A 288,358-nucleotide genomic window follows, 5' to 3' on the forward strand; every position below is an offset into this window, starting at 1 on the left:
TTATTTTTATTTTTATTTTTTTTTCTAGCCATCTCATCCTTTCTTATTCGTTCCTTCAAACCTCTCACATTTTCACTTAGCATTTCTTCTGATTGCATGACTTCTTTCATCTACATTTCTGATGATCAGCGGGTAAAAAAAATTGTGTTTTACCCATGGTTACTGACTGATTATTATTGTTATTATTTTTTAATTTATCATTAGATCCATCCCTCTACTCCAGAAGATTACCTCCTAATTTATACTGATGTAAATCATAAGTGAATTACAAAGGTAGAGTGCAGATAAATCTGTACAAAACTAAATCGGAATCCAATCCTGATCTATATCAAACACCGGCAGCTCTGTATCACGTCTGATTGTTTTTTTCTTTTAAGTCAGGATCGGGGATGAGTTTTAAACTTTTTTAAATACAAGGAAGTTCTTTCTTGATGGCATGTCAAGGAAAAGAAGGCAAAAAAAAAAAAAAAAAAAAAAAAAACAACTGGGGGGAGGGTAAGGAAAGGGATATGAGGAAAGAAAAGGCCCCGCTGAAAAAAGGAACCTATATCTAAATTTCCTTACTATTACAATGCTGTGATATTAACCTGAACTTTGATTACAAATTTAATTGATAATTTGTTCTTCATTTTATGTTCAAATCAGACATATGCTGACTCTAACATATGAACCTAGATTGAACAAAAAAGATAAATGGAACAGAAAGAACAAGGTGTTTGTGTTTTTTGTTTGTTTTGTTTTGTTTTGTTTTGTGTTATCACAATCACAGTACAGCAGTTTTAAGACTGTGATAAATTAAAGGTGTGACTATACTGATTCAGAGAGAGAGAGAGAGAGAGAGAAAAAAAAAGTATCTACTGATATCTGTGGTACTTTAAAATTTATTAAAAAGCACTACAATATGAGCTTTACATAAAAGAAATACTTTGCTTTTGATCAAACATCTGTCACAATGTATTTGCTGTCATGTAAAAAAGTTGTATTTATGGACCACATCACTTGAGGGAATTACATTGCTCTTAACATTGTAGTAGGCTAGTATAGAGACTACTCGAGGCATTGCTTCTGGGAAGATGTTTGAAATATTAATAATGCCACACATATCAGTACTGGTACAGTTCTGCATATCCATGCTAAAACTCTAAAAATATTTATTTATTTATTTAAACTTGAGATATGGGACTGAAAAGACACAAGAGGAAAACACATTATTTTTTTCAGCACCTGAGACTCTAAAGTTAAATAAATAAATTTTAAAATTAAAGTAAATGAATTATGCATTGAGAAGAAGTCACAGAAATCATTCCCGAGTGAAGTAATACTTCAGTCATTCTTCAATTATTTAATCTTACTTTTCCAAAGATATCTAAATTGTCCACAAAATAGTGGAGACAGATAGTAATTTTGAGGGATCTAGAGTGACCATGCCAAAACCGGCAGAATCATTTTGCTAATCCCTTAATCCTTATAAACACTGGCAGAACAATTCCTTAGAGTGGTTGAGCTTCATTCTGAAAGCATGAATTTTGTGAAGCCAACTCTAACATCAAGATAAGGGCCCGGGTATTTCAGTTTTGAATTGGTTTACTTCTGTAATGAAAGAGTACTCTTCCAAGGAGAAAAGATTCAAACTCTGAGGAAAATAAATAAATAAACAAATTCATGTACGATTTTGATATTGAAATTCTACTTTTAAAATTTCTCAGTATCACAGGTGGTATTGAGGAGCTAGAAAGGTTGTTGAAACAAGTGTACAGTGATGAAAAAATATTTTGTCATCTTATGTGGCAGTACAAGATAGTGGCTTGAATATTTTTTATTTTGTTTGAAATTAGCAATTCAGAACTTCAAGAGGAAAGATATTCAGACACAAACAAAATAGGTTAATTGTCACTGATCTCTATAACAAACAATATAATTTTAAGTTTCTGTCAGACTGCTACTAGCAGAACATTGTGAATCCATATCCTCCCCTTTATACAATGGATAAATATTTTGCATGCACCATGTTTCATTGTGAATACAAATGGATATTGCTATAAAGAGATTTATTGAAATAGCTGTCATATTTCAACAGCAAAAAGGCATCAACTTGAGACTCAGTGTTAACAGTTCTAAGAGTTTTAGAAATGACTACAATATAATAATGAAATAATTAATGTAGAATTAATAGAAAAATATGTATTTCTATTACTGTGTGACATAAGAGGCTATTTATCTGCCAAAACACCTGTACTTTTTTCTTAGTAAATCCTAAATGAGGTTCCTTAAAATAAAAAGAAAAAAACTCGGATATCCTGAGTTCCTACTACATGTTGAGCATGACTGTGCTCAGTCCTTTCCTCCCCCAGCTAGTAGTGAGGGTTGCCTCTACTCAGCTGTAAGGATGTACATTTGGATTTGTTGAACCTCATGAGGTTTACCTGGGCCCATTTCTCAAGCCTGTCTAGGTCCCTCTGGATGGCATTCTATCCCTTTGGTGTGATGGTTGCAGCCCACATATTGGTGTCATCAGCAAACTTGCTGAGTGTGTAAACCCCACTGTCAATGTCACTGATGAAGATCTTAAAGATTATCAGCCCCAGAAACGACCCCTAGGGAACACCACACTCATCACAAATCTCTATTTACTGAGCCATTGACCACCACTCTCTGGACTTGCTTCTGCAACCAGTTCTTTGTCCATCAAACAGTCCACCCATCAAATCCATATCTCTCCAGTCTGGAGAGAAGGATGGGGTATAGTACCATATTAAAGGCCTTACTGAAGTGAAGATAGATTACATCAGTGGCTCTTCCATTGTCCACTGATGCAGTGACAACAACATAGAAGGCCGCTAGGTTGGTCAAGCAGGATCTGCATGTGGTGAATCCATGCTCATTCTCCCATATGACCTTCCTGTCTTCCATGTGCCTTAGCATGGCTTCCAGGAGGATCTGCTCCTTGATCTTTCCTGGAATGGAGGTGAGACTGACAGGTAAGTAGTTTCTGGGGTTTTCCTTTTTACTCTTAATGGGTATGATGTCACCTTTTCTTCAGTCACCAGGGACTTCACCTGATTACCAATGACTTACCAATTATCAGTGAGAGTGTCTTGGTAACTACATCAGCTAATTCCCTAAGGACACTGGGATGCATCTCATCAAGTCTCCATTTTCATAAGGAAAGGAGGTAGTCCAACTTTTTATTTTATTATTATTATTTTTTAAGATGATGATTGCGTGCTTACTTGTGGAACCAGAGATCGCATTTGGGAACAGCTTTTTACAGATGCTCTATTATAAAATACTTAATGTGATAGTCCATGTTTTAAATGTTCAGTGTCAGACCTCTGTACCCATAACTCAGAGGCAGAGGAAAGCCCTGGGGTAAATGGGTTGTGAGGAAACAGTTTTTCTGCATGCCTCAATTTGAGTGAGGAAGTGAGACAAAAATTAATGGATTGAGTATGCATTATGCTTCAGAGACAAGTGTGTAATGTTGAAATCAGGTTGCCATTCAATTCATGCTCTCAGACTGAAGGGTCTTTGCAACTCCTTCTTACCTCTCCTGATTAGGCAAACAAGCCTAATGAAGAATCAGATCAGAAGAATTTGTATACTTGAAATGAATTACACATATTTTCAAACTACCGAGGCATTCCATGTTAGCTGTAAAATAAGAAGGAAATCTTTAATCTTTTATTAGTAAATACAGAAGCATACAATCTTTATTATATATTTTTGGAAATGGAGACTAGTCTTAGAAAGGATTCCAGTATTAATGATGATTTATTTTACCAATCAGGCATCATGTTGAAGACAGCACTTTTCTCATGAGACTTCTTTCAAACCAATTAATTAACATGAAAGATTGTCACACTGTATTTTCAAAACATATCAGAAACCTCTTAAGATTTTATGACGGCAACTGTAGTGTGTGTTCTCAATTCATTAATAAGATATGAGGTTTAATAAGTTTCACTGTAATTCCCTTCTGTAGAAGAAAATAAATAATCACATACCTCCTAGTATGAAAGGAGTCTCTGTAAGGCATATATGTATATCATGAATATGATGTCTCAGTTATTTAATGCATAAATTCAAAATAACAGATAGTTTACATAATAAATCATTCTGTGGTATTGTGCTGTTATTTCTAAAGAAATTCTCTCTAGTAATTCCTGAAATAGGAAGAGAGAAAAGCAATTTAATTTACTCTTAATGTATGTGATTTCCAAACATCATGTCATCACTGCATCCCTGAATTAGTCAACAGTATTTTGTAACAGAAAAAGAATTTGTATTTTTAATTTACATTTGCCCAATTTAATTCTTAATATTCTTATAATTCCTATTTGGTTAAGGAATCTGTCTCTTTGGGAAATTATAGTGGAAAATAAAAGGCATTGGATAACTGAATATACCAGTATCAAATGTATGGGAGACTTTGTGTTCAAGTAATTAAAAAGCTTCATTACATAGTCTCAAAGATGGAGTCAATTTGATGTGCTTATTTTAACATTCAGTTAGTTTTTTGGTTTTTTTTTCCTTTTTTTCTTTTTAATCCAATGATTATTAAATTATGACTTAGTGGGATTTTATTAATAATGAAGAAGATAATCTTTCACCTGTAGAATTTGAGTCTTATCCAGCTCAGCAGGAATTAAAAGCTGTTCATATCTAATTTAATACTAGTTCATACATGAGAGATTTTCAGTTTGAGCTCCAGTGTCACAAACTTACCACCATTCTTTTATTATTTTTCAGTCTCATCAGACAGCAAGAGATTTAAAAACTCAACCAATTTAAAACATAAATTAAGCTGTTTGTAATATTTTCTTCCTTTACAAGGGTCAGTCTAGACTGGAAAAGTGTACATGGATAACAGGATTTACTGGGAGCATGCAAAGAGATGAATTTACTGTGGCTGTTGATGGAATCTTACAGCCTTGCTATTTCTACTCTGTGGCTTTGAAATTAATGTGATATGTAGGTTGTAAGCAACCCACATGAGGAGCCATATTTAAAAATAATAATTAAATAATTAAAATATTTAAAATTTAAATATTAAAAATCAAGAATTTATATGACCAATTCAGTTACAGCCAGTCTTTCTGTTCCAGGTGCCTTTATCATACAAATATAGAATTTGCAAACAGAATTTAGTCAAATTAATAATTATTTATTATCACAGTAGTTTATTTATTGGCAAATACATGCAATTGGAGTGCCATACTAGGAACAGCATGGTACTAAACTAAAGCCTAAGAGGCTCAGCACTCTGATTGAGATATCCAGTGAGGTTCAATTGACAAGACATGTGCCAATTAGATAATCAGTGGGGTTTTTTTTGTTTGTTTGTTTTTGTTTTTGTTTGTTTGTTTTTGTTTCATTTCATTTTGGTTTTTTATGTGGAACAAGCTAATTTTGATGTTGCTATACTTCCTTCCTCCCTCCCTCCCTCCCTCCCTCCCTCCCTCCCTCCCTCCCTCCCTCCCTCCTTTCCTCCCATCCCATCCCTCCCTTTCTACCTTTCTTTCTAATGTATAATGGAAAACTTAGCAGGCTCATTCAAGAATCAGCATTAGTTTAGATTTATGTAAAGACAACAGATAACAACTTCTCAAGGCCAAATTTTACTAGGAGCTCCCATAGTTTTGCAATGTGACAAGTCAAGGCCAGGGTCTTGGTTTAGGGAAAGTCTCATTTGAAGCATCCAAAGACAGTGCTGGACAGGGCAGGATCTAAGAGGTCCATCAAGGAGGAGCTCCTCACAGAAGCAGGGCCAGAGATGGGGCTGGGTAAAGAAACACTTGCAGTGTTTCTGGTGCCAAACTGAGTGCCCAGCTGAGCTGCAATGGTGTCCTAGGCCTAGGCTTGGATGGGGGTTTCCAGGTGAAAACAAGGATGGTGAGACTACACAGTGTTACTTGGGCCCTAAGTACAATAGCTGGGACAAGCTGGGCAACCAAATACCCAATTTTAACACCACAGTAGGTCTCAATAACTTGACTCCTCAAATAGGAAAAGAAGAAGAAAAAAAAGATTTTAGGCAGGTATTTTTTTAATCTGAATTTAAACTAGTATCTTTCTGTTCATTACTGGCAGTCATCATGAACTGCATGTTTCAAGACCAAATTCTGATTGTTGATGCACAAAATGAAATAAGTACTGACCTAAAAGCATTAACCCCAGTTTTATGTCAGTGAACAAAATCTAGAACTATTCTTAAGGAAAAGTCATCTGTCATAGCAAACAACCAGTGCCACTGTCATGGTTTTATGATTTTTGGTTACTGGTATTCCACATCATAACATCTTGTAGTGCATTGTGAGTTAAAGTGTTAATACTCCAGATCCAGGTACCTGTCTGGAAGAGAAGGATTACATTCCCCAGGGACCTTTGTGGTCAGAGAGAAGGTAGAACTCCTGGCAAGGTCACCTGATAGGGCTTTTCTCTTTGTGGCTCTTCTCCTCCACCTCTCCTCTCTGCTGCCCATCCCAACTGCAAGCATCACTTCAGTATTTCTGTAAGGCCTACAGCTTTCAGATACTCTCTCATTACATTTTTATTTATTAGCTTCAATTCTAATTATATTGTACTGTAGTGTGTTATCTTGCATTCCAGTACCGTATTTAGTAAATAATCTTATTTCTCTTCAGAGCATTGCCACTGCTTTTAATTATTTTGGGGTTCCCTGTTTCCCTTTTCTGGAGGCGCGGATTTTGTGAAATTCTTCTGCCCCACTAGTCACGGAACCAGGCCGAACCAGCCTGTGAACTGTTGACAGCCATTATCTGAGTTTGTGCAGTATACATTTGGTAAGTATCAGTAAGTATCTTCTTGAATCTAACCTATTATCTGTACTACAAATAACAGCTACAGAAAATGACAACCAAGGTGTAAAGGTGCTAACAGTCATTATCTGTTGAATGGTATCACACATTAATGTCATAACACATATTACTGTTGAGTCTAAACAAAGGCACAAAGCATGAAGAAATAAAATGTTTTCAACTGCAAAGCCAATGTTATCAGTCACCTCTTTATCAGAAATAAATAAATAAGTAAATATGGAATTTAAAATTAAAAAGAAATAGGAGAGAAAGGAAAAGAAAGCCTGAAACAGCAGGTTTTTTTATTGTCAAGCAATTAAAATTTATTTTAGCCCTGTGTTACTTCTAACTGAGGGGGATGTTTGATTGTCTTCTCCTAAAATCAATAATTTTCACTACAAGCTATGTCATCTTGCACAGAGTAATGGTAACTTGTTTAGGCTCTCCTAACCTTCTGAATCTGTTCTATGTTAATATACTATTGTAATTTCATTATCATTTTGCCACTAAGTGATTAAAATGCACTATTTTATCCAAAAGAATTGTTCTGCTTTAAACACATTGACAGTCTATTCATATTCATATTCATATGCTTAGCTTTATAACTGTCCATAAAACTGTCTTTTAAAATTTAAAATTTCAAGACTGTTCTCCTGCTTCAGAAAAATAAATAAATAAATAAATAAATAAATAAATAAATAAATGAAATCCCTAAGGAACCAACCAACCAAAAGCAAAACAAAACATCAGAGAACCCACAGTTGTGCAATAATTAATTTCACAGAGTACCTTAACAACACATAAATAAATTAATTAATAAATAAAATCACAAATCTGGAAATGCACAAATGCAGACTCTGAGCTATGGGAATGGTAGACATTTAAATTTTTTCTTCAAGAGAGCTGAACAATAATGTCTCTTGATTTTCTCAAAAATCAGATTTCACCTGCACTTTTTCTAGTTATACACAAAGCAAGAATTGAATAATGGACCAAGCGTATCAACTGCTGTAGTACAAGACAGTTTTTATTACTTGTTAGACTAGCTGATCAAACATAAAAACTTTTATGACTCTCCAAATGAAAACTCATTATTTTTTTTATTGTCAAAGTTTTACTTCCTATTTACTGATCTTTGAAAAAATGTCTATGAATTTTCTATCTAGAATAAGTCACTTCTTAGAGGTAGGTGAGACATCCTTCAGATTCTCTGGTGCCATAATCTTAGGGAATTCTGGACTGATATACAATTTCACATGTTCCTTGTCATCTAACTATCGTGATGTGGTGGCATTACTTATTCACAGATTAGCAAACTCAAGCAATCTGCATTAGATGGATAAAGATTATCATAGAATCATAAGGCTGGAAAGGACCTACGAGATCATCTAGTCCAACAGTCCTCCCATTACTGTAGCTACAGCAAACCACTAAACCTTATCTCCTATCTCCTCATCCAGATGCTCCTTGAACACTGACAGGGACAGCAACTCCACCATCTCCCTGGAAGCCATTCCAGTGCCTGACCACTGTAAGTTCCTACTTACATCTAGTCCAAACCTCATCTGATACAACTTGTGGCCATTTCCTTGGGTTCTGTTTGTTGCTTAGGAGAAGAGGCCAAACCCCTCCTCATTTCAGCCTCCCTTCAGGAAGTTGTAGAGTGCAATGAGGTCTCCCCTGAGCCTCCTCTTCTCCAGGCTAAACAATCTCAGTTGCCTGAGCTGCTCCTCATAAGACTTGTGCTCCAGACCCCTCACCAGTTTTGTTTTCCTTATCTGGACATGTTCCAGGGCCTCAATGTCTTTCTTGTAGTGAGAGGCTCAAAACTGAACACAATACTCAAGATGCAGACTCACCAGAGCTGAGTACAGAGGGATCACTGTGCCATGTGATCTCACCTGAGGTGATTTGTTCCATAACTTTCCCCTATAGCGAGGTCAGGCTGATGGGTCTGTAGTTCCCTGGATTCTCTTTATGGCCCTTATATCTTATGTGAGAATTGAAGGGCTCTTTTTTCTAGAACTCAAAGTTGTTAACTATTCCAAGACAGTCTATATTTGAAATGGTGTAGCTATCAGAATTGTTACCTTCCATTGTTTTTGCAAATGTTATCTCCATTAGAGATACTGAGAAAAACAGTCCTTACAGTGGTGGATTGTATTCATATATTCACACATTAATGAAGTAATACAAAGAAGTGGGAGAATTGTTGTGATTTTTGATTATTTAATGAGGATATAATTGCAGATAATTAATTCTTTTCCTGGTTTCTATTTATTTTAAAGATATGCATTCATTTTTTATCCAAAACTGTTATTCAGAATTGTGTAGGTTTCTTTTGTTTGTTTTAATGGCATAATATGAATATTAAAATAAGTTCAAATTTTATGTCGTAATACTCATCTATAAAATGAGATTATCAAAATTTTCCGCAGCCTGTTGCCTGAAAAATGCTGAACACTCACAGGTACCTCTTTTTTTTTTTTTTTTTTATTCTGCATTTCCACAAGTAATCTAACTTCATGATTAGAATGATTTTCATTTTTACATGTTTCAGCTGATTGTCATCTGCCTTATGTCTAATTCTCATAATTCTGTTACTCTAATATACTATATTAATATTCACACTATTTCTATCAATTCCTTCATTGGTTCTTACTCCTTTACAAATAAGAAAGTGCAAATCCTGTAATACAATTGACACTTGCCCTGTTTACATTTTAACCATCTTGGGTGATATATTCACACAACAAACTTTCTGAAAGAAATGATCTTCAAATTATTCCCTAAATCCTCACTTATTTCCCAAAGAATTTAGGGAAGTAACACTAACTCACTGCACCTTGTTGGGAAAAAAAATCAGTAGCTCCCAGACTTTTATAATCCTTTTACTTTAGCATGTAACTAGGGAATGATATTTGGAAAGAAAGATATAAATCTGCTTTAATAAGTCTTAGTCAAACTTCACCAAATTCATGTTATGGGAAAAACATTACCTGATTTCAGTTTTTTAAACATGTCTACAGAAATGAGTGCTTCCATATTATAACTCACGACTGTGAGAGTTAAAATTGTGTAGGTTTTTCCTCAAATACCAGCTAGGGTATGCTTAGATAAACAGATAATCAGATAGTGAGAGGCTCAGCTGTCATGATTAGGAAAATGAATGGAGCAAACGCGATAAAGAAGAGGTAGCAAAGAGAATGAGAGAGAGATTAAAGGTTGATGGGATTAGGATGTAGATACAATAGTAAGCACTGGGTAGATTGTGAACCTGGAGTACTCAATTAATGAAGAAATGGGAGGTATTATTGGCATTGGTGGATAGAGGATACAGGGCTGTGATGTGTTTTTGGTTGCACAGTCCTGCTTGAGGGACACCTACCATTGCAACTGTGAATTAAAGCTTTTTCACTAGAGATCCGGTCTCGGAAATATCATTTGAGTTATTTCTCACATGAGAAACATTTATTAAGGATATCTAATTCAGATATTCTGCAATTAGTGAGGATTTAGTCCAACGAAGTCCTCACAAGTGTGCTTTGTTTTTGGTAGAGTCTTTTGAGGGTTACTGGTAAGCAAAGTTATTAAGATTAATTTACTTAACTAAGGAAAAATCAAGTTAAACTGTAAGGCAACCCACTTAATTTGCAGTAAAATGACTCAATTACTGAAAGAGGAAGCTGGAAGCTCCAGCTGGTGCTCCAGCAACATTTTGTGTACTTAATGTTTAAATATTCTGATAAAACAGAAGTAGAGAATGCACAGCTGACAAACTCAGGGTTCTCCCATCCTAGCCTCCCTGGCCTAATAATTAAATGTAAAAATCAAATTAATTATAAAAAAAAAAAAAAAAAAAAAGAAGAAGAAGAAGAAGAAAGAAAGAAAGAAGAAGAAAAAGAAAAAGAAGAATATATATACTTAAAAGTTATTCAGTCACTATCTTTATGACCTAGATCATGTGATAATGTGGTTAGGTAATTCTCTGAAGTGTTTACTACTGTCATTTCATTCTTTTGAGATGAATTAGAATATCTCATGTTACTTTTTCATGCCACATTTATGAGGTGATTTTTAAACAAAAAATAGGGCTGTATTATTGTTTCATCTTTCTTTTATGTTCTCAATAGAAAACAAGAAAGTTTTCCTCTTTAAAATAAAATTCTGGCATTTAAAGCTTCAGCATAGAGATACTTATAGTACTGGCTAAATGTCAAATTTTTCATCATCTCTAGTTGTGTTAGTTTTCCATTCAGTAAGTTGTCATCCTTCTTGCCTAGGAAGTAAGTTATATGGCAACATGTAGTTAATAAATTCTGGATTAAAAGATAAGCAGTCCAGTTAAGCCAACTCGAATTTTGGGAGCAGAAAAGTTATAACTTTTTATGTTTATTAACAAAAGATGACGTCAAAACTCCATCAGAACTTTAGCCTGAAAGGGAGCAGAAGTTCAGTTGTTTGTACAGTTTCAGGTACAAGTATCTTAAATTATTGTAAATTCATCTTGAGTCAGAAAGAGCTTTGTAGTAGATTTACCTATTTTGTTTTAAAGAAGCTCTCTTATTAGAAAAAGATTTAAACCAATTTAGATAAAGAGTTAAGTAAGGAGGAAAAGTATAAATACAAACTGGGGAAAAAATGTCTTTACAGACAGCTTTCTATTTCTTTAGTGTGAATTTTTACAGTGCTGCTTTAATTATTTCAGTCTTTTAACAACCTTAGATGTCTCTTTATTTTATTTTTTTTTTAATTATTTTATTTGTTTATTTATTTATTTCAGTCTCTCCTTAAGCTGTGGTTTCCTAGTTTCCCAAAGTGATTGTCATCAGTTTTGTTGAAGCCATACACCTCTCTGGAGTAATTCTTCTTCTAAGTTTACTTAGTTGGTTTTCAAGGATCAACTAATTTTCCTTTCTTCCAGAGCATCTGTCCAGGAAGGGACTGTTATATTTTAAAAGAAACTAAATTAGGCACAAGAGAAAAATAAAATATATTTTATTCTAAACACTCATCCACTGAAATAAAGAACTTTCTGGAATGACATTATAGAGGCCTTCCAGTTCCTGAAGGGGGCCTACCGGAAAGATGGTGAGGGATTTTTTTCTAAGGGCACATAGTGAAAGAACAAAGAGAAATAGTTTTAAACAGGAAGAGGGTAGATTTAGACTAGATAAAAAGAAGAAATTCTTTACTGTGAAACACTGGAACAGGTTACCCAGCAAAGTCATGGATGCCTCTTTCCTGGAAGCATTTGAGGTCAGGCTGGATGGGGCTTTGACCAACCTGGTCTAGTAGGTTTCAACCTTTAGCAGAGGGTTGGATTGGATCTAGATGATCTTAAAGGTCCTTACCAACCCAAACAATTCTACGATTCTATAATTCATTCTATGCTCTGGTATAATTATATAAAAATTGCAGTAGCAGAAAGAGTAGGAGCAGTAATAGCAGTAGTAGTAGTAGTAGCAGTAGCACTAGCAGCATCATTACAGAGCACTCTTATTTCCTCTTCGTCCACTTAGCTGCTGATCTTTTATTGACACGTGTATGTGATATTGTTATTGTGATTCCTCGAAGCAAATTCCTAATCATGCATACCCATGACATAGGCATTTATCTTCATTTGATAGATTGGTCTGAATGCAGGTGAAATTTTCCAATAGTGTAGATAATTATTGAGAGTATTCAACTTTGGAAATGGGTTTAGACGAAAGCCAGTATAAATGAAACTTCAACTGTTCTTTCATGCATCTCCTTGCTGCCGTAAAATGTTACAGAATAACTTGATAACGTCTGTATCCAGATGCAATTGATCTTTCCTGTTATTCTCACTGCATATATTTCAGGTCTCTACTCTGTCATTTCTTATCTCTATATGTTCTTGAAGCCCACAAGGTGTCCAAGAATCTCTAGTAGTGACACGTTTCTTATAGCTAAGGAAAGCAGTGGAAAGCCAATTAGAACTGCTTCCTTACTAGACCCCGTTGTGTTAGAATCCTTGTATTTCTCACTGCTTCGTTTTCTCTGAGCTGCACTGTTAAACTTCAAAAGAGACTGCCCTTTGAGGCAGTTGCCATTTTCTGAATCAGAACTGACGGGGAGCACTGTGGAGGAGACACACTGTGATCTTTCAGGGGAATTTTATTTTAGTTGCTTCTACATTGTTAAAACTAAACTTTTAAAATAAAGTTGAGGTGGAGGTACTCATACCACGCTATTACTTCTCATTGCCACTAAGTTTACAAAAGGGAAAATTATTGTTAAAAGAATGCATATAATATCAATCTGTCCATTCCTTTCCTAGGCTAGAAACAGAAATTGTGAAAATACTCTGTTCAGAAGTCTAAATGTTTAAGATTGTAAGCTGTACGGGACAGCATAATATCCTATAAATAATTAATTATGAATCTTACTGAAGTTTGATGACAGGATAAAAGCCAATTAAATCAAATTTCTACTTACTGGCAGGAAAATTATTATTTCACACATAGTTTGCTTCTACATCAAATGGGAAGCAGCTTAAAATGTAAACACTAGCTTATTTTAATGAATGACCTTGAAAGAACAAAACTAGGGTCTAAAAGAAAAGCTATTCAGTAGCCTTGGAGAGAAAAACTGTAACTGGAAAGTGTTATAATATGCCATTGTCTTCATTTATTTTACTATAAAGATGGGTAATAAGCTCTTTTAAGTATAAAGTAATTTTACAACAGGCTCAAATTTTTAGAAACCATGATTGATATTGACTATGACAAATAGTTTCATCATATCTCTCCATTCTACTCTTCCAAAACTATAGGGAAAATATGAAAGTGTCTGAAGAATTTACTTCAACACTTTAAGCATAAAGTGCTTCAATGCTTCATAAATTCCTGCAAAGTAGTTTCTTTCTTTCTTTTTTTTTTCTTTGTAGCCTGCTTATTGAACTGAAAAATTCATCCTCAACCAGAATTTGAGAAGACATATAGTAGATTATAGCCATTTTTTTAATCTGCAATAACATTTTAGAGCATTTCTGAATTTGTCTCTTTCTGACAGTATCACACAGACTTATGCTTTGCATCATCAAAGTTCTTCCATGTAATAGCTTCTTCTCCTTTATTCTCCTGAGTCAAATTGAATCTTATGAGGTATACTTCTCTTTTTTACCTCAGGATACATTTTGCAAAAAAGAAATTTTGGTCTTCTCATAATACTAGCTTTCAAAGTATATGAAATGTAGTTCTCTTATAGTTCAGTATAATTCAAGCTTAACAGAAATCAAATTGTGTTTTTCCTTTTCTTGCAACAAACCAATCCTATAGACTGAGCAAAAGGATAGGAAAGTTAGAAAAGTAGAAATTTAAACAACGTGATATCATCTAACATACTGTTCTTCCCTTATGGAGTTTTTAATCATTACAACTTGGAATGTAATTGTGTTTAAATTTCTTATTCACCTTACAGTTGCAAAGCAACACACAAATCCAGGTAACCTCTTGGAATAAAACAGGTCAGAAAGAACTCAAAAACTAAGTTTGTTAGAACATTAGAATAGTATCAGCAAAATACTCATAACTCTGTTGTTTAAACATGGCTAATATATTTAACAAAAATAAGTTTTACATTTAACAGCATACAAAATGTTGGTTTCAAAATGTAAGCATTACATAGAATCATAGAAACCATAAACTCATAAAATAATTTATGTTGAAATTATTGGAGATCAGCTAGTCCAGTTCTCTACTGTACAAAGAAGAAATCCATAGTCTCCTAGGGAATTACTCCCACTGCAGTACTTAGTTGCTTTCAGGATAATGTACGTTTCACTTGTTTACGTTATTTCAAGTAATACAGATATAGATCCGTTCCTGGTCTCCAGAGACATACATAACATATCATGTTATCGTTGCTTATTTATTTATTTATTTATTTAAATTATTATTATTTTAACAAACTCTCCATGTATCTTATTAATTCTAAGGTTTTTATTTATTTTTTTATTTTCAAATAATTATGGCATATTTTCAATTTTGGCAGTAAAGGCAAGATACATTTCTAACCAGCTGTAATCAGTAAACTTCCTACATTTGTCAAACTTTGACAACTACAAATAATGCAGCTGGGATTAATAGGATGTTGTTAATTATGCTTAACTGATTAGAAAACGAGTTCTTTTAATTTGCAGTTTTCTAACAAACTGTTTTATTAACAATTTTTTTTACTAAATTCATGATTTATGAATTATTGTCAGAATCATAGCTTTTTGGTCATTTTAAATGATGTGAGTAATAAAGGAAGAAATACTGAAGTGGCAAGATTTCTGCATACATGTCAAGCATACATTTACATGAGTAATTAGCCTTCCACAAGTATTTCTGATAAAATGACAGCATTCCTCTGGAGGAACAAAATACTCTATTTTTGTTATTTACTTGTGTAAGCGATTTTAACTTTGTGTATCTTCTGTCTCTCTCGAAATATTATTTTTTGTCAATTTAATTTCAGAAATAGATTTTTAACATTAAGTATCTTATTTTCACTTAATATTCCAGAGAAGAACCTGTTTAGAGAAATCACTCTCATATTGAGATTAAATCCACTTAAAGATTCTAAGTTGTTTATTTTTTTTTTTATAAGAAACAATACCTGTTAGCTTTCTTCTTTCAAAAATTTGTGACTCTTCACTATTTAAATACTTTTAAATAGCACCTATAATTTGTCTTTTTCTCAGAATACTGCTCTGGTGTACTGGCATGCTTGTAAAACTACACTATTTTATTTTGTTTTACTTTAGTTAGTTTCTCTTATATAATTCCTATTTTCACTATTTTAACATATTGTAATATATATATATGTATATATTTGGAGAACTAATTATTAATATTTTAATCATATTTATTATTGGTACAGGGGAAATAACTAATCATCATCCTGTTGTATACAATATCCTCATTTCAAAACATAAAATAGATTTATCATTTCCTATAACTGAGAAATTTGCTCTGTCATTTAAATTTTCCTTCGCAATGCAAATATTTATTCATCCCTAATCTATTTAAGCTCTTTGCTATCTTTTTCTTCTACCATAATTCTACCTTATCTTCCAAGAAAGATTTCCATAATAATATTTATATTTATATTATGTAATTATTATTATATTAAATACATATTACTGCCACTTAGTTTTGCTTAATTTCTTAAATTATTATAGCTCAGTTATAGTTCAGTTCATGCTTAATAGCTTCAAACCAGAAGCTGTGGGAAATGGACTGACAAGTGGAAACCTGGAGAGACTTGCTAAGGCAAAACATTCACGGGACATTTGATCATGATTGAATTCCAACTAAATTTAGACATCTCAGTCTCAGACTGAATTTCATTTTTAAAATCAGATAATTGAAGACTGCTTCAAAACTGCTTTTTGTTTGTTTATTTGTTTTTGTTTTTGTTTTTTTCATGCATAAAGATAATTATTTTGGACAAAGAAAAAATGATTTTGCAATTTAAATAATTATATTTGTGTGAACATGTCAGTCTCTTCATTCCTGCCTTCATATAACAATTCCTAAAAAAATTATACTGGTTTGACTCGATTAAAAGTTCTGCCAGGATCTGAATTTTGTTTAAAAAGATATTAAAATATCTAAAACTAAATAGTTGCTATTATTAGATATTCTGAAAATACGTACTATTAAGCCTTGAAATATGGCTTAAATTTATTGTTATTGTTGTTATGATGATGATGATGATGATGATGATGATGTTGATGATGATGATGATTATTATTATTATTATTCTCAATTTTACTACTCACCACTCTTCATCAGAGGAATATTGCAGTGAATTTCCTAGTAAAGCCAGGATCTTTAGAAGATAAATTAAGTCTTTGTTAGTTTTCTCCTTCGTTTCTTCCAAAGGACATTAGAATAATGTGTATTCTAACCTTCCTAAGTACCTATTCACCTGCCAGTAAAAGGAAAATTAAACAGAAAAAATGTATCTTTAAATATTGAAAGTTTGTACTAATACACTGTTCACTGCAAAACTTGCTGTTATTTTATTTTATTCTTAAGAATGCCAGTCAGGAGGAAAAATAAAAGAAAAAAGAAAGAAAAATGAACCAATCTCAGAAATCTTTTTAGAAGTTCTCAAACCCAAGTACTTGTGACCTCAAAAGCATAAAGTAGGCTGCAGATTACCATAGAAGAATATTAAAAATACAGGCTTACTACAATGAAGTATCATTTAAAGATTTATGATTATTTTGGATTCAGTTTTATACTGCTATAGACTTTCTGGTACAAATATAAGATATCCAGATATATAATCTGATAAGTTTTATACCATTTAAATAGAAAGTATAATACTTATTTATTCTCTCCTTCAAAATGCCATGACAAGAATTTTGTCTAGAATGTGGAAAACTAACAAACAAAAAAACAAAAAACAAACAGACAAAAATAATTGAAAAAAAACCAAACCCAAAATTTTAGGTACTTCCCTTAGGCTGCATAAAACTTTGTGACTTTCACTGTTTTTAATTCTTAAGATATATTATACATTCTGTCAAATGTGTTAATCTTCATATTTTCTTCATTTCTTTCTTATTTGCTGAAATATGATATTTGGCCCATTCTGTAGCCTATTTAACCAGACTATGCTTCTCTACCTGTTTCAATTTTATAAATCTTTTCTTTTTAATCTTTTTCTTAAAAATTAAAAATAAATAAATAGAAGAGAGAGAGAGAGAGAAAAAAAAAAAAGATAAAAAGAAATACAAAGAATAACCTAGCCACGAAATTATTACCTTATGCAGAAAACAGAAACTCAGATAGTATTTGCTTCCCCAACAGTCAGAATATATACAACAAAACAACATAAGCTTTGCCAAAAAAATAAGTTGAAATATTGTCAATATGATGTGTAATCTTTCATACTTTCCATTTTTTTGGGCACCTCCGGTGGTGCAGTGGTAGGAATGTTGCTTGCAACACCGGAGACCAGGGTTCGAATCCCCCCTGTGGCGCAAGAGGTAGAAGTTCCGCTCTGCTACACAGAAGGCTCACATCCCGGGGGTTGGACTTGATGATCTCTAAGGTCCCTTCCAACCCGCATCAGATTGTGATACTGTGATACTAATGCTGTGACAATGTGATGTCATTCTGTGCAACATGCTTGAATCAAGTCCAAATTGGAAGTTATTATACTGTAGTACAATGCAATTTAACTTTTTTTTTTTTCTTTATTTCACTACTTACAAAAAGACATATACACTTGACCTTATTGCTGATTCGACAAGTGACAAAAAGCAAATAAATGGAAGAGTCAAAAGTCAAGACTATTTTACTTTTTCTGATTAGAATGGGGGGGGTGGGGGAGGGAGGCATTTATTTTACAGGCATACTATTCCTTTTGCAAAATATGTGTTTTAATATGTGTTTTAACCAAAACCAAGACAGCAATATTGTCTATTTTTATTTATTTATTTATTTTCCATGACTGCTTATCCTCACTGGAATCCAAAAATATTGTTACTTCCTTTTAAGCTTGAGGTCTGTGGGTTTTTAATTGCACAAGGATTCTCAGGAGAATTTACCCAGGGAGATTAATACTGATCCATGTTCAGGGAAATAGCTGAAGTCCCCTCAAACAACTTAGCAGTTTCCATACAGAACAACTAATTTCAGATTTTGTGTTGAAAGTGTCTAGATCTAACATTCAATAAAAAAATGGGAAGATATTGGCCTCAAAGGAAATGAAATATATGTATTTGTCAGGAATATGACAAGTGCTAAAGAAAGGACTATTTCTATCAAGCATAGTCTTCACTATCTAGAAAGAAGGGGGAAAACCTGTTCTGAGAGCAAGGATTAGTGATGCTTACTTTCAAGCTAAGTGCTTTAAACTCCAGAGTCTATGTTGTTTTCTTTATTTCTCATTAATGACTTAGTTGCCTAATTGCAAGGAAAAACTGAGCTTCTTAAACCAAAGATTGAATGTCCTTATTGTTATAGCACTCTCTTGGGATGCAAGACATTTTACTTCCCACACAGATTGAATGAAACAAGGATTTTCTGCATGTTGTATTTAATTTAGTTCTCTACAGACTCATTAAAAGAGTTAGGTATTTAATTTACTAGATAGTATTTACCACTTAGTATAAAATAAATTGAGGCATCTGTCTTGAGTAGAGGTCTCTTTGCAAAATTTTCAGAAACATTAATATTTATTCATTGATGTCATAAGGAAATGATATAAATTGCAATGACATATATGTCTAACAAGATCCATAATATTTTGGTGAGGTAACACCTCAGCTAGTCACCTAAACTAATTCTACTGGATATTGTCTGTTCTTCAAAATCTTACAAACTGTAAATATTCATACTTATGTCGTGCATCAAAAATGGAAAGCTAGCAGGCCAAAGGAAGGATACTCTTTCCCTGTTCCGCACTTGCATCTGGAATATTCTGTTTAGCTCTAGACACCACAGCATAAGAAAGACTTTTTAGAGTGAGTACAGGGGAAAGACACAAAAATAATCAGAGGGTATCACTAACGTAAAGACAAGCTGAGAAAGTCAGAATTATTTAGCCTACAATTGAGAAGGCTCCAGAGATATGCTTTAGTAACCTTCCAGTTCTTAAAGGGAACTTACAGAAAAGATAGAGAGGGACTCTGTTAGGGAAAAGAAAGGAGAAGAGAAAAGAAGAGGAGAGGAGAGGAGAGGAGAGGAGAGGAGAGGAGAGGAGAGGAGAGGAGAGGAGAGGAGAGGAGAGGAGAGGAGAGGAGAGGAGAGGAGAGGAGAGGAGAGGAGAGGAGAGGAGAGGAGAGGAGAGGAGAGGAGAGGAGAGGAGAGGAGAGGAGAGGAGAGGAGAAAAAAAAGAAAAGGTAATAGTAATAGTCTCGTACGGGTTGGAAGGGACCTTAGAGATCATCGAGTCCAACTCCCGGGATTCGAGCCTCTGTGCTGCAGAGTGGCACTTCTACCACTTGCACCACAGGGGGGATTTGAACCCCAGGCCCTGGTGTTGCAAGGCGGCATTCCTACCACTTGTGCCACCGGGGCACACAGGTCTGTCTGAATGTATCATTATGTATAATTGTTCTTGACATCTTGTTCATATGTTCATTTTTTGAGCCCATCACTACAAGAAAGATATTGAGACCCTGGAATACATCAAAAGAATTGCAGAGAACCTGGTGAACAATCTGGAGCACAAATATTATGAGGGGCAGATGAGGGAACTGGGATTGTTTATTCTGGAGATAAGGAGGCTCAGGGAAGACCTTACTGCTCTCTATAACTACCTGAAGGGAGGTTGCATTTAAGTTAGTCTCAGCCTCTTTGCTCAGATAAGCAGTAATAGGACGATTGGTAATGGCCTTAAGTTATGCTAGGGGAGGTTTAGATTGAATATTAGGAAAAATTTTTCTCAGTCACATTGGAACAGGCTGCCAAGGGAATTGTTGGAGTCACTGTCCCTGGAGGTTTCTAAAGAAAAACAAAACATGTAGATGTGGTACTCAGGGACATGGTATAGTAATGGCATGGTAATGATGAATTGACAGTTGGACTGGATGATCTTATTGATCTTTTTCAGTCTTAATAATTCTAAGATTTGAAAACTTACTTATTAACAAACTTTTTAGTATAAGGTATTATAGACAGAAATTATTTTTTCGTAACACTTGTTTGTTGTTACTCATGAAGTTAGAAAGGGTCATATTGTACTATCATACTGATGAAATGTTTCTTGACCCAAATTGCAAATACAAATTAAAAAAAAAAAAAAAAAAAAAAAAATCGTGAGAAAATGTAACAGCATGCCCTCTTAGGTATTGAGATTGCACATTCTAATGGCCTTTGTACTAGGCTCAGCAGAAAAAGCAGTGTTACTAAAATGAATGGACACATGTACACTAGTTGCTTGAAATGTGTAAACTTCATTTAACATTCATTTAACATATGAAACAACAGTTCTTCTCTTTTATCTCTTTCCATCACTAGCAGTAACCAACAGGGGGTATAGCAGTTTGCTACTTAATGAGTGATAAATGATCTAATTAAATGTCTCCTTGCAGTTGTCTTCACACTTCATTAGTGAGTTGGGTTTTTATTAAGCTAGGAAATGTACTGTCATTTTAATAATTCATTCAATTTTAGTTACATTTATAAAGGCCTTAATGATATTATTTGAATGGAGGTTTAACAAACTATGTAAACAAAAATTTTAAAAAAATTGCAAAGTAAATATTCTTCAATAACATATGTTTTATTTTTTTCATGTAGTACTGGATACATACATGTTATTTTTTAGATATACGCATGTTATTTGTTTTACAGATGATTTTCTTCCTTTAACTTTGAAATATGAAGAAACTTGCTCTTCCAATAAAATTCTTCAATTCTTTTAACACATCATCTAACCAGTATGTTCATCATAGGCTATGTTCATTGGAATTCAATTATAGTGTGAGTGTCAGCTGCTCCCAGCCAATTACCTTTCTTTCTTTCTTTCTTTTTCTTTTTTTTTTTTTTTGTTTGTTTTGGTTTTTTTTGTGTGTGTGTGTGTGTTTTGTTTTTGTTTTTGTTTTTTTGGTTTGGTTTGGTTTGGTTTGGTTTGGTCTTTTTTGCATGATATCATATGGTGTGGAACATGCCTTTGTCCAGTTTAAGTCAGCTGTCCTGATTCTGTCACCTCGTGTCACCCCTCAGCACCCTTCCTGATAGGACAATAGAAGAAGTTGAAAAGCTCAAATGTACCTGACTGTATAGCATTGGTAAGCAACAGCTAAAACAATGGTGTGCTATCAACACTGTTTTTTCTCGCACAGAGGAAACAGTTATCAAACTCCACATTAGGAAAAAAACGTCATCTCTGTCCCAGCTGAAACCAGGACAGAGACCCACACTGGTGTAGTCTATTCCTAAAAAATGGATCTCATAGAGACCCACCATGTTGGAGCAGTTCTTAAAGAGCTATACCCTGTAGAAAGCCTATGTAGGATCAGTTTGGGAAAGACTTCATGTTATGGACAGGACCCTGTGCTGGATCAGAGAGAGAATGAGGAAAGAATGGAGAAAAACAAACAAAAAGTTACATGCTGACTATAACTACCATTCATTCTTCATTCCCCCATGATGCTTTGGGGAAAAGGTAGAAAAACATGGATAGCAGGGGCAAGAAGTTTTAATTTGTTTTTTGCTTTCGTTGCTTTAGTTTCTTACTAGTAGGTAACAAATTACACTATTCTTCATATGCTGAGTCTGTTTTGCCCTTGACAGCAATGAGTAAGTGATCTCCTTGTCCTAATCTCAATCCATGAGTCTTTTCTCATTACATTTTCTCCTCCTGTTCTTTTGAGAAAGGGGAATGAATGAGCCATGATGGAGCTTAACTGTCCGTCAGTGTGAAATCATCCCCTGCCAATATAAAAGAAATCTCTCTCCAGGAAATATGTTCATTTTTGTGTTGTGCTAACTGTCTGTGTGCTTGGTACCAGACTATTTTTGTTTTTCTTTTAATGGTGTGCATTTTAAGCATGAATTAAGAAAGTCTTGAAAATAATGATAAAGCTTGAAAGCAATAACAATAAAACAAAACAAAACATAACATAACAATAAAAAAAAACAAAACAAAATACTGATGGCCAGCTATTAAATAATGTTTGCCTCAGCAACTCAGTCCTAATCTGTCTCAGTAAGGAGTTCTCCAGTATGCCCACAAAGTCTTGGTGATTAAGGAGATCAGTAACCATAGTCTTACTATTTTATCCTGACAGGTAAATGAGAACATGATTGTTAGGATCTGACAACTGCTGTTATAATGACTTATAACAAACAGAATATAAATTAACAGTGTGCTTTTAATATAGGCCAAGCATTATAAAACTGACCTTTGCTGTTCTTCTAAACAAGATGATCGCCACAGATAAGTCTGATCCTTAGTATTTTGATGTACAGATACTCATTTGCAAAAAGATTTCTTCAGAAAAGATTCCTTCTGCAGAAAAGCCTGGGGCTGTTTTTGTTTGTTTGTTTGTTTGTTTTTGGTTTGGTTTTTTTGTTTCTTTGTTGTTATTATTATTTTCCCTTTCCTTCCCGCCCCCCCCCCCCCCCCCCCCCCCAACACACACACACAGTGTTTGGCTTGGTTTGAAGAATCATTCTTAATTACTTCTCTCTGGAGTCCTCAAGCACAAAAGGGGAACTCACCTGCCATCTGTCCCAGATCTGTATTTACTGAACAACACTCAGCAGGAACATTTACTCATTAGGTAAACATTTCTAGCTCCTCTTCTGGTGGGTGGCTAACATCTTTTTTAGTCATGAAGGTGGCACCTGACATCCTCCCTTGTAGGGTCATAGGAAGCAGAAAGCATGGGGATGGTGGGAAGAAACACATCTGTGTGGTATCTTGGTACAAGAAGCCTGTACCTGTCATGGATACCATGTTCAACCTGGTCAAGGTCCTAGGGCACTGCTGTGTTTTGATTGTATCCTTAAGCCCAGCAACCTTGACAGTGATTGATACAGTAAATTTTTGAGCCCAGAGAGAGAACATAAGGGTGATTTTAGCAATAGATAAGAGGAGTAGATTCCCAGAAGATGGATGTGAAAAGTGAGCTGTGGTGGGCTATCCTCAGATATGGGCCAAGCTCTCATGTAATCAAACGTTTAGAAGGACAGAGAAGAAAATAAGTTGAGTTAAAGAAACGGGGATTGATTATCAATTATTGCCATGGGCAAAGCTGAACTGATTTGGGAAAAACTATTTTACTGCTAATAAATTGTAATAATGACAAACGCAAGGATTAAAACAACCCCTCTGCTCCTTTCTTTCCCAATTACTAGTGGAAGGACAATCTCAGCACCAGACTAAAAGGATAAATACTTTGAACTGTACATGTAAGAAATGGAAATAACATTTTGATCTGCATTATTACTAATACATGTGCATTCATTAGGCAATTTGAACTGTTAAAACCTTAATTGAACTATTACTCCACATTTAGTTCTCTACAGTCAGTTCATTTCCTTTTGCCCCAAAGAAGACTGAATGTAACACTTTGCAACTCCTCCTGGAGTGGTTGAAATATTACCACAGAGCTTAACAGAGGCTTGTTGGTAGCCACCCTTTATTTAAATTCTATCTTTTTAACAACATACTGTACAAGGAAAATCAGTTGTCTATAAAACTCAGTGCCGCACATATACCAACATGCAGTCATCATGAACTAACATGGAAGCACATATGGAACCTCTCTCCCTTTCTGTCACATCCATTTATTTATCCAGTGACTGAGAAAAGAGTAGCACCCTGATAGCTTTCACTGAAGTTTCATTTAAGAGACTGGAATTTCTTGTAGAAAGTAATACTTGCATTTACTTCATGCTCACATTCACTACACTGAGTAATTGTGTTATTGGTGATTGAATAGAATGGTCTTCTCACGCATCAGCATGCAAATTAATACATACAGTATGTGACCAAGTAATTGGAAAGAAGAACAGTTGTGGGTAAGGCTTTGTGTGAACTGTATTATGTATGTGATAATAGGAATAATTCCTAGTCAGCAGCCGGCTAATGCTTTCTAACAGCAATGGCATAAAAAGGGCAATCTTAATTAACATTTAACCTACTAATCTATGCCATATCCTCAAAATGGAATTTTATTTTCCAGACACAATTTTCATATTTTTCCAGAGTTTCTTCAATAGTATGAATTAATTAATATCTATAAATTTATAATATCTTATATAAACAGATTATGAGTAATAGTAGTACGTGCTCAATTTTGCATAAGCTTTTAGAATAACTGTTGCATAATAATGTTTGCTAGCAACATGAATTTAAAGAATTTAATGGTTATATCTATACTTTAAAGGAGGAATTTAAGGGGAAAGCATATAATAGATTTTACTCCAGTGCTATACTTAATCAAATACTTGTCTAGTACTTGAAATATATCTATTTTTTTCATTTTTTTCAGAAAGCTATTTTTAGTCCCCAGTATTAATAACTTTAATGTCCCAGAATGCATATTCTCCTAATATGATTATGCGTGATCATCATGAATAATGTTCACCTTAATGTAGTCTGCAAATATTACCTACCTTCTCTATTTCATTCATTTTTGATACTTCTATTGCTTAGTAGAAAAAATTGCAATTTAAGTGATTTTAATAGAAAATTTTAGAGTACTCAATTTTATCTCTTTCTTACTAGCCCTGAAAATGCCTTTTGAATTGTAATCATTAGTTCTTTCAATTAACTTTCACAGTACTGAAAAATGCTTATCCGTGTACACTGGGCAATCCCCATGTTACAATATAATTCGATTAATGTAAGCTCTATTGTATCTGAGGAATTTCAAACTAAAACAAGTTAGGTGTGCTATAGGGAATACTGCCTGTAGCTATATTCACCTATTAAGATAGCTTCAGATCCGTCATCCAGGAAATGGAATCTATGAATTTATTATTTTGTCTAATCTTACCCAGTTTTCCTGGTTGCATATTATTTCATTTTATTTATTAGAAAAGCTATTAAAAATAATGATTGACAACTTAACACACAAACAGTAATGAATTAGAATAACATATTTTCTAGAATCTATCTATAAACACTTACGGATTCACAAAAAGCATCATGTCAGATCTGTATAGTGGCATATTTTGAACTTATTGATGACCACCTTATGATTTCTCTAGAGGTGTTCAATCAAAACAAATATGGTTGGATAGGAAAGGATTTTTTTCCACACCCAAGCAGAACTGGTACACCATCACAAATCCTCATCCTGTTGTTGTTCTTACAGTCAGTACATCAAATTATCCTGATGTTGCTGACATCTAACATTGCCTAGGGAACTACTTTGGATGCCAATTAATGGCATGCAGACTGCTCTTATTCTTGTATACCATTAACAACTTGTACCTTACATTCCAGTGAAAAATGTTATAATTTAAGCAGTTATCGTAGTGACATAGTTAAAAATCTCATAGACATTAATTGCATTAATAGAAATAGATAACTCAATTATTAACATTTAAGCCATGAAACTAATAGCATCAAACATTCTGCCTTAGTAATTTGATTTCTTTCTATAATAAGGTAACTTAGATAGGATGAAGGAAAGGCAGTCATACAATTTTTTGGGATTTTAGTTAAAGTCTTTGATACTGTTCCTCACAGTAACCTCCTAGAAAAGTTGTCCACCTATGAGTTGAACAGGTTCATATTACACTGAACAATTAACTGTCTAAACAGCATAGTTCTAAGGGTCATGGTAAACGGGGCTACATCCATCTTGTGGCAAATCACTACCAGTGCTCCTAAAGGATCATTTCTAGGGCCAGTCCATTTTTAGCATTTTTAACAATGACACATGCAAGTGTACAATGCATCTTCAGTGAGTTCTTTGATAATACTAAGTATGGAGGTGCTGTTGACTCTTTGTAAGAAGAGCAAGCCTGGCAAATTCAAATAGACTGAAGCATTGGAAAACCAGTACAAAAAACAACAAAGGCAAAAATGTCAGATATTGCAGCTGAGAGACAAGGGGCTATGGAGTCACTTAGCAGAAAGGGATCAAGGGGTGCTGGTCAACAGTAGGATTAACATGAGTTAGCAGTGTACCATGGCAGCAGTATCAGACAGCTCCTTCAGGATACTGGGATGTATACATATTCAGTCTCATGAGATGCTTTGAACATGCTCTTCTCTTCCAGTGGGGGAGATTTTGCTCCAGGGATGGGAGGTTTGGAGATGTGAGACGCACGAGACATCAGACATCTAATGAAGACTTCAGCTTTCTATGTGTCTGTTGAAATCAGTCCTCCTCATTTATCAGAGAGAGTACACATTCCTTGCACTTTCTCTTTTGCTCAGTGCACCCCTAGAATCTCTTCTTGATATTTTTCATATCCCTCACCAAGTTCAGCTCCATCTGTCTTACCTTTCCTGATCTCATCCCTGCATGTGCAAACAGCATCCCTGTATTCATCCAGGGTGACACATCCTTGTTTCCATTGCCTATGTGTTCTTCTTATCACTCAGTTTAACATACAGGTCCTTGCCCAGCTATGGCAGTTTTCTGTCCCCTCTGTTTGTTTTGTGTTATGGGAGGACAGAGAGCTCCTGTGTTCTCAGAGCAGCCTACTTAAAGAATTGCCAGCTCTGCTCTAGTCCTTTGTCCTAATGGACAACTTCCTAGGGATCTCATCCAGTAATTTCTTAAATAGTGTTATTCTTACTCTAAATCCTAACACAGTACTATACTAGGTACTTTGAAGATTAACTCTATCCTAGACAAAACCAACATAGAAATAGGTTGTATTATAGCAGTTGCCTTCAGTGCCCCAGTATGCTAATTTTAATGTGAACTTACACTGTTAGTGCACACAACCAGAAAATCTTGCAAAAATATTTCTTATTCCTGAAGTTCACTAACCTGAGAATTGTACTTTAAAAACCAAACATACACAAGAGCACAAAATATAAAATAAAATAAAAAATAAAATAAAATAAAATAAAGTAAAATAAAATAAAATAATCAAAAAAATAAAATAATAAAGAATTCTGATAGTCTGTCAGCTAACATTTACCTTTCTTGTGAATCAAAATGAACATATGTGCTTGCAAGCACTGCATTTTCTGATGTTTTATATTGAAAAGAAAACTGCTAGCAAATTTGAATGATCAGAAGTCAGTCATCAACGTTTATCAGTGTTCACTGATTTTTCTTTTCAAGCATATGAACAATATTTTTCATGTCCAATTATTACTTCATTGTCATCCTCATTCTCCAGCTATTTTTTCCATTTTCATACAGCCAAAGGTTTTGAACTTACTTTTTTTTTAGAGAATATGACTGAGAGAACATTAAAAACATGTATTATCTCTGAACAAAAATGTAAAAAAAAAAACAAACTGTAAATGATTTATCTGCTTTGTGCCAGATTATTATTATTATTATTATTATTATTATTATTATTATTATTATTATTATTATTATTATTATTATTATTATTATTATTATTTTCCCTATACAAGTTTTAATTCTATGTGTTCTTTATAAGTGGAAGCAGAGAAGGGAGGGGAAAGGTCAGTAAGGAAGGGAGGGGGAGAGAAGTTGGACTGATTTACTTGAAAGTAATCAGTAATCAGCAGGAAGACTGAGTTTTCTCATGTAACTGCTAAAGTGTATTCTCTCTGTAATGAGCAAAACAGAATACTAGGTCTCTTTACAGGTAAACAAAAAGCAGAAATTGTACTGCAAAATCTTTCTTTCTGGAATATCGTTCTTCATTTCATACACCACTGATCTCACTGAAATTTCTTGTTCAGCTGAGTATAGCTTTCATCGCTAGTCCCCATTTCTCTGACTTTCAGACAACCCCTTTCACAAAGAGCTGGCAAAATGTATACATATTTCATGATCTCTGATAATGAAATTTTATTCCTCTTTAAGGTTCGTGGATCTAGCATTATGTAATGCCGATGCCTGCAGTGCATCATGGACAGGCATCTAGAACTTGTGTTTATGATATTACACAGTATTTTAAGAAGGTTGACGGGTTTCAGTCATAGTCATCTCTCAGAAACACCCTTTCTAGTTAGCATTTTGAAAGAGAGAAGTTTGAAATTCTGTTTGTTGTTCCATAAACAGTAATAGAGTTGAAGATGCTTTGTGTTATGTATTGGTCTAGTAATATTATTTGTTGTTGTTGTTGTTTGACATGCTTTGTATATGTTTTTCTATATGCTTTTTCTACATGCTTTTGTACCAGTTGCACGTGTATTTGTATAGGCTTTGGGCTTTTGCATAGCCTAGTAACAATATTTTAAATATTTAAAGGTTGTCAACTACAGACTTTCTCAAGGGCGCTTAATCCAATAGGAAACAAAGAATCCCATAAATGAGTTAGGTGGATAGCAATTATAGGACAAAGCAGATAGTGCATTGTGCAGTATGTGTTAAGTTTCAATAAAAGCTTAGGTTCAGTGCCATATAATTTATCACTGACAAAGTTAGAATGGCAAATAATCAAGGTGCAAGTCACAGCTGTACAAATCAGTGCAACTAGCTCTTAAAAACACCCTTGCCTGAGCTGTGACTTACTCAAAAGCAATTGCCAACTATTCTTCTGCAATTGCCTTTTAAAAATCAAGAGGTTAACCCTTTATTGTATTCATAGCAGTTGTTGCTCATGAAGGATTTCCAATTCAGACATAGAAACACAAATTTAGGTGTTTGTTTGTTAGTTAGTTTGTTTTGTTGTTTGTTTGTTTGTTTGTTTGTTTTTCTTCGGGATCATATTTTTCAAAATTGTTTTGATCCTATTGGAACTCTAATTCATAAATATAACATTTAAAGCTTTGTACACAATGTACAAATGAGTTCTGACTATATTATTTCATTTGTTCTTTCATTCCTTTGCAAATGTTCCTGGTACAGTTAGAGCCAATAATATAACACTGTGATCAGATAGGAATGTAAATAAATAGGAAGCTATAAGTGCAACAAGTCAAAAGAGAATAATATTTTTTTTACACTCAAATATACATACTTCCAAAGTATGGGTAGAAATAAGATGTCAATTATTAACACAAAAATGCATATGTTGAATGAAGTTTTCTGTATATGAGCTATGTTGTCTAATTGGTGGAGCTTAGATGTGGAATTAAGTTACCTAGACAAAATTACCTAATGCTATTTGAGATATTGTATAGAAACTAAGATGCTTACACCTAGCTGTAAAACATAGTACAGGATATAAGACTTCAGTTGATTTCGCTTATATGGGCAGCTGTTGTCATTTGATGTTCCACCGGGGGTGTTTCCTACTCTTCAGTTACTGCTCCAAAAATGCAAGGTCTCCTCTTGGTATTCAAGGTATGTACAAGGTTAGTAGATATAACAGAGGACACATAGAAGATGTGTGTTCTGGTTGACAACTGGATGTCAAGAAAAATGTCTTAAGGCATCTCAGATGGTACAAAACATTTACTTAGTGGCAACTTCATTGACATCATTTCCTTAAATGTCTAAGTGTCTTGAATCTGGAGCTGCATCACAGACCAGAAATGAAATTTGATGTAACCACTAAGAACTAGCCTGTCTGGCCTGAAATAGTTGACATTAGATGCTCTAGATCAATTGGTCAGGGAGTCAAGAACCAACTCCTGTTTTAGATTTTCAGAAGCGTGGATATCATCTTAATGAACGTTATTCATGCTGCAGAAAGTCTATAGAATTAACTCAGTTGTATAAATCTAAATCACAGTTCTCTACATTTGACCAGGTAAATCCAACTCAGAACAGCTTATATGATACTCTTAGTTACATAATAACATGTAAAATTACCCTTTTTCTTCAAATGACTTCCCTGAAGTTTCTATTTATTTCTTCCTGCATGTCATTCACTTTGCAGTCTTTCAGTTTGAACAATCTTCTTTAAAGATAAGTACTATTATTTTTTTACAACGAGTATTTGCTGAATCAGCATCTAACAGCCATGCAAGTAACAAAACAAAGCCAATTACTAACAGGTATATGTATGTTTCCCTAAAATATATGTAGCTGAAAGAGTATACTTTCTATAAAGAAGTCATTATTAAGGAAACAAATTTCAGGTAACTAGGTACACTACTCAAAACAAATATATTGTACAGTTTCTGTTCTATAATAAAAATTGATAACAAATAAAAGGAAATAAATAGAAGTTTTAAAGACATTTAAACTGGGTAGTGGAGTAATTTGATAGTCTACTCTGAAGGACTGAAGAGAAAATAGTTGCAAACATAAAATAAAATGTTTTTAAAATACTGCATCCTGTTTCATCTTGTTGGTTTTTATTCTTCAAATATAACACGAAAGTTATGAAATCTTAAGTAACAAAATTTACATCATAAGACTGTCAAACATTTATAGTTGTATTTTAAAGTTGGATTTTTCATCCCAAATAACTGCTGCAAATGATGCTAAATAAATGCAATAGAGAAGTTTATTTTTTCTTTTTTTTTTCTTTTTTTTTTTCCCCTCACATGTTAAATGACCACATTTCGTATCACTTCACACACACACACACACACACATATATATATATATATATATATATATATATATATATATACACACATACATTGCCCTTTAGGTTTACTTTTATGTATTTCTGATTTCATGTTGAAGACACGAAAGAATAAATTACTGAATGAAAAGCCTTTTTCTGCCTCCTTACTGACACTGTTCCTCTTTTGGCAGATTCTCAACCTTAACAGGTTTGTTAATAGAAGTGATCATACTTATGCTTGTACTAGATGTACAAAGCAAATATCCAGCAGCAGGGAGAGAGCTGCAGAATGGCCTCTGTGGGAAAAGACTAAGGCTTCCCTGCACCAGAGGCAGCTGGTGTCAGCTGGTCAATCTTCAGTTACTTTTTTGCACTGCTTCCAATTGCCTTACTTAGTAGAGATGGTGTTTGTAGTAATTTTAAAATTTCAGACTTTTGAGTTAGTAGTGTAGAAGGTTTAAGTGATTTCAGGTAGTGGTATTTTTATTATTTGGTAGGCATGTTTTAAGAAATTCTGAGGGAAACATAATATTATTGTTAATTGTGTAAAAGAAACATCAGAAACTGAGACAACCTATAAAAATCAACTGTGAACTATACAAGCAGCCTATTTAAAAGTGATACAAGACATCAGCCTCTTTTCAGAGTGGGAAAGTTAATAGTATATAGTAAATTAATTCAACAACTAAGAAAGATATGGATGGGAACTGGGTGTCAACAATAAATCTTAAAATCTACATAATTTCTATAATTTTTCTATGGAAAATCTATAGATTTTTAATGTGATGCTGAACAAATTACTTGAATATAGCTACTCACTGGTGATTATTAACTGTAATTTTATTCAGAGGTATTTATATTGAAAATTACGGTAGCCACCAGCAAAAATACTAAGCATTTGCTGATTATTAGCATAGGAAAACAAACAAACAAACAAACAAACAGAAAATCAACAGGAAAAGAAACACAGAAGAATTACACAATTAAAGATCGAAATCCTAGACTTTCACCTTCACTCCACTTTTGTTTGTTTGTTTGTTTGTTTGTTTGTTTTTGTTCTTTCTTCTTAATGCTAGGAGAATTCCCTTTCACTGTGTATAATGTTTTCCGTATATTTGATGCAAAATTAATATAGTACATGTAGTAACCATCTAGGAAAGTTCATCCTTTTGTCTGATGAAATTTTACTGCACAATTCTGAATCAGCATGAAGACATCATAGCTTAGCATTGTGGTACAAATTTACAGCATTATTACTAATATTGAATGCCAAATCATGCACTTTGTCTACTCCTTTTTTTTTTTTTTTTTTTTTTTTTTTTCAGTCTAATTAAAGACTCTGTTGAGGAAGGCCATCAATTAGTTTGACATTAGCTGCAGTTCATTAGCTAGTATTTAACGTTCCAGTTCTTCCTCTCTTGGTGTTTTTATCAGTAAGTGCTGATGGTCTCTTTGGAAAAACAGGTTTCTTTGTGAATTAAAATGGAATACAACATAAACAAGAATAGGAAACAAAGTCAGCTTTAAAACACTAAGCATCAACATTTGTTATATTATACAACAGAAAGCTGTTACATTTCTAAAGAAGCAGAACTGAAATGGTTAGGGAAATGGGAAACTTAAACCAAAATTGCAGCAATTCTCCAATTCTTTCTGTTTTAGGTAGTGAAATAGTGTTAGCAGTAGCATTTGAAAGCCCGCTCCCAGAGTTGTTTCTTTACACTCAGAAGTCTGATATATATGGTAGGGCGATACATGACCTCACTTCTGTAGCTAGACTTCCACAAAACAAAAAGAGTGTGCACACCCTGATTTGCTTGTGATTGACTTTAAGGTACCTTATCTGAGTAATTAGAGATGAAGAACTTGGAAATATTTGAGTAAATCTGACAAATGGCTAAAGATTTAATAATCATTGTCCTTATTACCAGAAAGTTTCTAAGAAATACCAGTCTGATATGATGATGGGAAAGACGTTGCTCAATTGTAGATATATAACATATATTTTATCATGTTTGTGAACTGTTTTAGACCTAACCAATACACTTCTGTGATTTACTTTTAGAATTACAAGATCTTTTGCAGCTCTTAATGTTTACATGCATAATAATTCTGCAGCACAGATCAAAATCAAGAAATGCACACACAAAAAAATCCCTACTCTTGCTGAGATATTTATTTTTTTATTTATTTATTCATCTATTTATTTATTTATTTATTCCCTTCCGAAGAATGATACTGAGTGTATTTTGGGACATTAACAAAGAGCCCAGAAATAATATCTTGTCATAGGATAAAATCATTTTGAACTGCAAGTTCCGACTAAACTCTATATTTGTATTAAAGCAAAGATGTTCAATTAAAGCAATTCAGTTTTTGTTACAATTACCTTATTAATCTTGCTTATCAATATTACAGAATAATTTTAAAATATAGGAATTAATAGTGATTGCTAAAATGTCAGTATGCTAAGAAAATTTATTGATTCATATATATATATTGGTTAATCTGTGCCCTCAGCAAGCTTTGAGATAGTGATGCAAAAGAATAGTCTCTTACATTCATATGGAACTTCATATATTACAGTTTGTGCCCACTGCTCCTTGTTCTGTCACTGGTTACCACTGAAATGTGGCTGGCTCCAACCACTTGATTCCTGTACACTGGATATTTATAATCACTGATAAGATCTCCCATCAATCTTCTCTCCAGGCTGAAGAGTCACAAGTCTCTCAGACTTTCTTCATAAGGAAGATGATCTAGGCCTCTTATCATCTTTGTAGACCTCCACTGGACTAGAAGTTCCCTGTCTTCTCTGAACTGGGGAGCCCAGAAATGGATACGATACTCCACTAATCATAATTTTGTTTGCAGTGCTTTGTTATCTATTAGGGTTAAAAACAGGTTTTAATAAGTAAATTACTGTTTCTCCATAAGTAAAACCAGGATATGTATGAGTGATAGTCTAGATGTTTTCACTGTTTGAATAGAAATATTGTTTCAACAAGATCAGTAATTAGTACTTGTTATGTAACTTTCTGTAAAATTGCTTCTGTTCTGAAATGAGAGTTGATTTTCACTTTGATGTAGTAAGACAAAGTCAACAGTATTATTCTATGTCCTCCTTACTTGCAAGGTCACTGTGATTAATTACATAACAGGAAATGCTGATGCTGTATGGTCTTTCTGATAAAATTCCATAGTACCTGTTAACAGTTTAGCTCTACAAATTGCATGTTGAACAGTCCAATTGTTCACTAAGATTCCTACCACTAGATGCTGGTTGTGGAAGTAATTGTTGTACCTAACATGATTGCAAAAACATAATCGTAATACAATGACAGTAATTGAAAAGATCTTTGAAAAGTAATAAGTACACAGATAAATAAATTATTAAAAAAAAAAAAAAAAAGAGAGAGAGAGCTTTCTTCTGTTGGATATAAAAGAGTGACATTACTGTAGTAACTAGCATTGCAGCTATGTAATTAAGTTCATATTCAGGTCTTTGAAATGCTAGCCACAATTTGTCTACAGCAGCAATGATTCGTCTAATAACCTTAGTAGAGTGTGCAATAAATCAACCACATTCAGACATCTTGTATATTTACAAAGAGGAAATAGTCAAATTCTCTCTCATTATTTTTCTGATATGTTTAACTTTTCTGATAGAGGACATTTTTCTTCCTCAAATAGTAATTCTGTATAACTAAAAGAAATAATAAACATCAAGTTAATTAAAAAGTGTTATTTCCTTCTGCTTATGCTCCAGTAATTCCAACAATTTAATAAGAAAATGAACAGGAAGACAGTATTTGTCACTGATCTTTTTTTTTGGCTATTAACTTTATTATGAGAAGATTTCCTGAACGGCTAGCAAATGCTGTCTGCTTCACTGAGTATATTAGATGAAGCAGGGGCCTCACAGAACCCCATACTCTGAGAATAACCTTAGAATATATCGCAGGTGGAAGAAAGCTGCACAAGAAAGATCTGTAGCTCAATTAGATGATTTGCAGCTGCCCTACTTCTCATTTCCTGCTGGTTAACATGGGCATCTCAAGAAGATTTTGTTGTCATTTTAGAATTATTAAAAAGCGTACCCATCTGAGCTTTCTAGGACATAAGTGGATGATTACTGTGCTTGAAACTGACATAGCAGAGTGGCCTTTGTATCTTCAGGTCTTTGTGTTTATAATTGAGGTTAGTTTATGCATAGCTTGTGCAGTGTTGTAGTTCTAGTGCCTTATATAATATATAAACAAAACAAACAAACAAACAAACAAAAGAAAAAGAAAGAAACATATGAATACAGAAAGCACTGGAGATAAGTCTGAAAAAAATATATTTTTATTTTAAAGTTGAACTCTGAATCAGGGAGAATTTGAAAATTACATAGGTCTATTCATAGTATTTCCTTGAATGAAGAGATTTCTGGCTGTGCTGGGTTTTCATTGTTTAAGAGTGTGGTCTCCTGTCACCTGAAATAATCCTAGAGTCAAGTATATTAAAGTTCTGTATTTTAAAGTGTGCTTTGTCATCCAGTAAGACTTGTACATCTCTAGCAATCACAGCTTAAAAGTAGTTGCTTTAGTTATTTTCCTCACTACTCCACAATGTGTTTTTATTATATTGTGTTGTAGTTTTTTCCCTCTTATGCACAGAGCTTGTATTTTTGAAACTCCTTTTCTTATAGGAAGCTGTTCATTGTAATGACAGATTCTGTGAATTATACTTGTGGAGAGATAATATATCATTTCAAAAAAGCTCTAAACTGCAGTAAACCCAGGATCTGTAATTTCTTACACTGAGTCTTTTAATAACAGTTTAGCTGCAGATATACTTTTTTTTCCTTTTTTTTTCTTTTACTTTCCTTTTTTTTTTTTTTTTTTTTTCCTTTTAATACATCTTAAATTTCCTGTTCTGTTTGATCTCCTTGAAACTTCTTTGAGCCTCTTTTCATCTTTTTTGAGGAAAATAATAATAATAATAATAATTAATTTTTCTTCTATGAAGAAGTGTTTATAATTTCCTAACTATTCTATGTCTTTGATGGTAAGTTTATTATATATTGTGATATAAATTAAGGGTTATAAAGTTTAAGACATTTTTTTCTAGTGTATCTATTTCTTTACATGCAAGAGTTTAGTAAACATGTAGCCAGAAGTTTACTAAAATACTTTAAAAAATTTCTTCTGTATTTTTATTGAGTGAAGGTAAACTCAATATGACAAACTAGGCAGTGAATTGATCTACAGAAGTTCTTCTTTGCAGTTCATAAAATTATTCTTTGCTGTTAAAGCCACAGTCTTAAACTGATCCAATATGAGCAATTAATTGCATGATATATTCTCTCCTTTTAATTTTTATTTATTTATTTATTTATATTTATCTTTCAGCAGGGAAAAAATAACACACTTTCCACTGGGACAGACCATGAATGAAGTGGAGTAGACATACATGCAAAGGTTCTGATATCTTATATGTCAAGGAGCAAGAGGTGCAAGGCTTTTCTCTTCAGTTTTGTGTGCTTAGGAATATCACACAACCAGCAGGGGCCTCTCAGTCCAAGGCTTATTCACATAGGTACTTAAGCAAGACAAGCAAGACAGGCCTTGATATGGTATTGAGATTCATGCAATAGCTCATATCATAATGAAATATATCAAGGTGATGAGATAAGCTCACGTTCAAGCTGGAAAGTCAGTCTGTGGATTAAGGTTAGATTCAGGTACAGTGATCACTGCATAAATACATAGCAATGAGGAGAGTCTGGGATCAAGCCTACATAAAGCCAGTGATTACATTGGTAAGAAATAAACATGCATGTTGTCAAGTTCAAGTCTGTGTGAAAGCTGAGGTCTATATTTAGTGGCTCTGTGGCTGAAGCTTTAGATGGAAAGTAGTACTTTTCTGACATAGCTAAAAATTGAACATCAGTGTAAACAGAGCTCCTGGGCCCATGAGTGCTGAGGCACAGGTTCTAGCTGTATGTGATCAAATCAAAACTGCATGAAGATGGTAAACTAACAACTAATGACATGGGAAAGGAAGAGGCTTTTTTTTATCCCTTATTTTATTAATTATAGGTCTTAGGCTACTCGGTCCTCTGAGATGTAGGACCATGATTATGGGAACAGTGACATTCTTCAATATTTTTATCAACAATCTAGATAGTGGGATCAATTGCACTTTCAGCAAGTTTGCTGATGAAAATAAGCTGAATCAAGGAATTCATACAATAGAATAAAGATGGCATCTCATGGACATGCTATCCAAAGAGACCAGGACAAGCTAGAGAAGTAGGCTTATGTGAACCTATAGATGTTTTAAAAGGTCAAGTGCAAGGTCTTGCACTTAGGTCATGGCAATCCCAGATGTGTGTACAGACTAGGAGAAAAACTCATTGAGAGCAGCCCTGTGGAAGAGTCTGGTGGTCTTGGTGGGCAAAAAGCTTGACACGAGCCAGTATTATATGCCTGCAGCAGCCAGGAAGGCAAGCAGTATCTTGAACTGCATCAAAAGTAGGGGGGCCAGAAGGGCAAAGGAGGTGATTTTTCTCTTCTGCTTTGCCCCTATGAGGACCCCTGTGAGGTTGTACAGAAAAGTATCCAGGCAGATTTTGAATATCTCCAGAGAATAAAACTTCACTGCCTCTCTGGACATCTTGTTCCTGCTCTACTGCCCTCAAAACAAACCCTCAAAAACCCTTCCTCATTTTTGTATGGAACTTCATCCACTGCAGTTTTTGCCCATTGTCTTTATCTATTATTTATATCAAATTAAAAACAGTTTAGTAAGCAAAAGGAAGAGGGATACACTACCAAGTCAAAATCCAATCAGCAGCTAGCTTGAATAGGCTAATTTTTATTTATTCTTGAGAATGATGCCATGTGGAACAGAATATTCTTTTGGTCAGTTTTGGCCAACTGTCATGACTGCATCCTCTCCCAGACTACTTGTGTGGGGAAGACTGCTATATTCTGCTATATTCTGCATGCTATATTCTCAATAAGATGTTATCATGAAGAAAGTATCTGATGGAAAAGGAAGGTATGCTTGAACAACATGTCATTTTGTTAGATTCCCTTGTCCCTGCATTCCAACTTCTTAAAACTCAGTCTCTTTTTGAACACCTTTTCTGTTTTTACAACTGGCAGACAGTTGATTATTTGTTTGTTTATTTTATATTCATCTGGAATCTGTCTAGATTTTTTTTTTTAAATTTTTTTTTTCCCCCTTTTTAACATTACATTAAAAGTATTTTCTTCATTTCTATTAATTTCTTCTTTCATGTTGTTTGAAATAGATAAAGATACAATAGTTCACCACTGGAATTTAGTGTTTTGTGTCCCAGATGAATGTCTCAAACACTACTTCCAGTACATTTTATATCCACACTTCTTAGTCCTCCTCAGTGTCAAGGCTGCATGAGAAGCTGAGAAGTCCCTATTGCACTATGCAGCAACAACTGAAATAACAGTTTTATCAACTTTTTTTTCTTAAATACAAAACAAAAACATGTTATCAGACTAGCCACTATGGAAAATAATAATAATAATAATAATAATAATAATAATAATAATAAATAAATAATCTGTATCTCAGCTAAAACCAGGACAAAAATGTAGGCTGGCATGAGGTTTGAGATGTATGGATTCTGCATGTACGAATGTACAAGAAGTTGAGAGGGAACAGAACCAGGAGAGCTGACCCAAGCTGACAGACGAAAGGGATATTCCATGCTATATAGCATCATACTCAGTAATAAAACTGGGGAGGTTGGTCAGGATAAGTGGCTGCTTCTCAGAGAGTGTTGGGGAATTTGTTGGTGAGTGGTGAGTGGTGTGTAATAACAGTTTCCAGCACTTATTTTCTCTTTTATTATTATTAATAATACTATTTATTATTAGTAATAGTAGTCTTTCTTTTCTTCTTTTCTTTTCTTTCCTTTTCTTTTCTTTTCTTTTCTTTTCTTTTCTTTTCTTTTCTTTTCTTTTCTTTTCTTTTCTTTTCTTTTCTTTTCTTTTCTTTTCTTTTCTTTTCTTTTCTTTTCTTTCCTTTCCTTTCCTTTCCTTTCCTTTCCTTTCCTTTCCTTTCCTTTCCTTTCCTTTCCTTTCCTTTCCTTTCCTTTCCTTTCCTTTCCTTTCCTTTCCTTTCCTTTCCTTTCCTTTCCTTTCCTTTCCTTTCCTTTCCTTTCCTTTCCTTTCCTTTCCTTTCCTTTCCTTTCCTCTTCTCTTCAAATGTTTCATTCTTTTTCTTTTTTTTTAGAGATTCTTCTTGAGCTGTAGGCTAACCTTTGAGAATGATGTGTGATTTAACATCCTGTCTCACAAAAGGTATTAGCAAACATGGACTATACCATATTTTTTACCTGGCCACATAATTAAGGTAAGTATCCCTCCAATGAAGGGAAAAAGGGTTACATAACCACTGTAGCATTAATTTGACAGCTTCCTCTTGAGCAAGAGCTTATGATGCAGCTTTTTAAGATCATAAAGCAGTGAGCTCAATTTAGAATTACAGAGACATACCCTCCACTCACACTCACTGAAAATACAAACAAAACCTAAAACTATATTGTGCATGACTGGTTAAGAGTTGTTTGTTTGTTTTCCTGTGGGATTTTCTTTATTAATTATAATTAACCATATTTCACTGTACTAAATATCCTGAGAGGTACATAGTGAGATATGTACCTCTCATTATTGGGTTCACCAGAGTAGTATCTTTGCTGCTACAGTCTGGTCCCATCAGTTCTGCTCACTAGCCAAGTCTGGGACTTAGGCTACTGCATACACACATCTATATCAATGACTCCTTTCTCAGAGAAAGTTCCTGACACAGCCTTAGCTTCCAGACCCTAGCGCCCATCCATCCCCTCTTTACAGATATCTGACTTGTCTAAAATTTTTCCACACTGACATCAATATTTGGTTTTGCAGAATAATGCCAAATTCACAATACAGGGTCTAATGAGACAGCAATTATCCAAGGGATACAAGAAGTGCTGGAGAGAAAAAGAGAAAAGAATTTTGTGGTCATCCAGCAGAAGGGAAATAAATAAATAAATAAATAAATAGATAAATAAATAAAAAGTGTAAGTCATTGAAAATTGGACAACAGTGTAAACTTCACTGCATGGCCAATTCTGAGGAGGAGTTTTTGCACCTGTATAGGCATTTAAAGACTGCATGCAGACAGTATATTTTCTTGGTTCTTATCTCATTCTTTTCAGATTTTCAGTAATGTGTGTACAGTCTCTTTGTAGCAAACCACTGGAGTATCCATTATTAATATTTCATCGTATGCATTCTATCACCGGGCTTTTATGAGTTTTTGGCAGATTCAGAATAGAAAAGAAAAAAAAAAAAAAAGGTCGTGTCTTATCCTTTTTCAGTCAGATGTCTTCTGTGAGGAAGTTGTCATTGACAGATAATGTAGTAATAATTGTAAGACTTGTGATAACATGCTGAAAGAAGTAATACTTTAAATGAGAAATTTAACGTTTGAGTAGTGCTTGACTCTTGAGAGATATTTGCCTTATACAGACTTATTAAATTTATAATTAAATTGAGGAAATTGTTGCACAAAAGGATGTTGTGGCGGTAGGGAATATAATAGGTTTTAAGAGACATTGGACAAACTATGGCTATTAATTATCTTCTTTAATAGAAAGCACATAAATCATTGACCACAACAGAATGAGAAGTAACAGCTAATAAAGGATTGCTTTAAAGTTTTGCTTTTAATTAAAGACAAAAGCAGAAAAGATAACTTTCAGATGAGTCAGTTTCTGCCCATCCTTAAGGTCAGTGTTCATGTACTATGTTTAGTCATAGGCTAAAAAAACTACAAAGACTGAAGGCACTTTCCACATGTAATGGTTCTGCTTCCTTTTTAGTTGGCCTAATAGTTACACGCAGGTTTACTATGAGGATTCTGCAAACAACTTGATCCTTAAGGGAAAATGGAGAATGGTGTTCGTCTCTTTCTTTTGCCTTTACTCTTTTAGTTTATCATAACAGGACAGAAGGCTGCAAGCTTGTTCAAAAATAGATACAGGGATGATGGTGATGATTTTTATTGCTTATGCTTGTAACTCTCCAAAAATAGGAATAGAGCAACTAACTTGTTGGATTATGTTAGATCATGCAAACTTATAACGAGGTTTAAATCAGATTAATTTGCTCAGAAATATCTCTTCTTTTTAGCATCATTATTTATCAGTATAGAACTGAAAATATTCACAGGAAAATTGCAGTCCTCTGGTTTACTTTGTTATAATTAAATAAGAATCAGAATGATTTCTATAGCTAACTTCAGGAAAACAGCTTTTCCTTACATCTAATAATATTATGCCCGTCAAACTTTCCATACATGGTTTTTCATTCAACTTCCAGTGTTATAGGGTGTTTCTTGCTTTCGGTAATTTCAGTGTATATCCTTGTGCAGTTGTATATTGTTAAAAGACCATTTTCTTGACAGTGCCTGTACATTAGAACATTGTAATGAAAAGGAGAAAAGGATTACTTTGTTATATCATCTATTTGAATACTATTCCAAGCACAATTGAATGTGCAGGCTAATTAAATGATTCTCACGTTTATTTTAAATTCTGTTATGTCTACAGCCCAATACTTTGTTAAAGGATATTTGAGCATTTCTGTTTTTGCTTATGCATTCCTAACTTTCTTACCAGTCCCTGTTATTTGAATAATATCTTGTTTATGGGTTGAGATTAAAAAAACCAAAAACAGAAACAAAAACAAAAAAACTAATATAACAGAAGACTGGAAGATTGGACAGCCAGATCAGGTTAATTTGTATAACTCAGCTTAATTTGATGGACCTGTGCTGAAATGATAGCTGAGGATCTGGTTTCAAATCTGCAATTCTATATCTAATATTCATTTTTAGTTTAACAAGAAACCCTAAAGATAAAATGCTAGATTCTGATTTTATTGATGGCAATCTAAAACTAGAATAATGTAAATTTATTTCTATCTTCATACAACAGAGCACAATCTACTCATATGCACTGAGCAGAGTAACAAGGCTCATACATGAAATCATCCTCAGGGAATAAAAATCAGCCTAAGGACATTATAATGATCCTTTTGTTTAAACAAAAACTACTAGCAAAATTGTGTGTTCTTTGGTGTTGTTTTGTTTTTCAGCTCTAAGCAAGCCAGCTGCGTGGAGTCAGGAGCTTTATGAGAAAGCCCAAAGGAAGAAAAGAGTAGCAACCTCTTATTGAACAAGCATGCCTTATGGATAGAGTGTGTAGAAATTTCATTATCACGTATCTTTTGCTTTAAAAATCCAAACTGAACATTGAAATAAAACAAATGTCAAATTAGACATCTAGGATCTGAAAGTTTTCTAAGCTTCTAAATTCTGTTTTTTGCTTGAGATAGAACAAGAATATACTGTCCTTTTTGATGATAATGCCACAGGAAATAATGACAAATGGAAAGTCAATATACATGCACTGTTGGAGTCTTGTTCAATGTGATATGTTATTTTCTTAGCTTTGAGAGCTGAAAGATATGGAAATATAAGATTTCTACAATACAGCCCATATTGTGAATTTGTAACGTGTGATCAGGACAAAACACAAATTACTGTGCCAGGTTGAAGAATGTACATTCTAGTGGCTGTAATTATTGATAAAACTATTTTTAGAAGCTTGGAAGTCTTTTATAGTTTTTCTATTGATATTCCAGAAATTCACCTTCTATTTTTAGAATTATTGGGTGTGAACTGTAAGACTTCAATTCAATCTGCTTTATAAGTTCTTTCATTAACAACACTGTGGCCATTGCACTTTTTATAACTCGCACTTGAAGTGGTGTAACAGATCACTTACAGATACTCTAGTTCACTTTCAATTTTAAGAAATATGCTTAAAATTGAAACATGCATTTAAATATATATACTCTGAGCTTCCAGCCATATTATTTGGATTTGTATTATATTTCTGGCTATCTATTCATATAAATGCTGCAACAACTGATCAGATATGAAGTATTCAAATGCAGATCAGGACTCTGAGATTCTTTGTTTTAGATGAGATGGCACATGTTTGATATTCTTACTCTCAAATATTTTCACTTCTGTATTGGTCTTATAAAGCATCAATTAGCATAAATTAGCATAAAATAGCATAAGAACCTGTTAGATTAAGCAGTAGTATTGCAGGGAAATACATTAAAAAGGAAAAAAAAATCATAGATGAGAACACTTAAGAGCTGCTGACATTTATATCAGTTTAAACACAGAATGATAAGATGGGATTTGTTAGCAGTGGTTTCACCAGAATATCAGAATGAAGTGCATTCTCTTACTATATTTGTGTTAATATAGCTTTACATTGATTATTTAAACATTATGATTTTAAAATATTTTTTACTTGCGATCTCGTCACTTTTTAAATCTTTTTTACTTATTTATTTATTTATTTTCCCAGTGAGTACACATATTAAGTGTCAAATTACTTAATGTAGTTTAAGTTTCAGTTAGTGGTCATGGACAGCATACACATTGTATAAACAGCTTTGTTTCCTTCATATCTCCAATTCACTTAAATTCTACTGGCATGTTGCAGATTTCTGACCATCTTCCCACTATCTAATTAATCAGTTTATTTCCTTTCCTTCTCCCAGCTTCATCTGTTCTAACACTACATTTTCTGCTCTCAGACGTTTTGCTGTTCTTGCTATGTTTAGTTAACTATAAATGTAATGTTCTCCTCGTTGTATCTGTGTTACTTTGTTTTTGTTCTTGTTTTCTTTTCTTTTTAGGTTATGAGATATTATTAACCCGCATTATCTTCAGCCCAGCTGATGACTTGAACTTTTGATTGAATAATGCTATGTTAAGTGCTATTGAGCAGACACAAATAGATAACATGGACTACAAATTCAATAACAGAAGGACTTGTGTGGGAAGACAGAAGTAGAAATATTGTGAGTATTGTGTCTGAGATGAGCTGTAGACAAGATATCTAATAAGGAGTGTAACTGGCTAAACTGGGGGGGGGGGGATGGGGGGGCCTTGAGGGGCCCGAGAGAGAGGGAAGCACTTGCCTGAATTTAGAATTCTTACTACAAAAACTGGCAGTAAACCTATAGCTGCTGAAAACCTTTTACAGCTACAACTGAACTGCAGTACTCATTCTTTACTGGAAAATCTAATATAATTATGTAATTTATTCTTAATTTATTATTCTCCAAATATCCTTTAGATAGGAGATTATAACAGTCAGAATGAGACTTAAGAAGATTTCATTGTCTTTACTATAGGAGTTAAATATTAAAAATCCATATTCATCTTTTTTGTTACTCCCAGTCCTAGAGATCTTTTAAATTTATTGCTACCCTTTTTAATTCTCCATCAGCACTTTAAAAAAGGAGTAATGGAAGTTGATTCTGAATATGAAAAAGATCAACATTTCAAGATAATCCCTGTAAAGGAAAGCTTCCTTTGGCTTGGAAAGATAAAAAGGCAGCAGCTGAGCAAAAAGTGAGAGCTTACTAGATGGATTAGTCTATATTGGGAATGGGAATCTGTAAGAGTACAAAGGTCACTACAGCTTGTATTCCTCTTCCCACTTTCAGGTATATGTGAAGCTTAAGTATAACTAATCAGCTAAACCAGGCCTCACTGTGTTGTGAAATTGCTGCAGAGACAGGATAGTGCACAGACTCTTTTAGAGTTAATGAAAAAAAGGAGAAAAAAAAAAAAAAAAAAAAAAAAAGGTTGAAAGGTTTGTAGGAGTAGATCTGAAAATTATTTGGAGTGATTCTTTTCTTGAGTTTGGTTTTCTTGAGGATGGCTGAATGAGTAACTTTGAAGTGGAAGAAAAGAACTGGTTGCCCTGATTCCTTATGGCAACAATAAAGTAGGGAAAAGCAGAATTAATGTTTTAAAGATGCAATTGAGGTTCTGCCCAGTAAGGAGCATAGATTTTCTCACAACATCTTGTAGAACACTGATAGTTACATGCACAAGACCTGAAGAAATAGTACTTGAAATATGAGTTTCAACATAAATATTTTCACTAAAAGCAAAGGGAAATCCAATAGGTATCATACATACTTGGGTCTGATATAGTAAAAATCTTGTTACTGACAGAAAGGAATTGCATGTATTATCAATTAAAGAAGTTGTCACAATAAAGACATACAAAACAAAATTGCAAGCACTTAAATAAGTATTCCAGCAGAGCAGCCATAAAAACCTTCAGTTTTGAGATTTTGTAGACTCACATCAAAATTTAAGTTTGATGGTTTGTTCCCATGGAGGCTGAGAGAGATGGATGATGAAGACATTCTGAAGGACTTGAAGAAAGTAAATGTCATTCTTGTCTCCAAGAGCAGAAAGTAGGAACACGCAAGTCTGTCAGTCTCACCTTAATTTCTTGATTGATGAAACGAATCCTGATAGAATCCATTTCCAAACATATTAAGGACAAAAGATGACTCCTAGCTGCCAGCATAAATTTACAAATGAAATCATGCTTATCCAATCAGATAGCTTTTTATAATGAGCTGATAGGCTGTGTGCACAAGGGGAGAGAAAATAATTTTATTTATTTCTGTTTTAATAAGTTCTTTTGTCTCAGTTTGAAGAAACATTCTACTAGAACACCCGATCAAGTACAGGTTTGGTAAGTGGACAGTAGGGGGGATTAAAAATTGATTTATTTTTCTCAGTTTGCATTCAGGGGGGTCTAAATAATTTCAAAAAAGGAACAAGTTTCATGTGAGATTTTACTTTAAAGAAATAATTTCCTCTGTTTCACTTTCAGTGAGCAGCACAAACACTTGTCGTACCCTCATATGTAATTTGTACACAGTACAAAGTTGCTACTGAGATAGTAACTTCAATAGAACTGCAATGAATATATTTGGAATTTAATATTTTTAGGCTAAAAAATTACAGCCTTGTCAATGCTGAGACTTTAATATTACTTCTGTTAATATAATAATTTAAACAAGGACTGAAATAAGTTAATTCACACTTCATGTACTGAAGCAGAAATGACAAAATATTGTTAATAAAAACTGAGAATAAAATGAACACAACAACAACAATAACAAAACACCTTTTCTGATCAAATGCTTAACTTAATATTTCCTTACATTCCCTTTGGCTGGCTGACTGTAAATAGAAAAAGGACCTGGGGGTGCTGGTCGATTCTTTGCTGAACATGAGCCAGCAGTGTGCCCAGGTGGCCAAGAGGGCCAATGGCATCCTGGCCTTCATTAGAAGTAGTGTGGCCAGCAGGGGCAGAGAGGGAATCATCCCCCTGTACTCAGCACTGGTGAGGCCACACTTTGAGTATTGTGTTCAGTTTTGAATCCTTCACTACAAGAAAGGCATTGAGCTAATATGATTGGCAAGCAGGCAGAGCTCAGCCTCTTTGGTCTGTTGCCGCCTGGAGCCTTTGTATCCTATATCTTTGTCTCTCATTTTAATCCTGCTCTGGCAATAACTGTCAATGCAAAAGCAATCTCAGCTTTACTGTATGTAACTTCTACATTTGAGAGCAACTAATTTTGGTTAAAGCTTAATGTTTTCTTAATTTTTAGACTATTATTAGTAATTGTAGTAGCATTACGGAAAGTATCTCAAAAACTAAGCTTATTGCAAAAACATGAAGAAAGATGTTATAGCTGATAACAACAGCGATAGTAACTGTCATCTGGTCTGCAAATTATTTTTTTTTTCTTGGTAAGCTTCCATGACCACATGTCCTATGATTTGCTGCAGAGTTTAAACTCCAAACACCATTATCTATAAATTTATCTTTAATTGTATTCAGTAAGGTAGTATCTTTGTGAAGAGAATGAGGCCACAGTTCATTCTTCCCCTGGTGGCAATTCTATATTTTGTATGATCAATTCATTACTTAATTTTGTCATTATGTAGATTCCTTCAGGCCTGTGTTCTTCCTTCATTTTATTTTCTGACTTGTTTGTTTGTTTGTTTTACATAATATTCATCATATTCAATCATACTTAATGATCTCAGATGAGATTCCTAAGTAAGGAGTTTCTTTTCTATTCATTAAAAAAAAAAAAAGAAATAATAATAAAAATTAAAAAAAAATCACGTGCTTTCAACTGTAAAGATAGACTTTACGTGAGCTGAATAATCATCTTGAGATGTTTTCTGTCAGAGCTCTGAGTGCAATTATAGGTCTGAATTACCTCAGTGTCTCGCTCCAATTTAGGAGTGAGGCAAAGGTTCTTTTGATAATGTTATGCCCGGCGTGAGATTAAGAAGAAGAACATTCAAATGTTGATCCGACCAGTTTATTGGAAATAATAGACAATTGAGGGGATGGGGAAGGGAGAGCGACGAATGCCAAAATTAGGGTGATGGGGAAGGGAAAGTAGGCGATAGAAAAAGGTAGAAAAGAGCAAGAATTACGTTAAAGCGGGGAATAGTCACCTCCTGGAAGCAGCAGCGTCCCGTAGCACGTTGTTAACGTTGGTCCGGGGCAAAATAAGCGTAGGGGAGAGCAGCAGCGAAGTAGCAGGCCGCAGATCCTGTCATGGGTTACCTAGATTTACCCCCCCCCCCCCCCCCCCCCGGGCCTGGAAAGGAGGGGAAAAAGGGGAATGGGATAAAAACAGTGGCAATCTAAGGAGGAAAACTTATTTTACTAAATATGATATCAGAATACAAGATAACACAATATAATATAATATAATTGAGGCTAATAAATCAAACAAAACAGAGAGAGAGAGTCCCCGAAAACTGAGAGGCCTAGTGTGAACTCTAGGCAACACGGCTGGAACGTTTCCCACTCTCCGAGAAGTCCGAGAAAGAGAGAACTCCAGCCTGGGAACGAGATTATATAGTGTCCTGGTCCCATGACTTATCCCTGACTGTGATGTTCTCTGGGATATGTATTCTTTTTCTGTGAACTGCACATTTGATTGTTATTTGATGGATTGAAATTATCCATGCTTTACATGATGTTATTATGTAGAATACTGATAGCAAAATTACAAAATTACAAAACCACGACAATACCATAGTTATTAAATTAGTTTGTTTCTCCTCAGATCTTTGCTGCTGTTTTTAATTATTTTGGGATCCCCTATTTCCTCTTACCTAAGGTACAGCTCTGCAGATCCCTCCACTCCACTAGTCACAGAACAGGGCCAAACCAGCCTGTAAACCGCTGACATCACTCAGTTAAATGTTGGGTAACAGTGCTGCATTTATGCTTTCTGATTTGAGAATTTTGGATTTAATGGCTTGAGAGCAGCTCTGAGTAGGAGGATTTGAGGGTGTTGGTTGATGAAAGATTCAACATGAGCTGACAATGTGCACTTCTAGCCAAGGCCAATTGTATCCTTGACTGCATTAAGAGAAGCATTACCAGGAGGTCAAGGGAGCTGATTCTGCTCCTCTTGTGACCCCACTTGGAGTACTGCACACAGTTCCAGTGCTCTCTACACAAGAAGAACATAGAGCTTTTGGAGCAGGTCCAGAGGACCATGAAGAAGATCAGAGTGCTGGAGTAACTCCCCTGTAAGGAAAAGCAGGGTGCTGGGGCTCTTCCATCTGAAGAAGAGAAGACTCTGAGACCTTAGAGCAGCCTTCCAGGACCTGAACTGGACCTACAGGAAAACTGGGGAGGGACTTTTTAGAAAGATATGTAGTGACAGGACAGGGGGAAATGGTTTTAAGCTGGAACAGTGTAGATTTAGACTAGATATTAGGAAGAAATTCTTTAATGTGAGGGTGGTGTGACACTGGAACAGGTTGCCCAGCAATGTTGTGAATATCCCCTCTCTGGAAGTATTCAGGGCCAGGCTGGATGGGACTCTCAGCAACCTCTATAGGTCTAGAGGGAGGTGTCCCTGTCCATAGGAAGAGAATTGAAACTAGATGATCCTAAAAGTCCATCCCAACTCAAACCATTTTGTTTCTATGGTTTTAACCATCATTTCCAGAAAATTGTATTACGATCCTCATTACATATATATTCTTAGATACATGACATTTTAAACCATGGGAAATTAGTTAGCTTTTTATTCTTTATTAATATTTTTCTAAGAATGAAAATAAAATGGTATTAGTATTTCATCAGCTCAGAGGAAGCCTATGAGTAACGTGGATTAAACAAAAAAAAATTGATTTTAACTTTTCTGCATGCTTTTTATCTTCCTCACAAAGGTGATTTCCTAGTAGTTGCTTTAAACTAAAGGAGGGGAGATTTAGGTTAGATTTAGGAGGAAATTCTTTATTCAAGCACTGGATTAGATTGCCCAGAGATGCTATAGATGTCCCCAGTCTTTAAGGGACTAAAGATCAGGCTGGATGGGGCCCTGGGCAGCCTGATATAGTGAGAAGCAATGCTGCCCACATGAGCTGGGTGATTTGTAAGGTCCTTTCCAATTAATGCAATTCTGTGGTTCATTTTATGTTAGGATGGTTTTCCAGTTTAAAATAAAGGCAGACTGTTCCTTTTAAATTGTAGTGTTTTTTTCTTTTTTATGTATTTCATTAAACATAACCACGCAAACCCTAACCATCCAAAAGCAGATTTGAGATAGAAATAAGAGATGCCTTTATTTATTTATTTAATTGGAAGCTGAAATCTAGTTTTTTATGTGCTGGTAGTTTCATTGCTTTGAATACCTAACAAGCAAGAATTTGTGTGCGAAATGCTGGAGATCAAAAAGAAAGTATAAGACATTTCAAAATGAAAGTATAAGACATTTTTATGATCTTTAGGGTGATGTAAAATGTAGGAAAGAAAATCTGCTTTCCTTTTACCTGCCTGACAATTTCAACTGATTATTACAAGAAAATTAAATAAAAACAAACAGACAGGCATATGCTTTATGAAGTTGGTGAAGCTGAAACAATTTAAGGATTTAATTTCAGGAAACTATGTACAAATTAATCACCCCTTATTGGAGAACCTAAAAAGAAAAAAGTCCTTTAATAATAATTTTCAGTTACTGAAGATCTTATATCTAACTAATGAATAAGCAAATCACATCAGCATTTCCAGGAAGGTAATGACTATGAACATTTAAATTCAACAGCAATTGAATCTGACCTTAGTCTGGTAAATTAATGATAGTGTTAATACATCACTTTAATGGAAGCAGTTTTTTTTGCTACTGCAACTGTAAACACTAATGTAATAATGCATTAAAGGTATATTCCCATGGATCAGCTTTTATTTTCTGCTTCAAAAAATATGAAAATATGAAGTTAGATACATCTTCCCAGAAAATGTTCTAGAAGGAAACTAACTTCTACTTACCTACTACAAATAAGAGCTCTTTTCCTAAATCTCATCATCTCAGGTAACAACAGTGAACTGATAAGAATCAGGCCATATTTTAATGCTTAAACTTGTCTTGTCTAACTCATGTTGATGCTTGAAAATACAGAACAATTTTTGTCATGTTCTGCAGACATCCAGGTCAGTGAAGAAAGAGGTTGAGTGGTGCTCCAGGAACCAAAACAGTTTCTCTATAGCCTGTGAAAAAGATCATGGTGGATCAGGTTGTCCATCTGCTGTCCAGAGGACCATACAAGAGCAGATATTCACACTGCAGCCCATGGAGAACTGAAAGAAGCTATACCTTGTTGTGGGTAGAGCATGCTTTCTGCTAGGAAAACTGCATGAGGGAGACTCATGATGGAGTAGTCTCTTCCTGGTGGACTGCAGCACGTAATGCAGGCTAATAACTGAAGTTCTTGAAGGATTGAAACACATGTGAAGGACTAATATTGAAGAAGTTTATGAAATACTTGATCCTGTGGAAGATACTCTATTCTGAAGCAGGAAAGAATGTGAGAAGGAAGGGGCAGCAGAGAAAGAGTGTTATGAAATGTACACAACCCCCTGTTTACCACTATTATTTATTTATTTATTTCTCTCAGGGACAGTATGTAGAAGACTTAGGAATGAAGGAATAAAGTTCAGCCTGAGAAGAAAGATGTGAGCTGGACGGAAGATTTTTTTTTTTAGTTTTTTGTTTTGTTTTGTTTTGTTTTTCTTGTTTATTTCTTGCTGTACTCCTCTGTTTTTAACTGACAATAAATAAAATACATATTTATCAAATCAAATCTGTTTTAGTTGTGACAATATGGCCAATCTCCCTGTCCTTATTTTCACTCATGAACTTTTTCATCTTATATTTAACCCTGTTCTGCTGAGGAAAAGGAACAACAGAGCAGCTTGGTGAGCACTTGATAACTAAGCAAGTTTAACCAAACTGGAAAAGATGCAGAACATAAAGTACAAGATGCTTTTCTTTAATCTCTTCATTAATAAGCAGATTATAGTGAGCCTATTACTGCAATTATGCTCACATTACAGGGTTTATACACATACCTGCTGTATCTGAATTGCAATTTGGATAATAGGAAAAATTTCTGAAAGATTAAGCAAGCATTGAAATAAGCTGCCCAGAAAGGTGGTGGAGTAACTGTTTCAGAAGGTTTTCTAGATAAGCATAGATGTGACATTTAGGGACGCACAGAGTCTGGTAGGCATGGCGAGTATGAGCCAACAGTTGGAGTTAATGATCTCAGATTTCTTTTTCTACCTTAATTATTCTATGCTTCTATTATTCTGAACTGTCACAAAATATCAGGTTTCATTTATTGATCAGCTTTGTTATTCAATATTCTTCAGTGATTCACTGTGTATTTCAGTTTTCTACTCCATCAAAGACTACTCTTTTACTTCTTATGCTATATTTAGTTTAATGTAATGTAGAAGAATTTCAGCATTATGCATGTATCAAATACAGCTTCTGTACATTTTCCTTTAACATAAGTCGTTTTATGATGTTAAGTAACTAAAGAAAAAAAAAAAAAGATAAAGTACAAAATTAAGAATGAAAATGAATATGAGATGTAATTATTGTCATTAAAGACTTTCACCTTTTTTTTTCCCTAAAGAATTTTAGAATTGAATGAACATAAAAGATTTTTCAGAAGTTCCTGTTTTATAAACAATATAAAATCTTTTTTCTTTGCTAAAAAAACAAACATATTTTGCACATAAAGAAGAAAATCGTACACCTGTATGATTGAATCTTGTTCTCATAAAACATCTTTAAATTAAATAATTAAGTTATTAATCATTATTAAGTGGATTATATGAATGTAATTTGTTTTTATTCTGAATTATTTTCATTAGACTTTTACCAACCAAAATGCAAATTACATTCTGAATGATGAGTGCATACCTGCATTTTAACATGAGTCAAATAATGGAAAATTCAAAAGCAATTAGTTTTGCACCCTGAGAAAATGTATTTAATTAATGCACTGAAAGCATTAATTCTGAATTAAGTTAATTCATTTTTCTCTTTCTAAGATAGCTTAATTTCTTCAAAGATGATTACTTTTTTTTTTTTTTTTAATTTTTTTTTTTTTTTTTCATTTTCCGTAGAAACTCCAAACGTTAGTGGATTCTGGGTTGACTGCTTTATCTTTAGAACCAGAAGTTATTAAGAGGATTTTGAAAAAATAATATTTTTTTAAAAAATCACAATGCTATATTTAACTTCTCAAAGTAAGGTAAAATGCAGATTTGGCCGAATACTGTGACATGCTGGTCACTCTTCTCTTGATGCAACTCAATATACAGTTGGCCTTCAGGGCTGTAAGCACACGCTGCTGACTCATGTTGAATTTTTCATCAACCAACACCCACAAAGCTTTATTCCTCAGAGCTGTTCTCAAGCTGAAACCTGATGAACTCCAGTCATCACTGGTCTCCGTTTGGACAATGAGCCATTGATCATAAATCTCTGAGTGCAACCATCCAGCCAATTCTTTACCCAACAAGTGGTTCACCCATTAAATCCATTTTTTGTCCAATGTGGTGACAAACATATTGGGTCAAACAGTGTCAAACACTTTACACAAGTCCAGGTAGATGATGTCAGTCATTCTTCCTTTATCTACTAACGCTGTAACTCCATAACATGCCTTTATATTTCCTGCTTCTACTTAGCCAGATCTTGTATAATCATATTCCTTACTGCAGACTATTTTGAGCTTTTTTGTTTTCTTTTCTTTTGTTTTGTTCCCCCCACCCCTCCTTGTTTTATAATCAAAGCAATCAAGGGGAGGCTAGATCTGCAGTAAAAGATTATGCAAAAACTTGAAATGTACTAGCTTGAATGCAATGGTGAATTAAGAAAGGCATTCCTAATCATACATTAATTTAATATTACATGTATTTACATTACAGACTCAGATCTGGAATTTTAGGAGCAGATTCTTGAAATGACTCTCATTGTATATCTCAGGAAATGGGGTGAAATTAAAAATCTGCTACAAGGACGTTACAAATGTAAAATTTGTAGCATTATGACAGTGCTTCATGACATTCTTTTGGTTTACTATCTGTTGCTGCAAAATGAGGAAAAGTCTTTTGTTTGTTTGTTCTTGTTTTTTTGTTGTTGTTTTTGTTTGTTTGTTTGTTTGTTTTCTTCATGTTCTTTCTATATGTGAGAATCTTTGTTTTTTTTCTGGCTCAAAGCTTGCTCCCTGAGGTATTTCTTGTGATAAAACTAACTGACTTATGGAGATTTATGGAGGAAACAAGTGATGGGTTCTACCATGTGACAATCAACATCACTTTGTGGACATTTGAAAGCACCTCACTTCAGAACTCTTTGCCTTCTGCAGAGAGTACTCAGGATGGTTTACTGGCAGAAGGTCTGTCCTGTGACTAAATAGCTTCATCTTGTTATGGGAAAACTAGGGAATTATACCATCATGTCCTGTGGAAAAAAAGGATGCAAGTGGGCATTCCTGCTCCCTCATTACTGCTGGCAAGTCTTGGAGGATAGGAACAAAGGAGTTTCTGTTGGGACTCCAGAGCCAAAAGTTGCCATTCCAAGGGGAGCTGACTCAACCACTTTGGATTCGACCTGTCACTCCAAAGAACGCTGACTAGACTTCTTTGGACTCACAAATAAGTTTGAACTGCCATTGGAAATTGTTGCCACGGTCACCATTGTTGTCAATGGAACAACACCCAACAACCCACCCCTACTGAAGATCAATAACTGAACTACAAGCTGCACTGGATCCATGGTGGTGACTATCTCCCTCTTGCTTCCTACAAAAACTCCTTGCTTCTATTTCCTATCTTTTCTATCACCCTCCTTCCCTTCCCCATCACCCTACATCATAATAGTGTCCATTCTCCCCTTCTCCATCTTCCTGATTAAGATCTATAATAAACTGGTCAGGCCAACATGTGGACCATTTTTTCTTAATCTCACGCTGAGTATACATATATCAAAGAACCTCCTCTCCTATAAATTGGAGTGAGACACTATATTACTTTAACTTGCTTTTATTTAATACATGTAGCAGTAAACAAAAGCATTTTTCAGCTGATTGAATATGTCAGCTTATGAAAATGGAATAACTATTAAAAAGACATACCTAAAGATCTTTAAAATGCTTGGTACTATTAGAAGATAAAAATGACAATTTATGTCTATATATTCAGAAAGCAACACATTGTATCTGATTAATGTTGTAGTCAAGAGCTTGAATACAAAAAAAAAAAAAAAAAAAAAAAAAGTGATGGTCTTTAATCATATGGGCAGAAGTTACGTGGTTGTAATACTATCACATTAGTGTGCTATTACAATAATGGAAAATAGAATTCCAGAGGAAGGCCTGGGGCTTTGACTTGCCTCTATGTCTTGTTCTATCTGCTGATATACAGAGGAAGATCCAGCTTCCAAGTTATTCACAGTTGTTTGAATGTTATTGCCTTGTGCTTGATGAAAACATCTGCCTTCACACATCTGAAAGGTAGTATAGGAAGTCACATATACTACAGACAGTATAATAAAGCTTCTCCTGTATTTTTGCAGAGTTTATCAAATACAGTACTTACGAAATGCTGAAAGAAAATCAACATATCAAGACATGCTTGCAACAGCTGAAGAAACCTTCAGGGAATGTTACCAGTCACAACACCTTCAAAATGGCAACTTCTAAATTATTTTTTTCCTATAGGAAATAACTTAATCATAGTGTGCTGGCATTCTCACTTTTATTCCTTTACTGTTTGGTTGCTGACATTTCAGTGTTTTGTGTTTTTTTCTTGTTTATTTTTTGTTTGCTTTTTAATTTTCTTTTTTGTTATCTTAAGTTACACATAAAAAGGAAACCTGAGACAGAATAGAATATTATTAGGAAAATTACTTGCATCAGAAACTGTTAAACAAAAGTGAAATATGAGATTGCTCATATACAATTTTTATTTAAATGGTTAAATAAAACCTGCTAGGCAGTACAATTGAAAAAGTAAGAATTTTTTTTTTTTTGTACAGTATACATCTTTGTGTATTTGATCTACCCTAGCAAAATGCATTCCTTCTAGAGATATAACATAACAAGCAAATGACAGTGCTACCAGTTCTGGTTGCTAACTGCCACAGAGAAAAAAGAAATCATAAAGAGGGCAAGCTGAGTAATGGAGACCTGTAAGTTTTGTACAAAATTTACCTATGCCCACATTGTTAAGTCTATTCAATTGAAGAGTATGGCAACAGCTATTATCCCTTTAATTCTTCTACTTAAATCGATCTCTCTTCTCTGAAAACATGGTAAATCTCATTCCTGGATACCGATAGTAATATGTTTTTAATGGCATATGCAAGGCACTGAGTTTGTGTATATGTATGTGTGAACATGTTATTCTTTCAAAAGAACCTGAGCTGTGACATCCAACAGTTACATATATATACTACAAATAACCAAACAACCTAATCCCATAGAAAACAAACAGACAAACAAAATTCCTTGGTTACATCAGTATACCTGCTTAGATACAGAAGTGACATTTATATAATAAGTATTCCTGAGACTTTTATCTGACAAGCATTAAAATAATAATAACACATTATTAAGCACATCTTTATCCACAAAAAGGTACTGCTTGCAAATATTTTGTTGGAACTGGCATCTGACCTGTGCCAAATATCAAATCATAACAAGAAACTGCTTGGGTAAATACCAGCTGGCATGGGCCAGAGTTATTTCCAGAGAGCATTTTAAAGGATTAATATTACAAAAGACTGAGATCCAGTGCATGTACAAGAACATTTTCTGTCAGTATCCAATTTGCTAGATATAGTCTTACCGAAGTAGCAATTTCATGGAGAGTATTCTTCATATAGGCAACAGAACAAGAAGCTCATTCTAAGGAAAAAAATCTCCCTTCAGTTTTAGTATTACCTCTATCTAAATGCTTTACATACAGAAACTAAGATACTATCTTCTAAACTCCAAGTTTAAGAATATGAATGGTAATAACATGCACAGATATAACTACATGTACATTAGTCATACTGATTTAAGTTATTTGTGTAATATTAAACAATTAATTGAGAGTATATTATAAATACAAAAATACATAAAAATAAAAATATAAACAAGGAAAATAATGAATGCATGGATGCTTACATCTAAGAAGTCAGAAATAGAATGCAAACCCACAAAATATAACAGAATCAGGAAATTGCAAAGGTTGAAATCAACCTCAAGTGTTCATTGAGTCCAATGCACCTGCTAAAGTAGGTGCTCTACAATTGATCACATAGCTAGGCATCCAGATGGATCTTGAATATGTCCATAGAAGGAAACTCCACAACCTTTCTGGGTAACTTGTTTCAGTGCTCCATAACCCTTACCATAAAGAAGTTCTTCTACATGTTTGTATGGAACTTCCTACAATCAAGTTTTAGGCCATTGCTCCCTGTCCTAATGCAGTGCACCACTGAGAAGAGCCTGGTCTCATTCACTTGCCTCCCATCTCTCTTTAGATATTTATAAACATTTATCAGCTCCCCCTCTAGTCTTCCTTTCCCCAAGCTAAGAAGACTCAGGTTACTCAGCCTTTCCTCATAGAGGAGATGCTCCAGGACCTTTATAATCTTTGTGGCTCTCTGATGGAGAGGAGATTCCTGTCTTTTTTGAACTGGGGAGTCCATAACTGGACACTGCACTTTAAATATGGCTTTTTCAGGGCAGAGTTGATGGGGAGGATCATCTCCCTTGACTTGCTGGCCACGCTCTTTCTAATGAGCCCCTGAATACCATTGGACTTCTTGGCCACAAGGGCACACAGCTGACTCATGGCCAACCCGTTGTCCACTGGGACACCCAGGTCCTTCTCTGCACAGCACTTCCCTAGCAAATCATCCCTTAACCTCTACTGATGTATGTGGTTATACCTCTTCAGATGCAAGACTCTGTATTTGCTCTTGTTAAAATTCATCGTGTCCCTCCCTGGCAAATCTCCAGTCTGTCATATCTTGTTGATCTGGCTAGATCTGTCTAGATCTTCTTGACCTTTGAGTGTTCTGGCCACTCCTCTCAGTTTTGTATAATTAGTAAACTGGTTGATTAAAATTGTTGATTGAAGCAAAAAGCTTATTAAGTGAGATTGAAGTAAATTCAGACATAAATGAAAAGGCATGAAAAAACAAGTGTTTGGAAAAACTCATTCTACTTTTAGTAGCGTAGAAAGGTTTGAATGTTTCTAGCTTCAGAGTTTATATTATTTGCTAGATGAAGGTAAAAACTTAAATCACATATTTTCCCATGAAAATATTAATCCTGAATTGGTTTATAAAAGCATGTCGTACAGAATAAATGCAGAAAACAAAACAAAACAAAAAAGGAAAAAACAAACAAACAAAAAAACAGGATTCAATTCATCAAAATGCAACATCTCAAATGTAAGTATCAGAGCAAAGTTCATCTAGTAATTCTCTATCACCAGTGAAGCTATATTCAGAATCTTCAATTCATAGTATCAACTTTAAAAACAATTGCCTTGCATTAACTTGAAAAGGAGCTCTTGTGTGACTTTGAATCTGCACCTAGGAGTCCTCGTGTCTCTGAACCTTCACCATTATCAAGTCTGTAAAATGAATCTTAAATCTTCAATTTGTAGTCATATGAAATAAAAATTTTCTTCCGACAGTGTAATTAGCTTTTAATTTGACTATTTTTAATTAATATTTTATTTGTTTGCAAAGCAAGCTGTGAGTGAAATATATATATATTATATATATATATATATATAATATATATATATATATATTATATATATATATATATATTTATATATTTATATATATATATATATAAAGCCTTCTTGTCCATCTCCACTCTTTTATTATAACTTATTTACATTTGGTGAAAAATATAGCTTGTAATTATGTGAATATACTTTTTATAAGCAATTTCCTATGATGGGTATATATTTCCTGACAAACATAGATGCAAAGTCGTGATCTCCCTATCTATAGTTAATACACCTAGTTCATGGCAACACTGTCACATCAGTTATGCACATTTAACCTACAAGGATATTAAAACTACTCTTAACTACAGCCCAGGCAGAATTTTTCTTCCACACAAATGTGTGATTGAATTATGGATACTTTCTTAGTTTAAACTTTGAAAAACAGCGTAGAAAATGCACATCAATAATTAAATGCATACCATGTGTTTAGCTTGAGTAGATTAAAGTAAGACATATTCTGCTATGTCTAATGAGATGAAAATCCTTTAATTCAGAAAAAAAGTCTGCAATCAAGTGTGTAGAAATAATTTTATAAATGTGAACTTAGTGTTGAAATATTCATTTTTATTTTTATTTTTATTTTACTTGTACAGACCTTATAAGCAATAAGCTCTAAAAAATCAAACAAAAGAAAATGAGAAAAAATACAGAAAATAAAAGAAAAAAGAAAAACAGTAAAACACAATTATTACATAAAGTTCATTATTTACTATATTTTACATTAAAATATATATGAAGTTCACATTTGTTCACATTTGACTTTTTTTTTTTTTAATGAATATGGAAATCTATATCTATTACTTCTACTGAGCAAATCAAAATCTGGAAAACTGAGTCATTTAGTGGAATGCGAGCTCACATATAGATAATATAGTCTCAGAAAATTCTGCTTTTACCTACAACCATTTCTGTACCTAGCATTTAAAGTAGTGACATCTCATTGAAGTACCATAATAGTAAGCTTGTTAACTAACCACACTGTCACAAATATTTTCAATCAACATATTACTTCATGAAGTCAAGCTGTGTAAAATTTTCATTACAGAAAGCAAGATCATGCAAAACAAGATTGTGTCATGTTTAATTTGTGAATGCAAAACTCATCTCAGTTCTTTGGCAATATCAAGAGCACAAGAAATATTTTGGTAAAATGTTAACTGTCTCTTCTGGTAAGCGTACTCCTTTTCCTTCAAGTTCTTGAAAATAAGACTATGTTGATTATAAAGCAGGCAGTTAAACCACACACAGTGTTCCACAATTCTGTGATTCTATGATCAGGTGAAAAGATCTAATCATACTCTCAGGCTTTTGTACAGATCTGAAGAGGGAGATGTGACTTATACCTTTGTTCAGAAACAAACAAACATACAAACAAACAAATAATGGAAGGCTTGATGCATCTTCCCTTACATTTTCTGTGGGAAAAAACACTCAATGACAGTGAAACAAAAATACATACAGGAAGGGTAAACATTCTTCTATCTGCATAAAAATAAATAATTTTATCATTCACCAATAAATACTTCTGTCTTTGATCAGTCCGCAAATCTGCGTCTCCCCTGATCACTTCCACTTCATAGGGTATTGTGCACATGCTCTTCTGTGTGCATTTGTGGCTAACTACTCCCATGAAGAGGAGCGGTGGATTAATCTGTGAGAAAATGAAAGACAAGGGAGAGCAGCCAAGACTATAAATAGAAAGAGGGTCACTGAACAGGAATAAACCAGCCAGGAGCCTGCAAGGAGAGCAGGTAGATAAAATGACTTTTCTTTAAGCTACTAATTAGGAGAAGAAGGGTAGCTAGAGAGAGTGACTTGTAGCAATAATACATTTTGTGTAGTCCTTTAATATCCTTATCCCTTTTTATCCAATTTTTTATGAGTTCTGACAAGACAAGTGGGGGGATGGGGGGTGAAGAGGATGAGAGAACAAAGGATTTAATCTTAAAGGGAGGATTACATAAGTAACCTCTGTGACTAACACTCATATCTCTATTTTCCTACAAGCTTTGGCCTCAGGTATGGTAACAGGCTAAAAAGCAGATGCTTGGGAAGCTGTTGTGAAATCTTTCTGTCATGTTCTGTCAAGTCATCCTGTTCTTGTAAAATGTTTCTTCCTCTATTCCAGGTCTTATACAAACAAAATGCACCAGTTATATTGAATTGTACATACTCTGATTTTCAGTGGAAGAAATCAGTATCAGGCTATAAATCTCAGTTCCTCAGAAGGTCCTGAGAGAGCCTATATATATTTTTTGAAAACATGGCTATTTCGTAGACAGCGTAGCAGGAATGATTATACAGTCATAAAAAAAAAAAAGAAAAAAAAAAAGAAAGGATTATCTTCACATGTCAAACAACACTTTCTATGAGTGCCTATTATGAGAACTTCTCAAGACTTTGAGATCGAATTCTTCAGTTAGCAGAGAGACAGCACAACAGACCATAAGGTGACAGTGCCCTGGGATGTGGGGAGGGTGCAAAATGCGTTAATGGCTTTTTCTGCTATGGGAGCAGCAAAACATGCTGTTTCGTGTATTGCTAAAACCATAACTCTGATACAAAAGTTCATTTTCCCAGTCTTGACCAGAGTTTTGGAGTAGAGTAAACCATTCCAAACTATAAAATAATAATAATAATAATAATAATAATAATGATAATAATAATAATAATAATAATAATAATAATAATAATAATAATAATAATAATAATAATAAATAAAAATAATTGTGTCCTATACATCAATTCCACATAGGTATCTTTTCACCAGGTTGTTTAATACATAAAATCTCTCTTTGAGCAAGAAAATCAAGGTTAAGTTATAGAAGGAGTCTAGTCATGCAACTCACATGCAGACATTTAGAGATACACATTAACAAATTTCAGTAACTAACTTCTAATATTTTGCATGATGCTACAAGTTGGCCTTCTTTTGGATTTGCACCAGCTGCAAATAATACATGTGAAAACAATATTAAAGCTCATAGTTTTCATTTAATCATTTTCTTTCTTCTGCCAGATTAATTTTTCATGAATATTTCTAGCTGCACAGAACTTTGAAGATAATGTGTCCCAATGTTTCAGACAGTGGTTTAAAACTGAAGTGAACCCATACTGTAATTAGCTGATTATCATGCAAGAGTCATAGTGCGAGAGTTTTAAATCTGCACTACTTCTTTTGAATTCTGAAGGATCTACAGAAGAAGAAGCTGAGTTTGATGTGATTCAAAGGAGACAAGATTCCACAAAGTCTAGATCTTCAAATGAGTAGACAGTGAAACAGAATATACCAGCTGATGTCACCACTTCTTAAACTATATTTTGAGCAAATTGTCGTTATGGGAAATAAAAAAATATGTAGATCCAGATCTTCACAATGTCTGTCTGCATTAGAAATATAAAGGATACTGCCAATGGAAATATTGCAACCAACACTGAGAAAAACTGAAACTTCCTCGAGAAATACAGAATGCTTCCCACTGAACTGAACACACAGCTCAGTCCTAAAATTTATATATATTCTGACTTGTTTAAATTTTGAAAAGAACGCAAGATTCTTAGGACAAGATGTTACCACTGATTTAGTAATACTATTATCAGTTGATGGCAATCTGGAATACAACAAAAATGTGACAGTATTATCTTCAGCAAACACTGAACCTGTATTAGATTATTGTTTGCTTGTTTCCAGTCTTATATACACTATTTTTCAACAGAGTCACCACCATTAGCTATTTATTTTCACCAGCAAAAGCATGAATGCTGAGCTCACAAAAATCTACACCAGCCAAGGTGAACCATTGTTTTACAGCTGCTATGACGCTGTCATTGTTAGAAAAATGTTTTCCATGCAGTTTACCCTTCATTGGCCTAAACAGATGAATGTCATTAAATACAGACTATATGGTGGGTGTGGTAGGACAGTGCAGAAAGGATTAGCAGTCTGCTCTCCATAGTCTTCAAACTAGTATGAGGCCTGGCATTATCATGCGGCAAGAGAAAGGTTATCTTCTTCTCTGGACTGATTCAGTAAGGTCAGGCCTTCAGCTTAGTCAGCACTAAGATGTAGCAATCGTGGTTCATTTAGGTTTGAGGTCATCCAGAAGAATCACCCTCCTTATGCCCCAAAAGATTGTACACATCACTTTACCCAATGAGGGCTGCATCACTCACTTCTTTAATGGACAATTCACGTGTTATCAATCCATGGACTGCTGTTTTAACACTCACTCAAAGTGGTGACACCACTTTTTGTCACTGATAATAATGTGTTGCAGGAAACTGTCACCTTCAGCCTCTTATTGGTTCAGTAGGTTCTGACAAACTTGCATGCAGCATTCTTTCTGTTTCTCTGTGAGCATTTGTGGGACCCACCTGGTACAAACTTTTCAGTACTTCAATATTATCACTGTAATTTCCAATGCTTTAAAGCCAATATTCAGCTCCACATACAGTTCCCTGATTGTAATCCAATTATTAACATGGATGAGTTGGTCAAGATCCCCTTCTTTTCATGGTGTGACAGCTGTGTGTGACCTACCAGAACATGACTTCTATTTCACCTCACTGAATACTTTTGGAACATCCTTCACACATATAAGGAATAATGATGGAAGGGTTTTTGAACTACCATGAGATTAATTATATTGGATAAAATAAAACATTTGAATGAATGCTCTTAAGTACTAAAAAAAATAGGTTAGTATGATTTCTTTTAAATTTTCCATTGTTTTCAGAACTCTTGAGTGATCAAGACACATTGCCCTACTCGTACATTTCATCTTCTTTATTGCATATGTGTTGTTATTTATTTTGTTTTGTTTAGTGTTTTTCCTCTTTCTCTGTAATTATTCTTCATTTGCTCAAGAACTTCATAGTTTATTTTTGTGTCTCAGTAGCCTTGTCCTCTATGCTGTATAAATGTTAGTTTAATCCCTTGAAGTCAGTCAGTGAGTTCCTGCCTGAAATATTTTCTTGGTTCTGTAAATAGTTTACACTTGGGCAGCTCTCATTGTAAAATACAGATAGTCCGTATTTGGGACTTGGTACTCCAACATACTTTCCAGTCTACTCAATTATACTAAATAGTTATAGAAGACCTTGAAATTTCATATTTTTTTTTTTCCCCCTGAATTTTTCCCACTTTGTAGTGTTGTTCGCACGATAGAGAAACATCATTCTTATTGTCACCAGACTAGTGACATAATTTTATGTCATGGTTTTGCAATTTTTGCTATTGGTATTCCACATCATAATATCATGTGGAGTACAGAGAAGAAGCACATTTCCCAGAGGACCTCATGGAGAGGGAAGTACATCACAGAAGTGAAGCTTGCTCTCTCTTTCAGTCACTGCCTGGCAGCGGGTGGGGGTGTGCTTCCAAGCCGTGGCGCCTTCAGTTTCAAAGTAGGCTTCTTGGTCTTCGGAAACCATTCTCTCTCTCTCCCTCTCTCTCTCTTATTTTACTTGGTTTATTAACCTCAGTTTTAATTAGACTGTATTATATTGTGCTATGTTGCATTCCGATATCATAGTTAGTAAAATAACTTTTCCTCCTTAGATTGTTGCTGCTGCTCTGTTTGTTTCCTTGAGCCCAGCTCTGTCCTCCCTACTCCTTTCCCTTTTCTCTTCCCATTTGTTGTGGGCTGAGGGGCCTATGGGACTACCTCCACACTCCCCAACCCTCCATCATGGACACAGATTGATCTAGATAACTCTGTTTCATGGTTTTGTAATGTTGCTGTCAATATTCCACACCATACCATCATGTGCAGTATGGATCAGTAAAAAGTTCATACTCCAGTTCTGTGGAATAACAACGTACCGAATACTTAGCTCTCAGAAGAAAACTACGTATCCCAGAGGACTTCGCGGTCAGAGATAAGTCACAGGAGGAGGACATATACAATCTCAATCCCAGGCTGGAGTTTTCTCTCTTTTGGACTCTCGGAGAGTGGAAAGCATTCCAGCCGTGTCGCCTAGAGTTCACAGTAGGCCTGTGAGTTTTCAAGAACTCTCTCTGTTCTGTTCGATTTATTAGCCTCAATCATCTTGTATTATATTGTGTTATCTTATATTCTGATATCATATTTAGTAAAATAAGTTTTCCTCCTTAGATTGCAGCCGCTGTTCTCTTTTCCCATTCCCCCTCCTTCCCTTTCAGACCGGGGGCCCTACGGGGTGGCTGCCCCTGTCACGGGCACAGGTAAATCAAGGTAACTCGTTGCACTCTGTGACATCTTATTATTGCAGATGCTATAAAATAGAGCAAGAAACATATTTTTGAAGCCACTGACACTCATATCTACTCAGAACCAAGTGCTTTGGACACATTCAGTCTATTTGAGAAGTACTGTGACCAGTTTGATCATTAATTTAGTAATTCAGTGCAAACTGATCTTCATATCAGTAAATGCCTGGTGAGGGGTCTGGAGCACAGGCCTTATGAGGATTGTTCCATTTGGAGAAGAGGAGGCTCAAGGGAGAGGAAGGAAGGTTATAGTGAGCTGGGGGTTGGCCTCTTGTTTAACTGGTAATAGGACTGGAGGGAATGGCTTCAATCTGTGCCAGGGGAGGTTCAGGCTGGACATTAGGAAATGCTGCTTCTCTGAAAGGAGTGGTCAGGCAGTGGAATGGACTGCCTTGGGAGGTGGTGGAGTCACCAGCCCTGGGTGTGTTCAAGGAACATTTTCACACTGTGTTGAGGGACATAGTTTAATGAGACCTATCAGTGATAGGTGGATGGTTGGACTGAGTGGTATTGTGGGTCTTTTGCAACCTCGGTGATTGTATGATTTTATGATTCTATGAAATGTAAACTGGAATTAACAAAATTAACAAAACATCCTAATGATCTTGACAATGTCCTTGGTTTTTTTTGTTGTTGTTATTTTTGTTGTTGTTTTTTGTTTGTTTGTTTGTTTGTTTGTTGTTTTTGTTTTTCCAGCAATTGTTTTTGAAATTAGACTAGTGAAAAAGGAGAAACATGGTTAAGGACTTCCCAGAACACAATTAGCTACGGTTAATGACTTAGGAGATCCAGAAATAGGGGAACAAGTTTCAAACCAATTTACTTGAAAGGAAAACAATTCAATCCAAGTAAGCTAGAAATCCAATATTTTTCATCATATCAACAAAAGCACTGACAGACACCGAATTTCTAGATTTCCTAATAAAAGATTTCATTTACTAACTAGTGAAATATCTACTCTATATTCCCTCTCCTGATCTTCAGATATCAGAGCAGCAGAGGAGTAGAAACCTCAGTACTCCGAAATCTCTGCATGCACATATGAAAAGAGGAGGGTTGTTTGAAGTGATTAAAAAATGTTTTCCTTTGTATTAAGTTTTTGGAGTGGTGGCTAATTGGACAAAAGCAGATTTGATGGATGAACCATCACTCTATGATTCTATTAAAATCCTTACCTCATTTTAATAATTTTTATTTAGTTCAAACCAGGAAAACATTAGCCTCTCTTTTATTTTTCCTTCTTTGGGTGTCCAGTTTTTATTATTGTGACAATAAAAGCCCTTATCTAGGCCTGTAATTATTTTCATTTTATTCAGAGCTGCCTACTTGAAGTGAAAGGGCACTCTTTGAACACAAATGCTTCAATTTTGTTTTTGGCAGTAGTGCACTAAAGTGTTATTTTTTATCTTTTTTTTTTTTTTTTTTTTCTTTTCTTTTTTTGTTCTCCCTTCTTCCCAAGCTCTAATACTCTAACTTGGAAAGATTTCACCCTGAGAGAGTAAGTTCCATCACAGCAAGTGAGGACCATCATCTGATGATGAAATTCACTGAACTTCACTGTAAACTGTAAACTACTCTGTATGTCTACTAACATTAAATCCAAAGTAAAAAATAGTAATCAGAAGGTGAAGAATTTGAAGCATAGATCAAAGTGGCAATAAATAAATAAATAAACAAACAAGCAAACAAACCAGGGTCTTTATGAGGTTTAAAAAATATGTATATTACTTATGGAAGGATTCACATTTTTTGTTCTTACGCTACATCAACATACAGATGTAAATGCATAACTTACCAGAAAAAGGCATTGCAGTCTTATGTTTAGTTTAATGCAGAACAGAAGCAATATAATTGATTACTTGAATGCAAAGCCATTGGGTGACAAAGCAGTATGTCAAATATTCAGGATTGTTTTTATGGGATCATAATTATCATTTCAGGCAGTATTAAAATATAAAATTGGATTGTGTATTTGATGCATTCTGGTGCATTTGTGATATAGAAACGTGTTTGGAAACTGGGAAAAACTTTTCTGAAATAGTGGTCAGGCACTGGAAGAGCCTGCCCAGGGAGGTGATGGAGTCACTGTCCCAGGTGGTGTTCAAAAAACATATATGTGTGGTACTAAAGGGCATGGTTTAGTGGACAGTATTGGTGATAGATGGATGATTGGACTAGTTTATTGTAGAGGTCTTTTCCAACCTTACTGATTCTATGATTCTGTGAAATGTAAATTGATACACTCAACTATATAAAATCTGGTTTTATTGTGTTTCAGATCAGAGACTGAAAATTTGTGTCCATCAAGATATCACAATAATATTTCATCATAAGACTGATTTCAGGTTCCACTCTAACGAGAAAGAAAAGAGAAAACGCAGTACACTTCAGACTTGAAAATGCCTTGTAAGGTATTGATTGCCATAGGAATGTTCAAAGTTTCATTCCTTGCTAAAATAGTCATATGTGTTTGCCAGCACCAATTCTTTTACTCTTAGAAAATAATAACCTTTTCCATCAGTTTAGATTAATGTGGAGATTAAGAAAAGAAAAAAAAAAAATTAAATATATATATATATATATATATATATATATATATATAAATCTCTATTTTCCTGCTTCCAGTAGTCCTAATTGTTAGTAGGCATCTTCTCAAGTAAAATCATCACTCTACAGAGTAGCAGACTAGTTTCAAGGTTGTTGGTGGCAACTGTTTTATTCAGAACCATCTATATCATAGAATCATAGAATCATAGAATCATAGAATAGTTTGGAAAGGACCTACAAGATCATCTAGTCCAACCGTCCAAGATATGAGAAGTTACTTATGTTTGCTCTCTTAAACTGATAAATAATACATAAGATACAAGTCTCAAGGATATTACAGAGTGTAAAAGGGATATGTAGAGTATTAAGGATTATTAACACATAGTATATCACAGAATGGAAGATATGAGTAGCAACTGGAGAGAGAATAGAGAGAATCATTCAAAAATCAAACGTTCAATCAGAATGTCCTACTGTGAAAATAATGGAAAAGGATCACAGTAGGCCTCTCGGTTTTCGGAGACTCTCTCTCTCTCTGTTTCATTCGATTTTGTTAGCCTTAATTATATTATATTGTGTTATCTTGTATTTCGATATCATATTTAGTAAAATAAGTTTTTCCTCCTTAGATTGTCGCTGTTTTATCCCACTCGAACCCCGCTCGCCCCGCCGGAAGCGGCTCTTATAGCCCCTACTGTGAACTCTAGGCGACAGGGCTGGAACGCTTCCCACTCTCCGAGAAGTTCGAGAGAAGAAGGAGGGCACTCCAGCCTGGGAATGAGATTATATAGAGTCCTGGTCCCGTGACTTATTGTTACTCCTGTTGTTCTCTGGGATATGTAGTCTTCTTCTGTGGACTGCACATTCAACAGAAGTATCCATACTTGACATGATGTTATGATGTGGAATACTGATAGCAAAATTACAAAATTACAAAACCATGACAAGACTCTTCACAATCTTCCTTCTGGGTCCATTTATTGTATTCATGGCTACTTATTCAGCTTGGGAAACCTTATTTTTCTCAAGCACTAACTACCAAGTTTTTCCAATTAAAATAGTCTGCATGCAGAAGTAAATTTGTGATGACCTTCCTAATTTGGTTTTGTTCTATTGCTGGTTTTGTTTGTTTGTTTGTTTTAAAAAAGAACTATATTTAAATGTATGTGTATCTGATTCCAACACAGAGTGAAAGCGCATCAAGCATTTTGGAAATAATAGGAAAAAATTAATGAGTTCCAAGCTGCCATCCTGCTGTCAATATAACTGTAAAGTGCTTAAAAGCATGGTTACAGAAAAAGAAAATTCACTTTACCATCTGCATTTTTTTGTTTGTTTGTTTTAATAAAGCCGTTTATTTCCATATGTGGGAAAGGTGTGATTTATGCCATGTCATTGTAATAAATAACATTACTATGTTTCCGATTGGATAAAATCTTCAATAGAAAGTATTATTGTTGATAAAATCTTTATCTGCCACACTTTTTAACTTACTTACTTTATTTTTAAAATATATAGATATCTGTTCATCCCAGAGATTTTCCTGGAGGTTTTGGACCTGAAAAGCTGAGATCAAGTTACTATCCTGTAATATTCTGGGAAATAGACTGGGGACCAGGAGAGTTCCGAGGAGCAGGCACAGGGGAGGACTACACTTCTGCAAATATTCTTTTAATGAAAAATGTAATTTATATTCTACTCAAATCTCCTTAGAAGAATTTCCTAATTGTTGTGGATGATGCAACTGACTACTTTCTTAACTGTTTACTGTTATGTGCATTGTATGTTACATTCTGTTTGGAACATATGGCAGAACAGAAATGAAAACAAAAAGCAATCTCTTGTTTACTTTACCCTTGGGTACTGTTTTCTGAAACAGGTGAAATACCACAGCAGAAACAAGCAATTGATGGCTTTCTGAAGAAAAATAATCTTGTGTAGTTGTGAAATACTTCTGCAGTGTCAGAAGGGATAAAGGTGGAGTCACACAAATAAAGACTGAGAGACTGCTATTTCAAGTGACAAGGAAAAAAAAAAAAAAAAAAAAAGTGAGGAGATGTTCCTGGGGGATTAAAAGGAAAAAGGAAATAAGTTGTAGTACAACAAGAAAGGAAGATCAAACTAATAAAAACAATCTATTTCTTTTCAAAAAGAGTTTTTAAGAATAATAGCTACTGCTGCTACATACAATACTCACAGAATGCCTTGGGTTGGAAGGAACATTTGAGATCATCTAGTTCCAACCACATTACCATGGGCAGAGTTGCCACCCACTAAATTAGGCTGCACAGTGCCCCTTCCAGATTGATCTGAACACCTCCAGCGGTGGGGCAATCTCATGGCTTTATGATTTTTGGTTGTCTGTATTCCACATCATAACATCATGTAGTACACTGTGAGTTAAGGATTTAATGCTCCAATTCCAGGCACCTATCCCAGTAGAGAAGAAGAACTACATATTCCAGAGGACTCTGCATTCAGAGAGGCGCTTTCTGAAAAAAGTGCATACTACTGAGTAAAAGGGGCATTCATCACCTGACCTTCCCTTTTCCTTTGGCTCTCTTCCCTATTGCACACCGACTGTGTGTCTTACCTCAGTGTTATGGTGGAGGCCTTCAGTTCTCAGACACTTTCTCTCTCATTATTTTTTATTTATTAGCTCAAATTCTAATCATATTGTATTATATTGTGTTGTAGTGTGTTATCTTGTGTTCCAATATCTTATTTAGTAAATTAGTTTGTTTCTTCTCAGGTCATTGCCGCTGTTTTGTTTTGGAGCCCATCTATCTACTCTTCTTTCCCTTATCTCTTTGTCCAGAGGCACAGATCTGCAGATCTCTCTGCACTGCAAGTCAAGTAACTGGGCCAAACCAGCCCATGAACAACTGACATGCATCCACAACAAATCTGGGCAACCTGTTCCAGTGCCTCACCACTCTCTGAGTAAAAGAAACTAATGTTTAACTTAAATCTCCACTCTTTTTGTTAAAAACCATCTCCCCTTCACTATCAGAGTATGTAAAAAGTCAGTTCCCTACTGTTTAAGTCCCCTTAAAGTAGTTGAAGGCTGCAAGGAGGTCTCCCCAGAGTCTTCTCTTCACCATGTTGAACAAGCTTCATTCTACCCACTTTTCTTCACAACAGAGGTGATCCATCCCTCTGATCATCTTTGTGGTCCTTTTCTGGATCTTCTCCAACAGCTCTGAATCTTTCTTGTGTTGGAGGCCCCAGACCTCAACACCATACTCCAGATGGGCCCTCATGAGGGCAGAATAGAAGAGAACAGTCACCTCTCTTGATCTGCCAGCCATGTCCTTCTGATGCAGCTCACAATACTGTTGGGAAAACTTTTTAATTAGTGCTATTTACTTTTTATTTTTGGTTGAAATTTTCTACCAGGTGTTTCATAATCCCACATTAGCAGGTTTCTCTTCCATAGCTAAGAGAAAAAAACAACAAGGTATTGTTCAAATACTTTTTTCTTCACATATCTTCCAGATTTCCTATGTTTATATTTTTTCTTCACTTTACGTAGCTTACATATAAAATTCTAATTAATTGTACTTTGCAGTATTACTCAAATCTACTTTTGTAATGGAAAAATAGTAATTATTTAAAAAAAAAAAAAAAAAAAAAAAAGCGTTCTATTTGGATTCCTGCCGTTATGGTTTCAGGTTTGTTTATTTGTTTGTTTTTGCTGTCATTATAGATTGCTTCACATTTCTTTGTATTGCTTCAACAGTTAGTCTGCAGTTGGACTTGATGATCTTCAACATCTTTTCCAATCTGGGTAATTCTATTGTTCTATTGAGATGATGTCAAATATTTCTACTAACATGGGAAAATTTAAGCTTGCTTAAAGAAAAAATAAGGAAACATTACACATAGACATACTGAATAGTTCCTATCTGACTATGAATATTAGACAAGTATAAACTCGTGGTTGTGCTTGGTATAGGCAGTGCCAAACAAGTAATATTGATAGCAGTATATCTAGTTTTTGAAGTACTAATGCTAGTTTGGTTTTGGTTTTGGTTTTGCTTATTCCTTGCATGACATTTTCAGTGAAGTTATATACAAATCTGTTATTTGGGAATTCTGAAATTCCTTTAATGATTATAACTCTATAATATGTAATTATTTTTCGTAGTTACAATACATGTTAGTAATCTGTGAGTAAATACCACAGATTAGACTATGGCAATGAGCTCTTCAGGTGGTTAAAACCATCTGGAAACTGAAACCAGTACACAACACAGTAGTCTGCAAACCAACTAACAGAGTACTTTGAGATAATATTACCTTCATGTTTCTTATTTAAGTTCTTAGTTGAACAACGTAAAGCGAGTGTTTATTATTCCAAAAAACAGCTCAACGCTCAGTCTTTCACTTAAAACATTTTTAGTCTCCACTGAGAAACCTCACCAAGAAATTCACTCAAACATCTACAGTATAGAATATTTAGTTATATTAGATTTCTCTCAGAGGTGTTACATCAGTGTCAGCACAAAACTGAATGATCAGTTGTAGAAGTATATTTTATGGGACTGTTCATCCCAAGAGGTACTATTTCATAAAGAGTATCTAAATCATCAGGTCAAATGCAAATGAACAATGCAAATAACTAGATTAAAAAATTACATTTCAAGGCCCTTTGAATTCTCTGAGGCCAAGGTATTTCAAGTACTATGGGAATTACAATTTCATGTTTCCGTGCCAGAGACTCTATTCATTTGACAGCATTAGGAATTAGCTGAGTGGTTTCAAGGTGCTGTGTAGTTGCTGAGTGCTGAGGGGTTGCTCAGTACAATTGATATTTTGGCTTTACTGTCAAAGTGAAATTGATAAGAATGTCAACTGAATGCCTCCAGCAGCATCTGTGAAACGTGTGTGTGTGTGTGTGTGTGTGTGTGTGTGTGTGTGTGTGTGTGTGGAGGGGGAAGGGTGTGGAAAGGAGTTTGGAAATTGGCATCTGAGGAGAATTTACTGAGTTTTTTGCAATATTAGTGATAACTGATAACTACAACATACATGGTATTATCAATTATTATTTTCTGAAGAAGCACTGGAGATATGTTTGTTTGTTTGTTTATTAATGTAGCTGATTAGAGGAGCTACTTCGACTATGCACTACTGCAGCAGTTCATAGCAGTCAGTTTTCTTAAACTACAAAATGTGAAAAGAAAAAAAAAATCATTGATATGAGCTAGAAAAGAAAGATTAATATATGAAAAAAACTTACCTACTGTCTTACTGAAGTAAGGAAGGCCGTATCAGCAATTTCATTTCCTTTGTCTTGCTGTGACAGCAAAGTCACATAACCTTAAACTCATGCATAAGAAAGAGAAAAAATGTACTTCAATTTCCACAAAAGTTCTAGAACAAATACACAATGGGCAGTTAGGAACACCAGGCATTACTACTGTTTTTATCTTTATTTCATCAAACTGACAGCACAGTAGCAGCTTTTAATGTAGTGCATACAGTGCATTTGTGAAAGTTCTTTAGTGCTTTGGCAAACTGGGAATACTCAGCATGATTTTCATTCAAGTAACAAGCGACAATGTTACTCAGTAGTATGCACTTTCTTTCAGAAAGGCCATTAATATTTTTTTCCAAAGAAATCCCATGAAATGTATTGCACTGTTTTTATGCTTATTTTTGCTGCTGTCTACACACAGGTAAAGTATAAAGCCAAGGAAATGAAATCCCAAAGAAATCTCTCTAGGTAATCTAATCTTTTCCATATCTGTTTGAACAATTTATGAATACACTGCTAGGGAAACTGATAAAATCAATTCAAATTAGTTTTTTTTTTCTTTTTTTTTTTTTTTCCATAGTGTAATATGATTGCATAACTTACAATCACAGAATTGTTAATATCAGAAAGGGCTTCTGGAGATCATCAAGTCTAATATTCTTACTTAGATCAGGTCACATGCAGCAGGTTATTAAATACTGTGTTCGAAATGGATAACTCCAAAGAAGTTTACACACTATCTCCAAGCAACTTCGTCCAATGTCTAAACATCTTCACATTAGAAAATATTTTTCTTATATTTATGTGGAATTGTTTTTTGTACATCAACTTGTACCCTTTTGTCCATTCATTGAGTACCAGTAAGAATCTAGATCTGTCTTCTTTATTATCCCCACTCCTCTCCTCTCATATATTCATATGCATCAATGTGATTCCTTAAAGCCTGTTCTCCAGGCTGAACAGTCCTTGCTCCTTCATTCCTTCAGCCTCACATGTCAAATACTCCAAGTCATTCATGATTTTCACGGCCCTTTGCAAGACTTAGTTCAGTATATCAATGTGGGTGTGTGGTTTGTTTGTTTATTTATTTATCTATTTATTTTCTTATTGTACAAGAGAACCAAGAATCAGATGCAGAACTTCAGATGTGAACGCATTATTGAACAGTAATCATTTTCAGATTCTTGGCAGTGTTCTTCCTAATGCAGCTCAGGGAGTTGTCCTTTTCTGCAACAGAGAATTGCTGACAAGTTTAATTTAATGTCCAACAGAACCACAGGTTATTCACTGCATGGATGCTCTTCTGCTGATTAGCCCTCAGAATGTATTTATGTATGGACTTTGCTTTTCCCTTTGCTGAACTTTGAGAGATTAGGGTTGCCCAGTTTATCCTGCCTAAATAGATTCTCTTGAACACCTGAACCATCTGATAAATCATCCACAATGCTCATTAATGTTGATCATTAATGAAGGTGCTGAATATGGATCTCACTGCCAACTCTGGAACATACACTGATGACTGATTTACAAATAGATGCTGTGCCACAGATCATAACACTGTAAGTGTAGCAGTTCAGGCAGTTTTGAGTCCAACTTGCTTGCTGTCCACTTACCTGAGCCATCTGTATTTTAGAAGAATTGTCATGGCAACTTAGTGTTGTAACATGATAAACCTATGATTTACAGCTGAATGAGTCATCTTCAAGTACCAAATTTTCATCACCAAAAATAGATCTACACAAAGAGCAAACCTGATAACAATTTGAGTGTTTACACAGAGATTATTCAAATATATAGGTTAATTTGTTAATTTTGTTCTTCTCTTACTGTTTGACTCCAGATCCTCATTTAGTAAATAAAAACAATTAGCTATTGGATCTGGTCCCAGTGTCTGCAGTGGTAGCTTCAATACCACTGATTTAATACTCAGAGTCAGTTTGTTCAGTTTAAAGTGCTCTATACCTGCTTTTTTTTTTTTTCTGGATTCAGAATCTGCTTAATTTGCTAGGGCATAAAATTTCAATCTGACTGAGTTTTAAAAGACTTTTTATAGATTGTTTCCCTATATTTATTATTTAATTTGAATAGTCATGTAGTCAATATATTTGCTTTTTTTTTTTTTTTTTTTTAAATACAACATCAGTACACACAGTGTACAGTTACTTAGGATACTTAGGATATGGGAAAAAACAATCTTTGTTCAGTTAATGAACAAAGAAATCATTTATGCTATAAGGTCAGAGTCAATCTACAAATGACAGACTGAGACCTGAATGATTGATGTTATATAAAGAAACACTAAAAACCAAAACCAAAAAAACACCCTGTCATTATCAAACTATTTAAAAATCAACATGGTTGGAAAACTGTATGCTTTTCAGCAGAAGTATAACGTCCTCATTTCTAAGGTTGACATAGAATAAAGAGGTTTATCTGCAGAATCTGTCAAGTATATTTAGTAGTATATTGTATATATCATTTTTATTTTTATTTTTATTTCAGTTCTACTATGAAAACCAATTGACAAAATAATCAGTTTATCTACTGACTTTTGGATTTCTGCTAATTCAATATTAGAATTAGTTAATTTGAGGTTTGAATATGAAAATATCACTCTTTAAAATATAGAGGAGTTTTGTATAGTTTCTTTTTCTTTTTTCTCCCCTTCCTTCTGCATGTGACATTTGCCTTGAGGTTTTCAATAGAACTTACCTTTTGTTTAGCACTCCAACAAAAGGAAAATGTGGAACATGCCAGATGAAGACACTTCCTATTCTTTACAATACAGTTTGTTTGTTTGTTTGTTTGTTTGTTTGTTTGTTTATAATATCTTCATTATCAAAAAGTTCTTTTTCAGGTTGTCGGTGAAAATATTCTTTCTTTCAGATGCAATGACTTTCAAGACTTTGGTTGTTGTAGACATCATTTTAAGAAAAAATGTATAGTTGGCACACTTTATTTACTTGTGTACTTTCAGACTTATTAATCAAGTAAATAAATCACTCACACACACAAAAGGTTCTCTTATCTGCTTGCATCTCTGCTCTTGTGGAACAGCAAGTTCTCTAACAGAAAGTAGTTATGCTGAAGTACATCTCTTTTTCATTCCAGTGTTTTGAGTTTCTGAAGACTATCCTTTTCTGTCTAGGGTTTCTTGTTCTTTCCAATTATTTCCTATTGAAGTTAGAGTAGGCTCCATTTACTATGCATTCATAGCCTGTGCTAGATTACATTATGTCTCTTCAATGAAACTGGTCAACATTAGAAGACCAAGAACACAATCCAGAAAAATATAAATAATGATTAAAAATATATATATATATATTCCCCCCCTCGCCCCCCCCCCCGCCCTTACCCCACCCGGCAAGAACTTCAAGAACAGTAGCACATTTGCCACTATTATTCTATTGGTTGGCCTCAGATCACTAACCTTGTTGCACTTTCTTTCTTCGTGTGGCCTTGCTCAATGGAACTGTGAAAACTGTAGTATCTAACCTTCAAACATAATTTTGGTATCACCAAATCAACATTTTAAATTCTGTATTTCTAATAACTTATAGTGCTAAAAATTTTTGTTGCAGGGCAAAGTCTAATGACAATCACTGACCTACTACAATGTCACTGTTATATGTGCCTGCAGAGTTGCCAGCTTTATAGGTTTCAGAAAATGTGAATGTTTGTTTTAGCTAATTAAAATATTAGGTATTCTTACAGCTTCATAAAAAAGATGGGTCTTAAGTTGAAATTTGGCCTTCTTATCTAGTTACTTTCAGCCAGACTGGCTTACATTCAGATTTCTGTCATTTTCTAATAGCCTTTTTTTGGAAACAGCAGTTTATTTTATGAAAGATATTGCAACTGTGCCATTTAGGAAAGAACCAAATTATGCAGCTTATCTTGAAAAAAGGACTGTAAATGTAAATGGGTTACTGAGGAAAAGGGAAAAAATAGAATCATACTATTGGGAAAGTGAAAAAAAAAAAATAAAAAGGCGGGGGGGGGGGTAAAGGAAAATAATATAAATATTAGTATATATATAAATAGTATAAAAATCCTAAAAATTCCAATTGACATATATTTATGTATATATATTGTTCTGTGTAGTCATTAACTAGCTGTGCTGTGCTTGGAGATTCTAGGCTACAAAATAAAATTCATGTAAAAAGATCTGACTACCTGACTAATCATGGAGATTAGTCCAATATATCAGCAAGAGAGAAAACACTTTGTTGAAAGGACTTTATTAATGTTCCTCTTAAGCAATCTAGAAAGCAAGAACAGAGGATGAGTGACCCCTGTTGTATCAGAAGCTAAGAAAAAATACTACAGGACCTTGATTTTGAATCTGGAATGGTTATTTACAATGAAAGAAGATCACAATTTGAACCGAGAAAACACTTGTGGGTTTTGGGTAGAAGAACTAACACTCAATATTTTGAGTTATCTGGTTCTTATAATAATACAGAGCCAGTTTAATTGTCAGTAGATTTTCTGTGAATATGAAGAGGATTCATGGATCTTTCTCTAGCCCTACAAAAATGCTTAATTTTAGCAGACCATAAGAATGAAAGGCAGGAGGGAGAGTACTGAACAAGTTAGTTCCATCTGCTTCCCAGCTAGTCTCTGAAGCTGCAAGCCAAATTAGCATGTCATCTCCCAGCAAGTCATAGAAGTATTACTAATTAAAATATTATCAACATGTCAGGTTTGATTTTAATCAAGCAATTACTTGTGCTGTGAACTAAAATAGAACTGTAAAATAAATAAATAAATAAATTTTAATCATTTTTATTCATTTGTTTAAGAGAGAGATCATTTTAGTACTGAAACAATCACATCAACTAAGCAAATTTAGTGTCCACTGTGTAATAACCTCTGAATTCTATGTATGCCAATTTAAGAAGCTTGTTACTGAGCTATAAAGTATATGTAGCAAGGAGATAAGAACTATTCTTAATATTATTAAAAAAAAATAATCACTTAAAAATTGTGTCTCTTTTAAATTGTTTCCTTTCTGAAAGACATTCCTAGATAGTATAAATGTTTGGAAATATATATCAAGTTATTAATTATAATAAATTAATGCACACTATAAAAATGTATAATATATACAATATAAAATATGTAATATACAATATATAACATAATAATTAGTATATAATAAGATAATTGATGGTTAATTGATAATATTGTAATAATAATTATTAATTAGTTTCATATGTCACTTTATTTGCTATGGAATATTCTAGCATTTCTGTTTCACCTGGGTGAAGGTCCGTTATAGGGCCATGGCCATATCAATAACATCAGTGTACGAAGTTATGTCAACTGTAATATTTCAGTGACAATCATATCTCCGATTCTGTTTAACTAATTAAGCCAATTCCAAGGCATATACATTACTAAATTAGAAGAAAATTTATGGTAATTTTTGGTTTCCTAAGATGGAGTGTTTATTCTTATTTGATATGCCTTGGTATATTGCATTGCATTTCCTAATACAACTCTAGGAAAGCATACCATTCGGGCAGTTGAGTCACATCATGCAAGTTACACTTATGTAATCAGATTTAAAAAATTAAACTTAGGTTCAAAGTCTCAACTTGGTTGTCTAATCTTACGTTGTGCCAAAAGTAATGCTTCCTTTTTAGGTCCATGGAAATTACTACAGATACAAAGAGTTCGATAATGCTGTTTGATAAATATTCCCAGCTACAAAACACTGTTTTTCAACATAGTCACTGTTATTAGCTATGTATTTTCACCAGCTGGGAAACAGTGTAAGTGACTCACTATCAATGTAAGCACTGCTGTAATGCACCATCCACTGCCTCACTGTGATAACACCAATTGTTTGGTTTCCACAAACACTCAGCAAGCATCGCCAAATGTCAACAGATGCAGTATTTTCCGCATGGAGGACTTCAATAATGCACCTTTGCATCACATGCTCTTCCATATCAGACACAATTTTCTAAGTCTGTTACTCTGTTCCTATCTGTCACACAGCAATAAAATTTAATGGAACATTGGCAGGAAACTTCAGCTTCTACTGCCATACTACCAACATCCATCTCTATTGTTGTGGGACAACATAACAGGAAGCATTACTTGCAGAGCATTCCATGTATTCTGTAAATTGGTTTGAAGTACATTCAATTCATTTTTAATAAACATCTATTCTAATAGATCAAAGATCCAAAATTGTTATGCTGAAGCATTACTAAATTTGCCAATATATTTCATTAATGAAACACACAGATTCTAATCTTTTTTTTAAAATCTTCTTATTTTTATTTTTTTTAAACAATAACAAAAGCAACAGCAACAACAACAAACATATTAAAGGATGAACTTTACCTGTTTGCACCTTTACACTTGGAAACTAAATCATACAGATATATTTAATTTATTCATCTTGTATGTTTCTCTGGTCTTCGTATTAGTGGACATACACAGTAATATTACTCTCAGCACCAGGATAGTAATTGTTCTGTCTCACCCTCTTTAAGTCATTCCAGAAATAATCTAAGATTTTTATTTTATTTTTTTTTTTTTTTAAAAAAAGCAGTACATTCTGAAAAATAAGTATAATTTTAATTAAATGAAAAACATACATTAATTGTTCTTTCTCTGGGTTAATTCAATGCATATTGGAGTGAAGGTGATCTCATATTGCTCTACTGAACCATAAAAAAATAAAATATTTGTTGTTTTATTTTTATTTTCCTGTGTAACAACAGGAGGTGAAAACTTGGGATTAAGAATTAGGAAGTGCGAGCTGAATGAAGTAACAGTGTGTATATAGAGTAATCATTAAACTATTCTTCATTGTTAAATGTAGGTTAAAGTAACCACAGAATAAAGTAAATATTTGCGAATGAAAGAAACTAGAGATCATAACATATTAGTTTCTGAATGCAAGGAAAAAAGTCTAAGAATATGAAAAGATTGTCATCTCATGTTTTAGGACAGTGAAGAAACTAAAAACATTTTTCTTCCAATCTGAAACTGACTGTTAGCAAGTAGAGAAGCTATTATCCTGTTATAGTCAGCTGATGCTTTTTAAGTGGATTGAATAAATGTTAAAAACCAATCCTTGCTGCTAGTCAGTGAATCACATTAGCATTCTCAGAGAAATAATAGATAGGAAAAAAAAGTAAGTTGGATAGAAGATTACAGTACTTTTCATTACAAGATAACAAGAACTATAAAAATATACATTTCTAAAGCTAGGTTGCTATTAACATTTTTGCCTTTCTTCACCTAATGAAGTTATTTTGAAAAGCAAACTTATTAACATTTGGAGGTGTAATGTATTGATGCCTTTTCTTTTCTTCCCTTTGTTTCCTTTTGTTTCCTTTTGTTTCATATTTGATTTTTAGCATGTCTGTTGACTCTTAATTCCAGACCCTACATATCTAATTCAACTGGTGAAAGTGAACTCAAGTGTGGTCTGTCACTCCAAGTGGGCTCAATACAACTCAGTTTTGTTTCAAAACAGTTCTTTGCTGCCAACATAGTGGTACACTTGAGAAACTAGTCTAATTACCTCTATCATTGTGAAGTTCAACATAGGCAGTTTTTGAACTGGAGCTGGTTTGTACCACACCAGTTTGGAAAACAAACACTGTATGATAAGGACTGTCAGCAAAAGTCATAAATGTGTAACAAAGTAAATATATTAGTTTTCAGTGTACCTTTATTTTTCAAGAGTCACAAGCCGATTATATCACTCTAGGGAAAAAAAAGCCATATCATTTCCCATGTCTTTGAGGAAATGTGTTTTTTTTACAATTCATAGAATGGAATTTCTTTTCTAATCAAATTACTTTTTCAGGTTATTTTCTGAAAGCTTACTCTATAAATCTTTGTGTAATTCATTTGTGAGTAATATTACTTTTTTATTGTTTATTTCCTTAATTTTCTCAAAGTCAACTACCTTATCTAAATGCTATAACTCATGCCTCATTCTCTGCAGGCTTATCTCATTGACTCAACTGTTTGTCTTTAGGAAGAGGGATCTCTACAAGAACATCTTTAAGAACCTCTTGTCTTCAATAGGCCTACGTGTAAATGTCTTGCTTCACAGGGGTATTTTCTTGATAGAATGTAGCTTGTAGTATTTAATTTTAAGAATTTTCTTCTTGTTTCCAACAATTTTTTATTTTAGTTATTGCAATTTATTCAATTAGAATATTTGAATTGTTATCCAGCTAATGAAAGTGCTTAAAATTACCGTTTAAATAGTTTAAAGAATTAAAATCAGTAAATAGCATTGAAAATAAAACAGATTGCTTTGAAACATTCAAGTCTGACATCATGTTACTGGAAAATATGGGGAGGATGTTTTGTTGTTTTTTATTTTCCAATCAATTATGCAATTATACTGCAGAGAAATCACCTCTCCACCATGTATCTTTTAATTTAAGGGTCAAACTCAGTAAGGATTTAGCATTAAAGTTTGGCAATTATCATGATTAACAATTGTGAACAGATTCTTTTATAAACTACACCTCAATTCAGAAAAAAAAAAAAAAAAAAAAAAAAGAAAAAAAAGATTTAGTTCTCAGTGAAATTATATCTCTGCCAGAACTTGGTATTTATTTGGGTCCCCTGTAGTTACAGCAACTGTGACTTTTTTCTTTTAATTGATTCAGTTGAAGTAGAATATTTTTTCCTGTCTTTCTGTCTTTTTGAGGAGAAAAATAACATCAGTATTGCAGAACATTGAACTTATATTCTTTGCAAAACCACTCAAATCATTACAAAATATATTTCTAGTCACTGGTTGAAACAAGATAAAATAAGAATACCTCAGTGAAAGTTTTGTGATATTTCATTTATTTATTTATTTATTTTAGCTCTTCAGAATGGTAAATGTCATCAAAATCTTAATTTTGCTTGTATTGTATTATTATTGTAATATATTATTGTATTATAATCTTAAAAATGCTTGTATTTGTAGGAGAGATACATGCTAGCTGTATTCAGCTGTAATGAATGATCTTAAAATAGTGTTCTATTGTAATTTTTCTAACAGCGTGCAATTGATTGGAAAAATAAAAAATAAAAAAATCCAGTTCTGAAAATGATAATAGGCAGCGAGCCATTAGTATGCCTCTGTGTCTTCCTAGGGTGCATGAAAAAGAGTGTGGCCATAAGGTCGAGGGAGGTGATACTCTTGCTGTACTCTGCCCTGATGAGGTCACAAAGGGAGCACTGTGTCCACTTCTAGGATCCTCAGTTCAAGAAAAAGAAATCTCTTAGAAAGGGTCCAGTGGAGGGCCACAAAAATGATTAGGTGCCTGGAGCATCTCCTATATGAGGAAAGGCTGAGAGACCTCAGACTCTTCAGTCTGGAGGAGAGAAGACTGTCAGGGAATCTTGTCGCTGTTTATAAATATCTAAAGTACAGGAGTCAAGTCAATGGGGGCAGAATTTTTCAGCAGTGTGCAACAATAGTACAGGATATTATGTACTAACATAAGGAAGAATGTTTTACTTTCAGAGTGATGGAGCACTGGAACAGGCTGTCCAGAAAGACTGTGAAATCTCCTTGTCTGAAGATATTCAATAGCCTTCTAGACACCTTTGTGTGCAATAAACACCATTTCTAATAAGTAATTATTTTATATTGTTATTTTACATAGTAGTAAATTTATTACTAATACTAATATTACCAGTATACATCTATTAAAAAGCCTTTGAGTCAAAGGGTCAATAATGGAATTTTGTTCTAACAGAAATGTGCTGGGTTTTTGTTCGCTTGTTTGTTTGTTTTGTGATTCATTTTTGTTCTCTCTCTTTTTTTTTTTTTTTTATTTCCTCCCCCCCAACTCCATCCGCCTACCCCCGTTTTCATAGCTATTAGAAATAATCATGTTACATTTTATATCTCTAATTAAATATTTGCAAAAAGTTCACATCAGATAAATCATTATTTTTTAAATTATAATAGTACTTAACACTGAAAATATATTTTTTACTCATAAAGGACAACAGTTAATTTGAATAATCCGTTTTCCATCAGAAGCTTAAATGTGAACTAAAACTATTCACATGACAGTAGGTTTATTTGTTTTTTTGTTACGCATATTCACTGTTATGCAAATTCTTCTTCCAGCCTATTCCCTTCATGTTTATCTTATGATTTTAGCTGTTATGCTTAATATTTTTAAAAAGAATACATGCACCCAGACAAAACATGATTAGCATCTTAATTTCTCTCAAAGAAATATTAATTTCTGCATGTTTCTCTAACATTCAAATTGCTTGATAAATTAATTGCTTATGCTATATATGAAACTAGACTATTAGCATGTTGAGATCAGATCATGCATTTGGATGAAATCATACAATTCTTTCAGAATAAGAACTCAAGTAAATGTATAGAAAATATAATCAATTAGCTGCTTCCACTAAAAATACCTCATGCTTCTCTGATTTGTTTTAGGTCTTTATTAAATCTTTTTTATAGTTTTAATTATGGCATGCCTTACGTCATAGTTCCCTAGAATGACAGAATGTGAGTCAATATTAATTAGAAGCATCCTCTTTTGGAGAAGCATCCTCCTATATCAATAATCATGTTTTCAACCTACTCTTCATCAAAGTCCTTGTAACAGTCACTATGGAAATGTTATGTGTGTCCTCTCTTCCTGGACTGTTACAGTGTAAGAGAACAGCACTCATTTATTGTGGATTGAGGCAGCATGAACACAGAAGCAAACTTTCCCTCCCACATCAATTCCTGTTTCAGACGCAAATAATTAAATGATTTAAAGATCATTACTTCATAGCTCACTTCATACTCCCCTTTCTTAAGTGAAGACAAATACTTTCTCTCTTCCTTTTTCTTTCTCTCCCTCCTTTTTTATTTACCTGTTTACCTTTTCCTATCACTTCTCCTCCATGCTTTCTCCAAACTCCCTCCTTCCTCTCTCCATTTCTCTCATCCAAAAGACAGAAAACTCACTTGCACTGTGTAATTTTGTTTTTAAGGAAAGCAATTAAGAGCTGGGAATGAGCCACACTTGCCAGTGCATTCTACAGCTATGACAAGAGTTAAAATATGCCAGATGTACAGATTGTCCACAGCTGTTGTCTTTCAAATCTTTCTATAATACCCATTTTCTCTCCAGCATTTACAAAACTTACTACTGAAGTGAGAACTGATCAAAATTACATTAGTGTAGAGCACTAGTGGAGTATTATCTCTTAGTTTTAAGCTACCATAATGGAATGTATGCCAGAAATAATTCTTCACATAATGCTTTAGACTTCACAGATGTCAGTGTTTGCTCTAAGAAGACATAATTAAGGAGAAAATGCTGACAGAAATAAAGTATTTATTTTCTCCTTTCTACACTGCCAAGCTGGAGTGGAGAGTTGGAGGGGAGAAAAAGGGAAAAAAAAATAAAAGCATGAGGAGGAAGGTGAAAATCCAGTGTTTGAGGAGTTCAATGAGCAAAATATGTCAATTCTGCAGTTCCGCTAAGAATAGAAAGGATGTATTTGTCAAGGTTTTTCAAGAGAATATAGCGGGGGAAAAAGAGAAAAACAAGCAAACAAACATACAAACAAACAAAAACACACACAAAAAGATTACTAGCTATTAATTCAATTTTTCAATTAATCAATTCTAATCTATAGACCATTTTAATATTTTGTCTGTGAATACTTGTAGCACCAGTTCATAGCAAGCAGGGAGAGGAAAATCAAGAGTCATATTAAATATAAATATATGCATGCATAAATGTGTCTACATGCATACAAATTTAAACTTTAGTGCTGAAACATTAACACTGTGAAGTTTTGGACAGATGGAGAAAAACAACATATTCTCTCACCTGTTCAAGGAGCATCTGTTTCCTTGCTTACTTAGATTTTGCTCACATCCCGTGAGATCTACTGTAGAGTCACAGCTGATTTGGCAGTTGCTGAATAACTGGCTTTTGTGCCAAAAATGTATGTAGTCTGACATGCTTTTGAAGTCCATGGGGAACTGGACAGTCTAGCTTTGTCTACTATAATAAATAGATAAAACAGGGATCAGCTCCTGACTTTGAACTTTAATACAGTACAGATTGACTTGTATTACTATTATTTTGAGTAATACTTTCAGCGGCACATTTATACTAGAGACTTAATCAGAATGGCTCAAATCTGAGAAGGAAAGTCAAAGAGAAATGTGCAGTATTGAAACAACGCTCAGATTCTGACTAACTTCTCTTCAGAAAAATATATGTGTTCAGACTTTGTCCTGCTGATCAGCTATTAGCTATGTTAACATGCATATATATAAGAGCAGCTAGAATAATATATAGCATATTGGAAATGAGCAATTACATGATGTGTTTTACATGTATACACACACACATATTTACATATATTGCTACACATATGGACACACATTTTTAGACAAAGGAAAAAACAGAGGGACATACAGATAAATGCACAGAATTATGTAAACATATAGACATATTTTTGGTGTTGCTAAAAAGCTGTGACTGGGAAAAAGTGAAGAATTGTGTCTTGAAGAAGTCTTCTCATGCAAGGAATGAGAAATTAGGAGATTCTCTCCTGTGACAGAAACTGACTGGGAATGTGCAGTCAAGGCACCTTTATGGAGCAGTGAGTGCAATAGGAAAAGACACGGAGGTGATGTAGCAGATGGAGTCACTAAAAGGAAAATCATCTTCTGAATTTCCTACAGAATTTCAGTGGCAGCATAGATAGTGACAAGAAGGGTAGTGCAAATGTCTCCGTGAAATTGTCTTCTGCTAAATTCACTAAGACCCCACAAAACATTTATAAAAATGTTTATACCCAGGACATCTGTGGTTGCTGATTATCCTAAAAATATGACAAAACCTCTATGAGCCATTTTTAACTATCTGCAGAAGACTGTTTGCTATATAAATGTCTCCTTCTTTGGAAAGAGCTTATGCATGTGAGATACACATTTTAGCTATACACAGCAATCAGTTCTCTTACAGAAGCTACCTAGACTAGTCTTTGGGGTGAAAAGATGCTCCATACTATTCACACAATTAAGCATATTAACAGGGCTTATCAATTGCTGTAGGCATATCAGGAGATGAGTGAAAAAAATCATCGGGATTGTGTGGAACAGTCACTTGGAGAACACCTGTAATCACATATTAAATATTCCATTATAAAGGCAGATCAGTAGATACTAGGAATTCAGTAGATCCCTTTGTCTTATTTTCTCATCTATATAAACACATGAACTAATGATGAAGTAGATTAAATGTGCACACAGGCAAAGCTTGAAAATGATTCTTACCACAACTGAAAACTACAGGACAATCTATACTTTCTCCATTTCTTCTTTATATTGCACACATTATTTAATTACCACATGTGTATCTATAGCTAGATAAGGATGCTAAGAGTTCAATCAAACCTGACCTTCAGTGTCTCCAAGGATGAGGCATCCAGCACTTTTCTAGGCAACCTGTTCTGGTGCCTAATCACCCTTACTGTAAAAAACCTTTTCCTTATGTTCAGTCTAAATCTCTACTCTTTCAGTCTGAAACCATTTCAGACTTTTGCTGTCACAACAGATCCTGCTAAAGTGTTTGTCCCCTTCATTCTTATAGCCTCTTTTTAAATACTGAAAGTTCACCATTAGGTCTCCCCGGAATACATACATATGGTTGTATCATCTTACAGACATCATGTTTCTCCAAGAAATATGAAGCTGAAGCTAATTTTTTTTTTTTTTTTTTTTCACACTTAATCAGGATAAAATCCATTCTTAACAGGAAAGTATATTACTCATTGAAGATCTTACTGATGTTATTGACTCATATTTAAGACTGAATGAATTCAGATACACTTATTGCTGAAAACAAATCTTGGCAGTTTTGGACAGCTCTAGAATGAATGCAGTTCCGTAGAACAAGTCAGTAAAGAAGGATGTTACAATTTGATACAATAATTACTATTTTTAATTATTTTATATTATAATATAATTATGTGTATATATAATTATATTTATTATTACTTGTCACGTTATACAAGTTATAAATTTACATTATGATTATCTGTAGACACGTAATTGAATATGTTATATCTGGTTTAAAATATATTTTTAAAGAGAAACAATGTTCAGTAAAAAGAAGAGAAAAAAAAAAAAAAAGAAGAAAAATGGAAAAAAAAAAAAAAGTAAAAGCAAACAAAGCAACCAGTACACATGATTAGTTTAAATCTTCTCTATTCACTATAAAACCAAAGATATATACCTTCAATTATAATGATGATTTTGAAAATTACTGTTAATGCTATTTATAAATTTATTAGTGATCTTGAAGAAACAAGAGAGGGAAAGAAAATTTTTTTTTTTTTTATTTTTTCTTTTCCTTTTCAAGAAGGCATGGTCAAAGGTCAATGTGTAGCTCTGGAATTTCTCATTAGAGAAATCAATATCAATCAGACAGTAACAAGATAGATATATGAAAGTAACCCTTATGAGCATTTGTTTGTTTGTTGTGTACCAATCTTATGAAACAAGTTGATGCCGACTTCCCTGCTTTCACTGGCCTGCTGGGACTCCAGTGCTGAATAGGTTTGACAGTTTAAGTGTTTCATATACTTTAGTGGAACTGTATGTCCAAGTAAAAAATAAAAGATTTTGTTGTGACATGAAGTATATTTATACAAATTGAGGTTGTTTCTTTCTTAAAACTTTGTTTTATTTACCTTCATATCCTCACTGCCTTGGCTCTTGGGTTATCATGGCAACAGAGGGAATAAAACCAATTACCTGAGTGAACTATGAAATGCATTTGAGATACATTTTGCAATTGAATTATGAATGTTAATCTATACAACATCTTTTAAGAAACATTAGAGAGCAAGTAAACTGAATATATATCAAAACAAACAGGTAAGTTTATACATAAAAAATATTCCCATTCATTGCAAGTAAATTATTATTTTTTCTTGTTATTTACCTAATGCTTTTTATAATAGAGAACAATATAGAGTTCATCTTACTGAGAAAATACTAGCAATGAATTCAAAGATCTTCTGTTTGAATATTTAGAGTTAGTACTTCAGATGTAGTTTCTGTTAAAGGGAGGCTACTGACTATCCCCAACATATTTAAATGTAGCTAAAGTTGAATCTTTAAAAACTCTGTGCTCCAAAGATGGCATATTTAATTAAAAATTAATATATATTGAATATATACACACACACACACATATAGTATAATAATTAGTATTATATATATATATACTATATATACTATATATACTGCTGACAATAGCAGGACTAGGGGAAATGGTTTTGAGTAAAACGAGAGAAGATTTAGGTTGGATGTTAGGAGGAAGTTCTTCACTAGGAGAGAGGTTAGGCCCTGGAACAGGCTGCCCAGGGAGGTTGTGGATGCCCCGTCCTTCGAGGTGTTCAAGGCCAGGTTGGACAGGGCCCTGGGCCTGTATGTTTGGTGGCCCTGCTAGGCAGGGGGGTTGGAACTACATGATCCTTGAGGTCCCTTCCAACCCGGGTCATTCTGTGATTCTGTGAATCTGTGATATACTAAAGATCACAAAATGTCTACTTCAGTGGAAAAATCACAGAAATATATATATAGCTCAATGCAAGAAAAAGACTTTGACCATTCAAATACAGAAAGACATATTAACATACCACCCCACTTAAAAAAAAGGGCTTTAGGACATGTCTTTCAGCCACATTCTCGTTGCTCCAAGATACTATTTAAAGGGAATTTACATTTAGTAACAAGCTTACAATTAGTGTAGTAACTCATTCTTTACTCACTTATCTGAATAACAAATAACTCTTCCTCTGTCCACCCTCCAGTCCCTGTTTCCACCAACAAAATAAAAACAAGCACTAAAAATAAAATAAAATAAAATAAAAATAAAAAAGAAAAAAGAAAAATTAAAAAGAATTACAAGTTAAATAGATTATAGTGATATATCTCATGTTATTATTTTAGTACTTCATGCAAAAGGCTTATCCTGTTCCTGTTCCATTGGTCTGTCTGAGTGTTACAAAAGAAACTATCTCTAGGAGATGAAATCAAGCTGGGGGAAAAAAAAAAAAAAAAAAAAAAAAAAAAAAAAAAAAAAAAAAGAAAAAAGGTTTTAAGTTCAATGCAGTTTTAAAGGAAAATCTGACATTATGTCATTATTCTAAATAGTTGTATGATTCATTATTATTTAGAGAAGATCTCCAAAGAAAGCAGACAGTTGTAAGTTTATTTAGATGACTGACTCTAAGGTAGTAACAGAAACTTGTTCTGAGAGTAAAGCTATAACACTGTAATTATTTGAAGGGATACCAGTTACTATTTTTTGGCTGGCTGTTTTTTGTTGTTATTTGAGTCATTATTTTAGATTGGTTTGTTTGTTGATAAAATGCTTTTCAACACTGTGCATGTTTCTTTTAGAAATGGGCTAACAAATAAGTTAATGTGTCCAGAATATCTGTATGTGTTTTCTTGAAACCAGTTCAATTACTGATTAATATACTGAAATACTAATTAATATCCTAATTTCATATACTAAGATACTGATATTTAAAACCAGAATTTGATCAAAGCATTTCCACATTCTTTACTCAGCTAAGAACTTTTTCATATTAGAATACAGAGTAGCAAAGCATTCGTGATGTGATGATATAAAAATTTCTTAATTATTTATGTTTTTGTTTTGTTTTTTTCCTAATTAGTACAAGATAGATATGAATATTAAAATAAATAAATAAATAAATGTTTGAAGTATAGTTAGGGTGAGAAGGAGAATGGTTTTTGTTTGTTTGTTTGTTTGCTTGTTTTTTAGAGATTCTGTGCTTTTGCAGGTAAGAAATAAATGATCAGCTTCTGTTTGTATTGAGTATCCCTTGAGTATTTTAATATCTACAGACATAGTAGATGGCATGGTGCAGACTAGCTGATAATCCATTGAAACAGATGAATTCCATGCATTATGCTAATTTTTTTTAAATGTTTCTATGCCAAATAATAACAGGCTATATTATTATTATTATTATTATTATTATTATTATTATTATTATTATTATTATTATTATTTAGTAAGCGATTGTTCTCTACACAGACCATAAGTAATTGGTGACTACTTTTAATTATTATTTAAGTAAGTATGCTTGTTTTGGAACAAGCAAAATTTTTTCACTGTGACATCTTTTTCAAGAATGCTAAATATGCAATACACTTAAATTCTTAGAAAAATAATCTTCCTCAAAGGAAAATCTCCTTTATAAACTACAATGCTCAGAAACATTGATCCTCAAATTTAATCATGGTTAATAGGATATTAGTATGTACATGATGAGAGGTTATATTAATGTGAGAAAAATAAAACTTTAAAAATTAATCGGTAATTATTTCATTTTTCCTTTTCAAATAGTCACTTGTTGTTGCTTCATCAGCATGTACAACTTAAAGGTTAGAGTAAATAGACTACAATCCAAATCCTGCCACAGACATTAATTTTTTCTCTTAAGTACAATGTTCTTTGAATTTAGTCCATTATTGCAATGCACCCTAATCAAATATGTTTGATTAAAAATGAATGGAAGAGACCATAGAGAAGAAATGACTGCCTCTTGACTTTGAAATCATGTTAATGTTTGTTTAATGAAATTACAATTTTACTTCTCAAATAATATTTCTCCCTTTTAAAATGACATAATGACTGGAATGGTTATACTATTAGATCAAATAATTGAATTTAAAGTAATTTAATAATATTTTTAGTTTAATAAGATTTTTACAAATAAGAGTTTCTAAGAAATACATTTCCCCATGCATTTTTAGGAGGTGATCTTAACAAATAGTGGATGATTCTGTGGGTCAGTACTGTCTGAAGATATATGATCTGCTTCTAATTCTGTATACAGAGAATGGACATAAAATAACAATCAACAACCAAAGGAAGAACAGAAAGAAATACATTTACAAATCCAATCAGGACTAATAGATGAATTTCTATTATAGAAGACATATTTACCTGTTAACAAACAGCTGAAATGGCCATATGTTTGAGCCATCAGCCAGCGAACAAAGTAGTTGTTCCATGCATAACAATAATGTGGAGACTGTCTTGAAATATTCAATGTTGTTTTCATATTTAAGATATTCTGGCATGCTATAATTTCTCAGCAGATTTTCCCTAGATTTTAATTTACTAGTAAACATCACTTCCTTATTTTTTCAGTTATTTCTTCAGTCACATGTATTTCTATTAGAAGCTGAGGTACTACAAGAAAACAGTTTATAGCTGCATATAGGCTTTTACTCAGTCCTATTGTTAGTATACATGTTGGCATAATCTTACTGCCTATGTTTCTTTTACTAAGATTTTTAACAGTATGTATCAGACTGAATAGTTAAAAAGGAATTTTCACATTCATCAGCAAAAAATAATAATTTTTACTTAGTGTCTTAAGAGGAGAAAATAATTCTCCCTTCCTCCTCCCGCCAAAATAAATAAATAATTAAAAAAAATAAATAAATCTTTCAAAGAGAAAATGATACCTGATATATAGATATACATACATACATACATACACACACACACACATATACATATATATAAGAGATATTTAAATAAGAGAGATAAACATTGAAGACTTATGTTGATATCTGTGACTAAAGTATATAATACAGTCTTTTAAAATGTTTCCTTCCATCATGGTTAAAAAGGCACAGGCCTGTAAAGAATAATACAGAATATTATAATCTGATTTCCTGCCTGTTGCTATGTAGATTTTATTGCTTACAGAGAAAATGATTTTAATTGTCAGAAAACTTATAATACACATTTTCATTATTTCCTCCTTCCTGCTGCCAGCAACCTCAGAATGAAATGCAGTTCTCAGTAATTTATTTATTTCTGCATTTTTGTATTTAAACATCTTGACAGGTTTCACACCTAACCCTCAGATTTAATTACAAAAATCTTTGATATCAAAAAGAAAAAAAATAGTAATGTGTGAAATGAAAACAAACAAACAACAACCAAAACAACAACAAACTAGGGAACAAGCATATTGTTAAATGCCAAAAAGTTATGTTAGGTTGGAAGTTGCCTGGTCTACTGAATGTGAGGTAAAATATGAAAGCTTCATTTCAAGAGGTTAAAACACAAATAGAATTAAATATACATATAGACTCAAAAATGTCTTTCCATTGGATAATAAAATATTGCAAAAAAACTAAATTCAGTAAGATGTCCATCAGTGGGAAGCAAAGACAATGCAGTTGCATTAGGCTTTTGTGGCACTAGAAAGACATATAGTTTTTGAAATAAATATGCAGTAGTAGGAGGTAATTGGAAAACAGATATTTATATAGATATGAAATTTCAATATCAAACATTATAAATGTTACAACCTTGTTACATTACGACATTACAAGTGTTATAACTTATATTTTGATCGCCATGGTTCGCTGCTTCAGAGCAATCCCCACCAGAACCGCAGCAACTGATCGCGATGTACAGGGGGGTTTTAGATGGCTCATTCATCCAGGTAATCCCGAGACAACAGAGCAGCCTGGCAGCTCTCATGAGAGAGGCTGACCTGAAGAGGGCATTGCCAAGGCAATGGCTCTGCACCCATGCCCTCTTCCTAGAAAAAGCCTTATGGAGGGCAGGGACAGAAAGGAGTTGTCTGGTTGTGTGAATCACATGGTCTGTTCAGACAAGGAGAAATGGTAAACCACCAGTTAAGCGACTACATAGGGAGGAGGGCTGTGATCTTGTTGTGAAGCAAGTGATTTTCAGGGCAAACTCTGAGCAGATCAGCTAGCTGGCAGTGCGGGGCACTTTGCCATATAGGAGGGGGTTTAAAACTCAGCAATTAACAAGTCACTTAATAGGTTGTTGCTCTCTGGACACACTGAAGTGCAACCATGGTCCTCACACTGCAGTGAGCTGCTGTTAAAAGTGATGTGGAGACTCATACTGAAAGCGTGAATATCCATGCAATAGTTCAGGTCTCAAGCTGCAGAGAATTCCTGGCCTTGTCACTGCTACAGGAGGGCAGCCAGGATACCACCCGTACGCAGTGTGAGCAGGTGGATGATCTGCTTAATCTGGTGGTAGAGATAAAGGGGGAAGTAGAAAAGCTGAGAAGCATCTGGGATTGTGGGAAGAGGATTGACTGGTAGAGTTGCACACTGCCATTCCTATAGGAGGGGTGCGTGGAAGTTACTCCACAAGAAGCAGGGGATCATCTGCTGTCTCACAGTCAGGTGAGAAGGGGCAACCTCAAAGACAGTGAGGGATGGAAACAAGTCCCTGTTTGGGGCAACAAGCAGACTGCCCCTCAGCCTGTCATGCCTTCCCAGATGCTCTTACATATTAGGCTCTGGAGCTGGAGGGACTAGGGAATGTGGATGTTGGTAAAAGTCCATCTGTGCAGGAAAGGTTGCCCAAGGCTAGTCAGTCTGCTCCCTGTTCTGCTACAACATCAGTCAGGAAAAAAAGGGCTGTTACCATCAGGGACTCACTTCTGAGGGGAACTGAGGGCCCAATATGACACTTGGACCTGTCCCATAGGGAGATGTGCTGACTGCCTGGAGACCAGGTGAGGTGTTGCTAGGAACATTGCTCACCTGGTTAAGCCCTCCGATTAAATATCTATTACTATTTTTCCACATTGGAAGTGAAGAGGTACGCAAAAGTAGTTCTTGGGTGATCAGAAAGGACTTCAGGGCTCTGGGAAGACTTCACTGAGGGATGTGAAAGAAAACAGGAAGGGTTCTACAGGTACATAGGCAGGAGGAGATGGGCCAAGGAGAGTGTTCTCCCTCTGTGGAAAGGGAGTGGGGAGCAGTCTTCCTCAGACACAGAGAAAGCTGAGGTACTCGATAAGTGTTTTGCCTTAGTCCTCATGGATGTAGAGATTTCCCATGTCTGCCAGGACCACAAGCCTCTAGGTGAGGGTGTGGGGAGTGGTTTCTGTCCCACTATAATAGTGGAACAAGGCCAAGTCCTCATCATGAAATAGAATGTATATAGGTCCATGGGGCTGGATGATATTCATTCTAGGGTTCTGACTGAGATGGCTGATTTGGTTACGAGCTGCTCTCCATTATACTTGAAAAATCATGGCTTGCAGTGTTTGAGGCATGGATTCAGATGTGAACAATCCAAATCATTTATTACCAGTTCTCGCATCCTGTATATACCTTCACAAGTTTGTTTTTTTTTCTTTTTTCTAGCTTTCCCATCTGCCCTTACAACTTTCCCAACCACCCTTACATGTCAACAGAGCATTCTACAAAACACTTATCAACTGTCCATGCAGTTGCGTATCCAATCAGAGCTGTGAGTCCCTTCTTCTTCTCGAGGTGTCTTTGGTTCTCATGCTGTTTGTCTTGCTCCACAGCTGCTGCTCTGAACAGCTTTTCTTGTATTCCCACAATGGCTGTCTGGTGAAGTATCCCATGACTGGAAAAAGGGAAACATTACTCCAATTTTTAAAGAAGGTAGAAAGGAAGTCCTGGGTAACTACAGGCCAGTGAGCCTCACCTCTGTGCCTGGGAAGATTATACAGCAGATCCTCCTAAAAGTTATGTTAAGTCACGTACAAGATGAAGTGATCCAAGACAGCCAGCATGGCTTCACCAAGGGCAGATCTTGCCTGACCAATCTGGTGGCCTTCTCTGATGGAGTGATGGCTTCGGTGGATAGTGGGAGGGTGATGGATGTCAGCTACCTGGACTTCTGCAAAGCTTTTTACATGGTCCCTCACCACATCCTTCTCTCTAAATTGGAGAAGTGTGGATTTGAAGGATGAACTGTTCTATGGATTGGGAACTGGCTGGCTGAATGCAGCAAAGTGGTTGTGATTAATGGTTCTATGTCAGTGTGGAGGCCGGCCACAAGTGGTTTCCCTTAGCGGTCAGTCTTGGGACTGATGCTCTTCAACATCTTCATTGATGATACAGATGATGGCATCAAGTGCACCCTCATCAAGTCTGTGGATTACACCAAGCTGAGTGGTGCAATCTATATATTGGAAAGAAAGGAAGCCATTCAGAGAGACCTGGACAGGCTGGAGAAGTGTGCCCATGAAAACACAATGAGGTTCAATACGGCCAAGTGCAGGGCTCTGCGCTTGGGTTGGAGCAATCCCAGATATTTATACAAACTGGAAGATCTACTTGAGAGCAGCCCTGTGGAGAAGGACAAGGATGTCATGGTGTACAGGAAGCTGGATGTGAGCTAGAAGTGTGCACTTGCAGTCCAGAAAGCAAACTGTGTTCCAGGCTGCATTAAAAAAGGGGTGGCCAGCAGGGAGAGTGAGATGATTGTTCTCCTCAGCTCAGCTCCTGTGAAGCCCCATCTGGAGTACTGCATCCAGGCCTGGGGTCCCCAGTACAGGAAGGACGTGGAGCTCATAGAGAAGCTCCAGACGAGAGCCACTAAGATGATCAGAGGGCTGGAGCACCTCTCCTATGAGGAAAGGTTGAGGAACTTTGACTGTTTAGATTGGAGAAGAGACCTCACTGTGTTCTTCCACAGGGAGCATATAAACAGGAAGGGGAACACCTGTTTACAGGGGTGGATAGTGATAATACAAGGGGGAATGGTTTTAAACTGAGCCAGAGGAGGTTTAGGTTAGATATTAGGAGGAAGTTTTTCACAAAGAGTGTGGTGATGCATTGGAACAGATTGCCCAAGAAGGCTATGGATGCCTCACCCCTGGGGGCATTCAAAGCCAGGCTGAATGTGGCTCTTGACAGCCTGGTCTAGTGGTTGATGACCCTGCACATAGAAGAGGGGTTGAAACTAGATGACCATTCAAGCCAGGCCACTCTATGATTCCATTTCTCTATGATTCCATTTCTCTATTTAAGAAATAGAAACATAATGAGGAATTTGTGGGAAAAATGAAAAGGGGAAAAACAAAAACAAAAACAAACAAACAAACTAAAAAAACCCACAAAGATTAAATGCTCATTAATATGATACACTTAAGATGTGATCTTGTGTAATGTAATTAAGAGGACTCTTAGGAGCATTGGAAGTTATACTAAAGCCAACAGTTCTTTGATGTGAAGGTGAAAAATAAATCAAGGTCACAGTGTGAAAATGCTTTTTTCATAGCAGAAGGGAAAAAAAATAATTACTTGCATCGCTGTTAAATGTATAAAGAAGGCAAACTTTGGAAACAATTTTACTCCATCTTTATTTCCAATGTCTGTACATATATGAGTAAGAGGGCACTCCACAGTCCAATACTATCTTTAAAGAACATACCCACCAAAGTAGATTCTATATATTAAACATATGACCTTAACTCTTCTGTTTGAGGCTAGACTAGTTTTACACTTAGCAGGACATTCTGAATAAAGGTTGCAGCAGACCATATGAAGCTTGAAGACCAAGTCAAACTACAGATGCAAGCAGACCCAAGAAGCAATGAATTCATTTCCCACAGTCTTTACTTTCAGAATCTTCCCATGTGCTCTCTTTTCTGACTTTGTATGAAAGCTTATTTGCTGCCATTTTACTCAGTCAGTGAGCAGTTATTAAAAGTTACTCTCAGTTTGCAAGGCAGAGCACTGTGACCATAACCTCTCCTTTCAAGGAAGCCTTTTAATTCTCATTCAGTTCTCTTCTTTTAACTGAAGTTGGACCTACATCAAGAAAGAATAATATCTTTATGCCCTCAGATGTAACCTCTCAATTTTTCCCTACTGTCTGTAGCACTCTATACTTGTCCCAGGTGTACAAGGTCAAAATGATGTCCCTCCTACACTGTTACTTACAGATGGCCATCTTTGTGGGAATCCTATGGCATTTCTGATCCAGATTAAATAGTCTTTCAATTTATGCGACTGAACTACAGATGAAAGTTTTCCATGAAAACTTGGTGTCAGGACTTCATGTTCCCTCTGGAAGTCTCAGAAGCTTAATGTCCTCTCTTTGCTGTGGGATGTCTGAAATTTTTAAGTCATGTTTTGAATGCCAGTAGGATTTTGTATGAGGATTTACTCCGTCCTTAGTCTGGGAGTTTTTCTTTGCTTCCTATTCTCTGGAAAGATTTGAGTTTTAGTTCACTAATATTTTAAATGACAATTTTTAAATTTAGGTTTCTTTCTTGGAGAGTTTATCTTTAAATCCAAATTAGAATGTCTCTATGTTTACTTTTTTGATATCTCCATTCCTAGTATTCCCTGTATATTTATTAGGTATGGTGCAAATTATTTGCTAAACTGTCTTTTTTTCTGTTTTGAAGAACAGTTCACAAACCTCAAATTTTCAGTTTGCCTTCTTATACTGAGAATTCATATGGGGTAGCAGAAAATTAATTTTTATTGAAGATAATAATCAAATACCAAATTATGCAAATTCAGCATTTTTCATATTTTTTTTTACATTTTTTTTTAATGTGTTTGTTTCTTTAATGCTGAAATCTATCATTCTGAGTTGTTTTAACATATTAATATTTGACAGGGATGAGGAAAGCAAAGTCACACATTATGAAGTAAAACACATCTAACATCTTTTTTACTTATCTCCAGCAGAGAGCCTGAATCAACAGACATAATGGAAAACCATTAGACTTAGGCTATGTCAAATAAATAAGTAGAAATAGTCAGAAGGTGAAGTGTTTCCAAGGTAGGCACTCCTGTGATTTCTTCCATCCTAACGTAAAGAAGTACACGTACCCACATAAATACATACATATTATGTATCTATACATAGATATTCATATTCAAATTTATTCTTAAGCTCCCAGTCTGTAATCACACAGACAGTCAGTATATTCAATGCAAAGAGCTTTGCAGTCCTTCATGTTGATCACAAAGTTTCTCTTTGCCTAGTCCTCAAGTTTATCACTTTCCCTATAGACTCTACACTCCACACTTCAGCATGACAACCACTCAGCTTAATAATAAAACAATTCAAATCTAGTATGAGATGTATTACTGACTTCTGGAATACTAAATTAAGTGTGAAGTCATCTGCTACTATGCTGCTAGCCAACAAAACACAAACATATTTCTTGCTTTGATTATTGCCTTTTACTTTTTAGCAATGGTATTTGTTTTTATCACCCATATTACTTTCATGTTGACTCACTATTAGAAAGTAGCAGCATAGACAGATGGACAGACTTGAGTTGTTCTCTTTTAAAACACTGAGTATCTACAATCTGCTTATTAAGCAGTAACGGTATTATAAGTACACAGTACTATGATGCTAAAAGCCTCAGGGACTCATCATTGCAGACAGCAGAATGCAGGCTTCACCAGTCAGGGCCTGTCTGACTATTTTCAGTAACAGTTCAGGGCAGGCTAAGAAGCCAGCTGGGAGAAGCCATCACCCTAGGGCACATCATGCACCTTACTCACAGTAGAGATGAGTTAAGGCCATGCTGGGATGGTCTGGGTTGAGGTCATTTCCTGACTGCAGATTGAGATGAGGGTCAGGCCCAGTAGAGCAAACTGGAGTCAGGTATAGTCTTGGTGCTGTGTGGCATTAAATTCTGAATGAACATTCCGTGAGTGACAGTGTTGCTTTGAAATAGCATTAAGCAGTATGTTAGTATGATGGTAGTGCAGAATAGCTGATGGTCAGGGAATGATCTCCAGCATTAGAACACTGATCAGCTGCAGTGTTTATTTCTTAGTTTCTTGTCATGATTTGGAGGAAAAGAGGGAAAAAAAAAAAAAAAAAAAAAAAAAAAAGCCTATTTGTCATAATGGAGACATAATTATACAAATTTCCTTTTTCTGCCTTGAATGTCCAGTTTCATTTCTAGTCAGATGACAGACACTCCTTTCTGTCTAAATCATTTACAAAGTTTCAGAGAGAAAAGAAAAACTCATTATAAATCTTCCCTTAGAGACATTTTGAGTATTTTTCACCTATCATGTGATGTTAACCTTTTTATTGGTCATCTGTCTTAAAAATTTGTACAGATAATGAGTTTGTAGTTAAAGCTGCTAAGGCACAGGTAGAAAGCATCTTGACACATAAATATATCAGACAGCTTTCTAAACTAAACTATCAGGCACATTCAAATAGTCTCTTCATTGATTCGTGTCAACAGTAAGTATGCTAGTGACGTTGCATGTTCATGGCTTTTCTTTTAAGCAGTCTGATACCGTGCTGGAGACAGCTCATTTTATACAATGAGATGGTTCTGATTTCCTAACAGGTCACATTCATCAAAACTTATTAAACAAACAAACAAACAAACAAACAACAATTAAAGAAACACACTTTGTAAATGTCAGTATGACACAAGAAAAGTAGGAAACAAACCACAAATTATACAACACATAAATTTCATATCACCTAGAAGTCCTTCATCACTATTATCACTATGAAGATACTTAATTATATCGAACCTTTATTAGTTGTGTGATTTAATTATTTGTACAACACTATGCACTTTCCTATGTACATAAGCTTACACAAAGAACTGCAAATGTTGATAGCATTTTATGAACACTGAGGCGCACACTAAGATTTGTTCAAAAGAAAAATTTCATTAATAGAATATTGTAAGAAATCAAATATAGTATTTCAGTGTCCAAAATATTACAGTCCTCTGGTGCCATGGACAGAAGTTGATTGTCAAATCTACTAAATCTTCATCATAAATGAAAATGGATATATTCAGTGTTCCACTGTACAGAAGAGACATGCCCAAAGATTCATGAAGATAGTGTTTTGTTCATCATATTTTATCTCAATTTGATGGAACCTCTTCACAATTACTCCACTGCAAGTTTTATCCTCTGTCCTAATTATCTTTTCTGCATTGTTTGTGTTTTTCTCACTAAGTGGAACTTTTATTTCCTCTACTAATGACACTTAGAAAACCCTGCCTAGTCCTTGTCTACTCTCTATCCTTTACCACATACAAGCCTTCTGCTTTTAGCTCTTTACATTAAATCAGTATTGATATGGTAGTAGTATTTTCAGTCGGGATACAACTGTTCTCCTGACCAGATTTAACACTAGAGTTTTACAGTTAAGAGGATAAAATAGACCATTACATACTTTCACTTGTAAAGCAAATCCTTTGTAATGATTAAATGAAATTGAAATTGGTCTTCCCTTATTATTTTTGTCTCTGTATATCTGGATGCCTTTAAAGTAATTAACATCTACATGTTAAAGTTCATGACACTAAAAGGTAACAATTGTGATAGATTTAGGAAAAAAAAAAACCAAAAAAAAAAAAACAATAAAAAACCCAAAAAACTGCAAATACTATGAAGGTAAAATATTAACATAGTCAACATGACAATCAAGTATACAGTTCTGGTGCAAGTTTCACAACCTGCAGAAAATTTGTTCATCTTCAGATTAATTAGTTTTGGCAGTTTGCTGTGATTCACTGAATGCACCATGAAATTTTAACATTGAACTGAAGAATATTCTTTCATTGTCAGGGAATTCTCTGATTATTTGCTGTTTCCCTCTAGCCATGCAAAATTGTTTTTTTATGGTATTAACATATTACGACAACTAAGTCTTTCTAAAGTACAAGAAGAAAGACTAAGTTGACATAAGTGATATAAAATTTAAAGAAACAGATAAGAAATGTTCCTACCTTAGATGTGAAAGCACATAGCTTCCTCTTTCATCATTGTATTATTATCATTATTATGCTAAGAAACACTAAAATAGTTCTCATCATCATCAAAAAGGCTTAAACAATCTATTGAGTTAATTCTCCCTTCAGAATTAACGTAGTCCTGGGGCAGGCAGGATTCCTCTTTCTTGACTCTAAATTTTCAGATATTCACTGTCAGTTTCATTTTGGGTCACAGTGACAAAACTGATAGACCTAAGCTGACCTAAGTCATATTTACAATTAGGTTGATAACCTCCAGAAAAAAATACATCAGGTTTTAGGCTAGAGATTAAACTGTGTGTTATATGGAGTCTTTATTTCTCCTTGTTATTCTAAAAGGAGTTTAGGATAACTAACACAAAATTAATCCAGATAACTTACATTAGCTATTCACAGGCCTACTCAACTGGTGTTAAAACTTTTCTGAAGGAATAGCTACTTCTGGTTGAATATATGTGGGCAACAGAATTAAAAAAACAAATTTTCAGATATCTGAATTTGGGCCAGAAAAATGCTATCTAAATGCTCCTCTTTGTTTCTTAAATCAGTACTTTAGCTTTTCACGAAATCTGTTAACTGGACCAATATCTCTGAGGAACATAGGCAGTACTGACAGTACTCTACATCTGAAGGTGATTTGCAAAGTTATTTTGCTATTTTGATGATGTTACTCCATTTAAATGAACAGAATTAAGGCCCATAGAGGATAGCCAGGGCTATCAAAGTCAAGCATCATACACATCAATGCTATATTATGAAAAGACAGATGCTGCAGAATAATTGTTATATCCCTGTGATTTCAAGAGCATGTAGTACAAAGGGATTAAATTCTCAACTAATAGCAAATCGTAGATGGTTTATTGAATTGGAGGCTGTATTCCTTTACAATGTGTTTATACATGGCTCAAATAATTTTATTCAACTTTTAAGGTAGTTACCCACTGTTACAAATGTTCAAAGTGCTTCCCTTGATTGATTTATTTTATTTCATTTGTCAAGGCTGTTATCTCTTCATAGATTATAAACAGTATTTCATCAAGTTGTTTGTCATGTTCTCTTCTTAATGAGCTGTCAGAATACATATCGTAGCAAAGGGCACCACTGTACATCTGTATTCAAGAAATAAAATAGAATCTGTATCAGCCATAGAGTGAAATTGTGGCCATTACATTGTACAACTTTTTTTTTTTTTTTTTTTTTTTTTTTTAAATCATTTTTTTTTTTTCTTTCAATCCTCATAGGTACTAGGTAATCTGATATTTTTTTTTCCAACAGAAACCATTAATATGTTAAATCACAGGACAATGGACTGCTTTTGATTTGTTTTTGATGTGATAAGTGTTTTCTCAGGTAAGGTAAGGAGTATATCTCAGCAGAAAGTATAATTTATTTAGCAAAATGAAAGTCTATTCCTTATAAGGACATAATCTCCCTATGTTTGTTCCACTGATGCTTGGTTTTCTATGCTAGTTTCTCTCTTCATTTATTATGAATTGCATGAATCATATGAAAGAATGCTCATAATTATTTTCCTATTCTCTTTGTTTTAGCCAAAATATTATCTATCACTTTAATTTTAAAAGTATGTTAAACTGTCACCTATTCCAGTACCAGTCATTAACACATGCTAGCTTTTATGGTTTTATGATCATCAGTATTCCACATCATCACATCATGTAGAGTACTGGGAATTAAAGTGTTAATGCCCCAGGTCCACATAGCAAAGAGAAGAGACTAAATTCCCCAGAAGACTTTTCACTCTGCTGATATCATTCCCGCTCAAGGGGAATGCATATAAGGCTGTGCTTGGTCATCTGACATTCTCTTGCCTCCCTTTGCATTTTCTCTCTGCCACTCTTCTCCTTTGCTGCTGCCCATCCTGACTGCATGCAATTACTGTAAGGCCTACAGCTTTCAGATACTCTCTCATTATACCTAATTTATTGGCTTCAACTCTAATTATTTTGCATTCTGATGCCATATTTAGTAAATTAGTTTGTTTCTACTCAGATCATTGCTGCTGTTTTTGTGGTTTTTTTTTTTTTTGTTTGTTTGTTTTTTGTTGTTGTTTTTGTTTGTTTGTTTTTTGTCCTAATTATTTTGGGGTCCCCTATCCCCCTTCTCCAGACGCATGTGTTTTGTGAAATTCCTCTGCCCCACTAGTCATAGAACTGGGCCAAAACAGCCTGTAAGCCATTGACACTAGTTTAATTAATAAAATGATTTCTCTGATTAGTCAAAGTATCTTATTCTGTAATCAAACTCATTTTCTTCCACTGCACACTTCAGAACTCCTTTCTTCAGTGTATGGTCAAATGTTCTGTATTATCTACATTATAAAGGAAAAATATAACACACTTGTATTTATCACATTATATAATTAAAGACTCAATGGTTTTCCTGATCAGAAGTGTTATAGAAGATGATAGTTGAAAAGCTGCTGACATGATTTTGTCAAATAATTTTGTGTAGGAAAAGTTGGAATATCACACTAGCTGTATTTGAGAAGGTAAGAACTTATAAAAGAATGTGAAAACCTTATTTATTTATTTATTGATTTATTTTCTTTGCCTTCCTGTTTTGTTCAAAACAATTTTGTGGAACATGGTGGGGGGAGGGAGCAGCATTACTCTTCTAATATATCTACCTATGAGCTACTTTTAAATATTCAGTTGCTTTTATAATTTGTTATGGGAATGAATATTTCTTCTCACTTTGTACTGTGATTTATATCTTGCCATATTTCAAGTCCCAGATGATTAGCATTACTTTACTCACCTTCATAAATAAATTTTTCAGAATTTCATATAAAAATTACGCCTCACATGAATGATGATTTTCTTCATTGCTCTGAGTGTACTTTCTCCTTATGAGTAAGAGGATTCCTGTAGTTGAGTCTTTTCCCTTTTTGTTTTTGACTGTTTTTAATTTTACCGTTTTGAAGCTAAGAAACTGACATCCTGATAGACTCGACAAATACTCTTAGAAACTGAGATTAAATGATGAACAGAGCAAGCCAGAAAGTACTACATAAGTTGCATTCAAGTGAACAGACAGACGGTTGCCTGCAGATTGCTCCTTAATACCAGCATAATCGGAAAGCAAGATCACATGTACAATTACTGTCAGTGGTGGGGGACTGGATCTCAGCATGGTAACTTCAAATAAACGTCAAATTTTGTTTGTACTTTATGAAGTTATGTACTGAAGCTGCAGCAAATATTAATGGAGCTTTCCAAATTTAGTCAGAGAGATTTAAACCTAGGCTAAATCAAGTACTTATATTAAGTTAAAGCACACTACCAGAATTCAGAATTTATACACATATGTATAAAGTTACGTAATTGTATAAGGACACGTATGCACAGGGCTTCCAGTAAAAACAAAGAAAATTAAACTATTCAACACAGAAACAACATGACATAAAATATGGTGTGCAAAAATATTAGCTGTGGAAGAAAGCCACTTTCAGTTTATATGTACTAAAATAACTTCTGTTTTTTCCAAAACCTTTCTGTTCTTCTGTTGCAGTGTGGATATGTTAATAGCTAAATGTTGCCTAAAGTAGGGAAGCATAGTAATTTGTTCAGCTATTTTGATGAAAAATTGACCTGATTTTCATAGAAGATTTAATGGGACACAAAAGGAAAATAAACTCAGTAGAGATTTTTACTTATATTATTCTAACTTGTGAAGAGCCTTGTAGCTTTTTGCTTGAGATATCACTTTTGATAAAAATCCTCTCTACTGAAATGCTTTTCACTAAGGCGATGAAAAACTCAGTTTCAAAAGTTCAGCTCAGCTACTGTGACTCTGTCTTTTCTGGACAACTCCATTTTGAAAATGTGAGTGACGGCAATCACTATGAAATATTTTTAACGTTTCCCACAAGTAAGTCTGTACACTGCAAGTATTGTTTCAATCAGACAGTATAAGCCTAACATTTTTAGGAATTTGTATTTTGTTAAGCTTTTATAAGAAGCTGCAACCTTCAGCTTATAGAGACTTGGGAGTTGTAATTTATATCAAGCCATTCAGGACCAAAAAAAAAAAGCTGTTCTACTGTTCTCATTTTTACCTCTGAATGTGGCATTCAACATACAAAAAATAAGTTTGAAAGGATACAATTGGAAAAATAATATGAAATTAATGCCAGTGAGTTACTTTGCTTAAAGAAAGAAAATGCTGGGATTGCAAGAACATCAGTTGGATCATTCACAACCTAGTATGTATTTTTTATAATGGGGAAATAAAGGAGAAAATTAATCTAGAAAAAAATAGAGATAAAACTAATGTGTAAAGTGTTATAATAAAAAGCTTGTATGTGATATTTTAATCTCCTCTATCTGAGGAGTTGATTAACAAAAGGAAGGAGTGATTGGAAGAAATTTGTTAATGCAGAGGAAATTACAATGATACATAGACTCATCATTATCAGCAGTTACAGAGCTTAAATGCTAAAAGTGAACAAATCTTGAAGAAATTGTTAGGTGTTAAAATAAGGCTTTTTAGTTTTTTTCTTATCTGTGGGAAATACTCTGAAGTGAAGCTTCTCCAGGTACTGCTGTACTCATTTTACAACTATCTCTTTCTTTATGACAAATAATGACTAAGGTAAGGTTCTGTCCTGTCAAGGGTTTACGAGCTGGTTCGGTCTGTTTGCATGACTAGTGGGGCAGAGAGATTTTGTAAAATCTGTGCCTCCATAAAAGGGAAATGGGAACCTAAAATAATTAAAAACAATAGCAGTAATCTGAGGAGAAACAAACTAATTTACTAAATATGGTATCAGAATGCAAGGTAACACACTATAATATGATATAATTAGAATTGAAGCAAATAATCCAAATATAATGAAAGACTGTTCAAAAAGCCTTACATGAATACTGAAGTAATGCGTGCAGTCGGGATGGGCAGAAGCAAGGAGAGGCAAAGGAGAAGAGAGCAGGGAGCAATCAGATTACCTTGCCAGGAGTTATATCTCCCCTCTGACTGCAAAGGCCCCTGGGGAATATAGTTCTTCTTCCCTTCTGGACAGGTACCTGAAACTGGAGCATTAACACTTTAATTCACAGTGCCCTACATGATGTTATAATGTAGAATACCAATAAGCAAAAATCATAAAACTATGAGACTGCCTATGCAACCTAATGTAGGAAAACTGCTTTAACAAGAGGTTGGGCTCCATGATTTCTAGAGGTCCCTTTCAACCCCTACAACTTTGAGATTCTATGATTCGCTTCCAGCTGGGATTATTTTCTTCATAGAGGCTCATATTATTATGTATTTTTGGATCGCAGTAGTGATAACACACCAAACTTTTTAGTTGTTGCTAAATATTGTTTACACAGACTCAAGGAGTTGTCTGCTTCTCATGTTGCCCTGCCAGCAAGTGTACAAGAAGCTGTGGAGGGACACAGCCAGGACAGCTGTCTCAAACTAAGTAAAAGGATATTCCATTCCATAGGATTTCATAGTCAGTAATATAAGCTGGGGAAGAGGAGAAGGTATGGGGAGGGTCAGAGGGTGGTTGGATTGGTGGACTGGTAGCATTCGTCTTCCCAAGAAACAATCAGGCATGGTGAAGGCCTGATTTCCTGAAGTGGGTGAACACCTGCCTACTTAGGAGAAGTAGCAGATTAATTCCTTGTTTATGTTTATGCACACAGCTTTTGCTTAATCTGCTAAACTGCCTTTTCACAAACTGAGTTCTCAAAATTTTTCCTTTCCAATTATCTCCTCTATCTTGGGGAGAACGAGCAAGCAGTTATATAGTACTTAGTACATAGTAGGCTTAAATCACAAAATAGGACTCAACATGAGCTTTGAGGGGTTTTAGGTGATGACAGATGTGATTGGAGTGTGGGGTGGACTAGACCAAATGCATAGATGTTATAGCCCTTTAGCTGTTAATTGTTAGGCTCCCATGTTTGCCACAGGGCTTATTTGTCTTAATGTGTCTAGATTTGGGTGCTTGTTAGTGGCTGCTTTTGTTTCACCTTTTGTTGTACTTGTTATCATCCTTGCTGTGCCTGGAAATGTTTTGATAACAGCTACAACCAAGCAGGGCACCACTGAACAGGTTCGAACGTCATAGTGAACTTGAGTCCAAAGGACTGTGACCAGTGGATGAGTATACATGGGAATATGTACAGACCAATGTTTCAGTGGCAGTGGAAAAGTTTACTCCAGAGTATGCACAACACATTGAAGAATCTGTGGACATGGAGAAGTCTATACTGTAGCAGGTACACATTGCAGTATCTGTGTCCATGTATAAGGCCATGCAATAATACTTCAGAGCATCTGTGGCCATGGTTAAGTCCACAACACAGAAGGCAGACCTCTGAATGATCTGTGGCTCATAGCTAAAGCTGTATTGGAATAGATGTTCAACTAACAGACTGTGGTCCAGGATGGAACTGTGGGCTGGGGAGTTAATTGCAATCTTAAACCCTATGGCATGGCTTAAAAGGAAAAGGAGTGGAGATTGTAAAAAATACATTTAAAGTAATCTAGATAATTATTTGAGTTTTGTATTATAAGCAATACCATAGCTGGAAACTGTTGCTGCTAGCCACATGAGAAACAAGACAAGGAGATTACTGCAATGTTAAATCATATAGCTGAGACTGTGGGGGGAGGATTGTGGTGGGTATATCTTTAAATCTTTGTAACTCATTATCTGAGTTGCATGCTATAGGAGGTCCTATGGCAGAAACTACTTTAGTTAGTGGAGAATAAAAGTCACATGAAGCTGTGCAAGTGACCCAACCTGAGTTGGTGTTGGCATCCATACAATGCACTGCCCCAAGAAACCACTATAACAGATAGAAGCTTAATGCATAAGGATATTTTAATAGTATAATTTTAAAACACTAAATACTAAAGTAAGAAAATACTAGAAAGTCTTTCTTTCATTCTTAGACAAAAATAAAAACACTAAAACCAGTAAGCCCCTTACTCCCCAATTTGAACTATATTTATTTCACATTTCTTTGCACCAGATTATCTACAGACAGAAATAACTTACTTACAGTCTGTTCCAATACATTTTTCACCCACAGTCAGCAAGTGACTAAAACCCCTAGGGATCAATAGCATTGTAGTGACTCTAATTTTAGTCAGATGGTAAGAATGAATATGAAGAAAATATCAAAAAGATTTTATGTTGTGACTACTGTTTCCCCACCCTCCTTTCTCCTAAGGATTTGCTTTATTCTATTGATTATGAGAAAGCATTTTTGTTCAATACGTCAGTTTGATCTGCTGGGAGCATTCCAGGGGCTAATTACTTACAGGACTTTCAAATTTATTTTATATTACCATTACGTGGTGTGAATAACAGTTGTCTATCTATTTTTATTGCAAGGCAAGGGAAATGAAAGCTCTTTATTCTTCTCCTCCTCCCAGCCCCCACCCCCCCGTTCATATAGTAACACAACATTTTACAGACTACCAGGAGACAAACAATCTGTTCATATTCCCCGTAAATGGACAGTATGATCTTTATGATCTCCTGGGTTACCATGGATACCAACATGTATTCACTCAAATACTAAGTCACAAGATGTACTTACATTGTTTCTGAATTAAAAATCAGTCTTCAGAATTGTTAAACACAATAAAACAGATGATTTTTTTTTTATTATTACTTCCCCCTCCTCCCGCCCCCCATCCCCCCATGAGGCACAGTAATAATTCCCATAAGGGGAAAAAGGAAAAAAAAAAAAAAAGAAAAAAGAAAAAAGAAAAAAAATCATACTCGCCAGTAGTTATTTACAACTTGGCAGCTTCATTAACTGAGATGTCTTCCTAGCTGCTGAAAGAAAGTGTTTTCATTTTATGCAATTTTGCTTTTAACTACTGAAGGTTTCTATGGAAACCTCTACTCTTTCCCTTTTCACATTCTTTGAACAGGTCCCCTCACAATGTGGAGGAAGTGGCATATTGACTGAGACATTATTTGAAAATCAAGGATAAATTGTTTTTATCATTCATGAAGCTATGTTAAAGCAGGAATAGTTTCAGAGGGGAGAGAAACAAACAAACAAACAAACAAAAAAAAAACATTAATCTAATTCTTTTACTATTCATCCAAATACTTCTTTTTGTTTATCTCAGTATCATGATTTGGTTTTGTATTTACCACAGTCTTTTCCAAAAGGAATATGAATGGTTATCTATGGCATTGCTCAGATCTTTTCTCTTAGCCAATTTACTTCTAGCAATTTACTTCTATTTTTTTTTTTTAATCAAGTGACAAAAAAAAAAAAAAAAAAGAATAGATAAATGAAATCAAATCTATGGTTTGCACCTTGGTCATTGATTCATTAGGTTTCACGTTTTCTTTGGGCGTGTTTGCTTTGGCTAGAAAACTTCTAATGTCAAACAACAGTCAGAAATAGTGAATAAAACACCTTTGACAATTATGTCCATGGGGCTTTTAATTGCCAGAATTTAATTTTGTATTTTTCAAATATCTATCAGCAGAGATTTTACTTAGCTTTTTAATTTACATTCAATGTTGAACTGAAGGCCATAAGAGACCAAAACTTCTTTCACCAGGAACAGATGTATCTCCAAAGTTGCTCATGAAATATTAAACTCTAAATCATTTTGTTTTGCTGCGTTGAAAACTTATCCTTCTTCACCAACACCACTCATCAAATTCAAGTACATTTGTTCTGCATTTTATGTTCATTTTGATTAATAATAATAAATTAACATAGCCAATGCTACCATTATTCATCTTATATTTAATTAGTAGTCATAGGTACAGTAGCACATAGTGAATAACATCTACAGTATATACTTTTAGGCCTGAAGATAGTAACTTGTTTCAATTTGTGGTAATGAGTATCCAAATTATATATGGACATCTACATTTTCAGTGATTCTTAATTTAAAATACTTAAGCTTAACATGTGAACAAGATTCCAAAACACTTCTCCTTTTGGCAGTATAATAATAAATAAAAATTAAAAGAGAAATTAAAAGGAAAACATAAAAACATGTAGGTGTTTCTGGTGGAGAAAACACTTACTAAAATGTTTAGTTGTTGTTTTCTCCCTATATTCTTTTTGTGCATTTCAGTTTTACTGTCTTACTGTCCAGTTCTTGATAATTACAAAGAGTATAGATCTGTCTGAAAAAGCCTGTATGATCTTCAGGTACCATTTTTCCTAAAGATTCTTATTATCTAGGTCATAGGTGCTTCTATTATTTTTGACAAGTCTTTCATTCTTTCATCTTTACCCTGACATTTACTGTAGGGATATTGATCCTAAACAACTTTACTTATTTATAGTGCTCCCTTCCTTTGTTATTTAACTCCATGTCATGTTTGGAATCATCAGTTCTGAAATCAGATAAAATGACTACACTAATTCAGTAACATTATCATTAATAATAATAATAATGTACTTTAATAGCAGTTCTTTCCTCAACTAGTTAATCTTTAGTTGGCCTTCAAGACCACAGTTATGGATGTAAATTCCAAAAAGTCCTTAAAAGCTGTTCCTACAGTGATTGCTGTAGATGGCCTAATGGATTGTGATTTGTAGAGTGTATTGGTCTTTAATGAGTATTTGATTAATTGATACTATGAACCAATGCTGAATACTACTTCTGAATTGTTTATAGTCTGAGAGAGCTGAGATTGTTCAGCCTGAAGAAGAGCAAGCTCCAAACCATCCAGCACACAAAAGAGGCATTCAAGAAAGCTGGAGGGACTTTCTACAAGGACAGTGATAGGAAAAGTGTTAATGGATTTATGGTGGTGAGATACTGGAACTGGTTTCTCAGAGAACTCGTGGATGTTCTGTTCCTGGAGGGAACCAGATGGGACTTCAGGCCATGTGGTCTAATGGAATGTGTCCCTTCTCACGATGGGGATGGGGGGAGGCTGAAACTAGATCTCTAAGGTTCTGTTCAACCCAAATCATTATGTGTTTCTATGATTCCAAGATATCCTGCAGTTTGCTGGTAATTTCTTCAGAAAGAGAATAGCTCAAGCTAAATTTAAAGTAATGACAGGGTAGAAGGTCTGAGATGATTTGAGATCAAAGAAACAGCTGGAAGGGAGTGAAAGTAAATCAAACTGAAAAAACAAACAAACAAACAAAAAACCACCACCACCAACAACAACAACAAAAAAAGACAAACAAACAAAAAAAACCCTTTAATTATAAAGAAATGAAAAATTAGTATTATAAACAAGTCTGCTATTTTCATGCAAACTGACATCACACTTTCTGAGTGACATTTATTCAATCTTCTACTGTCTTTTCAACCACAAAATTTGCACAGATTCTCGTACATTATTGATATTCTGTCATGGTTTTATGATTTATTTATTTGTTTGTTTGTTTGTTTGTTATTGGTATTCCAAATCATAACATCATGTTACAAGGAGTTAAGGAGTTAATGCTCCAGTTCCACGTACCTGTCCCAGAAGAACTACTTACCCCAAAGGAATGTTTGCTGTTCTGTTACCATTCCCACTCAGAGGGAAAGATAAAAGCTGTCCACAGATCACTTGACCTCCTTTATTGATCTTCTGTCTAGTCTCTGCTCCCAGCCATATCACTTCAGCAGTAGAGTAAGACCTTTATTTTCAGACACTCTCATTTTATTTATATAATTAGCTTCCATTCTAATTATATTGTATTGTATTGTGTTATCTTGCACTGCAATATCTTATTCAGTAAATTAGTTTGCATCTCTTCGGATCATTGCCACTGTTATGGTTTTAGGCCCATCTATCTACTCTTTTCCACCTTTCCTCCTTTTCCCTCTCCCTGGGCATGGGTCCGCGGGTTCCCTCACCCCACTAGTCATGGAACCAGGCTGAACCAGACCGTAAACCACTGGCATATTCTTTCTGTTGAAATAATACAGATGCAGTCATTGATTTATTTATTTATTTATTTTTCCTTGGAAATGGTAAATTATTGTTCCATTAGCATGTGAAAGCTCACATTTGAAAATTTCTCAGAGTCGAGAAGCTGGAATATGAGCCATCTAGGATGTATCTCTGCTTACTCTGGTTTTCATCTACATATGTAAATCTTCTCTGTCTTAACCACTTCAAACAAATTGATATAATAATCTCAGCTTTCTATGATATGGACTTAGCCCTAGAAAAAACTCTTCAGGAATATCCTGTAACCATTCACCTTTTTGCTTTTTTCCAAGCTTAAATTTTGTACAATGTATGACAGAAATCCAAGTGTCTTGCTTCAAACTCAAATAAATTGTTGTGCATTTAGGCACAGATTTCAGTTCACTTACATTTCCAAGCAAGTAGGTTATATGTCACTTCTCTCTAACCTTTCTAATTTAAAAAACAAAATGTCAAATTATCCAACACTGATTAACTATTTCAAAGTACAGATTTCTTATACTATTGATTAGTAGCTATTTCATAGTCTTAAAATATTAATTCAGCTAAGCTATCCTATATATGAAAGTTAAGGGAATAAAAAGAACATTGCCTTTGTGAAGAGTGATTTTAAGCACAAAAGCTTGAACTTTATCACAATCATTTAATATTTATTTAGGAATAAATAAATAAATAAATATTAATTTAAAAAAAATGAAAAAAAAAAAAAAAAAAGTACCAAAGCTGGTATTCCAGGAAAGAGTAACATCATAACTTTTATTTGTTATTAAATATGCTGACTTACTGCATGTTTTGCCTTTAAGATTTTCTTAGTAATTAGACAGAGGGGATCACTAAATATTATTGCATTTTGTGGCTCAAAACTTGCTTTATGAAGTAGTGTTATTGCACTTTCATCTTTGTAGTTTCTCTGGAAATAAACAGGAGGCATTACTTTCAGAGTGATCTATGCACTTTTACATCCATTAAATAATGACATCTAAGCAGTTCTTCAGGGCAATTTATCTATTCAAAGTCAGGTTAAGTAAGTATATGTAGCATTTTTTCCTCCATAAACTCCACTGCAACTTTCCATGCATACTAGCAATTCCTCTGTTTCTGATTAAGAACCAAAAATCTCACACTGAAAGGTCACAGTTACTTATTTTTTGGTTCAGAATGTTGCTACCTTGTGAGAAGCTGTGCCAATGACTGTAGAGGAATAAGAAAGAAAGAAACATGCAATTTGCTTTTTAATTTTATTTATATATATACTTGATGAAACAGGAGTAACTTAAAGATTTGAGAGGAAAACAAAATATTTTTAGAAAGGAATAAAATACTGAAGGGGGAAAAGAAAAAAAAGGACATAATTTCATAATTGTTCACTGATTTATCAATCAGTGGTTAGTGTTTCTGGTATCATGAGTGCTTCCTCACTCTCTGAATAAATATTTTCCACCTACGATATAATCTGAATCTCCCCTCTTTTAGTTTCAAACCATCCCCCCTTGTCCTATCACTAGAAGACTGTGAAAAGTCTTCTCATCTTTTGCTGACTAATGTATGCCTTTCCAGCAGTAACTTCCAGTGTTGTCTTTAAGGTGTTTGGAGCATAAATTCTTCTCCCATACTTTTGTTACATCATAATTATTTTTCATGTATGTTGTAAAATGTTTTTAGTGTACATATATATTTCTTGAAGTGTCTTTGAGAACCAAAGCCATCAAAGATGGCTAAACCAATTGACATAATCAGGAACAACATTCTAGATCATGTGAAATGCTATAGAATCACAGAATACCCAGAGCTGAAAGAGACCCACAAGGATCAAGTCCGACTCCTGGTTCCAACAGAGAACTATTTAAAAGTTAAACCATATATCTTAGACGTCCAAATCTTTCTTGAATTCCAGTAAGCTTGTTGCCACGACAGCCTCCTTGAGGGACTTGTACCAATGCCCAACGACTGCCTCAGTGAAGAAGTTTTCCTAACATCCAATCTGAATCTCCCTCGATGCAGCATAGTGCTATTCCCTTAGGTCTTTTCACTGGTCACAAAATAATAATAATCACCTCCCTCTCTACTCTCTCTCATGAGGTAACTGATGGTTGCCCTAAGGCCTCCCCTCAGTCTCCTCATGTCGGGACTGAGCAAATCAGGTGATCTTAATCACTTCTCATATGTCTTGCCTTCTAGACCCTTTGTAGATCTTTGTAGACATCCTTTGGACATTCCCAAATAATTTTATTGGTGTCAACTGCACCACTCAGCTTGGTGTCATCTGCATAGTTACTGGGAGTTCACTCAATCCCATTGTCCATTTAGCCTACAAAGACATTAAATAACACCAGTCCCAGCACCAATCCCTTAGAACACCATTCATCACTGGTCTCCACTTGGACACTGAGATGCTGACTGCAACCCTACAGTCAATTCCTTATCCAGCAAGTGGTCCATATATCAAACCCATTTTTGTCCAATTTGGCAATGAGGATGTCATGTGGGACAGTGTCAAATGCTTTGTGCAAGTCTAGGTAGAGTCTAAAAATTTTGCTAGCACCTGTGGTTTAGTTTTGCAAAGAATTCATGTTTTAAAAACAAAACAAAGCAAACTGAATTTTCATACAATTTGACAGTGATGAGACATGGGGAAATTGCTTTATCTAAAAGAAGTGAAATTTAGATCAGATAGTAGAAGGACATTTTTTACTAAGAAAATGTTGAGGTGCTGGAACAAGTTGCCCAGAGAAGCTGTACATGCTCTACTCCAGGAAGTGTTCAAGGCCAGGCTGGTTGGAGCGCTGGGCAGACTGATCTTGTGGTATGATATGGAAATTCTTCTGAATTTTTAGGTTCACTTCTATGACTTTTTTTTTCTTTTTTTCTTTTTTCTTTTTTTTCTTTTTTTTCTCCCCTACTATTTCATAGAAAATAAGCCAGAAATCTTCTGCCTTCAGTTTCAAGAAAGCAATTTAGAATTCTTTTAGATAAAAACACTGAGAACCATCAAAGGCTTCTGAGGGAAAAAAAAAAAAAAAGAAAAAAAAAGTAAAAAAAAAAAGTGAGGAACTAGTAGTTATTTTGGAAGGGAAATTTCAACTTCCACTTTAAACACTTACAGCATAAATGACTGAGGCCAATGCACAACTAACCACTAACTTTTTTTTATATGAAGTTTTCAACCCCAACAGATTATCCTGACTGATGTCATTGTATATGCAACAAAGAAAGAATTAATGGAAAATAAAATTTTAATGCGTGCATTTTCAGGCAATGTGCGGACATTCCAAGGAAATATTTATGAGAAATTCATATGAAAACAAAATTACCCCAGTTAAATTAAACAACTACAGACAAAGTCAAGAGAGTGAAATGGTATCGAATACTGCTCATACAAACAGGTATCTGCTTTTAAAAAAGCCTTGCCTGAAAATCCAAAAACGTTCACAGAAAATATTGAAGTTTATATAAGTAAAGACTATAGGATTTTAAAGGCTGTATTAATGGTAGCAGTTTCTAAAGCTCTCAAAAATATACATGCTCATTTCTCCTTAGCATTCATGCACTGAGATTTTAGTGTTAAAGAGGAAATAAATGGCCAAACAGAATATTTTGGAAATAACATCATAGCAGTTATAACCTAATATTTAAAAGCTCATGCATTTTGTCATTTTTGTGTCATCTACTTTATTAAATTTAATGTAATGTTTGATGTATACATAATGGCTTTAAGTCTAAACAGACTGACTAACATAAGCTATGATGCAGCAAGAGTTCTTTCACCCGTCTTTAAGCTGAACAATCATGCTTTCATATTCAAGTAAGTTAAGTAGTTATATACCTGTGGCTCACAGGTATGTGAACCACAGACGTGTCTCATAGCAAATACAAATTAAGTCTGTTTAATCCATAGCAGAAGAGATCAATGCCAGACTGAATTGTCTCATGTTTGCCATGGGTCATCGACATACAAAGCACAGAAACTTATTTAAAGAAAGCAGATTTGTTTAGTAATTTGATCAAATGTATGAGACCTGAAGGCAAGCATGTAATTTAGGGAACATACATTAAACATCTTCTAACTTACTACAATCTTCATCTGTCCATTTATGAGATTCCATTATCTATTTTTATTTAATAAGAGTTCTTTTAATATTTCAGGGTTTGTACCAGCATACTCGCCAAACAAGAAAACTGTTGGAGCACGTTTTGAGTCTAGGAGATGTGAAAAATAATTATAAATTTAACGAATAAACAAATCTCAATCTTTCGTGACTTACAGATATAAATCACACAACAGTTCTTGTTTTCCCGCACAGAATCCTACTCAAACAAACCAAACACATCAGCTACTATTACATATTATTCATTGGCTACATCCACTAACAACACAACTAGTGAATGACAGTCATCCTGCTAGTAACACAAGATCCCTATCACTTCCATGTGATAGAAAGTAGCATCAAATAACCCCTTCTAATTCAGCTGCCCTAGTTTTCCCCTGCCCCCTGCTGCCTTGTCATAATGGGAGCAGCTCCTCTCCACTGAGTGGCCTGGGCTGGCCCCCAGGTGTGCTCCCATTGCTCAGTAACAGCCAAAATATTTGTGTACTGGTAACTCTGTCTCAGTTGAAGCTGAGTTGAGATCCCAAAATCTTTAGTTTGTCCTGTTAACCTTTAGTTGACTGTGGGATACCAGCTGGAAATAAGACCTAGGATTAAACCCTCAGAAATTCCTACCTGAAAATGCTTTCAAGCCAATATAGCAACAAATAGCACAGTGCTCCCTGGTAGAATGCTATTGTTGCAAATAAACAGCAGCTTGTATTCAGTAGTTTGCTGCTAAGCAGCATCAGTTGGCTGAATAGTTTGTGCAGCTGTTTTCAGAACAGTATCAGCAGTTATCCGACCCAGCTGCACTAGAAGCAAGTGAGAGCAACTTAAATCAGCTGCTGCTGGAGGGTATCAAATGTGCTTTACATGATGGATTACCACTGATAGATTCATAACATAATTATCAGTATGTCTCTTGTAATCTTGGTCCAAATCTGTTTAGGAAAAAGGGTAAGAAAAACTACTACTACAAAAAGAATAATTGCATCTAAAAAACATAGTTATTGTGTCCTATCAGTGCAGTCTTTCTGGTTAACTTGGCATATGGTAAAGATTTATAGGTATATAAGTACTAGTAGCTAGCCTTTCACACAAAAGAGAGGTTACAACAAATATATGTTGATTAGAGAGTAAGAAAGATGAGTACATGCTTTTTGTTTGCCTGTTTGTTTTTTGATGCTTTCATTTATTCTGGTTTTCTGCTTAAGGTTTGTTTAACCAGATAACTGAAGCTAAATGTGATAACTTAAGAGTTGAAGTAATAACGAAGTAATGATGATAAACTAAAATATTCCATAATAGGCTTAAGGGGGATATAGATATCTAAATTATGACCCAGTGTTATCAGATATAGAAACAGAACTACAGATTACAGATATTGGAGAAAATAAGATTATAGAAAATATGAAAGAAGTCTGAAGTCCTTGATATTGAAATCTTTCTTTCACAGATTTGTGCATTTACTATTCCCATAGAAGGCATTAAATAAAAGATAAAAGCATTAGACAAATAAGAAACCTGAACTAAATCTGTTGTCTCATTATTTTATTCATTACATGGAAGATTTTTATTTTTTACTGTGTTAAGTAATAAAAGAGTAACGCAGTTCTCCAGCTGTCTTTATTTCTGTAAAAGGTTTACTTCAGTGCAAAAGATAAATTGTCTAGGAGGACAATAAATCAGTTTCACCTACAGAAGCATCAACCTTTTTTTTTTTTTCCCCCCTAGGAACTGAATGTTCTACTCCTAGGCAGTTTTGAGAAATGACTCCAATGTCCTCTGTCCTAAAGAACAGTGATTTCATCACTCCAAGGCCAAAGAAAGCACACTTACTTTTAAAATGCTTATCCTTCTGTTCCCTGTAGGATTATTTCAGTAAGTATTAACCACTATGTAATTAGCGTTACTCATTAATTCTGGGAACAGTCTCCTGACCCTAACCCCCAATTCTGATTACAAATTGTTCAAGAGAGCTGTATTTTTGACTTAAGGGGGAAAAAAATTAAAATAAAATAACAAGACCAGCAGAAATTTCAAGAAATCTTAGGAAGAATACTTCAAAACTTGGAAAGATGAGTTTTCATGCTATTGATAAAGCTGTAGTATTTTACTCTGCCTTTTATATACCTAAATAAAAAAATAAATCTGTGATTATTACGATCAAACATGGTCTAATTTTGTGTTCCCTCACTATAAAGCATTGACCAAGTAACATGGAATATACTTACTTAATGGAACCGTAATAAATAAGATTGTGCTTTTGAATTAATTATTCAGTTATTATCATTCTATTTAAATTGTGTTACAAATTCAATCTAATTCTCCTTATATTTATTCACTACTTTTTTTTGTTTGTTTGTTTGGTTGGTTGGTTTTTTTGTCTTTATATAGCATATGAAATAACTTGTATCAGCACAGATAGTCTAGGAACTACAGACTCATTTTTACAAATATCAGTGTAATGGTAATGATCTAGTTTTATTTACACCTGTTTTTAATTGACAAATCTATTTATATTCACCAAAAGAAAAAAGAAGTTTCAATACATATATATAGCTATTAGAATAACTACTGCAAGAATGCCTTTGTATATAGTAGTATAAAAGTAATCACAAGGTTTGTTTTAACATGAGTATACTATAAAGATCTTGAAACTAAGCTTCTTTAAAACAAACAACAAGCAGCTGTTCATGAAGAAGTTTTTGTTACCCTCGTTAATATTGGTTCTTCTCACTGAATTTGTTCAGGCTTAGCTTCAGTTCCTTCCAAACCTTTATTAAAGAGTTATTGTAGAGTTAAGAAGCCTCTATTACTAGAGTTCTGTTCTCTGTGTGGGTATAGAAAACTGATAGAAGTTTTTGTTTTGTTTTGTTTTGTTTTGTTGTTGTTTTGTTTTGTGTGTGTGTGTGTGTGCTTTTTCTTAAATTATTATTATTATTTTGTTATTTAATCCAAAAATCAAACTGAATACATTCAGCCTTCACTGTATTCAGTTTATGTTTTAAACTGGGGATGGCACATGTACAATTGACAAATGTACAAAGTGGTGTGGTTAGGATGGTATTTTACATGTTGTATAATTAGAAAGATTATCGTGGTTCAGACCATGCATAAACAGTTCCATACCCACACAATATACTGTAAATAAAAGATACTCAAGAATGAGATCATGAAATTACAGCTTTCATTTTTCAGTACTTGGTGCTAGACTTGAACAAATGAATTTCTCTGTCTATCACCTTGGAGGTACTCTTACTGCGGTTATGAGTAATTGTCTTGTCTGATGTTCAGGAACAAAAACTGGACCACAATTCTCTTTAGAGTCTGATGGTTTTATTTTTGAATAGGTATAGCTTGAATATTTTTAATTATATATGTACATATATAATTATACAGTATCTATCTCTATACTTTCTTAAGAACAATAAAACTTAAAATCAAATACCTAGGCTGAATTAAATGAGAGAAGAAGAGGATTATCCATTGCAGTTGGATAAAAAATACAACTAGGTACAGGATTTAGGATCGCGTGTTCTTATTCAATTGCCCCCTTTAAAAACGACATTTATAAATTTATTTCTCATTTTATTTTGAGACATTTTCTAAAATCTAAACTGATACTAACCAACCAGAAAAATACATGCATGTTCCTATCTCCCCTGTCCATGGTGAATATGTATGTATCGTCACATTCCAATATTTATTTATTTATCTATCTATCTATCTATCTATTTATTTATTTATTTATTTATTTGTAATTGCTGTCAGTGTTATGTGGGAGCTGATCAAATACCATGATTAACAACTATACAAAATCTTACAGGATATTTGCTTAGCCAACTACTGTCACTTCGCATGTGTTTGGATAAGTGTGTCTTTGTTGTTGGTTGGCACCCATTTACAGATTTTACAATACAAAAATAACCCTCAGTAGATCTTTGAAAGTTCTGTGAAGTACATAATTTTTTTATTACTATTTTCCCCACGTCATATCACAACTTAACACCTGAACTTCAGTAAGCAGACAACATTTTTGGCAAAAGATATAATGACAGGAATTTGTGTATCAGTTTTCAAACACATTAATAAACTGGCTTATCTAGGAGTGAACACATACAATCATACAAATTGTTGCATTTTGTACTAATAAAATTAATTCAGAGGATTAATGATTATTTCAAGTAAAAAATGAATAAGAATAGACTAGACTTGGTTATGCTAGACTAGACCACATTAATAGAATAGAATAGTTCAGGTGGAAGGCACATTAAAAGATAATCTGTTCCAACTGTCTCCTTCAGGACTAAACAAAGGTTAAAACATATTACTGAGGGAATTAATTATCAACCACCTTACTAGGAAGCCTGTTCCTATGTTTGACCACCTTTATGGTAGAAAATTTTATCCTAATATCCAGTTCAAACCTCCAGTGATGCAATTTGTACTGTTCCCACACTTCCACTTGTCATTTACCAAGGAGAAAATATTGGCACTTCCCTCTCTATTTTCCCTTCTCCTCAGGAAATTGTCAAATTTGTAGAAAGCAATTCAAATCCTCTTAGCCTTCCTTTCTCCAGATTAGATAACTCAGGTGTCTTCAGTCTCTCATCATATGACGTGACTTCCAGAACTTTTTAACTTTTTATCAGTTTTGTTGCACTTCACTAGATTCATTCAGGGATTTTATTTTTATTTATTTTTATTTATTTTTAACATATATATTTCGAATCTCAGCACTGCACGTAGCATGCAAGGTGAGTCCAAAACAATGCTAAGTGTTATAAGGGAATCACCTCTTTCTACTGGCTACTAGCTATGCTGTGTTTAATGAACTCTTGGCTGCCAGGATGCACTTCTAACTTGCACTGATTCTGTAGTTGATAGCACCCCCAGATCCTTCACTGCTGAGCTGCTCTCCAGCTTCCAATCTGTACCTGTGTTTCTACTCTGCCACAGGTACAGAACCTAACATTTTTTTTTCTTATATTTAATGCCATTACTGAACACTCAGTGCTCCAAGGCCTCCTGTTATTTTGGAGAGTCAACAGCACCTTCCAGTTTAGGTTCATCAGCAGACTTACTGACAACTCAACTGCTGCATCCAGGTAACTGATAGAAATGTTGAACAGGACTTTTGCTGAAATTGACTCCTTGGGAACACTGTCGGTGTCCGTCTTCCAGCCATTCATGTAGTCTTATTCACTATAACTCTTTAAGCAATACCACTGAGCCAGTTTATCAGCCTCTGTAGCCTAAATCTATTCATCTCACAACTGGAGAATTTGCCCAGAAGAATGCCATGAGGCACAAGACCTTACGCTTGCTGTCTTCTTTATTTTCTTCCTTGATACAATGTTTTTGTTTGTTTGTTTTCCTAAATAAATCAGATGATAATATTTGAGAAATACTATCACATAAGAAACCATGTTGTACTATGCCACTTTTAGTCATGCATTTTTCAAAAGCCCAGCTTTATATGTTTCAGCTGATATAAATTAGCTTAGATTTACCAGCCTTAAGTCTCGTCCATTGTATGAATATTTACATTTTAATGTTATGAATGTTGTCACCTTAAGCAAAAATGAAGAAGTTCGAATCTAATTTGTAATGTTATAAATATGGGTCTTACGTATTTTGAGAAATATTTTCCTAAAAGTATTTAAGAATTGGAAAGTGAGACTTCTTGGAAAGCAACCATTTGTTTTATGTTCTGCTGTTCCACAAAAGATGTACCTAGCCACAGATTATGTGGCCAGAATATGCAAAATAGAACTATCTAAAACATAAATTCAGAACTGTTAATTCTTAGAAATATTTAATATAGGAATTTGTGGAAAAGGACATGTTAATATATACTGTATTTACACCTAAAGAACACTTTGAATTTATTTTTAGACATAGAAATGAATGGGGTAATATGATCCTATTATGACTATCCTGTACAAAAAAATATGGCATTATTAGCTCTAAAGCTAGGTGAAGGCCTTAAATCATAATAAGGCTGGATTTTTTTCATTGAAACATTTTGTTTTGTTTTTCTTTTGGGTTTGGTTTGGTTTAAAAACACCATATGTTATACTCATGCAGACCTTTTTGAAAGTGTTTTTACTTATGGGCATATTAAGGGCAGCTTTGGTTGCTGTGGTATTCAGGAAATACACATATTTTTAAGCTGATAAAATCCTGCCTTTCCCCCCATCCCCATTTTTCAAGAATCATTCCATTTAGTTGTGTTATTTCAATGATGGGACAATGAATTATGCATACGAACACAGTAGAATCAACTTCTTCGCCTGCACCAAAAACCCAAAATATTTCTTATCAGTTTCTTCTGGGTGGTATCTCTAGAAGTCAGCTTTACTTGAAGTTTGAATTGAATTCTGGAGGTACCTACTTTTCATTTTAAGATCAGCAGAACTTTTATTGACAAGAAAATAATGAAATAGCAGGTCTGAAATTGTCAAAATGATGATTTTGTGTGTATAGTCAAATAATTATGCGTTATCTGGAACACCAAATAGTGTAACTAATGTAAAACCTAATCTGGATGACAATCTGCCACACTACAGCTCAGAAGTACCAATGTTTAAATGATGAAAGCCATAACAGCTATAGGAAACCTAATTACCCCATACTTCTTTTAGTATGAATTAGAAGGGGGGGAAAACAAACAAACAAACAAACAAAAAACCAATGATTTATTTCCAAGTGCTTGTTGTTTAATTATTCGTTGGTTACTTATATCATGATGATATGAGATATGGCCTGAAAGTTCCTTCCCTCTCCCATAAGCAGTGCACTGATAGGATTGGAGACTGATGAGTTAGTTAGGGAAAATAAGCATTTTGTTCTGAAGGAAACTAGTAGAAACCATATGGAATAAACTTTCAATGTCATATGGAGAATAAGTGGTAGAAATTCAAAAGTATATGCTTGGATCAAGAAAATTTGTACTGGCTAGTGTAAAAGAAGTAACACTGGAATTATCCATCATAGTGTTATTCACTTGGAAAATAAATGTCATACTTAAATATAATGTAATTTAAATATAATCTTGTCTGATAAATCTATATTGTTCAGCTGATTTCTGTTCTTTAATTTTTATTTCACTTTTTCTTTTTTTTTGATTCTGTGTGTTTTGTCTCTTACTGACTATCTGGTCCAAATTCAATGTTCATTCCTTATATGAAGCTAAATCTAGTGCATCAGCGATAATCAAAACCTGAATGAAACAGAACATAAGTATTAACATATTCATTATTCATTGTTTACAAATAATAAATTGTTTGCTGAGAATGGATAGGGAAGTATCTTTCTCTGCTGTTAGCTTTTGAACCAACGATTAAGTTAGGATATCACCTCCAAAAACTGAGTTCTTGGTTCTTGGCCATATACTTTTTTTTTTTTTTTCCCTTCACAGTTATTCACTTAGTTTCACTTAGTGCTTTATTTCTTTTTAGATTGCTTTTTTTGTTTGACCTGATAGAATTTATTTGAAGGAGTTGAACTCCTCACTGTATATGTCAGTACTCCAGTAATCTCATAGCGTCTCACCCCTATTCATGTTTATAGTATCAGTTTCTACAGTGCCTACTTTAAAGTCACTTCTTCCTTTTATCTTGTGTAAGCTTGGAAGTGGTTAGTATCTTCAAGGACTTTATCTTCATTCTCTCTGCTCTCACTGTCTCCTATTCAGGTTGCTTATTTTTTCTTTCTCCCTTTTTCTTTCTTCACCCCCCACACCTCAAATAAAAAATTAAAATATAATTAAACTTTAAAAAAAAAAAAAAGCTACCTGTGTCCTCTAGAGACCATGAGAACTATACACACACACACAAACACATATATACCTTCTCCTGTAAGCTTTGTAAGCTTCAAGAATTTCTTTTTTATTTGAAAGGAACTGAATAGATATAGGCTCCACCAGTGATCCAGTGATCCATTCCATGCTACTTGCAGAGTCATGGGGAGATGAAAGGATCAATAACCACCTTTCATACTCCATCACAGAATCACAGAATCACATTCACCAGCAGCAGGTGGTAAGTGTCAGCCAGGACTGTGTCAGTCAGCAAGAAGTCTTGCTTATTCCTCTCACGCTCTTTTTTTTTTTTTTTTTTTTTTTTTTTCATGAAGACCGTATTGCCTTTCCTGAAAAGACTGCTGCTTTTCAAGAAAGATGGACTCCAGGATCTGCAACTGCATTATATATGTTGTGCCTTCCCTAGAGTACAATTCTTTATGGAGTGTAGTTCTGAAAAAAAGCACAAAATCTTCAAATACTGTTACAACTGTGTTGATGATTTATGGGCTGGTTTGGCCTGGTTCTGTGACTAGTGGGGCAGAAAGATCTGCAGATCCAAGATCCATGCCTCCAGAAAAGAGAAACAGGGGACCCCAAAATAATTAAAAACAGCAGTAATGATCTGAGGAGAAACAAACTAATTTACTAAATATGGTATTGGAATGCAAGATAACACAGCATAATGCAATATAATTAGAACTGAAGCTAAGAAATCAAATACAATGAGAGAGTGTCCAAAAGCTGTAGGCCTTATGCTATTGCTGAAGCAATGAGTGCAGTCACAATGAGCAGCAGGGAGGAGAGTTGAAAAAAGGGGCACCAGGTTACCTTGCCATGGTCTCCTCTCGGAATGCAGTCCTTTGGGATATGTAGTTCTTCTCTTCCAGACAGGTTCCCTAAACTAAAGCATTAACTTTTTAACTCCCAGTGTGCTACATAATGTTATCACGTGGAACACCAATAATAAAAAAATCATAAAACCACGATGAACAGCAATAAACAGCAATAAAACAACAACAGCAACAACATAATCTTACAGGTTGTATGAATGGTGCTAGATTAACAAGAGAAGAAAATAGAAAAATATGTTTTACACGTTTTATTATATATTTTTGGTTAACTGTGATTTATTATATCAAAGTCAATATACAATTTTATACATTTTGGCTACTTATTTAGAAGAAATAAAAATCGCTGAATGACTAAGGTGGCGCAGTGGTAGGAATGCCGCCTTGCAACACCAGGGCCTGGGGTTTGAATCCCCCCTGTGGCGCAAGTGGTAGAAGTGCCACTCTGCTACACAGAGGCTCGAATCCCGGGTGTTGGACTCGATGATCTCTAAGGTCCTTTCCAACCCGCACGAGACTATTACTATTACTACTATTACTATTACTAAGGTGACTACGAATCTGGTCATATTTGCTGCCTTAAGTGCTTGAAAGTACGCTCATAATGGAATTTGGTTTTCAAACTTTTGTTACTATTCACATTTCCTAAGACAAAAATGTAAAGTTTGATCTTCTGGACAGAAGTATAACTGTTCTCTTTGTCTATTACACTTTGTCCAAGATAGTTTTAAAATTATCTTATAGATCAAAGGTTTAGAAAGTATAGGAAGTTTGTTGTTTCAGTATGATGCACACTAATACTTCTAGGAGCTCCTTAAAAGCAAATATAACAATCGAAAAGCTGTAAACATGAGAAAATCTATTTTTCTTTTAATTATTACTGATAACAGATGAAGAATTGTATACAAAAAAAGCTTTCTCTGGTAATTATAATTGATTATAACTATGTTTTTTACATTATTTCATAGTCCTGTTTTTTTTTTTTGTTTTGTTTTTTTTTATTTACTGTTACCGTATTGACATTTAAAATTGAATTTTAGGGTTTTCACAGATTGCTATCAGGCTGGGTAATTTTCTTCAAAAATTACATCAATAATTTTTGGGAATTAAAGAAAGCTGTGGGTACTGATCTAATGAGAAAGATCATGGTCAGAACTTTTTTGTTTAGCATCTTTTTTTCCTCAATAGCTAATTGAAAAGAGGAAATAATAGTGATACTACTTCAGCATGCTAAAATTCAAAGATAATAGACAAATAAAATAAAATCTTAACTGTATAAATATTTTTAATGCGGAGTTAGGAGGTTTCTCTATTAGTTTCATTTTTCATCTGAAGACAATTACTTGCCATGTTACTTTTTCTGGCTTTAGCATGCTATGCTAGATTGCCACAGAAGTTTATATTTGTAACTAGCTCTATGCAGTGCTCCATAAAGTTATACTGAGTCATTTCCAAGCAGGTAGTTTATTACTACAGAGCTGAAGATTAGATTAGAATACTATACATCAGAATTTATTTAATAAGTAAATAAATAAATAAAGGTAGGATTTCAAATGAATTTTGTTCTTGTTTGTTATAGCAGACCTTTGGCAAACTGATGTGATCTACGAATTATGGTGTATCTGTAAGGCTTGTTAAAATTAGAGGGAGTAGGAGTAAGCTGAACTAAACAAACAAAAATGATATTAATATTTGCCCAGAAAAATATTTGTAGAAATGAGTTAGGGAATTTTTTATTTTTTTATAAAGTATTGTGTAAGCCAGATGACAGAGAATGTTGACACCTCCGAACATCATATGAAAATTCAAAAGTTGTCCTCCATTCCGGATGTTTATAGGCTGAATTGCTGGGCTGTAGGCTGAATCACTGGGCTGAGGTTAATGGGATGAGGTACAACAAGGCCAAGTGCTGGGTCCTGCACTTTGGCCACAATAACTACATGCAGTGCCATAGGCTTAGGGCTGAGTGGCTGAAGGACTGTCAAGAGGAAAGGGACCTGGGGGTGTTAGTCAATGCTCAGCTGAACATGAGCCAAGAGTGTGCTCAGGTGGCCAAGAAGGCCAACAGCATCCTGGCCTGTATAAGAAATAGTGTGGCTAGCAGGAGCAGAGAGGTGATCTCTCTACTCAGCTCTGGTGAGGCCTTATCTTGAGTACTGTGTTCAGTTTTGGGCTCCTCACTACAAGAAAGACATTGAGGCCCTGGAACATGTCCAGAGAAGGGCAAAAAAACTGGTGAGGGGTCTGGAGCACACGTCTTATGAGGAGCGGCTCAGGGAGCTGGGATTGTTTAGCCTGGACGAGACTCAGGGGAAACCTCATTGCACTTTACAACTTCCTGAAGGGAGGCTGTGATGATGAGGAGCTTGGCCTCTTCTGCCAGGCAACAAACAGGAACCAAGGAAATGGCCACAAGTTGTATCAGATGAGGTTTAGACTGGACATATGAAGGAACTTTTTTTCTCAGAGAGACGTCAGGCATTGGAATAGCCTGCCCAGGAAAGTGGTGGAGTCACCACCACTGGTAGTGTTCAATAAGCATCTGGATAGGGAGCTACAAGATATGGTTTAGGGGTTTTCTGTAGGTATGGTAAAGGGAGGAAGATGATCTTATAGGTCATTTCCAACCCCGTGATTCTATGATTCTATGTTCACTTAAACTGTAAACAGTTAAATTGTCTTCAGCAATTTGTAGGCAAAATTTATGAATTATTATGTGTAAGTTCTCATTTGATCAATGAAAACAAAGGTGAGGAAGTGATTTACTATTTTTATTCTCACACTTCTTATATCACACATGTATATATAAAGCAAGCTGAAAATTTTACCATTCAGAAAATGACAATGTATTAGACAAAAATAAGCATCATGGTGGTGACTTTAGTCATTCATAAATCTTAAAAAGAGGATTCCTCTTTGTTATTATCTTATCTCTAGCCTTTTGATCTATTTATAAAGAGTATGGCGGCTGCTCCAAAAGTAATACCTCCTCTTTTATTATTTTGGCCCATGACTTGAGAGCAGCCCTGTGAAGATGGACATGGTGGTTCCAGTGGACAAGAAGCTGGGCATGAGCCATCAGTGTGCACTTGCAGCCCAGAAGGCCAATTACATTCTGGGCTGCATTAAAAAAGGGGTGGCCAGCAGGGAGGGGAGGTGGTTGTCCTCCTCTACTTGGTTCTTTTGAACCCTCATCTGGAGTACTGTGTCCAGGTGTGAGGTTCCTAGCACAAGTAGGATGTGAAGCTCTTAGAGCGGGTCCAGAGGAGGGCCACTAAGATGACCAGAGGGCTGGAGCACCTCTCCTGTGAGGAAAGGTTGTGAGAACTGTGCTTGTTTAACTTGGAGAACAGAAGGCTCCAGGGGGACCTCATTGTGGCTTTCCAATACTTGAAAGGAGCATGTAAGCAGGAGAGGGTATTGACCTGCAGAACAGCACTCAAACTCACAAGAGTCAGAATGTAAGGTAGCTTATTTAGGGTTTATACACTGGTGCACTGGGGGGCTTGTGCCACCCCAATTGTGCAACTAGTGTCTCTTAAGCAGTCATATTTATACAACACAAAATGCACACTCATGATTCCACAAAGCAGGTATCGCTAACTCACTCTAGACATTGGGTTGTCCTATGCTAACTAATTCCTTGAATGTTTTTTTTGTTTGTTTGTTTTTCACTCCTTCTTGGACATGCACAGCCTAGGTATTCTACCTTTACTCAGTATGACTGGATGACAAGAGTGGAGTAGTGATAGGACAAGGGGGAATAGTTTTCAACTAAGACAGGGGAGCTTCAGGTTAGATAAGATACTAGGAGGAAGTTTTTTCACACACAGTGGTGACACACTGGAACAGGCTGCCCAGGGAGGTTGTGGATGCCTCATCCCTGAAGGTATTAAAGGCCAGACTGGATGTGGCTCTCGACAGCCTGGTCTAGTGGTTGATGACCCTGCATATAGCAGGGGTTTTAAACTGGCTGATCACTGTTGTCCTTTTCAACACAGGCCATTCTATGATTCTATGATTCTATGACATCAGAGGCAGGCCTTAGTGAAATATATGATTAAGCCTTCCATTAAATTTTCTCACTATACCACAGGTGGCAGCAGAGGAGAAGTCTGACAAAATGGTGCCTGACTTGGAAGTGCATGTGAAGAAAGGATTCCTTCATACAGAAAAAAAAATGCACCCACTAATATTCATTGATGCTTACTGAATGTTTCTGGAAACTAAACAGTGGATATGGACACAGTGAGGCAGTGGATAGTGCTATTCAGCAGTGGCGACAATGACAGTGTCATCTCCACTGGTGCTGTTCTTTACAAGCACAGGCAAGCTCTTATTCATTGCTGATGAAAATACATAGCTAATGGTGGTGAATGTGTAGAAAAATACTGTTTTGTTAATCTTCTCACCTAAAATATGTTCCAGATTTGTGAGACTCAAGAGTGTTTGAAATCTACTTAAGATTAAAAAAAAAAAAACAAACAAACAAACAAAAAAACACACATAGGATAAGAAACAAGCAGGAGGATTGAGAAACCTTGCTGAAATTAGGAGACTTACCTAGTTACTACCCTGTTAACATGGTGGGACAAATCACACAATTAGAACACTACAATTAAGGGCTGAAAGCTTTTTAAAAGATTTCGACAGGAAATGGGAGATGGGAGAGAGCCCCAAATGCTGTCCTTAAAGATAAAAGTTGGCAACACTTTAATAGCACATTCAGATCACTAAAGCTCACCATTTCCATGTGTAAGAAATAAAGCAGGGGACCCGAGAAATCAACATGGCTCAACAAGGATGTGTTGATCAAATTGAAATGTAAGAAGGTAGTGCACAGGCAGTGAAAGCAGGGATACATGGCCTGGGAAGGATACAGAAATGCTGTCTGAATGTGTAGAAGTTAAATTACAAAAGACAATACACAGATGGAGCTGAATTTGGCAAGGGATGCAATGAACAGCAAGAGCATCCCAAAGAAAAAAGGATTTGTCATTGCCATTTGATTAAAGTTTCAAGGGACAGCAATGTGCTCTTGTAGCCCAGAAGGCCAACTGTGTCTTTGGTTGCATCAAGCAAAGTATGACCAGCAGGCTGAGGGAGGCAATTCTGCCCCTCTACTCTGCTCTCATGAGATTCCACCTGGAGTACAGCATCCAGTTCTGGGGCCTCCACCACATGAAGGACTTTAAGCTGTTGGAGGGTGCCCAGAGGAGGGCCACAAAGATGATCAGAGGGCTGGAACACCTCCTCAATGAATCATAGAATCACCAAGGTTGGAAAAGACCTAAAAGATCATCCAGTCCAACTGTTCACCTATTACTAATAGTTCCCACTAACCCGTGTCCCTCAACACAACATCCATTCCTTCCTTGAACACCCCCAGGGTCGGTGACTCCAACACCTCCCCGGGCAGTCTATTCCGGTGCCTGACCACCCTTTCTGAGAAGTAATACTTCTTAATGTTCAGTCTGAATCTCCCCTGGCACAGCTTGAAACCATTCCCTCTGGTCCTATCACCAATGACATGAGAGAAGAGGCGGACCCCCAGCTCATGACAATCTCCATTCAGGAAGTTATAGAGAGCAATAAGGTCTCCCCTGAGCCTCCTCTTCTCCAGGCTGAACATTTTCATTTCCTTCAGCCACTCCTCATATGGCCTATGCTCCAGACCCCTCACCAGCTTTGTTGCCATCCTTTGAACACATTCCAGGGCCTCAATGTCTTTCTTGCAGAGAGGGGCCCAAAACTGGACACGGTACTTGAGGTGCAGCCTCACCAGTGCTGAGTACAGGGGAAGAATGAAGACTTGATTGCATCATTTCTTCACCCTAAGCAAGCATGTAGAGAAAACTGAGAGTGAATTTTACTAGGGTTGAAAGTGATTAGAGGGAATGTTTCTAAATAAAAGGAGAGAACACATCTAGATTAGATACTAAGAGGAAATTCCTTACTCAGAAAGTGAAAACTTAGACAAAATAGTTAAAGAAAAAAAATAATTACATAGAAGGAATATAAGTATGATCTCAGACAAGTAAAAAGCCAATTTGTAGAATTAAAATATTTGGCAAGCTCTTATGCCATTATTTGTTGACATCTTTATGTTCTCTAGATAGTTCACATTCCTCTATAACTGTTTTTAAATACTAGACATAAGAGAGAAAATGAGTACAATGGCAAATCTCAGTAGAACAAACAGAAGATAACACAATTTTGAAAATTTAACCTACTTTCATGTAACCCCAAATGCTATTCAAGTGATTTACATGTTTCAGGAGATCTTAGTGTTTTTACAATTCTCTGTTTTAAAAGGACCTTATAAAGCTTTATTTAGGCATTTGGTCAATATAATTGATTTTTTTATACATGACTACAGAATACTGCCAAATCATTCTAGTAAGTGTTAACTGCCTGCAAGTTGTCACTGTTTTCACCTAAGTGCTGTGTTTTAACCCATCAGAAGGCTAAACACCACACAGTTGTTTGCTTCTCCCCTTCCCAGTGGGATGGGGAGAGAATTGAAAAATAAAGAAGAAAAGAAGTTGAACTCATGGGTTGAGATAAAACTATTTACTGAATAAGAGAAAAGTAGGAAAAGTACAAGGATAGTAGTGATGATAACATATATATTAATATAACAAACAGTGTACAAGCAGTTGCTCACCACCTCTCAAGCTATCACCTACCCAGCTATCACCCCCGCAGCAGTGGAAGAGAGACAGATGAACTCCCATTCCTTTCAGAACTCCTGATTGATGTCATATGGTATGCAATATCCCTTTGTCCAGTTTTAGTCAGTTTCCCTAGTTCTGTTCCCTCCTCAGTCCATTTGCTGATAATAGTCTTGGCTCTCTACAACTCTGCTTAGTAGCAACTATAAACATTGGTGTGCTATTAATGTAGTTTTGCTCCAAGAACCAAAACACAGAATCATAGAATCACAAGATTGGAAAGGACCTGCAAGATCATACAGTTTAACCATCCTCCCATTACCACCGCTGCCTCAAGCTACTAAACCATATCTTGTAGCTCATCATCCAGACTCCTCTTGAACACTGCCAGGGATGGTGACTCCACTGCATCCCTGGGCAGGCCATTCCAGTGCCTGACCACTCTCTGAGAGAAAAAGTTTTTCCTTAGATTTAATCTAAACTTCCTCTGGTACAACTTGTGGCCATTTCCTTGGGTCCTGCTTGTTCCTTGGGAGTAGAGGCCAAACCTCTCCTCAACACAACCTCCCTTCAGGAATCTGTAAAGAGCAATGGGGTCTCCTCTGAGCCTCCTCTTCTGCAGACTAAACAATCCCAGCTCTCTCAGTCACTCCTCAAAAACTTGTGCTCCAGACCCCTCACCTATTTCATTACCCTTCTCTGGACACATTCCAAGGCCTCAATGTCTTTCTTTTAGTGAGGGGCTCAAAACTGAACACAGTATTCGAGGTGTGACCTCTCTGCTTCTGCTGGACACACTATTTATAATGTGGGCCAGTATGGCATTGACCCTCTTGGCCATCTGGAAACACAGTTGGCTCATGTTTAGCTGAGCATTAACCAACACCCCCAGGTCTCTTTCCTCTTCACAATCATCCAGCCACTCGGTCCCAAGCCTATGGCGCTGCATAGGGTTATTGTGGCCAAAGGGCAGGACCTGGCACTTGGTCTTATTGAACCTCATCCCGTTCACCTCAGGCCAGTGATCCAGCTTATCTAGATCCCTCTGAATGGCCTCCCTACCCTCAGGCAGATCAACACCACCTTCCAACTTGATGTCATCTGCAGACTTACTGAGGTACAGTCAATTCCCTCATCTATGGCATCAGTGAAGATATTAAATAAAATGGGCCCCAGTACCACCCCTGGGGGACACTATTTGTTACAAGTTGCCAGCTAGACTTAATTCCATGAATTACTACCCACTGAGCATGGTCCTCTAGCCAGTTCCTTACCCAAAGGAGGGTATACCTGTTCTGGCCATGGGCAGACAGTTTCCCCAGGAGAATACTGTGAGAGACCATGTCAAAGGCTTTGCTGAAATCTAGGTAGACTACATCAACAGCTTTTCCATAGTCCATAGACTGGTCACTCAGTTGTAGAAGGAGATGAAGTTGGTCAAGCACGATCTGCCTTTCATGAACCTGTGCCGGCTGGGCCTGATGCCTTGGATGCCACACACATGACATGTGATCTCACCCAAGATGACTTGCTCCATTACTTTCCCTGGTACCGAGGTCAGGCTGAAAGACCTGTAATTCCCCAGATCATCCTTATGGCCTTCTTGTAGACGGGAGTCAGATCAGCAAGCCTCCAATCCTCTGGAACCTCTCCAGATAACCAGGAGCACTGGTTTATGGAAGAGGGTGGCTCACCAATCACAGTCACCAGCTCCCTCAGCACCCGAGGGTGGAGCCTGAATAGACTCATACCATATGCTCTGAAGAAAATGATTCTATTTCAATTGTAACTGAGACCTTAAGAAACTATATAACTTTATTTCAATTGGACCTACTCATAAATAATTCCTCAGAAGAGTAAGATACCTCATTAAGATATAGTAAAAAACATATTACAAACATATTCCTAGAATGCCTTATGTTCTGGATCAATGTCTTTCTTAAAATACTCTAGTGAAAATAATAATAATATTCTCTTTATGTTTTGTTTGTTTGTTTTTACCTCCTCTTACAAGGAGATGTGGCTTAGGTATTTACCCTGCCAGTTATCTCTAGATAACTTGTGAATCCTTTATACATCTTCAGTTAAAGCCGACAGAGAAGGGATGGTATTTCAAGACTGCATGGCAAGTGTCATTACTAATCATCATATGATTATTTAATGTTAATCACACTACACGCAGTTAAGCATCAATCAGAAGCATGCTAATTCTTGTCCACCTCAAAGATTTCTGAAAAGTGAGGTATTACTCTGAGGAAGAATTTGCAATGAGAATGAAAAAATTAAAAACAAACAAACAAACAACAACAACAACAAAAAACAGTTTTTGGAAGAGAATGGATTTTATGAGCTACATGAAATATGACAGAAAGAAATACAAAATGTTCTATGGTTTATCTTTTTCTCCTTATTGGATAAAGCATTTATTTTTTTTGTTGTTGTTGTTGTTTTCACCAGTTATGAATTTTGTGTAATTTAACATGACAGAAAGAACATGATTGACAATCTTGATAATCAAAGTCATTAATAAAATATGCACAAAACTGAGGCTGTCCTAGTTTCAAATTTCCTCCTACTAACACATTGAAAACGTGATCTGAAAAAGCACAGCAGGAGGTGAGGAGTCAGATTTGGTTCTGTGATTTTTTCTTTTCTGTGCTATGATTACACAGATTGGGTGATGTCACTCTTGATAACAGGTTTTAATCATACACACTTTTCAATCAGAAACTGGAATGCAGTAGTTCATTTTGCATAAGTAAATCTGGAGAATATTTGCTAACCAGTGGTGTATCTGACATGCACATGACCTACAGCTTGAAAGAAATTGTAGTCTTTTATCATTTCAACCATGTTATTCTTGCTGAAGGTTCTTTTCAGAACATATTGTATTTCCTAGTGATTTAAGAAAATGGTGAACAAATTGCTTAAGTACCTGAGTGCAGACAAAATCTGATCTCCATTCAAACTCATTATTTTATTTTTATCAAGATTTAAAAAAAAAAAAAAACAAAGCAAAAAAAAAAAAAGCTGAAAGCCGTTTGATTTTTTAAATGTGAATTTTGAAATCCTTAAGTTAAACTTTATTGAAAATGAAAATGAAATGTGCATATAGTCACAGAATTGGATGATAGTGTGTTTTTTTTTACAGTATATGGAGAATTCAATTTGATGTTTCATTTCACTAGAGAATGTAAAGTAACTGAGAGCAAAACAAATGAAAAAAGTCTCAGTCTGTAGTGAGCATAAAGCTGTAAATTTCTCCCTTTCCATTTAATTCAGAAAAGTTTTCTGTGGAATTGTAACATATTTTGAAACAAACGAGAAGCAACAGATATAAAGAACAAAGACCATATTGCTTACTTGTAGTAAATGTATATTAACAATCATGATTAAAAAAAAAAATGGGGATGCCAGTCTTTCATGCCCTGAAATCCTGCATTATAAATAAATAAATAAATAAATAAATAATAAAAATCAGATAAACTGTGAAGTTTCTAGCCACCACTAAATAATATAGATTTTCTATTATTTAGTGAATGCATTTCTCAGTTGTGATACTTAAGCACTAAAATATGGAACACAATGAAATCTGTAAAGTATTCTGTATTATGAAATAACATTTATAATATTGCTCATAAAATAATGCACGATTATGTGTATTATGGGTATATGTAACTTTCACATATACAATTACATTCATTAATATTTTTGCTTAAAATATTTACCATTCTCCCCCCCGCTCCCTCCCCCCCCATCTGTCTCACAGACAAATGACCAGAAAAGAAAGAATAGAAAAAAAGGAAGAAAGCTCCACACTGTATCTTAAATACTTTATATTTACTTTAAATAATTGCCTTCTTTTTTAAGTGAAAAAAACAATAGACATTTTCCATCATTCCAACTTTTTTTTTTTTTTTTTTTTTTTGCTTACGTTCTGAGACCTCCCTGCTGACTTTAAAATTGCATATTTGGAGGAGGAGAATATTTCCAGAGGACAATATGAAAAAGTTGTAGATTTGAACTTGTAGGCATTTATATTTCCTAATGACTCAAGCTTCACTTTCTTTCAATTTACAAGTTTTAAAATCTAATAACAAATATCTATATATGTATATATATAAATATCTTTATGTATGTGTATGTCTGTGTGTGTATATATATATATATACATATATGTATGTATGTATGTATATATACATATGTCTGGCAGAGCTGGAGACATTAAAATTTGAAAGTATTATTGCAGTAGTCTGAAAAACAGCCAGACTTAAGAGTCTTTTTGGACTGTTTCAGTTAAGAAAAGTAGTAAATGATGGGGTCATGCATTTATTTGACACAGTCATTTTCATTCACTAAAAATAAAGAAAGTGCTGTTTCTCTCAGAACAGGAGTAAACAAATTACAGGAGACAAGTTCTGTGCTCAGATCCTCAAGGGTTGTTCAGACAGGAGCTGACCTAAGCCTTCCCTTTGGGTTCCTTTCAGGACAACGTGTATTTTGCTTTCCTCTAGCTGTATTTATACTGTCTTGTTGACGTGAAGAGATTCATGAGATTTGCTTCAAAAGTACATGTTAGTATAATTGTAAGTGAAGTATAAGGACTAAATAAGCAGAAGTCTTATCTTATACTGGTATTCTTTCTGAATGCTGTTCCTTGAACACTGAACAGAACTGCTATTTTTAGGCTGTGAACAGTCAACTGCTTGTTATTTTATAGATTCCTGATCACTTACTGACAGCTTTTGATTTATTTTATGACTGAATTTTATTTCTGAAAAAAAAAGAAAAAGAAAAGAAAAAAAGAAAAAAGAGCATAAGTAAAGATGTAAAACAAATGAGCCAAAACAGCATTATTCAGCTTAACATATAATTTTTAATATGCTTTAGCACAGTTCGCACATACTGTAACGTAAAATGTAGTGACAACTGTAAGATATGCATTGTCAAAGTAGCTTTTAATTGTTTTATCCCATTCCAGAACATCGTATTTAGTAATGGTGAATTAGCTCTTCCTAACAATATGAAAAAATGAGGCTCAGGACACAAAGCCTTTTAATCACGTTGGATAGCTCTAGAAGATAAGAAACAAAGAAACAAACAAATATATATATACCAAACACATTTATTCTGATATATATATTTTTAATTAGTTTTATTTATTTATTTCTTTATTTGTTTGTTTGTTTTGGTGGAACTACTCTTTAAACAGTGATCTGTGCCAGATATGTGACAGTAACAGTAACTTCCTCCATCCACTTATGCAGGGAATAAAGCTGTCACTTGTCCCCTTAGTGGCTGAATACTGAAGCTGCCTTACTCTTTATTCAGCAAATTAAATTCTTTAACATGCCAGTGTGAAATCCTACTGGGGAAAAAAAAAAAAAAAAAAAAAAAAAAAAAAAAAAAAAAGTGGGTGGTTGGGGCAAAAAGAAGAAAGTTCTTATTCAAAGAAGAAAATTCTTGTTGGAATAAAGTTCTTATTCTTCAAAAAGAAGAAAGTAATTATTACAAAGTGAATGAGACATTCTGTCATAATGAATTCTCTTGGTCAGAAAAATCAGTAATTTGCACAATGGACAGATATCACTATGTGAGAACTCTACTGGTATTTTAATCTTTATTTAGACTACCTCTAATACAATATATGAATGTAATCTGTCTTATACATCTTGTCTCTATGTATTCTTCAGCCTTGTTGATGTTGAAGGAAAAGCCATTTATGCAAGTCATCAGTGTAAATGGTTTTCATTACCATTTTATTTCTTCTATTTGGAAGAATCATTCCTTTGTACTAGCATAAACCTTGTGCCATGAAAGTGATTTCTTTTTTTTTTAATTACTTCTTCCATTCACAGCATTAGGAGGAACTTAAATATATATATATATAAAGAAACACAACCTTTTCTTGTACATTGCAGTGAAAATAAATAAATAAATAAATAACGAGAATACCTTACTATTTGTATGTGCTATCAAGTTACTGAATCAGAGTATGCTCATGTTAAAAAAATCCTGATTTATTATGTACACAGGATAACTCAATACTAACTGCAGTATTTAGTGTAATTTCAGAGGCATTAAGTTGTAAATGAAATTTGAAATGAAAACCTTGTGAAATTACTCATTTTCCTAATTCTCGCATAACCGACTTTATGATGTCTAGTACAAATACCTTATTAGGTCATGACTGTGTGTGTGCAGTCTAGCTATGAAAAATGTATCCTGTATTAGTCCTACTGGCACATGACTGCTCAACAATTTCTCTACTTTCTTTTTTATCTTCTGAACTGATATTAATATATGCTAGTATTTATTTATTTAGAAAATATATATACAATTCATGTGCATTTGTTAATTTATAGAAATGATTACAATTAACCTTTATTTTTATTGAGATTTGGAACTTACATTTATACTTATATTTATTTATACTTATATTTATATATTTATATTTATTGAGCACTAGAACAGGCTGCCCAGGGAGGTGGTGGACTCTCCTTCTCTGGAGATAAAGACCTGACTGGACGACTACCTGTGTGACGTGGTGTAGGGAACCTGCTTTGGCAGGGGGTTTGGACTCAATGATCTCTGGAGGTCCCTACCAACCTCTATGATTCTGTGATTCTGTGATTTCTAACTTGTCAGAACAAAGAGGCCAACTAGCTAAAAATAAAACAGAAATAAAATAAAATAATAATAATAATAAAAAAAACCAAAAATAAAAAAGAGAGAGAGAAAAAAGAAACAAACAAACAAACAACAACAACAACAACAACAAAAAACTACAGTGAAACACCAAGACAAGAAGAAACCTATGAGCACAAGTTAAAATTATAAAAAGGAAGTAATGAAATATTCACAAGTAAGTGACTCCAAGAGGTCCCATCTGAAATATAATTGATTTGCCTTCAGGCAAGCAAGGGGTACCTACAGCTTGGGGAAATCACATTCAGAATAAAAATACAGGCATTTGTAAAGTGTACAGTTTAAAGCTGTCTTTGTCTGATTGAAGCAATGGAGATAATATTTTGAACAAAGCTACCATAAAAATTCATATCATGAGCTAAAGTACCAACTTCAACTATCTTCATAGCTTGTGAAGGGATACTTTTTTCCTATTATTGTTATTATTTTGGTATAATATCAAGATGCTGTGAAGGATGGAATTAAACTGAGCTTATCAGAAGCAGCCTTTTGTAGCCAAACAGGCACTAATGTGCCCAGTAATCTATCTAGAACTGGGGAAGCGGGACAACAACTACTTGTTCAGCATTCATATTTATCTTCAAAAATTGTACCAATTAGTTTAAATGTATATGTCCAGTTTTTTTCATGTTTCAAGTTAACAGGCTTCTCTTGGAAGTATTCAGTTTTCATAGATAACCAGGGACAGCTTTGAACGTGTAAGTGTGCATATGAATAAATCCTTCATTTATTCCTACCCAGTGTTCTGCAGTCAATTCTATTTTTTTTTCATGTAATTTGTGTATATGAAAATGTCTCATAAATGATATTCAGATAGTATCAGCTGTGAGTTTCTGGAAGAATCATTAAAATTGTTGTTTCCAGGGTCTCATTTAGACCTTATATGGAAAGTTACATATAGGAATTTTGTTCTCACTTTCAGTTGTGTAAGCTTGCTTTCTTATGTATCTATAGGCACATATAATTTGTGTTTTCAACTTTCTTTTATACACAGGTTTTCCTGCTTTGTCTGTGTTTTCTTCTGTTTTGGTTCAATGCTTAAAGTAAGAGTGATGAGCTGTAAGAACACAAATGATTTTATGCCACTTCAAATATAAGGCAAAAGAATCTGATGTTAATGTATTTTTAAACAGCATAATGATCTAGTTCTGAATATATATATATATATCAAACAGCTCCTTGGGCATTGTAATTTTCAATAGGGAAATTTAATTTTGTCTCATTACATGAGCAGTTTTAGTTATTTTTAGCCTTTACTTCTATATCTTCATTTCTAGATCCTCATGCTCTGATCATTCCAGAAATATGCTGTATTGTCCAAGTTGTTTCTTGAACAATAGTTTAAACATACATAAAAACATTAAATCAGTAATAAAAAAGGATGTGGATCTTCCTTTCCCTTCATATTTAGTTTTACGTAGAATACTTGATGAATGAAAGACTACTGGAATTTATTCAAACACAAAGTGGTTTCTTGTTCATTTTTTTCTTTTTGGAACCTGGAGATCATGTCATCAGTCCACTTGTACGCATTCCACCACTCCTGAGGTGATCTTGAACTTGCTCTTTTGTTTTTGTTTTTGTTTTTTGTGGGTTTTTTTTGTTTTTTGTTTTTTGTTTTTGTTTTTTTTTTTGCTACCCACTCTCAACCTAGAGATTCAAGAACATAAGAGATGTGAGTCACCCGACTAACAGTGAAGATTGAAGCAAAGAACTTTTTTAGTACCCCAGCCACCTCTATGTCCATATCTCACTTTTCATTTATCAGAGAGATATATTCTCTTTTGATGAATATACCTGTAGAATCCCTTGTTGATTTTCATATCCCTTGCCCAGTTCAGCTCCATCTGTGCCCTAGCTTTCTTGTTATCTCTGCATGTCAACAGAGCATCCCTTTTTTCTTTCCAGGCCATGTAACCCTGCCTGTACATGTTCTTCTTTTCCTTCAAATTGATTGGCACATCCTTGCTCAGCCATGCTGTTTTCTTCCTTCTTCTTATTATTATCTTAAGCTGGGGGATTGAAAGCAAATTTGCTTTTAGAAAGGTGTCCTTAAAAAGTTGCCATCTCTGTTTTGATCCCATGTCCATGCGAACAGATCCCCAGAGGAACTGATCCAATAATTCCTTAAACAATCAGAAGTTCATTATCCCAAAATCCTGAGTGTGACATCATTTACACAATCATTCAGTGGGGCTGTTCTTATACCTAGGTCCCACTTGCTAACCAGGAAGATCAAAGAGAACACAATTTGAAATCCAGACCACATCAACACCTTCCCAAGGAATATAAGGACTCTTCTAATATTTTTTTCAATATCTTTATTGACATTTTCTGTTTGGAGCTTGAAAGGAGTGGAAGGGAGTCCTCCAGTTTAATAACTGAAAGTAAACAGATAAACAATTAAGAAAGAAAAAAATTAAAGAACCAGTACATGGATGATTAATATAATAGATGATCGATTTAAAAACAAACAAACAAAGAAAAACACAAAAACAACAAAGCAAAACAAAAAACAGCCATTATCTACACTTTTTTACCCAGTACTCCAGTACTTGAATGCATTATTTTAATTGTTGCATACATACATATTTGGGGTAATGAAGAGGTATATACTGAAATCCATTTGACACTTTTCACACAGCTAAAGAGTTTTGGTTTATGTTGTGTAAAACATCACAGAAAGATCTACAAATGTGATGAAAGTAGTGTCTAATTATTGTTGGGGAGCAAAACTGAATTTAATATGTTGGTAGAACAGTTTGTTTACAGTGGGAAGAAATATGCTGATATATCAGAACTATTGTTTACTAGTTTGGTCATGGTGAAACTGTTCAGAAGTATATGAGAAAATATTGCAGTGATAATGAAAGCAGAGACTGAAAGATGGATGATGGAACATAACCTTTAAATCTTTGTACTTCAAGAATATAACACTGAATTACTCTCAAGGTTTTGAAGCTACAAATCTAGGTTCTTATTCTCAGTATATTTAGGAAGATTTTAATACATCATCATCTCAGAAGTGTACAATAGCTACAGGCTGTTGGATTTTCATGTTCAGAATTTTCTCAGTGTTAATAGGTTGGTGCCCTTGCCTAGTCAGCTGTGCAGCACTTATATGTGCATGTGCGCATCTAGGTTTAACTTCTCTGTATGTGGTTTGGTTAAAAAATAAGTGCAGCAGAATGACTGAAAAAAGCATTTAAATCTACAAGTCCAAACAAAAGAATTAAAAAAAAAAAAAAAAGGTATTAACTGCTACAGGACTCAGCTATGTTGTATGCATTCTTACAAAGCTGTACTTTATTACTGATATGATTTTGCATAGGGCAATAAGTAGAACTTTATAGAAATGAGAAATGCAAGTGCTTAGAAAGTAAATTAAAAGAATAAAAGAGATTTCTGATTCATCACATTATGTCCTGATGTGTGTTTTCACTGTTGATAAGCAGGTTGATATCACATTTTGTTTGCTGCTATTGTCCCATCTCAACTAAAAATAAAATGGTTCTTCAAATCTTATACACAAGTATATATGTATATATACTTGTGTGTGTGCATGTGTATAATTACAGCACAGGAAAACTTCATGTTCTTTCAGCTTTCAGTATTTATTTGAAATGACTATAATTCCAAAATGTTAGATTTTTATGTGTTTAATATTTATTTTCTGTAACCAAGGGCATATCAAGGACTAATGGAAATGACACTAAAGATTACAAAAAGAAAACCACATTATTTTCTCAGTATCTGTATGTTGCATTGGAACTATTAATCATTGAGCAATACAGAAAATTTAGCAAAATTTCTGGCATGAAATGCTACAAAATGGCAGTTATCACCAATAATCTCTACAAAGCTTTGTTACTAGTGCAAATATATGAGCATACAGGAAAATCATAAGAAGGTAACTAAATAGGAATAGAGGGAAGACCAGTTGTCAGTTTTAATCACAGTGAAACTTATGCAGCCTTCAGAAATGGTAGTAATCTCAATTTCTCGTGCAAAATGTGCTACTGGATGGAGTTTTTATGAGAGTTAGCTTCAATTATAGCTTTAGATAGAGATTCTGGGTGTTGTTATTTGTTTTTGTGACACGTATGCTTAATTATGAGTTCTTCTTCTGTACTTCATCTCTGCTCTCTAGGTAATAGTTTGTTCTGGTAAATCCTAGTGATAAAACATGAACAACAAATTAAGTCCTGGATGTAGTAAGTACTGTTTGTTGTTTTTGTTGTTGTTGTTGTTTGTTTTCTTTTTTTCTTTCTTAATGAATAGATTCTTACCTATACAGATACCTTCTGTATAAATTTGTTTCCAATTCAGCTCAAAAAAGCATTTTCAGACATATTCAAAAGACAAGTCTGAAACATTTTCAATAAAATTGACAATTTCTGCCTTTAATTTTGATTGATTTTAGTGTTTAGTTAAACTACTCTATCTCCTCTTGTTTTTGACAGTATGAAAACCGACTTTTTTCTGGTTTAATGAAAGATTTATTATTTTTTTTTCCTCTTAGTAACGAAAAAGACAGTCAGGTATTTTCTTATTTTATTTATTTTATTTTATTTTATTTTATTTTATTTTATTTTATTTTATTTTATTTTATTTTATTTTATTATTTTATTTTATTTTTTGAGGTGGTCACTTAAATCAGTGTACCCAGTAATTTGCTACATCCTAAAATTCCTCAAATAACCTTTTGAAATATCAGTAACAAATAGATTATAGTTTTCTTTTTCTAATAACAGCTGGAATAATATAATAAAATAAAATATATTAGAAGTTTTTGTACTTATATTTTGTAAAAATTAAGTTCAGAATTTTTCAGTGTAGTTCTTCAACAAGCTACAGAGAAAAACTGTTATACTAGTGTGGACAAGTTTGAGAATTTCTTGCTTCTCCAACTTAATTCCTTTTTATTCTCCAAAGACAGTTATTAATGTTAAATTCTTTGTTTGCAAATACATAAATAAATAATCACAAGAATTCTGAGATTTTACAGTCATTTTTGCTTTAATTTCTATTTTTGTTTTAATAAACCTATAATAAGATCTTTTTTAACCCAGTGTTTCACAGTGTAGTTACCTCTCACTACATGGAGTGTCACAATTCTCTGGCCTTTTGGTAGTCACTTGATCACAGACTTATGTTAAATGCATATGTATCATTCCAGAATTTGCCTTCATGTTATTGCAAAATACAAATTTTATTTATTTATTTATTTATTGTAGTAAGTGCAAGTATAGTGGGTTTTGTTCTATTGTAATGTGCTTCTATTGGGCTCAAGGTAAGCTAGTATTGTGCCTTGATTGTTGCATTCCTAATTTAAAATGTTATTGGCCTCAACTTTCATTGAAATACTCTCATCAAAAAGTGGTAATGTTTCCTACAGAATGATACCTGTTATAAATATAGTAAGTAAGCATTAACTTGGTCTTGAAAATGTAAGGCACCAAAAATAAAGTGCAATAAAGTTGAATCATTTTTAAGAGCTGTCAAAAAGCATAAATGTCACAACATCATTTTCCCATTATAGTAATTGAATTTCTTACTTCAAATGTCTTTGTAATTGTACAGCTTTAAATCACTGTATTAAAGCAAAATCTTCGTTAGCAGGTATGTGTAAGAAACCTTACATTTGCTTTTGAGGATAAAGGATCTACTACAGGATGCAAAGAAAGACAATTCTGAAATTTAGAAGAGAGTTTTAAGATAGTAAATGATTTTCTTATGAAACATTGGAGGGGTCAAGACCCACCAGCTTAGAAAAGGAAGATAAAACGAGATAATCAAATGTTAGCAGAAGCTGGTCACACTAAGCCTTTAGTTTGATCACCACAGTCTGTTCTAAATTCTTATTAAATATTATTTCTAATTGCCTTCTATGAGAATGCCCTGTTTCATCCTCGGTGTGTGAAATTCATGTTGAACGAGTGATAAAGAGATCTGAGTGCCAGCTATTGGGAAGTGTCATGCTCTATGGTTGTATTTGTGTGAAACTTCTGGAGAACTTAAAGCAGATGATTTCCATGTATTTGGTCTAACTATAACACAGGGGAAGTTGAAAAATAATGTAGCGAACAAATACTATAGTACAGTTCAGTAGAAAAATTATATTTTTTTCAATTTCCTTTTTATAACTTCAACAGGGAAAAAAAACCAAAAAACTTCTTAATAAATTCTGAACATTTCATACTCTATGAAATAAATCTATCAAAGACTGAAATTTCTAGTGACTAAATGTCTAGAAAAGGTGAATTTTCATTCTTTCCATAAATGAACCAGGAGTGAAGTACATACTACCATACTGAAATTAATGACAATTCCTTTCAGTTTCTTTTGCATTAGAATATTCCTTCAAACATTTGTATGAAAGTCTATATTAGGCATTAAGAAAACATGTGAAAAGAATGTGTTTCTTCAGGTTCAACAAATTATATCAACTCTATATTTATACTATAGATTTGGAGAGTAGTGTATATATATTATAAATTCAAGGTATGTAATGCATTAATGCACAATCCTTAAAAAAGTTAAATTATTTATTTTAATACAATTCTAGTATGGTCAGAGAATTCTAAACTGAGTTGCATTCTGAATGCAATAATCACATTGCTATCAAGAGCTGAATATATATATATATATATATATATATATATATATATATATATAAAGTTTTCATTTAATCTATATTCTCTGACCAAAAGTAAATTTTAGCACTAATGATATAATACAAAGTGGTTGACAAACCTGCACATAGCAGGGGAAGTTGAAACTAGATGATCATTGTGATTCTTCTCAACCCAGACTATTCTATGATTCTATGACTTTTTTTTAGAAGAGAAATATTTCTAAAAGGCTGGTAGTCAGAGGTATAAAACTGCTGTATATTATATGAAATGTGAGTTAGAGCCAGATGGCTATAAAGCCACCACTTAATTACAAGTTTTTAGGAAATAAGAGGATTCAGATATTTCATTAGATATAACAGCTCAGCTCTTTTCCATTAGGCAGACCAAAAGATTATTAACTAAATGCTTTAGATTTCTTTCTACAAGGGCTTGTCTGAAAATAATGTTTTCTATGCTATTAGGTTGGCTCACGAAGACAGAGGCAAATGCTTATGGTATAAGGAAGGTTGAACCTTCCTGCCAGTATTCCATTAAATTTTGTTGCCTTGCAAAGGATGGCAGCAGAGACACAGGCTAACAAAATGGCATCTAACATTAAAGTGCATATAAAGCAAAGGTGTCCAATTGAATTCCTTCATGTTCAAAAATAAATTCAACCATTCACATTCACTGTCACTTGCAGAACATTTATGGAGGCCAAACGTAAGCATAATGAGGTGGTGGGTGTTTCCTCACTGATTACATTGATATGAAGACAACGCACATTCAGGACAGCCATGCAGATTTTTGTAAGTGCTACATGCTGGCTCTTTTTCATTGCTGGTGAAAATTCACAGCTAATGGTGGTGGCTGTGTTAAAAGAAATAGTGTTTTATAGCAAAGAAATTAGTCTATCAAATAGCATTCTTGCACTCTTTGTATCTGTTACAGTGTCCATTGTAATAAATAGGAGTCATTACTTACAGAACAATCTAGGTTAGATGAAAAAGAAATGATATGTTAGCATTCATATTAACTGTATCCTGTCATTTGTGGTCATTAAAATTATTTTTTATGTTTTCAAAAGTTAATATAAATAGAATGTATTACCATTGATTTCTTAACTACTAATGGTATTATTCCCAAAGGGATATTTTAATTTTTTTCCCCTTTGCATTTTTTTTCATAAATATGGTAGGAGTTCACATTTACTTCTCTGAGTGTATTGAATTGAATTGAATTGAACATTTAGAAATATGGCTGATCAGAACTTACATAAAACATAAACAGTTTTGTGTAATTTTAAAAGCTGTGTGAAGATGAGTGTGTGTTTGTCTGTGCTCCAGCAAAAAAATTCCTTCAGAATACAATTTCATCTCTGGCAGTAAAATATGTAGATTTAAATGAAAGGACTCTTAGCTGTATTTGAAGAGCAAATTGCCAATTTGCTTCAATCTACACCTCTTTGAATAAATGAAATATGAAAATTACTCATAATGTTGGTCAAGGATTTATATATTAACTCTGTGTATATATATGCTCTCTGTATTGGTGTGTATGTTCATGAAAATGTCTATATATTTGTAGTACTTTTTATTATATGCCATAGATGATTCTTGACAGCTGAAAACTCAAAGAAATCCTGTAATCCTGTTAGAATTTAACTTAAAAAAAAAAAAAAAAAGAGAGAGAGAGAAAAAGAAGACATTAGAATGTAAAAGAAAATCAAGCAAACAAATAGAAATCTCATAACTGAATGATCTATTTATACTTGGCATTCAAATAAATTACTTGTGGACTTTACCTGAGGGTTTTTAATTTTTTACATTAACTTATATATTCAGTTGTTTTTGACCTATGCTTACTTATTCTTCTAGATGTCAGTGCTGCTCAGATGTTGCAGTCAGATTTTTTTTTTTTTTTCACAAAATGTCTTTAGACTTTTATATATTAAATGATATATGTATACCATGGAAAGAATAGAAACAAAAACAAAAACAAAAAAAAAAAACAAAACACAACACTTTTATAAAAAGTATAAATCTAACAAGATGACAGCTGTCTACCTACATATTTTCTGATTATTTTGTACAGTATATTAATAGCATTTGTCATTGCATATTTAACTTGGTAAGCAGTCCAAATCATAATCAGTCTTTAAAGTTATTAACATATTCCAAACAAAAACAGGATATTGGCTCTCATAGAATTTTGCTGACAAAACTCCTATACATTTAGTATTCTCATGCAGCTGGAGTTAAGGTATTCACCAGATCTGATATGAAGAATTAAGGACTTTCCTGTCTTTTACCCTGCAGCATGTAACCTAACAGCATTTCTAATATGATCTGACATTTTCACTTTGTGAACTTTCCATTATTGATGATGACTTTTCTTTTTTGTTTTGTTTTATTTCTTTGTTTTAATGGCACTCAGGTACTTGTAAGTTTTTTGATGTCTTCCACTAAACTCTGAAGTTTACTGGACAGTCGAAATGCATTTATTCATAGATATATAAGTTTGTTGCCAAAAGTAAGGAAGAGATGGGATTATGAGATGCAATTTGCAAATATTAACATGGTAATAAATAAATAAATAAATAAATAAATAAATAAATAAATAAAAGTCCAGAAATGTGATTTAGTGCACATTCAGTTTCCCTGCTTACTCAAACCTGTGTGACTGGAAGTTGCATAAGATGTGGTAGCATGTACTTACTAATTCCTCAGCTCTTCCATAAGGTTTTCCCCAAGAATATCTCATTACATTTAAAATAAGTTTTCACTCTGGAAGTAATTAATTTCAAAAAAATGTATGCTTTTAAACAACACCAGCTCAAATCACTACAAATTTTCCAGTAAGCTGATGAATTATAATAATCTACATCTAAAATTATTTCTCAAGTAATAACTTGAATGAAAACTGTTACAGTACCATCTCAAAACAGTATATTCTAGCAAATTTCAGTGAAGACTTGTAGAATGTAAATTCAAATCTGTGAATCACTTAATAAATAAACCTTATACACACTTATGCACCTGAGAGATATAAATGCAACTCCTTTAATTCAAGAAAATAATAAATAGGAGAACTTCACTGCAGAAGACCTGTACAGACTGAACTCTTGCTAGGGATGCCCGGGATACTACAGACTCCATGATGTGAATCATCTATAAAGAGTGACTTTTCTGCTATTGTTTAGCCCTACTCCTAGAAGCAGTTTCAAGAAAGTTGTAACACTTTAGCTGAGATGGTCTGTCCATTCTTTCAGGGAGAACTCTTATATGAATGACTAATACCACCTAGTAGGAATACCTCACTTTATATTATCTAGGCTATTTCTGACTTAACTGTCTTAATTTCTTGTAGATCTACTGCAACATGTAAACTTATAAAAAACTGATATGATAAAATCTAGAAAAACAAATAAATACATTGTGGTTCAGTAAGTATAATGTGGCTAGCCTTATTGCATTGGGAATATAACATGTATACACAGCCTTTTGTTCAGAATAGAAAGTTTCTTACTCCTTTTTTGCCAAGAAAGTTGGGAAGTCTAGGAAAAAATATTTGTGTCAGATATTGAATGATACTATGTGGCTGTTTTATTTGTTGTAAACCAATGGGTGGCCCTTTTGAATAGATACTTATTTAAAATAAAAATAAAAAAAATTAAAATAAAATAAAATAAAATAAAATAAAATAAAATAAAATAAAATAAAATAAAATAAAATAAAATAAAATAAAATAAAATAAAATGAAGAATAAGATAAAAATGAAAGTAATAATAATAATAATAATAATAAAATTAAAATAAAATAAAATAAAATAAATCAATTATGCCTAATGTTTTGACTGGATATAAAGTGCTGATAATTACCCTCAAGACATATAAGAACATTACATTTATTTATATACATATATATTAATTATATAACTTCATCTGCCAGTTCCTCAGATACATATAATCATATCCCACTTTCCAGTTCTCCAGGTAGTTTCAAATATGATCATCTTTTACAGTTGCTGGTAGTTCATTCATTCATTCACTGCCTTCAAATTCTGTGAGCTGGATGAGCAGAGCACTTGCCAGTGGGAAAACAAAACAAAAAAACAAAAAGCAAAAAACACAAAGAAGCAACTAAGTACTTAAGTTTTTTCCATTTTTTCATGTCCTGGATAACCAAGTATCACATTTCCTCCAGGAGTAGGCCCACATTTTCCCTAGTCTTCCTGTTATCACCTATGTACTTGTAGAAGCTTCTTTTGTTGTCCTTAATGTCCTTAGCCATATTAATTCTGACAGGTCGTTAAGTTGGTTCCTGGTTGCTCAGACAATATCTCTGTATTCCATAGATTAGCTGTTCCTGCTTTCACCCTCTGTATACTGGAATCTTTGCCTGCCTCTCTCTTTATTGGTTTTGGAGGAGAGCTTTACTATTAACCAGCTTTCTTGGACCAGTTTCCCCACCAGAGCTCTGCTTATTAAAAAACAGCATTTGTCTTCACAGATACACACACATTGGTAGGTTGATATTTTATTAGTAATATTAGAGTTAGCACTGCACTGCATCTTCCCCTTCACAGTGTTCCATTACCATCTACAAAGTCAAAGCTTAAGTTAAGCAGAATCAACTCATGAAAAATACACACACACACACTCATTATTTTGACAGCTAAAAATGTTCTGGGACCACATTACAGGATGTCCAGGGCCACATACTGGCCATGGCTTGAACACACCTGCTGTAAATAATCAAGTGTATTAATTTGATTATTTCCTGATTTGTTATTATATCAAGAAATATATTTCTGCTTCTTTCTAAGTGTATAGTGTAGTTGTAGGGAGTAAAACAAATTGGTAGCTAAACAGAAATATTTGTTTCTAGCTGTACTCTGTTAGAATAGAATATACTCTAAAGTTTAAGCTAAGTTCTGAATTTCTTGTATTTGAGCTGTCTGAAGGAGGACTAGAAGATCTTCAAGGGTCCCTTCCAACTCAAAAGATTATGTAATTGTAATATTCTAAGGAACTGACACCCGATAAGATGATGGACGGTTATGTTTCTCATTTAAATGGTAATAGAATAATCTTTAAATAAGTAAATAAATAAAAGGAGAGAAAAAAAAAGAATTCACTGTGGCCCCGTGAAGATTTGCAACTAAAAAATTCAGGATTAAAAGATAAGCTGCACTTCTTTATTTCCCTTTATTGCAAATTTGAAATATATTTTGAGTAGATAAGCTACCACTGACTTTTGTTAACTGCCCTTCAGCCTTATATTTTTACAGAGAACAAGGTTCTTGATGAAGATGCATGTAAGATGGTTTTCTTTCAGTCCTAACTCCTGAATCAGTGTTTTTCGTTCTTCCCCACCCATGGGCATATATATATTATATATATATATATATATATATATATATATATATATATATATATATAGCAACACTTACATAACTGACAGTTGTTTCTTATAATATGTTTTCCTTGCTATTGTACTATGGATCATACTGCACTACAAAGGAGTCTGTAGAATTCAGGCATCCCTTTTTTAATTTTCATTTTTATAAACTGGTTGCTGATTGTCTCAGGATTAGAAGATAAAGTGCAGCAATTATTTGAATCTGATCATCTTTGTGTACATAATTACACCACACCACAAATATATTCCTCAAAATTGTGTTGAGTAATATTGAGCTAATGATTCAGAATACATTTGATCCATGAAACACTTGGACTACTTTTTTTTTTTTTCTTTCTTTCTTTTTTTTTTTTTCCAGAAAACATAGGAAACATCTGTTCTAACATCACAGGCTTGCATACCTGTAATTTTGTAACTGTCACAGTTATGGAAAAAGAAAATGGACTAGCAGCATTGTACTGTGTCCAACACAGGAAACTGTAGACGTTCTTGCTCTAGCAGTTCAGTCTGAATCCTTTTATTCCGGAATACAGCACTGTTTTTATTCTTTCTGCTTAAAAAGTTAGACAAAATATAAAACAGGGATTTGACTAAATTTTATTTATGTGCAGTAATGTTGTTTTCCAAATGAAAAAGCTGAACATAGATAATTAAATGATACTGCTCAATCTCAGTTTATGCATAAACTTAAATTTTACATACCTAGAAGATCATATGCAGGGGGGAAAAAAAAGAACAAGATCAACAACAATGAACAGATATTTGTATGATTTATTTTAGTGAGAATATTGAAATATCCTACTTTCCATGTGACCTTTTCCTATGTAAGTATAATGTCAACACTTCTCAGTTTTGCATGTGTAAAAAAGATTAAAACCCTGTAGCAAGTACTTTAAATAGGAAAACACTACATATCATTAATGCCGTCTTTGAGAATAAAAGAGTACTTGAAAAAAATTGCCTATAGCTGATAAGTCCTTCTGAAAATTCTAATAAAATTACTTTACAGTGTGGGTGGTGAGGCATAGGAGCAGTTTGTCCAGAGATGTAGTGGATGTCCCATCCCTGGAGGCTTTAAAGATGAGGCTGGACCAGGCTCTGGGCTACCTGACCTAGCTGTGAATGTCCCTGTTCACTGCAGGGGAGTTGGACTAGAGGACCTTTAAAGGCCCCTTCCAACTCTAGGATACTTCACTTCCGTTATTCTATAATCAGGTTGCTCAGAGCCCCATCCAGCTTAATCTTGAATATCTCCAGGAATGAAGCATCCACCACCTCTCTGGGCAACCTGTTCCAATGCTTAATTACCCTTACAATAAAAAACATTTCCCTTATATTCGATGTAAATCCTCCCTCTTCAGTATGAAGCCAGTTCCCCTTGTCCTATCACAACAGACCCTTCTAGAGAGCCTGTTCCCTTTTTTCTTACAGTCTCCCTGTCAGGTCACCTTAGAGACTTCTATTGTCCAGGCTGAACAGCCCCAGCTCTCTCAGCCTGTCCTCATAAGGTAGGTGTTCCATCCCTTGGATCATCTTTGTGGCCCTTTTCTGGATGTTCACCAACAGGTCCGTGTCTCTTCTATACTGAGGAATCCACATCTGAACACAGGACTCCTCTCACCAATGCAGTGGAGTGGGGCAGGATCAGCTCCCTTGACCTGCTGACCACACTTCTTCTGATGCAGTCCAGGATATGATTGGCTTTCTTGGCTTTGAGGGAACATTGCTGGCTCATGTCCAGCTTGCCATTCACCAGTATCCTTAAGTCATTTTAGGCAGAACCATATTCAGTCTTCATGTCCCCCAGCTTGTATTAATAGTGGGTGTTGCCACCACTCAGATGACAAACTTTACACTTAAATTTCTTGAATCTCATGAGGTTCTCCTGGGCCCACTGCTTAAGTCTGTCTCTGGATTGCAGCCCATCACTTGGGAGTGTCAACTGCACCACACAGCTCAGTGTCATCTCCAAACTTGCTGAGGGTGCACTGAATCCCACTATCAGTGTCCTTGATCAAAAAAATTAAGTAGTACCAGTAGTACCACTTTTTAAATTGGAGAGAAGAATGCTATAGGGGACCATGTCAAAGTTTTTACTGAAGTCCAAATAGATGACAACAGTAGTTCTTCCCTTATCCACTGGCTGTTATACAGAAGACCACTAGGGCTGATCATGCAGCACTTGCCACTGGTGAAGCCATGCTGGTTGTCTAACATCACTTCACAATCTTCCATGCACCTTCACATAGTTTCCTGGAGTTCCATGATCTTCTCTGGCTTAGAGATGAGGCTAACAAGTCAGTAGTTCTCTGGGTCATCCTTTCTACCCTGCTTAAGTACAAGTGTGACATTGCCTTTTCTCCAGTCACCAGGGACCTCACCTGACTTTTCAAATATGGAGAGTGGCTTGGTGACAACATTAACCAATCCCCTCAGGACTTTGGGATGCAGAGTTTCATCAGGACCCATAGATTTATGAATGTTCAGATTCCCGAAAACTGATCTTTTTTACAGCAGGAGAGACTCTGCTCCCTCAGTCCCCACTTTCTGACCCATTTGCTTGAGTGATATGTGAAGAGCAGCTGAAGGCTGCGGAAGGCAGCTGAAGTGAAGGCTAAGGCAAAAAAGTTGACTGCCTCTGCCTCCTTCCTTGTCTGTTATCAACAGCCTGCCTATATTACTTACCTTGAGAGAACACTTTGGGCTTTCCTTTTCTGGTTGATGTAGCTGTAAAAGAAAAACTTTCTTATTCTTCACACTCCTTTCCAGTTGGGCCTTGGCCTTTCTGACCCCATCCCTACATAGCCTAACAGCAACCCTGTACTCCTCCCAGGGTACCTATCCCAGCTTCCACTGCCTATACATTTTCTTCATTCTCTCCTGTTCAGATTCATTCAGATTGGTCTCTTCCTTTCCTTTCCTTCTTTCCTTTCCTTTCCTTTCCTTTCCTTTCCTTTCCTTTCCTTTCCTTTCCTTTCCTTTCCTTTCCTTTCCTTTCCTTTCCTTTCCTTTCCTTTCCTTTCCTTTCCTTTCCTTTCCTTTCCTTTCCTTTCCTTTCCTTTCCTTTCCTTTCCTTTCCTTTCCTTTCCTTTCCTTTCCTTTCCTTTCCTTTCCTTTCCTTTCCTTTCCTTTCCTTTCCTTTCCTTTCCTTTCCTTTCCTTTCCTTTCCTTTCCTTTCCTTTCCTTTCCTTTCCTTTCCTTTCCTTTCCTTTCCTTTCCTTTCCTTTCCTTTCCTTTCCTTTCCTTTCCTTTCCTTTCCTTTCCTTTCCTTTCCTTTCCTTTCCTTTCCTTTCCTTTCCTTTCCTTTCCTTTCCTTTCCTTTCCTTTCCTTTCCTTTCCTTTCCTTTCCTTTCCTTTCCTTTCCTTTCCTTTCCTTTCCTTTCCTTTCCTTTCCTTTCCTTTCCTTTCCTTTCCTTTCCTTTCCTTTCCTTTCCTTTCCTTTCCTTTCCTTTCCTTTCCTATCCTATCCTATCCTATCCTATCCTATCCTATCCTATCCTATCCTATCCTATCCTATCCTATCCTATCCTATACTTGAGGATGGAGAGTGCTTGTGCACTTTAAGGAAAGCTTCCTTAAAGATCAACCAGCTCCATGGCTCTTTAAGGGTCTGTCTTTCAGTGTTGTGGATAATTTCTCAGGAGATTTACTAGACTAACTCTCTGAAGATCTGAAAACTGGTCCCAAAATTTAGCACCCTGATTTTACTTTTAGTTTATCTGGTTCCCCCTCAGGATTGTGAACCTCACCATAGCATGATCATTACAATCCAGGCAGCCTAGCTTCTGACGTCACCAATCTGTTAATTTTCATTGGTGAGCAACAAATCCAGTACTACATCCTCCCTGGTTGGCCTGCCTATTACTTGGCTCAAGACATTATTCTGCTGCTAGTGCAGTAGATGTAAGGGCCAGTAAACAAATTTTGCATACCTCTCTGCAACTCTTTATTTTGGCATTCTTTATTTATAGCCTCTTAGTTTACATTTTTGAGCATACTTGTAAAGTTAACCAACAAAGTTATTTTTTTCCTTCTGCAACTTTTCAAGGTTAATCAAGCTGTCAGAAAGGAATTGCATATACACGTGTCTGCACTCAAGAGTATAAATGTGCAATCACAGCAGGAAAAGGAATATGTTTTCCACTTGGCTGCAGTACGTTTATTGGAAGAGCTCTTGAGGAAAATGGTCTGTAACTTAGATGTAGTTTTGAGACATTTTTAAAAATAGCTTTTCACACCATGTTGTTAGTGCTGTTTGAAAATATTGCATAAGGATATAAACTAGGAATGAACTCATAAGAAAGAGAAATATCTATATAAATCATATTACTTCACTCTATTTTATCTTTGTGTTATATTGATTCTTAGAACTGCATTTTCAAAAAGATGAGATTATCACAGCTGACACTGTCAATTGCTTAACTAATTGGGCATGCAATTGCATTGCATACAATTTAACTTTTCAACAGATAACAACATGAGACATGAGCTTGGCCTAGTATGGATGGTTAGTGAGTCAGAAGAAGAAAGCATATATTTTTAACTCCTTTCTTCTTGAAAGCAAGTAAAGATTGACATCCTTTATATGCTTATATGCTTTGCATGGGTAGCAAAATAAGTCAATACTGTTAAAAATGTTTATTTCCTCTACTGCTTGTATCACTGGTCTCTTAAAATTATTATCTCTCTCTGGATCAATCAGCTGAACTGCCTAATCAGTGAGAATGGCATAAGTCCACTGTATTCTAGCTGGTGACACAACTGAAAGAAGATACTCCTTGCTTTACAACATTACATGTTTATGGAGACAGCACAGAATGAAGATCTCTTAGTTTTCTAAACAGATGTACCATTCAAACTAAAGATGTATCTAGAAAACAAACTCATTTTGGCAGTCACTTGTAGTGGCCAGCTAAGTTATCAATTATGGCTAACAATTAAGCGTACAAGTTAAATGTAGCCACTATGGTTGTGTAGTTATTTGAATCCAGCATCAGCCTTCAAGTGTTTAAGTTTTGGGCTGTAGACTTCATGGCCTAGGAATAAAATATAGGTACAAGACAAAAATGTTGAGTGACATACAAATAAAATATCCTATTTGTATGTTTATTTTTTATTGACAAGTCTATATTATTTGCTCCTAGAAGAGTAAAATCTTGACATTACTCCAAGCAGACCAATGTCTTCAGAGGGATCTCTATATAAAATTTCTCTGGGCAGCCTGTTCCAGTACTCCATTACCTTTACTATGAAGACCTTCTTGGGCACGTTTGTGCAGAACTTCCTATGCTTCAGTTTGTGGCCATTTCCTCTTGTCCAGTCACCACACACCACTGAAAAGACTCTGTCCTCATGCCTTTGCCTCCCACACCTATAGACATTGATCAGATCTTCTCCAAATCTTCTCAAGCCTGAGCAGACCCAGGTCACTCAGCCTTTCCTCATAAGAGAGGTGCTCCAGGCACCCTATCATATTCTTGGCCCTCTGTTGGACTTTCTCCAGGAAATCCATGTCTTTTTTGTACTGGGGAGCTCAGAGCTGGACATATTACTCTAGATGAGGACTGACCAGGGAAGAGTAGGGGGGAGGACCACTTCCACTGACCTGCTGGGCATGCTCCTTTTAATGCACCCGAAGATGTCCTTGCCTGGAGATGGCATCCAGAACAAGCTGTTACATCACCTTTCCAGGGATGGAAGTGAAGCTGACAGGCTTCCACAGAAAGCTGACTGTGGTTTCCCAGACCCTCCTTCTTGTGCTTTTTGAAGACGGGAATGACATTGTCTACCCTCCAGTCCTCAGGCACCTCCCCCATTCTCCAAGACCTCTCAAGGATGATAGAGTGATTCTGCAGTCACCTCTGCCAGCTCCCTCAGCACATGTGGATGCATCCCATTGGGGCCTGTGGATTTACATAGATAGATGTTGCCTAAACACTATCAGGTGAGCCTTCCATTCCCCAGAATCTGTCTCTTCCCTCCAGGATCCAAGATTCCCAAGGGAAAGTCTTTACAGTGAAGACAGAAGCAAAGAGGACATTCAGTATCTCCACCTTCTCAGCATCTCCCATTACCAAAACACCCCCTTCATTTAGTGGGGGACCCACATTTTTCCTTGTCTTCCTTTTACTGTTGACTTCCTTTAAAATGCCTATTTTATTATCCTTTATCACCTTCGCCAGGTTCAATTCCAAGTTGGCTTTAGCCTTCCTTGTTGCATCCTTGCAGGCCCTGACAACATTCCTATATTATTCCCAAGTAGTCAGACCCTTTTTCCACATCGCCTTTTTCCACATGCCTGGTGCTTACCTTACAGATACCTGGATAATTGAGGTCCCCTTGAAGAACCAGAGCCTGGGATTGTGTGGCTACTTCCAGCTGCTTGTAGAAGGCCTCATCAACTTCCTCCTCCCAATTAGGAGGCCTATAATGCATACCCACAATAGTGTCACTTAGAACTAGCCTGCCCCTTAATTCTCACCCACAAGCTCTTCAGGGGTACATCACCCAGGTCCACCTCCCCCACATGGACTTTGAAACATTCTAGCTGCTTCCTCACATAAAGAGCAACTCCACCACCTTCATTGCCAACCTGTCTTTCCTAAAGTAATCATTTTTCCTTGTATTTGTATGGAACTTCTTGAGTTCCAGTTTCTGTCCATTGCACATTGTCCTGTCTGAGGAACACTACTGAGAAGAGCCTGGTCCTTTTTTCTTGATATCCACCCTTTAGATATTTATAAGATCCCCTCTCAGGTTTTTTTTTTGTTTGTTTGTTTGTTTTTTGTTTTTGTTTTTTTTTCATCTCCAGGCTGAACAGCCCCAGGTCTCAGCCTTTCCTCATAAGAGAGATGCTTCAGCTTCTACCCATTTTGTTTTGCTGCAGGGAGAATCCCTCTGTACAGTTGCTTTAAGTCAAGCAGCCTTTCAGTAGATTTCCGGGGTTATTTTAGTTTTTCTGTCCATCACTCTACAGATGTGTCTCTACATTCCAGCCTCTGGAAAGCATATGGAAAAAAATTGTAAAAGGGGTTATTGAAATGAAGTTAAGAGCAAAGCAATGATCGGTCATAGTCAACATGGAGTCATCAGGGGAAAGTCCTCCCTTAGTAATTTGATCACCATATATATTACCATCACCTGCTTAGTGGATGAAGGCACTGAACACTAACTTTCTGTATTTCAGTAAGGTCTTTAATACTGTATCTGCCTGTATTTAATGCAGGCAAATTTCTGAACAAATTGTCCAACGATGATACAAACAAATTTGCTACACTGGGTGATGAACTGGTTCAATGGCAGAGCCCAAAGGGTCATAGCAAATGGGGCAGGATCTGGCTGGTTGCTGGTTGTGGTAATGATGCCCAGGGCTTCATTCTAAGGCCAGTCCTATTCAATTATTTTATCAATACTAAACTCAGAGGTGCTCTTGGTAGATACATTTTGATAAATTGGAGTATTGGACAATGATCAACAGCATGTTTAGAGGTTCTTTACCTGGGATGGAGTAATACCAGACAGGTATAGACTGGGAGATGAATAGCTGGAGAAAAGCTCAGCAGAAAGGGAACTGGGAGCGCTTGTTGACAGCAGGCTGAGCATGAGTCTGCAGCATGCCCTACCTGCCAAGAGGGCAAACCATGTTTTGATGTTCATTGAGCACAGCACAGCCAGCTGGTCAAAAGGGTGATAAACGGCGATCCTTGAATGTGTCCAGAGGAGAGCAACAAAGCTTTTGAAAAGTCTGGCAGGCATATCCTCTGAGGAGATGTTAAGAATACTTGATTTGAATAAAAAGAAGGCTAAGAGCTGACCTCATTGCTTTCTACTACTTACTGAACAGAAGAAATTGAGAGGAAGGTACCAATCTCTTCTCACTGGTAACCAACAATAGAACATGTAGGAATAGAACAATGTCGTATTGTGGAGGTTCAGGATGGATATTAGGAAAAGTTTCTTTACCATGATAGTGGTCAAACATTGGAATTGGCTTCCTACCAAAGTGGCTAAAGTCCCATGATTGTCAGTGTTAAAGAGGCATTTAGAAGATGCCCTAAGTAACATGCTTTAACTTTTGATTAGCCTTGAAATGATCAGACAGTAGTATTTGAAGGTTTCTGAAGGTCTTTTCCAATTGAACTACTCTTAATTGTTATCTCTAAGTCTGTTTCTTAAGTCCTGCTTCTCTTTGCTCCCTGCTTTTCTCAGCAGTTTTTCAGCAGATACATTTGTTTTCTCTGTCTCATGCTACACTTTTTTATTCTGTTCCTTACCTATCTTAACTCTGCCCACTGCTTGCTGAAGAGACATGTTTCTTCTTAAAGGCTCTAATTATCTCAGCATGGAACTGGCAAAGAAGCACGGCAAACAAGCTACTTACAGGCTACTTTCTTCCTTGGTTAGTGCCCCCCTCGCCCCCAGAATTTTATAACAGAAATTTCTGACCTTATTTTAGCTCCTAAACTAGAGATTACTGACCTGCACTGCAGCCTTCACATTTGTTCACATAGAACTTGAGACAGTACATGTATCTTACATGAATCATGAATCATGGTGTGAATCAAATGTAAGATGGCAGACCCTGATTACCAGCAGTTTAAGTACCACACTTATTACTGGCAGACAGCCCTTCCCTTCCACCAGGTGACTGAGGAATTGAAAGCAGCTTTCACCAAAAAGACTCTAAACTTTTTCTTCAGCTAAATCTCTCTGTATCAAACAAGGGAAAGCATATTTCCTACTGTGCATGTTACTGAATGTAGCTAAATATATAAGGGATAACAAACATGAATGAGTACTCCAAAAAAACTTGTCACCACAATCCTGAAGTTAACAAAATACAAGGATATTTTAATTAGATATGTCTGAGGTTTCACATTAAAATTGTGTTGATGTATGATGTACATATTTCCCTGCTTCCCATAACACAAACTACAGAACCAACTTTATTGCTTTTATCATATCCTTGTATTCAGACTTTTCATGAATCATCCAACTTTTCCTCTCCTTTTCATATCTTTATATATATATATATATACGCACACACACCAACACACACACACATACATATATATATATATTTTCAAAGTCTGCTTTTAACATATAGCCTCCTAATTCCCACTTACCACCTCCCTGCAATATGAAAGTCAGGAATACCTAGAGCCACAGAATTCCTTACTTCCCACTTCTAACATCAGGCCTCTTCTTATATATATATAAAAAAAGAAGTATATATATATATCTCTATATATATGTCTTTATTTCCACAGTATCACTTCCTTTCCCTAATTTTATTATTGTTTTTTAAACCCATTGGAATGATAAATTTTTAATTTCCTCTTCCAATCTGATCTTTCACCGCATCTCTTTGCAGGATGAATATCCTGCTTTTTAGCAAGCAGGATTTCCCCCCCTCCTCTTTCCTTCACAAGGAAGTATTTGTCTGCACCGTAATGTTCTTCAAAAATAGTTTTTTTCTGTAATAGCTTTCTCGTTTTCTTCCACATAATTCTCCAAGAAAAAGTATAAAAACATTTTTTTCTGATAAAGTAATGTAGCGCTTCATCATTTTTATTTCTCTAGCTCTCCATTTGTTTTGCTTTTCTCTTTATCTATGTCATTTTAATGGACTCAGCAAGCTCTCAGAGACATGGGTAAGGGATCCCTATAAAACACTACATGCCAATTGTGAAAATACACAGTTTTTAAAGCAAGTTAGATTAAAGGGGGGGGGGGGAAGCAAAAAGCAAAAAAAAAAAAAAAAGCAAGTTGCCTTTAAACAAATTGCCTATTTCAATTTTATAATGAAAATAGTAAATCTACTGAATTAGGTCTGCTGTTATCATGGACAAAAATGGAGTACATCAAATGTATAAACCATCTTCTTAAGATTTTATTCATTTCTATTTCACACTATTTTAAATTGTCCTAGCAAATACATATCTTTTTGACATTTTAGGCAATCTAAGAATGATAATAAATGCTGAAGAATAATCATTTTAACCTAATTTCTTTTGTAAAGTACTAAATATATTGTCTTGTGCATTGATTCCTTTTTTTTTTTTTTTTTTTCTAAAATAATTGTCAGTATTGTGGTTGCACAGCATACTGAAACTGATTGTTTAAAAACACTGTCTACAAAAATAACCACTTTTATGATAAGCTTAATTGGCTCCCATTGGCTGTTAACTGTGAATATGGTTACTTGCTAATTGCTTGTTGTTTTCTCCTGAGCTGAGCTATCCACATTTATAATAAATGTAACATGAAAGTCTCTCATCTTCTAGCTTTTTTTTTTGTTTGTTTGTTTTTATCTTTCTTCAGTACAGTGAAAGCTTTGAAACATACTACATTCTCTTTTTTTTTTGCTTTTCAGAATTCTATTCGCTCATTAAACAAGTTGATATTTTGTCTCAGATTTTTATTTTTTTTTTTTTCTATAGAGACTATACTTTTACTTCTCCATATAACTAAAATTACCACTAGATAGTGGTAAAAAAACAAACAAACAAACAAACAAACCTGTTTGAGTATACCTATGCATTCATTGGAGACCTTACAGATTTATAAGATGAGCAACTACCTTGGAATTCTGTGGATATAAAGAAACTACTCATTAATCAATTTCAGATTTAAAACATCTCTTTTCGCGCACTATGAGTAAGCACTCAAAGCAGTGGCCTCTTCTTTCGAGACTCCTTTCCAGTTCCCTCTACACTTCCTCACAAAACTTGTGCTCCAGATCCCTCATCGGCTTCACTTCCTTTTTCTGGACATGCTCCCAGGGCCTCAATGTCTTTCTTGTAGTGAGAGGTCCAAAACCAAACACAGTGTTTGAGCTGTTGATCACTTCCCTGCTTCTGCCGGCAACACTATTTCTCTGATACAAGCCAGAATGCCAGTGCCACTTGGTATCTTGCATGTGTGCTGCGTGATCTTACTTTATAACCTTTCCTGGCACTGAGGTCAGGCTGATGCAAGATTCTCCTTAGTCCTCTTACTGTTAATATGTTTATAAATGAGTTTTTTGTTCTCTTTTACCTCAGTGGCCAGTTTGAGTTCAAGCAGGGCTTTTGCCATGCTAATTTTCTCCTTGTGTATTCTAACAACTTCTTTGTAATTTTCCAAAGTTGCCTGTCCCTTCTCCTACAGGAGGTAAATTCTTATTCTTCCAGAGATTCAGAAGAAATTCCCTGTTCATCCACACTGGTCTTCTTCCATAGCAGCTCATCTCATTGTACACCAGGACAGTGTGCTCCTGTGCCTTTAGGGCTTCCTTCTTGAGGACACCTTTACCCCAAGGCACCTTTCCTACCAGGGTCCTGAAAAATTCAAAGATAAGTCATCCTACAATTCACATAACAAATCTATCTTTATACAAATAATTAAGGGCCTTCTAGAAAACAAAGAAATTAAGCAACTACAAAACAGATTAGCATGTTACAGGAATAATTATAGTGTACTTATAATAAGATACCATGAAATCTCTTGGGATCAAAATTTTCATGCATAAAAAACCAAACAAACAACATTTTATTGGGTCTGAGGTAAATAAATAATAATAATAATAATAATAATAATAATAATAATAATAATAATAACAATAACAATGCCAATAAATAAACCTAAAAAAAAAAACAAACAAAAAAACCAAAACCTCTAAATTTTAGGAGATTGACTAAATTTAGGAGATTGATTTTAGGAGTTGACAAACCTAAAAACATTTTCACACAAGTTCAAATATATTTATCATTTCTTGAAGCCTCTGTCCCATTCCAGTGTCCAAGTTCTGGAAGAATGCAGGACGGAATTCAGTTCTCCACTTTAAGGTTTTTAGTGTTCCTTGAGTGGACAATTAGGACTTTTCTTCTAACCTTCAATTCTTGAAGTAGAAATGTGTCAGTTTCTTGTAGATCCTCCATCACTGCATGTCTTCCAGCTGTATATGGATGTCACAAATAATCTGTTTCAGACAACACTAGACAGTTGTGTTTTGCTCTCCACCCTGGGTTTCAGCAACTGGAATTTTAACACCTATGTTTCAGATATTAAAGGAAGATGTAGATCTGGGCCTATTCAAAGCAAAACTGTTGCCATGGAGAAAAATAGTTGAAATAATTGCCACTCAAATATGAAATTAAAAAAAATAAAAAAAATAAAAAATACAGTAGTAATATATTCATTTAGTTAGTGAGAAGTATTATCTCTTTCATTATGCAGTATTATGGTAGATATACTTATTCTGTCACTACTATTCCATCACTTTAGATCAAAACATATCAAAATACTTTTACAGTCAGTCATGTTGAACAGCTCCAAGACCATTATATATCATCAACAGACAGAAGAGATGTTTTTTACCCTTTTCCATCCAAATACCACTGTTTGTTTTTAATAGTTACAAACTTATCAGAAGTGGAATTTTTTAGGAGGTTTTTGTTTGATTTTTATAATCTGTGTAGCACACAGTGAGGTTAACTACAAAGAGATTTATCAGATTTGCAAACAATGTATCTTAACTCCAGACAGATGCTGTTATGATCATGGAATCACAGAATCTTAGAATCATAGAATGGTTTGAGTTGGAAGGAATTTTTAAGTTTATCTAGTTCTACCCCTATAGGCAGGGATACCTCCCACCAGACCAGGCTGCTCAAAGCCCCATCCAGCCTGGCTTTGGGTGCTTCCAGGGAAGGGGCATTCACAGCCTCACTGAGCAGCCTGTTCCAATATCTCACCACCCTCATTGTAAAAATTTTCTTCCTAATATCTAGTCTAAGTCTACGCTCTTCCAGATAAAAGCCATTTTCTCTCATTCTGTCGCAACATGCCTTTATAAAAATTTCCTCCCCAGCTTTCCTGTAGGCCCCCTTCAGGTACTGGAAGCGCACTACAAGGTCCCCCTGGAGCCCCCTCCTGGCTAAAGGGGGCTCCAGGTGGGTTCTCATGAGAGCAGTGTAGAGGGGCAGAATTACTTCCCTCAACCTGCTCATCTTGCTTCTCTTGATGCAAGCCAGGATACAGTTGGCCTTCTGGGCTGCAAGCACACATTGCTGACTCATGTTCAATATTTAATCAATGGACACCCACAAATGATACCCTATGATACCCTAGCAATCTTATTTTTCAATATTTTCTCAGAGCTTTCTTCAAGTGAGCAGCACTTGCTTCTGACTGTACACCAGTCAGTTCTCAGAGAAGTAATATAGAAAAACATCACATTTGAGGGGTTTTATCTCAATAAGTAGTCAGGATGCAGCGTAGAGGTGCTACAGATATCTGATCAGTGCTCTTTGCTATCTAGGGAAGTGTTTTATGACAAAATAATAATAACTAAACAAAATCTGGGGAACAATCACAGGCTTGGAGACAATGTAGCATACATAGAGTCTTGTGAGAAGTAATTATGTATATATATATCAGATATATATCAGAGTGAACTAAGAACAGGTAATAATTCTACTTCATAATTATTTCATCATTTAAAATCCTCAAAAATAATGCAGTTTGCTTATTAATATAAAATAATGTATATAATTACTAGCCTCATTGATACATTATTTCATGGAAATTTCATGGAAATAAACAACTTTTTAGGCATATTTCACAATTTTTATTTTTTTTTTTCTCATAGCTAATTTTATGCTTTTTTTTTTTCTTTTCTTTTCTTTTTTTTTCTTTTGCTATTTATGGTTGTCTCTCTTTGTTTCTTTGTTCCATTTGAGGACTAAAAGCACACCTTTTTTTCCTAATCTATGTAAACTTATTCCAAAATTTAAATGAAGAAAAAAGAAAAAAAAAAATCAAACTGAAATTGAAGAATGTGAAAAAAAGAAAATGACTGTTCCAAAAAAATAATTTGCTGGTTTTGCAAATGAGAATAATAATAATAATAATAATAATAATAATAATAATAATAATAATAATAATAATAATTCAGAATGTAGCAAAGGAAGGAAAGGTCAAAAGTATTAATAATTTAAAAAAAAAAAAAAAAAGAAACAAAAAAATCAATTTCTGGCTGTCATACAAGCCTAAATTGATTATGACAAACAGGATTCATTCTTCTCTGCAGGTGCATTTACCATTTAGTATTTAGGAAATTAAGAGAGTTATTTTAGATATTTTAAATTCCACGGTTAACCCCAATATCATACCTGCACGTCACTGACTGTTTAGTTTTTGCAATATGTAATTTTATTTAAAACAAAATAGTATGTGAATTAAAGTTGAAGGTTTAATTTTCATGTGATACTATACAATTACAGCACTAACAAACCCTGCTTCCTCGGTTTACATCTAGTGAATGCAATGTGTTGAAGTCAACTTTCTGATGCAGATGGTGGAGGAACCAACAAAAGGAGGGGTGTTATTGGACCTTATTCTCACCAACAAGTAAGGACTTGTTAAGGAAGTAAAGATCGGGGGCAGCTTAGGTTGTAGTGACCATGAGATGGTGGAGTTCAGGATCCCAAATAGAAGAAGAAAAGAAAAAACTAGGATTGCTACCCTGGAATTTAGGACAGCCAACTTTGATCTCTTCTGGGACCTACTTGGAGCTATCCCATGGGTTAGGGTGTTAGAAGGTAAGGGGGCCTGTGAGAGCTGGTCAGCATTTAAGCAGCTTTTCTTCCAAGCTCAGGATCAGTGCATTCCCATGAGCAAGAAATCAGGAAAGTGTGGCAGGAGACCTGTGTGGATGAGCTAGGAACTAATGTGCAAATTCAAAGGGAAGAAGAAGGTCCATGAAATGTGGGAAAAGGGTCTGACCACTTGAGAATAATATAGAACTTCTGCCAGAATTTCAAACTATGATTTTCTGATAACACAACTAGATGTACACCTTTGTTGTAAGAGCATTAAAAAAGTCCCTCTGTGGAAACAATTATAAGATACAATTGCAAACACATATGCAAATCTTTGTTAACTACTTGCTGTTTGTGTCTAGCATTCATAGCAATATCAGACCAAACTTAGTCTGCAGATCAACATGCTCTTTTTTTTTCTTTTTTTTTTTAAATCTTTCATCGATCTAATCCAGATACACTAGGCATGTAAAAAGATGGGGAAAAAACATCATATTTTTAAACAACTAAGGAGAACGTTCACCTCCTCGTTTAATACACTTTCTCAGTGATCTTTATAAAGATCATTTATAGTGTTGCATCTTTGACTCTGTCATGGAGAAAAGTTTCTTCATGAAATCATAGAGTCATAGAATTAAAGGTTTGAAAGGACCTACAAGATCATCTAGTCCAACCATCCTCCCTTTACCATGCCTACTTCTTCACTTCTTTCTGTCTACTAAAGAAAGACAACAAAAGTTTTAAAATACCACTACTAGTAGTATTACTACTAATAATAATAAAGCAAAAAAAAAAAAAAAAAAAAGGCAATTAATTAAAATTTGAGAACTTCTTACTATTTCTAAGTATCTAATCATGTTATGATTCTCTTATACAATAATTCATACTTATATATACTTATACAATGCTTCTACAATACTGTAATTCTATAATTTTCTCAAGATAAAAATCAACAGTTTTATTAACACCATTTTTTTTGTTTTTCCAATTAAGACCAGATTGTGAGAAAGCTAGGTGAGCTTTTGAGGCTGACAGAGGTGTTTTATGTATATTACCTATCACTGTTTGTCTAGTGCTACTAAAATATATGAAAAATAATGGAAAATGGGTATTAATTGCAGGCAACAATTCACGTTATTATACAGATGACTAAATAGGCAGCAAATTCTGGAAAATCCCTAAGTTTCTTCTGGCCAATATATAAAAGTTAAAAGAAGATAAAAATATCTGTGTCTGCAGAAATATTAGCATTATTATGTATCTAAGAAGAAAAATGTAAAATTTGTGGATTTAATCACAAATGCAGCATATTCATTTTTTTTTTTAAAGTCAGCCATCTAAAGCCTATCAGCCTCACACTAGCTCTCTCAAGTGAACAAGAAACTTTGTACCATAAAAAGGAAGGTTTCTTAACAACACATTAAAAATCACATAGGAACAGTGTTTGTAATTACTCATCCATAATGCACTGACAACACTGAATCCTGTCAAGATGTTTGCAGAAACTTAATTAATGTACAGAGGCATAATTAATTTCACTTTAAAGCACTCAGATGCCACTGTATTAGTCACTGCAAATGTGCTTGAAAAGAATAACATCCCTATCTACATGCTGCTTAGAAAATATCACTTCAGTAAACAAGTATTTGTGGCACATTTTTCAGAAAAGACAACCATTTAGAAGCCGCTACTTAACAAATAGCTTTGCAGTTTCATAGCCCTATATTAAAGGAAGAGCTGTAATTTTTCTCTTTTTACACGGCAGGTGGATTATCTGATGCTTGTAGCAAGTTGTTTTGTCTGGCTAAGAAACATGAATATAACACCTCCTGTGTTTTTTTCTTTGTTCGTAAGCTACAACTAAAGCAAATATAGATCAATTTTCCATTTTTTTTGTCCTGCTTTTAGTACAAATGAACCACCGGAAAGCATAAGCTGCTATATCACCACCAATCTGAGAGAAATACAGAAATGTCTATCTTGTAGAAAAATAAAAAGCTAAAATTTTTTCAGTAATGCTAATGTACCCTAGGATATATCAAGAGGTTGACTCTGACATTCTTGAACTTAGACAACAATTTAAAAAAAAAAAAAATTAAAAAAATAAATGATTCTATACAAAGCTTTAGCGACAGTACACTGAGGAACAGATTTAAAGGATGTTCTCAAGGATACAGGGCCTGTGGGATAAACCTTACTATTCTTTGAAGCTATTTTTTCTCAGATTTGTTGAGCAGATAGTGCAACAAATATGTCAGAGCACTCTGATGGAACCACAGACTCCAACTTTATATATGTCCTTGAAATGACATGGGAATCTAATCAGAAATTTAGCCTTCTGACCTGTTCAAAGTAATTACTTCACAGATATTTCTATGACTGAGTAATAAGTAAGAAAAGTTGAGAAGCATAACGACAAAGAAAAAGCTGTTACTATTAAGCAAATAATAATTTGAACTAAAATACATGCTACTTTTACTAAGTTAGCAATTTGACATGTTAAAAACAATAGCTGCTAGAATATATTCAGTTATTGGTTTTTAATCTTTGTTGGTAAGGTCTCGCTTGGAATATTGCATCTAGATGTGGAATCCTTGGTACAGAAGGGACATAGACTTGTTGGAATATGTCCAGAGGATGGCCGCAAACATAATTCAAGAGTTGGAACACTTCTTCTACAAGACAGACTGAGAAAACCTGGGAGGTGCTCCAAGTTGATCTGATGGTGAAATTTCAGTATCTAAAGAGGGGCTACAAGGGAGAAGGGGACAGACTCTTTAGGAGGATTAGGGGAAATGGTTTCAAAGTTAAAGAGGGGAGATTTTGGTTGGATATAAAGAAAAAGTCTTTTACAATGAGGGCGGTGAAGCACTGGAATAGTCTGTCTAGAAAGGTGGTAGATGCCATGTCCCTGAAGACTTTCAAGGTCAAAATAGACGGGGCTCTGAACAACCTGATTTAGCTGTCTATATCCCTGTTTAATGCAGGAGAGTTGGGCTAGGTGACCTTTAAAGGTCACTTCCAATTGTAAGGTTTCTGTGATTCTGTGATTCTGCATCCACGTAAAATTTAATATAAAAAAAAATAAAGAAAACTTTTTCTCAGGTACTCAGTGTTGTTAAGCCTTTGCCTTAGTTCCATAGACATCCTTGTCTACAAAACTGAAAAGATATTAGATTCAGACTTTTATTTATTTATTTGTTTGTTTATCCCCACCACCCCCCACTGGAACCTGCTCACATGGTTTAAAAACCAAACAAGCAAAAATGAACTCACAATAAATATTACTGTTTTACTTTGCTAAAAGGAGGTTAGTATACTTTTTCCTCTAATTACTAAACATCATAACAAATAAGAAATATAATCAGAAATCTGACTGGCAGATGAAAGGTAAATGTTTACTGTGACGAAAGCTAAGGAAACATAAAACAGTCCATTATGCTGAGACTGTTTTGTCCATAGTGCTGATTGCAACTGCTGTTCCAGAAACACAAGAGTGCTCCATCGATCCATGTTGCATCCATAAAGTGCTTTAAAGCTTGGAAAATGTGAATAAATACACAAATGCTTCTTAGAATAATAATCTTTGAAGTGCAATTGACTTGACCCTATTTAGAAACGTGTCTTCAATTAAACAGCTTTAAAATCCAAATATCTCTTTATAAAGAAAGCCCAGATAACTATTGCAAGTATAACTATAGTTTAATAGAGTCCAGAGATCTTTTCAGCTAAGCAGATGTGGCTAGTGTTTGCTTTAGGATATGATAATTAAAGACTCAGTTCAGTAGTCTTTATGTAGACTACTGTCTAAGATACCACAAAATATTTGAAATATCTCCATGCTTTTCTGAATTATCAGCTTGACAGATTATCTAGAGAGTGTAAAAAGACCAAGTTCAGGCAACTGAACAAAACTTCCTGTGTGTTTTTGAGCTATAATTAGTCACATAATTTCATCTGGTTTTGTTAATAACAAAGACATCATACATGGAATTATTATTAATTTTGCATGTTATATCTGTGTTAAGTAACATGGAGCACCACAAAGGAGTGGTGGAATGTAAAGGATCACTAATGAATGCAACAAAATAGTAGTCTAAACAGTATATTCCTTTTATGTTATTATTATCTATCTGTTTACTTATTAACTTAGTGTATCCCTTTGCTGACTATGGTAGGACAGTGCTAATTTCTTTTGTCTAAACTGTCCCCTTCCACCAAATCTACCACTTACTTTTAGGTTAGTATAACTTCATGAACTCAGTGGAACTCCAGCAGGATTATTGGAAACTTTCTCTCTATTTATTCTGTTTTTTAGAGTTTAAATTATCACATTTTTATTTGTGAACAAAACTCATTGTAACTGTTTGTGTAATTACTCATTCTTCACTTTCAAAGAAAATAAACAAAACAAAAAAAAAAAAACCAAGAAAAAAAATCAAATTTTTTCTGCATACTTGTCATGGAATGCACCATGATTATAGTATATGTTATCCTTTTCTTTACAAGTAAGATTATTAACAAAGGAAAATAAGCTATTTTATTCACTTCTTGTCTAGGTACTTTCTCAGATGTCTAATTCCTTTTCATTGTTTTCTGTGGATTTTTAAGCTTCTTACATTTCACTTGAATCACTTCACATTAGCTTTTCAGAAATAATTTATAAATAAATTACTGATTGTGAAATAAACAATAAGCTGAATTCTTCTGTGGAGTGCTGCTTGTGGGGTGTATAAGTAACATTGGAATTTGTTCACTGAATATCTTACTTATTAAATCAATCTTGAATATGTAGTTTTATTTTTTGATTAAAAATGAAACAAAACAAACAAAAATATGTTAACATAAGTATATATAATGTCAGATATGTCCAGCTGTTTTATATAAGCAAAGGTAACAAAAGGTACTGCAGTAAAAAGTGTTACGATCTAGCCCATAATATTTGATGCTTTTTAATGGATCCCCCAGATAGGATATTCTTTCTAAATACAAAGACACAGAAATTCCTTGGCTTCCTATGAAGCTCATTTTCTCTCTTCTCTTTGCATTTCTGATACACATGCTCCTATGAGCAGTCTTCCTTAGACTTGTACTTATACACATGATTACATTGAAAGGAGAAGGTGGTTTGTAAGTCCTTACAGATGGTTGATAGCAAGACTGAAGTTGCAGAATCCCAGACACATTCTTCTTGTTGCGTGACACTTGTCTGTTTCTAGATAGATATCAGTGTTCTCTCCCTTTTTATTATAGTTAGGTTTTCTATCTTTCAGTGGTACTGTGGTGTCAAACAACATGCTTTCAGCTGGAGGGAAAACACAGTCTCCTTTACAAGCTTTGTTTTTTGTTGTTTTTTTTTTTTCCTGAGTTTCACAATTTTCCCCTGTAGATTTTGTTCAAGTTATGTCAGTTTAGTATTCTAAGTGTGTGAAATCAATACCGTGTGTGATTCAGTGGGAGATTTCTTTGGCAGTTGATTTTTCTTATAAAGGTTACAGTGGTACCAAACCAAGATTTTAATGCTGTGAACTAATCCCATCAGGATTAGCAGGAAAAAAGTTAAGATAGCTAAAGTGCTACAGGTTTTAATATACTAACTGAATAGGTTTTACTGAATGCAAACTTAGCAGTACAGAGAGGACATAAAAATTTGTGAAACATCAAGAAAAGCCTTCATAAAATCTGAATATGTAAAACTGACAACTTTGCTTTATCTACTAGTTGTGATGTGAAATAAATAAATGATATTTATCTGGATCCGTTTCTTGGCTGCACTGTATTGACTATTTTAAATACTTAGTGTTTCTTCATTCAGCTTAAAGACTATGTATTATTATTAGTTCTTTTGATTCCTTTGTACCTCCTGATGAGTAGTAAAGATTCATGGACTGCTTCAGTCATTTCTTTTAATAGTCTGGAATAAACATGGTCCTACTCTATGCACTTAAATATGTATAACTTTTGCATTCTGTTTTTCCATCAAATTCTTGATACTATCCTACTGTCCAAATTCTGTTAACTGTTACAATTAACTCTATTAAATGATGTGTTTTGTCTCTTCTGATTTTATCCATATAAATGAATAATATCTATTGTATAAAATATTTGAAATAACTTTATTGTGTGATCTGCTGATCACATAATTGTAAATGCAGTCCATTATTTTGCCTTCATTGCGGGAAGGGTTCACATTCATTTCACTGTTCACCAGTATCCATAGACAGTCATATAGTAGCCTGTACTGCTGATTATGTTTATTTTATGTAAACTGCAGAACTTCACATTAATCCTTGTAAAGTCTCATGGAAATCCTGGCTAAATTTTCTAGCTTGTTGCGGTATCTCTGTATCTTCTGAGTGCATCTACTTCTTCTTCTGGTTTGGTATCATCTGTAAATTTGGCCAAAATGAATCAAATCCCTTCAGTCTGATTGTTTATAAAGTTACTGAATAGTACTGGACCCACTAGGTATTCAAATCATGACCAACAGACAATTTGAATTTGAGTCATTAACCACCATCAGGACAGTTCAGTCAGTTTTCACTCATCTTGCTGTTGGTTTATCCAGTCCATGTCTATCCAGCTTCAACAAAGGATGTCATGAGAGATCATGTCAAAAGCACTGCAAAATCTGAGGTGGGTAAATATTTATTTCTCTCTTCCATTCATTGTGGAAGGCATTTTATTGCAGAAGACAACTGGACTAGTCAAGCATAATTTACCCTTGGTAAATCTGTGGTTTTCCCAGCCTCCTTGTCTTTTGTGCATGTAGAAAAATATTCCACCACAGTCAGCTTCTTATTTTTCCCAGGAACTGGAGTAAGGCTACCTGAACTACAGTCTTCCAGAATTTTCCTGTAGATACATACATGCAGATATACTGTAAATATGTATTTCCTGTAAGCATATGCTTTTTCTCTTTTTTTCTTTCTTGAAGGGGAGGACTCACCTAGGACCATCTTTGTTCTCTATGATCTTCCTAATTCCAAAGAGCTTTGCAGTGATGACATTCAGCTGTCCTTGAACGCATCTGGTCAAGTCTCACAAACCTGTAAACATCCAGTACAGATGGTATCAAGATCAATTCTTATGTACTGTTGGTGGGCCACTATTTTCTTTGTCATTTCTTCTTGCCATAGAGTCTGAGAAATTGATGTTGCCCTTAAAAACAGAGGAAAAACAGAACTGAGAACTTCCACCTTGTCTGCGTTATTTGTAAATGACTTACAACTTGCACCCTTATTTAGCAGCAATCATACGTCTCCCTAATGCCTGCCTTTGCTATTAACATATGGAAAGAAATATTTCCTGACAGTTTGAGGTCCAGATGAACTTTTGCCTTCCTAGCTGCATCTTAGCATGCTTAGGCAATATCTCCGTATTCCTCCTTTGACTCCTTTCCATATCTCAAATGCTACTTTTTTTTTTTTTTGGCATTTGAGATCTCCCAGTATCTCACTGTTTAATAACATTAGCTAATTAGTATGTATGATCTTTTTTATTAAAAACAAAACAAAACACATTTATTTATTTCCCTTTTATTTTCTTTTTTCTTTTTTCTTTTCTTGATTCTTCCTACCCTATTTAGGAGAACGGATCACATTTGTGTGTTGAAAATGCTGTTTCTGAAAATCTCCCGGCACTTCTGATGTTATTTTGCTCTCCAAAACAGACTCCCTTTGAATCACTCCTAACAATTCTCTGAATGAGCTGAAGTCTGCTCTTCTCAAGTCCATCGACTTTATTCCTTTTCTTGGCTTTCTTATGCCCCTTAAGATCATAGTGTCTAAAATTTTAGGATGGCTATAGGCAAAGCTGCTCTTCACAATCCTGTCTCCAAGCTTTACTTTGCTATTTCCATGTTATAACTTGAGAAGGGTAGCAGTCCTTGTCACTGTGTTTATCAACAGTGTTTGTTTTTGACCCCATGCAAAAATTTCCTTGATAATTTCCTTTCATTCAAACTGCTCTTTTACACTGCTTACAATCCTCCTCTTCTTCTCTTTATGCTTTTATATAACTGATATAACTGTTCTTTTCACTTCTTTTTCATTCTAAAATGTACTTTTATAAAACTTTTCTATTTTCCTGTGTTTTTTGTTTTGTTTTGTTTTGTTTTTTATGTCTCTGAGTGGTTGTAACTGGTTTCTTTGGTATATCTTTCTGATAAAATTCATACTTGCTTGACCTATTCCTTTTCAGTAATGTTCAGTCATGACCATGTTTCAGTTTCGTGCAGTTCATTTTTAACTATATGATTAAGTCATTAAGAGCTTGTTACATTGTTTCAGTATACCTGAAACATATAGCATTTGTCAGTAATAGGATATTTTGCTACTAGTTCATTCATCTTATATACTGCTCCCACCTTTTGGTTTCCTTAAGCCACTTGGTTTTTGTTTTGCTTTGTTTTTTTCATTCTCTGTTTTCATGATCATTTTTACCCGTATTTGTTTCCAATTTCAATAATTTTCCTCATAGGATTAAACTCAAACTGAAATGCAAATGTAGGATAGCTGCACTAGGATTAGCATTCTGACTCAAAAATAGCTGATCTGTGTCTGGAACATGCCATTCTCAGGCAGTTCCACTAGTGATTTATTTATTTATTTTTCCTGCAAGGTACAGTAAATCTTCACTGGAATCGGTGTGGTTAAAACAAACAAACAAATAAAGAAACAACAACAACAACAAAAAACCAAAACAATAACAAATAAAAGCCTCATGTTGTCTCACTAGCTGTTTCCTGCAGATGTTTTTTTCTTGTTTGTCTCCAATTAAATATAATGAATCTGCCATTCTTACATTTATACACTAAATCACTTTTCAAGTTATAGGGTAATTAATAGATTACAAATTCTGTAAGAAAAACATGATAATGAAATGAAACAAAAAATCACCACAACTTTTTAATAATCCATAAGGTGAAAATCAAAGTTATATTTTATATTTACAATTGATTTTAAAATATTGTTTTTAATTGCAATGTTTATTTTATCCTAATCTGTAGATTTATAGAACTGAATATTTGCATACAGGTCACATCTCGAGTATCATATCCAGTTCTGGGTTCCTCATTACAAAAAAATGCAGGGATCTTCCAGAGCGGAGGGCCACAAGAATTATTAGGGGCCTGGAACATCTCCCTTATGGGGAAAGGTTGAGAGACCTGGGACTGTTCGGTATGGAGAAGAGTGCTTTTAGATATGAGAACAGATCTCCAAAGTGTAGACATAAATCACTCTATGTAAAAAGAAAAAAAAAGTGCAGGAGTCAAATCATAGAATCACAGAATTGCTCAGGTTGGAAAAGACCTTAATCAAGTCCAAACAAATGAATGAGTCCAAGCAGTTTTTCAGGGATGTACAGTGACAGGACAAGGGGCAACAGGCAAAAACTCTAACATAGGAAATTACGTACAAATATGAGGAAAAACTTATTTCCTGTCAGGGTGATAGAACACTGGAACAGGCTGCCAGGGAGACTGAGGAATCTCCTGCTCTAAAAATATTGAAGACCTGTCTGGATACCTTCCTGTGAGACCTATTGTAGGAAACCGGCTTTAGTAGGGATATTTAACAAGATGTTTCCCAAAGGTTCCTTCCAACACCTATAATTCTGTGATTCTGAAAACCTCCCATAAAGCTGTGTGCTGCATTTTTAAAATAAATGTGTTCAACTTATTGACCAGCATATAAAATGTTCGACTTGTTATCCTGCAGGTAGTTCAATTTGCGAAGAAAATCTTGCCGTGTTTCACAAGATGTAAGATTTCTTTTGAAAGATCAAGTACTCTCCTAATTAGAAAATAACCACAACTACAAAACAATAATTCATTACATAGCAGCTTGGACATATTATGGATATATATATAATAATATATATAATATTATATATAATATATATAATATTATATATAATTTATATTATATATATATTATATATTATATAATATATATATATATGTTATATATATATATATTATATTATTTATATATAATAAATATAATATTATATAATAAATACTGATATTTATTATTAATAGCAAAAACAGTTGCAAAAGGAAATAACAGCTATTGCCATATTATGTTTTTATTTTGGTGGTGGTGATATTTGTACTTCGCTGTATTGGTTAAGATTATAAGTTCTTAATATGCTTGTACAGATATACACTGAGAGAATATTTAGGCTACCAGACTTACATTTGAATACAGAAGAAGTGGAATTGAGGAATAATTCACATAGAATTTTTGCATCATAAAATTGTTTTGGTTCAGAGAGCTTTAAAAACCTTGAAGATCATCTTGTCCAGCCCCTCATCCATAAGCAGAAACATCTTTCACTAGATCAGGATGCTCAAAGCCCCATCTGACTTGATTTGCTTTAATAGGGCATGTGCTACTTCTCTGGGCAGCCTGTGCAGGAATCTCACCATCCTCATCATAAAAAATTTCTTTCTTATAGGCAGTCAAAGTCTGTCCTCACACCTGATACAGCACAAACTTCAGGACAGCATCATGCAGTTTTGAAAACATGCAATTAATAAATCATTTCCTGATTAGTCTTTCAGACACGAGTCTCATAAAATTACATGTTCAATCTGAGAACTTTAAAGCATTTATTTCAGGCAACTAGGAGTCAAATTCCAAAAAGATGTCAGAAATAATTGGGTTCAAGGAGAAAATACCAAATTTAATAAATATATGATTCAAGGAACATATTATTAACGTCATTGACAGTACATGGAGCAGAAGCACATTTGCTAGAAGCAATAAAATAAACACAGCTGCAACAGACACCTGGATTGATAGAGAGTAACTAAAGTGTTGCTACCAATCTTTTTGAATAGTAGGTGTAACATACACATAACATATGCACACAGTGTGGGAATCAAAGACAATCAAAGCTGTAGCTTCCATTTCTCATCTGAGTGCACTAACTACCAAGATAACAGAAAGAGTGAATGGGAAAAGGAGGAATGTTGGGCATTGGAGTTCTGTTAAAAAGGTCCTCCTGTGTAAAAGAGAAGAAAAAAAGAGACAACCAACTGTAAGCCTGATTGCTGGACTTTTTTCTCAAATAAATGTGAATACGAGCAACATAATATTGCTGATGAAGATTCAAGGTCTAATTAACACTATAAAATGCAAAATTATAAGTACATAGGATAAAATTCAAACACGTCAATAAACTTTTGGAATTACTCTCAGTATAACAAAATAGATCTGTGACTACACTTTATTTGTGGTCCTAGAAATATCTCTTGAACATTTTACGTGATTAACAGGTATTAAATTTGTTCATGCTGCTTTTGTTTGTTTGTTTTTAACACAACAGCAAATTTCACTAAACAGTGATTGTCATTTTTAATATTTCTAATTTAAATCCCTTTGAAACTTGAATTTCTAGTTCCTGAAAACAAAAACTAAGATTCGCAGGTAAATTAGCAAAGGGTATGCTTTATCCTCACGAGATTTGTATCAACTGTTTTCTTTCTAAATTAATGGTATCCTTCTAATTATTATATTTTTACTTATTTATTTATTATGAATGAGAACAATTTAATCTTGTAGGAGCTTTACATACCTTCTAGTAATTTAAAATATTTAGTTAACACATTTTGTGGAATATTAAGGGCAGATGCGGATAACTATTTAACAAAATACATTCATTAACATTTTCAGCACACTTTAACTCTTGAAACTTTGGGGCTTTCTCAATTTATTTATTTTTTTTTTTTTTTGCCAATTATTTTGACAAAACTAGAAACTAGATACTCTAGTGAACAAGACAGAATTAAATTTTGTCTGGAGCATTCTACTCTCCTGTTTTAAATTTTTTAATGTTTTTTTAAATTTTTTTTAAATGTTTTAAATATTTAGCCTACCTTAACTATTTATCAGCAATGACTCCTTAAGACTATCATTTTATATTTGTTATTAACTAACAAATATAACTATATATTCTTATAAACAAGATTAGAAAGAACCTACAAGATCATCTAGTCCAACCATTCTCTTATCACCACTACTACCCACTAAGCCATTAAACCATATCTCACAGCACCTCATCCAGTCGTCTCTTGAACACTTCACCATGTCCCTGAGCAGGCCATTCCAGTGCCTGACCACTCTCTGAGAGAAAAAGTCTTTCCTAATATCTAATCTGAAGCTCCCCAGGTGCAACTTGTGACCATTTCCTTGGGTCCTGTTTGTTGCCTGGCAGAAGAGGCCAACCCTCTCCTCATCAAAGCTTCCCTTCAGGAAGTTGTAAAGAGTGATGAGGTCTCCCCTGAGCCTTCTCTTCTGCAGACTAAACAATTCCAGCTCCTTTATCCGCTCCTTATAAGATTTGTGCTCGAGACCCCTCAACAGTTTTGTTGCCCTTCTCTGGACATGTTCCAAGGCCTCAGTGTAGTGAGGAGCCCAAAACTGAACACAGTGCTTGAAGTGTGGCCTCACCAGTGTTGAGTACAGGGGGAAGATTACCTCTCTGCTCCTGCTGGCCACATTATTTCTAATGCAGGCCAGTATGGCATTGGCCCTCTTGGCCATCTGGAAACACGGTTGGCTCATGTTCAGCTGAGCATAAACCAACACCCCCAAGTCACTTTCCTCTTGACAGTCATCCAGCCACTCAGCCCTAAGCCTATGGCACTGCATGTGGTTATTGTGGCCAAAGTGCAGGACCCAGCACTTGGCCTTGTTGAATCTCATCCCATTCATCTCAGCCCAGTGATCCAGCCTGTCCAGATCCCTCTGGAAATGTAGAAAAACAAATGTTCTTGCTGACACAGGCTCATTTCTAATATATCCCAAACAATATTTTTCTTTAAATTTCCTACAAATATAGCATAAAAAACAAAATTGTCTCCATTGTTGACAAAATAACAAATACTATTGCTGAGAGAGACTGGGAAGCTCAGATGTTTCGTTAAAGGAAAAGCCAATGGTGTAACTGAGGGAGTCCATTATATATTTAAAAGTATATATGCAAAACAAAACAAAAACCTTCCAAGATGCTTTTTTGTTTGTTTGTTTGTTTTTGTTTTTGTTTTTGCTTTTGTTTTTGTTTTTGGTTTTGGTTTTTAAAAGTCCTTTCATTCTTAAGACAACACTGGTCTCACATGACATGTTTTTAATTAAGAATGGATCGTTCCATTTGCTAATAATAAGTAGAAACTGTAGAGAAGTTGGGTTCTCTTCACATTTTATTCTGTATTCATGACTGAGAAAAATTCTCTGTAGAATACAAGTCAAAGCTGAAAAGAATGAAAGGTAGGTTGTTTTAACATTGCATCCCTTTAGGCTTCAAGTGAACTTCAGGAAAACATCTATTTCCTGTTATTTGCTAGCTCTGAAGAGACTGTCAATTTTATTGCTTACAGAACAAACACCTAAGGAACTAGAGTGCTCTGGAGTTTCTGTGTCAGATTAAGCTTTCTGTACATACAGTGTTTTTTAAATACTTGTTTGTTATTAAGTCTGTACTTGTCATGCATCTAATTACCATTGATCTTGTTTTCATTCTCGTCTTTGTGTAGATTTGTGTCTTTATTCCGTGATTTCGATTTTCTTTACATGTTGACTGCAGTACTGCAGAAATAAAATGATTCAAATTCATATATGTGAACATTGTCTGAAATCTAAGACTCTTTGTTATCTAGCCCACTTCAATGGAAAGGACAACACTGCTGTTTAGGAGTCAGTTTTCCTATGATGTACACAACCGTGTACTTGTCAGAATTGATAGGATCACAGTGGTGTCACTTTGGCCTTGGATAATGAAATGGTTCAAAAAAATTACAAAGTGTATACATTAGCCTTTGCCCCAGTGTAAATTAAAATCTTAAGTCTTTATAGAGAATAAATAAATACAAAAAGCACATCTAGAAGTTTTAAATAAAAAATGTCAGTTCATGACAGAGATTGAAATATATTTGTTTTCAAAACTGGATTTGTGGTTTTGTATATTGATACGATTTCATCAAGCTGATATAAATATTTAAATTTCATTGGCTCTGATGTCTCTTGAAAAGACTACTTCAGTAGTTTAGTCTTTTTTTCTTTTTTTTTTTTCCCCATTAGTCAGAGTCCTATTCCATTTTCATCATTATTATAATAATATCAGAATAACAATAAAAAAACACATAGAATCAGACAAGTGACCGCTGATGGAGCTGATGATGGAGCGACAGCTTTGGTAGACAGGGGAAGGGTGATGGATATCATTCACCTGGACTTCTGCAAAGCCTTTGACATGGTCTCTCACCACATCCTTTTCTCTAAATTGGAGAGGTGTGGATTTAATTTAATTTAAAGGATGGACTGTTCTGTGGATTAGGAATTGGCTGTCTGGATGCAGCCAAAGGGTTGTGATCAATTGTTTTGTGTCAGGGTGAAGGGTGGTCATGAATGGTGTCCCTCAGGGTTCTTGAGAGTGCTCTTCAACATCTTCATCAGTGACACAGATGATGGCACTGAGTGCATCTTCAGCAAGTTTGCGGATGATACCAAACTGAGTGGTGCTGTCGATACATTGGAAAGAAAGGAAGCCATCCAGAGGGACCGGGACAGCCTGGAGAAGTGGGCCTGTGTAAACCTACTGAGGTTCAATAAGGCCAAGTGCAGGATACTGTACTTGGGTCAGGGCAACCCCAGGTATTTATACAAACTGGGGAAGATCTCATTGAGAGCAGCCTTGCGGAGAGGAACTTGAAGGTTCTGGTGGATGAGAAGCTGGATATGCATTGGAAGTTTGTGCTTGCATCCCGGAAGGCCAACTGTGTTTTGGGCTGCATTAAAAAAAGGGTGGCCAGGGAGAGAGAGGTGATTGTTTCCATCTACTTGGCACTTGTGAGGCCCCATCTGGAGTTACGTGTCCAGGCCTGGGGTCCCCCAATACAGGAAAGACATGGAGCTCTTGGAGTGGGACTAGAAGAGGGCCACTAAGATTATCAGAGGGCTAGAGCACCTCTCCTATGAGGAAAGGTTGAGGGAACTGGGTTTGTTTAGCTTAGAGAAGAAAAGGCTCCAGGGAGAACTCAATGTGGTCTTCCAGTAATTGAAGGGAGCATTTAAACAGGAAGGGGAACTCCTGTTTACAAGGATGCATAGTGATATGACAAGGGGGAATAGTTTTGAACTAAGACAGGGGAGGTTTAGGTTAGGGATTAGGCTAGGTGACAATTTATTTGCTTTGCAATAACAGAATTAAGTTGATATTAATATTTTACCAGCTTGTGTGGTTAACTTACATTAAGATCAGTTTGGGTTTTTTTTGGTTTTTTGTTTTTTTTTCTGTCAGTGACAGTAAATATTCAAGTTTGAATCCACTTTATCTTTGTTCCAACTTTTTCTTAATAAAATTCTAAACTGATAAATTTTACATTTAATAATTTTCAACTACCTACTTTAAAGAATTAATGTGATCCAGCAACTCATTACTAAGTAACACTGCATATAGGTTTCCAACAGTGTGATTAAGACCTAAGTTATTCACCTTAGTTACTAAGTTGTGCTAGATGTTTATTTCACAGTGCAATTATAAGAGGATCTTTCTGTTCCCTTAGTGCATATTAGAATACACAAGCACAGAAACCCTGCGAGACTACATGTTCTTAGCTGAACCTACATACTCTCTTTTTGCAAATATGATCCTTTTCTAACATGCTTTTTTTTTTTTTTTTTTTCACTGAGTATTTCAGGGCGAATGAAAAGATGGTGTTCACTTCTTTGAGAGTGCCTGGTCAAGGAATTTATCAATGCAAAACCAATGAACAAACAAACAAATAAATAAATTGCAAGTGAAGAAGGAATCCACAAAGCAAAACATAAAGGGACATAGGCCTAGCCTAAGTGAAAGATGATAAGGGAGGCAGTGATGAGAATAAAACTTGGTCAGTCAGACTTGTGAATATGGATATTTGAGAGTGTAAGAATATTTATTCCAGTCAGGTTATCAAATTGGGAGACCCTGACAATTTGAAAATGGCAGAAACAGGGAAAATCAGAACTAAAATATGTGAACACAAAATTAACACAACAAACACAGAGACAATGATAAGAAATATATCTTCCAGTTGTACTAATTAATGGGCTATCACAAAACATCAGGCACCACTTCCAGGAAGATCAAACTGGATTTGGCAACTAGTAAGATTGTAAACTTGGAATGATCCCAGGCATGGGGCTGAAAGGGATGCAAAAATTGACAGGATACAAACCCATAATAAGATACACAAGCGGATAGGGAGCAGGAAGGAAAAAAAAAAAAAAAAAAAAAAAAAAGGAGGCAACTAAGTAGAACAGGGACTGGTCATGTGTAAAACAGGACCAGACAGCATGATTTCCTGAATCTTTTAACTGATTCACGGTCTGCCCTATCTTCTTATTAAATTGTTTTTTTGTTGTTTTTTTTTTGCTACCTGTCTACTCTTACTTTCCATCCTGATTATATGTGTGCTGTAAGGGCTGTGTGCTAGCTACTAGTCTGGTCTGTGTGCATGCAAGTGAAATTTGGTGTCAGCTATTGGAGTCAGATCTGGGATGAAATTTTCTAAAGACTCCATCTTTATTGTTTAGGAAGAGGGTTTTACAACAACAACAAAAACCACAAAGAAAGCATTTTCATACTTCTAGATATCCAATTTGCAAAATCATCAAAAAGGTTTCCTGGACAAGCAAGATGCATCAGTGGATGTTACTGATATTTCTTTTTTTATGCTTCCTCTAAGCATTTTCCATCAGTAATGAGACCACACTAGTTCATCTTCAAAGACCTGAGTAATAAAACTTTTCACTTTCTACATCAGTAAATTGCTTAATGAAGTCAGAAGAGCTCAAAAAAAAAAATAAAAAAAAATAAAAAAAAAATTAGAGACCGAACACTTGTTAAAGGTTTTAATGTTTTCGTTGGAAAAATAATAATAACAACAACAAAAAACAACAACAACAACAGCAACAACAACAACAACAACAACAACAATAATAATAATAATAATAATAATAATAATAATCCCACACATTTTAAATCCTACTATTATTTTATGTATGTAGAAATGTATTAATGATGACAGATGCACCTTGTATTAAGAATAATAGGAAGTATCCCTCACCACCTCCTTATTCTTTAGGGCTTCATTTTGGTTTTCAGAAGTGCAGTATTTACCAAAAATATCAAGACTCCATCAGCTTTGTTTCCATCTTTTCCTCTGAAGACCTAAGATTAACCTGATAAGCAGGAGCGAAAATGTGAAGATAAAAATCTGCCTTCTGCTGACAAAGAGGCAGCAGACAGCTGCAGTGGCTGGGTGGGGATTTGCAGTAAGTGCTCTGCCGGTTAATTCCTTGTACTTGCTCTTCCAGGTGCTATCTCTGGCTTTGCAGGAGATGTTCACCCTTCTCCCCAGTATCCTGTTCCATGCAAATGTGAGTGTGTCTTCAGTAATTATGTTTGGACAATAGAAGTCTAAGAAAATTGCAAAGGATGCAGCATGACTAGCAAAATACTTTAAAAACTGATTTTGGAAAATTCTGAGAACTACCACCTCTCCCAGGGCTGTCCCACTGTGGTCCTGTTTGCTGTGTGGACCTGGCAGAGGAAGGGCAAGTTTCCCACAGGGGGTATGGTGGTTTTGCCTGGTGGGGTGCCCCACTTAGGTGTCCCTACTGTTGGATTTCAGGGTGGGGATGAGGGGATGTAACAGTCCTTTGTGTCACGGGATGGATGTCAGGCACTTCCCCATGGATACTCCAGAAAGCAGCTGTAAGATGGGGGAGAAACACACCCTCATATATTTCTATTTGTGTTAAATGAATGATTCACAGCAACAGCTGCTATGCTGCTCTGATCTGGCTTAGGTGTTTGTTGTTGTTGTTGTTGTTGTTGTTGTCTTGGTTTTTGTTTGTTTGCTTGTTTATTTTCCAGTTAATATTTTATCAAACTAGTTTTTTGGGTTTTTTTTTTTGCATGGTGAAGAGGAATGATTCAGATAAATCTGCATTTTCTGGTGTAAATATATTTAGTTGGAAAAAAAAAAAAATCCCTGTCCACCCTACACAACACTAACACTGCATTTTAGCAACCTATATAATCATAGGATTAAAGCATATAATTGAGTATACTTTTGTTATGTAGGGATTGCTTTATTAAAGTCAATCATTAATTAGGCTCCTACTGAATGATTCAAAGGGTTCTCATCACTGCCTGCTCTTATTAATCGTGGCCTAATCAAGTTGGATGATGCTTCAAACATATTACTTTTGTTTCTCTGCTCCCAGTTTTACACACATCTAAGAATGCTATTTGCATTGTATTTGTTCTTATATGCAGAAGATAAAAGCATAATCTTTAATATTTTGCAGATGTCAAAGTATCCATATTTATGCAAACAGTCAGATTAGTGGAGAGGTATGAAAATGCACATAATTACTGCAGATGTATTGTTATATGCTTTCATGGCAGACACTATGACAGATGTAAAAGATTTTGTTCTAGACACCAGCAAAAAAAGAGTGGAATTTGGAAAATGTACAGTGGAATTGGAGAACCCTGCAGACATATCTCAGGTTTCAAATACAGACATGCCTGTAAACATTAAGCATGATCAAAGAATAGCTGCTCCAGAAGAGCTTGCAGAACCACTGGCCTGAACAAATTTCAGGAAAGAACTAGGAAGTCTAAGAACTGTGTATCTGAACTGTAGCTCATTCTAAGAGAACCTAATTCTAACGGTGAGTTGTAAATTATAGCTGTTAAATATGTAGCCAAAGTGGAGACCTGTGACACCTGTAAATTAGCTTGAAATCAAATGTAAGCCCATTAAAATGGTATAAGCTACAACAGTATGTACTATTTTTAGTAGTACTCTCATTGCATAGCCAGACACAGTGAATGATGATTCTATATAAATATCTGAGTACTGTGACCAGCAGAGAGCCAAAGACATATAATTTCACATTCAGTTATGCAAACTGCAAGGGAAAAAACAAAGAATAAGAAAAGTGTGAGAGGCGGGAACAGATAGATTTTCTGCTGAACACAAGCAGCACAGCTGGCAAAATCAAAAACAAGAGAAACATTGCTGGCAGCAGATAAGATACTCTCTCTGGGAATAATATAAACAAAACCAAGAATGACTGAGCAAGGATGCAGAGAAAACAAAAAATATTATTACTTTTGTAGTGATTTCTCTCACCAAAGAGCTCTCAAATCTGATCATCATCACCTCTGCAGCTGAGGGACTACAACAGACATTATCCCTCAGTGTAACCTTTATGACATCAGCTTCATGACACTATATACACATTAATTTAAGCCAAAAGAATTGTGTTTTGACAATTTTGTGTATGTAGTGATGATGACTAATAATATGTGAACATGAATCATTTGCACCAAATGTACTGTAGATTAATTAATTAAATAACTTTTTTTGTTGTTGTTTTCTTTTTTGACATGCCTGAATTGTCAGCCTTCTGAACACTCCCTTCTTAGCAGTCTCTAGTCCCCTGACTGTGTATAAACATGGAACACACTTTCTGCAACCAATGCTTACTTCAGTAAAGAAATAACATAACTGGCTGATTAGTGTGACTATATACTTTGTCATAAAATTATCAGATAAAGCAGAAACTCTCGAGGCTATGTAATTATAGATATAGTCATCATTTATCTCAAACAATGTTTTTTTTCACATATATAAGCATTCATGTAGCCACTTCTGCTTTTTTTTAGCTTTGTGTATGAAATGTAAGAGAAACCTAAAGTAATTCCTTCTAATTTATGCTTTTGATAGGCATTTAAATGTGTTTTAACCCAAGTAGGTACTCATCCCCCACATGGCAGCTTGCTCACTTCTCCTTCAATGGGATAGGGAAGACACTTGAAAAGGTTAGAGGGAGAATAACTGTGTGTAGACATAAAAAAAAAAAAAAAAAAAAAAAATTAAAAGGCAAAACAAAACAGCATGAGCAAGTAAAACAAAGTAAGGAATTAATTCACTACTCAGGTTGAATGGAACCACGAGCAACCTGATTTAGTGGGTGCGAGCACTGAAAGGAGGATGGAACTAAATGATCTTTATGGGCATCTCCAACCCAAGCTCTTCTATGAGTCTATTATATGAATTCAAAAAAAATTGTAGAATTAGTCTTGCTGACTTAATCTACAAATGTTTTCAGTTAACTATATCTGAACTACTTCAAATGTACAAGGTCCCAGGGTTTAAAACTCATAATTCTTTATATATATATAATGTCCTACTAGAATGTTCATGTCATTCACTTCTTCAAGTAATTTTTCAGGAAGAACTGGAATGTCTTCATGTGTTATCTAAGGGTTTTGGGCATGTTAATTAAAAAGTTTAGACTGTGCCTTTACAACTGGGTCTATTGTTAGAGTACCTTCAATAGTTCAACAATAATTCTGAAACACATTTAAGATTGGTTGTTTTTCTATATACATTTAAATATGCTATAAAACTGATTTTAATACAAAAACAAACAAACAAACAACAACAGAAACCTAGTAGTATCCATAAAGCAAAGTTACAGGCCCTTAGTTGAAATACAAGAACTTTCAGATAAAAAAGTAAAAATCAGTAAAACACACCACTGTTGATTAAGTAGGGATGTCTTTTGAATCTTAATGTAGGGTTCTTTTTTTGTTTTGCCTTGTTTTAAGGATTTTTATGTTGTATACACCTACTTAAGCTTTATTTTACCAAATCTCAGCAGTTACAAATTGTAAAATTTGCTTCGACTTTTACTAAGTTTTTTGTACTAAGATCCGTACGTATTCTTGAAGTGATTCTCTCTACAGACTCATTTTTTTTCACCTATAAAATTTGTATCCAATTATTTTCTGTTTTTATGGGTGTTTGTTTGTTTGTTTTTCTAAAGATATTTGGATAAGAACATCACTGTATTTTCCATTGTAAAATTCACTACAGTTCCCTTCATGTTACCCTTGCACTTCCTGTTTGAACAGTTCTTTATACTTTGTGTCATAATATTCACCAAGCTTTTCCAGCAGTCTGAATTATTCCAAGAATTCTATCTATCTCCTTTGGCAACATAGTGCTGGTGTAAAAACATCTCAAGAAGGACCAGGCAAAGTGGAAACAATTTCTGCTTCTTCTTCTACTCAATGCTTTGCCATTCTTTTTTAATAATTTTCTCATGTTTGTTTATTTTGCCTCAGTTTCTGTTCCATACAAAGCAACAGAAGGTGAACTGTACCATGGGATGCATCAAGACAAGAATGACTGGCAGATTGAGGAAGGTGATTCTGCCTATCTACTCTGCTTTTGTAAGACCCCATCTGGTGTACTGCATCCAGTTCTGGGGCCTCCAACACAAGGACATGGAGTTATTGAAGCAGGTCCATAGAAGGACCACAATGTTGATCAGAGGGCTGGAGCATCTCCCCTAGGAGGACAGACTGAGACAGTTGGGGCTCTTCAGCCTGGAGAAGTCTCTGGGAAGAACTTTTAGTGGACTTCCAGTACCTGAAGGGAACCCAGGAAAACTGGGGTGACACTTTTTATAAAAGCATGTAATAATAAGACATGGGGATATGGCTTTAAACTGAAGGATGGTAGATTTAGACTAGATATTAGAGGAAAAAAAAATCTTACTGTGAAGGTGGTGAGATCATGGAACAGGTTGCCCAGTGAGGCTGTAAATGCCCCCTCCCTGGTGGTGTTCAAAGCCAGGCTGGAGGAGGCTTTGAGCAACGTGTTCTAGTGGAAGGGATTCCTGCCTATAGAAGGGGGATTAGAACTAGATGATCTTGTAAGTCTCTTTCAACCTAAACCATTCTACAGTATGATTCTATGATATTTACATAACATTTGAATGCAATCAGTAATCATAAAGTCTTTAAATATTGTTTCTACATTTCTAATAGATTCTAACAACAGCAACAAAAATAAATTACCTAATTACAGATAGAAATTGATAATATTTAATGATTTATATGATTATTTATGCAGAACAAAATCTGACATTTTATAATGTGCATATGTGATATTGGATATCTGATTTACCATCTGCACTGAAAGGACAGAATAATGTTCAGAATAGTACAATGAAAAGAAAAAAAAAATTGTCTAAAGAAAATGAAAAACAGGCAGAATGTTTCTTATCATTTTATATTTGTGAAAACTGCATGGTCTTTCTTTTGTACAGAATATTTTTCTATGTGTTTTCATAGAGATAAGGTGACATACTTCTCACTTCCTCTGTAATTATTACAGTGTACACTATTTTGAATGGATTGTGCAAGTGTAAATGTTGTTTCTCAATCCCAGTTCCTTCAGTTGCTCCTCATAAGATGTGTTCCAGATCCCTCACCAGCGTTTTTGTCCTTTTAGGACAAACCCTAGATGTCTTTCTTATAGTGAGGGGCCAAAAATTGAACACAGTGCTCAGGATGTTGTCTCACTAGAGTTGAGTTCAGATAGATGATCTCCCTGCACCTGTTGTCCACACTGTTTCTGATGAAAGCCAGCCTGTCATTTTCCAGTCTTGTTCAGCAGCTTCATCAATGATCTAAATGAAGGGACAGAGTGCAACCTCAGCAAGTTTGCTGAAGATACGAAGCTAAAAGGAGTGGCTTTTTTCTCATCAACAAAACCTGGACGGGTTGGCATGTTGGATATAGAGAGGTAGGTGAAGAGGTTCAACCAAAGCAAATGGAGAATCCTACAAGAGATGATGATTAACTGCATACAACAGTACAGATTAGGGGCTGATCTGCTGGAACAAGCTCTGCAGAGGACAAAATACTTTTTTGTAGTTTTTGTTTGTTTGGTTTTATCTGATATCTAGAAGCACCCAGGAAATGATCATGTGAACAGAAAGTAGTTACCATCACTACTTACTGTGCTGAACAGAGTTTTTCAGGTGTCAAAAAGTTCTTCATCCATATCTGCTCTTTTTATCTCAGATAGTAACTTTTCTGAGTCAATACCAAATGCTCTTATCTGGGTTGCTGCAATCATGACCAAATAATTAGTCCCAATTATTTTTGTACAGTATCTGCTTCCTAAATACACTTGCCAAAGGAATAATGAATATCCCCAGTGAAGATATTGTAGTGATACTTTGTCTCTGTTCTGAGCTCACCTTGTCTAGAGCATGTACTTGTTATCAAAATTAATAATTGAAGTATTTAGATGGGTAAAATCCAAACTGATAATTTAATTGTGCAATGTGCTAAAGAAACCTGGAATTTAAGCAGGTACATTAACTTCATTTAAATAAATAAATAAATAAATAAATAAATAATAATAATAATGCCTCTATAGTAGTTGATGTAACACAAATAGTGAGAGCGAACTATCCTCACTGTTTCTGGTTGTGATGCTTAAGTGCAAAATATCTAATACATCATTTCTCTTTATTTTAGACAATAAGAACATCTCTCTATAAGGCATCTACTGGTGGCCTTTGTTAAATTCCTGCTAAAATAAATACAGAAAATACAACTGGTATTTAGTCAAATACAGCCTTGATTTTGATGAGAGTACTACATTGTTTACACATCCCTTTTCACTGTCTCAACAGAGATCCCAAGCTATGTTGTTATACAAGCTCAGTCATAGCAACATGCACATTAAACTTAAAACTTATAGATTCACTGTAAGCTTTTGGAAACACTATGGCAAATGTTAACATATGCATAAACTTAGCATGACAAATAAAAGAAAAAAAAATTGGTTGTGTTGTGTAAATATTTATTTCTATATATACAATAATTTGAACAAACAGGTGGTTTATTATCTCATTGGGGATCATTATCAGGCTTCACTACTATGAGTAACTAGCTATTTGTTTCAGAATCTAGAAATAAGCTCCTGGAATTCTTTCAGATAAAAATTTACATGCACCCTATAAAATATCTGAAGGAATATGCTATGTTTGCTTTCTTTTTGCCTTTAAACTTTTTGTGTTACAAATAAAATTGTCAGTATTCTGTATTTCACATTATTTCCTGTGAAGATGAATGTGAAACTGAATTTCGTTTTGTTTGTTTACTTGGTTGCTTTTTTGTTTAATTTGGTTTTTACCAAAAACTAAGTGAAGAAATAAGAGAAAATTTTAAATGTAGAATGTGCAAGTGCTGAAGTACATATAGTCTGGGAAGAGGATGAAGCTTCTTTGAAAGTAGATTGAATACCTGGATGTCAGAGCTGGTAAAGAAGCATCATAATACCACTTATGAGCAGTCTGACATGTTCAGAACAGGGTTTACTGAAGTCTAAGGCTTAGCTGTGTCCCAGTTCTGTAAAGTACTAGTAGGATTAAGACACAGAAAATAAGTATACTTTTTCTATTTTCTTTTTCTATTGTTACCCACAAAATTGTTCAGAAGGAAAAAGAAAAAAATATATATTTTGTTTTGTATTGTTTTGTTTTTGTTTTTGTTTGTTTGCTTCTCTATCTCAGAACAAGTGTTGGAGATGATTATTTTCTTCAACTTCTGGATGCTGCTACATGGTTCTATATGGTGCTTTCTCCTGGCTATAAGTTCTATATTTCTGATCATTTTATTTCAGTATTTCAATGTAATTCTTATTTCTTTTGACTATGTCAGCCATTTTAAAGTATGGCACTTTAAAATACTTTAAAGTACTGTTTTATCAATAATAAGTACTTATTTAAGAGTTTAAATTATTGGAACTCAGATCTCCAATAAACTTTTAAAATCTGTTTCCAGTCCAAAAGCTAAAGAACAGATCAAACAAAGTGTTTGATTTGCAAACTCTTTTCTGAATTGAACACTGCCAAAATCATACAATTCCACTCAGCATTTGAAATTAATAATAATAGCCACTATAAAACTGGAACGGAGAGAAAGTTAAGCAGAAAAGGCAAGAGACAAAACAACAGTAACAAAAACAACAAGCTTTACCACCAGCAAAAGTAGGCAGTACAACATTAGTTAAAATCAGTTGCTAAAGAAACAGTAATGCAACATAACAGAAAATGAATGTTAATATTATACAGAAAGATGAACTTCTAACTTGCTTTAAAAACAACCAAAAAATAAAAAAGGTCACATTTTATGATACAAGTAATAGGGTGATTCATGCATCCAGAAGATTGTGTGGTTTTTGTTGTTGTTGTTGTTGTTTTTGTTGTTGTTGGTTTTTTTGTCTTTTTTTTTTTAAATTTAATTATTATACTGTGTTTGGGCATGTGCATGTGTTTTGTATTTCCTAGAATTGGTTAAAACCCTGAATATATAGTTATATAGAGATATATAGAATTCTGAGGTTAAAAAATACCGAATTTTTGAGTAAACTTATAGATACTTTTGGTAAAAAGTAAAAACAGCATGCCCATAATTAGCTGCCTAATTTAACCAAGGCAATTATGTGGGATGACTGGAATTAGAGAGGATAAATATAGGTCTGAAAGCTCTGAAAGCTAACTATTTTCATTTTGAGTAACATTTCACAACAAATTTAATTCACTCTCACTTATGCAGAGAAAAAATGCTAAGTTCAAATCAGTTAATCATTTTGATTAGTTAGTAAGTCTTAAAATAAACAAACAAACAATTAATGTGTAAGTAATACCAACAGTATAAAATTTTTAAAAAGAAAATAAATAAATATTTTTGGGTCTTAGAAACTTAAGAATGAATGCATAATCAATCTCCCTAACACTAAATAAATTGACCATAAAGGAAAAAAAAATCTAAATTCAATCAAGCATTATATCCAGATAGTACTCTTCCACTGATGGTGTAAAGTCTATCTTAAATCATACATCTTGCCTTCAGTTTCTCAGAGCATATATTATATAACTTTGTGGCACAGAAAGAAAAAAAAAAAAAAAAAAAAAAAAAAAAAAAAGCAGGGTAGTATCTAGAGAAGGAAAAAGAAAATAGTTACTGACTGCAGTATGTGAGAGCCCCTCTTTGTTTTCTGGCTCAAGCTTGCTTCCTGAGGTATTTCTTGTGTAAGGCTCTCACTAATTTATGGAGAAGATGGGTGAATTTATGGAGTGATGGGTGCTACCATGTGACAATCAACATCAGTTGTGGACCTGACAGACCTGGAGCTGTTTGCCTCTGGAAGAGAGTGCTCAGGAGTGTTTACAGGCAGAAGGTCTGGCCTCAGACTAAATGGCTCCAGCTTGGTATGGGAAAACTGGGTAATGATACCATCGTGTCCTGTGAAAAACAGGATGCAGGCGGGCATCCCTGTTCCCTCTTATCTGCTGTCAAGGCCTGGAAGATGAGAACAAAGGAGTTGCTGCTGAGATACCAGAGCCAGAATTTTCCACACCAGGTAGAGCTAACTCAATCACTTTGCATTCAAGCTGTCACTCCAAAGAGAGCTGACTTGACCAGTTTGGACTTATTTATAAGTTCATACTTCCACTGGAAATTGTCGCCATGGTCACCATCATCATCAATGGAACAGCAACGCCTGATGATCCACCACTAATGAAGATCAATGACTGAACTACAAGCCATGCTGGATCCATGGTTGTAACTATCTCCCTCTTGCTTCCTACAAAGATTCCTTGCTTCTATTTCCTATATTTACTATCAGCTGCTTTCCCTTCCCCATCACCCTACATCATAATAATGTCCATTCTCCCCTTCCCCAGTACACTGATTAAGATTTGTAATAAACTGGTCGGACCAACATTTGAACCATTGTTTCTTAATCTCATGCCAGGTATACATATACCAAAGAACCTCCCCACCCTCCTATATCCCCATATCCCTCTCGCTCCTATATTGGAGTGAGAAACAGTAATACCATCATTTTATTAAAAAGAGGAACCTCTCAAATTAGAGAATTAAAGAAAGAAGAAATAGATAAAAGGAAAAAAAAAAAAAGACAAAAAACTTTTCTCTCAATAATATGTGATGAAGAGTCAATGTATCTTGAACACTCATAAAAAATTTCTTCAATGAATCAGTAGGTTGCTTAATCTGTATGATAATGTAACTGGATTAGCCTGTTTGAAATGCTATCATTAGCAAACAGAGGAAGAAAAATGAACTGTACTGAAATGTTTAACTTATCCCTATATAAGCACTTTCTAGCCCTAATGTTTTTGTGGGGTGCATCATCTTAGCTTAATCTTCCAAAAATATTCAGGAGAATAAAATGAGACAAGAATAGTCTTATATGTTGCTTTTCCAATATGAAATAAGTGGATGAGATCCAAACCAAATTGAATGTGGTCAAACACTTTCAGAAACGATGTCCACTCAGGGCTCATTTTCATATGCAACTGAAAACATTCACATACATGCGCACTTAAAGGCAATAATAAATAATATTATTTATTTATTTATATATATATTTATTTAAATATTTATAATTTATTTATTATTATTATTATTTATTATTTATTAATGGGGTGTAGTGTAGGAATAATATATTTTGTATTTCCACCTTTTGCACAAAATACTAGTTCTAATTTTTAAGGAATGTATGTGATAATCTGTGTGTTCAAATCATAGAAATCATTAGCTAATTGTAGAATATCCCAAGTTGGAAGTGACTCACAAGTGTCTTCAAGTCCAGTTCCAGTGAATGTGTAGAGGTTGCTTTTGTTACATCTACCTTATCTAATACTGGGGCACAGATACAACAGTTTTTACCACTGTGAAGCAAGTTATATTTACTTCATTGCAGCCTCTTAGTCTATAAGCATATATTTTTTATGGGCATTGATATGAACATTGTTTTGAATACAGTTTGTTTTATAAGGTTTGATTGCTTAGCCCTTAAAGTGAAATTACTGCAAATAAAGTCGAATAAATACGAAGAAAAATACCTCAAGGCTGACATCATACTTTTTAGTGCTTCATTTCTACTTCAGATCATAAATACAACAGTATCTTTTTCTTTCTACGTGGCTCCTATTTCTGTATTTTACAGAATGAATTTAACAAGTAATAATGTCATATTACAGTGAAATGAGTCAATATCCATTTAGCATCTGAATGGAAAACAGAGCTTGCACAGTATGTCTATATATATCTGTTCATGGTCAGAAAAGAAGGAGGGGTGGATGTACAATTCACCTGTAGCCTGTGGACTGTGGTGAAACATCTTGTACCTGAGCAGCCCATTGCAACACATACACACCTATTAGCAAGTGTAAGCCACAAAGCCATAGGACATACCCTGAGATAAACTGCAGTTTATGAAGAGCCAATATATGAGGAGGATCCTGGAAGGAACCAAGGCCTCATGAAGAGGAACCTACAAAAGAGAAAGTGGTCTGTTTGGAGATGCAGCCTGTGAGTAAGACATGATGGAATAGCCAATTCCTTGTGGACTGAAAGAGATACATGAGATATGTGAGAACAAAGGAGCAGCAAATGCTGAATTATTAAGATGACAATTCCTATTTTTCATTCCCCTTGAACTGCTTGAGGCGCAGGGAGGAGTCAGAAGAGTCAGTAACGAATGGGTGAATTTGAGCTTGGAAAAAAAGAAGAGAAAATATCTTTAGCTTTAGCTTTTATTCTGACTGTCCATATTATTTTAATTGGCTATTAATTAAGCAAATTTCCCCCAAGTTATTCTGTTTTGCTTATGATGGTAATTGCTAAATTAACTCTCTTTCTTTACCTGAACCCACAAGGTTATTTATTTTATTTTCTCCTCCTACACTGTTGAGTAGGAAGAGTAAGAGATTATTTTGGTGGATGTATGGCAGCCAGCCAAAGTTAACATGCCATAGGCAGATTTTGTTTAGTGCCAGACACAGAAAGATTGCAAAACAATGAGTTTGTGTAGAGAATATGTTATTCCCCAATGAAATCTCTAATTAAAATAGAATAATGTGTATAATATCAAATCTTGAAACAACAGAAACTGTTGTTAAAACTCATAACATTATTTGCTGTGAATTTCAGCAACAACCTCAGTATTTATCACATTTCAGTTTATCAAATTCAGAACTGTTTTTAGATTTTTAATTGAAATATTTCAGGACTGTGTCTTGTGACATGCTTTCCATGTTTAGGCTACTGCATTTCTTTCATAGAATCACAGAATTATTCAGGTTGGAAAAGACCTCAAAGATCATTAAGTTCAACCACAGTCTAACTATAGTACCCTAACTCTAGCAACTCTCTGCTAAATCTTATCTCTGAGCACCACATCCAATGGCTCTTAAACACATCCAGGGACGGTGACTCAACCACCTCCCTGGGGAGCCTATTTCAGTGTTTAACTACCCTTTCTGTAAAGAAGTGTTTCCTAACATTCAACCTAAATTTTCCTTGGTGCAACTTGAGGCCACTTCCCCTCCTCCTGTCTTTATTCTCTGTTGTTTTCCCAGATGCACTTCTTCATACCTTCACTGTTCTTTGGTTTTCTCAACATGTTCTGTGGAATTCACCACCCTCTTCTCAGCTACAGCAAATTTTTCTCAAGGTAAAATTCACTAAAATTCCATAATGCTGAAAGAAAGCATTTGTGTACATAGAAAAACATTATATTTCCTAGTTTTCAGCATCACTTTTTGTTTTATCATCTATCATCTCCATACAAGACCTGATCTCTTCCATGTGAATCTAGTCTCTCTTGTCAAGATGTATTTGGCAACTACAAACCTCTAATTATCAATCTTCTATTATCCAAAAAAATATATATATAAAAATAAAAAAAAAAAAAAAAAGAAATTGAAGGGACTCCATGCTGAGGAGCATTGAGGATTCCTTTTGCTGCCTGGATAATCTCTCGAGTGGTGTTTTCTGCCTGCTAGTAGCTCACATTCAGGACAACAGGATGAGGCTACCAGATATGATAAAGCTGGAGGACTACTATCTCTTCCTGCTCTTTCAGTCTGAGTTAGAGGAGTCTGCAACTGGAAATTATAAAATATTAATAGAGTCTTTATGCCCCTAGGGAACATGTCAAAGGGATTAGTAGCTGGCTGGGATTATCACCACCTTTAAACTAGATTTGATAGGGGAAGAAGTGCTGCTGAGTGATGGAGAAGATCCAAGGCACACTGTCACTTCAAAAAGCAGTAGGGGAAAGCCTCAGATTTGTTCCAGAGGAATTTCAGCCTGTTCATCTAGGAAAGAACTGGGGACTGAGAGCCCAGCTGTAATGCTTCTACACCAGTGCACACAGTATGTGAAATAGGCAAGAGGATTTGGAAGCCACTGTGCAATTAGAAAATGATATTCTAATCACTATCATATAAAGATGATGCAAGAAATCCCCAAACTAAATAATAATCAATATCTGAAATTCTATGATTGAGGGCTACAAGCCTTTTAAAAGGGATAGAATGGTCACAGGTGGTGTATCCCAGGGGTCTATTTTGGGACCAGCGTTCAATTGTATCCTCAGCTTACCATTTGATGATACCAAACTCAGTGGAGCAGTTGACACAATACAAGTAAGGAAAGCGATCGATAGGGATCTGGACAGGTGTGAAAAGTGGTCCAAATGAGAATCAGGAGGACCAAGTGTAAGCTGTTGAACTCAGGTTGAATCCCAGGTATGTGTATATACTTATACTGGGATAAAAGCTCATTGAGAGGAGCTGCAGGGAATGACTTGGGCATCTAGATGGATGAAAATCAGGACATGAGCCAGCAGTGTGTAGATGTACCGCAAAGGACCAGCTGCATCAAGAGAGGAGTAACCTGCAGGGAAATAATTGTTCTCTGTACTCTATATCCAGGCCTGCTACCCCCAGCACATCATAGATGCAGAACTTTTAGTGCAGGTGCAGAGGAAGGACACAAAGTGCAAAGGGCTGCAGTATCCCTTCTAAGAAAAAAAAGACTGGGGGAAGTTGGTCTTGTTTTGCTCAAAGAAAGGAAGGATCTGGGAAGACCTCATTGCAACCTTTCAGTACTTGAAAGAAACATAAGCAAGAGGAGGACAAACTTTTTACATGGGCTGACTGTGATAGGACAAGGAAGAATGGCTTTAAAAAGGAAGAGGGAAGATTTATATTACATGTGACGAAGAAAATGTTTATTCAGAAGGTGCGAGATTACCCAGAGATGTTTACTCAGAAGGTTGTTCAGAGAAGTTACAGATGCCCCATCCCTGAAGGTGTACAAGGTCAGACTGGCTGAGGCTCTGGTCAGTCTGATCTAGTGGGTGGTAAATTTCCTCATGTGAAGGTGACACAACTGTAATGCTGCTGAAAATAAATAAATAAATAAATAAATAAAAAATGAAGACTTCATTTGGTTTATATTGAGTTTATATCTGAAAGCACATTTCTTCATAGAACTGAATATGGCTAAAGGAGCATCATAGGATAAGTCTAAGATTAACCTCAGCTTTCTTTTACCTGGGAATAAACGCAAATGTAAACTTCAGCTTTTGCAAGATGAGAGTCCATGTCTCAGCCTTATTTCTCCATCTCTCCAGTTAAACAAAGAAATGAAGATGTATGACCTGAGGGCTTTTTCTTTTCCTCCTATGCACAAGGAGTAATTTTATTTCAATCAATCATAGATTCATCAAGCTTGGAAAAGATCTACAAGGTCATCTAGTCCTACTGTACATATACCACCAATAGTTCTTGCTAAACCATGTCCCTCAACACAATGTCCAAACATTCCTTGAACACTTCCAGGGTTGGTGACTCCACCACCTCCTTGGGCAGCCCATTCCAGTGCCTGACAACTCTTCTGAAAAAAAAGTATTTCCTAACATCCAGCCTGAAACTCCCCTGGTGCAGCTTGAGGTTATTCCATCTAGTCTTATCACTAGTTACACGACAGAAGAGATCAACCCTAACCTCTCTACAACCTCCTTTTATATATTGACAGTGAGCAATAGGGTCAGAAGTTTCATACTGACCATAGCAGACTTTGATGTAGCTCATCTGCTGTTGGTGTTTTTGAAAGACTGCCAAGATACAGAGGAAACGGAAGAGGACAGTAACAGTATTGTTTGATGGTGTGTGAGGCAAACTTTGATGAATATTTGACTTCCCAAATATGCCTTGAATTATCTGGAAACATTGTCTTTGAGGTGAATTAACAATTGAGAGTTAGTACAGCTACTGTACATTTTTTTTCTGCTCTCTTCTCCTTCCACATACTTCACAATCCTATTGCTTGTTCCTGTTTTGAAAAGAGGATATTCTTCAGATGTACTCACTTCAAAATGTCATTTAAATATATTTGCCATCTCCTTACCTCCTTGTCATTATTTGGACTGGAGAGATGTCAAAATAAATAAATAAATAAATAAATAAATAAATAAATAAAAACAAAAACAAAAAAGAAAAAAAAAAGAAATAATTTAGTCTTCCTTCCCCCTGTTATGTAGAAGAAATGTGTTTCTATTTCAGGCAACATGCCAATATTTCTCTGCTTCTAAATTGTACAAGCTATTCAGACAGAGAAAAATCAAATTGCAAAGAGTACTACTCTGAAATAAAATGGAAAGAAAAATAGGAAACTGGATGGCACTATATATCTAACAAAGGAAAAAAAAAAAAAAGATATCACACAGGCTTTAATCGTGGAATCACAACGGTAGAGATTAGAAGGGGTTTTTAGAGTTCCAACTGCCATGCTATGAAAGACAAAACTGTTTTTCTTTTTTGTCTCAAACCTTGCCTCATGAGGCCTTTCTCGTGACTAACTGACAACTGCAAATTATCCAGGGGAGAGAGTGGTGGGTGTCATTGAGCCACAGTTCCTCTGTTTATGATTATAAATATAAGCAGAAGCGGGACAAGCAATCTTTTTCAGGGGTGTGGCTTGAAGGAGATGACCACTGCAAGAAGTGATAATGCTTGTGCATGTGAATGAAGGCACTGCTCCCTGCTGGTTTATCTGTTGGGACAGGTATGTCACACTAACAGAGAGAAAAGAAGAAAAAGGCCTTCACTAAACTATGGATTTTGGAGAAGAACTCCCAAAGAAACCATAGATGGAGAATTCCCTGAGTGAAAACCTCTTTGGAAGAACACCCCACAGTGGCCAGATGAGCTCCTGTGAACAGTGGACCTACTACGGATCTCGCTGGACCCACAGAGGTGACTCTCTTTTGCCTTCAATGAAGACTCCTTGCTTTTTATTTCCTCCCTCTTTTCTATCATCCATCTTCCTTTCCCCATATCCCTGAGCAACTAGAATTTGTAATAAACTGGTTGGGCTAACATTTGACCCGTTGTGTCTTAAACTCGCCATCAGGTATAAATATACTAAAAAGAACCTCTTCTTCCGCCTATAAATTGGAGTGGGACACCTGCTCAAGCAGGACCACCTACCCATGTACAGCAGATCACCCAGGACTGTGTTTAGATGGTTTGTGAATATCTTAAGGGAGGAGACTCCACAACCTCTCCAGACCATCTGTGTCAATATTTGGTCACCTGCCCAGTAAAGAAGTGTTCCCTGACATTCATATGTATTCTCCTGTGTTTTAGTGTGCACCTATTTATTCTTTTCACATCACCAGTAACCACTGGAAATAAGTTTAGTAACTATGTAGTCAATAATTTAGGCAGAATTATACTAGATTATATTTGAAGGTGTTGTGTGTATGAGATTATTCTTCCCTTCATTTTATCTTTTTTTTTTTTTTTTTTTCTTCCTCCCACCCACCCCCTCCCAGGATTCCACACTTGTCCAGGAGTGAATTCCAGAGGAGAACTCAAAAAATTTTAAGAGTTGACAACTATGAAAGATATTTGCCTATATCATCCTTTATTCCCTGAGACCAATAATCATCCTGCTTCAGGGTGGATCTCAGGGTAGTGTTTTTAAACAGTTGTTTATTATAAGAACATGAAAACGCATGCAAGAGAAATAGCAAAAGGGTTGTGTGATTTGAGCTGTCAGGATTATTCAAAATTCTCAATAACTATTTTAACTCATCGGTAATAAGAACTGCCCCTGTTAATAGTTTCCATTGTAATATTCCTGAACTGCAGAAGTGGTGATAATAATGTCTACAAATAATGGAAAAAACTCACAAACAGTATTATAAGATAATATGCTCTATATTAACTGGCAAAACCATAACATGTACTAGGTCAATGTGAGCAATAATAAACAGTGCTCTGAGATGTGCTGATAATGCTGGTGCACACTTGAAATCTTAAATGCAGTAAGTAAGGGACCACTGAGGCAATAGGAGAAAGCTACAGGAAAACCTGAGTGAAATAGTTAAAAGGAATTAAGGAGTTGACAAGATCAACTGCCCAGGTGAAGTAGCTCTACACTAATGAATGCTGCTTGAGGGGAAAAAAAAAAAAAAAAAAAAAGGAAAAGGAAAAGGAAAGGAAAAAAGAAAGAGGAGTTGGAAGTTATAGTGCTACTAGAAAACCATGACATAGTTGCCATCACTGAAACATGGTGAGATGATTTCTATGACTGGAATGCAGTTATAGATGATGACAAGATGTTTAGAAAGGGAGGAGGCATTGGCCTCTACATCAAGAAGAGAATAGAGTGTGAAGAGTTGTCACTGAAGAATTGTTACAAGGTAGTTGAAAGCTTATGTGTGAGAGTTAAAGAAAACAAAAAAATGTGCCCTGTCATTGGTTTACTACATGCTGTCAGATCAAGCAAAGCCTATGGAAGAAGCCTTCTTCCTCCAGCTACAAGAGGAATAATGACCCTTTTGGGAGATTTCAATCACCCTGACTTCTACTGAAAAAACAGCACAGCAATCTGTAGGCAATCCAAAAAGTTCCTGGAATGCATCATGGATAACTCCGTGAACCAAGTAATAGGCAGCCCCATCAGGGAGGATGTAATACTGTATCTTTTGCTCACAAACCTAAGTCATGTTCTTCTCAGATCTCTTGAGCAAATGAGTCAGAAGGTGGGGACTGAGATAATAAATATCGATTCCACGGTATGTGAATGTCAGGTTTGCAAACACCTGAAGAACGTTAACATTCATAGTTCTATGGATCCCAATGAGACACATTCAAAATTTCTGAGGGAATTGGCTGAGATAGTCATCAAGCCACCCTTGATGATCATGGAATAGATCCTCCTGGAAACAATGCTAAGGCATATATAAAAGAGGGAGGTGAAATGAGACTGATTGTGGATGACACCTGTGTGGTATGGTCAACATGCCTGAGGAACAGGATGGCAGAGAGATTGAGAAAAGGTTCAAGCAATGGACCAAGGAGAACTTCATGAAATTCTAGAAATCCAAGTGCAAAGCCTTTTACTTGGATCTGGCAACCCCTGTTCACAGTACAAGTTGAAAGATGAAATATATGGCAGAGCCCTGATAAGAAGTACTTGAGGTACTGGTGAATGGCACTCTGGACAGGAGCTTACTGCTCAGAAAACCAAATGTATTCTTAGCTGCATCAAAAGAAGCAAGACTAGCAGGTGGAGAGAGGTTTTAGTTTTTGACCCGTCACTGCAAGAAAAATATTGAAACACTGGAGAGTGTCCAGAGAAGGACAATAAAGCTGATGAGAGATATCATGAGGTCTCATGAGGAGCGGGAGGAGGAACTGGAATTGTTTAGTATGGAGAAAAGGAGGTTCAGGGGAGACCTTATGGCTCTCTATAACTTTGTGAAAGGAATCTGTAGTAAGGTGGGTGTTGGCCTCTTCTCCCTCATAAGCACTGATAGGACTAGAGGGAATAGCCTTGAGTTGCACTAGGGAAAATTCCAATAAGATGTTAGAAACAATGTCTTCTCCAAAAGAGGTCAGGCACTGGAACAGGCTTCACAGGGAGGTGTTTAAGTCATCGTCCCTGGAGAAGTTCAAGAATTGCGCAGACATGGTACTAAGGAACATGGTTTAGAGGAGAAATAGTGGTGACAGGTGGACAGTTGAACTAGATGATCTTGGAGATCTTTTCCAAGCATGGTGGTTCTGTGATTCTGTTTGGTTCTATTTTCCTTGATCCTGCCCCTCTACTGTGTGCAGGTGAGATCACACCTGTGATCTGTGTCCAGATGTAGAGTTTCCTGCACAGGAGAAAAATGGATCTATTGCAGTACATACAGAGGAGGGCAACATGAATGACCCAAGGAATGGAATACCTCTCTTATGAGAGCAGACTGAAAGCTGCAGAAGAAAAGTTTCTGATGTGACCTGATAGTGGCCTTTCAGTATCTAAAGGGGAACTACAAGGAAGAAGGAGACAGACTCTTTAGTAGGATCAGCTATGACAGAAAATGGGAAAATGATTTTAAACTAAGAGAGGGGTGACTTATGCTAGATAAGGAAGAACATCATGATGGGGCACTGAATGAGACTACCCAGAGATGTGGTAGATGCCCTGTTCTCATGGAGTTATCTCTAGATTTATCTTTGTCTGTGACAGGGGAACAACAAACCTGCAGGCCGACTGGCCTGAAAAGGGAAGGGAGTGTTGATGACTTACAGCCCATTTGGTCCGGTTTTGTAACTAACTGGGCAGGGGACCCATGGACTCATGCCCCAGGAAAAGGGGAAAAAGAGGGAAATGGAATGGTGGGGAGGTGGGAGATGGACCTCAAACCAAAAAAGCTGCAACAATCTGAGCATGATAGTTAATTTACTAAATTTGATAAAAGAATAGAAGATAACACAATAAAACATATAATTGGAACTGAGGCTAATAAATCAGTTAAAATGAGAGTGTCCAAAACTGAAGGCCTTACTGTGAATTGAAGGCAAAACAGCTGGGAAGCACACCCTCACACTGCCAGGCTGTGAGTAAGAGGGCGAGTCCCATGACTTGCCAGGACTCTTATCTTCCCTCTGAATGCAAAATCCTCTGAGGTATGTGTTTCTTCTCTTCTGAGAGCCAGGTATTTAGAAAACCAGCGGTCCACATAAGTGGGTTATTTACTCCTTAACTCACTGTGTTTTACATTATGTTATTATGTGGAATACCAATAACAAATATCATAAAACCATGACAACTGTCCCTAGAGAGATTCAAGGTCAGGTTGGAATGGACTCTGGGCAACCTGATCTGGTTGTAAGTGTTTCTATTCATTGCAGGGGAGTTTAACAAGATGACCTTTGAAGGTCCCTTCCAACTAAAATTATTCTATAGAAAAACAACAAAAAAAAAAAACAAAAAACAAAAAAAAAAAAACAAAAACAAACCAACAAAACCAAGCAACAACAAAAAACTAAACACAAATGATATTGTGAATGAATAAAAAAACTTTGCTACCAGCAATTTTAAGCTAATATATTGTTTATAATATTATTTTGTTTGTTTATTTTGTATGCTCTGGTCAGGTCAATCATTATCTCAGACCCTCAGGACCCATGCTCGATATCAAAAGGACTGTTATGACTTAACCTGACAAGAAACTAAGCACTCCACTCCACTCATTTACTGACTCTCTAACCCTCTGTGGAATGGGGCAGAGAATCAGATAAAGATAAAACTTGTAGGACAGTAGAGAAACAGTTTAATAGGACAGAAAAGGAAAGGGAAATAAAATAAGAGTAAATATACATATATGTATAAGCAAAACAAACATTGCACAGTGCAATTGCTCAGCCACACATCAATGCCCAGTCAGTCTCTGAGCATGGCAGCCCCCTTCAGCCAACTCTGTCTAGTTTTATTTGAGTAAGCTGTCCTGAGTATCCCAAATAATCTTTTGCTGATCTGTAACTACAAAATAAAAGATACATATTATTTGCATTATTTTCATTTTCTCAGGTTTTCAGCCAGTGGTGGGTAGGAAAATAGGTAAGTAAGTAGTTAATACATAGATAGCTATGGACTGAACACAGCCTTAGAAGGAAAATCCATTACAGGTGCTTGTATTTAAGTTTCCTAAAAGCAGTGTGATAACAGCTATGTGTTTCAGTCTACTAACATCAGCAGGACTCTAATCAAAGAATGTCTCAAATCTAGATCATAGGAATAAAGATGGAGATAAAAGTGTCCTTAATTTCATGTCTGTCAATTATTTAAGCCTCTCAGCTGGAGAGGCCTCACTTGGCAGAATCCACCTTTATAGTTCTGTTTCAAAAACAAAATTAACAGTAGTGATTTCTTTCTTTCAAATTCTTTATATGAAATCCATCTCATTATAAAAGACCTCCTAACTGTCTGAAAGTTCATGAATCTACAGAGCTGGTGTAGGGCAAATGAGGACAACGGTAGAGACTTGATTGAGAAATGGGTGCTATAGGAAAATACATCAGAAGGAATTAACTCACCACTCCCAGTAATGGCTTAGAGAAAGAGACAAACTGAGGAATGTGACCTTCCCCCATTTGCACAGTTGCACCACAGGAAAAAAAGAGAGGGCAGAAGAGGGAACCCGCACAGACTCAGATTGCATGGAAGTAGGGTGGATCTAGATGCTAGTAGTACATGCTCCGGGTACTCACATACTCTCCCAGCTCACACATTGGTTCAGGCTGTGACCCTGGAATTCCACTGTAGCTGGGTAGATGTAAATTGTTAGCATTGAAGATAAGATTGCTTAATTATTATCATTATTAAATGAATTCAGTATTATTTCATTTAAGTTTCAAGACAAAAATAATAAATTCATAATAAATTACATAACATTTTTACAAACTCTCTAAAGATCTTTTTGTTTTATTTTTTTCCTTATTCCATGAATATCTGACAAAATACAAGTGAGAAATTTTAGGCTGTCATTACACAAATACATATTGACTTATTAAACACAGAACTACCATTAAATACCTCTAAAAATTTAATTGCACCTTAATACGGAACTTTTATGTATAGCTGTATGGGAAATTGGTAATCGCAGCCTGAACCTCTGATTAATCAGCTGAGGCAAGTGTTGGGTCAGCTGGGGGAGCACAGGTGAGAGTAATTTAGCTGCGCTCCTGGAGGGGTGGAGCTTGACTCCATCTGCTCTAAGACCTCATTTAAGGACTGACCCCCACTGAAGCAGCATCTCTTGGAGATTGTTTCCTGGTGGAGGTTGCCCCAGCTTTTCCAGCCAAGGCATTGACATCTGTGCGTTTCCCTTTATCTTTTGAATATTTATGATCTTTCATATTGTTTACCCTTACAATAGCTTAACAAATATAACTTTTTAACAATATTTTGGAATAATTGGAAAGATCTCTTAATACATAATCATATTAAGACTTCGTTAAAGGTTCTGAGGTCTCCTGAGCATTTCTTATGGTAAATAACTTCTCTGGTGTAAAGCTCACTACTGGATGTAATTTGTAAGTTCTCCCTAGTATCAGTTGCATGTGACATGATAGATACAAGCTCTGAGGAACTTTCATAAAGATGTAAAATAACCATAGCTTTTCATCATTTGTCCTAGGCCTTTAACTTCCTCAAAATGGATTTTGAAGCCTGTAATTTCTCCCACAGATAAGCAAGATCTAACAGAGCCTTGTAGGTAGATATTTTTCAATGGTTCCTTGAAAAGATATTATCTTTCTTCCCCTATTCTCACATTTTCCATGCTGAAGTTCCTCTTGTCCTTTGCTAACCATACTGATGAATTTCTTCTTTCCTGTAATACTGTATCTTTTCAGTGTCTTTTTTTTTCCCCACAGATTCAAAATTTAAGTATACATTGGAATTAATTCATTATATGTATGTGTACAAATGCACATATATGCTACCTCTAACTTCAAAATAAAATTTCCATTATTCAACTTTTTTTTTATATATTTTTTTATTTTTCTGAAATAAAATGCTTTCTCTTTGAAAATGTTTTTCTTGGAAAATATTATACATTTTGAAGTTTTCTATGGAGTCAAATTTTGGTAAAGAAAGTTGCTTGGAAGTTATTTTTTTAGGATCTTTTTGGTAGTGTTATTTCCAATAATCCTTTCTTTTCTGAAGAATTTAAGGTAAATTAATTACACTACAAGAGGTCATTCTGAACTAGTTGTATAAGATTATTGATGGTAATATAAAATGATATGAGGCAATCTAGTGATATTTATTAGTAAAATATTACTTGTTTCAAAAAGCATACCAGCAGAGCAGATATAGGGGGGAAAACAAACAAACAAAAAAAAAACCAAATAAACCAAACAAAGGAACACAAAATAGATTGAGAAAGATTGTAATTTGACAAAATGGAATTATTTTAAAATAATGTGACCAACACAATATTTGGAGTTAACAAATAGGAGAAAAATTCCATGGGTATTAGATAATATATAGCAAGATTTAGAAAAAGATTTGCATGATTGCCTTTAGCTTTGCTGTTCTTTTCCCACTCAATACTTATTCTGAGCTCTTAGGCAGGTCAGTACTTCCTAATCTTCCAGTGTTATGTTGGAAGCACTGCGTGATAACACAGTAATATTAAATTCATTATGTTATCTTTTGCATACTATGATAAAGCTAGGTAAAATGATTTCTGGCTGGTGGAGTTTTCAGATCATAAAATTTTTAAAACTTACTGGGATTAATAGCACGACCAGAGTTAATGACAGCATTAATTACAAGTCAGAAATCCTGATCAAGTTTTATGCAGCGGAAACTGCTGAAGAAAACAGGCACCAGATAATCCTTTCATAAATGTTAATGAGCTCCTTTGTTAAACAAAATAGGATCACAATTTTATAGAAAAAAAGAAACAACTGGAACTGTGTAAGATAAGACTATTGTATTGAAAATATATCTTGTAACTTTAACAATTATTTCAGCAAAATTCTTGAATAATCATTGTCATGTCGTCCAAGGAAGACTGTAGAAATATTCCAAAGGATGAAACACCTCCCTTTGAGGACAGTCCAAGAGTCCTGGGACTATACAGCCTGGAGAAGGGGAGGTTCCAGGAAGACTTTTTGGTGGACCTTCAGTATCTAAAGATAAGGTTATAAGAAAAAAGGGGACAGACTCTTTAGTAGGGACTGTAGAGATAGGTTTCAAACTAAAAGAGAGGGGAGACTAGATGACCTTTAATGGCCACTTCTAACTCAAATGTTTCTATGATTCTGTGTCCAGGAGGTTTTTGTATATCTTCAAGGAGAGAGACACTACAATAATCCAAATTTTTGAACACAAGTCAAATTAGCATGCATTTCTCTATAATTTTACAGGCAAAATCTCCTGCAAAATATGTAGGCATCTGAAAACGTATTTCTGACACTTTATAAAATCTCTGAAGCCAAACATTTTTGCAAAACCTGTATTGCTGCTTTTCCTTGCTTTCAATTTTAAACCCAAATTAAATTTTAGGTACACAATTGCTGGAAGGTTTCTGGAAAACAGGTAAAATCGTTGCTCACCCAAAGGATGTTGGCATAGTCAAGAAAACTGCCTGAATTGCTGGACAGTAAATATTGTTGGTAATTTCAGAGGTTAGGCATCTCTAAATGAAAATAGAAATAAAATAAAATGTTTCATTAAAAATACGATGGATTATAAAACATGTAGGAAACCTTTGGGAAGATCTATGCCTACTGACAGGAATTTAGACAAAGTATAAAAACTTTGTCCTCAAAGAAAGCAGTTGGGTTGTGAGGAAAAGCTCTTAAACATGTACCTGTTGCAGTAAGCATCCAGGTAGTTTAATATGATATAGATCTCAGTTTTGTACAGTTAGCATTTTTCTCAGTGACATGTCCGTGTAGGAGATGAGGATTTTTTTGTTTGTTTGTTTGTTTTTTCTTTGTTTGTTTTTGTTTTGTTTTTTCTTTGTTTGGTTTTGTTTGGTTTGGTTTGTTTAGTTTGGTTTGTAATTGGGAGAATGCTGTATTTCTGTAGACACTTCTGTAGCCAGAAGTGCAATCACTTCTAAAGTATGCTGCATTCAGTCACAAAACTGAATACATCTCTCTGCTCCAGGCAACCTGATCTAGCTGTTGATGCTCTGTTTATTGCATGGGAGGTGGACCAGAAGATCTTCAATGGTCTAGTCCAATTTCAAGGATTCTTTGATTCCATGATTCTATTTTCAGAGAGTAACATATTTTATCTAGCATGCAGGTAAATCAAAACAATTCATCTAATGCAAATAGAAAATTCTCTCATCTAAAATTTTCCAAGATATCTGTGTTTTCCTTATCTCACTTTATTTCTGACACAAGCAGACATACTGATAGACAGTTAAGTAGCAATTGTAGCACCTTTCAGTTTTGATCACTGACAGTGTTCTAATTCACTTTAAGATTTATAGGGCTCTTTCGTACTTCTGAAAGAGCAGACACAGTCTTTTTGTGACTCTTTGTAAAATGATATCAGAACAGGTGCTTGTAATTTTCTTGAACAGTCACTAGGAAATTCCATTGGTTAGCCACTTGCAGATGTAGTGAATTCATATCACCTGGCATGTAAACACTCACTCTTGCTTATTTACTCCCATTCAGTGGGATGGTGGAGAGAATAGGGAAGACTAACTAGAGAAAACACATGGGTCAAGATCAAAACAGTTATCAAGTGAAGGGGAAAAAAAAAAATAAAAAAAAAAATCCAAGTAAGAGTTGTGAAAGCAATCATTGTTCATCTTCCAACAGTGACCTAATCCAGCCAGTCCTTGAGAGTTCGCTACTTTGTCAAAAATCACGCCTGAGCTACACGCAGGAAGTCTTGACATCACACAAGAACTGTTAAGCAATAGGTAAAACATCTCTCTGTTGATGAACACCTTTGGTCACAGAAAATACAATATTGGTATGCTGCTCTAAAGAAATCACAGTCAAATAAATTATAGTGATGAAATAAACCACAAAATAGAACACCTGAGACCAAAGTGAAGGTCATGTGGGGGTAATTCTGTCAAGAACTACAGTCAACTAATGTGAAGTTTGCTTTGAAAATGAATTTTCTGCTTGTCAAAAATGTTCATAACACTTTTCATATGCCTAAGTCACATGATTTGCAGGTCTGAAATCAACTGCACTCTGAGAAACTGACCAGTGTCCAATTTTCTTTAAAAGACATATACAAAAAAATAGCAAAAATATTATAGGGAAAAGTAACTCAGCAAAATTATGGACAAAAATATAGAGGTTTTCTATTTATTTTTATGAATTTTCTTGTTCACCATTGGTGACTTTTTTTTATTTTTAATTTTATCTAATTTTTATTTTTTCCCCAAGCGTTTCAATACATGGATATTCATAAATAAAAACAAAACATTATAGAAGACAATATCAAAATCCTACATGTTCTAATTTACCTGACATATTCCTTCGGGTCTAATGACAATAAAACTAACAGGAGGAAGAACATTATTTTGAAAATAAACTAGGGAGGAAAATAACTACAAGCCACTAAACAATCACTGCTGATAATAAACTGTAAATAAACATCAGCATTATGACTTAAAATAGAAAAATAAAAACCCAGACGTGGAAATATTGATCTCCTTATGTTGTGTTTATTATTAAATTGTTATTAAATTCCAGTGTCTATTTGGGTCACATCTTTAATACATGCTTCTTTGCTGTATTAAATTTCTAATACAGGAGTAGTTTGATCACTGATAAAGTCCCACAAAATAGTGAATTAGAACTGCTCTAGGAAAGAAAAAAAAAGAAAAAAAGTCAGCATAAATTTAAATCAAGTTATTTAACATTACAACTCATATAATGGCTGGCTGGCTGGAATTAACCACTGTCCTGTTACACGTATTATTGTCAGATAAAATCAGATTTTGAAATATAATCTAACCTTCAATTAACTTACTGAATTTAAATATATATCTAAAAAATCTGCATCACGTGTTGTATAGTAGTTCATTTATTTATGTTATTTTATTTTATTTGCTCTGGAGTTACAGTGTTTATATGCACCAGCTACATATGCATACATTGATCTTTCTTTTAAAATTAACAGACTAATTTATATTAATCCATTGTTTCAAACTCTTTGAGAACTAATGGTTAGTTCTTCTTTGAACATTTCTTTTCCAGCTGCATCAGATAGATACATTCTAATTTTGATATTCCTTATTACACTCTTTTCAATGAAGGCTGAAATTCTGAATGATTACCCTCTGGCAAAACCTTTGCAATCATCAAACGTGGTAAACCAAAGAGTAGAACAATATGCATGTGGTTGTGCTGATATACAAAGCGGAGGAAGAAACATTTTTGGAGACACTGAAATTAAATCATATATTTTGTTGAGATTTTAAATTGCAGGTTTTTTTTCCTGAGACAGTCACATGTATTTTCAGATAATTCTTGGATGTTTTTAAGAGTATTTTAATCTAAGGGCATTTTGTGATCAGTTAGTTTTCTTCACTATAATAACATCAAGTACTGTACATCAAAACCATCGCTCAGTCATAGAAGGGACTGGTTGGAAAGAGACTTTAAAAATCACCTAGTTCCACTCCCCTGCACCACAAGTAGGGCTGCTATACACTACATTAGGTTCTCCAGTGCAAAATTTTGGAATAAGATTAGAAACCTAAAAACAGCTATCACAGGAAAACGAGAAAAAAAAAATAATAAAAAACAATGCAGGCAAGAAATTAAGTTATTATTAATCAGTTAATTGTGAGACAATCTGACTTTAGAGAAAGTTATTTCTGGTAATAGAACTGATGACCTTGTGATCTTGGATAGGTGAAAAGCACCAGCTGCCTTACAGGTTCCTCAAAGCTATGATAATGACAAATGTAATACATGCAACACATTTATTTATTTTTTTCTACCTGAGGCCAGTTTCATGTGCTTCAGCAGTTAGTGAACTTCCAGCACTCCTGGATTTCTCTGTGAGAACAAACACAGGCAACAAAAATATTTTAGATCCTTGAATGGTCTTTGTTTCACTAGACTCAATCACAGGTATATTCTAGAAAATAAATAAATAAACAGATAAATACTCATTTAACAACATTGCAAATATTAAACTATTAATGATTTTAAATGTCCTCACAGATTCTTTTCAAGGACATGAAGATTGTATTTCCATCTATTCTGTTTCAACTAAGTATTTTTCTCTTTCACTAGTGTGTAATCTGAAATTGTGTTCATAACAGATTATCATATTGCAAATCAATATTCATTTTCCTAGGCTAACTCAAGGAATGACTTTCATTCATTCTTGTAGTAACTTTTTTCACAGATGTGGAGATAATCTAACTCTTTATCGTGTGTATGGGAAATTGGTAATCACAGCCTGAACCTCTGATTAATCAGCCAAGACAAGTATTGGGTCGACTGTAGGAGCACAGGTGAGAGTAATTTAGCTGTGCTCCTGGAAGTGGTGGAGCTTGACTCCACCTCCTCTGGACCTCATTTAAGGGCTGACCACACCTAAGGCAGCATCTCTTGGAGATTGCTCTTTGGTGGAGATTGTCTCAGTGTTTCCCGGCAGACCAAAGGCTCCCATGTGGGTGAGTTTTTTCTTGTAAATAACCTTTTGGGTATTTATTTCCATCTTTTCATTATTGTCGCTGTACAATCATGTATAAATGAACATTCCACATTACCATATTCTTTTATATTTTTTTATTAAATTTTTGTTTATTTATTTTTGCTTCTAGAATGTGAAAGCTTGAAATGTATTCAGAAATGTTAGCCTAAGGGTGGTAATCTTTACTGGGTGAGCACCTCTGTATTCAGTTTTCCAGTGTTTTTGGGGCAGTAACTACCATAAGCATTATATTCAGTATTTCTTATTTAGAATTTACAGAACATTGTACAGTCATTATAGGTGCTGGTAACAGACAAAACACATATGCATGAAACAAGAGCAATCCTGCCTTAAGTCAAAGACTGTTGCTAAGGACTGATGCATATCACAACATTTCAACAGGGGCAGAAGAAAACATTTGGCTACTGATATGTAGTTCTAGTGAGAGATCCTAACTGCATAACTTTTGAACAGAGGAATTTTTAATATATTTTCAGGACAGCAATCATAATCTGATGGAACTTTAAATCCTTTCGTAACTGTATTTCTTTTAATAACTATAGTATTAATTTAAGTGTATAGATTTATGAGGTTTTTATTTAAAATATTTTAAACATAACAATTTACACCTGATCAGCAACCTCCTCTGAATTTAAAGAATGTCTGCCTTTACATCCCAAGCAGCTCACAACTTTTCTGTAATTCTGCATACACATTTCATGCTAGTTTACAATGGCAAATTCAAATAATGGTATGTGGGCAAGTATAACAAAAAACAGTAAATTGTCTGGAATAATTAAGTCTATTAATCAAGTTAAGATTTATTTCGGGAATATATATGCTTATTTAGTTTGTGAAAAACAGGAGTTTTATTAGAATTTCTAATTTTCTAATCAAATATAGAGGAAGATTGTTTAGTAAATCAGTAAATTATTATTTTTACTTTACACAGGCAGAATCACAGGAATTATGGTGAGGGCCTTTTATATGGGTAACATGCATAGTGGTTAGAGTGGAAACCGTAGAATCACAGAATTGTAGGGGTTGAAAGGGACCTCTAAAGATCATCAAGTCCAATCCCCCTGCCAAAGTAGGCTCCCTACACCACATCACACAGGTAGGCATCCAGGCGGGTCTTGAATATCTCCAGAGACGGAGACTCCACCACCTCCCTGGGCAGCCTGTTCCAGTGCTCCATCACCCTCACTGTAAAGAATTTCTTCCACACATCCGTGCGGAACTTCCTATGCTGAAGTTTCATCCCATTACCCCTAGTCCTGTCCCCACGCACTATTGAAAAGAGACCAGCCCCGCCACTATGGCTCCCACACCTCAGGTATTTATAAACCTAGATCAAGTCCCCTCTCAGGCTTCTTTTCTCAAGGCTAAACAGACCCAGTTCCCTACGTCTCTCCTCATAGGGGAGATGCTCCAGGCCCTTCACCAGCTCTGTGGCCCTCTGCTGGACTCTTTCCAAAAGATCCCTGTCTGTTTTGTATGGGGGAGCCCAGAACTGGACACAGTATTCCAGATGAGGCCTCACCAGGACAGAGTAGAGGGGGAGGATCACCTCCCTCAAACTACTGGACGCGCTCTTTTTAATACATCCCATTATGCCATTGGCCTTTTTGGCTACAAGGGCACACTGCTTGCTCATGGCCAACCTGTCGTCCACCAGGACACCTATGTCCATCTCAGCAGAGCTCCTCTCCAGCAGGTCTTTCCCCAGCCTGTACTGGTGCATGCAATTATTTCTACCCAGATGCAAGACTCTACGCTTGCTCTTGTTAAACCTCATTTGGTTTCTTACTGCCCAGCTCTCCAGCCCATAGGATCCATACTTAATCATCTTTCACAATGCTTCTGAAAGAGTCAAAAAATAAAAGTAGTACCTCTTCAGAAAGGCAATTTCAACTGGGGAGGAAACAAAAAAAATATATATATATATATATAATACATACACACACACACACACACACACACATATATATATATATATGAAGGATAACATTTCTAAAGCAAGATGTCATAGGATCAGTACACAAAAAGAAATCATTTATCTTGCCTAGTTTAGGCACTGTAGCACAGACTTTTCTTTAAATCTCTACATCAATAGTTATGTTACCTATAGTGTTAGCACATTGATTTTAGAAAATTACATTATTAATCAGCTAAATTAGCTACATAAGTATACTATTCCAATTAGAAAATCACAGACTTGCAGAATAGTTGAGGTTGGAATTGACCTCTGAAGGACTTCTTGCCTAACAATCATACTCAAGCAGAGAAAATTATAATTCCACTTTAAGGATATTTAATTACATTTGTGAGGAAGCTATTTCCTCTTTTTAAAAAAAAAAAAAAAAATTATTTATTTTTTAAAGCTATCCCTCACTATTTTTTTTTTTTTTAGAAGGGATCTACTGAATGATTTATACAGAATAATTTAGAGCCTGTTAGTGTTAGATCTATATTATGTATGTCTTATCTCTAGAATCCAGAGATAATAATTTATTGTGACAATACAGTAGGAAAGTAATATTTGACCTAAGTGTGATCACACAAAATAAGATTTGTGATTACCAGTTTCTCTAGGAGGTTAAAATATTTAGGCTATGCTAATACAGCATTTTTATAACACAATTATGCATAAGCATTATAAACATTATTTCATAATATTTTTCATATAAAGTTGCTAGAAGTAGACACTGGTAGGATAGCGTTAGGATGCTCAGTCCACCTGTCTGAATATTTGGTTACTTAAGAATTACCTTGGGCCACCCTTGCCCTGGGAGCAGGTTTCACAGAGCCATGTGAAGTTTCCTGTTGTTGTTGTTTTATAGTAGTTTGGTTTGTATTTCATTGCAAATATAAATTGAAAAACTCAAATATATGGAAATTAAATCATATGGCAAATTCAAAATCTATTTAAGTGCATGTTGTGGCCTAACTCCTATTAGTTGATAGGTGCCCAGTCAGATGCCATTTCATTCCTGTCCTCATCAGTGAAGGAAGTAATGCAGATGAAGTTCAGATGAAGATGAGTTGAAATAATGACTGTGGCATTTTTAATGAATTACCATCACCAGCACTTCCCCCATCCAACTCCTTTCTTCTCAGACTCAAATTCACTCTTTCACTTCTTCCAAATAAAGAACAGGTGCTGCTGTCAGTTCATAACACTCCATTGCTAGCAATCCTTCATTCTCATGTACTTCCTCTTCTCAAGTGTGAGCTTGAAAATAAGTATCTTACTAATGTTTACAAACATCTAACAAGAAGTAGTCAAGGGGATGTGAACAGGCTCCTTTTCAGTGGTGCCCACCAACACAACAAGGGGAACGTATGGGGTCTCATATGAGTGTGAGAGGTAGATTGTGTTTTTGCAGTAGAAGCTTTCAGTATTTTCTGTAACCAGCCTTGTATGGAAATGTATCATAACAATAGCATCAGGAAAACCATGAGCCTGAAATGCTCAACCAATGAGTGAGTGCCAGGAGAGCATTACCTGCATCAGTTTTAGTATATATAGTGGAATTAATTTTGCTGACTGGTGTGCAACTTGCCAATAGGGTGTTTGCACCCATTATTGCAATAGCAAATAAACTTTGTTGCTGTCACTAAGATACTTGCCTAACCTGAAATTTTTGACTTTGAGTATTTCTCACGTGAGGAAAAACTCTTTACTTTAAGGGTTACAGAGAACCAGAACAGGCTACTCAGAGAGGTTGTGGAGTTGTCTTCTCTCGAGAAATTCAAAACTAGCCTAGACATTGGCAAACAATGGATCATCTATTTCTTAGCAGGTATTTTCCTCATAAACTGTCTGTTGAACTGTTACATTAATTATTGAAAGAACATCATAGTCAAAGAAGGATTTACTATGGATGGGCAATTACAAATTTAGGTCAGGTATTCCTAGTATGTACAATGATTGCAGAAATTAAACCTTGTAACCTTTTATTATTACTAATACTGTCTCATCCGCATCTTGCCTGCTTTTTTGTTTCTCGCTGCTCAAAACCCAGAGCAATTCTCAAATGTCTGCTCTGAAAACAATTCTGCCTTATGTTGGCCCACAGTGTCAGAAGTGGATATTGGTGGTACGGCAGCAGATGTTGAAATTTCTCCCCAGTAATCTGTTACATTTTGTTGCCATGCAACAGATTGAATAATGGGAGCTGACAAAAAAAATGGTCTTCCAGTCAGTGATAGGTTTTTTGGTGTTTTTTTTTTTCCTAAAAAATTATATATAATTTTGTTTTTGTGGCTTTTGTTTTTGTTTTTTTACAGAAAGCAAAAAATAGAACATTCTCCTGCTACTTTCTTTCATAATATGTAAACAAAGATTCTGTTAAAAATCTCTATTTTAGTTTTGACAATATACACTAAGAATTTATTCCGAAGTAATATTCATTTTAATATAGCTTCTGAGTCTTTGCTAAATGAGACAAAAACATTTCCACTATGTAATCTGAAATTTAATTTCAAACTTTATATTTTCATGTAATATATTTATGTTAAAAACATCCTGTTTAACATATTGAAGTAATCAGGACAATTTGTTCTCCTCTCATCATCCTTATGTACAGTAAGATAAAGATTATTTGACTCTTTCACCACTCAGCATATTTATTAGCTTTTAGTTATGCTTTTTTTTGTTGTTTTGTGTGTTGTGTTTTTGGGTTTTTTTTCCCCTCATATATTTCAATGCATATCTCAAAATAATAGGAAATTTTATGAGATGAGAATATAGTCTACTGTATGATAATTTGGATTAATTAAAATTCATGATTATGTGCTCTAAAGATGAGCTTTATGTATAATAAATCATTAAATTGTCTCAATATATAACATGAAGTGTCTTTCTGTCAAAAATTATAGAATAACTACCTAGACTGGTGTAAATGAAGCAAAACTATGCAAGTGAGGTAAAATGTCTGAAACAAATTGTATGTTAATTTACATATACTTTTGAATCAAAGAAATTAACTTTCATTGTCTATTACATTTACAGTGACTTCTATGGAGCACTGTTATTTTTATATCAATCATTAAAATTGTGTATGATTTAAAAAAAAAAAAAAGCAAATGCTTTCATTAGTTTTATTCTACAGTACAATTGGAAAAAAATAATAATTATTACAACTTTTTTGCTCTGTTTTCAAACCAAAATATTATAAGCAGGATTTTTCCGCTGCCATTCAGTAGTACAGTGTACAATAATTGGGACTGTAGAAGTAACAGCTTTTTCAATAGGCTGGGGAAATGAGACAGAACATATTCTGATAATTCTCCAAAAATTGAAGTATCAAGTCTTCCACCAGGGGTAGGGAGGCAACTACTTGGAAAAGAGTTCAATTGAAAAGGAACTAAAAGTCCTAGAGGATAATATATTTATCATGAGACAGCAATGAACAATTACAGCAAAGGTGTTTAACAGTATCCTGGATTGTGTTAAAAGGACCACTGCCAACAGAACAAGGGAGTTGATCCTTCCTCTCTATCCAGCACCGATATTGCCACAGATAAATTTCCATGTCCAAAAGTCAGCACAAAAACTTAGTGGAGTGAGTCCTTAAAATTCCATAATAAAGTTTAGGGTTTGGAGGATCTGTCACAGTGAAACAGACTGAAAAATCTGTGGCTGCTCAACCCTAAAAAAGGCTGTCAGACAATAATTATACAAAATTTCAGAATGTTTGTTTATAAAGTTTAAATTAAACTATTAAAATATTAATGGGGGAAAAGAATAAAAACAAAAAAGTATAACAGATAAGTCCTAAGTAAGTCACTCTCAAAAAAAATGTATCCTATTTATTTCCTAGAAAAATACAACAAAGAGATCAATACAACTATTTGATAGAGCAGATTTTCAGATACAATGCACTAGCTTTAAACACACTCACCACAATTAGCAATACATTTTTGCAGAGCTCACAAAAATCCTCAGCAATGGAGGTGATGTACTGTGATACAGCTGCTGTGATGGCATTGTGGCTAAGAAAATGTGGCTCACATTGAATCTTTAACCACCAACCCAAACAGATGGAAGTTAAAAGGTGCCCAAATCAGAATAAAAGATAGGTGTAGTAACATAGTCCTACTAAGACTCCACAGCCTTCAAACTGGTATGGGACCCAACACTTTTGTTGAAAGAGGAAAAAAACAAAAACAAAAAACAAAACAAAAGAACAAAACAAAACAAAAAAACAACCAACCAACCAAACAAACAAAAAGAAACCGAAAAATCTCTGTCTCAGTTCTAAAGCATTGAGCCTTCAGCTTAGTTGGTGACATGATTTAACTAGTTAGTGGTTTGTCACGGTTCTAGGAAATCCAGAGAAATCACACATTTCCTATCCCAAAACACAGTTCACATAACTTAACCCACTGAGGGCCCTGTCTTGAGGTTCTTTTTTGTGGAATTCACATGTTGCCATTCCCGTTTATGTTCTCAGTGGTGACACTGTGTCTCATCCCACTGATGATGTGATCCAAGAAACTCTCACCTCCACCTTCCTATTTGTTCAACAGGTCCTGACAAACTCACATACTGTGTTCTTTCTGTTCCTGAGTGAGCGTTCATGGGGCCCACATGGCACAAAATTCATAATATTTTAGTGTTACCACTGTGACTTCCAACTTACTCAAGCTGATATTCAGCTTCCTACACAGTTACCTGATTGTAATCTGCTGATCTTCACAGATGAGCTGTTCAAGATAATCTTCATTCCATGGTGTGACAGCTGTACGTGGCCATCCAGAACATGGCTTGTCTTTCACATTGTTGTCATTGCTGCTGAAATGTACTACTCACCGCCTCATCATGCTCACATCCAGTTTTTGGTCTCCATGAATGTTCAGAAAACATCAGGAAGTGACAATAGCTGCTATTTTTCTCCACATGGAATTTATTTTCACACCATCGCATTGCATTCAATTCCTCATAAGATACTTTCTTATCAGTCTGTCCCTCTGCTGCTGTCTGTCACATAGAAACAAAATGTAAAGGTGGGAAGGTTCAACCTCTACTATCATACCAACAGCTTCTGCCTGGGATGTCTTGGGCCAACATAATAAGATGGGATTTATTTATTTTGGAACAGTCCTTGTATTAACAAGTATGCCAGACTCATTAAATGCTTTATGATAACTTTAGAAAGCCTCCAACTGTCATTAAACATTGTCTCAGTTACAGATTTTTGAGAGAAATGCATATTTTTAAAAAAAACTTGATCATTTGTTTATTTCTAGCTTAACCGCGTTTTGTTTGTTTGTTTTTGTTTTTGTTTTTTTTTGTTTTGTTTTGCTTTGTTTTGGTGTGTTTTTTTTTTTTCCCCCTGCATAATAAATAATTATATGGACAGTGCAAATCTGTATCTCTGAAGCACATACTATTATAATAGTTACGGATATTTGTGTAACACACATGTAGTATCAGTTCTGCATTCTTTTTTGATCTAATTTATCAGCTTGTGGAAGAAGTAGTAATTAGTTTCCACGTCATTAAAAGACGGCTTAAGATTTTAGGCTCTGACAGAATTTGAAAAATCAATTTCTTTTCTTTTTCTTTCCTCACCCTCTCTCTCTCTCTCTTTTTTTTAAAGTCATCCAGTACATCCTTGCAACTCCCTTGCAATGAGCAAAGATGTACAGAGCTACATGAGGTTGCTCAGAATTACATCCAACGTGACCCTGAATGTCTCTCAGGACAGGGCATCCACCACCTCTCTGGACAAATTATACCACTGCCTCACCACCCTTACTGTAAACAAATTCTTCCTTATATTCAATCTAAATATCTCTTTTATATTGAAACCATTTCTCCTTTTTCAACCACGACACACTCTGTTACAGACTCTGTCCCCTTCTTTCTAACAACCCCTCCTGAACCTGATATCTGCTCTCCCCAGAACCTTCTCTTCTCCAGGCTGAACAGCCCCAGCTCCATAAGCTTGTCCTTGTAAGGGAGTTATTCCATCCCTTGGACCACTTTTGAGGCCCTCCTCTAGATGGCTCCAACAGGTCTATGTCTATCCTCTACTGAGGACTCCATATCTAAGCACACTACTCCAGGTGAGGTCTCAGCAACACAGAAGGGAGAGGCAGGATCATGCAAACTGAAACAATAATTTCTGTATGTAACCCATAACACATAAAATAAGGCAACTTCTACAGCTACCAATATTGTATACTTAGAATACTAAAATTATTAATACATTTATTTTCATACCTCCTTTTTATTATATATACCTACAATTAAACTGAGGCAATAATGGGGATAAGGTAGTTCAGATTCAGATTTTAGATAGCTTTCTGTCTAAAACAGTAAATAATTTTTTAGTTCAAAACTGAGAAACGGCAAATAAATAAATAAATAAAAATAAAAATAAAAAATCAGGTACTTACAGAAATCCCATAAATATCTATACACTCAATTAGCTTTGAAAATTTGTCCTTGTGCAACTCCATTAGGGTAATATAAAGAGCTGAATTTCATATTGACTCTCTGAACTTTTGTACAATACTTCTATATTCCTGACAGTGAGGTTCTCTCTGGATAGATTATCAAACAAGGGAAATAAAGTTGACCAGGGAGAAATGCCAAGAAGTGCATACCTGAAATTCTCAGTTTCTTCTGGACTGACAGATCTTTATTAAGAGCTTTTATTGAGAAAACTCTGATTTGAATCCAGTGTTTGATACATTCATCTGGGTTTTGAGAGAAAACCGTCTTCTTTTTGCATAAATTTCTTCCCTTTCTCTTTTGTAGCAGAGCTGCATTTAGTTTCCTCTTCCACTGTCATTTTAAGGTCTTCTGGAGTATAATAAAGTTCAACAACTCTGATACATTTTAAGGTTTAACCTCAGTACTATGACACAAAGTAGCTTTTTCCTTTCTTGCTATCTTTTTCCTTCCTATTGTTCCCTCTTCTCCAATACAGTATCACAAAAATACATTTCTAAAAGGAAAACTACAAACTTTAAAAAGTTCATTTGAGGAGAAGTTTGGATAAGATTTAACATCAGTAGGAACTGATGAAAGCCTTGTACTTCTTGGTGTAAGCTTGGAGAATGTCTGACAAGGCAGTCTCTGAAGAAATAAAATGTTTAGGATAGTTTTGAGAAGTCTGGTTACATTTTTATTTCAAAGTTTACAATTTCCTACTAATAAAATTGCCCGAGACACAGAGAAAGAGACTTCTTGAGTTAAAATAAATAAATAAATAAAGTGAGTCCTTTAAAGATTAAAATTAATTAAACAAAAGAGAAAGGCTATTAATATTCTCATAAATACACTTCCTGTTCTAATTAAATTGATTATGCATGTATCATGCAAAAGTTTATTGTACCAGGCCACATTCTATTTTTGTTCTCCAATAACTGTACCACCCTAGGGCACTAAAATAATTAAGTTTGTGTATATAGTTCCACATTATTGTGTACGTGAAGTATGGATTACATGTGCACCTAGTGGATAACAGTAAAATAATGCAAATACTGCATTAAAATGTATTTAAACATGGACAAGGTCATAGTTTTGGCTGGGAGAGAGTTAATTTTCATCATAAAAGCTTATATGATACTGTGTGTTCAATTTTTCATGAAAATAGTGATAATAACACACTTATGTTTTCAGTTGTTACAGAAGTTTTCTTACAGAGTCAAGGTCTTTTCTACTTCTCGTGTTGCTCTGCCAGCAAGGAGGCTAAGAATGTGAAGTTAGGAGGATAAACAGCCAGCACAGATGACCCCAACTGGCCAAATGAGATGGCAATAAAACCTGTTGTAAATGAGAAGGAAGAAAGGGATATTTGGAGCTATGCCAGTTGTCTTCCTAATAAACCACTATGCACAAAGATCTCTTGTCTTTTTTTGAAATGGCCTGCTGATATGAGGCAGTGAATGAATTCCTTCCTTGCATGCAGAGTTTTTGCTTTACCTAGTAAGATGTCTTTATCTCAACCTCCATTTTGTTGAACTTTTTTATTTCTAATTCTCTTCCCCATCTTACCTGGGGGAGAATGAGTGAACAACTGTGTGGCATTAAGCTGCTTGTCAGATCAACCACAATATTAATAGAATGAGGAAATACTTAGTACTGAAATGTATTTCTTAGAGACACTGTAAAACTCAGCCATTCAGTTACATAGGTAACTTTAGATTGCAAGATGAGAACAATGAAGTATTTGCAAAAGTAACACTTTGACTCCATTTTTTGACCACAAAAACATAACATTTTATTATAGCTTTGTTGTTGTTTTTGTTATTATTTCTATCTAGTAGTGTGGATGAGAAAGATAAATTCTTGCACTTTCTCTTTTATATGTCCATTTTCTTTGATCCTTCCTCTCTTGAACTGTGTTTTTAGTTGAACAAAAGTGAAATTTTTAATTCACACACAATTCTGTACCTTTGCAAAATCTCTAAGTACTCAAGTATTTACTTCTTTTATTTTTTTTTCTTTTTTCTTTTTTTTCCCATTTCAGATATTATTCAACAATATTTATATCTTATGATCTTAATCATAATAATGAAACATTTTTTAATTCCAAAAGTAACAAATATGTCTTATATAGGAATTTAAAATGTGTAGGCTGATTAATCTGGTCAGTTTGACCCTGCTGGAAACTTAGTTATGTATTAATATGAATGACAATATGAACAAGGCTGATAATGCTCTGTAGAGATCTTCCTGACATAATTCAAGATTCTATTACATTACAACAAATGGTCTGTCATTTTTCCCCACACAGTTTTATCTGAATAACCTTTCTCCAGCATCCTTCAATTCTAATTTTTACTGTGATGAAAATTCAAGATTTTTTTTTTTTTTTTTTTTTCCCTCCCAGTGAATTACATTAATAACAAAAAGATGCTGTGAATATAGTAAGCACAGGTCATATCTGAAATCTGTAAGCAATTAACAATCTGTGCAACATATTGTGTAATAAACTTTTTCTTTGAGTACAGTATATATTCAGGATGGGTTACGAGTATTACAAACTTTAGAAAAATCTCCTAAGACTGCAAAACTGTGAAAAGATTGTCTGCCTACAAAACAAGAACATTAAACTACAGGTTTTTAGTCTCCCACAAATACTGATGAATACCCTGACACTGGCACTGACAGCTCCTTTATATTGACAGCTAAAGACGAAAGACTGAAAAGTAGAAACAAAAAATCTTCTAGACACAGGTCCCCTGACACCATAGTATTTGACAGCTCTAATTATCTTGACTAGAAGATGAATGTCTAAGAGCTTGCATGAGTTTGGATTTTGTATTACAGTTTGTCAAAACAGTTATGTCTTCTTAAAAGACTACATTATTTTCATTTCTCAGAGTAAAGATTATCATTGTCAACATAACACGACATGAATGGTGTTAAAAACATCCTACAAGTCAGATGAACTTTGCATTTTTATCTTGTATAAACCTGAAGTTATACCACTGCTTAATTTTTGATGGCCTTTTGAGGGGAACTGCCTAGAACCACAAGTTCTGCTCTAATGCAAACAAAATAAATATAGTATCCCAAATCCTATATTTTTAACATCTTGCCCAGGAATAGTTTTCCAACAATAAAGAACTCTCCATTCATTGATAGTTATATTTATTTCTACTACACTTGATCTTAGCCAAAAAGCCAAGAAGCAATGAGGGAATTGAGTGCATCCTCAGTAAGTCTGCAGACGACACCAAGTTGGGAGGGAGTGTTGACCTTCCAGAGGGAAGAAGGGCACTACAGAGGGACCTGGATAGACTGGACTGATGGGCCAAGTTTAATGGCATGAGTTGCAATAGGGCCAAATGTCAGGTCCTGCATCTTGGTTGCAACTACTCCAGGCAACCCTACTGGCTTGGGGAGGTGTGTCTGGAAATCTGCCTGATGGAAAGGATCCTCGGTGTGCTGATGGACAGTTGGCTGAATATGAGCCAGCAGTGTTCCCAGGTGGCCAAGAAGACCAATGGCATCCTGGCTTGGATCAGAAATTCTATGATTCTATGATTCTAGGATTACCCCTTGATCTGTTACAGGGCACCACTGAGAAGATTCTGGCCCCATCCCTTTGACACCCACAATTTAGATACTTACAAACCTTGATAGGAACTCCTCTTGGTCTTCTCCAGGCTGAAAACTCCCAGGTCTCACAGCTTTTCCCTATATTGGAGATGCTTCAGAGAAGTAATCATTTATGGTTCACAGATTATCCATGAAAGTCTTTAGTGTCACCTACATCTCTTCTCCAGGTGGAGATCAGAGATAAGTTGCTTTCCTCAGCAACGAGTATTAAGATTGGCACCAAGTACAAGATCCTTCACGTGAGTTAAGACTGTCCCAAACCACAGATTAAAGTTGGGAGAAGAAAAGGTCAATAGCAGCCTGTAGAAAAAGAACAGGGGGTGTTGATGAAAAGTAAAATAGGAACCAGCAATATATTCCTTCTGTCCAAAAAAAAACAACCATATACTGAGCTGCATCAAAAGTAGTGTGACTAGGGGGCTGAGGAATATGACTCTCCTGTTCTAACAAGCTCTTCTTGGGCCCCACCTGGAGTGCTACATTCAGTTATTGGTCTGCAGTACGTAGAAAACATAGATCTGTTAGACTGAATCCACAGGAAGATAATCAGAGGGTTGGCACATCTGTCATTTGAGAAAAGGCTGAGAAAGTTGAGACTGTTTCACCTACAGAAGAAATGTCTTAAAATATTTAGAGAGTCTACAGGAAAGATGGGGAGGATCTCCTTATCAAAAAGCACAGTGGTAAGACAAGAGGTAATAGTTTTAAGCTGAAAGAAGATGGATTTAGATTAGATATCCAACATTATTTACAATTGCATTTTGCTCTATTTTTTAATGCCTACTTGTTTTCTAAATTAAATGAAAAATATTTACCTAAATCTATGAACATGAAGATGACTAAATATTGAACTTGTTGACAAGTGTAAAGAAATGTCAAGACAGCCCCTTTTTATTATTATTTTCATATCCAACTTCTTCATATAATCAAATGACTAATTTTTCTCTTCATTATAAAGGTCTGACCTTGGAGTAGACCTGATACATAAAATGAAACAGCAAAGATTTAACTCCATTAGGCTTATAAGTCAAAATCTTCAGTCAAAAGTTTCAGTTTATGCATGAAAACATGACACCTAATCTTCCCAAACATATATAGCTTCACAGTCTATAATTAATGAAGAAATTAAGTTTATGTTTACCATTGCATTGATTTACAGCAACTGATTTTGAATACGATTAATTCAGCAACTGTATCAGTCAATGATTTCTTGATTGATGGAAAAAAATAGTTGTTTCTGGTGCAAGCACAGTGATTATGAACTGGGGGCTTAATTATCCCACTAGCTTTAAGTATGCAAATCCTGCTGAAATAGATGAAAGCAGTACACATAAATCTAATAGAGTGACAAAAACAAACAAACAAACAAACATGTTTAGATGTAAGTCTTTTAAAGCAATTTTGGGATCATTAATTCATTTAAGAAGAACATTGTTCTCAGTCTCCATTTTTAAAAGAAGATGTAAGTCTTAGAGAACTTAGATCTAGTATCATGAAATAAGCCTCACTACACTTTGTAACTGAGGGTGCAACAGCTACCGGATCTGAGGCCGAGTTTCTGAAAATTAACCTTTATGCAACACAATCAGCAGTGAATATTATTTATTTGTTTATCCACTAGTTTTCATTTAAAGAACAAGTAAGGAAACAAACAAAAATAACAATGCCAAAATACAGCTAGCTTATTGCTAATTATTTCACTTTGTTACCTGTTGAAAATAAAACTGTACTACAGCAATAGGTTGACTTTGGCTGGTTTCCAGATGCTTATCCAGTCACTCTCTCATTCTCCCTGCTCAAGAGTACAGGTGGATAAAATACGATTAAATGTGTGTGTTAAGATAAAGGCAGTAAATGGGAGATGTAGCAGGCAAAACTCAAACTGGAAGTGGAATGCTTGTGGGGGAACTTTTGTTCTCACAATGTAGTGAAGAGTCCGAGGGTGTTTCTATTATGTGAGCATGATGTCCATTTTTGTTTGTGTTTTAACAATGTTACTTTTGTTTTGCTGTGGAGAACTACTGTTGTTATGGTTGATTTTTTAACTGAAGTTGTGTTTAATTTATATTTTAATGTCAGCATATATTTGTTTCACAGAAACGTGTCATGAAATATACTGGGTTTCTGTGACAAGGTGTGGCAAAGGAGGAGGCTATAAGGTTGGCATCTGTGAGGAGAGGCTTGAGCTGCCCAATGCTGGAAAGAAACCATTCTAGCCATTTCCAACAGCCACACTGCAAACTGAATAGAGTAGCATTTCTGGGAAAGCATACTGAATAAAAAACACTGTACAGCATTGAGGAGTGAAGAAGATAAACAACCCCAGCATCAAGATCAGAGAAGGATGTGGAAGAACTGATTTGTAAGCCAGAGAAGAGATTCTCCTGAAAATTGTGAAGGACCTGATGCTGGAGTAAATTCCTTCTCTAAAGGAGCTGTAGGACAGAGGTGGCCTATGCTGGAACAATCTTAACCTGAATGATTATTAACTAACCATAAACCTCTCTTTTCTACTTTGCCTGCACTGCTCCAGGAAATGAATAGAGATATCAGGAAAAAAGGAGTGAAGTATAGTTTGTAGAAAAAAAAAGTGCAAATGCAGGGAAGATAATTATTTGGTTTTACTTCTCATGGTCTTACTTTGCTTAAGTGATCATCAAAAAAGTATGTAATTTTTTTTCCCAAATCAAGACAGTTCTTGTGATGATAACTAGTAAGTGGTCTCCCTTTTTCACCAAATCTACCCTGACTCCCTTGACAGTTGGAGAGACAGAGAACAACAGGGCTGGAGTCTGGTTGCAAACCAAAAGCAAGCTGCTACAGGTATTCACATTTAGGAATGTACTTTTGTTTTTGTGGTAATGCTATGGTCTTCAAGGCACATACAAAAGTACTTTGGTGAAAGTAGTTTGTAAGAATATTTTCAGATTGAAACAAACAAACAAACAAACAACAACAACAACAACAAAACCAAAACAGTCTATACTTGCTGGCAATTAGATGTCTAGCAACACATTTCTATATACCTCCAAAAAGAACAAGCAAGCAACTTAATCAAAGAAGATTTACGTGAAATTCTTCAACTAAGTCCAACAGTTAATGTTTCATAGAATTCTTTCAAAAGTGGAAGGAATTCAGGAAACAAAACAGAAAGATGTAGGTTTAATAATAATAATAATAATAATAATAATAATAATAATAATAATAATAATAATAATAATAAACTGAATTGGGTGAATTTTCTAATCTAGGTTGCCGGAAGAAGAAGAAGAACACAAGGTTTGAAGAGGCTTGAAAAGGGTTTCCTTTTCACTCTCTTTTGGCAAATATAGCAATACTTCTAGCAGTATTAACAGCAAGTTGGTGTTAAAAGTCTTCAAAAACCTTCTTTGTATGTCACAACAAGCTTAAAATTATAGCATATTCCATATTTTAGCACACCTTGAAAAGATAGAGTTGCAATCATACTTTTGTTTGAAAGTATATTATCACATAGATGTGTATAAATTTCACAGTATTTGAGAACTACCAAGGTAGCAACTAATTAAAATGCACAAGGAATTCAAATTAAAAGCACAGTTTGATCTTGCTATTTTCTTAAATAAATATTCTGTTATTTGAGCAAATAAAACAATCCTACTGTAATGCAGTTCAATAACAATAAATGAAATTTATTGCATCTATTTATAGTACAAGAATTAAACACTGATTTTCTCAAAATTTTCTTATCAATAATAACAAGTATTAGTGGATAACAGAATGTGAAGATTTCCACTTCCTGGCTCTACTTCTGATTTAATGGGAATTATTTCAGAAATGACAGGCAATTAGTTATTGACTGAGCTGCTTATTAAAAGTAGCAAACCTTGAAATACTAATCTAAATTAATAAGATCATACTAACCAGAGTCCATTTACTGGTGTAGTATTAGAAGTCTTGTTATCTCTTGCCAAGTGTGAAATGTCAGTTCAAAACATAGATTCTGTCTCTATCTATCTATCCATCTATCTATCTTATCTATCTATCTATCTATCTATCTATCTATCTATCTATCTATCTATCTATCTATCTATCTATCTATCTATCTCCACTGACCACGACTTGTCAGGCCTGGCCATCCAGCCAGTGTTTCACCCAGCAGAGCGTACACCCATCGAAACTGTGGACAGCCAGCTTCTCCATGAGGATGTTGTGGGGGACAGTGTCAAAGGCCTTACTGAAGTCCAGGCAGACCACATCGGGTCACCTTGTCACAAAATGAAATCAAGTTTGTAAGACAGGATCTACCATTTGTAAACCCATGCTGACTGAGCCTGGTCCCATGGTTGACCTTTAACTGGTCCATTATGGCTTCTGAGATTATCCGTTATATAACCTTTCACAGCACAGATGTGAGACTGATAGGCCTGTAGCTACCAGAATCATCTTTCTAGACCTTTTTGAAGATGGATGTCACATCTGCCAGTCTCCAGTCTGCTAACACATCTCTGGTTAGCCAGGACTGCTGAAGAATGATGGAGAGGGGTTTTGCAACCACATCAGCCAACTCCCTCAGCACTCTAGGGTGCAATCCACCTGGCCCCATGAACTTGTGAGCATCCAGCTTTCACAGCAGGTCAAAAACCATCTCATGTTGGATCATGTAGAGCTCATTCTGTTCCTCATCCCTATCTACCAGCACAGGGGGCTGTGTTCCCAGGGAGTCTTACTGTTAAAGACTGAGACAAAGAAGGCATTAAGTACCTCAGCCTTATCCTTATCCTTGGTCACCAAATTGCCCTTGGTGTAAAACAAGGGATGGAGATTCTCCCCAGCCCTCCTCTTGCTGTTGATGTATTTCTAAAAATATTTATTGTTTTCCTTTACCTTAGTGGTCAAGTTCAGTTCTAGCTGGGCTTTGGCTTTTCTAATTTTCTCCCTGCACAGCTTCACTACATGCCTGTAATCATCTTAAGTAGCTTGCCCACTTTTCCAGAGAACATAAACTTTCCTTTTGTTCTTGAGTTCAAGCCAAAGTCTCTGTTCAGCCAGTCTGGCCTCCTAGCTTGTCAGCTTGTCTTCCGTGACTTGGGGATGGTCAGCTCTTGCACCTTTAAAATAAATTCCTTAAATTATTCCCAGCCATCCTGGGCTCCCACACTCTCCAAAATTACCTCCCAGGGGACCCTCTCAATCACAGTCCTAATGAGGTTAAAGTTTGCTCTCCAAAAATCCAAGGTGATTCAACAAGAATCGAGAAATCTATCATCTCATGATCACTTTGCACCAGACGGCCTCCAGCCTTTACATCCCCAACAAGACCTTCTCTGTTAATAAACAGCAGGTCCAAGATTTTGCTTCCCCTCCTTGGCTCCCTCGTCAGCTGTGTCAGGAAGTTATCTCCCACAGACTCTAGGAACTTCCAAGACTGTTCCCTATCTATCTGCTGTATTATAAATCCTGCAGATGTCTGGGAAGTTGAAGTCCCCCACAAGAACAAGGGGGAGTGACCTTGAGACCTCACCCAACTATCTGTCAAGAGTCTTGTCCACCTCTTCATCCTGGTTGAGTGGCCTGTAGAAGACTCCCACAGTAACATCAGTCTTGCTGGCCTTCTCTTTTATTCTGAACCATAACCTCTTCACCCAATCATCACCATCATTAATTTCCATACATTCACCTCCTTTCTTACCATAGAGGGCTACACCACTGCCTTTCCTGTCTTGCCTGTCTCCTTTGAAAAGTCAGTAGACACCCATCACAGCACTCCAGCTTTGTGAGTCATTCCACCATGTTTCTGTGATGGTGAATATATCATAGCCTTCTGACCACACAATGGCCTCCATCTCCTTCTGTTTCACAGAATCACAGAATTACAGAATCACAGAATTATCAAGGTTGGAAAAGACCTAGAAGATCATCTAGTCCAACCATTACCAATACTTCCCAGCTAAATCATATCCCTCAACACAACATCCAAACGTTCCTTGAACACTCCCATGGTTGGTGACTCCACCACCTCGTGTTCTTCCTACAGAAGGATGAGTCATCCTCCTCCTTCACAAAAGCACAGAACTGTGGGATCTTACTAGCACATCCCTCTCCTACAAGCACTGAGACATTATATACAGGCTCTGTTCTAGTGACCTCAGTTACACCCCCACTCCACTTTGTACCTACTTTATGTCGCAAGTTAGCAACAAAACACAGGGTTCTCGTGCCAGGAAGATTTCTTTATTGCTGTGATGATCATGATCATAATGCTATATATCCCTCTTATTCTCATAAGCAAGCCTTTTTTATACTCTAACACGCATATTCAGTACATTTTCACTATCAGTCCATTGGTAAGAAAGCAAGCAAATTCCATAACAAGTCTTCATAATCAGCAGAGAGTTTATCTCATGTCTAGGTACAAGACATACCTGTTTGTTCAGATCTTCTGTCTCCTTTCCAGAGCCTCATTATCAGCGAGTCAGTTTTCAGCGAGGCTGAGCTGACTTCTCCATCTCCCACAGTTTACAGCGCTATCAATGAACCTTCCCAACTCCAATCTTAAGACCCCATTCCACTGCTGGGAGAAGCTACTCCTACAAGTTGCCAGCAGGACTGGTCTCGTGAAAAAAGATCAGAGGTCAAAACACCCAAACCCCTGCCGGGCACATAGAGCTTGAAGCAAGGTATTAATCATTTGCCCTATCATATTTAGTCCCTAATTATTCCCTATAACTGGAGGGCTAGAGAACACAATTTGTGCTCCCAAACCCTTTACCTGTCACCCCAAGGCTCTGAAGGCCTTTTTTATAGCCTTTAGAGAATTTCTTCCTATATCATCACTGCCTACCTGAAACAACAACAGGGGATAGTAATCTGAGGGCTGAACTAGGGAAGGAAGTTTCTTCCTCACATCTTTGACCCTGACGCCCAGGAGGCAGCAGACCTCCCTGTAGAGAGGGTCTTGTCTACATATTGTCCCTTCTGTCTCCCTCAGTGGAAAGTCACCAGTGACAGTGACCCATTGTTTTCTCTTTGCCAATGAGGTTTTAATGCTAAGTGAGGACTGGCTAGACTTTGGTCACACCACCAACTGAGCAGAACCATCATCACTGCCACTGTTTAATTGTCCCTGAAGAGCACTGTACCTGTTCCGCAGGGGCACCTGTGAAGGCAGGGGATTCTCTGGTAGGGCACACCTTCATTGCTGATCAGGGACATTTTGCCACTGCCCCACACCCCCCCGATTCATCACTATTGTTCCTTGGGGGAGGAGAGAACAGGGGGTTCACTGCAGCAGCAGCAGTCTGCCTGCTGGGTCCCCTCTGTCACATGTTTGGAAATCTGCAGGGGATGATGTTCTCCATGTGGAGCCACAGCTGGCTGCCAAGATCTCAGGCAGACAGGCTTTGGCACCACCAATCAATCTCCCTTTCACATTCCTTTATGCTCCTCAACCTCTCCACCTCTTCCTTCAGGTCAGTCACAACTCTGAGTAAGTCACTGAGCTTGTCACATCTTACATAAGTGCTGAAGTTCTTTTTCCCACACCTTTTATCACATTTCGTAATTATAAATACCTAAATATTTCACTATTGCTCTTGTTGATAGATTGAAGAGCTTTCTGTCTTGAAGAAATAAGTATGCAGATTGAGATCAAGTCACCCCTTGTAGTTCTGGTAACTTAAATTTTGACTTTTTGGAACATTTTGTCATAGTCTTCTGAACATGCTTCTGAAAATCTTCAGTTACTTGGCATAGGCCTTAATTATTGATAGTGGGTTATTTATTTCTATATTGTCTTTTCAAGACACCACCAGTTCAATATGGGGCAGTGTTTTAAATCCTCGATTTAAATCCAATAGATTAACTGTAATCAAAGAGTGAACTTCCTCCCCTCCCTCCCCCCAGAGAAAAACAACAAACCAAACCAAACCAGAACAACAACAACAACAACAAAACTGTCATGTTTTGGAAGAACTTCAATATCTCAAACAATTTTTTTATATTAAGTGGATATCAGGAAGGTATTATCTCTTTCAGTGATACCCATCTGCTATTCTGCTGTAACTTCTGTTCAGCAGAGCGCTGTAGTAGTTGTAATAATTAACTATGTTGATGTGAAAATAAACAAGTGATTGGGCATGGATATCCTGACAATTTATATTTAATTGGCCATAGTCTGCTGGTTTGAAAACATAAATTTATTATTTTATTTTTTTTTATTTATTAAATCAAAAAATCAATACCAAAGGCCTTATTCTAATGCTGAAGGCGGGATGGCTAGGGAGTGCACAACCACAGGCAAGCAGGAAGTGAAATAAAAAGGGAAATCTCATGATTTGCAGACAGTTTTTATCTTTCCCTCTGAACAGAAAGTGGAAATGAAACAAAGAGCCTCCTGGGAGATGTAGTTTTTCTCTTCTGAGAACCAGGTATATGGAAACTCTGGCAATCCATGGAACTGGAGCATTAACTCTTTAACTTCCAGTACTCTACATGATATTATAGTGTGGAATAACAAAAGTCATAAAACCACGACAAAGGGCTTCTACAGGGCCTATACAGTTCAGTCTGTTCCTTCGTGACATGCTTCCAAGGCCAGTAACATAGTATTATGCAATATTGCATGTTATTTTGTTAATAGTGTTTCATTTGTAGAAACAATCTGTATTCTGGTGCACTCTATCCCTATATCTGGGTCATTGATGAATATGCTAATATTTTCCATTGTTTTACCTCTAACTTTGAACACAAACCATTTTGTTTTCGATATGTTTACTCTTTCTTGTAAACACAACTACTGTTAATATTCAGTATTTTCCTGGGCCAGTGCCTTGGCAGCAGTATGCCTCTCAGCATCCTCTCTATTATCTCAGGTAAGTGTTAAAAAACCCACTGTAGTTTCTCTAGGTCTGCTTTCTTCCTGGAACAGGATGATATTTTTCCCCTCCTTCTTCTATGAAGATTTGAATTTATTGAGAAATTTCTAACAAGTACAAAATGGCCATTTGCAGTGTGACTGCTGTAATGTGTTTTAAGGTTAGGTGAGGTAAACTTACAGAGAACAAGAACGAAATGAAAAAGATAAGCACCTCATTTCCGGGTAGCTCATATTGTGGTTAGCAATTGCCCACTGTTTATATAGTAAGGCATAGAAGTAGCACCCTTGAAATTCTCAGTTTTCTTTGTATATTAGTCAGAAATGACATTACTCAAGATCCTTAAAATTAGTAGGATTGTAGGTGAACAGAAGAAAAACAAAATTACTTTTATTCTACTTATCATGATGACCACAGATGTGTTCATTCACTTAAGCCAACCAAAATAATCTAGAAAAAATATGCTTGTGTCTAAATAGAGACATATTAACTAACAAATAATTGTTTTATCAGTTTGAATGACTAAGGTAAATTAGCAAATTAAACAGAATTAACCTGTGTACATTTTAATATAATTCATACAGTTTGTGCCTATTTTATTATTATTTACCTATCCCAAGATTTTTAATGAAGATCTTAATTTGTTATTTTCCTTTTTAAAATTTCTATTTTTCAGTGTGTTGTTTTCTAAAGAAAGATTTTTTTTTTTGGCCTTTTAATTTTTTTTTTTTTAAATTTTTATTTTTTTAAATACATAACAGGTATCAGTGATATGTTGCCATGCGCTTCCATGGCTCAACCACCCCCCTGCCCTAGCTTCTAGTGTTGTTCCCCGCTAGGGCCAAAAGCCACTATGACTCAGCATGATAGATGGCAAAATGGCATTTATTGGGGGTAATTAGCACCTTATATACTTTAATCACTTCATCTACACCCCCTTGAGAGTGCATTTGAAATGTACACCCAACATACATCATATGGCAAGGGGATGGAACAGGGGAGGTACTGTCACGTCACAACCCAAATCCTATTAAATGCCTACAACAGTGATATTCTAGGAGAATTCATCTGAATCTATTTTTTAAACTTGAGAATGCTTCTTACCAGCCCTTGAAATGATCACATAATAGGAACTCCCACCCAGAAAATGTTATGGACATTCAAGACTGTGGAAGCAACAATGGACTTTGAATTCACATTTGCTATATTACAAATTTACTGATCCATGACATTGGTGTTGTGGCCAGGCTACATACTGGCCAAAACAAGTATATTAGTCAATATTTAGTAGTCTTTGAATTTTCCCTTTGATGTTGTTTTTCATTTGTTTGTCTGTTTGTTTTTTTAGTTTTCCATAAAGGAAGTCAAGTTACACAACTAAGGCTGCTCTGACTTGATTCTAGTCTGAACAATTTGATATTGTATGTGATAAAATGCCATCAGTCTGCACCCACCCCAACTTAACTAGCTCCTTCTGGGGGACTGGGTAGAGGTCTCATGTGCCCTACTTAGCCCATGATGTAAGTAGCCCACCACTACTCTGGGTCTGCCAGACTCCTATCCCCCGATGGTTATTTAGTTAAATACTAAAAGATAAAGTTACAGCCCTTACTGCTCCAGAGATTCAGGTTAAATAATAATAATATATATATATAAATTTTATATATAAATTATATATATATTATATATATATATATATATATATATATATATATATATATATATATATAAAGCGCATATTAAATCAATGCTACACAGGAAAAAATAATAAAATTTAGTGGGAAAATCTCCCAACTCAGAAAATCTTCCCTATAGAAATTGTTTTGAGTTGATCCCAATTTATCTGCTGTGACTTTTGCTTTCTGATTCTCTGTGAAGATTTCTTTTAAGAGAGCTGGAATTGGAACAGGAAGGGCAGTGAGTGTTTCAGAGCCTGGAATGCACTTGAAAATTCTGGAAACTTGAACTATAGTTGAAATCAAAGAATTGTAAAGGTGCTACCAAATTAGGATTTTTTTCCTTCTTTTTCTGTACCTGCAATCCTCTGTATTAGTCATGAAACACTTCCTCAGTTGCATCAATATTCTGATACTGTAATAAAATTATTTTTGCACTCATATTACATGGACTTGTGCTTGTGGACCTCATTTGTTACCTTGTAGAGCTTTCTTTGTACATTTTCTGAATACTGCCATTTGTTTGCCATGCTTTGAAATCATATAGAACTTCTGTATGAAGTTCATGAAGGGTCTGGCTCACAAGTCTTATGAGGAGCAGCTAAGAGAACTGGGAATGCTTAGTTTGGAGAAAAAGAGGCATAAAGGAATCATAGAATACAATCACATAATCACAAGGTTGGAAAGGACCTACAAGATCATCTAGTCCAACTGTCCTCCCTTTACCATACCTACAGAAAACCACTGAACCATATCTCCTAGCTCCCTATCCATATGCTTCTTGAACACTGCCAAGGATGGAGACTCCATCACCTTACTGGGCAGGCTATTTCAGTGCCTTACCACTCTCTGAGAAAAAAAGTTCCTTCTTATGTCCAGTCTAAGTCTCATCTGATTTCAGTCTCTAAATCTACCTTAAAGGAAGTTATGGTGCAGTGGAAGTCAGACCCTTCTCCTGTGTAAGTACCAACAAGACTAGAGGGAACACCTGGAGTTGTTCAAGAAATGTTTAGATGTTTTACTACGGAGCATGGTTTAATGGATAAATATTAGTGATAGATGGATGGTTGGTCTAGATGGACTTGGATGTCCTTTCCAGCCTTGCTGACTCTTTGATTTTGAGTATGAACCTTTCTTCTCTGAAATAGCTTTAAACTTCTATTTAACTTTTAACTCAATTCTAATCCAGTTGCCTTACTTTTTTTTTTTTTCCCCAAAGATTTTAATTTTTTAATCTTAAGATTTAATCTGCAGTGAAAGCTCATACTATTTTGAAGTTTTGCTTTAGTAAGACACACTTCTCTGATTTATTAGCACAGTTTACAATCATCTCGTAAGTAATTAAAAATTCACTTGTCAAAATAAATGAATACGGAATATTTTGTGAGGAGGCAACTTTGATGGTAATTTGCATTTGCATTCTTATTTGCTTTCAAAAATAAATGTAGTCAGTAATGAGTCCTATGGGTATTACTATAAATGAGAAAAAAGTAATTCTAGACTATTTTCCTTGTGGTATTGAGCATTACTATTGCTTCATTTTATTACAGTGTCATTCAAGAAGCTATTAGCAAGTTCCAATTCCAAACATTTTCAAATGAAAAATTATGGGATATATATATATATATATATATATATATATATATATATATATGTTTTGAAAACATCCCTCAATTGCTTTACTCTTTTACATACATATCATATAATCATTTCAAAGGGGAATATAAGAATCCAGCTTGATTGCCTTCAGGAACACAAAAAGTCTCTGGACCAAGAGAGAGAAATAAATGTCATTTAACCCTGACTTCAGCAAGGCTTTTGGCAGTTTGTTGTATTTAATTTTGTAAATTGTTGTCTGAATAGGCAGGCAATTAGGCATGTGCAAACTGGATGTCTGGGTCTGGAGAGTTATTTTCAAAGAGTTGGACTCTGCCTTCAGGGTAACTTTAAAAGGCATACTGCAAGGATCTGTGTGTACTGGTACTTATAACTAGTGACCCAGAGGAGGTGAAACTGCACTTTCGAATTTAAGGAGGCAACAGTTTGTGGGGGGTGAAGCTGATACACTAGAACACTCCTCCAGAGTAACCTAGAGGAATGAATCAGCTGGAACCACTTGAAATCCAACAAGAACAAAAATGAAGCCTTGCCCCTAGGAAGGAAGAGTCCCTGGCAATAACAAAGGCTGAGGAATGTCATGATGGAGCTTCTCTGGGAGGAAGGCCCAGTTTATTATTTCTGTTAATAATTAAAAATAACTGGAGGTCATTTTTTGTGTAGTGCACATCATCATTGTGCAATTTTACATTATTTTTATAATTTATCTTTGTAGTATCATAGTTTTTGTGGGGGTTTTTTTGTTTGTTTTTTTTTTTTTTAAGATACAAGAGAACTCTAATAAACAGTCATTATGTTCTTTAAGCTTTATATATACTGTACACGTCTGTTTCTTCTTGTATCTGTTGATGACACTTCTGTTAACAAATTTGTTATATTTTTGAATATTGAACCCCCTGGTATTATCTGCATTCATTACCTCCCAAGACATCAGGCATGTGGGAATTATGCAAAGAGCCATTTTTTAAATTTAATCTACTTTAAATCATTCATTCATTATTTTTAAACCTTGACTAAAATCCTCAGCTTTCTTATTCTGAAGTCAATCCTTTTGAATTGTCTCTAACTTAAGGCAGCTGTTCCATATTCTACTTTCAGTTGCTTTTCTCTGCACTTTTTCTGCTGTATTCACCCTGAGATGCAAAGACCAGAACTGCATAGATTTTAAGATGTGAGCATAAGGATTAGTAGAGCAACTAAATAATTATCTCCAGTGTATTCTCTTTATTGATTATGCAAAGCATTTTTGCATTTGTTAATTTGTTTATGTATTTTTGGTAAATTCTACACATGGTGTCAGTGTCACAGCTTGACATACCCCAGTATGGTTTTAACAACCTTTTTCTTACATTTTTCTTTATAATTCTCATTTATTTGCTTCCTACTCTTGTTGTTTCAAATGTAAACATGTATTACTGCTAAACTTCTTAATGAGCAATATAGATTATACATCTATTACTCTATCCTGAACTTAAAGGAATTTAGCATTACTTAGTAACTAGCAATCTGCAAAACTGATATATAATGTACATGTGTAATTTTTATATTCCTTTTCAAGCATTCAGTGCAAGTAAAAGCTATATTCCTCCCCACCCCCATCCCCCTTTTCATAAAATATAACAACAACAACAACAATAATAATAATAATAATAATAATAATAATAATAATAATAATAATAATACAAGGCTAACTTGAACATACCTAGTGATATTAAGAGTACAGTCCCATTTGGTACCTATTCAAATGATACTGTATCCAAGTACTATAAGTAAAATTCAGAAAGCTGGTAACTACTTTTGTAGTTGGTTAAGTCTTTCAGTAGAATGAATAGTGAAAGACCAAAGTCTAAACCCATCTTTGATGTGAAATGACAAGTATTTCTTCTCATCTTTGCCACTAAAGCTTATCTATCCCTACAGACTGATTTTTTTGAAAATGTATAGTTGGACCTACTCAAAACAGAATCTGAGGTGGAAGTCAAGTGTGGTCAAAATAAGGTCACAGGGCTGTGTGTCATTCTTACTATTTTAAGTCTACAACATTTCTTTGCATGTTTTGTTCCATTCCAAGCAGTACTCCCTGGTGCAATGTTTGTAACAGTGTCAGCAATGGCCACATTCTGTTCTAGTAGGCAGTATGAATTCAGTCATGCAGTGGGAAAAAAGGAAAAAAGAAAAGTTCATTCAAACAGAATTGTGCCATCTCCTCTTTCTTAGAGCACAACTCTAACTTACAGTAAACTTGGAGTACAGCAATTTTTTTTTTTTAATTTTTTATTATTTTTATTTATTTATTTATTTTACATTATATGTCTTCTAGTGATGCTGTCCCATGAGTCTGAGAATAATTGGTTAGTAAAAGTGTACAACAGACTGTTGTCACAGTTCTGGACCAGTTCCATGACTAATGGTGTGGAGAGACCCACAATTTCATGTCCCAGGGGAAAAGGGTTGTGGAAAAAATAGGGAGATGGGCATAAAAACAAAACAGTGACAACTAGCTAAGGGAGAAAACTAATTTACAAAATGTGGTACAGGAATCAAGATAGCACAACATAATACAATCTAAATGGAATTGTAGGTAATAAATCAAGTAAATGAGAGAGTGCCCAAAAACTGAAGGCCTTACTCTGATGCTGAATGACAGACATCAGTGGAGCAAACACAGGAGATACAAAGAGAAAGAGCATGTCCTGTGACTAGCAAGCAGCTTTATCTTTTCCTCTGAATGGAAAATGGAAACAGAACAGTAAAATCTTCTGGGAGCTGTAATTCTTTTCTTGTGAGGCAGGTATCTGAAATGATCAACAATCCATGGGACTGCAGCACTGAATATTTTAATCCCAGTGTACTACATGATGCTATGATGTGGAATACCAATAACAAAAATCATAAAAGTGTGACAACAGTGTATAGGAATCTTTATCTACTTGGCATTAAGTATGATGACAGTATTTTTAATCGACTCTGATTTAGCATGTATCAGCATTTTTTTAATGTCAGTATAAATTAAATAGGAACTTAAACTGTTTATGTTCAAGTTTTTAGGTAATTCTAAATTTAAAATATTTGTTCAGCCTTTAAAATCTATTTTTATATACAACCCTAAGAAAACAGCAACCATGTGAAAATATATGAAATACTAATGCAAGTCTTTGATTAGAAATAGACAGTTCTTATTTCAGTTTCTAACAGTAGCTGGGAATATTTCAGTAGAATCACTCTTTGTAAGTAATTTTAATTACAACAGCTGGGCTTCAAAACATAAAAAAAAAAAAAAAGTGATGATTATTAGACTTCTAGAAAAACACTGAGATACATTAATGCAAAACTGAGAATTTTAAATAGTAATTATACATATATTACAGAGAGATTTTTAGTTTCGTAATTGTATGTTCACAGTTTTAAGCAGGTGAGGGAATAAACCATACTCTTCTGTACTGGAAGAGGAAAATCACTAAAGAAGGAATGTATAGTTGCAAATTATAGTTGAATAAGAACATCTTTCTTTTTTTCTCCACTAAAATGAAATAAATTTGCATCAGAGTTTCTGGTAGTAGCCAAGATACTGAACAGCCAGTACGGAAAGGAGCCTATGTCCTTTCAGTGCATTGACATCTAATGATATTTATCTAAAATTAAAATCTTACAAAAGAACTATGATAGTTTCCCAGTCATAAAAGCAATCAATATATGTGCGGTCTTCACCAATAGATAAAAGCTTGGATGATGTTTCCTGTTGTATCTTTCAGTGCTTTTTTTGCAGTTCAGGTACAGTGCATCACACAATGCGTCAAGCACATCATGCAAAAAAGAATTATTTGTGCAAAATATGGAATGGTTAAATTAACTTGGATTGAAGAGACCACCTACTTAGACCACAACTTAGAGACCACCTAGTTGCAGGACACTATACCATAACTTGAAAGTAGAGCTTGATCATATATTTTTAAATGCAATATTTTAATATCATTGTCCAATGATATACTAGGTTAAGCATTAATATGCTCACTCTTAACAAAATACTAATGAAACTTTTCTAGTTAGGCTAGTATCTGTCATGTTGAGAAAGGCTTGGGAAGCGTTTGACTTCTGTTGCTTCTTGAAAGAGGCTGATTCTTGATGTTGCTTTGTTCCTGTCTTCTACCTATTTTATTTTTATTTTTCCATTTATTTATTGTTGTTGGTTTTGTTGCTTTACTTAAGGTTTTCTTTGAATTCTGTGTCCAAACATTAATGTTTTTCTGTTACTGAAATCCTGAGAGTTGAAGATTCATGCCTAAACAGTAATAACTCTGTCTAAAATTTTATTTTTCTTATTATGGATGACTACACTCTACAGACTTTTTCACAATGTATTTCAAAATTTTCAAATGCCTGAGATAAATTTAAACAACTAGAATGTATGAAAAGTAGACTTGGATCATAGAGAGCAGAATCCTGGGAGTATTTCAGTGTTGAATGAACCTTGCAGAATTAATCGATTTCATTAAAAATTACTGAAGATCTATTACTCTTGGGTATACAAACTTTATTTCTCACAATGGAGTCTTATTTACCAAACCTGATTAGTTAGACTTGTTTTTCAAAATAAGATAAATGTTAACAAGACTGAGGTTAATCTTAAGATCTAATAAAAGACCTAGAAGATCATATAGTTCAACCATTACCAATACTTCCCAGCTAAATCATATCCCTCAACACAACATGCAAACGTTTCTTGAACACTCCCATGGTCAGTGACTCCACCACCTCCCTGGACAGTGCATTCCAATGCCTGACTGCCCTTTCCGAGAAGCAATACTTCCTAATGTCCAGCCTGAGTCTCCCCTGGTGCAGCTTAAAACCATTCCCTCTAGTTCTGTCACTAATTACACAAGAGAAGAGGCCAACCCCTAGCTCACTACAACCCCCCTTCAGATACTTATAGAGAGCTATAAAGTCTCCCCTGATCCTCCTCTTCTCCAGGCTGAACAATCCCAGCTCTCTCAGCCGCTCCTCATAAGGCCTGTGCTCCAGACCCCTCACCAGCTTTGTAGCCCTCCTCTGAACGCGTTCCAGGGCCTCAATGTCTTTCTTGCAGTGAGGGGCCCAAAACTGAACACAGTACTCAAGGTGCGGCCACACCAAAGCTGAGTACAGGGGGGCAATTACCTCCTTGTTCCTGCTAGTAACACTGTTTTTGATGCAAGCCAGGATGCTGTTGGCCTTCTTGGGCACCTGGGCGCACTGTTGGCTCATGTTCAGCCTAGCATCAATCAGTACCCCCAGGTCTGTTTCCTCAACACAGTTCTCCAGCCACTCCACCCCAAGCCTATAGCGCTGCCTGGGGTTGTGGCCAAAGTGCAGAACCCGACATTTGGTCTTGTTGAACCTCATCCCATTGGCTTCAACCCAGCTCTCCAGACTATCCAGATCCCTCTGCAGGGCCTCTCTACCCTCAGGCAGATCGACACTCCCTGCCAATTTGGTGTCATCCGCGAACTTACTGAGGGCGCACTCAATGCCCTCATCCAAGTCATCAATAAAGATGTTGAAGAGGACAGGCCCTAGCACCAACCCCTGGGGAACATCACTCATGAATGGTCTCCAACTGGATTTAACTCCATTTACCATCACTCTGCAGGCCCAGCCCTCCAGCCAGCTCCTTAGCCAGCCGAGAGTGTATCCATCCAAGCCATAGGCTGCCAGATCTTGTAGGAGAATAGCATGGGAGACAGTGTTGAAGGCTTTGCTGAAGCCTTTTATATTTAATATTAAATCAGATATTAATATTAATATTAATTAATTATTGTATATTTACTATATTATATATAAAGTATATAAAGTATACATATATATATGTATTTATATACTTATAATATATATATGTATAATATATATTTTATATATTATATAATATGTAATGTTACTCCTATAAGTATTTTATAATTGACATAAAATTTCCCTTATTAAATTTATGTAGATATTTACAATATTAATCATTATGTAGTTTATCCATAAGTGTTTGAGAATTTATTTATATATATATTTATTTTTCTTGAATACTTCTAAAAGCAAACAAGAAATTTGAGCTTGGAAATAAATGCAATGTCTGTACTGCTAATATTGGAAGTGTCTATGATTTGTTTTTCAAAGTTTGAAAAAATTTAGCTGACAAAACCGGAATATATAAAAAACAGCACATGAAGACTAGAACCTTCAGATGATTATGAAAAGAACAGTAGACAAATTAATAAGAAAAAAAAAAATAGAAAAGGAATACTTCACAAGGCTTTAATGTGTGTACATTTGAATACCCTAAAGTATGGGTTTATTGTTTAACAATTACTGTTTTTGAAAACATAACTGTAGTATATTGAACCCTCTACTACTGTTACATTATTATATATCTAAAGATTTCTCTTTCAACGATTTATGGGCTGGTTCAGCTTGGTTCTGTGACTAGCGGGGTGGAGGGATTTGCGAATTCACACCTCCAGAAAGGAGAAACAGGGAACTCTGAATAATTAAAAACAGTAGCAACGATCTGAGGAGAAATAAGCTAATTTACTGAATATGGTAACAGAATGCAAGATAACACACTATAATGCAATGTAATTAAAACTGAAGCTAATAAATAAAATGTAATGAGAGAAAGAGTGTCCAAAAACTGAAAGGCCTTACATTAATTCTGAGGCAATGCGTGTGGTCAGGACAAGCAGTGGGAACAAGAGCTGAAAAAGAGAAAAGAGGATGTCATGTGACCTACTAAGGCCTTATATCTGTTCCCCCTTAGCAGAAATTATAACATGAATGGCAAACGGTCTTCTGGGTATTGTAGTAGTTCTTCTCTTCCAGGACAGGTACTCAGACACTGAGCATAAACTCTTTAACTCCCAGTGCAATACGCAATGCTATGATATCGAATTCATTGTATAACCATTGTCGAAGCTTCATAGCTTTTATCAGCTGTGCTTGATTCATGACTGCGTGGTTATCTTGGTTACAAGAGTGAGGTAGTCCAGGTGCAGAGTTGGACTCAGGTCTGGAAAATGGTTATACAGGCACAAGGCCCTGGCTACTAAGTACATTTATTGTTTATTTATGATTTCCTGTGAAAACTCTAAGGCCTATGGTTGGTGAGGAAGAAAACCTATGCAGAAAAATATAATGTATATAAAGGTTAGAAATGTGGAATATGCTACAGATTCGTAATGCTAACTAGTAAAACATTGTTTCCTGACTGTGATTAAAAATGCAGAAAATAAGAATGGATTTTTGAGAGGGAAAATTGTGGAAGTATTCCTTTCTCATTCTTGCTCTTCTTTTGACATATGACAAAAACACAAAACATCCCAGAGTCTATCATTTACTTTCATATAACTTCATGCTTATTTAATGGAGATATGTATTACTTCTGTTTTCAATAACTCTGTTTTTGCTTTCTTTTTTTTTTCCTTCTCGTGCCATCAGGCCTTCCCATGCTTGCTGCTTGCAAGGAATGTTTGCTCAATCTGTTACTGTTCTATATGATTGCTTTTTGCAAGCTTCCTTTATTAACAGCTATTAAAGAGGATGATAGAGTAAGGTACCACTTAGAGAAATGAATCGCTTCAAAAGGTCATCATGCACTTTATACAGTTTCTAAAAGAAACCAAAAGCATTTTCACTGTATAGAGGAAACAACTAGAAAGTTGTTCTCAGTACTGAAAAGCTTTTTGTTCTCTCATAATGGGATCTTATCCTGCTTTCCTCTGTCACTCTTATTAAATGAATTAAAAAAAAATAAAAATAAAAATAAAAATAAAAAAAGGAAAATGCTGACTGGAAACTTCTGTCCTTTACCAGAAATGCTGTTTACAACTTCAGATACTTGTATATCTGTGATGTTCTTATTTACTGTCACTATATTGCAAATTATATGCATTCTTATCAGAATGAAAAACATACATGGTATTTGAAATAAAGGTAAACTTTGTAAAGGTGCAAAGTTTTGATAGCAGAGTGAATGGGTTGCAGGCACAGCCTCTATAATAATTAGGTTCAGTAAGAACTTAATTAAATAAAATTATTATAAATTATATTTATTATAAATAAAATTTAGATTTATTTGGAAATTTGGTCTATTTTGGTACTCTTTTCCATTTCATGTTCTTTAGTGCTGCATTACTTCTTTTTAGATGAATATTGCATAATTAATACTAAAACCTTAGACCATAGTCATGCTGCTCCACATTCATGATATCCCCACAAGAATTTAAGGGATTGTATATAGTAATTGAAATCTATGCACCAGAGAGCTTTTGAAAAAATTCACTCATTCAAACTTCTGTTCAAATAAAAACATAAGTGGGAAACTCAAATTTGTTATTACTTCTTTCCATTGTAAATCTTGTAAATCTAAAATTCAGTGTCTACAACAGATCAATAAATATAAATTTTGGATCATTTAAATTGTTTGTGTATGTTGCTTAGTTGATAAAAACAAATAGAGGATATGGGCAAAGTTTAGTTCATCTAACATAACATAGCAGTTAGTTCAGTAGCCAGTGGTTCTTTCTTGTTTGGTTGGTTTTGTTTTGTTTTTGTTTGTTTGTTTTTTAATTTGGTTGTTTTGTTTTGTTTTTTCAGAAGTGCAAAACCTCAAGAACTTCAAGTATACTTTTCTATCCATTAGTCTATACCTCACTGGATTTTTTTCTGCAGAGGCATTTGTTTTTGCATATACAGAGAACCTCTGGTATGAAAACACGCAGACATTTTTGCATACATACAGATATATATATGCTACTCTGCTCTACTACATTATTTTTATCTTTGAGCAGGACTAGGGAAGTCATCTTGCCCCTGTACTCAGCATTGGTGAGGCCTCATCTTGAGTACTGTGTTCAGTTTTGGGCACCTCAGCACAGGGAAGACATGGAGGTACTGGAGCAGGTCCAGAGAAGGGCAACAAGGCTCGTGAAGGGCTTGGAGAATCAGCTCTATGAGGAGAGGCTAAGGAAGCTGGGGCTGTCTAGTCTGGGGAAAAGGAGGCTGAGGGGAGACCTTATCTCCCTGACCTTCCAGTACCTGAAAGGTTCTTACAGTGAGAGTGGGGCAAGTCTCTTCTCACTAGTGACAAGTGACAGGATGAGGGGAAATGGTCTCAGGTTGCACCAGGGCAAGTTTAGGTTGGATATTAGGAAGAACTTCCCAGGGAGGTGGTTGAATCGCCATCCCTGGTTGTGTTTAAGAGCCGTTTGGATGTGGTACTGAGGGATATGATTTAGTGTAGGGTTTTTAGAGTTAGGGTACTGGTTAGTCTGCGGTTGGACTTGATGATCTTCAAGGTCTTTTCCAACCTGGGTAATTCTATGATTATATGATTTTTACTATACTCTATCTTAACTGAAAATATATGTATTTATGTATTTGCTAATGTATACTTAAATGAGCATTCATATTGATCAAATAAATAGTTCTATGGGGGAAAAAGGAAAAAAGAAAAAAAAAAAAAAAAGTTGCATATTGAAATTGAGCATAAGCAGAAAGTTAATCATATATTTTTTAAATATCCCGAGTTGGACCCACAGAGATCCTGTCTCTAAGTAGGAAAGTCAAAATGCAAACCCTGTGTCTGAGAGAGTGATTTGAATGTTTAAATGTGTCTTGAACTCTAGCAAGCTCGCTGCCTTGACCTCTGCCTGAGGGAGCCAGTTCTAGTACCTAAGCAACTTCTCATGATGAAATTTAGTGCCCAGTCTCAACTTTCCATGTTGTAGCTTCATACCATTCCCTCAGGCCCTGTTTCTGTCACCAAGGAGAAAAAATCCTCACCTGCCTCTCCACTCACTCTCTTGCCCTCTAGAATCTTCAGCATTGTTATAGTCCTCCTTTGTATGTTCTCTTAATAGCTTTATATTCTTTTCTTGTGGTGTTTTTCTATCTCTACAACATAGGAGCAATGACATTATCGACAACATTCACTTCTACAGAAATTTTAGGGAATTTGAGAAATAGAAGCTAATAACTGTTTGCAGTAATGAACTAAAGATGATTTTGTAAGTAAAGACTGCCATGATTAACTAGGACAGTGAATAGCAAATTATTTTTATTTTCAAATAAATTCCTCCTCAAATATGCTAAATGTATAATGAAAGCACTTTTGTTAGTAGATGAAGGTATGTGTATTCTGTATTCAGCAGGGCAGATGATGATTGCCAATGAAGTCCTGGATATAAATATTTGTGTCTATCCAATACTAAATTCCTACGTTCCTTCCTATTGCTTTATTGGGAAGAACTTGAAATATTTCTAAGTTGACCACTTCATCTTTGTTCCAGCTGGGAAGGAATTGTATTCAGTAATTCAATGATAATATTACATATTATAATATGGAATATATTAAACTACAATCACAGAATCATAGAATCACAATGTTGGAAAGGACCTATAAGATCATCTAGTCCAACGATCCTCCCATTACCATTGCTAACACAAGCCACTAAACCATATCTTGGAACTCCTCATCCAGATGCCTCTTGAACACTGCTAGGAACAGTGACTGCACCACCTTCCTGGGTGGGCCATTCCAGTGCCTGACCACTCTGTGAGAAAAAGTTTTTCCTTATGTCTAATCTAAACCTCTTCTGGAACAACTTGCGGCCATTTCCTCAGGTCCTGTTTGTTGCCTGGCAGAAGAGGCCAAGCCTCTTTGTGAAGTGCAATGAGGTCTCCCCTGAGCCTCCTCTTCTCCAGGCTTAACAATCCCAGCTCCCTGAGCTGCTCCTCATGAGACTTGTGCTCCAGACCCCTCACCAGTTTGTTGCCCTTCTCTGGACATGTTCCAGGACCTTGATGTCCTTCTTGCAGTGAGGAGCCCAAAACTGAGCACAATACTCAGGATGCGGCTTCACCAGTGCTGAGTACAGGGGGATGATTACCTCTCTGCTCCTGCTAGTCACACTATTTCTTATTCAGGCCAGGATAGCATTTGCCCTCTTGACCACCTGGGCACACTGTCGGCTCATGTTCAACTGAGCATCGACCACCACCCTCATGTCCTTTTCATCTTCACAGTCATCCAGCCGCTCAATCCCAAGCCTACAGTGCTGCATGGGGTTATTGTGGCCAAAGTGCAGGACCCGGTACTTGGCCTTGTCAAACCTCATCCCATTCACGTCAGCCCAGCAATCCAGCCTATTCAGATCCCTCTGAAGGGCCTCTATACCTTCAGGCAAATTGACACAACTTGGTGTCATCTGCAAACTTACAGAGGGTACACTCAATCCCCTCATCTAGGTCGTCAGTAAAGATATTAAATAAGATGGGCCCCAGTACCGTCCCCTGGGGGACACCACTTGTAATGGATTGTCAGATGAACTTAACTCAATTAACCACTACCTGCTGGGCACAGCCCTCAAGCCAGTTCCTTACCTAATATATACACTTTATTATACATCTTTCTGTACCCCAAAAAATCACTTCACACTTTTATTTTTTTCTTTTTTCTAATTCTTTATCCTATGATTTTCCCATACAGAGACACATTATTTATTTGTTGAAGTGAAATCCAGTTCTTTTTTCACTGTCTTAGGAACATTTTAAAAAGTTCTAATTACAAACACATGAGCTTATTTTCTTCCTGACACTTACTTCCATTGTATTTTAATAGTTCTAATTTCATTAAAATTTTATTGAATACAGTTAAATGTGAGAGGTGAACTGAGAAATAAACTGCTAGTTTCACACTCCCATCTGTGGTGCATGTAGGTGTTCTTGATTGTCATTTTTCTTCAACTGACGTCATTTCAGTTTGAAATACTGTTAGAAGAAAACTCTGGGATCTTCAAAGCAGCATAAAGAAATTTGTTATTCACAATCTATACTGTAATTAGTGCTCATTGTCATCTGAAATGTACTCCTGTCTATATCTCTGCAGCTCTGTTGAGTAGGGTAAACACATGATCACATCTCATATAAGTCATATGTCAAGCTTCTAGAACTCTTTTTTTTTTTTTTTTTTTTTTTTTTTCCCAATTGTTAGAGTCCTCAGGATACCCAGAAGACAAAAATATTTGAGGTTGGGATAATGCCTAAACAACAAGTATTTTCTTCAGTGTCCCTCTGGCAGTATGCTTGTCATATTCACAGACATCATGTTTCATCATATATATTAATTTCACTGTGCTGTGAAACTTTATAACCCCTGAGGCAGTACACTGAAATATTCTTTGGAAGGAAAAGAAAAAAAAAAAAATCCCATACTCTTTGAAGGGCTATTGCTGATTGGTCAGTTCAATTTATTTGCTCCAGTAGTTTTTGTGCTACATGGGAAAATAAATAAATAAATAAATAAATAGAAAATATATTCTGTTGATATGCTCCCTTCAAGAACTGAAAGGACACAGTAAGGTCTCCTCGGAGCCTTCTCTTTTCCGAGCTAAACAAGCCTAGTTCTCTCAACCTTTCCTCACAGGAGAAGTGCTCCAGCACTCTCTGATCATGTTAGTGGCCCTTCTCTGAACCCACTCCAAATACTCCATGTCCTTCCTGTACTGGGGGCCCCAGGCCTGGATGCAGTACTCCAGATGGGGCCTAACAAAAGCTGAGCAGAGGTGGACAGTCACCTCCATCTCCCTGCTGGTCACCCCTTAACATTTGATTATTTACTGCATATTGAGAAGTTATGAGACAGTGCTGGGAGGCTGGAAAGCCTTGCTGAATTACAGTCCTTTGTGGGACAGGATGTAGCTCTTCTTGAACTGACTATAATTCATTGATTGACTTCAAGAAATAGTATTTTGGATGGTGTTTGACTGTGAATAAATGGTCATCTCTAAATGTGAGAATTTAACAAGAACTATCTGAGAAAAGATAAGCTTTTCTAGGAAGCCTAAGCCCCAAAAATAAATGAGATTATTACATGGAGATTTAGAAAGTTTTATTTTTGCTGACAAGGAAAATAGAGAATAACTGGATTTACTTCATTCTTTGTTAAGCTTTGATTGATGTTCGCATCTGCTGGCCTATTTATAATAAATGTGTTTTTAAACTTCTGTATACTGGTTCAACTATAAATTTTTGCAGTTTTTCACTATCTGTAAATAAAACAGATGTATCTGGAAGTCATAGTACTGTGTATTTTTAAAGCCACTCGTGAAAAGTTATCGTCTTTATTTCTATTAATATTATTTTCTTTACTAATTAATGAATTAAAATGATTTTTCTGTATGTTGGTGGAGTTATCTTTGGAGCATGCCTTCAGAAGATGGCTTAGAAATACAGGAAACTAAACTAAATAACACCAGAAAGAGTAAAACCAAACAACCAATCAATCAGTCAATTTCCTTCAATTGTTGTTGCAATTTAGTTGCTTTCAAACTGTACATTGCCTGTACATATACATACTAGCAAGTTCAAAACAAAGACATTCAGCCTATTTAATGATTTATTATTAGAAAAAAAAGTTAAGATGTAAACATTGTTAAGGATTAAAAATATTGATCTTAAAAGGTGTCAGGAAATGATGTCTTCCCTAGACCAACTCACCATACCATTCCTGATACTAGTCAGGATGCCACTAGCGTACTTGGCCACCTGGGCACATTGCTGGCTTATATGGTCTGGGCAATCTGCTCTAGGTGGCCCTGCTTGAACAGGGGTTTGGACTAGATGACCCCTAAAGGTACTTTCCAACCTCAGTCATTTTTTGATTCTGTAATAAAGACTGAATGATAAACCAAGTGTTAAAAGATAAACAAAGCACAAAGCTAAAGGGCAGAAAATAAGGAAAGGTTTAGATTCTCAAGTGAAATAGTCACAGAGCTATGCTAGACAGAGTTCAAGAAGCAACACCATCAGAAATGTGATTTGAATTTTGCGTAGTCTTATGTGGAACTAGGTGTTAGATATAAATATCCCTGTGGATCTTTCTGCTTCAGGACATTCCGGGATTTAAACTCTATTTAAGAAAAGAAAATAAGTCTGCCATTATTATTAGCTACCTAAAACTACTTCCCCTAAAAATGGGAAGCATTATTAAAGAGTTCTTTCTATAATGCATTTAGAGTGACTAACAAATTACCAAGGGTAATGATGAGCTTCTCTGTTACTATATAATATAAAATGAGGGGGAAAACAAATTAAAAAAAAAAAATCACAGATCATGAGACCAGAAGCAGAAATTAGTTAATATTATCTTATCATCTATCTTCTACAGAGTATAATAGTGAATTATCATCACAAAGTGTTCTACTGTTATGACTTTGTATTTGTACCACTACTGTTTCTTTTGGCAACAGGGATTTCTTAGATATCAGGTAGTAGATCACACAACAAGATTCTGCAAAAAGATTATTAGAACTCTAAAATAGATTAACATCTAGATGCTTTGAGAGTTCATAAATAATGAAGTGAGGCTAATTTCTCAGGAAGAAGATATAGTTTTATAATACAACACAGTTTCTTTCACTGGATATTCTTTCTGTGATTGCTGCTTTCCTAAGGATTAAGAATTAAAAGAAATATCTTCACCACACTGGATGCTAATTGATAATAAGTGTTAAAATACAATTATGTGTTTTATTCTGCTAGATTTGTTTTCCCATATTTATTTAACTTTCATGTTTATACTCTCTCTTCCCATTATGACCAACAATAAGCACAAAATTCCTCAGATTATCCTTACTTTGAGAAAGTGGAATTAGGATGCCAAAGAAAGGGGGATTTGTTTCTTTGTTTCTTTGTAGTTTTACTTTTGTGTTTTGTGCCTGGTTTTACGATATCTCATATACCAAGGTGAAGGTCAGATCCAGCTGAGAATGCTTTGACTAACATGAGCTATCACTAAGGAGTGAGAAAATATGGAAAGGTTCCTTGATTAGTAGTTCAGGTTAGACATCTACATTATAGATGGCAATCATGAAGTGAAAGAAATTTCTATCAAATGATTATTCAGTTCAGAAATATGATAATTCAAATGCTGAAAATCCTTATACCTTATTTACATGTAGTTAAAAACTTCTCTGAAAACAATAACTCCCAATATACTAAATATTCTTTAAGAATTTATATTGTACACTAAATTCATTTTCTGGTTAAGATTATTCAATGTGAAAATATAAACAGCACAGTAATTTAATCGATCTGAAAAGCAGATTCATCCTGGAATGACATAGTTTAAATTACTTTTTGAGAACAATGTTATCAGTCATCCATAAAATGTTTACAGCAAGTGTAATAAATGAGAGGTTAACTTCTTAGCATTTTGTAGAAATGCATTCATAACAGATAATTTAATTGTTCTTTTTAAAAACATATTCCAGCATTCTAATTATCACAATAAAGAAAAAAGTGTAAGTGTTCAGGAGAATTCAGTAATGCTTCACTCTATAATTAACTGCTCATATAGCATAATCAGAAGTACAGCATCATCATATTATATGTATTCAGCAACACTTCTGAAACATCACTTCCTTTTTCTATTTACGAGACATTATTTAAGATGGAATTAATTACATACTTGATTTAATACTAACTGCTTTGTTAATAGTTATGTTACCTTCTAGAGGTGACTATCATAACACAGTTGACTTCATTCTAGTATCTACATGCAGAATAAGCTGGAAGCGTAACTCAAGTCAGTGCAGAAATCTTTCACCTGCAACAGACAAAGATCTCTATCCTCATGTAGACGACTCAGATACCCTAGGTAATCACAAATGTTATTTGAGCTCACTGTGTAGGCAATTGAATGTGTTGTCCAGTAGTTTCTCAGATGCTAGACAACAATTTCATCTATGAATCTTATTTGGAGCTGAATTACATATATATTTTTTGATAGTATATATTTGCTATAAATGCACATATTTTTTCCTGGTTACTTAATCTGATCAATTTATAAAATGGAATATATTTTTGTTGTTTTACTGTTAGGTTATAAAAAGAAATTCCTGCATTAGAACTGTCAGCATGCTTATCACTGACCTTACCTTTCTCATGACCCTAGTTATTCTCTGTCTGATAAGACTGAGAGTAGAACTGAGTTACAATTAAGGATCATAGCTCACAAAAATACAGTATAATATTGTAATAATAATTTTTATCAGAGTTGCAAAGGACTGTATTAAAGATAACATTATTATCAGAATGAAAACTTGAAATTAAAGTGAAAAGCTAGAGAGCAGACTTTTGGATCATAAAATAGGAATAAATTACTAAATATATAGATAATCATTTTATGATTTATTAAAATTGTTCAACTAAGAACATTATAGTTATATTAAACAGCTACACTAAGAGAGCATTTCCAGTTTAATAAGTGAATTCCATTTTCTTTTCACAGGACAAAATCGATCTGTTCTTAAAATGTAAGAATCAGCAAGTTTCATTTTTGTCTTCAGCAACATCTATGCACCATACAGAATACGTGAAACATTTTGCAAGTGATTTTTTTTTTCCCGTCTTCTTCTTATTATTATTATTTATAGATACACCACAATAACAAGAGACCTACAGTCCTCTGGGCTAAGAGTTCATGTATTACTATTTCCATGTGAATTAGTTGAAAGCATTGCTACTGGAACTAGATCAGTGTGCTCAGGTAGTGGGTCATTGTCAGCATCTTCTTTAGTTTAGCAGTGAACTGAATCACTTTATAGACTCTTATGATGCAGCCTCCTCTGAGAATAAGGACAGTTATTAGATCATGTTCAAAAACTTCCCAGTAGCAAAATATAATCTGTTTTCCCTTGGAGAAGAATTACATTCAATATGATAAATACTTTGTAATAAATTTTATTATTTTATTATTTATTTATTTTTATGCTCTCCTTTGGCATTCAGTAGGAAAGGTGTAGAGCAAATAAATCAAACAAGCACAAATACTGCAAGGAAAAGAACATCAGGCAACATTTAGTGAAAAGCAGGCTTTACAAGAATTTTTTATTGAAATACTTAACCACATCTCCCAAGTATAAAGAAGTCTGAGGAGATAGGGGGACAGGAGGCACAATAATAGCACAAAGAACTTTTTTAATTTTTGTTTTGTTTAGTTTTGATTTTATTTATTTATTTATTTATTTATTTATTTATTTTAGCGCTCAGCAAATTGTAGGAACATTTTAGTAAGCTGAGGATTTCAAAGATTTGCATTTAGAATTGTTAAACTAATCTCACAATTTGTGTTCTATTTATGTTTCATTTTTCTGAGAATGGTGTTGTGTGCTTATAGAATATATTAAAAAGATTTTCCAAGAAGCACCAATACTAACCTTGGCATCAGCAGCAAGAAGGAATATAATCATTGCTTTTGAAACTTTGCCCTAGTGATGAGAACACAATTTCTAACAAAGTAGCAACTTTTCTAGGTTCATCACAGAATATTAATTATTTTTTCTTATTAATAGTACATTTGTTTAAATATTGAATTCGGACATAAATTTTTCATAGCAGGACTTAGATAAAAGTTTGGTGGATTAACAGTCTGTTCTTCCTTATTAGCAGTTTTTCCTGTGAAAATGAAGTCTGAGAGACAGCCATAAGCTTAAAATTCCTCCTTTCTTCTGCATTTTGCTGTGCACATAATTTCTATGTTCTTTCAGTTTCCTTAATGCTTTCTTTAATCCATATAACATTTGTTATTATTCCATAGTCATTTCTTAGACTATTTAAACAAAAACCTTATCAGTATGTTTAATTTTCAGAGAACACTGTATATTTGTATGCATTTATGTCTCCAGCTCGAAATACAAAAAAGAAATGACTCTTAACAACAACAAAAAAATCTTGCTACTTTTATTGTCAAGATGATAGATACATAAAATTTTATATATTGATATACTAGATATAGATGTATACATGGTATAAATATTTTAGTTTCTGCACAAGATAACCTAAATGTGAGAAAAAATATAGAAGGAGAGAGAGAGAATACAAGACAGAGAGTGAGAAAGTTGTTTCATTTTGGAAATGCCATATCCTTCTCACCGTATTCCCCAGCTGACAGAGACTTAATTGTGCTGTAGATAAAAAACTCAATTTTAAGTATAAAAGCTCAAAGTGACAGGCTATTATTAAATAGCTGACTCTGTATTTTTTCAAAAGAAAAGGGTATGACACGTTAAGCTCTGGAAGATGCACTTGGAGCATAAAAAAGACCCAAGAGGTCTGAGGAAGAGAGAAAAAGAAGGCTTATGAGGGACTGAAGAAAAGCTCTTCTAAATCACTGATCTTGATAACAAATGAGAAAAGATCAAATTTAGAAGCCAGTGGGTGGGAATGTTCAAATTTAATAATAAGTTGTTACTTTTCCAAGTCAATACACATTGAAAATAATTTTCTGTTGTAAGACACTCTACTATTAGCCAATGCATATTGCTTAAAACAGTAATTAAGGATTAGTTACTATTTTCCCTATTTTTCTATTGTCCTCCCCTTCTTTTATAGCATGTGAGCACTAGGTCCAGCTACGCGGTTTTGAAACTGTAGTGAAGTTTCTTTAAGGCTGCTTAGACTGTAGACAGCCATCTTCTCTCATCTTCTCTGAGACGCTTAAAACAAGAGAAGAAGAAACATGTCTATGTATTTATTATTCTGTCTGAACTGTCTGAAAAGAAAAAAAAAAGAAAGAAAAAAGAAAAAAAGAAAAAAAGAAAAGAAAAGAAAAGAAAAGAAAAGAAAAGAAAAGAAAAGAAAAGAAAAGAAAAGAAAAGAAAAGAAAAGAAAAGAAAAGAAAAGAAAAGAAAAGAAAAGAAAAGAAAAGAAAAGAAAAGAAAAGAAAAGAAAAGAAAAGAAAAGAAAAGAAAAGAAAAGAAAAGGAAAAAAAAAGGGGGGAGAGGGGGTGCGAGAAACAGGCCTGCAGACGCTGATGTCAGTAAACTGATGGTAGAGCGTGAGTCCCGTGCATCCCCTGTGAAGGACAGTGTCAGGGCAGACATCCATACTGTAGCACATCAATTAGATTCCAGCTTACAAGCACCCATATAGGTCTGCCAGGGCAGTGTATATATTCCATAAATAATTACTTTTTGTGTGTCTTATTCTCATATTTTTCCAGTGATACTAATGTTTGTATTATCAGGTCTTTATAAAATATTCAGCAGTAATAAAATCTTGATTGTTTATTTTCTCACATCCTATGAAAATACCACTTGGCATAGCTGTAGCATTGCTTTAAACACATGGTCTTTCTTGGTGAATGTGAGTTCTGTCTTCAGATCTTGGGGGCCATGTTTTTTACACTATTGTCTCAGAAGTTTGCTGAAATGGACAAGTTCAGGCAAGTCCAGGCCAAGGTACCAGGACTCCCTTTGTCTGAGACACACAGGAACCAAGGTTCGAGAAATCCCTTTGTTTAAGAGATGTCCGGGAGCTATGAAAGGGAGATAAGATGCAGATTAATGGCCCTAAAGTGGTCTTTTTGTGTGGGCCTATCTCAAGGAAGATGGCCATCTCTGAGGAATTCACATGACTCTGACCTGAGCCTTCCAGAAATGTCATGAAGGCTGGAAAGAAGGATAAAAAGGGCACGGACAAACCCCGAATTTAGGTTTTCTGACAGTGGATGCCTCACTACGGAAACAAGGAGGTTTTCTGTCATCAGATGCCTCTCTACGTGAACGCTTGCATGTTGAAGAAGATGCCTGCATGCTGAAGAACCTTTAAGGTATTTGACCTCAGATTCCTCCACTGTTGTCCTACTGCTGCCTACTGTCTCTTCTGGGATTGCTGCTCAAGACTCTGCTCCGTGAGATCTCACTGCCCGAGACTCCGCTTCTTGAGACTCCACTACTCTGACCACCTTCTCTGTGCTGCACCGATCTGCTGTTTGCGGCCCACCACTCTGCTGCTGCTCTCCCCTACACCTATTTTGCCCCGGATCAACGAAACAACGTGCTACGGGATGCTGCTGCATCCAGGTGGTGACTATTCCCGGTTTTTAGCAATTCTTGCCTCTTTTCCTACTTTTTCTATCGCCTACTATCCTGTCCCCAATCACACTAATTTTGGTATTCGCTGCTCTCCTTTCCCCATCCCCTCTGCTGTCTATTATTTCTAATAAACTGGTCGGATCAACATTTGAATGCTTTTCTTCTTAATCTCACACCGGGCATGACATATCAAAAGAACCTTGCCTCACTCCTAAATTGGAGCGAGACAGGGCTGAAAGCACTACATCTTCCTGTTAGGTAGGGTTTTCTTTTCTCTCTATTTGAACTATTAAAGTTGACATCTTCAACCACAACTAAGTATAATTATACTTGATCCAGGCCACACTACTGCAATACATCCTTAAACATTCATGATGTAAAGCATGAGACATACCTGCTAGTAAACTTTAATACACAGGTAAGCTCTTCAGCCTAAATATCCGCTAATGTTATTGAAATTTAGTTGAAGATTTGTAAGAGTTAGGTTACTTGATTAAAATTAGACTTCCAAATAATGTATGCTGTTATGATGAAAATATGTTTCCAACATTGTTTTTGTTTTTTTGTTGTTGTTGTTTGTTTGTTTTAATATGGCACAAAACAGTCTTGATTAAAGATCTCAGTGCTTCATAAAAGATAAAAACTTTTTTTTAGTATAAAGAAAATACTAGATAGAGATCAAACAGAAGGGATTAGGTAAAACAGCTGTATCTTGGACTGGTTTGAATATTTTAATGATCTTGATGACTGGGAAACTTTATATCACATTAATTTATTGATATTTTGCACAGATTTGGCTGAAGGTTACTTGTAGGTCTGATTTCTTTGAAAAATCAGATCAGGCTTCAGGTACATCATATAATTATGTATATAGCTGATTGCTTTTCATGAACAATTTTATTTATGCTCTGAAAACCAAGAAGCTGAACTGAACTGTTAGAAATCCATTAAAACCAGTTCTCTGATTTAAATTCTCTGAAAGTAAGGATTGCCAGAGTGGTAAACAATTAATTTGAGGTCTAAATAAGATCACACTTTATATATTTCCCAGAAGTCTCTATGTATATACAAGGTTAAAATCATTGTAGTGAAGAGTCGGATATGTCTGTTCAGTGGAAAATATTTAACTTAGTATATGTCTTCCAAATCATATAGTAGCCAGCTCTGGGAACTTTTACCTTAGCATCCCAGAAAATCAACCCATATGGAGCTTTTACATCATTCATGATTTTGTAGTATCAAATTATTCCAGTTTCTTGTTTGAAGTTCTTTCATGCTGTGTCCAATAGACTGCTATCAGCTAAATCACACTCCCAGGAACTGAGCAGCAAAATGAAACTTCCTTGTTGGAAATAAATTAATCAATTCATTTTAAGGTTTGACTTTTTCTTGGACGTGTCTTCAGATAATACTTAAAACTGGTATTAAATGCTTTTAAAACTATTGAATATTGGCACTGGTTACTGTATCAGAAGTAGGACTTGCAGGCTCCAAATTCAAGGAAGTTCAAACACACTTTTGAAAACTAAGATGTCGTTCTTTGTAAAATCAGTAGTTGACCTGCTTGTGAAATCTTTCATGTACTGTGTGTGTTGTGTCAGCCTCTCTCCTTCAGAACCTACTATGCTCAAATTTAGAATTAATATTGGACTTCCTTATGATGACTTCTTTATTTACCTGTTCATTTCAACTGCTTGTCTTAATGGTGACACTGGAATTTCTAATAATAAAGACTGAAATGTATTTGCATCAGCCAACACTATAAGTGTCTCATACTGGGAACTGAAAGTTCTTCTTTCCTCTCTTTTATTTAGGCTCAGTCCATAATGTTATTGTCACTCTAAAATCATTTGCACTACAAAAGAAATAAAAATGGCAGCAAATACAGGCATTGGCACTTTATCAGTGAAACTGATTATAGAAAAAAAGAGTACATTTCCTTGTATTTCTACTATATTGTCATGCATGCAAATCTTTAACAGCTACAAAGGGAAAAGAAAAACAAAACAAAACAAAACAAAAACAGTTCCACATAAATGAAAATCTCTGTCTTTAAATTTGGTGCTTCCTTCCCCCTCCCTCCCCCTTTTTCCCTCTCCCCCCCCCCTCACTCCCAGTGATTTTTTTCACATTATTTAAGTTGGATTACCTTCCAAATTTATATACCATATAACTGGTGCTTAAAATCAGCCCATGTGAATTCTGTTTCTAATCTCCCATAATAGTCAAGAAAACAAGTCATCTGAATTCCTCTGGAGCTTGCAAACACCTGCACGGAGTAAAGGACAGCAACGAGAAACTTCAGAAGAAAACGTCTTCCACTACTGTCAGAGCAGTCAACCAAAGGGAAGAAAATAATTTCGAGTAACTTTCACATCTGTATAACAAGAAGTAATACATGAAGAATGGTTTTAAGTTCAAGACCTGCAGAAACTATTACATGTTCTTAAAAAAGTAGCAGATGCAAACTCCTTATGTTTGTGTTCTTTTAAAAAGGCGTTGTTGATTTCCACATATATAAATTTATTTATATAAATTCAAATATTACTTTGTTTTTCTCCTGCTGGTCTTAAATATCTTACTTAGAACCTTAAATGTAAGCTTCGTGCAGAGCCGTTGGTATGAATACTTCATTGGTATTCTGTAAAGGAAGAAATCATGCCTTCAACCAGAACAGTAAGTAAGGAATAAAAAATTAATGGATCATACGTGAGCCTCTAATAAGAAGTGGTTATTGAAGTAGCCTTAACTAAAGAAAATATTTAAAAACTTCTCCTGAAGTTCTATTTTGAAAACAAATTTCTCTCTTTTCAAAGAGAGTAAGAGCAAGTGACTGGAGCTAATTTGCTGCAATTTATTTTTTGGACTGCATACCCCAAAACATTTTGTGTACCCTCTTTTTAAATCTTCTCTTTTGATTCTATTGTTTGTTGTTGTATTCATTTTTTCGATCTATTTTTATTAGGCAAAGAATGAATACTTTGACAAACAATTCAAACAACAGTAAATTGTGGCAAATATCAGATGCTGGTTTCTCATTATATAAAACCCTAGAGTCCAGATTGTTCTCATTTCATCTACTCCTAAAATGTGCATTGACTATCTACATGTCCTCATTTTTTATGTCATATACCTTTAAAAATACCTTTATTGAGATGGAGAATGTACCAAAGGCAGGAGGAAGATGCCTACTTTGTATTACTACTTATTATAAAAGAAACTTATGGACTGCAAGGAATAGAAAAGAATAGGAATCATGAGAGAGGGCTGAAAGTCTCCCTCAAAGAAGACAATCCTCTGGGAGGAAGCGAGCTCATATGACATCTTTTAGTGGAGGATTCAGGTTATGACTCTGAACATCCTCATTCTCCTCCAGGGGATTAATGCAGGGATAGTCCCTACAATCCGGAGACAATTTTAAGACTTCCGCACAGAGCTTGCCCTGAGCTATGTGGGGATAAATATGATAGCCATATAAAACACAGGGCAAAATGAAGTAGTTCTATTCTGCACAAGGTATATGGGCACATGAAAGTGTTACGAAATTAATGACTAGATGGAAATAAAGTGGAATGTTTCATCCCTGAACTACCTCTCTACATGAAATGTCTCCTTATGAGTAATAATTCTACTACTAATAAAACTATTGAATTGTTTCTTGCTGAAAATTCTTAAAATATTCTCTCTGATGTTTTAGAAAAAAAGGAAGTCAGTGTGCTCTTAAAGGATTTGTTCTTTCATAAGCAATCGCAGTTTTTCGGAAAATGGCCTTCAACAAATTATTATTGCTAAGTGTTTGTCAGAGCATCCTAATCTCAAGAGCAACCATGGTGAGCCTTTCTGCCATCCTCAGGCTCTGTATACATCCACTGTTATGGACAGTGAAGTTGCATTTTGAAGCCAATGAATGCATGTCCAAATTTGTCTGATAAGAGTGATAAATGGTTCAGAGGAAAAATATATAAAAATAGGTATGTTTGTGTGAGTTTTCTCTGTTTCTTAGTGTTGTACAAGCAAGGCTTATGTAATTTTTTGTTTGTTTGTTTTTGTGGTAGAGGTAGAAAGCAGTCTTTGTGAACTTCTGACTCATCAGGTTTATCACCAGAGAGAAAAATTCCAAATTATGCCTCAGTATTTTTTTCCATCTGTGAAGATTTTATGCACAATGCATGAAATAATTGAAATAAATGCATGAAAGTATTGATAGTACCAAAATTTCCATTGGTTTCAATGAGGAGGGGATTTCATTGCTATTATAATGCTTATGTTCTGTACAATAATTACAGAATATTCTGTAGTATGCATACTGTCTGACACTGGACTATACAGTCTATACTGTCGTTGACTTTTCTAATAAAGTGTTGTTAATTAATTTGCAAGCATTACTGTTATGTGGTTTGATGGGTTTTTTTGTTTGTTTTTTTTTTTTTTGGCATAGAAAAATAGATTTAGTATTATCCATATTTTATAGATAATAGGAAATTATTTATCTACATATTTAATTATGAAGAAAAATAAATGCTATATTTTAGGAATACATATATATACAATGGAAATATTTTTATAATTCATAGAAAAAAATGTACACAATTTCTTTTTGATACATAATTATTTCTGGTTTTTTTTTTTTAATTTAGTATAAACTTCATAGAAACTACAATTAATGGATAATTTCCTCTATCGTTACATCCCAGAGTATAACTTAAGCTGTGAATTTCATTGACAAAAAATTACAATTTAAGAAAAAAATTGTGATTATAATACAGTGATTAAAAGGTAAATAAATATTGCCTGAAATATATAGATATATTTGAGGGATTTATATATATACAGAAGAGACACAAGTATAATTAACAGTAGTAAGGCCTTTGACATCTTCACCTGTAGTACCCTTCTCTCTAAATTAGAAAGATATGGATTTGATGGGTAGAAACTGAAATAAATAGGAGGCATTACTTTCAGAACAATCTATGTATTATTCTAGAGAAAAGTGAAGTGTTTTAGAATTTCATCTTTTGGTCACAAATAACATTAGTTTATTCCTCCTTTAAATATATTTAGTTGTAGTCCTTGCACGAGGAAAATGTGTCCTGATTTCAGATGAATATAAGTTGGTTCAGCTCTAATCAAATTAGCATTTACTCAAGGTCTAAGTTTCTCCTCTTAAAAATTCATGAAAATAAGCACATATGTATGTTACCCTGAATATATATGTATGTGTGTGTGTGCGATATATATTATAACATATATAATAACATATATGTATGTGTGTGTGTGTGTGTTACCCAAGAAGTTCTGAAACTGAACAGTTTCTTGTGTATGCGCAGATTAATGTTTTCCTTATTTATCCAATATTTCAATTAAATCTTGAAAACAACTGTTCCACAGAACTGGAAAACTGCTTACAAGTTGAGACTACAGTACCTTAGGAATTTTTTAACAGTAATCATCAGTTAAGTATTTTGATAATTTATTAGAACTTTTCATTTGTATTATCTGTTAATTTGACCCTTTTTCTTTACTTACATCAGTATTGACTTAATACTCATATCCTCTATCCAGAAGATTAAAAAAAAACAAAAACAAAAACAGAAACAAAACTAAAAAACACAAGCTCTTACAGTTTAGCAAAACCAAGAAAATGAATGCAAATGGACTTTGAAGTAATATAGTTTTTTCAACTCCCATCAACAAAACAGTATATCAGTCAAGCTTTATTACTTCAACATTTGTTATTTCTTCCACTGATGTTACACCAGCTTTATATAGCACATTTTTAAAATATATAATAGGATCACTGAATGGAATAGAGGCAAACAATAAAAATGCACAATAGAACCACATCACTAAAACATTATTAATGCCACAGATAGTACAGCATTACTCTAGATAATTTAGTAGCTATCAAATGCAAACATTTGTATAATATTGCCTGGTATTATTTTGCTTCAGGAATTAATTTATTTACTGCTATGAACATTAGTAATGAGAGATTGGTAAAAATATGACTGTAGAATAATAGTGTCATCTTTTGTTCTTATAACTTAATAAGTATAATTAGAACCCATTTATACATCTTAGCAGCACATATTTTTGTGCACGTGAAACATAGTTTCATTCTCTGTTACACAAGCCATACTGCTTGGCTGTGTTCATATTAAGCATTTTAGATTTGATGATGGTGATGTGATTGATCTGGACAGGTAAGGGAAGTAGGCAGACAGAACAGTTAAAAAATGTTATGAAGATGACAGAGTATAAGAAAAGGCACAGGCTAATAGTTTAAGCTATTTATATAAACTTAAACGTGATTCTTAAATGACATTAATAATAAAAAGTTTAACTTATAAGTAATATCTTTAAAAGTTTGTGCAATTATGTTCTACTGTCAGTTCTACTGACATTCAGCTGATGTTTCAACCTCTTCAAGAACCTTCTTGGAGGTATCCCATGAGATAGAGCATTGGAAGGTAAGGGAGTCCCAAGAGAGTGGTGAAATTCAAGTATCCCTTCTTCCAAGCTCAATACTGATGTTTACTTTTACTTTCTGCATGAATGTGCGGAAGAACTTCTTTACAGTGAGGGTGACTGAGCACTGGAACAGGCTGCCCAGGGAGGTGGTGGAGTCTCCTTCTCTGGAGATATTTAAGACCCGCCTGGACGCCTATCTGTGTGACATGGTGTAGGGAGCCTGCTTTGGCAGGGGGTTTGGACTCAATGATCTCTAGAGGTCCCTTCCAACCCCTACAATTCTGTGATTCTGTGAAAAATAAGAAACCGTGAAAAGGTGGCAGGAGATCTGCATGGATAAATGAGGAGCTCATGGAAAAATCCAACAAAAGAAGAAAGATCATAGAATGCAAAAATGTGTCTGGCCAATGAGGAGGAATGCAAGACCCAACTCAAGGCATGCAGGGATGCAACAAAATACGCTAAGAACCACTTGGATTTAAATTTGGTGAGGGAGATCAAGCACAACAAGAAAGGCTTCTGTAAGTACACCAGTAGAAAAAGGAAGATTATGAAAAATATGAGACCGCTACTGAATGAGGTGAGTGCCATGCTAACAGAGGACACTAAAAAGAAGTTACTAAGGGCCTTCTTTGTAAAGGCTTCAGGCTTTCAGGCTGTGACCACTTCCCTTGGAGCCTGTTTTTATCTGTGTCCTTTTGGCAGTTCCTGTTATCTGATATCCATGCCCCAGTAACAGTTTTAAAGAATATTCAAATGATTCAAAACATGGAATTTCATGATGAAATGTAGTTTTAGAATAAATTTCATGAAGTTCTGCAAACTGATTCTGCCAAGCTTTGGATAACAACAGTAAACTTATCAGGAATGAATGCAGTCTTCTATACTCTCATAGCATCTGGGATATGGCCCTGCTTTCAACAATATCCTTGTAGGTAAGTTTAGGAAGTGTGGGATAGATGAGTGGACTGTAAAGTGCAGTTAGATCAGCAGAACTCAGAGAGTTGCAATCAGTGGCACAAAGTCTAGAGGAGGTCTGTAGCTAAAAGTGTTTCCTAGGGGTTCGTACTAACTCCAGTCTTGTATAATGACTTCATCAGTTACCTGGCCAAAGGTCTAGAGTGCAACCTCAGCAAGTTATCTGGTGATACAAAGCTGGGAGGAGTGGTTGAAGCCCCAGAAGTCTGTTCAGTGAGAATTGAAAAGGCCAAAGAGATGGACAGAGAGGAATCTTTTGAGATTCAACAGGAGCAAGTGTAAAGTCTTTCATCTGGTGAGGAGTAATTGCATGAGTCTGTAGAGGTTAGAAGATGGCCTGCTGGAGAGGAGCTCTGCAAAGAAGAACCTGGGTGTCCTTGTGGGCAACAGGTTGTCCATGAGCCAGAAGTGTGCCCTTCTGACCAAGAAGGTCAATGGTATCCTGAGGTACATTAAAAAGTACAAGTTCAGGAGATCGAGGCATGTTCTTCATCTGCTGTACTCTCACCTTGCAAGGCCAGATCTGAAGTACTATAACCAAATCTGGGTTCAGTAAAAACATGGAACTTCTAGAGAGAATCCTGCTGAAGGCCACAATGATTAGGTTCCTGGAGCATCTCCTTTATGAGGAAAGAGTGAGAAAACTGGAACCATTCTGCCTGGACAGGAGAAGACTGTTGAGGTATCTTAGCAGTGCTTATAAATATCTACGGGACAGGTACCAAAACAATGGGGTCAGACACTTTTTGGTGATTCCCTGCTTTATCCAGGGGTTAGACTATATGTTCTCCAGAGGTTCCTTCCAATCCCTGTAATTCTGCGGTTATGTGTTCATCTTTATTAGATGTGTATTGCCAGTATTCTGATCTCTCAAAATCTGTTAAATGACAATGAATAGAATTTACAGTGATACATAAGTAATACCTTGTGACCTCAGTTGGTTTTCTTTGACAATAAATTTTTCTAGAACTCAGATCAAGCACCATAAAACTCATATGTCTTTTTTGATAAGGTTTACCTATGGAAAAAAGTACCTCCTGCTCAACTGTTCTGATATATGAATATTAAAGAATGTCTTTAAGATATTTTGAAGTCTAAAAATATGTAGATACACCGGAAAGTTTTTGTATATCTTCTTGTTATTATCAAAACAATACCAAAAAATGCCAAGCCCTATTTCCAGGTAGACTTTAAAACATAAACCAGGAAATAAACTTTTTATGTATTTAGTGTATTTAAGCGTTGGATACAGTACAGAATCTGGTACAGAATTGGCACAGATTCTGCAGAAGTCAAGAATAATCTCAAAACATTAAAAAAAAAATACAGTGTTTTGTTTTACATTTTTGCAGTTTAACTTGCGTGTGAGGAAGTACCAACTCTATATAGAAAAGCAATTTTACTCTGACCTCTTTCTACGTTTTTTTTCTGATTTGTTTGCTTTGTTTATTAAAAGCACAAAATTTCAGACAGCTGGAAGTAGATCAGCAGGCTAAGAAATGTCTCTGAAAGTTCACAACATAATAGGAAGTTCATAGTTATAATGTGTTAAGTTGGAGTTGACAAGTGGTTTTATATTTTTCTGAATATGAAAAACTATTGCCAGTTGCAACTAATGAGCATATGGCTAACCAAATCAGACACAAACATGAGTTGCAGAACTAATGACAGCTTAATTTAAGGTGGTAATTAGAAATTTATTCATGATATAAAGGTATAAATAAAAAACAAGATATGCATCTCAATAATTTCTAAAGAAAATACCATCCCAGTGATAACTGAAAGTCCTTGTCAGCTTGACTGCTGAATGCTATCAGTTTGTAAGACAGAGAAAGATATGGAAGTTTGAGTACAAGATACCAAGATATTCCTGAAAGCATTGTTATTTTACTCTGAACTACAAATGTTAAAGTCTTAATTAAAGAGCTATGAAATAGGTGTGATATGCTGAGTTAATTGATGAATTGCTTGTTTGATTAAAGTATGATTAAACAGATTTGTTTTTATTTCATATTCCATAAATGATAAATGACTCTCAAACTAGTTCTGAAATTAAGATACACGTAGTAAATGAAGAGATTAATGTTTAATTAACTAAGGTCTTAACTATAACACTTGAGGCAATATTCATTAAGGAAAATCTACAGTAGTTATGCTAGGCTAACAGTTTTTTCATGGAACTTTTGTATCAAAGATATTGCGTATGAAGAATTAGGACAATTTCTGAAATAGCCACAGGGCTTTTTCTTCAAAGAGGTCATTCATAGGCATAGATTTTTACTTTTTATAAATTATACATCTGTCTTAATGGAAATTTATTGATTCTACCACTGAGTACCTTACATAACTCTCGGGACCGTGATTCTACAATTGAAACAGGATAATAATATTGAATTCACTTTTTTTTTTTAATTATTATTAATATTAGTACTACTAGTAGTAGTAAAGGTAAAAAAAAAAAAAAAAAAAAAAAAAAGGATAATTCAGTGAGTTCAAAATGAAACCTAAGCTTCATTCTATATAAAAGTAAATTTATTTTGGTTATAGTTTTAACTTTCTTCTAGAGATTTTATATTCAAATATAGACAGTTGAAACCATGAAAGCTGAACAATGTTTTTTTAAAGAAAAAGTTTAAATTATTAATTCTAGGAAAGAACATCTCTTCATAAGCAATGTTTAGATATACTGTGGTTCTGTATATACTCTTTTATAAGATGAAAAAAGCAGCAGGCTAGTGAAAGTAAATTTGGAGAGAAGGTATGACAAAATTCCCATACAATTAACAAAAGATTTTAATGTTATTTCAGGTTTTAACTGCTTAATGGGGGAAACTGATTTTAAAACCATATACATATTAAAGTATATAAGTAAATAAGTAAATCAATAATCTTAAAACTTTTTTCTGATTTAAATATACTGGAATATAGATCTTTATATATTCCCAGTTACTACTGGGAATACTACATGACCTTCAGTATTACTGTAATCACATTAAAGATAGCAAATAACTAAGTAAGTAATTTTAGATGAGTTTTGCTTTATTACTTTTTTCTCATGTTCACAAAAATGTGTAAATATGTGTATCTTGAGTGAATGGAAAAGGGGAAGATAACTACTAAAATAGGAAAAACAAAACTAAACAAAACAACAACAAAGCAACAGGAGAAGGTGAAAAGAAGATTCATTTCTAGAGTAGAAAGAAATTCTACACATCCAAGGTTAGTCTCTGAGTTATCAAAATCAATCTATGTCTGTGACAGGCGGGGAGAAGGCCCGTGGGCTCCCCAGCCCCCAGAAGTGGGAAGAGAAAAGGGGGAGAATGGCTATGGGAGATGAGAGCTGGGCTCAAGGAAACAAACAGAGCAGAGACAGCGATCCAAGGAGGAAAACTTATTTTACCAACTATGATATAGGAATGCAAGATAACACACTATAATACAATCTAATTGCAATTGAGGCTAATAAATCAAGTAAAATAAGAGAGAGAGTTTTCCGAAAACTCAGAAGGCTAATTTGAAATTAAAGGTGCATGGCTTAGAAGCACACCCACACCCCCTGCCAGGCAATGAGAGAGAGACCAAGTGTCACTTCTGTGATGTGTTTTCCTCTCTGACCGTGAGATCATCGGCAACATGTAGTTCTTCTCTGTGCTCCACGTGATGTCATGATGTGGAATACAAATACAAAAAAATTAGAAAACCATGATGGTTAGAAACATGATATGTAGAGCATAGTTGAAAGATGTTCTGACTACGTCTTTGCTAACAGAGACACACAGATTCACAATAAGTCACAGAATCAGAGAATCACAGAATCACAGAATGACCCGGGTTGGAAGGGACCTCAAGGATCATGTAGTTCCAACCCCCCTGCCTAGCAGGGCCACCAAACATACACATTTACAGACCAGGTTGCCCAGGGCCCCGTCCAACCTGGCCTTGAACACCTCCAAGGACGGGGCATCCACAACCTCCCTGAGCAGTCAGAAGTATAGGATTTCATTATATGGTCCACAAGAATAAAGGCAGAAAGCCTTTAGATTTTCAACAATCCAACTATAGCTAAAATGACAATACATATTCTAGAATAGCTGTATTTGGTGTTTTTTTGTTTGTTTGTTGTTTTGGTTTGGTTTGCTTGTTTGTTTTTTATTCTAAAATTGAAAATAAAATATTTTGGTGTAAGATCTTATATGAAGTTATTCCTAAAATGTTATTCCTAAAAATACACTATTTGAACAGAAAATACATTAAACAGAAACTCATTTCATCCAATAACTTAGATATATTTTATGAAAAGAAGTGGAATATATCAAAAAAGAAAGTTTACATCATTCATTGTGAAAAGGAATAAAATATATTGTATTAAAGAGTAGATTTCGGAATTTAACTAACTTTTTTTTTTCCTACCACTAATGAATTAACCTCTCATTTCAAAAATTTCTTTCCAAGAGTACAGACTGTGTCCATCATTTTCATAAGAACTTGAGATATTTGATGAAATTAATAGAAAACAATGACATTTCATTATACTTTAAAAGACATTCTCTGAAAAATTGTACCTTCCATTTTCCAGTGTGGAAGTCACATTACAACAAATCAGAAAACCTCAAATGTTTTTGGTAAGATGATGACAGATAAGGAAATTTAAACAGACATGTTTACAGTTTAAACTATAATCTACAAGTGACTTCCTCTTTACAAATAAATGATCATAAAATATAAGTTGATAATGTAAGTGCATATATACATACACAAGTGAGATAAATCACTATGTTTATATATTAGTCAGAATAAGTTACGATAAAAATTATGTTTTCCTTGTCATTTATACTTCTGCTAGTGCAGTTACTTTCTTCCCTAATAAGAATGATCTTATCTTCTAGGTCATTTATCCTTCATGTGCTTCTACTTTCAAGGTGAATGGATTTCACTTAAAGAGAAAAAAATATATTGCTTCCAGACATGCTTTATAAATGTTGTCTGGTAGCCTGTCTGTGTTTTAAAAGCCAAGTTTTAAATAAAATGGCAAAGGTTATTTTAACTGATGAGAACAAAATACTTCCACTTCATTAGACACATGCAGAACATAAAGACAACTCAGCCATGTGAAGAAGTTTTTAAGGTTGTATATCTTTACAAAATAATGAGAAATTTAATATATATATGTATGTGTGGAAGAATTCATATCAAAGAAAAACTACAGAAATATTTAGTGAAGACTAATATATATTAACTAAATTCAGTCTAAATTAGAGGGGTTCCAATGAAAGTGTGATAAATGAAGCCTGTGACACAAGTTAACCTTTGTGGCTATATAAATAAGAATTTTTCACATATATAATGAAGTTGTTAGAATCATAGAATCATTAAGGTTGGAAAAGACCTCTAAAATCCTCCTGTCCAACTGTCAATGCATTTTCACTGAGGGACATGCTATCAGTGCCACACCTGGATAGACCGGATCAACGGGACAAGGCAAACTGTATGAGTTTCAGCAGAGTCAAATGTTGGGTGACAACAACCCCTGGAAACCCTACAGGCTTCGGGAGGAGTAGCTGGAAAGCTGCCTGATGGAAAGGGACCTTGGTGTACTGATGGAGAATCAGCTGAATATGAGCCAGCAAAGTACCCAGGTGGCCAAGTATGCCAGTGGCATCCTGGCTTGTATCAGGAATGGTATGGTGAGTTGGTCTAGAGGAGACATCCTGACCCTGTACTCAGCACTGGTGAGGCCTCACCTTAAGTACTGTGTTCAGTTTTGGGCATCTCAATACAAAAAACACATTACGGTGGTGGAACAGGTCCAAAGAAGAGCAACAAGGCTTGTAAAGGGTTTGGAGAATATACCCTATGAGAAGCGACTGAAGGAACTGGTGCTGTTTAGTCTGCTGAAAATGGAGGCTGAGGGGAGACATTGTTGCTCTCTTCCTGAAAGGAAGAGAGATCAGGGTTCGTCTCTTCTCACTGGTGAAAGGTTACAGGATGAGGGAAATGGTCTCAAGCTGTGCCAGGGTAACTTTGGGTTGAATATCAGGAAAAACTTCTTTACAGAATGGGTTATTAAGCACTGGAATAGGCTCCCCAGGGAGGTGGTTGAGTCACCATCCCTGAATGTGTTTAAAAACTGATGCTCAGGGACATTATTTAGTGGAGGGTTGTTAGAGTTATGGTATTAGGGTTAGGTTGTGGTTGTTCTTAATGATCTTTAAGGTCTTTTCCAACCTGAGCAATTCTATGATTCTATGATTCTCTGGTTTACATATTTTTGGAACAGGTCTTGGAAAGGTAAGAATGAAGAATAGAGAATGAAACTGGGACAACACAAACATTAAGAAACCATGTGCATTTTATACACCGTTCACTTTTGTTATTAGTGTCAATACATAACTTTATTCTTTTTTTTTTTTTTTTTTTTTTTTAGCTGAAATTTCTTATAAAATATATTCACAGAAATGAATAATGTCTTAAGCATATGTACACGTTTGCATACAGAAACTCTACTATGGGTATTTCTGGGATTTTTTTTTTTATTATTATTTTTTAATTTTTTGGAATAATATTCAATTATTGGGTGAGAAAACTCTTCATCTAAGTACAAATATGTCTGCTAAATTCAACTTCATGTTAGTAATGATCAAGATGAAAGGATTCCTTAATCAAAATAAATAAAAAATAAATAAAATAAAATTACTCAGAATGACAGGAATGAGATTCAGGAATCTTCCTTGTTAAAAAGAACCAACCAACCAAACTAGCCAACCTATCAACCAACCAAAACCACCACAGAATTCTATTTTCTTTGTATTAACAGTGAAGCTCATTTCTTCTGGGTCCATATGTAAACAATGAGCTATACAAACATTTCCAAATAAATATACATTTATTTTGTGTTAGTGCCTGCCTGTAAGGACAAATATGGACAAATATGGAAATAAGGACAACACAACAACTAAAAGGGGAAGAAAAAAAAAAAAAAGCCAAATTTTCTTCAGTATGTCATGTAGCAGTAAACAAAGCTTATAAAAGTGAATTTAAATTAGTTTATGTACAGAATTCAGACAAATAATTTAGGCATGATAACATAAATAATTACTTAAATGAATTCCAGTAGATGCTTATACTTAGTCTGACTGAAGCAAGAAAAATTATTTCTTTTTTACTATAAGTACTGTGTGTGATGCAATCTTGCTTCCAAATTCTTAGGCTTTATCCTGAATGACTGAATTAACTACTTATGAAAGAACTACATAATATTTACATATTTTCCTTTACTTATTGTTTCTAATACCATTATAGGAAGACTCTGAACTGTTGTGTGTTTGCAAACAATCTATGTTTACAGGATACTTTATGTACTGTTCAACTGTTGGGAGGGGAAATAAAAAAGAAAAGAAACGAGTTTATTATAACAAGCAGTGCTTTTTATTCATGTGCTGAATTGCATCAAAGGAAAATAAGGCTTGTTTCTCACAAAATAATATCAACATCTACAAGATTCTCATTTTTATTGTAGGATTTCTACTCTTCGTTTAGTGCATGTAAGCCTTCAGAAGAAAGTAAAGAAGGAATTTTGTCTGTGGGATGCTATTTCATTTGTGATCGAATTAGAAAGTAGGCAGCACTTTGCATTCAATAATTCAATGCATTCAGTGGAAAGTTGTTTCTCTTATTTTTACGTAGGTAATTTTTCTGTAAATGTTGATAATACTACTTGATTTCAAAGGAAAATTAAAGAAATAAAATTGTTATTGTGTGGGAAGTAATCTTGTAAGAAAAACGTCTACTGGAAAAAAAAATAGAAGTGCAGTTGTTTTTTGTTTTCACTTTTTCACCTAGAAAATGTACAGTTGTATTTTAGATACATAGATAGACAAATAGGTAGAGTGATAGATAAAAAGATGGATTCCTGTACCAAATAATGAGTTCACAGAAAAATGGTTTGTTTCTGGAGGAGAACTATCTATCTTGGTCATTATATATGTATCTAGCCTGTAAAAAATTATACGTAAATCAGTACTGCAAGCATAATGAAGTAGAGGAAAAAGAAACTTTACTTTGTATGGAATATTTTCCTCTTCTAGTAAGTCCTCTTCTAGTGATGACATTCTTGGCTTTGTACCTTTAATATACACATTCTTTTCTCTTTCTGTCAGTACTCAGTCGAATCAGAGAGCTCTCTTAGTTTCTTGTAGCATCAGGGTAGTCTCTTTATTGTGTTCAGCATACATCTTATATAGCAATCATATATATATATTGCTTATATATAAGCAAGACATTCCTGTTCCTCAAACAGTTCCTCTAATCAGTTAATTGGTCCCAGCTTCTCCCAAACAACAGTGATAAAGGATGAATGGTTTCTCAAGAATAACAGAATTAACAATACATATCAGTGGAACCTCCTGTCCATCCTTAGAAGCAAACGGACACTGCTTGCTCTTGTCTCACACTCTGGTCTTCCAGTGTTTCACAGTGATATGGTCAACCAAAGACTCTGATAAACTCTTTGGTGACTTGCTCACAGTTAAATCTACCCCCACATCTTTCTTTCCTTTCTTTTTTCCCCATGAAATCAGTATTGAAGACAATTATTGTTGTACAATAAGTATTTCTTGACATTAATATGGCACAGAGTAGGAAAAATTATTTCTGACACATGAATTATTGTGGTTCTTGAGAAACTACATCAGAAATAACACCAGCTTTTCCCTGCGTTTTAATTGTTAATTTAGTGCATTTTGTTTATCAAGTCCAATATTCATGTACGCAAACAAATAATACCAGTTTAAAAGTGTCCTAGAAAATTCTTGTCCTGCTACATAAAAGTAATCTCCAATATTTCTGACTTATGAAATGTAATCTTTTACTATTATAAATTTTCCCTATCACAGGAATTATTCTCAGAGAGAGAAATCCTGCTTATGCCATTTTGATGTTGACAAGTACTTAACATTTGTTCTAGCTTTCCTTTCAGAAGTTTATTTCCTTAATTCAGTTACATATTTCAATAAACAATAAGTTAATAAAATACTATATTTCATTATTTTTCAGTGGAGAATTATTGCCATATCAAAGAAAACATACTGCTTTAACTATATATCTGCTGCTTGAAGCAGCAGAAAAGCAAGATGCAGACCATGACTCCCAGGCAAACTTGCCACAGGATTGCCATTAGATAGCATTTTAAATCACAAATCATATAAAACATAAACATTTAAAATAAAAATAAATCTTTTTTTTCTTCTTTTTTTTTCTTTTCTTTTTTCATCTTTTCTTTTTTTTTTTTTTTTCTTTTTTCATCTTTTACCAAATGACAGAATCACAGAATTGTAGGGGTTGCAAGGGAAATCAAGAGATCATCGAGTGCAACCCCCCCAAATGCAGGTAAAAGTAAAATAAGATATATATATATGTATATAATAATATAATATGTACAATATAATATAATATAATATAATATAATCCATAGGATTTGAATTTTACAAACAATAGCACTCTTTTTATTTTATTTACTTGTGATTTTCCCACAAGTTTTGGGATTTTCAACTCATTTCCCTAGCAGATTAGGTTTTATATTTATTTATTTAATAAATTATTGTATGGATCTTAACATCTTGAATCCTTTCCAGGCTTCATATTTATAAGTTTATTACTGTAAACTTTCTATTGTAATATCTTTCTTTTACCACTTAAAAAACCTGTGCAGTATTATGGAGCTTAATTGCAGAATCACATAATCACACGATCACAAAATTTTAGGGTCTGGAAGAAACCGTCAAGCTAACTGCCTGAAAATCAGACCCTCTACAGTAGGCTACACAGGTAGGCATCTAGGCAGGTCTTGAATATCTCCTGTGAAGAAGAATCCACAGCCTTCCTGGGCAGCCTGTTTCAGTGCCCCATCACCCTTACCATGAAGAAGTTCCTTCGCATATTAGTGCAGAACTCCCTGTGCTCAATTCTGTGGCCATTTCCCCTTGTGTTACAGACCACTGAAAAGAGTTTGGCCATGTCCCTTTGACTCTCACAGTTAAGATACTTATAAACATTAATAAGATCACCTCTGAGTCTTCTTAAGGCTGAACAGACCCAGATCGCTCAGCCTTTCCTCATGAGAGAAATGCAACAGTCCCTTTATCATCTCTGTGGCTCTCTGCTAGACTCTCTCCAGGAGACAGGGGAGCCCAGAACTGCGTACAATACTCCAGGTGAGGCCTAGACAGGGCAGAGAAGAGGAGGAGGATCACCTCCTTTGACCTGCTGGACATGCTTCTTTTAAATGCTCCCCAGGATCCCATTGGCCTTCTTGGCTACCATGGCACATAGCTGGCTCATGGCCAGCCTATTGTCCACTAGGACACCTAGGTCCTTCTCTGCAGAGCTCCTCTCCAGCAAGTCGTCTCCCAAACCATACTGATGCCATATTCAAGTTCCGTTCATATTTGTTCTTTATGATGCTGATATTTTCTTTATTTTACACATTTATTTGCCTGCATTTCTTGATGTTTCTAAAATTCTAAAATATTTATAGATTTCTGTCACATTCAATTCAGATTTTGTTTTACCAGACTAAAACAGAAAATTTCCTGTCTTATACTAAAATAAGTGCTCTCCATTCCTGTCATTATATGTCAAGGTTTATATATTCTTTTCTTCTTGTTTCATACTTAAATAATTTTCTTGACCACAAATATGTCCAAAATTATATAAATAATGATCCAAATTATTCTTTTCTGGCCTTATTGAGTGGAAGTGTAACATTCACAGTTCTACTAATAAACCTCTTCTGATACATACAATATATTCTACCTTTTAGGAGGTAGAAATTTTGGTGGTTGACAGTCACGCTATTTTTTTGTTTGTTTGTTTGTTTTGCCTACTTTTCTGTAGCCTCTCAGAGGCAGTTGCACATAAACTACTATTAACTACTTTTAAAACTGTATTGTCATATACATCCTCAGTGAATTTGTGTCTTCTATATGATACTCAGATGATAAAGCTCATGGGTCTTTGTATGAAATTATAGATTTTTAAAAATCATTTTATGCTTTATTTTATGCTTTAGTGTATTTACTGATTGGGAAAATTCAGCATTTTCCTGAGGATCTTAACAACACTGTCCAATGAGGTCTATGTAATAGCTAAGAGTTTATTTATTTATTTATTTATTATTTCCAGTCTTTTCAAAAACTATTCAGTTCTTGACCTCAACACATATGTAAAACAAATTTGAGGTTAAAAAATGTTTTCATAAGATAAAGAAAAGCTGCACTATGTATAAACAAACAAAAAATATTTTTAGTACCTCTATAGGTCACAAAGTATTTTCAAATATATTTTTTACTTATTTTTGCATAGTATTCTGCTGACATGGCACCGATTCATTTATTTGCTCTAGAAATATCAACAGTTGTCTTACTGGAGTAAATAAGACTGTGAGCAGTGTAGTAAGTGGAAATTTAGGATAATTATTTCAGAAGCTTTAAATAACGGACATGTCAACTGAATTCTACATATCAACTAAATGCTAGCCTTTGCAGCTTGTCAGGGAATCTTTTTGTTTGCACTGAAGCAGACCTCAGTGGTGCCATAGGCAAAAATAAATGTTGGTAACAACAGTTTATTTTCAAAGTGCTTCATAATCAAAGGGAAGAGGAAATAAGTCAGATTATTCAGATAGCAGTAGCTATTTGATTAATACTGGTTATATATTTTATTACTATTATATGTGTTATATTAATACTGGTTATATTTGGTTATATATGTAGATTTTGACATTTTAGTCTGCATTCCTTTTTTGTTTGTTTGTTTGTTTTTCTTTGTTTTTCCTTTTTTTTTCCTGTCAGTAAATCAAACACAGACTTAAAACAAATATCATATTCTTAATCATCTTAATCATCTGAAATTCTTAATTATCTGAAACATTTTTCACAAAGTTTTAGTTTGATATCTATGATGTGAAAATTAGCTTCTGAATTTTATGGGCATTTATAATTAAAAGGGAAGTAAACATGGCTCATCAGACTTTAACTTACCGCTACAAGTACATGGTATCATTGTAGGATCAATGTTTTGGCTACCGACTGTGGGATCCTCTCCCACAGCAGGTGATTGTCTCATTCCCTGAGAGTAATTATGAAGTTTTTCAAGGACCATGATCAAAGTGTGTTGTTCCTCTGTAGATTGTTCCCTATTATGATAATATTAGATCTGACTGGGAGATGCTTTGATCTGTTTCAGAAATCGCATTCTGATTTGACGTTAAGTTCTGTGTGTAAATATTGCTGGATAATGCTTATCACTTATTGTCACTGGTTTACAGGCTGGTTTGGCCCTGTTCCATGACTAGAAGGGTGGAAGGATTTCTCAAAATCCATGCCTCCAGAAAAGGAAAACAGGGGACCCTGAAATAATTAAAAATAGTGGCAATGATCTGAGTAGAAGCAAATTAATTTACTAAATGTGGTATTGGAATGCAAGATAACACACTATAATACAATATAATTAGAACTGAATCTGATAAATCAAATATAATGAGAGAGTATGTGAAAGCTGTAGGCCTTACAGCTTGTCTTACAGCCTAGATCTCAGGTGAAGGACACCACCAGGAAACTGTCTCACTGGGTAGGTCTAAAAGATCATTCCCCATTATTCTTTTCCATGTGGAGGATGATAAAACTGGGTGTAACAGTGATCAAATGTTTTATGATTCCTAATTTTAATGTGAAGGGTCCTCATAGTTAACCCATAAGGACAGAATAATTCAGTTATAAGAGACTTTCAAGGATCCTCGGCTACACATTACTAGATTGTGTTAGGCCTGTTGTCAACCAGCACCTCTAAACCCTTCTGCTGATCTACTCTTCTGCCACTCTGTACGTGTGTCTGATATTACTTTGTTGCAAGTGCAGAACCCAGCATTCTCCTTTGTTGAACTGTATGCTGTTTCTAATTATCTAATGCTCCAGTCTATTTAGATCCTTCTTAAAGAACTCTCTCCCTTTAAGAGAGTCAATAACACTGTCCAGTTTAGTGTAATCTGCAGTCTTCCTAAGAATGCACTGAATGCAACCAGATCATGATCATTGGCAAATATATATATATATATATATACATATAAAATAGGGCTAGCCCTAAAATTGAGCCTCAAGGAATATCACTAGTGTCTGTCTACTAGACATAAGCTTAATTACTACAATGTTTTGATCTCTACCACTGAACCAACAGTATAAACTCAGTCACCTAGAAGCATAGCATAAACCTATTTATCTCAGTCAGATAATTGGTACAGAAGGATGTCATGAGAAACCTGTGGAAAATGGACATTTTTCAATCTCTAATGGCAGAAGTGCATACAAAGATTAAGCGTAAGACATGTACTTTCATGTCCATTTTTACACTCCAGAAATGGGAACATATTTTTGGACAACACACTTATGTGCAAAGCTAAGGATGTATTTGAGATTCTCAAAAGTTATTTTGCAGCCTGGATAGTCTTGAGAAACCTGAGAAATGTAAAAATAGAATTTGTTGAATTAAATGAATGAAACATAAGCATAAAAAGAGATACAGATTCTGTATGAGTACAGGAAAAAAAAAATCTTTGGAAAGTAATTTCACCATGAAAATTAAGGAGAAAAAAATAATGAGACAGCATATTTAATTGTGTAGTTTAAACTTCACAGTTTTATTTGCCTTTTATTTGTTTTCTGTTAGAAAATGAAGATGACACTCCTCTATTCAAATTTACTTTTTAAGGAGTGAGATATTCATATCTGAACTATGCACTTCAGGCTATTTTTATAGTTTAAGAGACAAGTTTCTAAAATAGGCCACTGGGATAGATTATATTAATGTTGCAGGCTTTCTGCATTACTTAAAATGACAATTTCTGATTTGAACACTTTTTTTTTTCCTTTTTTTTTCTTTTTTTATTTCTTTTTCTTTTTTTCTTTTTTTTTCTTTTTTCTTTTTTCTTTTTTCTTTTTTCTTTTTTCTTTTTTCTTTTTTCTTTTTTTTCTTTTTTCCTTTTACTTTTTTTCCCTTTTTTCTTCTTTCTTTTTTCTTTTTTCTTTTTTCTTTTTCTTTTTCTTTTTTCTTTTTTCTTTATTAGTCTTCTGAAGTCTTCTGAACACTAGTGAGTATAAACTCTAGGTAGTACAAAAACAAGCAAAACGACAAACAAAAAACAATGCAATTTCACAAGGATTATCAGAGTGAAGGAGGAGGAAGCTTTCTGTAAGCAAATAGAAATATTTTATATATGGGGAAAAAGGTTGATATAAGATCATGACAAATGAAGTACATGATTTGTAGCTCCTTTTCCTTCTTTTTCTGTATTACTCTCATATGATATTTATTACTAGAGTCTATATGGAACAACAATAACAAAGTGGCAAGTTTCCATCATTTAAAATAAACATTTAAGCCCAAAATGTTAATCTCCTATCAGAAAGTGTCAAACTCAAGAAGTCTGCCGTTCGGGGGAAAAGATCTGAAGCATACTTATAAAAACAACTTCAACATCACAAGGATTTTTCTTCATTTATTTTCTTACATAAATTTCTAAAATTCATCTATACTGCAGCTATATATAAAACGCCTAAGTTTCTATAATCAGAAACTCAGCAGTAGTAAAGTCTTGGAGAGATACAAGAGCCATTTGTTTTTTGGCTAGGAAAGAAAACAGACTGTATTTCACATTCTAAAATGTTTTAAGTTCAGAAATCTTAGAATCATAGAATGGCTTGGGTTAAAAAGGACCTCAAAAATCCTCTAGTTTCAAGCCCTCAACCATGGGTAGGGTTGCCAACCTTGTCTAGCTGCAGATGTTATTTTCAGGGGAGTTGAGCTAGTGGATCTTTAAAGGTCTCTTCCAATTCAATTCTATGACTCTGTGATTCTGTTTTGTGACAAAACACTGTACTTTAGCACATGAAAAGTGATGAAAAAAATGGGAAAAAAGAATTGTACATCTGTATCACAGTCTCACAGTCTTCACAGTCTTGTGCAGGATGGAAGGGACCTTAAGGATCATTGACTCCAACCCCCGGGATTCGAGGCTCCTGTGTAGTAGAGCGGCACTTCTACCACTTGTGCCACAGGGGATTCGCACCCAGGCCTCTGGTGTTGCAAGCGGCATTCCTATCACTGTGCCACCGGAAGTAGGAACGCATCTGTAGTTGAACTAGATTAATTTTAGAAGTATACTAGCATCTATGGCTAGATACTAGAGATGGTCAGTTAATGCTCAGGGAAGGAAAAAGATGGTGCATGAAGCAATTAATCTGAACTATTTTGGGTATCATTTTCAGAATAAGAAACATCATATCCTAGATATACTTCTTTCTCCTCTTTCCTTATGAGTTCAGAGAGAATAGCTTAAAAATAGACATAAAAACTCAATTCAATAGCCTAAATATAGTACTAGTCTACTGAGATGCCCTGTTTTATCTTACTAGATCTTGATCTGAAAGATTCGTCTCGTGTATGTCCTGCATAGCATCTACCATTCCCATGTGAAAGCCCAGAAAATAAAGTAGTCACCTAATATCCCTTTATACTTTCTTTTTAGTAAGTTAACATAGCCCAAAATGGTTCATCTCCCACTATAAGCAATGGAAGTATAGAACTCCATTTAATTGTCCAGAGGTACATGGTGCTGCATGAGTTGCCTTGGGCTTCCCTCCATCTGTCTCTTGTCAACAGAAGACAGGTGTGCCATTGATTGTATATCACATTTGCCTTCTTCTCACTTAATATGATACAAGTAGGCATAAAACTCAGTTAAAAACAAATTAAAGTAAACAAACAAAACACTTTGTAGCTTCTATTTATCCATTTAGTTGGTCCAGATCTTGATTAAATCAAAGAAGAGGTCTAGGCTTCACTGAATCTTAAGAATATCCATGGAAAAAAAATAATCATATATAAATATATAATAAATATATATATATCATATATAAATATATCATATATAAATATAAATAAACTATTATTTACATTTATATATTTATATTACATATTTGAGTAATTGATTGAGTATATATATAATTGAGTAATTATATATTATATATATTTATAATATATATATATATATTTATATTACTATTATAAATATAAATAAACTATTATTCCTGGCAAACCTGGTAAGGTGTGCATAACAGCAAGAAAAATGCAGTGACAAACAAGAAGAATTAATAGTTCATGCTAAACTACAGGAAGCAAATTAACCAAAACTGAACTGTATGCAAACAGGAATTATATGCTATTGTAACATAAAAGAAAAACATTTGAATGTAGCTTGATCCTGAAAAATTAGATTACGGGAAAAAGGGGAGTGGCTATTGTCTTTTGTTGACCTAAGCTTTTGCTTACAATTTAAGTGTATTAACATGTACCTTTGCAGCTGCAAGGAATGTACAGTTTCCTTCTAGTTTGGATGTATTTACTTTCATAGTTTAAGAATTAGACATTACTTTGCTTGTAAGACCTGTTGTCAAGCAGGGCAGAAAAGATTTTTTTTTTTTTTTTTTTTCCCCCCCCTCAGTTTTCACTACCAGGCATTGTCCTCAGGCATTCTAGGTTTTTACTCTGCTTCCTTACCAGTTCAGTGGGTATAAAGCAGTACTCACAGCAGGAGAAGAAAGAAATGGTGATAACTTGAACCACCTGAATGTGCACAAGTTCATGTGATCAGACAGAAGAGCACCTGAAAGTACTAAAGGAGCTAGCCAGTGTAATTGCAAAGTGACTCTGTGATTTTTGAGTGGTCAAAGTAATAAGGGGAGATTTCCAATTGCTGGAAAAGGGCAGACATTACACACATCTTTCTTCAAGAAGGACAAGCCGGAGAATTACAGACTTTCAGGTTCCCACATTCCTTGAAAAGACTATGAAGGAGATCCTTTTAGCAGACTTAAAAAATAATTTTTATCATAGAATAATTTTTACCAAGTCCCATGGCACAATATTTCACAGTCTTCTATATTCTACTTGTCACTAAGTTGGTGGAAAAGGGTCTGAGAACTGGGAGATAACATGAACTGAATATTTGCTGTATTTCTGTGATTGGTGATATGAATTCCAGCTTTGCACGAATAACTAGTAAGAACTGAAATTAGTGTAGTCCCTTGGGGTTCCATACTGGACCTTGGATTATCTTGAGTCTTTACTAACAAACTGGGTAATAAGAGAAAGTGCACTTTTGGCAAGTTTTCAGATGACATGTTGGCAGATGGAGAAGTCAATATTTCAAAGGAAAGGCTTTTGTTATTTATATACATTGTTCGATCATTCTCAAAATAAAGAAATTTTTCATAATCCAGTCTGAATCTCCATGGCACAACTTTGACTACTGTCATTAATCACTACAAAAGAGATGAGAACCTCCTTCATTTCACTCCTCGGAAAGTTGTAGAAAGTTTTATTTCAGCTTTTGAATCTGATTAAATATAAGAATGCTAGCTGAACATAGCCATTCTGTCTGCAGAGTAGAAATGTTTAATTAATGCTAATTATTTAATGACTGTAATTTTTATTAGAACATTGTTCCAAGCTGTTACAATGTCTCTCATATCATTTTTACTCACTTAGATCCTCAAAGTATTTAATTACTGGAGCTGCACAATAGTAAAGCCCTTTCATTGAGCAATACTTAATGAGTTGGAGATATTTTTACTTCAAATGGCATCTCAAAATCATAAATTCTCTTTAAAAATATATATATTTGCACTTCTTTTTTTTTTTTTTTTTAGTTCCCCTTCCCCAATATTTACAATACCTTGAAAACATATTGTTTTCTAAATTTGAATTTTGTGTAGCTATGTAGATCCCATTGATAGCACCAATTCATTACCCAGTAGGGTGGCTTATGAGAGAGATTCAGGTACACTGATGCTTTCCAGTGCATAACAAGTAAGACAGCATCTCCTTTTATGCACTAAAGTCTGGAACTAACCATCACCCCCACATAATCTATGTGAAGAATTAATAAAAAAATTAAAATAAAAAATCTTAAAAATTAATATGGGATGCTTTCTTTCTTCCATCTTCACACAATCTACAATTTCCTGGAAAATGGAAAATCCTGAAATTTATAGTCAATCCATATAATTAATGTGCCAACCATATGCTGAGCTATATTTAAGTTGGTGTAGTTAATAGGCTTGAGGAGATTATTCACCTCTATTTCATTCTCTTAAGAGCTCTTTGAGAGCATCCGGAGTATGCCCATGAAGATTATCTGAGGGCTAGAGCACATCTCCTAAGAAGACAGTATGAGAGAGTGCTATAACAATAGTTTCAGAAATAATAAAAAAGGCAAGCCAAAATGTGCCTTGAATGCTTCTGTTATCAAGTCTGATGAAGTTCAAAAAGAAGTTGCACAGATGTTTTAATTTTTATACAGTTCTGAATAGAGACAGGAGTTGGACTTCACGATTCTTGTCATTCCCTTCCAACTCTGAGTCCACAAAAAGCTATTTGTTTCCTTACTCAACCTGTCTTTCGTCTATCAAGAAAATAATACTGGAAAATTTTCTTGTAGATTGCCATGAAATGATATATATGTATCTTGTATTTTCAGTTCTCTCTGGTAAAAGCAATTGATTGGAAAACAGTTATCATAAGCCCTCCTCAGATGGGAGCTTGATGTCATGTCTCAAATACAAACATAAAAAGCATCCTGTAATTTTGTTCGTTTTCAGTTTCAGATACTGGTATTCATGTGTTGTGGTTTTGTAAATTTTGATATTGGTATTCCACATCATGTGGAGCACAGAGAACTACACGTCCCGGACCTCACGATCAGAGAGGGAAATACGTCACAGAAGTGATGCTTCACTTAAATGAACAACCTAAAGTGCTCAGAATCACTTTTACCTAAGCAGTATATCTGCGCTTATATATATCTTTTATATATTAATATAAAAATGTATATTTTGCCTGCAAGGCAAAACAACTTCCTGTCTGAGTATTTTAAGTCTGTATCTTCCTTTTTTTATGGAAACTACATATTTTCTCAGAAATGTTCTGGTATTCTTTTGAGACTAAACAAGCAAAACAAACAAACAAACAAACAAAACCAACAATATAAAAATAAAATATTAGTTTATTGGCAACATAAGTATATATAGACTTCTCCAATGGTGGTGTCAATATTTTTTTTTTTTTGCTTTTACCTTCAAGGTACAAGTAAAAATAAATACATTTTTTTAACAGGAAAAGTGGGTGTGGATTTTTTTAATATTATTATTTTTTTATATATATATTTCAATGAATCGATAAGGCTGCAGATGTCTTGCAGAATAGAAATTCAGTAATTTCTTTTTTAAACTGTCAATACTTGTAATTTTCTTTCAATAGTAAACAAACAAACAAACAAACAAAATATTTTCCTATTTGCATTTTTACCAGCAATGAAAAAGACTCTGCATGCCATGCTCAGAAAAATCTGCTCCTGCAGAGGTGACATACAGTCTCTGTTGTCATTACTGAAACACCTCCCAAAGCCTCACTGTATTCGCATCCACTTTTTGGTCTCCAGAAATATGCAGTAAGCATCAGTTAATGTCAATGGGGACCATTTATTCCATATGGAGTAATTCAGTGACACATCTTTTCTTCATACACACTTCCATGTCAGATACCATTTTGCCAGAACGCCCCTCCGCTAACATCTGTCTCACGGCAACAAAATGTAACAGAATATTGGTGGGAAAGATCAACCTCTACTCATGTATCACTAATATCTGCCTCTGTTGCCACGGACCAGCATTATAAAACAGGAGGCATTACCTTCATAGCAGTCCTCATAAAATATACAGTGTAATTAGTATATAGATAACAAAGCATTTTATTTTTTAATATTTTTATTAAAACCTTAAAAAAAATAGAGAGGAACAAAAACATAAAACTAGTGGAATATTTGACCTTGTTTTTTGTGAAACTAATGCATCAGTCTAGTTCAGTGACAGTTTTTTTTGTGTTTTTTTTTTGCAATCTTGAAATCTATTCTCAAATTCCTTAATCAAAATATAAAGCAAGGCTGTGTACTGTAGAGATAACAGGTAGAGAGCAAGTAGAGAACTTAACAAAGTTCTTACACTGTTCAGAGCACTATGTTTAGCCAATGTATCAAAATGTACACAATTACCACCACTTGGGTCTGCAATGACCAACTCTGCTTTCCCTGTGCCGTAGTTTCACTCTACACAGTGATAATAACACTGATGATTTTATTGTTGCTAAACAATGGGTGTGTGACTGAGGCCAATTTGCAGTGGAGACTACCTTTACAGTGGGAGTCAGAGGATGAGTCTCTCTGCGAGCTTTGCTGGACTGCATGTAGCCCATGGGCTGTGGATTGGACATGTCTGACATAGCATGCAGGTGTTCAACCTTTTGGCTTACTTGGACCACTTTGAGTGAAGAGGAATTGTCTTGGGCTGCATATACATAGGTTGAACTTGAAGTAATGCCTTCAAGGACATACCTTTGCTTCGTATGCACCTCCATGGATGCATGGATGGCTGGAAGAGAGATCATCTCCAAAGGTCATCCAGTCTAACCTCTTCCTAAAGAAAGGACAAAATTAGGTTAGGTTGCTCAGTGTCTTGTCCGGATGAGTTCTGAATGTGCTCAATGGCAGAGATGCCACGGTCTCAGCTGGCAATCTACTCCAGTATTTCACTATGGTATTTCCTGGAAGAACTGTAAGAATAACTATATGTAAATACTAAAATGAATTTGGATAGTTCTGCTAGCATTCCTTTCTAAAGAACTAAAATTGTGCTGAAATTTATGATAGAATCACAGAATCACAGAATGACCTGGGTTGGAAGGGACCTCAAGGATCATGAAGCTCCAATTCCCCTGCCTGGAAGGGCCACCAAACTTCCATGTTAGATCAGGTTGTACAGGGCCCCATCCAACTTGGCTTTGAACACCACCAGGGACAGGGCATCCACAACCTCCCTGGGCAACCTGTTCCAGGACCGCACCACTCTTCTAGTAAAGAATAGTAATAGTAATAGTCTCGTGCGGGTTGGAAGGGACCTTAGAGATCATCGAGTCCAACTCCCGGGATTCGAGCCTCTGTACTGCACAGAGTTTTCTCCCCTCCTGACTGTAGGTTTTCCTCAGGTACTGAAAGGCTACAATGAGGTCACCCCGCAGTCTTCTTTTCTCCAGGCTGAACAAGCCCAGCTCCCTCAACCTGTCTTCAGAGGGGAAGTGCTCCAGCCCCCTGATCATCTTCATGCTTCTTCTTTACATGACTGTTCTAGTTTCTGAGACAGGTACTTAATCCATTTTAAAACAGCAGTACTACATTAACTTAAAATTCAAATAAATTCTCTCTCATTCTCGGCCCTGAGACTCTCTCTCTCAGCTTCAAAAACTTCCCTCCCAGGAATGGTATTGAATAAGGCCTGACAAGCATTAGCTAGGCCCCAAGTCCTCCTGGACTTTCAAGGTCAAGCTCCTTAACAACAACAACAACAACAACAAAAATTGTAGCTCTGTTAAAAGCTAAAAGAGCAACAGAAGAAAGACAGAAAAACAGCAACTCAATTTGCCCGCATTCTCCACCAAAATCTGTCACGGTTTAAACAAAAATCTACCTGTGGGCTAGAGGGCTGAGGCTAGATTCTGAATGATGCTTAATTCAGCGCTGTACGTTCAGTCACGTTCAATATATAATGCATTGTGATTACAGATTCACAACTAACACACCAATAGCTACATTTGAATGGATTCTAATGAATGATACTCTTACAGACATTGATAATATCCACCCTGATCATTCTCTTCTCTAGGCTGAAGAGTTTCAGGTGTCTTGAGCTTTCCTCATAAAAGACATAATTCACCTTAATCATTTTCCTGGCCCTTCACAGTCCTCTTTCTTGATCTTTGACAAATCTTTCTTCATTGGCTGCAGCATCTGATTTATACTCAGTTTCACTTCTGAAACAGCTTTTTCAGAAATATTTTGAATCCTTAGCCCACGTCATGTGTTTATATATTATGCTATTTGTATATTGCTCTGTATTTTCTGTGTTTATATATTATGCTATTTTTTATATTGCTCTATATTTTCCTGCTCTATTTTTTTTCATGTTCATTTTTGTTTACTTTCATTGTCCCCCACTGCTGTAACTTTCATCAGCCTCTAAGTTTTACTATTCGGAAGGTCAAGATTCTGTTGTTGAGAGTGTATTCCCAAAACTGCTGTAAAAAAAAACACATCATCCAGAAGTTCAGAATTACCCCCAAAGGATATGTTTAGTTTTTGTGGTTTTTTTTTGTTTGTATGTTTGTTTGTTTGTTTTTTGTTTGTTTATTTGTTGTAAAACCACCACAGATGTTTGTAATTCTTTAAGTGTTCTCATTCGGCATCTAGAAAACTCAAGACTATTAAAAGCTATTCTAGAAAGGACAAAGAAGTGAGGGAACAATAATGCAACATATATACATACTGAAGTAGTTTCTATTCTCTGAGTGAATAACTCATTGCTTTAAAAATGACGCTATTTACTCACATTCATCTTGGGGATCTGAGTGCTAGGAAATATTTATTTACAGTCGTGATAGTTCATCTTCAGCTAAATTACCTTGTCTCTACTGTCCCTTTATAGTTCCATATCTCAAATGAATATTCCAACTCCTACACTGTTAGAACTACTGAAGCAAGGTGTTTTCTACTAGATCTGAAATTTTTCAAAATCTAAAATTTTTTCCTGCTTTAAGACATGGATACAATCTCAAATGAGCATTTATTTCAAGTAAACACTCACATCTGCTGTCAAGTATTTCCACTTGATTTTTCTGTTGTCAAATCTACTATATAGATTAAATCCTTGAGGTTTCTTTTCCATTTAAATTTCATGCCCATTTTATGTTTGCAAATATCACTATGTTGTTTGCATATTTTAGTACTAAATTGTCTAATTTCCCATAATTATGTATTTTAGTTAAGCAAATCTAACAAGAATTGTGATTATTAAATTCATCTTTCAGCTCTGGAATTCTTTATGTTTTATTATCTATATATTCTATACTACCATAGTTTTGGAAGATTAAGTACTCTATTGGTTTTTTTTAATTTTTTTTTATTTTTTCCCCAACTACTCATACTTGTAGTCCACTTAAGATTTTAAAATTAACACGTTTGTTTTTCCAAGTAAGATCTTTCTTCTACCAATTGACAATACTCTTATCAATCATATTTAATCTGAAGTACAAGTATTACTCCACACTATTTTGCCAAAACCTATACTTCCAATACTTTACAGTTTTTCATTTGATTAATAACATACTGAAATCACTACACTTGTAGCTTTGTGTCCAAATAAATATAGCATAATTTTACCACCTTGTCTAACTTGTTTATAATAATATATATTTTCGCTACATTGAATAATTTATTTATTAAGGGAAAAGAGGTCTGTCTCTTAAGTTCGGACATATGATTTGTATTTATACTGTACATCAAATAAAAGTAAATTGGTAAATTTGAGTGCTCATCTGGCAAAATTTTAGAGTGGAGCAATCTACACTAGAACTGCTTTAATCTGTATATCTTAGCTTTTTTGTTTTGTTTTGTTTTGTTTGTTTTTTTATTAATATGGAGAAATATATAATCATTTCTAAACTTCTAATATGTTCTACACTGACATAATTTTCTTGCTTTTGCTCCCTCTTCATGCCTTAAGTTTCTGTCCTTATTTTTCCCTAATGATCTAATGTTAGTAGTTTAGCTACTACTGTGCTTTCTTTGCCATGTTCTGATTGCTGACACATTAATATTAACTTCTCCAGCTGCTAGTTTTGTGGCCTGGAATGTCATTTTGAAAGCATTTTCTATGTTTATGTCCCAAATTATCTTGTTATTTAGGGGGTGAGATATTTAAAATTCTAAATGTATTCCTCTTTTAAATTTTTAACTTACACAAATATTTTATGCCCTTTACTTTTTCACAACTGCATAAATTGGCTCAAAGTGTTCTAAGGACATGGTGAACATTAAGTATTTTCACAATTTCTTTACAATTTTTAACTTTGTTTCTTTTCTACCGTACTAGAAGATGCATCGTGTCTGGCAAATACATTATACTTTGCTTAGCTCTTCCCCCACTATATCATTTTCACTATTATTCATGCAGCTTTCCATGTAAATTTTTGTTACTGCAAAAGTTCTAGAGTTGTCTTCATTTTGTCATTTTTCAGGTCAGCTTAGACTGTGCAGTGTATGTGCCTTTCACACAGAATCACAGAATCATAGAATGGTTAAGGTTGCAAGGGACCTCTGAAGATCCTTTAGTCCAAACTCCCAGTTCAAGCAGGTCAGTTGCCCAGGACCCCATCCAGGAGGTTCTCCAAGGATCCACAATTACTCTGAACAGCCATTGCCAGTGCTCATTCACCCTTACATTACTTTTTCCTGATGTATAAATGGAATCTCTTGTGTTCCATTTTAAGCCAATTCTCTCTTGCCGTGTTAACTGGACAACATTGAGAATAGCCTGGCTGCATCCTCTTTGCACTGTCCCTTAGGGTATTTATAGACATTGATGAAGTCTTCCCCTTGTGCTTTCTGAACATTTGCATGTCTTGCAGATTTTTTTTTTTTTTTTATTTTTTATTTTTTTGGTAAGAAAGCTAATGTAGTATCTTATAATGCAGTGTAAAAGATGGTAAACAGGATAAGACTCAGTACTGAGGAGAGGAGGTAAAAAGAAAATGTTGGAAAAGAAAATGTTGGATTAATACTTGATGAAGATAGTCACCTAACAAGTATGGATGAGGAAAAAGAAAAGAGGAATTAAATGCCATTTCTGCTTCAGTTTTTGAGATCAATGTTAGAACTTGGGGTGCCTAGTCCTCAGATTCAGAGGACCATGACTCCTTAGTCAAGTTACTTTCCGCTTGTGATCACTGAAATGGTAAGAGACCTCTTGTACCAGTTGAATCTTCATAAGTCCTTGGGGACCAATGGATTCATTCTAAAGTGAACAGATGTCAGAAATGGACTGCTCTAAAAATTTACCAAAGGGTTTAGGAGTCTGGGGAGATTCTTGCTGACTGGAAGCTAGACACTGTTATACTAGTGTTTAAGAAGAGCACGAGAGAAGATTTAGTATGCTACTGACCCATTAGTCTAACCTCAGAACCTGGGAAAGTTACAGTGATTATGGTACTACTAATGATTGCTACAGAAAGTAACAAGAATCAATGGTATTTTAGTCAACATAATGGAAAAGCCCTGTTTTAACGATCTGATATACTTCTATAACATCACAATGGTGGGGGAAAGGAAAGGATTTTAGTAAAATCTTTGACAATACCTAATGGCATTCTTCTGGACAAAGTATCCAACTGTGAATTGAATGAGTTCATGCTACCCTGAGTGAAGAACAGACTCAATTATAGAGATCAAAGAACTGTAGTGAATCTGTCTGGTGGCCAGTCACTTAGGGGGTGTTCAGTGGTGTTCCTCTCCTGAGGCCTGTTTTATTCAACATTTCTGTCAACCATTTGGATTTAGGAGTTGTATTCACCCTTAACAACTTTATTAATGACACTGCACTGGGAAGTTGTATTAATTCCCTAGAGTGATGAGATCCCTTCCAAATGGGTTTCACTAGATTGGATCATGATGAAATACCCAAGTAGACATTAGGAAACAATTGTTTACTGTGGGTGTGGTTCAACACTGGAACACCTAGTGAGATTACTGTGTCTTTCTGTGTTTCAGGAACATCTGGATAATGCCCTGAATAATATACATAGTCTTTTCTTTAGCTCTGAACTGGTGAGGCAGTGGGACTTGATGGTCTTTGTAGATCTCTTCACACTTGAGCTATTATATTATATATATAATTAAATTAATTCTATTGAATCCTAATTGCTGGCCTCCAATTGCATTTTGCTATACTGGTCATCATTCTCTGGTCCTACACATACAGCCAGTTTTCTGTCCAAATCATTATTTTTGCTGTTATTTGTTGAGATTTATTCTTGAAGACAGGATTCAGGACAGTCATGTAGCACCTTAAGATATCTATACCTCTGGCTCCTACATTCATAGTGGTTAATATCAATATGAGAAATCATGAAAATTAATAGATGAGTTTTAGGATGCAATCAACGTGAAATAATAAAAAAAAACAATAATACTGGGGAAAAATGAATACAAAGATACATATTAATACCATGATGATTTTATTTCTATTTATAAAAAAGAAATCTGGATTGGTAATGAATCCATGTGTTTTAAGTAGCTTCATCCTTATAGCACTGAATGACTTCCATTTATAGCCCTCCAAACCTGATTTCTATTGGTTCTGTAACTCTTCAACTAAGTATTTTCATTGTGTTTTTCGAAAACATTTTCCTTTTTTTTTTTTTCCCCCAAGAATAGTATGTAACAATATAAGTTTGCAACAATTTTGAAGTGCTTAAAACTGTTTATCTGTTTAATAGAAGAACATCTTTCATTCACATCTGTAAGATACCTACTTAACAAACGCTCTGACTTTCCAAAAGTGAAAAAGGAAATAAATTTTCTTATAGAGTAAATTAAAGAGGTTGTGACAGTCTCTGTGTTTTATGGACATGATCCAACTAGTTAGTTAAAGCTGTGCTTAAGTGCTTTGTTGGATCAGGTCCTAGTAACCTGTGAGGAGACTATGAAGTGTTTTCCGTAATTGCCAATAGGTTTGCCCCTTAGCCATTTTGATGTTGTTTGCTGAATTAGATGTATTAAAGAAGAAAAAAGCAGATAGACAAGATAGGCAAATAATCTTGTGCTTTTCCTCTAAACATCATAACAAAGAAAGGATTTTAGTTTCCATGGAAAAGAAAAATAAAAAACAAACACAGAATTCATACTAAACATCACAATTATTCAGAATTTTCAGAAATATTTTAAGCTGAGTAATTGCTAGATGCCTCAAAAATACAATGACATGGTAATTTAAGGAAATTTTTACATTTACTTACTCTTGTTCAAATTGTGAAAGACATAAGTCTTTTTTGTTTCAAAGCTTGCTTTCCGAGTCCTTTGTGGTGATAAGTCTCTAACTGAAAACTGCTAATTATCTAGGGCGGCAAATGGTGGGTGTCGCCATGCCACAGTAACTCTGCTTAAAGATAAGTGGAAGCAGGACAAGCAGTCTCTTTCAGGGGTGCAGCTCAGAGGAGCTGACCTCTGTGAAAGGTGATGATGCTTGTGCATGGCAACAAAGGCAACACTCCCTGGCTTATCTGTTGGGCCAGATATGTCACCCTAAATTGAGAGAAAAGAAGAAAACCCACAGAAAAGGCCCTCATCAAGCGAGGTACTATGGAGACAAACTCCCAAAGACACATTTGATGGAGAATTCCAGGAGGGAAAAACCTCTTTGGAAGAACCCCCCTGAGGCCTGCTTGCTGTGGAGCTTCCTGGTTTTCTCGCATCCCCCAAGGGGATCAAAGAAGTTCCTGAGGTCAACAGACCTACTGTGTACCTCACTGGACCCACAGCGGTGACTATCTCCTTTGCACTCTACAGAGACTCCTTGCTTATATTTCCTATCTCTCCTATCACCTACCTTCCCTTCCCAATCTCCCTAAATGGCTAGGACTTGTAATAAACTGGTCGGACCAACATTTGAATCATTGTTTCTTAATGTCACGTCAGGTATACATATATCAAAGAACCTTGCCTCCTTCATAAACTGGAGTGAGACACAAAGCCTCTAGCTTTTAGAATTGTGAATGCATAATGCGGTTATCTGATTATTGTCATAGCAACCTCTTCTTGCAGAGATTAGAGAGACATTTAACTTCTGAATATTTTCAGTATTACTTTTTAAAATACACAGTTAATGCATTCCCATGAAACAAAAATGGGTAAATCTTCCTGTATAAATGTTTAGTGTATTTGATATAATAACATTATTGAGAAAACCAGTCAAACAGCAGCCTTTCAGTACCTGAAGGGAACCTATATCCAGGAGGGGAGTAAACCCTTTGAAAGGGCTGATAATAGCAGAACGAGGGGAAACGGTTTTAAGTTGAAAGAGGGAAGTTTTAGCTTGGATGTCAGGGGGAAGTTCTATATATACTAGGAGAGTGGTGAGTTCCTGGAACGGGCTGCCCAGGGAG

General features: G+C 34.9%; 1 long non-coding RNA gene across 1 annotated transcript; it reads right to left on the reverse strand.

Moving 5' to 3' along the window:
- Positions 1-98,448: 98,448 nt before the first annotated feature.
- On the reverse strand, positions 98,449-107,599 carry LOC116652753 (uncharacterized). Its single transcript, XR_004305920.2, has 3 exons — positions 107,475-107,599; positions 104,674-104,757; positions 98,449-100,818 (listed from the first exon to the last, which is right to left on the reverse strand). It is a non-coding gene; the product is annotated as an uncharacterized LOC116652753 (long non-coding RNA).
- Between the last annotated feature and the right edge of the window lie 180,759 nt (positions 107,600-288,358).

Source organism: Coturnix japonica, chromosome 1 (assembly GCF_054131305.1).
Source record: "Coturnix japonica strain WE chromosome 1, WE-NBRP24, whole genome shotgun sequence".
Taxonomy (NCBI): Eukaryota; Metazoa; Chordata; class Aves; order Galliformes; family Phasianidae; genus Coturnix; species Coturnix japonica.